Raw genomic sequence first — 270,185 nt, forward strand, 5'->3', positions numbered from 1 at the left:
GGGACAGGGATGGGGACAAGGATGGGGATGGGACAGGGATGGGGACAGGGATGGGGACAAGTATGAGGATGGGACAGGGATGGGGACAAGGATGGGGATGGGACAGGGATGGGGACAGGGATGGGGACAGGGATGGGGACAGGGATGGGGATGGGACAGGGATGGGGACAGGGATGGGGACAGGGATGGGGACAAGGATGGGGATGGGACAGGGATGGGGACAAGTATGAGGATGGGACAGGGATGGCACAGGGACGGGGACAGGGATGGGGACAGGGATGGGGACAGGGATGGGAACAGGGATGGGGATGAGGACAAAGGTGGGACAGGGATGGGACAGAGCTGGGACAGGATGGGGACAGGGATAAGGGTGGGGACAGGGGACAGGGATGGGGACAGGGATGGGACAAGGGTGGGACAGGGACAAGGGTGGGGACAAGGAGTGGACAGAGATGGGGCAGGGACAGAGTTGGGAACAGGGCTGGGACGAGAACAGGGATGGGGATGGGACAAGGATGGGACAGGGGTGGGACAGGGACAAAGACAGGATGGGATGGGGACAGGGATGGGGACAGGGACAGGATGGGGACAAGGACAGGAATGGGATGGAGACTGGGCTGGGGACAGGAAAGGACAGGGATAGGGACAGGGGGTTTCCCCTGAGGTGACACTGCCCCCAGTGTCCCCACACCCTCTGTCCCCATGTCCCCATGCCCTCCATCCCTCATGTCCCATGTCCCTCATGTCCATGGTGTCCCCGTGTCCTTCCTGTCCCCTGTGTCCCCTCTGTGTCCCCGTGTCCCCACGGGTGGGTGGCCTGGCTCTGCAGGGACAGGAGGTGACACAGTGAGGGGGACAGCGAGGAGGGGACAGGGGGGGACACCAGGGGGACAGCAGGGGGACACGGGGGAGGTGACAAGGGGGGGACAAGGGGGAGGGGACACGGAGGGGACACAAGGAGGGGTGACACGGGGGAGGGGACACGGAGGGGACACAAGGGGGGGTGACACGGGGGAGGGGACACACAGGAGGCGGCACAGGGGAGGTGACAAAGAGGAGGTGACAACCCCCTGTGGTCTCCACCAGCCACATCGAGGGGGGGGGGGGTTGGTTTGGGGGGGTGTTGGGGGGTTCCCACCCCGTGGGCGTGGTCTCCATCCCTGGCCCCGCCCCCGGTCAGGCCCCGCCCCCGGCCCGCAGCGCCTCCGGCAGCGCCGCAGCGCCGGGACCGATGGGCCGGGACCGGTACCGGGGGGGCCTGGGGGGGCTGGGGGGGCTCCGGGGGGTCTGGGGGGGGGTCCGGGCTCGGGGGGGGTCGGGGGGAGCGGGGGAGGGGCGGGAGAGGGGGCAGCGCGCGGGGCTGCGGGAAGGGGGAGGGGGGAGGATGGGGGGGGAGGGGGAAAGGGGGGGTTGGGGGGGTTGGGGGGGGCGGGCGCGGGAGGGGGGAGGGGGGAGAGAGAGAGGGGGGGGACACCTGTGCAGGTGTGAGCCCGAGGGGGGGGAAGGGGGGCGGGACTGGGGTGGGCAGAGGTGGTGGGGACAGCTGTGAGCAGGGGTGGCGAGGGTGGCCAGGTGTGACCAGGTGTGTCCAGGTGTCAGGGCCAGGGGTGACCAGGTGTGGCCAGGTGTGGCCAGGTGTAAGGGCCAGGTGTGACCAGGTGTGACAGGCGTGTCCAGGTGTCAGGGCCAGGTGTGACCAGGGGTGACCAGGGGTGACCAGGTGTGGCCAGGTGTAAGGGACAGGTGTGACCAGGTGTGGTGGGGACAGCGGTGACCAGGTGTGTGACCAGGTGTGTCCAGGTGTCAGGGACAGCTCTGCCCAGATGTGGCAGTGGTGGCCAGGTGGGACAGGGGTGACCAAGTGTCAGAGCCAGGTGTGACCATGGGTGACCAGGTGTGACAGGCCTGTCCAGGTGTCACGGCCAGGTGTGACTATGGGGTGACCAGAGGCGACCAGGTGGGACAGCTGTGACCAGGTGTCAGGGCCAGGTGTGACCAGGTGTGGTGGGGACAGCTGTGACCAGGTGCGTCAGGCACAGGTGTGAGCAGGAACTGGGAGTTACTGGGTGAACTGGAAGTTATTGGGATTCACCAGAGGCACTGGGAGTCACTGGGGGCACTGGGAGTAACTGGGGCAGGTGTGTTACTGGGGGCACCGAATGAACTGGGAGTTACTGGGACAGCTGGGAGCTACTGGGAGAGGTGGGAGTTACTGGGTGCACTGGGATTACTGGGGGCACTGGGACCTCATAGGGGCACTGGGATTTACTGAGGTGAACTGGAAGAACTGGGACTTACTGGGGGTTACTGGGAGTTACTAGGGTTCACTGGGGGAACTGGGACTTACTGGGGCTTACTGGGAGCACTGGGAGAGCTGGGAGCTACTGGGGACACTGGGCAAACTGGGAATTACCAGGGGCACTGGCGGTTACTGGGGACACTGGGCAAACTGGGACTTGCTGGGGGCACTGGCGGTTACTGGGGTTCACTGGGGGAACTGGGACTTACTGGGGGTTACTGGGAGCACTGGGAGAGCCGGGAGCTACTGGGGACACTGGGCAAACTGGGACTTGCTGGGGGCACTGGCGGTTACTGGGGTTCACTGGGCGAACTGGGACTTACTGGGGGTTACTGGGAACACTGGGAGCCCACGTGTGCCCAGCTGTGCCGCGCTGGGGGCGGGGCTTTGCCCTTTATGGGCGGGGTTTACGCCACGGGGGCGTTGTTTTTCCCCGCGTGGTGGGCGTGGCTTTGCCCATATATGGTCGGGGATTTCCCGCCCCCGCTCCAAGGCCACGCCCCCAGTTTGGCGCAGTCCGCGCGCGCCGCCGCAGGGCCGGGGGCGGGGCCTCAGCGATGGTCACGCCTCCTACGGGCGGTGATTGGCTAGAACGGTGGGATGGACAGGAGGGGGCGGGGCTTGGGCGGGGCGAGAAGGGACTGGGATTTACTGGAGATACTGGAGGGGACTGGGAGAACTGGGATTTACTGGGGACACTGGAGGGGACTGGGGGGACTGGGAGAACTGGGATTTACTGGGAGAACTGGGATTTACTGGAGACACCGGAGGGGACTGGGGGGACTGGGAGAACTGGGATTTACTGGGGACACCGGAGGGGACTGGGGGGACTGGGAGAACTGGGATTTACTGGGAGAACTGGGATTTACTGGGGACACCGGAGGGGACTGGGGGGACTGGGAGAACTGGGATTTACTGGGGGCAATGGCAGTTACTGGGAAGAACTGGGGGTCACTGGGACTTACTGGTGGTCACTGGGAGCCCCGGTGCCCGCTGTCCCCTCAGGTGTCCCCGCTGTCCCCAGGTGTGGCCCGGACAGGGGGGGCGGCCGGGCCCCCCCCGGCGAGACCCCCCCCAGGCCCCGCCAGCGCTGACAGGTGAGGGGCGGTGGCCCTGTCCCTGTGTCCCTGTCCCTGTCCCCTGTCCCTGTCCCCAGCGATGTCCCCATGGCTTTTGTCCCTCTTGCTGTCCCCAAGTGGTGTTCGGTGTCCCCAGGCCTTCAGCCGTGTCCCCAGGGCTGTCCCCATGTCCCCAGAGCTTCCCCCATTGCTGTCCCCATGTCCCCAGTGCTGTCCCCAAACCCTGAGCTCTGTCCCCAGGGCTGTCCCCATGTCCCCAGAGCTTCCCCCATTGCTGTCCCCATGTCCCCAGTGCTGTCCCCAAACCCTGAGCGCTGTCCCCAGTGCTGTCCCCAAACTCAGAGTCGTGCCCTCCAGAGCTGTCCCCTGTCCCCAGCGCTGTCCCTGTCCCCGGCGGTGTCCCCTGTCCCCATCCCTGTCCCCATCCCTGTCCCCTGTCCCCATGGCTGTCCCCTGTCCCCATCCCTGTCCCCAGCAGTGTCCCCATGTCCTCATCCCTGTCCCCAGCAGTGTCCCCATCCCTGTCCCCTGTCCCCTGTCCCTGTCCCCACGCTGTCGCTGTCCCCAGGCCGCCATGGGGGACGCCGGGGGGGGTTTCGGGCTGGGGCTGCCGGAGCTGCGGGCGCTGATGGAGCTCCGGGGCGCCGAGGCGCTGCTGAGGCTGCAGCGGGACCTGGGGGGGGTCCCGGGGCTCTGCCGCCGCCTGCGCACCTCCCCCACCGACGGTAACGCCCCCCGACTCACCGGGACCCCAAAAACCACCGGGACCCCCAAAAATCACCGGGACACCCCAAAAATCACCGGGACACCCCAAAAATCAGTGGGACCCCAAAACACACCGGGACCCCAAAAAAATCACCAGGACCCCAAAAAACCATTGGGACCCCCCCCCAAACTCACCGGGACACATCCGGGACCCCCCCCAAAAATCACTGGGATCCCCCAAAAATCACCAGGAGCCCCCCCAAACACACCGGGACCCCCCCAAAACCCACTGGGATCCCCCAGAACCCACCAGGACCCATCCGGGACCCTCCCCAAAAAATCACCGGGACCCCCCCTAAAACCCACTGGGACCCTGCAGAACCCACCAGGATCTTTAAAACCCACTGAACCACCCCCCCAAAAAAAAAAAAAAAAAAAAAATCACTGGGATCCCCCAAACCTGCCCGGGACCCCTCCAAAATCACCCCAGGACCCCTCCAAAACCCCAGACCCCTCCCCAAATCATCCTGAGACCACTTCCTGATCCCCCAGACCCCCTGAATCCCCACACCCGTGTCCCCAGGGCTGTCCAGGGGTCCCCAGGGTGGGTCAGTGGGTGACAGGGCTGTCCCCAGGCTGTCCATGGGTGACCCCCGTGTCCCCAGGGCTGTCCAGGGGTCCCCAGGGTGGATCTGTGGGTGGTAGGGCTGTCCCCAGGGCTGTCTGAGGGTCCCCAGGGTGGGACAGTGGGTGACCCCCATGTCCCCAGGATGGCTGTGGGGGTGACAGGGGTGTCCCCAGGGTGGGTCAGTGGATGATCCCCGTGTCCCCAGGGCTGTCTGAGGGTCCCCAGGGTGGGACAGTGGGTGACAGGGCTGTCCCCAGGGCTGTCCATGGGTGACCCCCGTGTCCCCAGGGCTGTCCGAGGGCCCCCCGGGGCTGGAGCGGCGCCGCCGGGCGTTCGGCCGGAACTGGATCCCCCCGCGGCGCCCCAAGAGTTTCCTGGCGCTGGTGTGGGAGGCGCTGCAGGACGTCACCCTGGTCATCCTCGAGGTGGCCGCGCTCGTGTCCCTCGGCCTGTCCTTCTACGCGCCCCCCGGCGCCGCCGATGAAGGTGACACCTCTGTCCCCATCGTGTCCCCATCCCGCTGCCACCCCCAGCCTTGTGTCCCATCTGCTGTCCCCGTGTCCCCATCCCAGTGTCCCCATGTCCCCATCCCAGTGTCCTCATCCTTGTGTCCCTCATGTCCTCATCCCAGTGTCCCCTATGTCTTCATTCCAGTGTCCCCTCCCTATGTCCTCATCCCAGTGTCTCCACCCTGTGCCCCATCCCCATGTCCCCATGTCCCCATCCCAGTGTCCCCATGTCCCCATCCCACTGTCCCCATGTCCTCATCCCAGTGTCCCCATGTCCTCATCCCAGTGTCCCCATGTCCTCATCCCAGTGTCCCCTCCCCGTGTCCCCATCCCCATTTCTGTGTCCCCATGTCCCCAAATCCCCACCCCACGTCCCCTACACCCCCTGGCCGTGTCCCTGCAAGTGACACTGGTGTCCCCACGTGTGTCACCGTGTCCCCTGGTGTCCCCACGTGTGTCATCGTGTCCCCTGTGTGTCCCCAGCGTGCGGACAGGTGTCGGGAGGACAAGGGTGCGGCCACCCTGCTGTCAGTGTCCCCATGTCCCCTACACCTCCTGGCTGTGTCCCCGTGTCCCCATAGCCCCCTCCCAGTGTCCCCCTCCCCCTGTCCCCACGTGTGTCACCATGTCCCCAATGTCCCCAGCGTGCGGCCAGGCCTCAGGGGGCACGGAGGACGAGGGCGAGGCCGAGGCGGGCTGGATCGAGGGCGCTGTCCTTGTCCCTGTGTGTGTCACCCATGTGTCACCATGTCCCCACGTGTGTCACCATGTCCCCAATGTCCCCAGCGTGCGGCCAGGCCTCGGGGGGCACGGAGGACGAGGGCGAGGCCGAGGCGGGCTGGATCGAGGGCGCTGCCATCCTGCTGTCCGTGGCCTGCGTGGTGCTGGTGACGGCGTCCAACGACTGGAGCAAGGAGCGGCAGTTCCGGGGGCTGCAGAGCCGCCTGGAGCGCGAGCAGCGCGTGGCCGTCCTGCGCGGGGGACACCTGGCCCAGGTGCCCGTGGCCGACCTGGTGGTGGGGGACGTGGTGCAGGTCAAGTACGGTGAGTGACAAAGTGGGGAGGGGGACAGGGAGGGAGGGTGGGGTGGTGGGAGGGGTGGGGTGGGGTGTGTTGATGGGATTACCTGTCACCAGGGGTGTGTCCTCAGGTGTGTGTCCCCATATCAGTGGTGTCCCCTGTCCCCAGCCCTGTGTCCCCATATCAGTGCCATCCCCTGTCCCCATCTCAATGCCATCTCCTGTACCCATCCCAACTGTCACCCCCATCTCTTGTCCCCAGCCCTGTGTCCCCAGCCTCTGTCCCCATTCCAACTGTCATCCTCATACCCTGTTCCCATACCCTGTCCCCCCATCCCATGTCCCCATATCAGTGCCATCCCCTGTCCCCATCTCAATGCCATCTCCTGTACCCGTCCCAACTGTCACCCCCATCTCTTGTCCCCAGCCCTATGTCCCCATCCCCTTGCCCCCATATCAGTGCCATCCCTGTCCCCATTCCTGTGTCCCCATCCCCTGTCCTCATCCCTGTGTCCCCATCCCCATCCTGATGCCATTCCTGTCCCCATCCCCGTGTCCCCATGCCCTGTCCCTTTGTCACCATCTCCATCCCGATGCCATCCCCGTGTCCCCATCCCCATGTCCTCCTTTGTCGCCACACCCCGGGACACACCGGGGCACATCAGGGGACTTCAGGACACGCCACGAAGTTCTGGTGACACTGCGGTGACACAGCCCCAGTGCCTGGTATGGGGACACCCCAGGGGACACAAGAACACACCATAAAGTTCTGGGGACACCCTAGGTGACACCTCAGGGTCCACGGTCACTCCATGACACACGTGAAGTTCTGGTGACACTGCGGTGACACAGCCCCGACACCTGCTCTGGGGACACCCCAGGACACCCCCCAGCTCCCCGGTGACACGGTGGTGGCCCTGTCCCCTGGCCAGGTGACCTCCTGCCGGCCGACGGGGTCCTGATCCAGGGCAACGACCTCAAGATCGACGAGAGCGCCCTGACCGGGGAGAGCGACCACGTGCGCAAGTCCCTGGACAAGGACCCGCTGCTGCTCTCGGGTGAGGGAGGGACATTTGGGGACACCGGGGACACCCAGGGGACCCCAACGTGACCCGCGGTGTCCCCGCCAGGCACCCACGTCATGGAGGGCTCGGGCAGGATGGTGGTGACGGCCGTGGGGGTGAACTCGCAGAGCGGCATCATCTTCACCCTGCTGGGCGCCGCCGGCGAGGACGAGGACGAGGGCAGGGACAGGAAAGGTGACAGCGGGGACAGGAGGGGTGACACGGCACCAGCTGGCACCGGGCGTGGCCAGTGGCTCTGTGGGATCTGGCACTGGGTGGCACTGGGGGTGTCCCCAAGGAACCTGGCCATGGGTGACACCATGGGTGGCCAGTGGCCCCGTGGGAGGTGGCACTGGGTGGCACCATGGGTGGTTGGTGGCCCTGTGGGCTCTGTCACCTTCTGTCCCCAAGTCCCTCCCATGCCCCTCAGTGCTCCAGACCCCTCTGTCCCCATGGACACTGTCCCAGTTTGTCCCCAAAGTCTCCAGACCCCTCTGTCTCCCTCTGTCCCCATTTGCTCCACCCTGTCCCCAGCGATGCCACCACTGCCACTCCCCGTCCCCAACCCCACTGCCACCACCACCCTCCCTGTCCCCTGCCACCCCCCCAGGTGACATTTGTGGCCTTTGTCCCCCAGGGAAGCCCCAGGACGGCGCCGTGGACACGCCACAACCCAAAGGTGCTTTGGGGTCGGCTGGGGACAACCCCAAACCCCTCCCCTGTTGTCCCCTCCTCCTGTCCCCCCTGCCACGTCCCCCTGTCCCCAGGCAAGCGGCAGGACGGGGCGGTGGCCATGGAGATGCAGCCGCTGAAAAGCGCCGAGGGAGGGGACGCCGCGGACGGGCCGGGGACACGTCCCCGAGGTGGCACCAAGAAGGAGAAGTCGGTGCTCCAGGCCAAGCTGACCCAGCTGGCCGTGCAGATCGGGAAGGCAGGTGAGGCCCTGGGGTCCCCAAACCAGGGGACAGCGGCTTGGGGACACGGCCTGAGGGGTGGGGGACAAATGCTGAGGGTGGGACACGTCCCTGAGGTGTCCCCAAGAAGGACAAATCGGTGCTGCAGGGCAAAGTGACCCAATTGACCGTGTAGATTGAGGGGTTGGGGGTCCCCAAATGGGGTGACAAGGGGTTGGGGACAAATGCTGAGGGTGGGGACACGTCCCTGAGATATCCCCAAGAAGGACAAATTGATCCTGCAGGGTGAAATGACCCAACGACCAGGCAGATCAGGGTCCTCAAATGAGGTGACAGTGGGTTGGGGACCTTGGGGACGTGTCCTGAGCATGGTGGCCCCCCACAGGCCAGGAATGTTGTCCCCAAGGTGTCCCCACGAAGGACAAATCGGTGCTGCAGAGCAAAGTGACCCCACTGACCGTGTAGATCAGGGTCTGGGGGTCACCAAGGAGGGGACAAAGGGTTGGGGACACTGGGGACACGTCCTGAGGGGTGGGTGACAAATGCTGAGGGTGGGGACACTGCAAATGGGTTGGGGACATGTCCCTGAGGTGTCCCCAAGAAGGACAAATCGGTGCCTCAGGCCAGACTGACCAACTGACCAGGCAGATCAGGGTCCTCAAATGGGGTGACAGTGGGTTGGGGACACTGGGGACATGTCCTGAGCACCAAGGGTGGGGACACGTCCCTGAGGTGTCCCCAAGAAGGACAAATCAGTGCTGCAGCACAAAGTGACCTTACTGACCAGGCAGATCAGGGTCTGGGGGTCACCAAGGAGGGGACAAAGGGTTGGGGACACGTCCTGAGGGGTGGCTGAGGGTGGGGACAGAAGGACAAACCAGCGCCCCAGGCCAAACTGACCCATCCGAGTGACCACACGGACCAGAGGGGCGAAAGGGACACTCGAGGGGACACCAGGGGACACGTCCTGAGGGTGTCCCCCCGCTCAGGCCTGGCCATGTCGGCCATCACCGTCATCATCCTCGTGCTCTACTTCGTCATCGAGACCTTCGTGGTGCAGGGCCGGCCCTGGGTGGCCGAGTGTGCCCCGGTCTACGTCCAGTACTGGGTCAAGTTCTTCATCATCGGCGTCACCGTGCTGGTGGTGGCCGTCCCCGAGGGGCTCCCGCTGGCCGTCACCATCTCGCTGGCCTACTCCGTCAAGGTGGGGGGGCGTTTGGGCGTGGTCGGGTGTCTGTCTGTCTGTCCGTCTGTCCGTTTGTCCATCTGTGTGTTTTGTCCATCTGGCCGTTTGTCCATCTTTCTCTCTGTTCTGTGTTCCTCCATGTCCGTTTGTCCACCTGGCCATTTGTGTCCATCTGTCTGTCTGTTTGTCCATCTGGTCATTTGTCCATCTGTAGCTGTTTGTCCACCTGGCCGTTTGTCCATCTGTGTCCATTTGTCCATCCTTCTCTCTGTTCTTCTGCGTCCCTCCATGTCCGTTTGTCCGTCTGTCTGTTTGTCCATCTGTCCATCTGTCTGTTTGTCCATCTGTCTATTTGTTCATCTGGCCATTTGTCCATCTGGTCATTTGTCCGTCTGTCCATTTGTCCATCTGGCCGTTTGTCCACCTCGTTGTTTGTCCGTCTGTCCATTTGTCCATCTGGCCGTTTGTCCACCTCGTTGTTTGTCCGTCTGTCCATTTGTCCATCTGGCCGTTTGTCCACCTGGCCATTTGTCCATCAGGCCACCCTTGGGGGGATCCTTCTGTCCATCCATGTCCATCTCAGTCTGTCCTCAGGGGTCCCTCTGTCCTTCTGTGTCCATCTGTCCGTTGGTCTGTCTGTCCACGGGGATCCCTCTGTCCACCTGTCCCTCCCAGAAACCCAATTATTCCTATTTCCCCCCCTATTTTTTCCATTTCCCCCCACTTTTCCCCTATTTCCCAATTGCCCCCCCCGCATTTTTTCCATTTTTTCCCTATTCCCCCTCCCCATTTTCCCCCAAATTCCCTCGTTTTCCCCCCAGAAAATGATGAAGGACAACAACCTGCTCCCATTTCCCCCTATTTCCCCCCCAATTTCCCCCCCTATTTCCCCCCCACTTTTTCCTATTTCCTTGCCTATTTTTCCCATTTTTTCCCCAAATTCCCTCGATTCCCCCCCAGAAAATGATGAAGGACAACAACCTGCTCCCATTTCCCCCCCTATTTTTCCCATTCCCCCCCTATTTTTCCCATTCCCCCCCTATTTTTTTCCATTTTTCCCATTTCCCCCCCTATTTTCCCCATTTTTTCCCCAAACTCCCTCGATTCCCCCCCAGAAAATGAAGGACAACAACCTCCTCCCATTTCACCCATATTTTTCCCATTCCCCTCCATTTTTTCCCATTTCCGCCCTTATTTTTCCAATTTTTTTCCCATTTCCCCCTGGTTTTTTTCCATTTTTTCCAATTTTACCCCCATTTTTTCCCCAAAATCCCTCGATTCCCCCGCAGAAAATGATGAAGGACAACAACCTGGTGCGGCACCTGGACGCCTGCGAGACCATGGGCAACGCCACGGCCATCTGCTCGGACAAGACGGGCACGCTGACCACCAACCGCATGACCGTGGTCCAGGCCTACGTGGGGGGGTCCCACTTCGGCCAGCCCCCCACCCCCGCTGCCCTGGCCCCCCCCACGCTGGACCTGCTGGCCCAGGCTATTGCCATCAACAGCGCCTACACCAGCAAGATACTGGTCAGGGCAACTGGGAGCACTGGGAGGGGTCTGGGGTGGGTTTTGGGGGGGATTTTGGGGGCATTGTGGGTCTAGGCCATCACCATCAACACCACCTACACCAGTAAGATACTGGTCAGGGCAACTGGGAGCACTGGGAGGGGCTTGGGAGGGGTCTAGAGTGGGTTTTTGGGGGGATTTTGGGGGATTTGGGGGAGATATAGGGGGGTTATGGGTCCAGGCCATCACCATCAACAGCGCCTACACCAGTAAGATACTGGTCAGGGCAACTGGGAGCACTGGGAGGGGCTTGGGAGGGGTCTGGAGTGGGTTTTTGGGGGGATTTTGGGGTGTTTTGGGGTGTTTTGGGGTGTGTGGGGTCTCCTGGGGTCTCCTGGGCTGTGCTATGGCGCTAACGGGGGTCTCTGTGTCTCCTTTGTGTGCCCCCCTTTACCTGCCCCCCACCCCCTTCCCCTTTACCTGCCCCCAACCCCTTCCCTGCCCCTTTTACCTGCCCTCCTCACCCTCTTGACTTGCCCCCCACTCCCTTTTTGTGCCCCTCTCACCTCCTTTACCTGCCCCACCCCTTTTACCTGCCCCCTTTACCTTCCTCACCCACCCCTTTTACCTGCTCCCACCCCTTTTACCTGCCCCCCACCCCTTCCCCTTATACCTGCATCCTTTACCTGCCCCTTTATGTGCCCCTGACCCCTTTACCTGCCCGTGACCCCTTTACCTGTCCCCTCTTTACCTGCCCCATCCCTTTACCTGCCCCATCCCTTTACCTGCCCCTGACCCCTTTACCTGCCCCTGACCCCTCTACCTGTCCCTTCTTTACCTGCCCCACCCCTTTACCTACCCCACCCCTTTACCTGCCCACCCCTTTACCTGCCTGTGACCCCTTTACCTGCCCACCCCTTTACCTGCCTGTGACCCCTTTACCTGTCCCCTCTTTACCTGCCTGTGACCCCTTTACCTGTCCCCTCTTTACCTGCCTGTGACCCCTTTACCTGCCCACCCCTTTACCTGCCTGTGACCCCTTTACCTGTCCCCTCTTTACCTGCCCGTGACCCCTTTACCTGCCCCACCCCTTTACCTGCCCGTGACCCCTCTTTACCTGCCCCACCCCTTTACCTGCCCGTGACCCCTTTACCTGCCCCTGACCCCTTTACCTGTCCCCTCTTACCTGCCCCACCCCTTTACCTGCCCGTGACCCCTCTACCTGTCCCGGTCTCCCGGACCCCCCTTAGCCCCCCGAGGCCCCCGGGGCCCTCCCTCGCCACGTGGGCAACAAGACGGAGTGTGCCCTGCTGGGGCTGGCGCTGGCCCTGGGCCGCGACCCCGAGGCCGAGCGGGCGCAGGTGCCCGAGGAGCACCTGGTCAAGGTGTTCACCTTCAACTCGGAGCGCAAATCCATGAGCACCGTGACCCGGCGGCCCGGGGGGCAGGGCTACCGCCTCTTCTGCAAGGGCGCGTCCGAGATGGTGCTGCGCAGGTGAGTGCACCTGGGGACACACCTGGGCACACCTGGGGACACACCTGGGCACACCTGGGCACACCTGGGCACACCTGAGGACACACCTGGGCATACCTGGGGACACACCTGGGCATACCTGGGCACACCTGGGGACACACCTGGGCATACCTGGGCACACCTGGGGACACACCTGGGCATACCTGGGGACACACCTGGGCATACCTGGGCACACCTGGGGACACACCTGGGCATACCTGGGGACACACCTGGGCATACCTGGGCACACCTGGGCACACCTGAGGACACACCTGGGCACACCTGGGGACACACCTGGGGGCACCTGGGACACACCTGGGGACACACCTGGGCACACCTGGGACACACTTGGGGACACACCTGGGACACACCTGGGCACACCTGGGGACACACTTGGGACACACCTGGGGACACACCTGGGCACACCTGGGGACACACCTGGGCACACCTGGGACACACCTGGGACACACCTGGGACACACCTGGGGACACACCTGGGACACACCTGGGCACACACCTGGGCACACCTGGGGACACACCTGGGGACACACCTGGGGACACCTGGGACACACCTGGGACACACCTGGGGACAGCTGGAGACAACACTTGGGGACACCTGGGCACAGCTGGGGACACCTGGGCACAGCTGGGACACTTGGGGACATACCTGGAGACAGCTGGGGGCAACTAGGTACACACCTGAGCACACCTCGGCATTCCTGGGGACACCTGGGGGCCAGGGGAGGGGGCTCAGGGGTCAGGGGAGGGGGTTTAGGGACACCTGGGGGTCAGGGGGGGTCAGGGGAGGGATTATGTGAGGGTGGCTCCAGGTGTTCCCAAACCCCCTCCCCTGACCCCTGAGCCCCCTCCCCTGGCCCCCAGGTGTCCCCAGGTGTCCCCAAACCCCTTCCCCTGACCCCCCCTGACCCCCAGGTGTGCTCCCCGCAGGTGCAGCTCCATCCTGGACGTGGGGGGGGAATCCCATAACCCCTCCCCTGACCCCCCTCCCCTGACCCTCCCTGACCCCCAGGTGTCCCCAAACCCCCTCCCCTGACCCCCAGGTGTGTCCCCCCCGCAGGTGCAGCTCCATCCTGGACGCGGGGGGCTCCCCGCGGGCTCTGGGGGGCGCGGAGCGGGAGGAGCTGGTGCGGCGGGTGGTGGAGCCGATGGCGGCGGGGGGGCTGCGGACCCTCGCCCTCGCCTTCCGGGACTTCGCCCCCCGGCCCGAGCCCCCCTGGGACGACGAGGCCGCCGTGGTGGGGGAGCTCACCTGTATCGCCATCGTGGGCATCGAGGACCCCGTGAGGCCTGAGGTGGGGCAGGGGACAGCGGGGACACGGAGGGGACACGGGGGGGACATGGGGGACATTGAGGGGACACGGGGACATGGGAGGGACATTAGGACATGGGGACATGGGGTGACATTGGGGACATAGGGGGCACACGGGGACATGGGGGGCACTGGGACATAGGGGGACATGGGGATATGGTGGGACACGGGGACATCAGGGACATGGGGGGACATGGGGACATGGGGACATGGGAGGGAAATAGGGACATGGGGGGACATGGGGGGGAATGGGGGACATTGGGACAAAGGGGACATGGGGACACATGGGGGATATGTGGATGGGGGGACATTGGGGACATGGGGGGACATGGGGATATTGGGGGCATTGGGACACGGGGATACGGTGGGACACGGGGACATCAGGGACACACGGAGGCATGGGGACATGGGAGGGACATTAGGACATGGGGACATGGGGGTGAATGGGGACATGGGGGGCTTTGGGAACATTGGGACATGGGGGGGACATGGGGGGCATTGGGGACAGGAGGGGGACATGGGGGGGACATGGGGGGCAGCGATGGGGACATTATGGGGAGAATGGGGACATTGGGGGGGACATGGGGGGAAATGGGGGCAGGATGGGGACACACGGGGGACACCGGGGACAGCACGGGGGGGACACCAGGGGACAGCACGGGGACAGGTGCGTGCGGCAGGTGCCCGAGGCCATCCGGAAGTGCCAGCGCGCGGGGATCACGGTGCGGATGGTGACAGGCGACAACCTGGACACGGCGCGCGCCATCGCGGCCAAGTGCGGGATCCTCCCCGCGGGCGGCGGCGGAGACTGGCTGTGCCTGGAGGGGAAGGACTTCAACCGCAGGATCCGCAACGACCGCGGGGAGGTGCCACTGGGAGCACTGGGAGGGACTGGGAGCACTGGGACAGGGACTGGGGACACTGGGACAGGGATTTGGGGACACTGGGAGGGGAACTGGGAGGGACTGGGATTACTGGGGGGCACAGGGAAGGACTGGGAGGGACTGGGAAGGACTGAGAGGTGGCACTGGGGACACTGGGGGGACTGGGGATACTGGGACAGGGACTGGGGACACTGGGACAGGGACTGGGAGGGACTGGGAGCACTGGGAGGGGATTGGGGACACTGGGACAGGGATTTGGGGACACTGGTTGGGACTGGGATCACTGGGAGGGGGATTGGGATCACTGGGAGGGACTGGGGCGTCTCTGGGGGGGTCCCCTGGGGGTCTCACTCCCTCAGGTGGAACATCATGACCTGGCCAAGGTGTGTGGGGATGTCCTGGGGTGGCTCAGGTGACCCTGGCGGGGGAACAGGTGACCCTGAGGGGTCTTGGGGGGGTCCCTGGGGATCTCGGGGGGGTCTCTGGGGGGGTCCCCGGGGGTCTCACCCCCTCCCCAAACCCCCCCAGGTGGAGCATGGTCACCTGGCCAAGATGTGCGGGGATGTCCTGGGGTGGCTCAGGTGACCCCAGGGTGGGGTCAGTGACGTTGGGGGGTCCCTGGGGGTCTCGGGGGGTCTCTGGGGGTCTCGGGGTGTCCCTGGGGGTCTCCCCGGGGGGTCTCACCCCCTCCCCAAACCCCCCCAGGTGGAGCAGGAGCGCCTGGACAAGGTGTGGCCCAAGCTGAGGGTCCTGGCGCGCTCATCGCCCACCGACAAACACACCCTGGTCAAAGGTGGGGATTTGGGGAGGGGTCCCGGGGGGGTCTCGGGGGGTCTCGGGGGGCTCTGCCGGAGGGTCCCCAGCCCCCTGGCCTGTCCCCAGGGATCATCGACAGCACCATCGGGGACCAGCGGCAGGTGGTGGCTGTCACCGGCGATGGCACCAACGACGGCCCCGCCCTCAAAAAGGCCGACGTGGGATTCGCCATGGTAACGCCCCCTCCCCAAAATGGGACCCCTCCCCAAATAGCGGGACCCCCGGGACCCCCACCCCAAATAAATAATGGGGCTCTACCCCAAATAAATAGTGAGACCCCACCCCAAATAAATAGTGGGACCCCACCCCAACTAGTGGGACACCCGGGACCCCGCCCCAAATAATTATCAAGACCCCTCCCCAAATCAGGACCCCTCCCCAAATCGGGACCACTCCCCAAATCTCAGGACTCCTCTTCAAATAAATATTGGGACCCTTTCCCAAATAAATATAGGGACCCCTCCCGAAATTGGGACCCCTCCCTAAATTATTATCGGGACCCCTCCCCAAATATCAGGATCGCTCCCCAAATAAACATTGGGACCCCTCCCCAAACTGGGACCTCTCCCCAAATATTGTGACCTGGGGTCACCTTGGGGTCACCTTGGGGATCTGCCATGGGGTTCCCCATCCCTGTGGTCACTTGGAGGTCACTCTAGAGGTCACCTTGAGGTCACCTTGGGGTCACCTTGGGGATCTGCCATGGGGTTCCCCATCTCCGTGGTGACTTGTGGTCACCTGGGGGTCACCTGGGGGTCACCTGTGGTCACCTGGGTGTCCCCCCAGGGCATCGCTGGCACGGACGTGGCCAAGGAGGCCTCGGACATCATCCTGACCGACGACAACTTCTCGAGCATCGTCAAGGCCGTCATGTGGGGCCGCAACGTCTACGACAGCATCGCCAAGTTCCTGCAGTTCCAGCTCACCGTCAACGTGGTGGCCGTCATCGTGGCCTTCACCGGCGCCTGCATCACACAGGTGAGCTCACCTGGGCAGGTGGGGACTCACCTGGGCGGGTGGGACACCTGGAAGACTCACCTGGGCAGGTGGGGACTCACCTGGGTGGGTGGGACACCTGGAGGACTCACCTGGGCAGGTGGGACACCTGGGGGACTCACCTGGGCCAGGTGGGACATGGGGAAGGGTCTTCATGGACAGGTAGTGGCTGTCATCGTGGCCTTCACCAGCACCTGCATCACACAGGTGAGCTCACCTGGGCGGGTGGGACACCTGGAAGACTCACCTGGGCAGGTGGGACACCTGGGGGACTCACCTGGGCCAGGTGGGACATGGGGGGAACTCACACTCACCTGGCCAGGTGGGACATGGGTGGGTGTCATCATTGCCTTCACTGGCGCCTGCATCACCCAGGTGTGAGGGGTCACCTGGGCCTGAATCACACAGTCCTGCTGTGTCCATCTCTCTGTCCTCACCTGTGCCAATCCTCTGAGCTCACCTGTGCCTGGCTGTCTCCACCCAAGCTCACCTGAGCTCACCTGTCCTCACCTGTCCCCACCTGTCCCCGCCTGTCCCCACCTGTCCCCACCTGTCCCCGTGTCCAGGACTCCCCCCTGAAGGTGGTGCAGATGCTCTGGGTCAACCTGATCATGGACACCTTGACCTGTGCCCACCTGAGCTCACCTGTCCTCACCTGTCCCCACCTGTCCTCACCTGTCCCCGTGTCCAGGACTCCCCGCTGAAGGCGGTGCAGATGCTCTGGGTCAATCTCATCATGGACACCTTGGCCTCTCTGGCGCTGGCCACGGAGCCGCCCACGGAGGCGCTGCTGCTGCGCCGTCCCTACGGCCGCGACCACCCGCTGGTGTCCGGCACCATGCTGCGCAACATCCTGGGCCACGCCGCCTACCAGCTGCTGGTCATCTTCACCCTGCTCTTCGCCGGTCAGTGACATGGACAGGGGACGTGGGGACATGGGGACAGCATGGGAGGGGACCCATAGGTCATGGGAACCCATGGGGACACAATGGGACACGATAGGACATGGTGGGACATGATGGGACATGATGGGACATCCTGGGCCACGCTGCCCACCAGCTGATGGTCGTCTTCACCCTGCTCTTTGCCGGTCAGTGACATGGACAGGGGACGTGGGGACATGGGGACAGCATGGGAGGGGACCCATAGGTCATGGGAATCCATGGGGACACAATGGGACACAGTGGGACACGATGGGATATGGTGGGACATCCCGGGCCACGCTGCCCACCAGGTGCTGGTCATCTTCATCCTGTTGTTTGCTGGTCAGTCATGGGGACAGGGGACATGGGGACACAGGGGACATGGGGACATGGCCCTACAGGTCATGGGAAACCATGGGAACCCATGGGAACCCATGGGGACATGATAGGACATGGTGGGACAAGGTGGGACACAATGGGACATCCTGGGCCATGCCACCCACCAGCTGCTGGTCATCTTCACCCTGCTCTTTGCCGGTCAGTCACGGGGAAAGGGGACATGGGGACATGGGGACACAAGGGAGGAGTCCCACACCCACGGGCTGTCCCCATGTCCCCATGAGTGTCCCCATGAGTGTCCCCATTGTCCCCTGTCCCTGTCCCCCCAGGGGAGGTGCTGTTTGACATCGACAGCGGCCGCGCTGCCCCTCTGCACGCGCCGCCCTCGGAGCAGGGCTGTCCCCATGAGTGTCCCCATGTCCCCAGTGGTGTCCCCATTGTCCCCCCAGGGGAGGTGCTGTTTGACATCGACAGCGGCCGCGCCGCCCCTCTGCACGCGCCGCCCTCGGAGCAGGGCTGTCCCCAGGGCTGTCCCCATGAGTGTCCCCATGTCCCCATGAGTGTCCCCATGTTCCCAGGGGTGTCCCCATTGTCCCCTGTCCCTGTCCCCAGGGGTGTCCCCATGAGTGTCCCCATTGTCCCCTCAGGGGAGGTGCTGTTTGACATCGACAGCGGCCGCGCCGCCCCTCTGCACGCGCCGCCCTCGGAGCACTTCACCATCATCTTCAACACCTTCGTGCTGATGCAGCTCTTCAACGAGCTCAACGCGCGGAAGCTGCACGGGGAGAGGAACGTCTTCGAGGGCGTCTGCGCCAACCCCATCTTCTGTGCCATCGTCCTGGGCACCTTCGCCGTCCAGGTGGGACATGGGGACACCGGGGGGACACCTGGGGACAATGTCCTGACAGCCCGGGGTGAGGGGTTCAGGGGTTTGGGGTGGGGAAGGATCTATGGGGACACACAGGGACGTGTCCCATCTTCTGTGCCATTGTCCTCGGTGGGACACGGGGACATTGTGGGGACATGGGGGTGTCCAGGGGGTGTCCAGGGGGGTGAGTGACCCCTGTGACCCCCCGTGTCCCCCTCCCCAGGTGCTGATCGTGCAGTTTGGGGGAAGTTCAGCTGCTCCCCCCACTTAGGGACACACTGGGGACACTGTGGGGACACTGTGGGGACACGGGGGTGGCTGGGGGGGTGTCCAGAGGGTGTCCAGAGGGGTGAGTGACCCCTGTGACCCCCCTGTGACCCCCCCGTGTCCCCCTCCCCAGGTGCTGATCGTGCAGTTCGGGGGGAAGCCCTTCAGCTGTTCCCCCCTCAGTGCCGAGCAGTGGCTCTGGTGCCTCTTCGTGGGCGTGGGGGAGCTGGTCTGGGGACAGGTACGAGAGACCCCCGCCCACCTGGGGGGACCCCTGACCCACAGGACCCCTGCCCGGGGGTTCCCCACCCACCCAGGGACCGCTTGACCCATGGGACCCCCACCCAGGGGACCCCCAGACCCACAGGACTCCCAGACCCACAAGAGCCCTGCCCTGATCCACGGGACCCCCACTCATTTGGGGAAGAGCCCCCAACCCATGGGACCCTCCAACTCAGGGGACCCCCAGGAACCCCAGGACCCCCACCCAAGGGAAACCACCCACCAGGGAGTGACCACAGTGCCCTGGCCCCTCTAATGGTCAGTGGCTGGAGTGGTCAGACCCTGCTGACCCCGATCACACCACTGTCCCTGAGGTGTCCCTGGGGTGTCCTCATTGTCCCCAAATGTCCCTGGGGTGTCCCCAAATGTTCTGGGGCGTGTCCTGGAGTGACCACAGTGTCCCAGCCCCTCTAGTGGTCAGTGGCCGGAGTGGTCATACCCTGCTGACCTCAATGACCCCACTGTCCCTGGGTGTCCCTGGGTGTCCCCATTGTCCCCAAATGTCCCTGGGGTGTGTCCTGGAGTGACCACAGTGCCCAGGCCCCTCTAGTGGTCAGTGGCTGGAGTGGTCTGAGCCTGATGACGCCACTGACCCCACAGTCCCTGGGTGTCCTTGGGGTGTCCTCATTGTCCCCAAATGTCCCCGGGATGTCCCCAAATGTCCCCGGGGTGTCCCCAGTGTCCCCTGTCCCCAGGTGCTGGTCTGTGTCCCGGGGGGGCCGCAGTGTCCGGGCCCCTCGGGCGGTCAGTGGCCGGAGGGCTCGGAGCCCGATGACCAGGACGAGCTGGACGCGGCCGAGCTGCGCCGGGGGAAGGTGCTCTGGGTCAGGGGCTTGAGCCGCATCCAGACCCAGGTGAGACCCCTCCCCAAAATCCTCCCAGCCCCCAAAATTTGGGGGGAAAAAACACCCAAAATTGGGGGGAAAACCCCCGAATTTGGGGGAAAAAACTCCAAAATTTGAGGAAAAACCCCAAAATTTTGGCAGAAAACCCCCCAAAATTTGGGGAAAAAAAACCAAAATTGAGGGGAAAAAAACCCCAAAAATTTGTGAATTTCCATGGGGGAAAATGGGGAAGATTTGGGGGGGTTTAGGGGAGGATTTGGGGTTTTGGGTGGGCTGTCTCATGCTCCCCAAAATTCCCCTTTTTAATTTAATTTAATTTGGAGATTTTGGGGGGTCCTGAGGGGGGATTTGGGGGGTCTTGAGCAGATTTTGGGGGGTCTGGAGGGGATTATAATAATATGGGGATTTAATTATGGGAATGGGGGGGGTCTTTTTCTATTTTTGGGGTGTCCCCCCATTCAATTTTCCCCCTAAAATTAGGATTGAAAACATTGTGGGGTTTTTTTTTGGGGGGGGGGGGATTTAATTTGGAGATTTTGGGAGGGTCCTCAGGGGATTTGGGGGGATTTTGGGGGGTCCTGACGAGGTTTTTGGAGAATTTTGAGGGTCCTGAGGGGGGATCTGGGGGGTCTTGAGGAGATTTTGGGGGGTCTTGACAGGACTATAATAATATGGGGATCATTATGGGGTTGGGGAAGGGTCTTTTTAAATTTTTTTGGGTGTTCCCCCCCTCCAGATGCGGGTGGTCCGCGCCTTCCGCAGCAATTTGGGGGGGGGTCCTCCCCCCCTGCCCCGCCCGGAGCCCCCCCTGGGGATGATGGTTCTGACCGGAGGAGGGGGAGGGGGCCCTTTTGGGGTCCCCCCCCACGCCGAGCTGATTTTTGGGGACACCAGGGACATCCCCCTGATCGATGACACGGACGCCGAGAGCGAAGCCCCCCCGATCCGCCCCCCCCGGGCCCCCCCAAACCGCAACAACAACCACCGGCCCCTCCCCCACCCCCCGGGCGCCTCCACAGCCTCGAGACCTCGCTCTGACCGGGGGGGGGTCCCCCCAAAAAAATTGAAATTATACCCTCGATACACCCCCCAAAAAAAATTAAAATTATACCCTCGATACACCCCAAAAAAATTAAAATTATACCCTCGATACACCCCCCAAAAATTAAAATTATACCCTCGATACCCCCCAAAAAATTAAAATTATACACTCGATACACCCCCCAAAAAAATTAAAATTATATTCTCGATACACCCCCCCAAAAATTAAAATTATACACTCGATACACCCCAAAAAAATTAAAATTATACCCTCGATACACCCCAAAAAAATTAAAATTATACACTCGATACACCCCCAAAAATTAAAATTATACACTCGATACACCCCAAAAAAATTAAAATTATACCCTCGATACACCCCCCAAAAAATTAAAATTATACCCTCGATACACCCCAAAAAATTAAAATTATACCCTCGATACACCCCCAAAATAATTGGGGGAACCCCCCCCCCCTTAAATTGGGGAAACCCCCCTTTTAAATTGGGGACCCCCCTTTTAAATTGGGGACCCCCCCCTTTTAAATTGGGATGGTCCTTCTTTAACTGGGGACCCTCCCCTTAAATTTAAGGAAAATCCAAATTAGGACCCCCCCCCCCTAAAATTTGGGACCCCTCCCGAAATTGGGGACCCCCCCATTAAATTGAGGAACCCCCCCCCTTAAATTGGAGACCCCCCACTTAAATTGGGGACCTCCCCCTTTAATTAGGAGACCCCTGACCTTTAATTTGGGGAACCCCCTCTTAAATCGGGGAAAACCCGAATTAGGACCCCTCCCCTTAAATTGGGGATCCCCCTCTCAAATTTGGGACTCTTCCTGAAATTGGGGACCCCCCCCCCCGAATTAGGACTTTTCCCTCAAATTGGGACTCCCCCCCTCCCCAAATTGGGACCCCCTCCTCAAATTGGGGGACCCCCCCCTTAAATGGAGACCCCTCCCCAAATTGGGACCCCCCCTCAAATTGGGACCCCTCCCCTTAAATTGGGGATTTCCCCCTCCCCAATTTGGGACCCCCCCCCATAAGCCATGTTTTATTTTGGGGGAGGGGTCGCACAGCAGCCCTGGGTTGGGAGGGGTGGGGGGGGTTAATTAATTAATTTATTGGGGTTTAATTGATGTAATTATTTATTTATTTTTGGGGAGGGGGCGCGCAGGGGGTCGGGACTCCCCCCCTTGTGCGCCCCCCCCCCCGCGGGAATTAAAAATTAAACACGGCCGAGGCTCGGGGGGGTCCCGGTGGTTTTTTATTGGGGAGGGGAATTTGGGGAGGGGTCCTGGGGGGAGATTTTGGGGTGGGGGTCCATCTGTCCATAGAGGTTTTTTTTGGGGGGGGGTCCATCTGTCCATGGGATTATTTTTGGGGGGGTCTCGTCTGTTTTAGGGGCTTTTTTGGGGACGGGTCCATCTGTCCCTGGAGGTTTTTTTTTGGGGGGGTCTCCTCTGTCCATGAGTGATTTTTTTTGGGGGGGGGGGTGTCTCAGGCCCTGTCAGGACCTGGGGGTCCCTCTGTCTATTGGGAGGAATTTTTTGGGGGGTGGGATTTTTTTTTTTTGGGGGGGGTCCTGGGGTCTGTCAGGACCTGGGGTGGGATATTTTTGGGGAGTGGTCTCAGGGGCTGGGGGGGTCCCTCTGTCTGTCCGTGTCCGTGGGGGAGGGGAGGGGTCCCGGGGGTCGCGGGGGGGGGGGGTCGCGCCCCCCCCCACCTGAGTGTCGAGGCTGTAAAGGCCCAAAAGCTCCCGCACGATTCCTTCCAGCGCCGAAGGGGTTAACCCCGGGCTCAGCACCTGGGGGGGGCGGGGGGGGTGAGACCCCCAAAAATCCCACATGGGACCCCTCCCCAAATTCCTGGGATGGCCAGGAGCCCCTAAACACACCAGGACCCCCAAAATCCCAAATGGGACCCCTCCCCAAATTCCTGGGATGGCCAGGACCGCCCCAAAACCCCTCCAAAATTGCTCAGGACCCCCCAAATCCACCAGGACCCCCCAAAACTCCCCCTAAAGCCCCTCAGGATCCCCTAAATCCCCCCCCAGGACCCCCCAAAAATTCCCCAAAAACCCCCCGGCCCCTCTGGCCGCCGCGCTGCCGTAAAGCGCGCCGCACGCCCCAGAGACTGTCGTACAACCGACCGTCAAGCGAGGCGCGCTCCGAGTACCTCCACAAAGGAGGGCACCGGGGGCAATTCAGGACTCACGGAACCGCCTCGGACTGTCCGAAACCCCCCCGGGATCTCCCCAAAACTCCCTCGGGACCCTCCCGGGACCCCCGTGCCTCTGCGCCGTAAAGCACACGGCTCGCCCCGCTGCGCTGTCGCAAACCCGGAGGACTCGGAGCAGACGAGAAGCGCCGGGCGGAGCGGCCAATCCCGGGGCGCTCCGGGAATTCCGTCACCATAAACAGCCGCGTCCGCCACGCCCCTTTTGGGTGATCAACCAATCAGCGTGCGCTGATAGAAGGCGGGAATAACAAGCGAGGCGATAAGCCACACCCCTTTTCTCAAAATTAACCAATCAAATCAATGACCACGCCCCCTCCACACCGCCCTCCGTAGCCAGGGAGACGCGCGCCGCCATTTGGGCGTGAGGCGGCGCCGGCGGCACTTCCGGTCAGGCCCAGCCGCGCTCCCCCGGCCCAACCCCGGCCCTTCCCCGGCTCTTTCCCCGGCCCAACCCCGGCCCCGCGGAGCTCCTGAGGCGGAGGTGGAGCGGGACGCGCAGGTAGGGCCTCCCCGAGCGTTGCCACTGCGGTTTTTCTTTATTTTTCCCCATTTTTCCCCTCAGCTCACACCATTGTTCCCTCGGCAGGGTCCCCCCGCGGCGGCCGCGGCCGCCATGGCCGCCGTGTGGCAGCAGGTGCTCGCCGTGGACGCCCGGTGAGCTCGGGGGTTTTTTTTCGAGGGTATTTTGGATACCTGGGGGCTTTTTTTTAATGGGGGGGTGTTTTTATCTGGGTTATTTTTGGGGAGGGGTCTGTACCTGGTGCCTTTGAGGGGGATGTTCATTCCTAAATCCTTATTTTGGGGGTACTTGAGGCACTTTTGGGCTGAATTTGTCACGCCTGGGTCAGTTTTGGGGTGAATTTATCACACCTGGGTCAGTTTTGGGATTAATTTATCACACCTGGATCAATTTTGGGATGGAATTGTCACACCTGGGTCAGTTCTGGTGTGAATTTCTCACACCTGGGTCAGTTTTGGGGTGGATTTATCACACCTGGGTCTGTTTTTGGGTGGAATTTCTCTGATTTTGGGTAGAATTAACCCCATTTCTCACCTGTCCCTTACCTGTCTCACCTGTGTCTCACCTGTACCACATTCTGCAGGTGTCCCAATTCCGCAGCCCTGAGTCCATTTTTGGGCAGATTTTTCCTGTGTTTTGGTAGAAAATTTTTGGTTTTGGGTAGAATTAACCCCATTTCTCACCTGTATCTCACCAGTATCTCACCTGTCTCACCTGTGCAGGTACACAGTGTACCACAAACTGCAGGTGCCCCAATTCTGCACCTGTGGGTCCATTTTTAGGTGGAATTTCTCAGATTTTTAGGTGGAATTTCTCAGATTTTTGTGTACAATTAACCCCATTTCTCACCTGTATCTCACCTGTATCTCACCTGTATCTCACCTGTCTCTTCCCTGTCCTTTACCTGTATCTCACCTATCTCCTTATCTGTTCCACCTGTATCTCACCTGTACCACATCCTGCAGGTGCCCCAATTCTGCACCTCTGGGTCCATTTTTAGGTGGAATTTCTCCAATTTTGTGTACAATTAACCCCATTTCTCACCTGTTTCTCACCTGTCCCTTACCTGTCTCACCTGTGGCAGGTACACAGTGGGTAGATGCCCCAATTCTGCACCTCTGGGTCCATTTTTAGGTGGAATTTCTCAGATTTTTAGGTGGAGTTTCTCAGATTTTTGTGTACAATTAACCCCATTTCTCACCTGTCTCTCACCTGTCCCTTACCTGTCTCACCTGTGACAGGTACACAGTGGGTAGATGCCCCAATTCTGCACCCCTGGGTCCATTTTAGGTGGCATTTCTCTGATTTTTGTGTACAATTAACCCCATTTCTCACCTGTCTCTCACCTGTCCCTTACCTGTCTCACCTGTGGCAGGTACACAGTGGGTAGATGCCCCAATTCTGCACCTCTGGGTCCATTTTAGGTGGAATTTCTCAGATTTTTGTGTACAATTAACCCCATTTCTCACCTGTCTCTCCCCTGTCCCTTACCTGTCTCACCTGCACAGGTACACAGTGTACCACAAACTGCAGCTGCCACACTTTTACACCTCTAGGTCCATTTTTAGGTGGAATTTCTCCAATTTTTAGGTGGAATTTCTCAGATTTTTGTGTACAATTAACCCCAGTATCTCACCTGTATCTCACCTGTCCCTTACCTGTCTCACCTGTGGCAGGTACACAGTGGGTAGATGCCCCAATTCTGCACCTCTGGGTCCATTTTTAGGTGGAATTTCTCAGATTTTTAGGTGGAGTTTCTCAGATTTTTGTGTACAATTAACCCCATTTCTCACCTGTCTCTCACCTGTCCCTTACCTGTCTCACCTGTGGCAGGTACACAGTGGGTAGATGCCCCAATTCTGCACCTCTGGGTCCATTTTTAGGTGGAATTTCTCAGATTTTTAGGTGGAATTTCTCCGATTTTGGATAGAATTAACCCCATTTCTCACCTGTATCTCACCTGTCATTTACCTGTGTCTCACCTGCGCAGGTACGCGGCGTACCGCACCCCGCAGCTGCCTCAGTTCCGCACTCAGTACGTGCGGCGGCGCTCGCAGCTGCTGCGGGAGCGGGCGCAGGGCGGGCACCTGGCAGGTGAGGCCCGGCGCTGGTACCTGCGGCTGCGGGCGCGGCTCCTGGCCCAGCGCTACGGGGCCCTGTCCGAGCCCGGCAGCTGCCGCAGCGCCCTCAGGGCCAGCCGCACCACGCTGGACCGCATGGAGGTACCTGGGGCACACCTGGGGGCACCTGGGGCACACCTGGGTACACCTGGGGGGGTGAGGGTATAGGTGGGGTACACCTGGGTGGGTACAGGGAGCTGCCGCAGCGCCCTCAGGGCCAGCCGCACCACGCTGGACCGCATGGAGGTACCTGAGGCACACCTGGGGGCACCTGGGGCACACCTGGGTACAGCTGGGATACACCTGGGTACAGCTGAGTACAGCTGGGGTACACCTGGGTACACCTGGGTACAGCTGGGATACACCTGGGCACACCTGAGTACAGCTGGGGTACACCTGGGTACAGCTAGGATACACCTGAGCACACCTGAGTACAGCTGGGGTACACCTGGGTACACCTGGGGTACACCTGGGTACACCTGGGTACAGCTAGGATACACCTGGGCACACCTGGAGGCACCTGGGTACAGCTAGGATACACCTGGGATGTACCTGGGTACAGCTGGAGGGGTTTGGGGTACACCTGAGGTGGTGGGGATATAGCTGGGACACACCTGGGTACAGCTGAGATACACCTGGGAACACCTGGGCACACCTGGGCACACCTGGGGGCACCTGGGCACACCTGGGTACAGCTAGGATATACCTGGGATATACCTGGGTACAGCTGGAGGGGTTTGGGGCACACCTGAGGTGGTGGGGATACACCTGGGTACAGCTGGGATACACCTGAGGGGGTGGGGATATAGCTGGGGTACACCTGGATACACCTGGGATACACCTGGGTACACCTGGAGGAGTGGGGAGATAGCTGGGGTACACCTGGGATACACCTGGGTACAGCTGGGTACACCTGGGCACACCTGGGATCACTAGGGATACACCTGGAATACACCTGCGTATACCTGGGATACACCTGGGTACACCTGGGATATACCTGAGGGGGTGGGGGTATAGCTGGGATACACCTGGGGGAGCTGCCGCAGCGCCCTCAGGGCCAGCCGCACCACACTGGACCGCATGGAGGTACCTGGGATACACCTGGGCACACCTGGGCACACCTGGGGTACAGCTGGGCACACCTAGGTATAGCTGGGATACATTTGGGCACACCTGGGCACACCTGGGATACACCTCGGTACAGCTGGGATACACCTGGGCACACCTGGAGGGGTTTGGGGCACACCTGGGGGGTCCCAGATGATCCCAAAACTCCTTTTGGGGGCGGGGGGAGATTTGAGGGGATCCTGCCCCTATTTTGGGGGTCCTGGGGGGGTTTTACTCCCATTTCCGGGGGTCCCACCCCCATTTTTTGGGATCACACCCCCATTTTTGGGGGTCCCACCCCATTTTTTGGGATCACACCCCCATTTCCGGGGGTCCCATCCCTGTTTCCCCCCCCCCAGGATTTCGAGGAGGACCCTCGGGGGTCTCGGGGGCACCGGCGCTCCCTCAGCCGCAGCTCCGGCCCGGGGGGGCTCCGGGGGGGTCCTGACGAGCGGTGAGACCCCCGGGGGGGAATTGGGGAGGGGTCCCGGGGGTCCCCAATGAGCGGTGAGACCCCCAGGGTGAATTGGGGAGGGGTCCCGGGGGTCCCCAATGAGCGGTGAGACCCCCAGGGTGAATTGGGGAGGGGTCCTGGGGGGTTTGGGGGGATCTGAGGTTTCTGGGGGGGTCTGGGGGTTTTGAGGAAGGGTCTCAGGTGGTCGTTTTGGGGGGGGTCACAATATTTTGGGGAGGGGTCTCAAGGTCTCATCCCTCCTGTGGGGGGCGCCACAACCTTGGACGAATCCATTATAGAAAGTGGGGGGGGGGGGGCGGTTTGGGGGGTGCCAATTGATACCTGGGGGGGGTCAGGGGGTACCTGGGGGGGGTCTCAAGGTGCTGGGGAGGGGTCTCAGGGTTATGAGTGGGGGTCTCAGAGTTATGGGAGGGGTCTCAGAGTTATGGGGTGGGGGTCTCACCTTGCCCCTGCCTCCCCTATGGGGGTCCCCATGTCTATGGATGAGACCATTATAGAGGGTGGGGGGGTTTGGAGGGTGCCAATCAATACCTGGGGGGGGGTCTCAGAGTAGTGGGGGGTCTCAGGGTTATGGGGAGGGGTCTCAGGGTGCTGAGGGGGGTCTCAGAGTTATGGGGTGGGGGTCTCACCTTGCCCCCTCCCCTCCATTGATATCCCCACACCCCTGGACAAATCCATTGCCGTGACCCAGGGGGTGCTGGGGGTGAATTTAGGGGGGTCCCAATCCATCCCTGGGTTGGGTGGGGGGTCTCAGGGACCCGGGGGTGAATTTAGGGGGGTCTCAAATCAATCCCTGGTGGTGGGGAGGGGTCTCACCCTGCTCCCCCTCCCCTCCCCGCAGCCCCCCCGGGGTGGTGCCCACCCCCCTGGCCGAGGCCAGCCGGGCCATGGCCGGGGACACCACCCTGAGCGAGAACTACGCCTTCGCCGGGGTGTTCCACGTGTTCGACCAGCACCTGGACAGCGCAGGTAACCCCGGGGAGGGGTCCCAAAGGGTGGGGAGGGGTCTCAGGGGGTCCTCAGGGCAGGGGGAGGGGGTGGGGGGGGGGGGTTTTCCACAGGGAGGGGTCTGGGGGTGTCACCCAGGGGGTGAGCAAAGGGTCTGGGGGTGTCTCAGGTGTCACCTGGAGGGGTCTCCAGGGAAGGGGGAGGGTCCTGGGAGGGTTGGGAAAGGGGGGGTTACCATGGGAGAGGTGGGGAGGGGTCTCAGGGGGTTCTCAGGGCAAGGGGAGGGTCCTGGTGGGGGTGGGAGAGGGGGGTTCCCACAGGGAGGGGTCTGGGGGTGTCACCCAGGGGGGTGGATGGCTCCCCAAGGGGGTCCCGAGGGGTCTCAGGGGGTCCTCGGGGCAGGGGAAGGGTCCTGGGGGGTTGGGAAAGGGGGGGTTACCATGGGAAGGGGTGAGGAGGGGTCTCAGGGGGTCCGCGGGGAAGGGGGAGGGTCCTGGGGGCAGTGGGAGGGGGGGTTCCCAAAGGGAAGGATGAGGAGGGGTCTGGGGGTCTCACCCAGAGGGTCCTCAAGAGCGTCTGGGGGTGTTCCCCAGGTCTGGGGGGGTCCCAGGTGTTCCCCAGGAGGGTCCCAGGTGTTCCCCAGGTCTGGGGGGGGGGTCCCAGGTGTTCCCCAGGTCTGGGGGGGGGTCCCAGGTGTTCCCCAGGTCTGGGGGGGGGTCCCAGGTGTTCCCCAGGAGGGTCCCAGGTGTTCCCCAGGTCTGGGGGGGGGTCCCAGGTGTCCCCCAGGAGGGTCTCAGGGTCCCCCCGATGTCCCCGTGTCCCCCCCTGGTGCAGCAGCTGCACCCCCTGGGTGGGTTGGGGGCGTCCTCCTGGGTCTGGGGGCGACCCCTCTGTTTTGGGGGGGCTCCCCTGTCTCTGGGGGGTCTCCCCTGGCTCTGGGGTCTCTATAGGATTTTGGGGAGGGGTCTCACCTGTCCCCTGTCCCCTCCCCAGTTCAAAAGGTGTAGTTTGCTCATGACAAGTGATGTTTGGGGGTCTCCCCTGGCTCTGGGGGGGCTCCCCTGTCTCTGGGGGATCTCCCCTGTCTCTGGGGGGGCTCCCCTGTCTCTGGGATCTCTATAGGATTTTGAGGAGGGGTCTCACCCGTCCCCTTTCCCCCTCCCCAGTCCGTAAGGTGCAGTTCGCCCACGACGAGTGATGTTTGGGGGTCTCCCCTGGCTCTGGGGGGTCTCCCCTGGCTCTGGGGTCTCTATAGGATTTTGGGGAGGGGTCTCACCCATCCCCTGTCCCCCTCCCCAGTCCGTAAGGTGCAGTTCGCCCATGACGAGCGGCACCTTCTGGCCTGCTGCTCCCTGGACGGGACGCTGTCGGTGTGCAGGCTGGCCCCGGGACCCCCGGCCGTGCTGCGCCGCCTGCGGGGCCACGGGGCCGGAGTGTCCGACTTCGCCTGGTCCCTGTCCAACGACGTCCTGGTGTCCACCTCGCTGGACGGGACCCTGCGCCTCTGGGACCCCGCGGACGGGCGCTGCATCCGCAGGGTGCCCGATCCCGACGGGGCCGCGCTGCTGTGCTGCGCCTTCCAGCCCCTCAACAACAACCTCACCGTGGTGAGAAACAGCCCAAAATCATCCTAAAATACCCCAAAACTGCTCTGGAATCCCACAGCCCCCTTGGGACCCCCAAACATCCCCTAAACCTGATCCTGACGGGGCCGCGCTGCTGTGCTGCGCCTTCCAGCCCCTCAACAACAACCTCACCGTGGTGAGAGAAACCCTAAAATCATCCTGAGATAGCCCAAAACTGCCCCAAAACCCCACAGCCCCCTTGGGACCCCCAAATCCAGCCCTGCCCTGCTGCGCTGTGCTTTCCAGCCCCTCAACAACAACCTCACTGTGGTGAGAGAAACCCTAAAATCATCCTGAAATAGCCCAAAACTGCCCTGAAACCCCCCAGCCCTGAGAGCTCCTCCTGAGACCCCCAAACGTCCCCCCAAACCTGACCCTGACCTAAACCTGACCCCTCAACAACAACCTGACCGTGGTGAGAGAAACCCTAAAATTGTCCTAAAATACCCCAAATTGCCCCAAAACCCCCCAGCCCTGAGAGACCCCCAAACGTCCCCCCCAAACTCAACCTCAACAGGTGTCTCAGGCAGGTTTGGGGGATCTCAAGAGGGATTTGGGGGGGTCTCAGTGTCCCCCCAGCCCTTCTTTGCTCCCCCAGGTGGTTTGTGCCCAATTGTGAACACCTCCATGGGGCAAGTGCCACAGGGAGGGTTTTGGGGGGGATTTTGGGGGTCTGGGGGTCTCAGATGTATCTCAGGTGTGACTCAGGTGTGTCCCCCAGGTGGGCAGTGCCCGGCACACGGTGAGGGTGGTGAACATCTCCACGGGACAGGCAGCTCAGGGGGGGGTTTGAGGAAGATTTTGGGGTCTCAGGGTGGATTTTGGGGGTCTGGGGCAGCTCTGGAGATCTCAGGTGTGACTCAGGTGTGTCCCCCAGGTGGGCAGCGCCCGGCACATGGTGAGGGTGGTGAACATCTCCATGGGACAGGTGGCTCAGGGGAGGTTTTGAGGAGGATTTTGGAGTCTCAGGGTCTCAGGGTGGATTTTAGGGTCTCAGGTGTGTCCTTTGTGTCCCCCAGGTGGGCAGTGCCCAGCACATGGTGAGGGTGGTGAACATCTCCACGGGACAGGCAGCTCAGGGCGGGTTTTGGGGGTCTGGGGGTCTCAGGTGTGACTCAGGTGTGTCCTCCAGGTGGGCAGCACCCAGCACACGGTGTGGGTGGTGAACATCTCCATGGGACAGGTGGCTCAGGGGAGGTTTTGAGGAGGATTTTGGGGTCTCAGGGTCTCAGGGTGGATTTTAGGGTCTCAGGTGTGACTCAGGTGTGTCCCCCAGGTGGGCAGCGCCCGGCACATGGTGAGGGTGGTGAACATCTCCACGGGAAAGGCCGCCCGGGGGGGCACGGGCCGCCTGCCCGGCCGGGTCCTCGCCCTCTGCTTCGACTCCCCCGGGCGAGTCCTCTGGGCCGGGGACGATCGGGGCTCTGTGTCCTCGTTCCTCTGCGACCCCGGCACCGGTACTGGGGACTGGGGGGGACTGGGGGGGACTGGGGGGACTGGGGGGGACTGGGAGGGACTGGGGGGGATTGGGAGGGGACTGGGGAGGACTGGGAGGGGATTGGGAGGGACTGGGGAGCAGTTGGAGGAGATTGAGGGACACTGGGAGGGACTGGGAGGGGAACTGGGGACACTGGGACAGGGATTTGGGGACACTGGGGGACACTGGCTGTGCCTGGAGGGAAAGGACTTCAACCGCAGGATCCGAAACGACCACGGGGAGGTGAAACTGGGAGCACTGGGAGGGACTGGGGGCACTGGGAGGGGATTGAGTGGGACTGGGAGGGACTGGGAAGGGATTGGGAGGGACTGGGAGGCACTTGGAGGAGATTGAAGGGCACTGGGAGGGACTGGGACAGTACTGGGATGCACTGGGATGAACTGGGGCAGCACTGGGCTATACTGGGATGCACTGGGCTGTACTGGGATGAACTGGGATGCACTGGTCTGTCTCATTCCCCCAGGCCGGCTGACCAAGGCCTCCCGGGTGCTGGTCCAGGGGCTGTACCGGGCTGTACTGGGCTATACTGGGATGAACTGGGGCAGCACTGGGCTGTACTGGGATGAACTGGGGCAGCACTAGGGCTGTACTGGGCAGCACTGGGCTGTACTGGGATGCACTGGGATGCACTGGTCTCTCTCCCCCCCAGGCCGGCTGACCAAGGCCTCCCGGGTGCTGGTCCAGGGGCTGTACCGGGCTGTACTGGGATGAACTGGGGCAGCACTGGGCTGTACTGGGCTATACTGGGATGAGCTGGGATGGTCTCTCCCCCCAGGCCGGCTGACCAAGGCCTCGCGGGTGCTGGGCCAGGGGCAGAACTGGGATGCACTGGGCAATATTGGGATGAACTGGGATGAAGAGCACTAGGGCTGTACTGGGGCTGTACTGGGATGAACTGGGGCAGCACTGGGCTATACTGGGATGCACTGGGATGAACTGGGATGCACTGGTGTCCCTCTCTCCCCCAGGCTGGCTGACCAAGGCCTCCCGGGTGCTGGTCCAGGGGCTGTACTGGGCTATACTGGGATGAACTGGGACAGCACTAGGGCTGTACTGGGCAGCACTGGGCTGTACTGGGATGCACTGGGATGAACTGGGATGCACTGGTCTGTCTCATTCCCCCAGGCCGGCTGACCAAGGCCTCCCGGGTGCTGGTCCAGGGGCAGCACTGGGGCAGCACTGGGCTGTACTGGGATGAACTGGGATGCACTGGTGTCTCTCTCCCCCCCAGGCCGGCTGACCAAGGCCTCCCGGGTGCTGGTCCAGGGGCTGTACTGGGCTGTACTGGGCTATACTGGGATGAACTGGGACAGCACTAGGGCAGCACTGGGCTGTACTGGGCTATACTGGGATGAACTGGGATGCACTGGTCTCTCTCCCCCCCAGGCCGGCTGACCAAGGCCTCCCGGGTGCTGGTCCAGGGGATGAACTGGGAGGCACTGGGGCAGCACTGGGCTGTACTGGGATGAACTGGGATGCACTGGGATGAACTGGGCTGTACTGGGGCTGTACTGGGGCAGCACTGGGCTATACTGGGATGCACTGGTCTCTCTCCCCCCAGGCCGGCTGACCAAGGCCTCCCGGGTGCTGGTCCAGGCCGGCGGCTCCATCACGTCGCTCTCGGCCCGGGCCTGGGCCAGTCGGGAGGCGCCGGACCCGTCACTGCTGGTCAACGCCTGCCCCGACCGCCTGCTGCTCTTCCGGTATGGGGGACTTTGGGGGGCTTTGGAGACCCTTCAGGGGGCTTTGGGGACATTGAGTGGGCTTTGGGGACATTGGGGACCCTTTGGGGACATTGGGGGGGCTGTGGGATTGGGGGATTTGGGGTGAACCAGACCCGTCACTGCTGGTCAACGCCTGCCCCGACCGCCTGCTGCTCTTCAGGTATGGGGGGCTCTGGGGGGGCTTTGGGGACCCTTCAGGGGGCTTTGGGGACATTGAGTGGGCTTTGGGGACATTGGGGACCCTTTGGGGACATTGGGGGGGCTGTGGGATTGGGGGTGAACCAAACCTGTCCCTGCTGGTCAACGCCTGCCCCAACCGGATCCTGCTCTTCAGGTATGGGGGGGCACTGGGGACCCTTTGGGGACATTGGGGACCCTTCAGGGGGCTTTGGGGACATTGAGGACCCCCCTAGAGACCTTGGGGACCCTTTGGGGGGCTGTGGGATTGGGGGATTTGGGGAGAACCAAACCTGTCCCTGCTGGTCAACACCTGCCCTGACCAGCTGCTCTTCTGTCCTGAGGGGACACTGGGGGGCTCTGGGGACACTGGGGGGGCTCTGGGGACATTGAGGACCCCCCTGGGGACGTTGGGGACCTTTCAGGGAGTTTTGGGACATTTGTGACCCCCTTCTACTCCCTCTCAGGATGTTGGAGGCCCTGTGGGGGGGGTTTAGGGGCAGTTTTTTGGGTATCTCTGACCCCTTTTTTGCCCCCCCAGGGTGGTGGAGGACGAAGGGGGCTCGGGGGCCCCGGGGCTGCGGCTCCGGCGCAGTTTCCCCACCCGGCACCGGGAGCAGCCCCTGAGGAGCTGCTTCTGTCCCCTGATGTCCTTCCGGCAGGGAGCCTGTGTAGGTGAGCGCTGGGGGCACTGGGGGGCACTGGGAGGGGATGGGAGGGGATTTGGAGGGACTGGGAGGGGATGGGAGGGGCTTAAGGGGGACTGGGAGAGACTGGGGGAAACTGGGAGGGGTTTAAGGTGGACTGGGAGGGACTGGGGGGCACTGGGAGGGGATTGGAAGGGGTTTAAGGGGGGCTGGGGGGCACTGGGAGGGGATTGGGAGAGGCTGGGGGAAACTGGGAGGGACTGGGAAGGGTGTAAGGGGGACTGGGATTGGATTGGGAGAGACTGGGAGGGACTGGGGGGCACTGGGAGGGGATTTGGAGGGACTGGGAGGGGCTTAAGGGGGACTTGGAGGAACTGGGATTGGACTGGGAGGGACTGGAGTGATTCAAGGGGGACTGGGAGAGACTGGAAGGGAATTGGGAGGGACTGGGAGAGATGGGGAGGGGCTTAAGGGGGACTGGGATGAACTGGGATTGGACTGGGAGGGACTGGGAGGGGATTGGGAGGGGTGCAAGGGGGACTGGGATGGACTGGGATTGGACTGGGAGGGATTGGGAGAGACTGGGATTGGACTGGGAGGAGTTTAAGAGGGACTGGGATTGGATTGGGAGGGACTGGGGGGCACTGGGAGGGGATTGGGAGGGGCTGGGGGCACTGGGAGGGGTTCAAGGGGGACTGGGAGGAATTGGGAGGGACTGGGATGAACTGGGGCGGGTCCAGGCACAGCCCCCACCCCCCCAAGGCTGTCCCCAAATGTCCCCATGTCCCCCGGCAGTGACGGGCAGCGAGGGGAGCCGATGTCCCCAATGTCCCCAGTGTCCTTGCTGTCCCCAATGTCCCTGACATCCCCAATGTCCCCGTGTCCCCCATGCAGTGACAGGCAGCGAGGGTGGCAGTTAAATCCCAATGTCCCCAGTGTCCCCAATGTCCCTGACACCCCAATGTCCCCCGGCAGTGACGGGCAGCGAAGACGCCTCCGTGCACTTTTTCGACGTTGGCCGCGCCGCCCGGGCCACGGTGAACACCCTGCAGGGCCACGGGGCCGCCGTCTTGGCCGTGGCCTTCAACTGCGACGAGTCCCTGCTGGCCTCGGGGGACGCCGCCGGCACCGTCATCGTCTGGCGCCGCCAGCACGCCTGAGGCGCCCCCCCCAAAAACCCCCCAAAATCCCCCCGGGAAAACCCCAAATCTGCCTGGAAATAGCCCCAGAAATAGCCCAAAAATCACCCCCCGCGGAGAGGTGTGAGGGTGTTGTGTGGTGTTGAAAGGTGTCCCAAATTCTTCTCAAAATCCTTCTCAAAAGACCCCAAAATCCTTCTTAAAAGATCCCAAAACCATCTGCAAATCCTACCCAAAGTCCTTCCCAAAAGACCCCGAAATCCTCCCCCAAATCCTTCTTAAAAGATCCCAAAAATACCCCCAAATCCTCCCCAAAATCTTCCCCAAAATCCTCCCCAAAACACCTCCAAATCCTTCCCAAAATTCTTCCCCAAATTCCTTCTCAAAAGACCTCAAAATCCCTTCAAATCCTTCCCCAAAATCCGTCCCAAAATCCTTCTTAAAAGATCCCAAAAACACCCCCAAATCCTCCGGAAATTCTTCCCCAAAATCCTTCTTAAAATACCCCAAAATCCTTCCCAAAAGACCCCAAAATTCTCCCCCAAATCCTCCTTAAAAGTCCTCAAAATCCTCTCCAAAACACACCCAAATCCTACCCAAAACACCCCAAAATCCTTCCCAAAAAAACTCCAAAATCCTTCCCAAAATCCTCCCCCAAATCCTTCCCAAAAATACCCCCAAATCCTTCTCCAAAAATTCCCCCCAAACCTTCCCTAAATATCCCAAACTTCCCCCAAAAATCCCCTCAATTCCCCAGCCTGTGACACCAAAAACCATCAACTCTTTTTCAAAACTCTTCAGGACCCTCCCCAAAATGCCCAGAGCCCTCCTAAAAACCCCCAAATTCCCATCTGGAACCCCCAAAACTCATCTGGACCCCCCCAAAAACCTCACCTGGAACCCCCAAATCCTCACCTGGAGCCTCATAAACCTCATCTGGAGCCCTAAAACCCACCTGGACCCCCAAACCCCACCTGGCACCCCCCAGATCCTCACCTGGACCCTCATAAACCCCACCTGGACCTCCCCCAAAACCCACCTGAACTCCCCCAAACCCCTCTGGAACCCCCAGAACTCACCTGGAACCCCCAAAACCCCACTTGGAACCCCCAAATCCTCACCTGAACCCCCCCAAAATCCACCTGGACCCCCCAAATCCCCACCTGGACTCTCATAAAACCCACCTGGAACCCCCAAACCCCACCTGGACCCTCAGAAACACCACCTGGAACCCCCAAATACCCACCTGTACCCCCCAAAACTCCACATGGAACCCCCAAAACTCACCTGGTGCCCCCCAAACCCCACCTAGAACCTCCAAAACCCCACCTGAAGCCCCTAAACCTCACCTGGACCCCCCAAACCCCACCTAGAACCTCCAAAACCCCACCTGGACTCCCAAATCCACACCTGGACCCCCCAGATCCTCACCTGGACCCTCATAAACCCCACCTGGACCTTCCAAAACCCACCTGAACCCCCAAAACCCCACATGGAGCCCTAAAACCCACCTGAAACCCCCAAAACTCACCTGGCACCCCAAATCCTCACCTAGACCTTCATAAACCCCACCTAGAGCCCCCAAACCCCACCTGAACCCCCCAAAACCCCACGTGGAGCCCTAAAACCCACCTGAAACCCCCAAAACTCACCTGAAACCCCCAAAACTCACCTGACACCCCCCAAACCCCACCTGTGCCCCCCAAAACTCCACATAGAACCCCCAAACCCCACCTGGACCCTTCCAAAACCCACCTGAACCCCCCCAAATCCCCACCTGGCACCCCAAATCCTCACCTGGACCCCCAAATCCACACCTGTGCCCCCCAAAACTCCACATAGAACCCCCAAACCCCACCTGGAACCCCCAGACCCCTCCAAACTCCCCCCAAACCCCACCAGGACCCCCCCAAATCCTCCCTCAAACCCCCCCCCCCCCATCCCGCAGGCAGCAGTGGAGGCGTGGCCCAGGTGTGCGGTGGGTGTGGCCCAGGTGTGGCCCAGGTGTTTCAGAACAGGAACTTGCGGCACGAGGCCGCCCCGCACTTGCACTCGATGCGGCCGCGGGCGCGGGGGGAGCCCCCCAGGGACCCCCCGACCAGCCCGAAGTTGGAGTCCATGCGGGTGCTCTCGGCGTCCACGGGGTCCACTGGGGGAAAAAAGGGGGTCAGGTACATCCAGGTGTGCTCAGGTACCTCCAGGTATAGCCTGGAGTCCCCCAGGTGTGGCCAGGACCCCCCACAGCCCCAAATTGGGGTCCCCTGTGGGTGTTCTCGGGGTCCACGGGGTCCACTGGGGGGGAAAAGGGGGGTCAGGTACATCCAGGTGTGCTCAGGTATCTCCAGGTATAGCCTGGAGCCCCCCAGGTGTGGCCCTAAACCCCCAGGTGTGGCCCTGACCCCCCAGGTACAGCCCCCAAAACACCTGAGAGCCCCCCAGGTGAGCCCTGAACCCTCTCCAGTACAGGTGTGTTACAGGTGTGACAGGTACAAGTGTGACAGGTACAGATGTGTGACAGGTGTGACAGGTGTGTTCCAGGTGTGTTCCAGGTGTGTGACAGGTGTGTTAGAGGTGTGACAGGTGTGTGACAGGTACAGCTGTGAGTGTGACAGGTGTGTTACAGGTGTGACAGGTGTGTTACAGGAGTGACAGGTACAGGAGTGACAAGTACAGGTGTGGGACAGGTACAGGTGTGTTACAGGTGTGTGAGAGGTGTTACAGAGGTCTGACAGGTGTGTTACAGGTATGTTACAGGTGTGACAGGCACAGGTGTGAGTGTGACAGGTATGTTACAGGTGTGGTACAGGTGTGTTACATGTGTGACAGGTACAGGTGTTACAGGTGTGGTACAGGTATGTTACAAGTGTGGTACAGGTGTGTTACATGTGTGACAGGTACAGGTGTGACAGGTACAGATGTGAGTGTGACAGGTATGTTACAGGTGTGTTACAGGTACAGGTATGTTACAGGTATGTTACAGGTATGTTACAGGTGTGTTACAGGTACAGGTGTGGTACAGGTGTTACAGGTGTGTTACAGGTGTGTTACAGGTATGTTACAGGTGTGTTACAGGTACAGGTGTGTTACAGGTGGTACAGGTGTGTTACAGGTGTGTTACAGGTGTGTTACAGGTACAGGTGTGTTACAGGTGGTACAGGTGTGTTACAGGTGTGTTACAGGTGTGTTACAGGTACAGGTATGTTACAGGTGTGTTACAGGTACAGGTATGTTACAGGTGTGACAGTTATGTTACAGGTGTGTTACAGGTGTGACAGGTACAGGTGTGACAGGTGTGTTACAGGTGTGTTACAAGTGTGTCACAGGTATGTCCCAGGTGTGTCCCAGGTGCGACAGGTACCGTGCATGTTGTAGTCGAAGGTGAGCTCCTCGCCGGCCCGGATGGGTCTGGTGGCGAACAGGGCGATGCGCGGCAGCCGCTGGTCCAGGTTCTCGATGAACACGTTGTACACCTGCAGGTTGGGGTCACACTGCCCCGCCCACACAGACAGGTGAGACACACCTGGGGGGTGAGCCACGCCCACCCAGGTGAGACACACCCATAGTGACTGCCCCGCCCAGAGAGGTGAGGCACACCTGGGGGGTGAGCCACGCCCCCCAGTGAGCCACACCCCCCCCAGTGAGCCACACCCATAACACCTGAGCCACCCAGACAGGTGAGACACACCCACACCTGGGAGAAAGGGTGCTGGAAGCTCCACCCACAAGGCAGGTGAGGCCACACCTGTGGGCAGGTAAAACTCACACCTGTGGGCAGGTAAAGCCACACCTGTGCCCAGGTAAAGCCACATCTGTGCCCAGGTAAAGCCACACCTGTGGGCAGGAAATCCCACACCTGTGCCCAGGTAAAGCCACACCTGTGGGCAGGTAAAGCCACATCTGTGCCCAGGTAATCCCACACCTGTGGGCAGGTAAAGCCACACATGTGGGCAGGTAAAACTCACACCTGTGGGCAGGTAAAGCCCTGCCTGTGGGGAGGTAAAGCCACACCTGTGGGCAGGTAAACCCACACCTGTGCCCAGGTAAAGCCACACCTGTGGGCAGGTAAAGCCCCACCTTTGCCCAGGTAATCCCACACCTGTGGCCAGGTGAGCCCCACTCACGCTGTGGTTGACGAAGTGCGAGATGTTGCCGTAGTGGGCGGCGTCCACGGTGTAAACGTCCTCCACGTAGTCCAGGTCGAACAGGTACGTGGCGCCCTGGCGGTCGTACACCTGCCCCCGGCGCTCCGCCTCCTCCGAGGTGATGATCTGGGACAGGGACACACCTGTGTCACACCTGGGGCACACCTGGGGTGCACCTGGGGCCCCACACATGGGGCCCCACACACCTGTGTCACACCTGTGTCACACCTGAGCAACTCCACACACCTGTGTCACACCTGGACCACCTCACACCTGTCACACCTGGGCCACACCTGAACCGCCTCACACACCTGGACCACATCTGAACCCTCACATACCTGTGTCACACCTGAACTGCCCCACATAGCTGTCACACCCCACACACCTGTCACACACCTGTGTCACACCTGAACTGACCCACACACCTGTGTCACACCTGTCACACTCCATGACGAAGGAGTTGTTGCGGATGCGCTGCAGCGTGCGCACACCCCAGCCCTGTCACACACACACCTGTATCACACACACCTGTGCCATGTCACACCTGTATCACATACACACCTGTATCACACACACCTGTGGGACTCACCTCTCCCACGTACTCCATGACGAAGGGAGTTGTTGCGGATGCGCTGCAGCGTGCGCACACCCCAGCCCTGTCACACACACACCTGTATCACACACACCTGTCCCGTGTCACACACACACCTGTATCACACACACACCTGTATCAACACCTGTCACACCTGTCAGACTCACCTCTCCCACGTACTCCATGACGAAGGAGTTCTTACGGATGCGCTGCAGCGTGCGCACTCCCCAGCCCTGTCACACACACACACCTGTATCACACACACCTGTCCCATGTCACACCTGTATCACACACACACCTGTGTCACACACACACCTGTATCCCACCTGACTCACCTCTCCCACGTACTCCATGACGAAGGAGTTCTTGCGGATGCGCTGCAGCGTGCGCACGCCCCAGCCCTGTCACACACACACCTGTGCCATGTCACACCTGTATCACACACACCTGTATCACACCTGTCCCACTCACCTCTCCCACGTACTCCATGACGAAGGAGTTCTTGCGGATGCGCTGCAGCGTGCGCACTCCCCAGCCCTGTCACACACACACCTGTATCACACACACACACACACCTGTGTCACACACACACCTGTATCACACACACCTGTCCATGTCACACCTGTACACACACACACACCTGTCCTCTGTCACACACACACCTGTATCACACACACACACACCTGTATCACACACACACACCTGTATCATACCTGTATCACACCTGTCAGACTCACCTCTCCCACGTACTCCATGACGAAGGAGTTCTTGCGGATGCGCTGCAGCGTGCGCACTCCCCAGCCGCGCCCGTCCCCGGTGCGGAAGATGCACAGGTCGTAGCGGATGCCGCGCTGCACCACGCGGTTGGGGCACTCGGCGCCGCAGCGGCACCTGGAGTTGCACTCGTAGATGGGCAGCCCCGCCCTGATCCTCACCTGCCCGGCCTCGTTGTAGGCGAACCTGTTCCTGGAGGCCCCCGGGCAGCAGCCCCCGGCCAGCGTGGCCTCGGCCAGGCAGTCGCGGCACTCGCAGCCGGCCGTCACGGGGGTCAGCGCCACGCCCGCGCCCACCTTGTACTCGTTGACGTAGACGAAATCCCTGGGGGGGCCGTGCAGGTCCACCTCGTTCTCCACGGGCGATACGGCCCAGGTGGCTGCGGGTGCGGTTCAGGTGACGCTCCCAGCGGCGCAGGGCGCGGCGTTGTTCGGCTTTTTGGGCCAGGTAAGAGACGGCTCGTGCGGGGAGCCCGCGGGGGCCCGGCCTCACCGGCCCGCCCGGGGCTCGGGCCAGGTCGGCGTGGAGCTGCTGGAGGAGCCCCCGGCAGCGCAGGTTGCGGCGAGGCTCCCAGGTGTTGGCTGAGAGGGGTAACCGCGCCATTTCACCAGGTAGAATTCCTCGTCCTGTGAAAAGGGAGAGGGGGGATAAAGGGTTAAAGGGGAGTGGGGAGAGGGAAGGGGTGAGGGCGGTGATGGGGGGTATAAGGGGGTGGGGGGATGTGGGAGGAGGAAGGGGGATTGTGGGGTTTGGGGGGTCCTGGAGTGACCCCAATGTCCAGGGATTTCTGGGGTCTCACAAGGTCAGGGGGTCCTGGAGTGACCTCGATGTCCAAGGATTCTTTGAGGCCAAACAGGGTCTGGGGGGTCCTGGAGTGACCCCAGTGTGGGGGTCCTTTGGAGCTTTAAATGGTATGGGGGGTCATGGAGTGACCCCAATGTCCAGGGACTCTTTGGGGCTTCACAAGAACAGGTGAGGTTCTGGAGTGACCTCAATGTCCAGGGATTTCTGGGGTCTCACACAGTCAGGGGGGGTCCTGAAGTGATGCTGTTGTCGAGGTCCTTTGGGGTCTCATGAGGTTTGGGGGGTCGTGGAGTGACCCCAGTGTGGGGGTCTTTTGGAGTTTAAAAGCGTCGGGGGGTCCTGGAGTGACCTCAATGTCCAGGGACTCTTTGGGGGCTTCACAAGAACAGGTGAGGGTCCTGAAGTGACCTCAGTGTGGGGGTCCTTTGGGGTCTCATGAGGTTTGAGGGGTCCTGGAGTCACCCCAGTGTGAGGGTCCTTTGGAGCTTAAAAGGGTCTGGGGGGTCCTGGAGTGACCTCAATGTCCAAAGGACCCTTTGAGGCCAAACAGGGTCTGGGGGGGTCCTGGAGTGACCCCAGTGTGGGGGTCCTTTGGGGTCTTGTGAGGTTTGGGGGTCCTGGAGTGACCCAGTGGGGGGGTCCTTTGGAGCTTAAAAGGGTCAGGGGGGTCCTGGAGTGACCCCGATGTCCAGGGACCCTTTGGGCCAAACAGGGTCTGGGGGGTCCTGAAGTGACCCCAGTGTGGGGGTCCTTTGGGGGTCTCATGAGGTCTGAGGGTTCTGGAGTGACCCCAGTGTGTCAGGGTCCTTGGGGTCTCACAGAGTCAGGGGGGTCCTGGAGTGACCTCGATGTCCAAGGATTCTTTGAGGCCAAACAGGGTCTGGGGGGGTCCTGGAGTGACCCCAGTGTGGGGGTCCTTTGGGGTCTTGTGAGGTTTGGGGGTCCTGGAGTGACCCCAGTGGGGGGTCCTTTGGAGCTTAAAAGGGTCAGGGGGGTCCCTGGAGTGACCCCGATGTCCAGGGACCCTTTGGGGCCAAACAGGGTCTGGGGGATCCTGGAGTGACCCCAATGTGGGGATCCTTTGGAGTCTCGTGAGGTTTGGGGGGGGTCTCAGGTCAGTTCCCAGTGTCTGGGGGCGGTTCCTGGTTTCTAAGGGGGTCCCGTGTGGGGGGTCCCGGGTGGGTTTCCTGGTCTCTGTGGGGGTCCCAGGTCAGTTCTGGGTTTGGGGTCCCACTTTGATGTCCCATGTGAGGGGTCTTGGGTGAGTTCCCGGTATCTGGGGGGGGTCTCAGGTCAGTTCCTGGTGTCTGGGGGGGTCCCGTGTGGGGATCCTGGGTCAGTTCCAGGTTTGGGGGTCCCAGTCTGGGGGTCCCAGGTCAGTTCCCAATATCTGTGGGGGATTCCCAGTATCCGTGGGGGGTCCTTTTCGGGGTCCCTGTATATGGGGGGGGTCTCAGGTCAGTCCCCGGTATATATTTGGGGTCCCAGGTGGATTCCCAGTATCTGGGGGTCTCAGGTCAGTCTCGGTATCTTTGGGGGTCCCTTGCGGGGGTCCTGGGTGGGTTCCTGGTCTCTGTGAGGGGTCCCAGGTCAGTTCCCGGTATCTTTGGGGGTCCCTTTCGGGGGTCCTGGGTGGGTTCCTGGTGTCTGGGGAGGGTCTCAGGTCAGTTCCTGGTATCTCTGGGGGTCCCTTTCGGGGGTCCCTGTATCTGGGGGGGGTCTCATGTCAGTTCCCAGTATCTTTGGGGGTCCCTTGGGGGTCCTGGGTGGGTTCCCAGTGTCTGGGGGGATTCCCCGGTATCTGGGGGGGTCTCATGTCAGTTCCTGATGGCTTTGGGGGTCCCTTGCGGGGGTCCCTGTATCTGGGGGGTCCCGGGTGGGGGTCCCGGGTGGGTTCCCGGTATCCTGGGGGGATTCCTGGTGCCCGTGGGGGGTCCCTTGCAGGGGTCCCTGTATCTGGGAGGGGGTCCCGGGTGGATTCCCAGTATCTGGGGGGGGTCTCAGGTCAGTCCCCGCTATCCGTGGGGGTCCTGGGTGGGTTCCTGGTATCTGGGGGGGGTCTCATGTCAGTCCCCGTATCTCTGGGGGTCCTGGGTGGGTTCCTGATATCTGGGGGGGGTCTCAGGTCAGTCCCCGGTATCTCTGGGGGTCCCTTGCAGAGGTCCTGGTATCTGGGTGGTCCCGGGTGGGGGTCCTGGGTGGGTTCCCAGTATCTGGGGGGGGTCTCAGGTCAGTCCCCGCTATCTCTGGGGGTCCCTTTCGGGGGTCCCTCACCCTCACTCTCCGGTAGTCGCACAGCAGCTCCACCTCGAAGTCGCCGAGGTTGCGGCGGGTGACGCCGAGGGCGCGGCACCGCACGCGCTGCAGCCGCACAGGTCCTGCAGCCGCGACCACGACGACAGGCAGCACACGGAGCACCCTGCGGGGACACCCAAGGGTGGGGACACACGGGAGGGGTCGTCAGGGGCTTTGGGGACAGCTGGGAACACCACAGCCCCCTCCTCACCCTGCACAACCAGCAGGAATCGCTGGCGCTGTCGCGACAGGCGACACACGGAGCACCCTGCGGGGACACCCAAGGGTGGGGACACACCAGGAGGGGTCGTCAGGGGCTTTGGGGACAGTTTGGGGGACAGTTTGGGGACAGTTTGGGGACAGCACAGCCCCCAGCTCACCCCGCCCGCCCAGCAGGAATCGCGACAGGCGACACACGGAGCACTCTGAGAGTGTCACCAAAGGGTGGGGACACACCAGGGAATGTCGTGAGGGGCTTTGGGGACAGCTGGGGACAGTTGGGGACAGCACAGCCCCTTCCCCACCTCACACAGTCCCACCTCGGTCGCATAAGAGCGGCCGGAACCGCCAGCTCTGTCGCGACAGGCGACACTCGGAGCGCTCTGAGAGTGTCACCAAAGGGTGGGGACACACCCAGGGAATGTCGTGAGGGGCTTTGGGGACAGTTGGGGACAGTGTGGGGTCTCTATCCTGTCCCCAAATCCCCTCAGTGTCCCCTCAGCTCACCCCGGGCCACACAAGCCCAGCCGGAACCGCCGGCGCTGTCGCGACAGGCGACACTCGGAGCGCTCTAAGAGTGTCACCCAAGGGTGGGGACACCCGGGAATGTCGTGAGGGGCTTTGGGGACAGTTTGGGACAGGGGGAAGGCTCTATCCTGTCCCCAAATCCCCTCAGTGTCCCCTCAGCTCACACAGTTTCCCCTCAGTCCCATAAGTGAGGCCGGAACCGCCGGCGCTGTCGCGACAGGCGACACATGGAGCGCTATGGAGGTGTCACCCAAGGGTGGGGACACCCGGGGAATGTCGTGAGGGGCTTTGGGGACAGTTGGGGACAGTGTGGGGTCTCTATCCTGTCCCCAAATCCCCTCAGTGTCCCCTCAGCTCACCCCGGGCCACACAAGCCCAGCCGGAACCGCCGGCTCTGTCGCGACAGGCGACACTCGGAGCGCTCTAAGAGTGTCACCCAAGGGTGGGGACACACCGGGGAGGGGTCTCTGGGGACAATTAGGGGACAGCACAGCCCCCTTCCCCACCTCCTCCCACACTCCCCACCCGGGGCCCACCACAAACCCAGCGGGAACAACCCGGCGTTTGTCGCGATTTCACGACAAGCGACAACCCCGAGGGGACAATTTGGGGACAAGACCCTCCCTCACCCCCCCCCCATTCCCCTCACAAACTCTCCCCTCCCCTCACACGAGTTCCCGCCAATTTCCCCCCCCCCCCTCAGGTTCCCTTCAGGCGCCAACGGCGGCCCCCCCCCCCCCCACCCTCAGCCCCTGCATTTTCCCCTCACGGCCCCTCGGAGACCCCCGCAGCTCCCGCCACCTTTTAAATTTTCCGCCATTTTTCAGCCGCCGCCGCTGCTGCTGCGCTTTTTTTTTTTTTTTTTTTTTTTTGCCTTTTCCGCCTTTTCCTCTTCCTTTTCTTTTTTTTTTTTTTTTTTTTTTTTAAAGCTTCTTCCCTCCCTTTTTTTTTTTTTTTGCGCCGTTTCCGCCCGGCGGGCAACGCGGGGAGGGAGGTGGGCGGGGTTTCCTCTGCCCGCGCCCGGCGCTGATTGGTCGATGAGGAGGTTGATTTGCATAGTGACAGCGGCTGCGCGGCTTCCCATTGGCTGGCGGCGTGATTTATTTGCATACTGACAGCTTTCCCGCCCAGGCTCATTTGCATACTATCTGATCCCGCCATTGGTGGCTCCCGCCGTTTCTAATTTGCATATCACTCCCGGCAGCCCCCGCGAGACCCTCATTTGCATATCGGCACCAATCGGCCGGTTCCTATTGGCTGCGGCGGTGCCTCATTTGCATATCGCCCCCAGCAGCCCCCGCGCGCCAAAATCCGCCTGTTCTTCCCTTAATTTTTAACCGATCCCGGCTAATTAAACGGTAATTAATTAATTATTAATCAATTAACAAAGTTATGTGACTCCTGCGTTTATTTGGCATTAAAAGGGGAGGGGAAAAAAGCCGATGCCACGCCCACCCCCAGAGTTGTGGGAGGGGCATATTTTGGGTCTGGGGGCGTCCTGAGATGCAACAGGGGGGAAATTTTGGGGAGGGGTCTCCCCCAAAATCCTGGGGAGGGGCTCAATCGTCCCATTCGTCGTCATCGTCATCGTCCTCGCTGGCGGCGCCTTCGTCTGGGGGGGAAAAATTTGGGGGTCAGGGGGATTTTTGGGGGAGTTTTTTTGGGGTTTTGGGGATTTTGAGGTGTTTGGGTTTTTTAGGGGGGATTTTGGGGGTCTCAGAGGGGATTTTTGGGGGGTTTGAGGAGTGTTTTGGGGGTTTCAGGGTGTTTTTTGGGGGGGTTTTTGGGGGTCTCAGGGGTTTTTGGCCTGTTTCAGGGGGTTTCGGGAGGGTTCAGGGGGTTTTTGGGGGTTTGGGTTTTTTTGGGGGGTGGTTTTGGGGGGTCTCAGGGGGAGTTTTTTTGGGGGGGATTGGGGGGGGTTTTTTTGGGGATTTTTGGGGAGTTTCTTGGGGTTTGGGGGGCTCAGGGTTTTTTGGGGGGGTTTGGGGGGTCTCAGGGTGTTTTTGGGGGTGTTTTTGGGGGTCTCAGAGGGGTTTTGGGGGAGGGGGGTTGGGGTGTTTTTGGGGGTCTCTGTGATTTTTTGGGTTTTTTTGGGGGGATTTTGGGGGGGCTTTGGGGGTTCTCAGGGGATTTTTTGGGTTTTTTTGGGGGGGAGTCTTTGGGGGGGTTTTGGGGAGTTTTGGGGTTTTTTTTGGGGGGTGTTTTGGGGGTCTCAGTGATTTTTTGGGGGGGGGTTGGGTGTTTTTTGGGGAGTTTTTTTGGGGTTTTTTTGGGGGATTTTTGGGGAGTTTTTTGGGGTTTTTTTGGGGGGATTCTTGGGGAGTTTTTTGGGGAGTTTTTTGGGGTGTTTTGGGGAGTTTTGGGGGGATTTTTGGGGAGTTTTTTGGGGGGATTTTTGGGGGTTTTTTTTGGTGTTTTTTGGGGGTGTTTTTGGAGATGTTTTTGGGGATTTTTGGGGAGATTTTTGGGGTGTTTTTGGGATTTTTTGGGGATTTTTGGGGATTAAATTTTTTTGGGGGGGGTTTTTTGGGGTTTTTTTGGGATTTTTGGGGAGTTTTTTGGGGGTGTTTTTGGGGATTTTTGGGGAGTTTTTTTGGGGTTTTTTTTTTAATTTTTGGGGGATTTTTGGGGAGTTTTTTGGGGAGTTTTGGGGAGATTTTTGGGGAGTTTTTTTTGGGTTTTTGGGGGGGATTTTTGGGGGTTTTTTTGGGTGTTTTTTGGGGGTGTTTTTGGAGATGTTTTTGGGGATTTTTGGGGAGTTTTTTTGGGGATTTTTTTGGAGATTTTTTTGGGATTTTTGGGGTGGTTTTGGAGATTTTTGGGGTATTTTGGGGGGTTTTTTGGGGGTGTTTTTGGGTTTTTTTTGGGGTGTTTTTGAGGGGGTTTTTGGGGTTTTTTTGGGATTTTTGGGAGTTTTTTGGGGTTTTTTGGGGGGTATTTTTTGGGGAGTTTGTTGGGGTATTTTTGGGGTGTTTTGGGGTGTTTTGGGGCATTTCTGGCTCTCTCACCCGAGGAATGGATCACTCGGCTCCGTTTCTGCATCACGTCCATCAGGGCCCCCACCAGCCCCCCGCCCCGGGGGTCGCCCCCCCCTCGGGGGTCTCGGGGCTCTGGGGGGTCTGGGGGGGGGCGGGGGGAGGGGTCAGAGCCCGCCCCTCCCCCACCGGCACCTCCCTGACCCCCCCCAATGGACCCACCCCCCAATTTGGGGGTCCCTTTACCCACTTTGGGGTCCTACCCCCTTTTTGGGGTCCCATCACCCATTTTTGGGTCCCACCCCCCTTTTTTGGCTCCCACTCCCCATTTTGGGGTCCCTTGACCCACTTAGGGGTCCCTTTACCCACTTTTGGGGGTTCCCATCCTCATTTTTGGCTCCCACTCCCCATTTTTGGGGTCCCATCTCTGGTTTTGGGGTCCTACCCCTGGTTTGATTTCCCTTCACCCATTTTTGGGGTCCCATCCTCATTTTTGGGGTCCCTTTACCCATTTTTGGGGGTCCCATCCTCATTTTTGGAGTCCCACCCCCCAATTTTGGGGTCCCATCTCAGGTTTTGGGGTCCCTTTACCCATTTTTAGGCTCCTTCTCCCCATTTTTGGGCCCCCACCACCCAATTTTAGACCCCCCACCCACTCATTTTTTAGGGTCCCCCCATTTTTTTAGGGTCCCCCCCCTCCCCTCCCCATTCCGGGCTCCCCCCCCCCCATTTTTTGGGCTCCCACCCCCCAATTTTGGCTCCCACTCCCCATTTTTTAGGCTCCCACCCCACCCCCTCCCCATTTCTGTCCCACCCCCCAATTTTGACTTCCACCCACCATTTTTTTGGCTCCCCCCTCCCCATTTTTGTCTCCCCCTCCCCATTTTCAGGCTCCCCCTCCCCATTTTCGGGGTCCCTCCCCCCATTTTCGAGCCCCCACTCCCCATTTCTGGGCTCCCACCCCCCCATTTAAAGCCCCCACCCCCATTTTTTGTCTCCCCCTCCCCATTTTTTGTCTCCCCCTCCCCATTTTCGGGGTCCCCTCACCTTGTTGAGGGTCACCCCCTGTCTGATCTGGTCCAGCAGCGCCCCCCGGCCCGAGGGGGGGGTGGGGGGGGCGGGGGAGGGGCTCCCCCCGGCTGGGGGAGGGGGCGGGGGGGGTGGGGGGAGGGGGAGGAGCCGCTCCGGAGGGGGAGGGGCCTCGTGGGGGAGGGGCGGGGCCTCGCGGTGGGGGAGGGGCGGGGGGAGGGGAGGGGCCGGCGCGGGGTGGGGGAGGGGCGGGGAGCCCCGAGCGCGAGCGGCCGGAGGAGGAGGAGGAGGGGGGGGGAGGGGCGGGGGTCGCACGGCCCGGGGGGGGAGGGGGAGGCCCTGGGAGAGAGGAGGGGGAGGGGTCAGAGGGGGCGCTGAGACCCCCCCAGGACCCCCCCAGGTGACCCCAGGTGTGCCCAGGTAGTCCCAGGTGTCCCCCCAGGTGTCCCCAGCCCCACCCTGACACCTCCAGCTCCTCCCCCGGGTGTCCCCAGGTGTGTGCCCAGGTGTCCCCAAGTGTTTCCCAAGTCCCTCCCATGTGTCCCCAGGTGTCCCCAGGTGTGTCCCCAGGTGTCCCCAGCCCCCCCCCAGGTGTGTCCCCAGGCCCCCCCAGGTGTCCCCAGGTTCCCACCCAGGTGTCCCCAGCCCCTCCAGGTGTGTCCCCAGGTGTCCCCAGGTGTGTCCCCAGGTGTGTCCCCAGCCCCCCCTAGGTGTCCCCAGGTACCCACCCAGGTGTCCCATCTCCTCCCTGACGGCCTCCAGCCCCCCCCAGGTGTGTCCCCAGGTGTGTCCCCAGGCCCCCCAGGTGTCCCCAGGCCCCCCAGGTGTCCCCAGGTGTGTCCAGGTTCCCACCCAGGTGTCCCCAGCCCCCCCCCAGGTGTGTCCCCAGGTGTCCCCAGGTGTGTCCCCAGGTGTCCCCAGCCCCCCCCAGGTGTCCAGGTACCCACCCAGGTGTCCCATCTCCTCCCTGACGGCCTCCAGCCCCCCCCGGCGCTGGATGAAGTCGTGGATCAGCCGGGAGGTCTCGGCGTCGGCCAAATGGCGCTCGCTGACCCCGGCCTGGGCGAAGAGTGACCGCAGCGCCGGGTCCAGGGACGCCAGCTGGGGACAGGGGACACCTCAGGGTCAGTGTCACCTCCCCAGGGTCACCTCAGGGGTCATTGTCACCCCCCAGGGTCACTGTCATCTCCCCCGGGGTCACTGTCACCCCCCATGGTCACCCCATGGCCTGAGTGAAGAGTGACCACAGGGCCGGGTCCAGTCCTGTCACTCTATGGGGTCACTCTATGGGGTCATTGTCACCCTATGGGGTCAGTGTCACTCTATGGGGTCATTGTCACCCTGTGGGATCATTGTCACCCCCTATGGGGTCATTGTCACCCCTCACAGGGTCACTGTCATCCCCCAGGGTCACCCCATGGCCTGGGCGAAGAGTGACCGCAGGGCGGGGTCCAGGGACGCCAGCTGGGGACAGGGGACAGTCCTGTCACTCATTGTCCCTTTATGGGGTCAGTGTCACCCCCCCAGGGTCACCTCAGGGGTCATTGTCACCCCCCATGGTCACCCCATGGCCTGAGTGAAGAGTGACCGCAGCGCCGGGTCCAGGGACGCCAGCTGGGGACAGGGGACAGTCCTGTCACCTCAGGGGACACCTCAGGGTCAGTGTCACCTCCCCAGGGTCATTGTCACCCCCTTTGGGGTCATTGTCACCCCCCAGGGTCACCCCATGGCCTGGGCGAAGAGTGACCGCAGCGCCGGGTCCAGTCCTGTCACCCTGTGGAGTCACTGTCACCCCCTGTGGGGTCACTGTCACTCTATGGGGTCACTGTCACCCCCTGTGAGGTCACCTCAGGGGTCACTGTCACCCCACAGGGGACACAGAGGGGACACAGAGGGGACACGGGGGGGGGAGGTGTCACCCACATCAAAGCCACCGTTGGGGTCCCACCCGATGTGACCGACGTGCCTGGGGGGGAGGGGAGAGAGGTCAGACCCCCCTGGGACCCCCCAAACCCCACAGACCCCCCTGGGACCCCCCCGTGACCCCCCTGGGACCCCCCTGTGACCCCCCAAACCCCAAATTCCCCCCCAGACCCCAAAACCTCCCAAAAAATACCCCAAATCCCCCCTAGACCCCCAAATCCCCCCAAAAATCCCTCAAATCCTCCCCCAGACCCCAAATTTCCCCTCTTTGACCCCCCCAGACCCCAAATTCTCCCCCCAGACCCCCAAATCCCCCCCAAAAATACCCCAAACCCCCTCCCCAGACCCCAAAATCCCCCCCCAGACCCCCAAATCCCCCCCAAAAATACCCCAAACCCCCTCCCCAGACCCCAAAATCCCCCCCCAGACCCCCAAATCCCCCCAAAAAATGCCCCAAATCCCCCCCAGACCCCAAAATTCCCCCCCAAAGACCCCCCAGACTCCAAATCCCCCCCAAAAAATGCCTCAAATCCCCCCCTAGACCCCAAATTTCCCCTCTTTGACACCCCCAGACCCCAAATCCCCCCAAGACCCCCAAATCTCCCCCTCAGACCCCAAAATTTCCCCTCTTTTACCCCTCCCAGACCCCAAACCCCCTCCCCAGACCCCCAGACACCCCCAGACCCCCAAATCCCCCCAAAAATCCCCCAAATCCCCCCCAGACCCCCCCCAGACCCACTTGAATCCCGAGGGGGCCCCGATATCGGCCTTGGAGATTTTCTTCCTGGCCCCTCCCCCTTTCCTGGGCTCCCCCCCGGGGGTGGGGGAGGGGCCCGGGGGGGTGGGGGAGGGGCCCGAGGGGGGGCTGGGCAGCCCCCGGTACCGGCTGGGGGTGATGTCGGGGTTGGGGATGGGCACGGTGGGCACGGGGGGGCCTGGCCGGGAAAGGGTTAAAAAATAAATATTAATTAGTTAAATAAATAAAATTGGTATTGGGGGAAAAATCCCAAAAAAAAATGGGGGGTGGGAGAGTGAAATTCACACCAGAGACCCCCCAAAAATTCACCCCAAAATCACATCAGAGATCCCCAAAATTATCCCAAAATTACCCCAGAGAGCCAAAAATTATCCCAGAGATCCCAAAATTACCCCAGAGGGCACAAAATTATCCCAAAATTCACCCCAGAGACCCCAAAATTACCCCAAAATTCACCCAAAGACCCCAAATCCATCCCAAAAATTACCTCAGAGATCCCAAAATTAACCCAAAATCCATCCCAGAGACCCCAAAATTCCCCCAAAAATTCCAAAATCCACCCCAGAGACCCCAAAATTACCCCAAAATTACCCCAGAGACCCAAAAATTCACCCCAGGGACCCCAAATCCATCCCTGAGATCCCAAATCTACCCCAGAGATCCCAAAATTCCCCTAAAGGACCCAAAATTACCCCAGAGATCCCAAAATTACCCCAGAGGGCACAAAATTATCCCAAAATTCACCCCAGAGACCCGAAAATTCACCCAGAGATCCCAAATCCACCCCAAAATTACCTGAGAGAGCCCAAAACTACCCCAAAATTACCCCAGAGATCCAAAAATTATCCCAGAGAACCCAAAATTTACCCAGAGACCCAAAATTAACCCAAAAATCCAACCTGGAGACCCCAAAATTACCCCAGAGATCCCAAAATTACCCCAGAGACCCCAAAAATTTACCCCAAAGACCCCAAATCCACCCCAAAATTACCTGAGAGACCCCAAAATTACCCCAGAGACCCCAAAATTCACCCCAAATTCCCTTCTGGGCCCTCCCCAAGCCCCCCAAAAATGGGACAGGACCCCCCAAAATGGGGGAAAATCCCCAAAAATGGGGCAAAGTCCCCCCAAAATGGGGCAGGGCCCCCCAAAATGGGACAGGACCCCCCAAAAATGGGGCAAAATCCCCTCAAAATGGGGCAAAATCCCCCAAAAATGGGGCAGGACCCCCCTCCCCTGACTCACCTTCAGGGTTGGGGGTCCTGGGGAGGCTCCCCCGACGCTCTGGGGGGGAAAAGGGGGGTCAGGAGGGGTTGGGACTCCCAAAAAAACCCCAAAATTCCCCAAATTTCCCCCAAAATCCCCCCAAATTCCCCAAAATTTCCAGAAAATCTCCCAGGGGGGTCAGGAGGGGTTTGAGACCCCCCAAAATTCCCCCAAAATCCTCCTGGGGAGGGTCAGGATGGGTTGGGACCCCCCAAAACCCCCCAAATTTCCCCCAAAATCCTCCCCAGGGGGGTCAAGAGGGGTTGGGACCCCCCAAAATCCCCCAAAATTCCCCCCAAACCCCCCAAATTTCCCCCAAAATCCCCCCAAATCCCCCAAAATTCTCCCAAAATCCTCCTGGGGGGGTCAAGAGGGGTTGAGACCCCCCAAAATTCCCCCAAAATCCCCCCCAGGGGGGTCAGGACTCACCATGGCCGGGGGGTGGGGGAGGGGGCAGCGGCTGCTTCTCTGTGGGGGGAGAAAAAAGGGGCTTTGGGGGGTCCCAGGTGCATTTTGGGGCTCCCCAGGCGCATTTTTAGGCCCCCCAGGTGCATTTTGGGCCCCCCAGGTGTATTTTAGGTCCCCCAGGTGTATTTTGGGGTGTCCCAGGTGTATTTTGGGCCCCCCAGGTGTATTTTGGGGTGTCCCAGGTGTATTTTGGGCCCCCCAGGTGTATTTTGGGGTGTCCCAGGTGTATTTTGGGCTCCCCAGGTGTATTTTGAGGCCCCCCAGGTACATTTTTGGGCTCCCCAGGTACATTTTTACGGTCCCCAGGTGTCTTTTGGGGCCCCCCAGGTGTCTTTTGGGGTCCCCAGGTGTATTTAGACCCCCCAGGTGTATTTTGGGGAGGGGTCTCACCTCCCCTCTGCTGCCGCCGCCGGAGCCTCTCCTGGACCCGCCCCTCGAACGTCGCCGCCTCCGCCTCGGACGCGAAATTCAGCCCCGCCCACCCCTCCTGGGCCAATCAGGAGCGGCCGTGGGCAACCAGGCCACGCCCACTTACAGCAAGCCACACCCACTTTACCTTATATGGTATTGGCCACACCCACCAAAGCTCATGGCCACGCCCATTCCCCATATGGTACTATACCTGATAAAGACCACGCCTGTTTGTCACAAGCCACGCCCACTCCATCCAAGCCACACCCACTTTGCCTTATATGGTATTGGCCTATTGGCCACACCCATCAAAGCTCATGGCCACGCCCATTTTCCCATATATGGTCATGTCCCTATAAAGACCACGCCCATTTGTCACAAGCCACACCCACTTTGCCTTATATGGTATTGACCCATTAGCTCCACCCACTAAATCTCACAGCCACGCCCATTTCCAATATATGGTCATGTCCCTTATACAGGCCACGCCCAGTTGTCACAAAGCCACGCCCACTTTCCTTATATGGTCATACCTGTGCATTGAGCACAGGCCACGCCCTCATTATAACCACGCCCACATTCTGACCACGCCCCCAACCCAAAATGACCACGCCCACAGCCCCACATTATTATGGGCCACACCCATTTAAGCCACGCCCACTTTGCCAAACCCAAAATTTGGCTCCTCCCACCTGTGTGGCCACACCCACATTTCTATGGCCACACCCACTGACCACACCCGAATTTGCATAGCCCCGCCCACTGACCATACCCAAAATTGGCCCCGCCCACCCCCAAAGCCCCGCCCACTCACGTGGCTGATGAAGGTGTGGAAAAAGGGGGTGGGGGTCTTGTAGCCCATCCCCCCCTGCAGCTCCTGCTCCCACCACAGGACCCCGTCCTGGGGGAGGGGATTGGGGTCAGGGACCCCCCTGGGGACCCCCAAAAACCCCCAGGACACCCAAAACCTCCCCAGGACCTCCAGAGACCCCCCAAAACCCCCTGAGATCCCCCAGGACCCCCCAAAACCCCCTCAGACCCCCCCAAAACCCCTCAGGATCCCCCCAAAACCCCCTCAGACCCTCCCAAAACCCCTCAGGATCCCCCCAAAACCCCCTGACACCCCCCAAAATTTCCCCAGGACCCTCCCAAACCCCCTGAGACCTCCCAGGACCCCCCCAAAACCCCCTGAGACCCCCCAGAACCTCCCAAAACCTCCCCAAAACCTCCCCAGGACCCCCCAAAATTCCCTGGGACCCCTCCCCATGATTTTGGGGCCCCCAGACTCACAGGGAGATGGAAGAGGCAGAAGAAGTAAGAACACCAGGGGTTGTTTTGGACCCACTTTTTGGATTTTGGGGACCCCTACCCACATTTTGGGGACCCCCTGGGATCTTTAGGGACCCCCTGGTAATTTTGGGGACCCCTGGGATGATTTTGGGGACCCCTGGGATGATTTTGGGCCCCCCAGGGATGATTTTGGAGCCCCCAGACTCACGGGGAGGCGGAAGAGGCGGATGAAGTAGGAGCGCCGGGGGCTGTCCCGGACCAGGCAGGCGACGCCGCAGCCCCGGAGGGTCCAGGAGCCCCCCGAGACCCCCCCAGGACCCCCGGGGACCCCCCCGGGCTCGGCCACCAGCAGCTGGACCACGGCTGTCACCAGGGTCTGTGGGGATATGAAGGTACAGAGGGTTAAAATTGATCCTGGGGGTATCAAAACCCCCCCAAAGATCCCCAAATTCATCCCAGAGACCCCAAAATTCATCCCAGGAACCCAAAATCCATCCCAGAGAGCCCAAAATTCATCCCAGAGGCCCCAAAATTCATCCTGGGGGATTCCAAACACCCCTCAGAGATCCCAAAATTCATCCCAAGGACCCCAAAATTCATCCCAGGAACCCAAAATCCATCCCAGAGAGCCCAAAATTCATCCCATGGACCCCAAAATTCATCCTGGGGATCCCAAACACCCCCCAGAGGACCCAAAATTCATCCCAGGAACCCAAAATTCAACCCAGAGACCTCAAAAACCACCCAAAGAACCCAAAATTCATCCCAAAGGCCCCAAAATTCATCCCAGAGACCCCAAAATTCAACCCAGAGACCCCAAAATCCATCCCAGGGACCCCAAAAACCACCCAGAGAACTCAAAATTCATCCTGGGGATCCCAAACATCCCCCAGAGAACCCAAAATTCATCCCAGAGACCCCAAAACACCCCAGAACCCTCAAAATTCATCTCAAGGACCCCAAAATTAATCCCAGGGATCCCAAAATCCATCCCAGAGACCCCTAAATCCATCCCAGAGAACCCTAAATTCATCCCAGAGACCCCAAACACCTCCCAGAACCCCCAAAATTCATCCTGGAGACTCCAAAACCCCCCAAGACCCTCCTCAAACACCCCCCAGGGAACCCAAATCCATCCCAGAGACCCCAAAACCCCCCAAGATGACCCAAAAAAAACCCCAAAGGCCCCAAAATTCATCCCAGACCCCAAATCCCCCCAGTTCTCCCTCCCAGTTTATCCCAGTCCCCTCCCAATCCCCTCCCAGTTCCTCCCAGTCCCCCCAGTTCCCTCCCAATCCCCCCCAGTCCCTCCCAGTCCCTCCCAGTCCCTCCCAGTCCCTCCCAGTCCCCCCAGTTCCCTCCCAGTCCCCTCCCAATCCCCCCCAGTCCCCCCAATCCCCTCCCAGTCCCCCCCAGTCCCTCCCAATCCCCCCCCAGTCCCCCCCAGTCCCCTCCCAGTCCCTCCCAGTCCCTCCCAATCCCCTCCCAGTCCCCCCCAGTCCCCCCAATCCCCCCCCAGTCCTCCCCAGTCCCTCCCAGTCCCTCCCAGTCCCCCCCAGTCCCTCCCAGTTCCCTCCCAGTCCCTCCCAGTCCCCCCAGTTTCCTCCCAGTTCCCCCAATTCCCCTCCCAGTCCCTCCCAGTTCCCTCCCAGTCCCTCCCAGTCCCTCCCAGTCCCTCCCAATCCCCTCCCAGTTCCCTCCCAGTCCCCCCAGTCCCTCACCACACATTTCCTGCCCAGCAATTCGAAGATTCTCAGGTTTTCCTGCTCCTGCAGCAGCTCCGAGGGGACGTTGTCGCCCCCCTGGCGCCCCCCACGGCTCATCCTCGCCAAAATTTGAGAAAAAAACTCAAAAAAAGTGGGTTGGGAACCTCAAAAAATGTCGTGGGAGGCCCGAAAAATGTCCTGGGATCTCCAAAATTTCAGGAAACACCAAAAAAGGTGCCCTGGGAACCACAAAATTTCAAGAAACACCAAAAAAAAAACTGTCCTGGGATCCCCAAAATATCAGGAAACACGAAAATAACGACTCTGGGATCTCCAAAAACTGCCCTGGGACCCCAAAAATTTCAGGAAATCCCAAAAAAAACTGTCCTGGGACCTCCAAAATTTCAGGAAATCCCAAAAAAAACTGTCCTGGGACCTCCAAAATTTCAGGAAATACCAAAAAAAGTGTTCTGGGAACCACAAAAACTGCCCTGGGACCCCCCAAAACACCCTGAGGCCTCCAAAAAACCACCTCAGACCCCCCAAAAATACCCTGAGACCCCCAAAACTGCTCTGGGACCCCCAAAAACCAGCCAGACCCTCCCCACCCCAAAAAGCTCCGGTGCCCCCGGGGCCTCTTCCGGCCGGAAGCACCCAAAGGTGCTGGGGACGTCACCTCCGGACTGGGGGGGACTGGGGGGGACTGGGAGGGACTGGGAGGGACTGGGAGGGGAACTGGGGGATACTGGGAGGGGACTGGGGGACTGGGAGGGGAACTGGGGGGACTGGGAGGGACTGGGGGGACTGGGAGGGACTGGGAGGGGATTTGGGGGGACTGGGAGGGAACTGGGAGCACTGGGAGGGGACTGGGGGAACTGGGAGGGACTGGGGGGGACTGTGAAGAGGAACTGGGGGAACTGGGAGGGACTGGGAGGGACTGGGAGGGACTGGGTGGACTGGGAGGGGGAACTGGGGAGACTGGGAGGGGAATTGGGGGCACTGGGAGGGACTGGGAGGGGATTTGGGGGGACTGGGAGGGAACTGGGAGCACTGGGAGGGGAATTGAGGGGAACTGGGAGGGACTGGGGGGGACTGGGAGGGACTGGGGGGAACTGGGAAGGAACTGGGAGCACTGGGAGGGACTGGGTGGACTGGGAGGAGAACTTGAGGGGCTGGAAGGGCAACTGGGGGATACTGGGAGGGACTGGGGGGGACTGGGTGGACTGGGAGGGAAACTGGGGAAACTGGGAGGGGAACTGGGGGAACTGGGAAGGAACTGGGAGGGACTGAGAGGGAACTGGGGGATACTGGGAGGGACTGGGATGGGTCTGGGAGGGGAACTGGGAGCACCCTCAGCCAAACTGGGAGCACTGGGGGAAATCGCAGTCCCGGCCCCGCCCCTGCCCACACCCTCCCAGTTCATACTGGGAACTCCCCAGTTCATACTGGGAATGGAAATCCCTTCCCAGTCCATACTGGGAGCCCCCAATCCCCTCCCAGTCCAAACTGGGAGCCCCCAGCCCCCTCCCAGTCCAAACTGGGAACCCCAAATCCCTTCCCAGTCCCTCCCAGTCCATACTGGGAACCCCCAATCCCCTCCCAGTCCAAACTGGGAGCCCCCAGTCCCCTCCCAGTCCCTCCCAGTCCATACTGGGAGCCCCCAACCCCTTCCCAGTCCACACTGGAATAACTCAACCCCCTCCCAGTCCAAACTGGGAACCCCACATCCCTTCCCAGTCCATACTGGGAGCTCCCAGTTTCATCCCAGTCCAAACTGGGAGCCCCCAATCCCTCCCAGTCCAAACTGGGAACGCCACATCCCTTCCCAGTCCATACTGGGAGTAACTCAACCCCTTCCCAGTCCAAACTGGGAGCCCCCAAACCCCTCCCAGTCCATACTGGGAACCCCCAGGCCCCTCCCAGTCCAAACTGGGAGCCCCCAGGCCCCTCCCAGTCCATACTGGGAGCCCCAAACCCCCTCCCAGTCCCTCCCAGTCCATACTGGGAGCCACACCAGTACCAGGCATCGTTTATTGGGGGGTTCAGGCCCCTCTGGGACCCCCCGGGACCCTCCCCAGGGTGGGGGAGGGGCAATAAATAAGGGGGGGGAGGGGAGAAGGCACCCAGGGCTGGGGGAGGGGCAGGAACTGGTTTGTACTGGTCCATACTGGGAAAAGGCCTCTGGGCACTGGGGGGGGCACCCTACCGGTCCATACTGGTCTGTACTGGTCCGTACTGGGAGGACGCAAAGGCCACGAGGGTGAAGAGATCCCGGGCGAGCTCCGGACTGGTTTATACTGGTTTATACTGGTTTATACTGGGAGAAGGCAAGGCCACGCCGGTGAAGAGCTCCCAGTTTGGCTGCCGGGCCGTACTGGTCCATACTGGTCCATACTGGTCCATACTGGGATGGCTGAAGGCCATGGCAAGGCACTGGTCCATACTGGTCCATACTGGTTTATACTGGTTTATACTGGTCCGGCACAAGGCGATGCACCTGGAGCTCCCAGTTGGGCTCCCAGCTCCATACTGGTCCATACTGGTCCATACTGGTTTGTACTGGTCCAGCCCGAGGCGACACAGATCCAGGAGGTTTCCCAGCCGGGATGTTGTACTGGTTTGTACTGGTTTGTACTGGTTTGTACTGGGATGTCCCACGGTGGTGCAGAACCCAGTGGGGAGGCACTGGGATGTACTGGTTTATACTGGGAGGGGTCGTGGGGAGGTCTGGGGGGGTCCTTGTGGTGATTTTGGGGTCCCCAGGGTGACTTTGGGGGTCCCCAGGGTGACTTGGGGGTCCTTGGGGTGATTTTGGGGGTCCCCAGGGTGACTTTGGGGGTCCCCAGAGTGACTTTGGGGGTCCCCAGGGTGACTTTGGGGGTCCCCAGAGTGACTTTGGGGTCCCCAGGGTGACTTTGGGGCACCCAGGGTGATTTTGGGGTGACTTTGGGGTCCCCAGGGTGACTTTGGGGGTCCCCAGGGTGATTTTGGGGTGACTTTGGGGGTCCCTGGGGTGAATTTGGGGTCCCCAGGGTGACTTTGGGGGTCCCCAGAGTGACTTTGGGGCACCCAGGGTGATTTTGGGGTGACTTTGGGGGTCCCCAGGGTGACTTTGGGGTCCCAAAAGGACCCATTTTTCCCCATGTGGGGTCTGTGGGGTCCCCACATCGTCCTACAGACCCTGGCCATGATCAGAAAGTCCTCGAGGTGACCTCAAGACCTCTTTGAGATGTTCTGTGGGGTCTCCATGATGTTCTATGGGGTCTCCATGATGTCCTACAGACCCTGACAGTGACCAGAGGGTCCCCAAGGTGACCTCAAGATCTCCTGGAGATGTTCTGTGGGGTCACCACATTGTCTTGTCCTACAAACCCTAAACGTGATCAGAAAGTCCTCAAAGTGACCTCAAGACCTCCTGGAGATGTTCTGTGGGGTCACCACATTGTCCTACAGACCTCCAGTGACCAAGGGGTCCCAATGATGACTTCAAGGCCTCTTTGAGATGTTTTATGGTGTCCCCACATTGTCCTACAGACCCTGACAGTGACCAGAGGGTCCCCAAGGCCTCTTTGAGATGTTTTATGGTGCCCCCACATTGTCCTACAGACCCTGACAGTGACCATGGGGATCCCATGGTGGCCTCAGGGGGACGTTTTATGGGTCTCCACATTGTCCTACAGACCCTGACAGTGACCAGGGGGTCCCAATGATGACCTCAAGGCCTCTTTGAGATGTTCTGTGGTGTCTCCACATCGTCCTACAAACCCTGACCGTGATCAGAAAGTCCTCAAGGTGACCTCAAGATCTCCTGGAGATGTTCTTTGGGGTCTCCATGATGTTCTATGGGGTCTCCATGATGTTCTTTGGGGTCTCCATGATGTCCTACAGACCCTGACAGTGACCAGAGGGTCCCCAAGGTGACCTCAGCACCTCTTTGAGATGTTTTATGGGGTCTCCATGATGTCCTACAAACCTCCAAAGAGCCGGGACTCCTCAAGAAGAACCCAGATGGAGCCCCCACCCCATCCCCGTGTCCCCTACCCCGACGGGAGCTCCTGAGGGTGTCCCCCTACCCCGAGGGGGGTCCCATCTGCGTCCCCAGGCCCCCCCAGCCCTCCAGGTACCTGGCGAAGAGCGCCTTGGCGCGGCGCAGGACGCGGGGCAGGCTGTGGCGCCGCACCAGCCGGTCGAAGTGCATGGCCACCTCGTTGTAGTCGCCGGCGCGCGCCATGACGGCGTCGCGCTGCTCCAGCAGCATGGCCAGGCACACGAAGAGCAGGAAAGGGTTTCCTTGGCCCAGTTCTTCGGGAGGAGGAAGAGGAGCCCCGTCGTCCTCCACCGTCAACTCTTCGTCGGAGGAGGAGGAGGATGAGGAGCAGGAGGAGGAGGTGGAGGAGGAGGAGGAAGGGTCTTCCCAAGCCCAGCGGCCGCCCCAAGGGTCGTCGGGGGTGGTGGGGTGGGTTTTGGGGGTCTTGGGGTGGTGGTGGGTGTTCTTGAGGTCATCATGGGTGTCCTTGGGGTCGTCGTGGCCACGTCTGGGGTCACCATGTCCTTCCTTGGGGTCATCGTGTCCTTCCTTGGGGTCACTGTGGCCGTGTCTGGGGTCACCATGTCCTTCCTTGGGGTCACCATGTCCTTCCTTGGGGTCCTCGTGGCCACGTCTGGGGTCATCACGTTCCTTGGGGTCATCATGGGTGTCCTTGGGGTCATCGTGGCCATCCCTGGGGTCATTGTGGCCACGTCTGGGGTCACCGTGTCCTTCCTTGGGGTCACTGCAGCCACATCTGGGGTCGTCATGTCCTTCCTTGGGGTCACTGTGGCCACGTCTGGGGTCACCATGTCCTTCCTTGGGGTCACTGTGGCCATCCCTGGGGTCACTGTGGCCATCCCTGGGGTCACTGTGGTCACCCCTGGGGTCATTGTGGTCACCCCTGGGGTCACTGTGGTCACCCCTGGGGTCACTGTGGCCATCCCTGGGGTCACTGTGGCCACCCCTGGGGTCACTGTGGTCATCCCTGGGGTCACTGTGGTCATCTCTGGACATGTCACGGCCTTCTCCCAAGTTTTGTCCTTCTCTGAGGTCACCGTGAACCTTTCTGGGGTCATCTCGTCCTTCTCTTGGCTCATCAAATCCCTCTTTGGGGTCATCTCGTCCTTTTTTGGGGTCGTGTCCCCCTCTGGGGTCTCCCCCAGCCCCCCAGCAGAGGCTTTGGGGTCTCTGCTCCATCTCCAGGGCGTCGGTGCCTTCCTCGACCTTCCTGGTCCCGCCCGGCTCCGAGTCCTTGGAGCCCCTGCTGGGTCTCCCCTTGACCTTCCTGGAGCTTTTGGGACCTTTGGGGACGTTGCTGGAGCTTTCAGGACCTTCCTGGATGTTCTTAAAGCTCTTGGGACCCCCCTGGCTGTCCCTGGGGACATCGCTGGAACTCCTGGGACCTTCCTGGATGTCCTTGGAACCTTCCAGAACGTGGCTGAAGCTCCTGGGACTCTCAAAGACATCGCTGGAGCTCTTGGGACTGATGGGGACATCCCCAGAGCTCTTGGGACCCTCGGGGCTGTCATTGGAAGCTTTGAGACCCCCAGTGGAGCTCTTGGGACCAACTGGGGTGTCCCTGGGACCTTTGGGACCATCTGGGATGTCCCTGGGACCATCTGGGGTGTCACTGGAACCTTTGGGACCATCTGGGGTGTCACTGGAGCTCTTGGGACCATTTGGGACATCCTTGGAACCTTTGGGACCATCTGGGATGTCACTGGGACCATCTGGGGTGTCCTTGGAACCTTTGGGACCATCTGGGATGTCACTGGGACCATCTGGGGTGTCCTTGGAACCTTTGGGACCATCTGGGACGTCACTGGAGCTCTTGGGACCACCTGAAACATCCCTGGAGCTCTTGGAACCATCTGGGGTGTCCCTGGAACCTTTGGGACCATCTGGGATGTCCCTGGAACTCTTGGGACCCTCAGGGCCATCACTGGAACCCTTGAGACCCTCACAGGAACCTTTGAGACCCCCAAATCCACCTCCAGAACCTCCAGGACTCTCAGTGACCCCTCCAGCGCCGCCTCCTCCATCTTCCTCTTCCTCTTCCTCCCTCCTCCTCCTCCTCCTCCTCCTCCTGGGCGGCCTCGGCCTCAACCCCCTGCGCTCCCTCAAGCCCCTCCCCGCCCTCCGAGCGCCCAGGGGGGCTCCCAACAGCGGGACCCCCTCGGGGGGCGGCGCCGGGGCGGGGGGCAAAGAGCTCCAGGTGATCTCCAACACCTTGAGGGCGTCCTCGAAGGCGAATTCGCGCTTGAGCTCCAGCAGCAGCCAGCGGTAGCAGAAAAGCAAATCGTGGGCACCGCGGGCGGCCAAAAAAGCCCAAAAAGCCGGGTCGGCGCGGCGGAGGAGCCGGCGGAGGTGGCCGAAAGCTCTGGCCAACCCCCGGCCGCCGGGGCGGAACCGCGGAGCCAAACGGCGCATCAAGGAACAAAAACACAAAAAGGCTTGAGCTTCGTCGTCCAGCACGGCCAGGAGAGGAGCGGCCACGTCCGACATGCCCTGGCAGTAGGAGAGGCGAGGGTGGCCCAGGGCGAAGGTGGTCAGCAGGGCCTGGAGGGCGGCCAGGTGAGGGTGACCCTCCTCGGGGCCGCCGAAATACGGGTGGGCGCGGTCGGTGCGCACCACGTCCTTGCGGACGGCGGCCGCCACCTGCGCCAGCTCGGCCGGGGCGGCGCGGGCGGCCAGGGCCACCTTCAGGGAGGAGTATTCGGCCACCTTGAGGCGCAGGTGGGACAGGCGCTCCTGGCCCGTCAGGCCCGAGGGGAAGACGTTGAGCAGGTAACGCCAGACCACCTGTACAGGGGGGAATGGGACAGGTGAGATCATGAACACAGTCAGCAGGTAACGCCAGAGCACCTGTATGGGGGGAATGGGACAGGTGAGATCATCTGTACAGGTGGAATGAGACAGGTGAGACCAGGTAACATCAGACCACCTGTGTGGGGGGGAATGGGACAGGTGAGATCATGAACACAGTCAGCAGGTAACGCCAGACCACCTGTGTGGGGAGGAATAGGACAGGTGAGAGCAGGTAATGCCAGACCACCTGTGTGGGGAGGAATAGGACAGGTGAGAGCAGGTAATGCCAGACCACCTGTGTGGGGGGAATGGGACAGGTGAGAACAGGTAATGCCAGATCACTTGTACAGGGGGGAGTGGGATAAGTGAGATTGTCTGTGTAGGAGTAAATGGGACAGGTAAAATCATCTGTATGGGGGAATGGGACAGGTGAGACCATGAACACAGTCAGCAGGTAACGCCAGAGCACCTGTATGGGGGGGAATGGGACAGGTGAGAACAGGTAATGCCAGACCACCTGTACAGGGGGGAGTGGGACAAGTGAGAGCAGGTAATGCCAGATCACCTGTACAGGGGGGAGTGGGACAAGTGAGATTGTCTGTGTAGGAGTAAATGGGACAGGTAAAATCATCTGTATGGGGAGGAATGGGACAGGTGAGAACAGGTAACACCAGACCACCTGTACGGGGGAGAATGGGACAGGTGAGAGTGGAACATGTTCAGCAGGTAAAGCCAGACCACCTGTATGGGGGGGAATGGGACAGGTGAGAGCAGGTAACGCCAGACCACCTGTGTGAGGGGAAATAGGACAGGTGAAATCATCTGTATGGGGGGAATGGGACAGGTGAGACATGTTCAGCAGGTAACACCAGACCACCTGTGTGAAGGGGAATAGGACAGGTGAGAACACCTGTATGGAGGGAAATGGGGGTTAGGAACAGAACAGGTTCAGCAGGTAAGGCCACAGCACCTGTACAAGGGACAATGAGGGTCAGAGAAGGCCAAAGGTGACCCCAGGTGGGAGTCAGAGAACTCTCAGGTGTTGGTCAGGATGGATCTGATGAGCCTCAGGTGTGTCTTAGGTGTCACCACAGTCCCCAGGTGTGTCCCAAGTCTGATCAAAATCCCCCCAGGTGCATCCCAGGTGTGACCACTATCCCCAGGTGTGTCCCAGGTGTGTCCCAGGTGTGACCACAACCCCCAGGTGTGTCCCAAGTCTGATCAAAATCCCCCCCAGGTGCATGCCAGGTGTGACCACGACCCCCAGGTGTGTCCCAGGTGTGTCCCAGGTGTGCCCCAGGTGTGATCAAAACCCTCCCAGGTGCGACCACAACCCCCAGGTGTGCCCCAGGTGTGTCCCAGGTGTGACCACAACCCCCAGGTGTGATCAAAACCCTCCCAGGTGTGACCACAACCCCCAGGTGTGCCCCAGGTGTGTCCCAGGTGTGCCCCAGGTGTGATCAAAACCCTCCCAGGTGTGACCACAACCCCCAGGTGTGTCCCAGGTGTGTCCCAGGTGTGCCCCAGGTGTGATCAAAACCCTCCCAGGTGTGACCACAACCCCCAGGTGTGTCCCAGGTGTGTCCCAGGTGTGCCCCAGGTGTGATCAAAACCCTCCCAGGTGTGACCACAACCCCCAGGTGTGCCCCAGGTGTACCGCAGGTGTGCCCAGGTGTACCCCAGGTGTGCCCAGGTGTGCCCCAGGTGCCCCCAGGCTCTCACCTTGCGCAGGCCGGGCTCGACGCCGCCGTGGAAGACGTGCAGCCGCAGCTCCTGGGGCCGCAGCAGGCGCCCACCTGGGCCCAGGTAAGACCTGAGGTCGGCGTCGCTCAGGGGGGCGCAGGGCGGGGCCGGGGGAGGGGGCGGCGACACCGCCGGGGTCCCCTCGGGCCACGCCAGGGCGGCCTGAGCCCGGGCCAGCGTCCGGCCCACCTGCGGGGAGGGACTGGTGGCACTGCGAGAACTGGGAGGGGACGGGGAGGGGACTGGGAGCACTGGGAAGGGATTGGGGGGCACTGGGAGGGACTGGGAGCACTGGGAAGGGATTGGGGGGCACTGGGAGGGGATTGGGAGGGGACTGGGAGGGGACTGGGAGAACTGGGAGGGGATTGGGAGGGGATTGGGAGGGGATTGGGAGAACTGGGAGGGGACTGGGAAGGGAGTGGGTGGGAACTGGGAGAACTGGAAGGGGACTGGGAGGGGATTGGGAGGCACTGGGAGGGACTGGGAGGGGATTGGGGGGGCACTGGGAGGGACTGGGAGGGGATTGGGAGGCACTGGGAGGGACTGGGAGGGACTTGGAGGGGATTGGGGGGGCACTGGGAGGGACTGGGAGCAAAGGAAGGACATTGGGAAGGGACTGGAAGCACTGGGAGAGACACTAGGAGGGCATTGGGAGCACTGGGAGGGACTGGGAAGGGTGTGGGAGGGGATTCAGAGGGGACTGGGAGCACTGGGGGCACTGGGAGGGCACTGGGAGCACTGGGAAGAGACTGGGAGAACTGGGAGGGGATTAGAAGCACTGGGAGGGCACTGGGGGGCACTGAGAGGGGACTGGGAGCACTGAGAGAACTGGGAGGGAACTGGGAGCACTGGGAGGGAACTGGGAGGGCACTGGGAAGGGACTGGGAGCACTGGGAGGGAACTGGGAAGGGACTGGGAGAGCACTGGGAGAACTGGGAGGGGACTGGGAGTTCACTGAGGGCACATTGGGAGGGAACTGGGAAGGGACTGGGAACACTGGGAGAGCACTGGGAGCACTGGGAGGGCATTGGGAGGGGACTGGGAAGGGATTGGGGGGCACTGGGGGCACTGGGAGGGGACTGGGAGGGCACTGGGAGAGACTGGGAGAGCACTGGGAGCACTGGGAAGGGATTTGGGGCACTGGGAGCACTGGGAGGGAACTGGGAGCACTGGGAAGGGATTTGGGGCACTGGGAGCACTGGGAGAGCACTGGGAGCACTGGGAAGGGATTTGGGGCACTGGGAGCACTGGGAGGGAACTGGGAGCACTGGGAAGGGATTTGGGGCACTGGGAGCACTGGGAGGGCACTGGGAGCACTGGGAAGGGATTTGGGGCACTGGGAGCACTGGGAAGGCACTGGGAGGGCACTGGGAGGGAACTGGGAGCACTGGGAGGGCACTGGGAGAGCACTGGAACACCCAAGAGAGCAACACAAACTCTCTATGAGCTTCCAGCAAGGTGAAGCACCTCAGGTATGCCTCACCTGTACCAGGTGTACCTCACCTGTCCCAGGTGCACCTCACCTGTACCAGGTATGCCTCACCTGTCCCAGGTGTGCTCACCTGTGCCAGCAGTGCCTCACCTGTCCCAGGTGTGCTCACCTGTGCCAGCAGGGCCTCACCTGTCCCAGGTGTGCTCACCTGTGCCAGCAGGGCCTGTGTGAAGGGCAGAGCTGCCGCCAGCAGCGAGCGGCGCTCGGGGACCGGCTCGGCCGCCGCCACCTCCCGCGGGCTGATGATGTCCCAGTCCTCCAGCAGCGGGCCTGGGGACAGCACACCTGAGCACAGGTACCTGAGGGCCCCACCTGAGCCACACCTGAGCACAGGTACCTGGGAGCCCCACCTGAGCCTCACCTGAGCCACAGGTACCTGGGAGCCCCACCTGAGCCACACCTGGCACACCTGAGCCCCACTGGGATCTTCCTCTGGGCACCCACCACATCCAAAAGCCACAAGGTGTTTAAGGTGTGTGTGCCCAGGTGTATCACCACCCACCCAGGTGTGTCCCCCTGTGCTCAGGTGTGGCCCAGGTGTATCTCAGGTGTGTCCCAGGTGTATCCCAGGTGTGTCCCAGGTGTATCTCAGGTGTGCCCCAGGTGTGTCCCCCCCACCCAGGTGTATCTCAGATGTGTCCCAGGTGTAACTCAGGTGTGTCCCCCCCACCCAGCTGTATCCCAGGTGTATCTCAGGTGTATCCCAAGTGTATCTCAGGTGTGCCCCAGGTGTATCTCAGGTGTGTCCCAGGTGTGTCCCCCCCACCCAGGTGTATCCCAGGTGTGTCCCAGGTGCATTCCCCCCACCCAAGTGTATCTCAGATGTATCCCAGGTGTGTACCTGCCCACCCAGGTGTATCCCCCCCACCCAGATGTGTCCCAAGTGTGCCCCAGGTGTACCCCAGGTGTATCCGAGGTGTGTCCCAGGTGTGTTCCCCCCACCCAGGTGTATCTCAGGTGTGTCCCAGGTGTGTCCCCCCCACCCAGGTGTATCTCAGGTGTGTCCCAGGTGTGTCCCCCCCACCCAGGTGTGTCTCAGGTGTGTCCCAGGTGTATCCCAGGTGTATCCCAGGTATATCCAGGTGCACCACTCACTGTCAGGGGGGTTCCTGACGTCCAGCCTCAGCCTCAGGGTGGGCCTGGCACAGGTGAAGGCGTTGGCCAGGTCCCCATCGCTCAGCAGAGGCACAAAGGTGTCCTGGCCCTGCCCGTCCCGCGCCGCGAAACTCAGCACAAAACTCTTCTTCCTGATAAAGGAGAGACAGGTGAGCTCACCTGGGCCTTCTGGGAGGGTCCCAGGTGTACCTGGGGGGGTCCCCTCACCCCTGCAGGTCGAAGGCTCGGGCCAGGATGTGCTGCAGGACGTCCAGGGAGGTGATCTGGGGGTCCACGGCGAAGGAGCGGAACTCGGGCGGCTGCTGCCCCTCGTTCTTCTGTGGGGGGAGAGGGAGGGGGTCCCGGGGGGTCATAGAGGGATTTTGGGGGGTCCCGGGGGGGTCACAGGGGGATTTTGGGGGGTCCCAGGGGGATTTTGGGGGGTCCCAAAGGGTCTTGGGAGGATTTTGGGGGGTCCCAAAGGGTCCTGAGGGAGTCGCAGGGAGATCTTGGGGAGGCCCGGGGGGAACTCGAGGGGTCTCGGGGGGATTTTGGAGGGTCTTGGAGGGTCCCAGGGGGATTTTGGGGGTCCCAAAGGGTCCTGAGGGAGTCGCAGGGGGGTCTTGGGGGGATCTCGGGGGGTCTCAGAGGGTCCCAGGGAAATATCAGAGGGATCTCGGGGGTCTCGGAGGGTCCCAGGGGGATTTTGGGGGGTCCCAAAGGGTCCTGAGGGAGTCGCAGGGAGATCTTGGGGAGGCCCGGGGGGAACTCGGGGGGTCTCGGGGGGATTTTGGAGGGTCTTGGAGGGTCCCAGGGGGATTTTGGGGGTCCCAAAGGGTCCTGAGGGAGTCGCAGGGGGATCTCTGGGGGTCTTGGAGGGTCCCAGGGGGATTTTGGGGGATCTTGGGGGGTCCCAAAGGGTCCCGGGGAGATCTCGGGGGGTCCCAGAGGGTCTCGGATGCCCCCAGCCCCTCACGACGACCCAACATGGCGGCGCTTTCCCCTCACGGCGGCACCGCCTCAAACCTCCCGGCCGCTGATTGGCTGCCAGGCCTCCACATGACTCCAAAGGCGGGAAAATTTCCCGCCTTGCCACACCCAGGGGCGGGAACACCATGGCAACGCCCCCCCCCGCGCGCTGATTGGCTGCCGGAGCGTGCGTGGCCCCACCCCTTAACCCCGCCCACGATATTTAATAACAACCACGCCCATATTTCGCCCCGCCCACTTCTACGCCCCGCCCCTTACCTTGACGCGCACGCGCACAACCTCGCACTCCTCCTCCAGCGCGGCCCCGCCCCCGGAGCCGGCCCCGCCCCCCGGCGAGGCCCCGCCCCCCGGCGAGGCCGCCATGTTGGGGCGGGGTCTCGGTGGGGGGGGTTTGGGGGTTTTCGGGGGGTCCCGCCGCTTCCGCCCCCCCAAACCGGGGAAGCGGGGGGGCTGCTGTTACGTCACCGTGCTGACGTCACGCCGCGCCCCCCCGGCTGGCCGGTGCGCGGGTCTTGGGGGGGGGAATCCGGAGCCGCACCGCGCCCGTGTCTGTCCTGCGGCCGCGGCCGCGGCAACAACATCCGGGGCAGCGCACGGAAATGACGTCATGGGGCGGGATCCAATGAGGCGAACCCTCTGATGACGTTACCGAGCCCTCCCTCTCCCTCCCCGAACGGCAAAATGACGTCGCAGGCAGCGATTCACATCAGGTTTATTGGGGGGGGAGAGAGGGGCGCATGCGGGACCCCCTTAAACGGGCAACGCCAGAGTGGGGACCACGTCCCCCTTAAAGGGGAAACGCCGCGGCGGGGAACGCCCCCTGGTCTTAAAGGGGCAACGCCTTCCCAGCGGGCCCCGCCCCCTTAAAGGGGCAAGGCCGCGGAAGGAACGTCGCGCCTTAAAGGGGCAATGCCGGTGAGCCCCACCGCGGCCTTAAAGGGGCAACGCCTCCCCTGCAGCAGCAGCAGCGCCCCGTCTGGGGGGCGGAGCCTGAAGGGGCGGGGCACAGGGCGAGGCCACGCCCACCAGGTGAGGCCACGCCCCTCAGGGGGGTCCTGGAGGTGCCGCCTGTTCCTTCCTGAGCTGCGCCAGCTCCTGGGACAGCGACTCCAGGTCCTGGAAGAGGGGGAGTGAAAGGGGGGGCAGAGACCACGCCCACTGCGCGAGGCCACGCCCTTGTGTTGGCCACGCCCACTGCTGAAAGCTCTGCCTCGTTTGTCCATAAAGTGATGTCATAGTTTTTGCCACACCTCCACACTTAAACCACGCCCCCTTTTTGAACCACACCCCTTTAAGCCACACCCCATATTTAAGCCACACCCCTTTTAAGACCACGCCCATTGCCTTAAACAACATCCCCTTTTAGAGGCTCCGCCCCTTCCAACAATCCACACCCCCTTAGGCCACACCCCCTTAGGCCACACCCATTCAGGTCACACCCCTTTAGGCCACGCCCCCTCACCTGTGCCAGGTGCAGGTTCTTGGTCAGCTGCTCCTCCAGGAGGTTCTGCAGCTTCTTGTTCATCTCCCGCAGCCCCTCCTCACCTGGCCCCGGCCCCGCCCCGCGCCGGGGGGGCCCCGCCGGACCCGCGGCCTCTGCGGACAGGTGAGGACAGGTGAGGGGACAGGTGAGGCCACAGGTGAGGGGACAGGTGAGACTGCGACAGGTGAGAGGGGACAGGTGAGGCCACAGGTGAGAGGGGACAGGTGAGAAGGATCACATGGGTGGGGACAGGTGGGGTGGGATGCCAGGTGAGAGACAGGTGAGGCCCAGGTGAGAAGGGCACCAGGTCATGCCCAGGTAAGGCCCAGGTGAGCCCAGGTAAGACCCAGGTGAGGCCCAGGTGAGCCCAAGTGAGCCCAGGTGAGCCCCATATCATGCCCAGGTGAGCCCCAGGTGAGCCCCAGCCCCGCCCCGCCCTCACCTGTCCGGCTGTCCCTCACGAAGCTCTGGATGATGGCGCTCTTCCTGCACAGATCCTCGGCCATGGAGGCGCTCGACACCTCCAGGTGCCTCACCTGTCCCCGGGAGTGACTCCAGGTGAGCCCCACCAGGTGTGCCCCGCCCCTCCCCAGTCCCTCCCAGTGCTCCCAGTACCTTTTCCTCCAGCAGCCACCGCTCCTGCTGGCTCTGGGCCAGGCGCTGGAACAGCTCGGCCACCTCTGCCGGGGACAGGCCCCCCCCGGCCGGGACCCCCCCACCGCCACCGCTGCCGCCCCCGGGGCTGCCCGAGCCCGACTGCAGGGGCAGAGGGGCGGGGTCAGTGTGAGGACACGCCCCCCCGCCCCCAGGGCTGCCCGAGCCCGACTGCAGGGGCAGAGGGGCGGGGTCAGGGCGAGGCCACGCCCATTAAAGGGTTATCTCGCCATGGGAGGGGTGGGATGGCCACGCCCACATTGGGACAGGCCAATAAAATGTGGTGTTTTAGAGGCCACGCCCCCATATGGCCACGCCCATTAAGCCACACCCCATCTGGTCACACCCAGCTAAGCCACACCCTCATTTGGCCACACCCATCTAAGCCACACCCCCACATGGCCACACCCATTAAGCCACACCCACCTAAGCCACGCCCACAAGCTGTGCCTCAATTAGTTGTGCCCTAATTAAGCCACGCCCACCCAGCCACACCCCCATCACCACACCCTTTTAAGCCACACCCATCCAGCCACACCCAGTGTTTACACCCATCTAAGCCACACCCCAATCAAGCCACAGCCCAATTAATTGTTCCCTAATTAGCCACGCCCACCAAGCCACACCCTTTAAAGCCTTGCCCCTCCCCCAATTACAGCCCAAGCCACACCCCCTCAATTTTGACACCCCAATTAAGCCACGCCCTAATCAAACCACTCCCCCACTCCATCACAACCCTCCAGACCACACCCCTTTAGGCCACACCCATAACCACACCCAGTTAAGCCACACCCCCTATTTAACCCCAACAGCCAATTAAATCACACCCACACAACCACGCCCATCCCCAAGCTCCACCCCTTTAGCCGAGACCACGCCCTTTTCTCTAAGCCACGCCCCTTTCCCCATCAGCCAATTAAATCACACCCAAACCACGCCCACCCCAGGTTCCACCCCTTTTCTCTAAGCCCCGCCCATTTCTCTAAGCCACGCCCCTTTCCACATTAGCCAATTAAATCACACCCAAACCACGCCCATCTCCAGGCTTAACCCCTTTAGCTGAGACCACGCCCCTTTCCCTAAGCCATGCCTCTTTTCCCAACAGCCAATTAAATTACACCCAAACCACACCCATCTCCAGGCTCCACCCCTTTTCTCTAAGCCACGCCCCTTTCCCCAACAGCCAATTAAATCACGCCCAAACCACGCCCATCCCCAGGCTCCACCCCTTTTCCTGAGACCACGCCCCCTCTCTCTAAGCCACGCCCCTTTTCCCGAACAGCCAATTAAATCATATGCGAACCACGCCCCTTTCCCCTAAGCCCCGCCCCTTTCCCCAAGCCCCGCCCACCTTGGTGCTGCCGGGGGCGGAGCCGTCGCGGCCCAATGAGGACACGGAGCTGCTGTCCCCGCCCGGGCCCCGCCCAGGGGAGCCGCCGTCCAATCCCAGCTCCTCCAGCCCTGGGGACCCCAAAAACCATGTCAGAGACCCTCAAATTACATCAGGGACCCCCAAATCTCATCAGGGACCCCCAAAATCCACCTGGGGACCCCCAAATCTCATCAGGGACCCCCAAAACCCTGTTGGGGATCCCCAAAATGTACCTGGGGACCCCCAAAATGTACCTGGGGACCCTAAAAATCACATCAGGGACCCCCAAAATCCCATCAGGGACCCCCAAAATGTACCTGGGCACCCCCAAAATGTGCCTGGGGACCCCAAAATGTACCTGGGGACCCCCACCTCAAATTTCAGAGCTCCCCCTACCCCAATTTTGGGACTCCCCCACCCCAAATTTTGGGGACTTTCCCCTACAAATTTTGAGGTTCCTCATCCCAAATTTTGCATCTTCCCACCCCAAATTTTTGGATCTCCTCCCTAAAAATTTTGGGCCTTCCCCACCCAATTCCTGGACCTCCCCCACCCCAAATTCGGGCCTCCCCCACCCCAAAATTTTATGTTTTTTCCCCCCTGACCCCAAATTTTGCATCTTCCCACCCCAAATTTTGCAGCTCATCCCCCAAATTTTGGAGCTCACCCCCCAAATTTTTGGATCTCTTCCCTAAAAATTTTGGGCCTTCCCCACCCAATTCCTGGACCTCCCCCACCCCAAATTCGGGCCTCCCCCACCCCAAATTTTAGAACTTCCCACCCCAAATTTTAGAGCTTCTCACCCCAAATTTTAGACCTTCTCCTACACCAAATTTTGGGGACTTTCCCCTACAAATTTTGAGGTTCCTCATCCCAAATTTTGGATCTCACCCCCCAAATTTTTGGATCTCCTCCACCCCAATTTTTGGACCTCCCCCACCCCAATTTCGAGCCTCTCCCACCCCAAAATTTTATGGTTTTTTTTCCCCCTGACCCTAAATTTTGGATCTCCCCCCACCCCAAATTTCGGGGACTTTCCCCTACAAATTTTGAGGTTCCTCATCCCAAATTTTGCATCTTCCCACCCCAAATTTTGCAGCTCACCCCCCAAATTTTTAGACCTCCCCCACCCCAAATTTTAGAACTTCCCACCCTAAATTTTGGGGCTCCTCCCACCCCAAAATCTTGGGACTTTCCACCCCAAATTTTAGAGCTTCCCACCCCAAATTTTGGGGACTTTCCCCTACAAATTTTGAGGCTCCTCATCCCAAATTTTGGATCTCACCCCCCAAATTTTTGCATCTCCTCCCTAAAAATTTTGGACCTCCACCCACCCAATTCCTGGACCTCCCCCACCCCAAATTCGGACCTCCCCCACCCCAAATTTTAGAACTTCCCACCCCAAATTTTAGAGCTTCTCACCCCTAATTTTAGACCTTCTCCTACACCAAATTTTGGGGACTTTCCCCTACAAATTTTGAGGTTTCTCATCCCAAATTTTGGACCTCCTCCCTCCCAAATTTTGGATCTCCTCCACCCCAATTTTAGGCCTCCCCCACCCCAAAATTTTATGTTTTTTTCCCCCTGACCCCAAATTTTGGATCTCCCCCACCCCAAATTTTGCAGCTCATCCCCCAAATTTTGCAGCTCACCCCCCAAATTTTTAGATCTCTCCCACCTCAAATTTTGAGACTCCCCCCTAAAAATTCTGGACCTCCACCCACCCAATTTTTGGACCTCCCCCACCCCAATTTCGAGCCTCCCCCACCCCAAAATTTGATATTTTTTCCCCCCTGACCCGATCGGGCCCTGCTGGGCACCAGCAGCTCCTGCAGCCTCTCCTGCAGCCGCTCCCCCCGGCGCCTCTCCAGCTGCAACTGCCTCCTCAAATCCTTCAACTGGAGCAAAAATAAAATTTTAGAGGGTTTTAGGGAGGTGTTTGGGACCCCCTCGAATTTTTTGGGGGGTTTCTAAAAGCTTTTAATTAAAAAAAAAAAAATTAATTTTTTTTTTTTTTTTTTGCTCACGGCGGCGCTGCCTTTTTTCTCCAGGATGCGCTGCCCGTCCTGCACGTCCTTCAGCTCCTGGGGACGGGGGTTTGGGGGGGATTTAGGGGATTTTTGGGGGGTCTTGAGAGGGATTTGGGGGGTCCTGAGGGGGATTTGGGGGATTTTGGGGGGTCCTGAGGGGGATTTGGGGGGTCCTCAGGGGTCTTGAGGGGGATTTGGGAGGTTTGGGGGCTGTTGAAGGGGATTTGAGAGTGTTTGAGGGGGATTTGGGGGTGTTTTGGGGGGTCCAGAGGGGGGTCTGGGGGGTCCTGAGGGGGATTTGGGGGGTCCTGAGGGGGGTTTGGGGGGTTCCTTCAGCTCCTGGGAGGGTTTTGGGGGGTCTTAAGGGAGATTTGGGGGCTCCTGAGGGGATTTTGGGGGTTCCTGGGGGAGTTTTGGGGGGTCCTGGGGGGGATTTTGGGGGGGTTTAGGGCATTTTGGTGCCGTTTCAGTGGATTTTGGTGCCATTTCGGGGGATTTTGGGGCCATTTTGGGGATTTTGGGGCCGTTTCAGTGGATTTTGGGGCCATTTTGGGGAATTTTGGTGCCGTTTTGGGGGTTTTTGGGGGATTTTGGTCTCACCTGTCTCAGGGCCCGTCCCTCGGCCTCGTGCAGCTCCCGCAGCCGCTGCTCCTCCCCCAGCGCCGCCCGCAGCCGCCCCAGCTCCTCCTGGGGACAAGTTGGGGACAGTTGGGGACATTTAGAGTCAATTTGGGGACAATTTGGGGTCATTCAGGGTCAGTTTGGGACAATTTGGGGACATTTGGGGACATTTTACGGTCAGTTTGGGACATTTGGGGACAATTTGGGGACATTTGGGGACAACTGGGGTCAATTGGGGTCAGTTGGCCACAATTTGGGGACATTTAGGGACAATTTGGAGATGTTTGGGGACAGTTTTGGGACAATTTTGGGACATTTGGGGACAATTGGGGACAATTTGGGGATGTTTTAGGTCGTTTGGGGATTCAAAAATCTTCCAAAATCTCCCAAAATTTGCCCAAAAATCTCCCAAAATTTACCCAAATCTCCCAAAATTTGCCCCAAATCCCCAAAAATTTACCCCCAAATCCCCCAGAATTAACAAAAAAATCTCTCCCCAAAATTTACTCCAAATTTGCCCAAAATCCCCCAGAATTTATCCAAAAAAATCTCCCAAATTTTACCCAAAATCTCCAAAATTTACCCAAAATTTACCCCAAATCCCCCAAAATTTACCCAAAATTTGCCCAGAATCCCCAAAATTTACCCAAAATTTACCCAAAAATCCCCCAAAATTCCTAAAATCCCCTAAAATTCACCCAAAACCTCCCGAAATCCCCCAAAATTTATTCAAAATCCCCCCCTGACCTGGAGCTGTTCCCGTTGCTGCTCCTGCTCCTCCCTCAGCCGCTCCTGGGGGGGCACAGGGGGAGGTTTGGGGGGTCTCTGGGGGTCTCGGGGGATTTTTTGGGGTTTTTTGGGGGTCTCAGGGGGTCTCTGGGGGTCCTTGGGGGTCTTTGGGGTTTCTTTGGGGGGGTTTTGGGGGTTCTTTGGAGGTCTCAGGGGGGTTTTGGGGGGTCCCTAGGGGGTTTTTGGGGGTCCTGGGGGTCCCTGAGGGTCTCTGAGGGTCCCTGGGGGGGTCTCTGGGTTTTTTTTGGAGGGTTTTTGGGAGTCTTTGGGGGGTTCCAGGGGGTCTTTGGGGGTCCTTGAGGGTTTTTGGGGGTCCTGGGGGGTCCCTGGGGGGTCTCTGAGGGTTTTGAGGGGTCTGTGAGGATCTCTGAGGGGTCCCAAGGGGTCTTGGGGGGGGTTTTGGGGGTCCCTGAGGGTCTCTGGGGGGTCTCTGGGGGGTTTTGAGGGTCCCTGAGGGTCTCTGGGGTATTTTGGGGAGGTTTTTGGGGGTCTCTGGGGTATTTTGGGGAGGTTTTTGGGGGTCTCGGGGCTCACCTGGGCGGCCTCGGCCTCGTGCAGCCGCTGCCGAAGCTGGTCCCGCTCACCTGAGCACACCTGGGGGGGGGGGGGTCAGGGGACCCCAAAACCTGCCTGGGGACCCCCAAAACCCACCCAGGACCCCAAAACCCCACCCAGGACCCCAAAAACCCACCCAGGACCCCCCAAACCCTTCCAGGACCCCAAAAAACTCACCCAGGACCCCCAAACCCTTCCAGGACTCCCCAAATTCCCCCCCAAATCCCCCACAGGACCCCCAAATCCCCCCCAGAACCTCCCTAAATCCCTCCCAAATCCCCCCAAACCCCCCCAGGACCCCCCCAAATGCCCCCAGGACCCCCCAAATCCCCCCAGGATCCCCCAACCCCCCCTCAGGACCCCCCAAATTCCCCCTCAAACCCCCCAAATCCCCCTCAAACCCCTCCAGGACCCCCCAAACCCCCCTAGGACCCCCTAAATTCCCCTCAAACCCCCCCCAGGACTCCCCAAATTCCCCCCAAACCCCCCCAGGACCCCCCAAATCCCCCTCAAACCCCTCCAGGACGCCTCAAACCCTCCTCAGGACCCCCCAAATCCCCCCAAGACCCCCTCAAATCCCCCCAGGACCCCCCAAACCCCTCCAGGACCCCCCAAATCCCCCCCAGGACCCCCCCAAATCCCCTCAAATCCCCCCAAACCCCCCCAGGACCCCCAGTTTCCCCCCCAGACCTGCAGCTCCCTCTCCAGGCTCTGGCTCTGGCTCCGGCTGTCCCGCAGCTCCCGGGCCTGGGCCTCGCTCAGCTCCCGCAGCCCCCCCTGGGCCTGGCCCCAAAAACACCCCAAAAATGGGTCTGGGGGCTTTTGGGGGGGTCCTGGGGGGTCCTATAGGGATTTGGGGGGTCCTATGGGGTCCTATAGGGATTTGGGGGGTCCTATGGGGTCCCTATAGGGCTTTGGGGGGTCCTGGGGGGTCCTATAGGGATTTGGGGGGTCCTATGGGGTCCTATAGGGGTTTGGGGGGGTCTCTATGGGGTCCTATAGGGATTTGGGGGGTCCTATGGGGCCCTATAGGGATTTGGGGGGTCCTATGGGGTCCTATAGGGGTTTGGGGGTCCTATGGGGTCCCTATAGGGATTTGGGGGGTCCTGGGGGTCCTATGGGGTCCTATAGGGATTTTAAGGGGGTCCTATAGGGATTTGGGGGGTCCTATAGGGGTTTGGGGGGGTCTCTATGGGGTCCTATAGGGATTTGGGAGGTCCTATGGGGTCCTATAGGGATTTGGGGGGGTCCTATGGGGTCCCTATAGGGATTTGGGGGGTCCTATGGGGTCCTATAGGGATTTGGGGGGTCCTATGGGGTCCTATAGGGCTTTGGGGGGGTCCTATGGGGCCCCTATAGGGATTTGGGGGTTCTTATAAGGTTCTGTAGAAAACTATATGGATCTATAAGGTTCTATAGGAATCTATAGGATACTATAGGAATCTATAGGGTACTGTACAGATCTATAGGATTCTGTAGGGTTCTATAGGATTCTATAGGAATCTATAAGGATTAATGGGGTTCTATATGGTTCTACAGGATTCTATATGGTTCTATAGGGTTCTATAGGGTCCTCATAGGGCCCTGCAGTGATCTATAGGGTCCTATAGGGACCTATAGGGATCTATAAGGTTCTATAGAGCTCTATAGGATTCTATAGGAATCTGTAGGATCCTATAGTGATCTATAGGGTTCTATAGAGTCCTATACAGATCCATAGGGTTCTATAGGGCCCTGAATGATCTATAGGGTTCTATATGGATCTATAGGGTCCTGTAGTGATCTCTAGGGTTCTATAGGGATCTATAAGGTTCTATAGGAATCTATAAGGATCTATATGGTTCTACATGGTTCTATAGGGTTCTATAGGGTCCCCATAAGGCCCTGCAGTGATCTATAGGGTCCTATAGGGATCTATAAGGTTCTATAGGAATCTACAGGGTTCTGTAAGTCTCTATAGGGTTCTATAGGTTTCTATGGGGTCTCTATAGGGTTCTATAGGGTTCCACAGGGTCTCTATAGGTATCTATAGGTCTCTATAAGGTCTCTAGAGGGTTCTATAGGGTTCCACAGGATCCCTATAGGTTTCTATAGGTTTCTATAGGGTCTCTATAGGGCTCTATAGGGTTCCACAGGGTCTCTATAAGGATCTATAGGATTCTGTGGGTCTCTATAGGGTCTCTATAGGGTTCTATAGGATTCTATAGGGTCTCTATAAGGATCTATAGGTCTCTATAGGTCTCTATAGGGTGTCTATAGGTCTCTATAGGACCCAGACCTGCGTGGCCGCCTCGAGCTGCTGCTGCAGGCGGCGGCTGCGGCTCTGGAGCTCCTGCAGCTCCTGCAGCTCCTGCAGCTGCTGCTCACAGCGAGAGCGCAGCGCCTCCGCCTCCGCCCTGGGGGGACACAAACATGGCACAGGAGACCCCAAAAACGGCACAGGAGACCCCAAAAACAGCCCCAAAACGGCCCCAAAACCAGCCCCAAAACAGCCCCAAAAACGGCCCCAAAACCAGCCCAGGGTACCCCAAAAACGGCCCCAAAACCAGCCCAGGGTACCCCAAAAATGGCCCCAAAACGGCCCCAAAAACAGCCCCAAAACAGCCCCAAAAACGGCCCCAAAATCAGCCCAGGGTACCCCAAAAACAGCCCCAAAACAGCCCCAAAAACGGCCCCAAAATCAGCCCAGGGTGCCCCAAAAACGGCCCCAAAACAGACCCAAAAACGGCTCCAAAAATGGCACAGGAGACCCCAAAAACGGCCCCAAAACGGCCCAAAACAGCCCCAAAAATGGCACAGGAGACCCCAAAAATGGCCCCAAACCGGCCCCAAAACAGCCCCAAAAATGGCACAGGAGACCCCAAAAACGGCCCAAAAACGGCCCCAAAACCAGCCCCAAAAATGGCACAGGAGACCCCAAAAACGGCCCCAAAACAGCCCCAAAACCAGCCCAGGATATCCCAAAATCAGCCCCAAAACGGCCCCAAAACCAGTCCCAAAACAGCCCCAAAAACGGCCCCAAAATCAGCCCAGGGTACCCCAAAAACGGCCCCAAAATGGCCCCAAAAACAGCCCCAAAAAGCTCCAAAAATGGCTCCAAAATCAGCCCAGGGTACCCCAAAAACGGCCCCAAAACAGCCCCAAAAAGCTCCAAAAATGGCCCCAAAACCAGCCCAGGGTACCCCAAAAACGGCCCCAAAAATGGCACAGGAGACCCCAAAAACGACCCCAAAACGGCCCCAAAACCAGCCCCAAAAATGGCTCCAAAAATGGCCCCAAAACCAGCCCAGGGTACCCCAAAAATGGCCCCAAAAACGGCCCAAAAATGGCTCCAAAAACAGCCCCCAAAACAGCCCAGGACACCCCAAAATTCCTCCCCCAAAATCCTCCAGGGACCCAAAAATTCCCCCCAAAATCCCCCTGAAATTATCCAAAAAATAAATAAAAAAATCCCTCCCAAAAATCTCCCAAAATTCCTCCCCAAATTCCCCCAAAATCCCCCTGAGACACAGAAAAAAAAAAAAAAAACAACAACAAAAAACCAACCAAAAAATCCAAAAAACCCCCCAAAAAATCCAAAAAAAATTCCCCAAAAATCAAAAAAAATTCCCCAAAATAATAATAAAAAAATTCCTCCCAAAAATCTCCCTGAGACCCAAAAATTCCTAAAAATTTTCCCAAAATTTCCGAAAAAAAAATCCCCGACCGGCTCTCCTGGAGCAGCGTCTCCTTCTCCTCCTGCAGGCGCAGAAAACTGAGAGAAAACAGAGAGAAATGGGGGAAAATGGGGGAAAATGGGGAATAAAATATGAAAAATGAGGGGAAATGGGAAAAAATGGGGAAAAAATGGGAGGAAATGGGGGAAAAATGGGGAAAAAATGGGGAAAAATTGGGAAAAAATGGGGAAAAATGGGGAAAAATTGGGAAAAAATGGGGAAAAATGGGGAAAAAATGGGGAAAAATGGGGAAAAATTGGGGAAAATGGGGGATAAAATATGAAAATTGGGGGAAAATGGAGAAAAAATGGGGAAAAAAGGGAGAAATTGAGGTGAAATGGAGGAAAAAATGGGGAAAAATGGGGGGAAAATGGGGAAAAATTGGAAAAAAATGGGAGAAATGGGGAAATAAAGGGAGAAAATGGGGAAAAAATGGGGAAAAATTGGGGAAAAAATGGGGAAAAAATGGGGAAAAATTGGGGAAATTGGGGGGAAAAATGGGGGGAAATGGAGGAAAAAAGGGAAAAATGGGGGAAAAAATAGAGAAAAACGGTGGAAAATGGGGAAAAAATGGATGAAATTGGGGGAAATGGAGGAAAAATGGGGGAAAATGGGGAAATTGGGGGGAAATGGGGAAAATTAGGGAGAAAATGGGGAAAAAATGGGGAAAAATGGGGGGAAAACGAAGAATAAAATATGAAAATTGGGGAGAAATGGAGAAAAATGGGAGAAATGGGGAAATAAAGGGAGAAAATGGGGAAAAAATGGAGAAAATTGGGGGAAAATGGAGGAAATTGGGGAAAAAAATGGGGAAAAATGGGGGGAAATTAGGAAAAAATAAGGAAAAAACGGGGAAAATTTGAGAAAAAATGGGAGAAAAAAGGAGAAAAAAAAGGGAGAAAAAGGGGAGAAATAGAGAAAAATGGGTAAAATGAGGGAAAATGGGAAAAAATGATGGAAAACCCCCCAAATTTCTCACCTTTGCCGCTGCTCCCGCAGCTCCTCCGTCAGCTGAGAAATTCGGGGTGGGGACACAAAACTGAGCAACTGGAAACCCCAAAATCCCCAAAAATCCCCCAAAATCCCCAAAAATCCCCCAAAATCCTCCCCAAATGCCCCAAAATCCAAAATTTCTACTTGGAATCCTAAAAAAACCTAAATTTCCCCCTGAAAACCACCAAAAATCCCAAAATTTGCCCTTAAACCCTCCCAAAAATCCCAAATTTTCTCTTAGAAACCCCAAAAATCACCAAATTTCCCTTTAAAAACCCCAAAATTTCCAATCTTCATCCTTGGAGCCTAAAAAAAATCCCAAATTTCCTTTTGGGACCCCAAAAAATCCCAAATTTCCTCTTGGAACGTCCCAAAACCCCCAAATTTCTTCTTGGGACTCCTGAAAAAATCCAAATTTTCTCTTGTAAACCCCAAAAAATCCCCAAATTCTCCCTTGAAATTCCCTAAAAATCCCTAAATTTTCTCTTGGAACCCCCAAAAATCACCAAATTTCCCCTTGAAACCTCCAAAAATCCCAAATTTTCTCTTGGGATCCCTAAAAAATCCCAAATTTGCCCCAAATTCTCACCTTGGCCACGTCGTCCTGCAGCTGAGTCACCTGTGAGAGACCCCCGTGAGACCCCCACCCAAATAACCCCCAAAAAACCCCCCAAATTCCCCCAAAAAATCCCCCCAAAAACACCAAAATTGATCCTTTTAAATCCCAAATTTCCTCCCAAAAATCCCCAAATCCCCCAAAAAAATCCCCCAAATTTATTCAAAATTTTACACCTCAAATCCCTTTGAGATCCCCCCAAAAAACACCCAAATAACCTCCAAAAACCCCAAAAAACACCAAAAATTGATCCTTTTAAATCCCAAATGTCCTCCAAAAAATCCCCAAAATCTCCCCAAAAAAAAACCCCAAATTTATTCAAAATTTTACACCTCAAATCCCTTTGAGATCCCCCCCAAAAAACCCAAAAAAACCCCAAAAATTGATCATTTAAAATCCCAAATTTTCCCCAAAACCCCTCAAAAAACCCTCAAATTCCCCCCAAAAAAACCCCAATCTCTCCCCCCAAAGAACAAAAAACTATCCAAAATCCACCCCAAAAAATCCCCCCAAAAATCCCCCAAAATCCCCCAAAAATCCACCAAAATTCCCCCAAAAATCCCCCCAAAATCTCCCCCTAAAAACTCCAAAAATCCCCCCAAAATCCCCCAAAAAACCCAAAATCCCCCCCCAAAAAAACACCCAAAAACACCCAAATCCACCCCAAAAAAACCCCAAAAAGTTGCCCAAAAAAACCCCAAAAACCACCCAAATCCACCCCAAAAAAAACCCAAAAAGTTGCCCAAAAAAACACCCAAAATCCACCCCAAAAAAACCAAAAAAATCCCCAAAAAATCCCAAAAAAATCCCCAAAAAATCCCCCCCAAAATGCCCCAAAACCCCCCCAAAAAATCCCAAAATCTCCCCCCAAAAAAACCCCCAAAAACCCCCCCATCTCCTCCTCACCTGGGCCGGGGTCTCTCTGGGGGGGGTCTCAGCCCCTCCCCCCTCCTCCTCCTCCTCATTTTTGGGGGGTTCTGGGGGGGGAGGGGAGATCAGAGACCCCCAAAAAATCCTCAAATTCAGAAATTCAGCCCCAAAATCCCCTAAAATTGTCATTTCTGGCCCCAAATCACCCAAAAATCCCCCAAAATTCTTATTTTTGGCCCCAAAAACACTCCAGGACCCCCAAAATCCCCCCAAATTTACTTCACGACCCCCAAAATCCCCCAAAATTCTCATTTTTACCCCCAAAATCCCCCCAAAATCCCCCCAAAGCCCCCCAGGACCCCCCAAAATCCCCCCAACCTCCCCCCAGGACCCCCCAAAGCCCCTCAGGATCCCCCAAAATCCCCCCAGGACCCCCCAAATCCCCCCAAAGCCCCCCAGGACCCCCCAAATCCCCCCAAAGCCCCCCAGGACCCCCCAAAATCCCCCCAAAATCCCCCCAAAACCCCCCCAGGACCCCCCAAAGCCCCCCAGGACCCCCCAAAATCCCCCCAAAATCCCCAGGACCCCCCAAAACCCCCCCAGGACCCCCCAAAATCCCCTCAACCCCCCCCAGGACCCCCCAAAGCCCCCCAGGACCCCTCCTCACCTTCAGGGGGGGCAGGGGGAGCCCCCCCCTCTCCCTGGGCAGGTTTTGGGGGGTCTCCGGGGGGTTTTGGGGGGTCCCCGGGGGGTTTTTGGGGGGCTCCCCCAGCCCCCCCCTCCTGCAGCCTCCGGTTCTCCTCCTCGAGCCCCTCGATCTGGGCACAGAGCTGGGGGACCCCCGGGGTCAGGACCCCCGAAATGGGGCCCAAAATAACCCTGGGACCCCCAAAATCCACCCCAAAATAACCCCTGGGACCCCCAAAATCCGCCCCAAAATAACCCTGGGACCCCCCCAGGTCAGAGACCCCCGAAATGGGGCCCAAAATAACCCTGGGACCCCCAAATCCACCCCAAAATAACCCCTGGGACCCCCAAAATATCCCCTGGGACCCCCAAAATCCACCCCAAAATAGCCCTGGGACCCCCACCCCGGGGTCAGAGACCCCCGAAATGGGGCCCAAAATAACCCTGGGACCCCAAAATCCACCCCTGGGACCCCCAAATATCCCCTGGGACCCCCAAAATCAGCCCCAAAATAGCCCTGGGACCCCCTAAATCCACCCAAAAATAATCCTGGGACAACCAAAATCATCCCTGGGACCCCTAAAACAACCCTGGGACCCCCAAAATGTGCCCCAAAATACCCCTGGGACCCCCAAATCCACCCCAGGACCCCCAAAACAGCCCTGGGACCCCCCCCAGGGTCAGGACCCCCAAAATGTGCCCCAAAATATCCCCAGGATCCTCAAAATCACCCCTGGGACCCCCAAAATCCACCCCTGGGACCCCAAAATCTACCCCTGGGTCCCGGGGTGGGATTTTGGGGGGATTTTGGGGGGAATTTTGGGGGGATTTTGGGGGATTTTTGGGGGATTTTGGGGGGATTTTTTGGGGATTTTTTGGGGGGATTTTTTGGGGATTTTTTGGGGATTTTTTGGGGATTTTTGGGGGCATTTTTGGGGGGATTTTGGGGGATTTTTGGGGGGGATTTTGGGGGATTTTGGGGGGATTTTGGGGGGATTTTTTGGGGGGATTTTGGGGGATTTTTGGGGGGATTTTTTGGGGATTTTTGGGGAATTTTTTGGGGGATTTTGGGGGGATTTTTTGGGGATTTTTTGGGGATTTTTTGGGGGGGTTTTGGGGGGATTTTTTGGGGGGTTTTGGGGGGGATTTGGGGGGGATTTTTGGGGGGATTTTGGGGGGATTTTGGGGGGGATTTTTTGGGGGGATTTTGGGGGGGATTTTTTGGGGATTTTTTGGGGGGATTTTTTGGGGATTTTTTGGGGGGATTTTGGGGGGATTTTGGCGGATTTTTTGGGGGATTTTGGGGTTTTTTTGGGGGGGATTTTGGGGGGATTTTTGGGGGGATTTTTGGGGGGATTTTAGGGGATTTTTTGGGGTTTTTGGGGCTCACCTTGGCCAGTTCCCTGAGCAAGGTGCTGTTCTGGAGACGAAAATCGTCCTCTTGGCTCTGCAGCTTCCCCTGGAGCATCCGGGTCTCCCCCAGCAGGGCCTCCACCTCCTGGGGGGCAAAAAAATGGGGTCAGGGAGCCCAAAATGGGGTCAGGGACCCCCAAAATGGGATCAGGGAGCCCAAAAAATGGGGTTGGGGAGCCAAAAAATGGGATTGGGACCCAAAAATAGGGAAAGGGATCCAAAAAATGGGGAAAGGGAGCCAAAAAATGGGATTGGGAATCCAAAAAATGGGGTTGGGAGCCCGAAAATGGGGAAAGGGACCCAAAAAATGGGGAAAGGGACCCAAAAAATGGGATCAGGGAGCTCAAAAATGGGATTGGGAGCCAAAAAATGGGGAAAGGGACCCAAAAAATGGGATCAGAAACCCCAAAAATGGGATGGAAACCCCAAAAATAGGATAAGAAACCCAAAAATGGGGTCAGGCACCCCGAAAATGGGATGAAAACACCCAAAAATGAGATGGGAGCCCCTAAAAACGGGGTCAGGTACCCCAAAAACAGGATTTGACACCCCAAAAATGGGATGGGATCCCCCAAAAACGAACCCAGAAACCCCAAAAATGGGATAAAAAACCCCAAAATGAACCCAAAGACCCCAAAAATGAACCCAGAAACCCCAAAAACGAACCCAGAAACCCCAAAAATGAGATAAAACCCCCCAAATGAACCCAAAGACCCCAAAAATGAACCCAAAGACCCCAAAAATGAGATTAAAAACCCCAAAAATGAACCCAGAGACCCCAAAATTGGGATAAACCCCCCCCCCAAATAACCCTAGACCCCCCAAAATATTCCTGAACCCTCCCAGAGACCCCCAAAATCAACCCAGAGACCCCAAAATCAACCCAGAGACCCCCAAATCACCCCCAAAACCCCCCAAAATCCCCCCCCAAGGACCAACCTGGGCCTTCTTGCTCTTACTGAGGGCCTGGAAAAGAAGGGGAGGGGTCTCAGGGGGATTTTGGGGGGCTCAGGGGGGTTTTGGGGGTCTCAGGAGGGTTTGCGGGGTCTCAGGAGGGGTTTGGGGGGATTTTGGGGGGCTCAGGGGGGTTTTGGGGGGGCTCAGGGGGATTTTTGAGGGGTCACAGGGGATTTTTGGGGGTCTCAGGGGAATTTTGGGGGGTTTTAGGGAGTCTCAGGGAGGTCTCAGGGGGGGTTTTGGGGGGGTTGGAGGGTCCCAGGGGGTTTTGGGGGGCTCAGGGGGGGTTTGGGAGTCTGAGGGGGGTTTTGGGGGATTTAAGGGGGCTCAGGGAGGGTTTGGGGGGTTTCAGGGGGGTTTTGGGGGTCTCAGGGGGGTTTTGGGGGGTCTCAGGGGGATTTTGGGGGTCCCAGGAGGGTTTTGGGGGTCTCAGGAGATTTTTGGGGGTCTCAGGGGGGTTTTGGGGGTCTCAGAGGATTTTGGGGGTCACGGGAGGGTCTCTGGGGGACGTCCCGAGGAGAATTTGGGGTGTTTTTAATTTGGGGAGGGGTCTCCAGGCTCACCTTGTTGGCCTTGGCCAGGTCCCTGTCCAGGGTCTGCACCCGCTGCCTCAGCCCCGACAGCTCTGGGGGGTCAGCGCTGTGAGGAGGGGGCTTCGGGACCCCCAAACACCCCCCCAGACCCCCCAAAACCTCCCGGGACCCCAAAGACCCTCCCCACACCTTCAGGACCCCCAAAGACCCTTCTCAAGACCCCCAAAGACCCTCCTGAGATGCTCAGGACCCCCCCCAAATCCCCCCGAGACCCCCAAAGACCCTCCTCAAGACCCTCAGGACCCCCAACTCCCCCCCCCAGACCCCCCAAATCCCCCCAAAAGCCCCCCAAATCCCCCTGGGACCCCCCAAATTCCCCCAAATCCCTCCAAATCCCCCCCGGGACCCTCCGAAGACCCCCAAATCCTCCTCCAGACCCCCCAAAACCCCGCAAATCTCCCCTAGACCCCCCCAAATCTCCCCAAAGACCCCCTCAAATCCCCCCAAATCCACCCCAAATCCCCCCCCAAAACCCCTCAAGTCCCCCCAAATCCCCCCCAGACCCCCCACATCCCCCCTCAGACCCCCCCCAGACCCCCCCAAATCCCCCTCAGGACCCCCCAAAACCCCCAAATCCCCCTGGGACCCCCCAAATCTCTCCAAATCCCCCCCAAATCCTCCCCAAGACCCCCAAAGACCCTCCCCAAGACCCTCAGGACCCCCCAAATCCTCCCAAGTCCTCCCCCAGACCCCCCAAAATCCCCCCAAATCCCCCCCAGGACCCCCCCAATCCCCCTGGGATCCCCCAAATCCTCCCAAATCCCCCCCAAATCCTCCCCCAGACCCCCAAAGACCCTCCCCATGACCCCCAAAGACCCTCCCCAAGACCCCCAAAACCCCCCAAATCCCTCCCAGAACTCCCAAGACCCCCCAAATCCTCCCCCAGGACCCCCCAAATCCTCCCCCAGACCCCTCAAATCCCCCCTAGACCCCCCAAATCCCCCCAAAACCTCCCCCAGACCCCCCAAATCCCCCCCAAACCCCCCCAGCCCCCGGTACCGGCGCCGTTCTTGCGCAGCTCGTCCGACAGCCGATAGTTCTCCGTCCTCAGCTCCAGCAGCTGCGCCTGGAGGGGGCCAGGGAGGGGTTTGAGGGGGTAAAGAGACCCCCGGGACCCCTCCCCAAAATGACTTGGGGTCTAAAGACACCCTCAGGACACATCGAGAGTTTTTGGGGGTTTTTAGGAGGGTCCAGAACTGCCCTAAATCCTCCCCTGAGAGACCCTGAGAACCCCCAGAGACCCTCAGGACCCCCCAAAGACCCTCCCGAGACCCTCAAACCCCTCCCAGACTCCTCAGAACCCCCCCGAGACCCCTCAAATCTCCCTGAAACCCCCAAAATCCCCCCGAAACACCCAAAATCCCCCCGAAACCCTCGATCTTGATACACTCAGACACCCCCAAATCCGACCCCACGACCCCCCTCAGTTCTCCCAAAACCCCGGGACCCCCCAAAACCCCCCGAGTCTCCACCCAGAGCCCCCCAAAACCCCTCGACACCCCCAGAGATCCCCCAAATCTTCTCAAAAACCCCCTCAAGATGCTTTATAACCCTCCCACGATCTCTCTCAGCCTCTCCAGGCTTCTCGGAGACCCCTCAGATCCCCCTCGAAGCCCCCCCAGGACCCGCCGGCCTCACCTGCATCCTTTGGAACTCCTCGGCCGACAGGGCCTGCGCCATCTTGGCGCCCTGGACCCCCCCCTCCCCTCCCCGAGCGAGGGACCGGAAATGGCCGCTCTGTCCCTGCCCGGGGGGGTCATAGAGACGCGCAAGGCACCGCCATATTGAAGATCATAGAGTTTTAGTCCTCCAGGATGGCCAGAGCGGCCCACTGGGGGATCATAGAGTTCAGTCTTCCCCGTTGGGATCATAGAGAGCGGACAGGCCGCTAAAAGCCCCTCGGAGAAATAAAGAATCTTCTTCCCTCCTCACTTTTTTTTTTTTTTTTTTTTTTTTTTTTTTTTTGAGGGTCTTGAGGGGGTTTTGGGGTTGTGTCGTTCCCCACCCAGTGCCACAGGGATCTGGCAGTGCTGGTGAGAGCGGCTGAATGTGAGCCCAGGTGTGCCCAGGTGTGCCCAGGTGTGTCCAGGTGTGTCCAGGTGTGTCCAGGTGAGCGCCATTTCCCCTTCAGGTGCTTCTCGAACCCTTCATAGGCGCCATTTCCACCCTCATCCCCCTCAGGAGCTCCGTTTTCCCCTCAGTTGCTGCTCAAACCCTTTAGAGCACTATTTCTACCCTTATCCCCCTCATGAGCTCCATTTGTCCCCTCACAGGCTCCATTTTCCCCTCAAAGGTTTAATTTCCTCCCTCATGCCCCTCATAGACATCACTTCACCCTCATGGACTTTATATATCCCCCGTTCCCCCTCACGGATTCCAATTTCCCCCTCAGGGACACCATTTGTCCCCTCACAGGCTCTATTTCCCTTCAAACCCCTCAAAGGAGCCATTTCCTCCCTCATCACCCTCATGGACAAAATTCCACCCTCACAACTTTCATATTTTTCCCCGTTCCCCCTCACGGATTCCATTTTTCACCCTCATCCCCCTCATGAGCTCCATTTGTCCCCTCAAAGGTGTCATTTCCACCCTCATCTGCCCCTCAAACCCCTCAAAGGTTTAATTTCCTCCCTCATCACCCTCAGGGACATCATTTCACCCTCACAACTTTCATATTTCCCCCTGTTCCCCCTCATGGATTTAGTTTTTCCCCTCAGGGACACCATTTGTCCCCTCACAGGCTCCATTTCCCCTCAAACCCCTCAAAAGCGCCATTTCCACCCTCATCCCCCTCACATATTCCATATTCCACCTTTATAGATTTTATATTTCCCCCTCATCGCCTCCATTTCCCTTCTTTTTCCCCTCAAATGGAATATTTTTCCCCCCTGAGCCGCTTCAGGAGCTTTTTCCAGCCCAGTGTCTCTATAATCAGCTCCAGAGCACAAAATTGAGGCGTTTCAGGACAATCTAAAAGTTTATTATGGTCTAATTATTTAATATTTTATCTTTATAGGCAAATATTCTAATATTGTCGGTGATAATTGAATTTATTCCCAAATATATATTTTTTTATCTTCCAGATGAAAGTGATGCTTTTTCTGGAAGGAAAACCAGCCCATAAATCTCCATAAATCAGCAAATTCTCTTTATTTCCTTATTTGTTTCTCCTAAAAAAAATTGCCAAAACCGGCTGGCATTTCTTTTAAGTTTATTCCCAAATTCTGTGTTTTGTGTGGAGATATCCTGGAATGGCTTTGGATTATCCCTTACAGATATTGAGTGACAAATGTGGTTTAAAACCCCCTTTCCCCAACCCGGAAAATCCCTAAACAAAATTATTTTTCCCCCATTTTTGTCACAGAGCAAAACCAGCCTTATATTCTAAGCAGCCAAAAAAACCCCAAGTCCGGCATTTTCTGACCTGTCCGGACTTTCTGACCTTGCCGAACTCTTCTTTTGACCCGGAGAATCCTTGAAAACAAAAATAAATAAATAAATTCTGAAGCTCCAAAAACCTTTTCCCGACTCTCCCCCAGAGCTCCGGGTCCCCTCACGAACTTCCCGCGCTGAGGCCTGAGGGGCGGGTAACGCAAGATGAGGGAAAAAAACAAAAATACCCCCAAAAAACCCAAAAAACCCAAAAAAGCTCGAGAAGCATCATGAGAACGTTATTTTGGGGAAAAAAAATTGTTATTTCTGGGGATCGGAGGAGGCAAAACGGGAGAGAAAAGAAACGGAAGGAGAAAAGGAGGAGCTCGGGACGGGCTGAGAGGAGAGAGGCGGGGCGTATGCAAATCAAGGTGCTCGATCATCCAATCAGATCAGGCAGAAAGACTGAGGGGCGGGGCTTTTTGGCGCCATAGACAGGCAGGACGAGGGGCGGGGTTATGCAGATTAGAAAGGCGGGCTATGCAGATCAGAAAGGCGGGTTATGCAGATTCCAAAGGCGGGCTATGCAGATCTCACAGCCCGCGCACCCAAAGGCATGCCGGGAGCGCAGTTTTGGGCAGAATTTGGGTGTTTTCGGGGCCGGGGCTGGCGGGAGGCCCGCGGGAGGGGCGGGAGGCTGAGCGGGAAGAGGCCGGGGCGGGCCGGGAAGGGTTCAAAGGGGGTTCAAAGGGGGTGGCCGTGAGCTGGAGGAGACACAGGCCCGGGCGGGGCCGGGCGGGCGGCTGAGGGCGGTATCGCTTCTCGGCCTTTTGGCTAAGATCAAGTGTAGTATCTGTTCTTATCAGTTTAATATCTGATACGTCCTCGATGAGAGGACTTCATATTAAACGGATTTTTGGGTTCGGGAGTTGGACCCGGAGCTTGCTCCCTCCGCTCCGCGCATCGTCCCGGTATTGCAGTGCCTCCGGGAACGGTGCACCCCCGACGGGGACATTTCAATGGTCAAAAATAGATTTATTATCTTTTCTAGCCCCTTAAAGGCCCCATTTCCTCTCTCATTCCTCTCATGGACAGCATTCAACCCTCATAGAGTTTATATTTGGGTCTGATCCCCCTCACAGATTCCATTTTTCACCCTCATCACCCTCAGGGACACCATTTCACCCTCACAACTTTCATATTTCCCCTGTTCCCCCTCACAGATTCCATTTTCCCCCTCATCCCCCTCATGAGCTCCATTTGTCCCCTCACAGGCTCCATTTCCCCTCAAATCCCTCAAAGGCACCATTTCCACCCTCATCCCCCCTCATGGACATCATTTCACCCTCACGACTTTTATATTTCCCCCTGATCCCCCTCACAGATTCCATTTTTCTGAATTTACGGCGGGATCAGCCCGGTTGTTTACGATTCCCAACCCGGAAGTTTTATCTTTGTGTTCCTCGTTCACTGTCCCGGGATTGCAGCTCCTCAGGGAACGGTGCCAGCCCCACCGAGGACCTTTCGGCGGTTAAAAACAGATTTAAAACCTCATTAAATCCTTGTTACAATCCTGGCTCTACCGCGGGATCGGCCACATTGTTACCACCATTTAAAAATCCATTTAAAAGTCCCCTTTGGGGGCGCTGCAATCCCGGGACAGGGAGAGAGGAGCACAAACACTGAACTCAGTTTGGAACCGTAAACAACCCGGCTGATCCCGCCGTAAATTCAGAAAAATGGAATCTGTGAGGGGGATCAGGGGGAAATATAAAAGTCGTGAGGGTGAAATGATGTCCATGAGGGGGGATGAGGGAGGAAATGGCGCCTTTGAGGGGTTTGAGGGGAAAATGGAGCCTGTGAGGGGATAAATGTTGTCCCTGAGGGTGATGAGGGGGAAAGATGGAATCTGTGAGGGGGATCAGGGAGTAATACAGAGTCTATGAGAATGAAACTATATGCAGGAAGATGATGAGGGAGAAAGAGTGCCTTTAAGGGGTTTAAGGAGATAATTAAATCTATTTTTGACCATTCAAAGGTCCCCGTCGGGGGTGCACCGTTCCCGGAGGCACTGCAATACTGGGACGATGCGCGGAGCGGAGGGAGCAAGCTCCGGGTCCAACTCCCGAGCCCAAAAATCCGTTTAATATGAAGTCCTCTCATCGAGGACGTATCAGATATTAAACTGATAAGAACAGATACTACACTTGATCTTAGCCAAAAGGCCGAGAAGCGATACCGCCCTCAGCCGCCCGCCCGGCCCCGCCCGGGCCTGTGTCTCCTCCAGCTCACGCCCACCCCCTTTGAACCCCCTTTGAACCCTTCCCGGCCCGCCCCGGCCTCTTCCCGCTCAGCCTCCCGCCCCTCCCGCGGGCCTCCCGCCAGCCCCGGCCCCGAAAACACCCAAATTCTGCCCAAAACTGCGCTCCCGGCATGCCTTTGGGTGCGCGGGCTGTGAGATCTGCATGTCCCGCCTTTGGAATCTGCATAACCCGCCTTTCTAATCTGCATAACCCCGCCCCTCGTCCTGCCTGTCTATGGCGCCAAAAAGCCCCGCCCCTCAGTCTTTCTGCCTGATCTGATTGGATGATCGAGCACCTTGATTTGCATACGCCCCGCCTCTCTCCCCTCAGCCCGTCCCGAGCTCCTCCTTTTCTCCTTCCGTTTCTTTTCTCTCCCGTTTTGCCTCCTCCGATCCCCAGAAATAACATTTTTTTCTCCAAAATAACGTTCTCATGATGCTTCTCGAGCTTTTTTGGGGTTTTTGGGTGTTTTTGGGGGGTTTTTGAGGTTTTTTTCCTCATCTTGCGTTACCCGCCCCTCAGGCCTCAGCGCGGGAAGTTCGTGAGGGGACCCGGAGCTCTGGGGGAGAGTCGGGAAAAGGTTTTTGGAGCTTCAGAATTTATTTATTTATTTTTGTTTTCAAGGATTCTCCGGGTCAAAAGAAGAGTTCGGCAAGGTCAGAAAGTCCGGACAGGTCAGAAAATGCCGGACTTGGGGTTTTTTTGGCTGTTTAGAATATAAGGGTGGTTTTGGTCTGTGACAAAATTGGGGGAAATAATTTTGTTTAGGGATTTTCCAGGTTGGGGGAAAGGGGGTTTTAAACCACATTTGTCACCCAATATCTGTAAGGGATAATCCAAAACCATTCCAGGATATCTCCACACAAAACACACAGAATTTGGGAATAAACTTAAAAGAAATGCCTGTGTGATCGGTTTTGGGTTTTTATTTAGGAGAAACAAGTAAGGAAATAAAGAGAATTTGCTGATTTATGGAGATTTATGGGCTGGTTTTCCTTCCAGAACATCACTTTCATCTGGAAGATAAAAAAATATATATTTGGGAATAAATCCAATTATCACCGACAATATTAGAATATTGCCCTATAAAGATTAAAAAAAAAAAAAAAATCAGACCATAATAAACTTTTAGATTGTCCTGAAACGCCTCAATTTTGTGCTCTGGAGCTGATTATAGAGACACTGGGCTGGAAAAAGCTCCTGAAGCGGCTCAGGGGGGAAAAAATATTCCATTTGAGGGGAAAAAAAGGGAAATGGAGCTGATGAGGGGGAAATATAAAATCTATAAAGGTGGAATGTGGAATATGTGAGGGGGATGAGGGTGGAAATGGCGCCTTTGAGGGGTTTGAGGGGAAATGGAGCCTGTGAGGGGACAAATGGTGTCCCTGAGGGTGATGAGGGGGAAAAACGGAATCCGTGAGGGGGAAACGGGGAAATATAAACTCCATGAGGGTTAAATGGTGTCCATGAGGGGAGTGAGGGTGAAAAATGGAATCCATGAGGGGGATCAGGGGAAAAATAAAAGTTGTGAGGGTGAAATGATGTCCATGAGGGGGATGAGGGAGGAAAAGGGACCTTTGAGGGGATAAATGTTGTCCCTGAGGGTGATGAGGGGGAAAGATGGAATCTGTGAGGGGGATCAGGGAGAAATACAGAGCCTATGAGAATGAAACTATATGCAGGAAGATGATGAGGGGGAAAGTGTGCCTTTAAGGGGTTTGAGAAGATAATTAAATCTATTTTTGACTATTGACATGTCCCCGTCGGGGGTGCACCGTTCCCGGAGGCACTGCAATACCGGGACGATGCGCGGAGCGGAGGGAGCAAGCTCCGGGTCCAACTCCCGAGCCCAAAAATCCGTTTAATATGAAGTCCTCTCATCGAGGACGTATCAGATATTAAACTGATAAGAACAGATACTACACTTGATCTTAGCCAAAAGGCCGAGAAGCGATACCGCCCTCAGCCGCCCGCCCGGCCCCGCCCGGGCCTGTGTCTCCTCCAGCTCACGCCCACCCCCTTGGAACCCCCTTTGAACCCTTCCCGGCCCGCCCCGGCCTCTTCCCGCTCAGCCTCCCGCCCCTCCCGCGGGCCTCCCGCCAGCCCCGGCCCCGAAAACACCCAAATTCTGCCCAAAACTGCGCTCCCGGCATGCCTTTGGGTGCGCGGGCTGTGAGATCTGCATAGCCCGCCTTTGGAATCTGCATAGCCCGCCTTTCTAATCTGCATAACCCCGCCCCCATACCGCCCGCTCTGGAGCCCCGCCCCCTCAGGCTCTTGGCGCGATGTGATTGGTGGAGGGAGCGATGGGATTTGCATTCGCTCCGCCCCCTCCGCTGTTTCACATCTCCCCCCCCCTCCCTTCCCTCCTCCAGGCTGTACTGGTGTGAACTGGATGGGAACACCAGTTTGAACTGGGATGGGGAAACTGGTGGGACTGGGATAGGACTGGTCCTGCCCAGTTTGTACTGGTGGGACTGGGATGGGGACACTGGTGTGAACTGGGATGGGGAAACTGGTGGGACTGGGATAGGACTGGTCCTGCCCAGTTTGTACTGGTGGAAACTGGGACAGGGACACCAGTTTGAACTGGGATGGGGACACCAGTTTGAACTGGGATGGGGACACTGGTGGGACTGGGATGGGACTGGCCCCGCCCAGTCTGCACTGGTGTGAACTGGGACTCTCCCATGAGCTCCCCCTCCCCCTCTCAGCCATGACGTCACTCCCCTCCCCCCCCCCCCGGGGTCCCCCCCTGCCCTGGGCGTTCCCCGCCCCTCCCCCCCCCAGGGGACCCCGGGCTCGGCGGTGACTCAGGGCCGCGCCCTCCCCCACCCACAGCTGGATCCGCTCAACAGCTGGACCGGGGGGGGAGGGGAGCCCTGCCCGCCCCTCCCCCACCGCCCGCACCCCCATCTCCCCCTCCCCCCCCAAAAAAAAATTAATAAAAGGACTCAGGAGCGGGGTGGGGGAGGGGCAGCACCGGCCCTTTATTGCCCTGACACCCCCCCCCGCCCCTCCCCCACCCGGGGGGGCAGGGCGGGATTGGGGGAGGGGGGGAGTCCCAGTTTGGGGTGAAAAATCCCAGTTTGGGGTCAACAGTCCCAGTTTGGGGTTTACAATCCCAGTTTGGGGTAAAAAATTCCAGTTTAGGGTAAAAAAATTCCAGTTTGGGGTTTACAATCCCAGTCTGGTGTTAACAATTCCAGTTTGGGGTAAAAAAAATCCAGTTTAGGGCTAAAAAATCCCAGTTTAGGGTTAAAAAATTCCAGTTTGGGGTAAAAATTCCCAGTGTTGAGGTCCTTTCCCAGTTTGGGATCAACAATCCCAGTTTGGGAAGAGTCCCTGTCTCAGTTTGTGGTTAAAAATCCCAGTTTGTGGTTAAAATTCCCAGTTTGAGGGTTTTTTTCCCAGTCTGGGGGTCCTTTCCCAGTTCAGACTCCCAGTTTGGGAAGGGGGGGGGCACTGGGGGGGGACCCCTGAATTTCTGGGGGGGGGGGTTCCCAGTTTGATCCTTCTCCCCCAGTTTGGGAGGAATCCTCGCCCCAGTTTGGGGTTTATAATCCCAGTTTGGGGGTCCTTTCCCAGTTTGGGGCGCCCCCCCCCCTTTTTCCCAGCCCCCTCAGCCGTGGGGGGGCCGGGGGGGTCTCCCCAGCCCTCCCAGTGCTCCCAGTATGACCAGTGCCCCTCCCAGTGCCACGGGCAGGGCGAACAGCAGCCCCACCCGCAGGGACCCGGCCCTGGGGGCAACTGGGGGCGCTGGGGGGGCAACTGGGGGCACTGGGGGGGCAACTGGGAGCGCTGGGGGGGCAACTGGGAGCGCTGGGGGGGCAACTGGGGGGTCCTTGGCCTTTGAGGAGGGAACTGGGAGGGTCACTGGGGTAACTGGGGGGTCTTTGGCCTTTGAAGGGGGAACTGGGGAGGAAACTGGGAGCGCTGGGGGGGCAACTGGGGGGTCCTTGGCCTTTGAGGGGGGAACTGGGGAGGAAACTGGGAGCACTGGGAGGGCAACTGGGGGGTCCTTGGCTCCGGGGGGGGAAACTGGGGGGATCACTGGGAGGGTAACTGGGATAACTGGGAGGGTAACTGGGATAACTGGGGGGTCTTTGGCCTTTGAGGGGGGAACTGGGGAGGAAACTGGGGTAACTGGGAGGGTAACTGGGGTGACTGGGAGGGTTTTGGGGGTTGGGGGGGCAGCTGGGGGGGTAACTGGGACAAACTGGGATTCAGGGGGGGCAACTGGGGACTCCTCGGGCCTGGGGGGAGTAACTGGGACAAACTGGGGGGTTCTGGGCTCGGGGGGGGCAGCTGGGAGGGGAACTGGGGGCAACTGGGATTTAGTGGGGGCAACTGGGGGGGTAACTGGGACAACTGGGGGGGTAACTGGGAGGTCCCGGGTTGGGGGAGGGGTAACTGGGAGGGTCACTGGGACAAACTGGGGGGGTCCAGGGTTGGGGGGGCCAACTGGGGGGGCTGTTGGGGGGTCCTGGGGGGGGAAGGAGGAGGTTTGGGGGGTCCTGGGGGAGGGGCTGAGCCCAGAGGGGTCTCTCGGGGGGTCCCAGGGCTGGGGGGGGCTGTGGGGGTCCCTGGGGTCGTCCTGGGGGTCCTCGTCACTGTAGGGGTCCCCATAGGGGTCCCAGGGCTGGGCTTGGGGGTCCCTGAGCTCACTTTGGGGGTCCCCATCCCCATAGGGGTCCCAGGTCCTGGTCTGGGGGTTCCAGGTCCTGGTTTGGGGGTCCCAGGACCGGGTTTGGGGGTCTCCAGACTCACTTTGGGGGTCCCCATCCCCATAGGAGTCCCAGGTCCTGGTCTGGGGGTCCCTGAGATCACTTTGGGGGTCCCCATAGGGGTCCCAGGGCCGGGTTTGGGGGTCCTCGGGCTCACTTTGGGGGTCCCCATCCCCATAGGAGTCCCAGGTCCTGGTCTGGGGGTCCCAGGTCCTGGTTTGGGGGTCCCAGGACCGGGTTTGGGGGTCCCCAGGCTCACTTTGGGGGTCTTCACCCCCATAGGGTTCCCAAGGCCGGGTTAGGGGGTCCCCATCCCCATAGGGGTCTCCATAGGGGTCCCAGGTCCTGTTTTGGGGGTCCCAGGGCCGGGTTTGGGGGTCCCAGGTCCCTGTTTGGGGGTCCCCATCCCCATAAGGGTCCCCATAGGAGTCCCAGGGCCGGGTTTGGGGGTCCCAGGTCCTGTTTTGGGGGTCCCAGGGCCGGGTTTGGGGGTCCCGGCCCCTCCGGAGGCTCCCGGGCTCGGGGTCCCTGGAGGGGTCCGAGGGGGGCGGGGGGGGGTCCCAGAGCTCCTCGGAGTCCTCATAGGGCTCCCCATAGGGCTCCCCATAAATCTCGGGGTCCCAGGGCTCCGTCTCGGGGTCCCACGGCCCCTCCCCGGGGTCCTCGGCCCCATAGGGGGGGGCTGGACCCCCATAGGGCTCCCCCAGGTCCCCATAGGGGGGGGCCGGACCCCCATAGGGGTCCCCATAGGGCTCCCCCAGCTCCCCATAGGGGGCCCCGTAAGGATCGGGGTCCTCCGCCCTATGGGGGGGCTCGGGGGGGGCGGGGGGCGAACCCGGGTCAAAATCCCGGTTAAAATCCTGGTCAAAATCCCCATGGGAATCCCGGTCAAAATCCCGGTCAAAATCCCGGTTAAAATCCCGGTCAAAATCCCGGTTAAAATCCCGGTGGGACCCCCCTTGAGACCCCTGGTGGGACCCCCGGTCCCGGTGCAAATCCCGGTGCGAATCCTCCCGGGAATCCTCGGGAAAATCCCGGTGGGGCCGGGAATCCTCATGGGAATCCTCCCGGTCAAGATCCGGGTCCAAATCCGGGTCCAAATCCCCATTCCCGGGCAGATCCCGGTGGGAATCCTCGGGCACATCCCGGTCCAAACCCTGGTGCCTTCCCGGGGGAAAATCCTCCTGAGAATCCCGGTCCGAATCCCAGTCCTGGTCCAAATCCCGGTCCAATTCCCGGTCCAAATCCCGGTCCAACTCCTGGTCCAGATCCCGGTCCAAATCCTCCTCCGAGCCTCCCCCTCCTCCTGTCCCGTCCCGCCGCCGGTCCCGGGCTCTCCATCCGCGCCGGGTCCCCTCGGGGTGTCCCCTGAAATCCTGGGGAGGGGTCTCTCCTTGTCCTCGGTGTCCCCTGAAATCCTGGGGAGGGGTCTCTCCTTGTCCTCGGTGTCCCCTGAAATCCTGGGGAGGGGTCTCTCCTTGTCCTCGGTGTCCCCTGAAATCCTGGGGAGGGGTCTCTCCTTGTCCTCGGTGTCCCCTGAAATCCTGGGGAGGGGTCTCTCCTTGTCCTCGGTGTCCCCTGAAATCCTGGGGAGGGGTCTCTCCTTGTCCTCGGTGTCCCCTGAAATCCTGGGGAGGGGTCTCTCCTTGTCCTCGGTGTCCCCTGAAATCCTGGGGAGGGGTCCCGGCTTTTCTGAGCCCCTGGAGGGGGGTCCCGGCTTGTCTTTGCTGTCCCCTGAAATCCTGGGGAGGGGTCGCTCCTTGTCCTCGGTGTCCCTCAAACCCCTGGGGAGGGGTCCTGCTTTGTCCGAGCCCCTGGAGGGGGGTCCTGCCTTGTCTTGGGTGTCCTTCAAACCCCTGGGGAGGGGTCCTGGCCTGCCCTTGGTGTCCCCTGGCTTGTCCTCGGTGTCCTGGGAGCCCCTGGGGAGGGGTCCCGGCTCTTCTGAGCCCCTGGGGAGGGGTCTGTCCCTGTCCCCCGGGCTGTCCCCGCTGTCCCCTCCGGCGGGCCCGGCAGGTGACACCATCAGGCTGCAGGACGAAGCCGCGGTGACAGTGACAGGCGAAGCCGCCGTGGTGGTTCAGGCACATGTGGTGGCACACGGCGGCCGTGCGACACTCGTCCCTGTCCCCGCAGCCGCCCGCGGCCACCGGCCCGAACCCCAGCGGGCACTGGGGAGGGGTCGGTGCGACCCCCGAGTGCCCCCCCGGCACGGCCAGGGCCACCAGGGCCACCAGGGCCACCAGAGTCACCAACATCGCGTCCTCCTCCTGCTGCTTCTTCTTCTTCCTCCTCCTCCTCCTCCTCCTCCTCCTCCTCCTCGGGATGGGGGCGGCACAGCCGGATCCGCCCCCTCCCCAAAATCCCAAAATCCCAAAATCCCAAAATCCCAAATCCCAAATTAATCCCAAATCACAGCCCCGGCCAAATCTCCAAGTCCCAAAGGCGGCCCCATTTCCCCACCCCCAAAAAACCTCAAATCTGTTCTCACTCCTCCCAAAAAAATCCCAAATCTCAATCCTGGCCCCACCCCCTCCCCAAATCCCAAATCCCAAAATCCCAAACCGGGCCCCGCCCAGGCCCCGCCCCTGATCTGGGGCGTTGGGGTGACCCCGCCCCCATTTTTGGGGACCCTCCCACTGGGTTTTTGGGGTCTCGGGACAGCCCCGCCCTCCCTCCAGGTGTCTTTTGTCACCTCTTGTTGTCACTGTCACCCTCAGGTGTCTCTGTCACCTCCAGGGTGTTCCTTGTCACCCTCAGGTGTCCCCTGTCACCCCCAGGTGTCCTTGTCACCCCCAGGTGTCCTTGTCACCCCCAGGTGTCCCCTGTCACCCCCAGGTGTCCTTGTCACCTCCAGGTGTCCCTTGTCACCTCCAGGGTGTTCCTTGTCACCCCCAGGTGTCCTTGTCACCCCCAGGTGTCCCCTGTCACCCCCAGGTGTCTCTGTCACCCCCAGGTGTCCCCTGTCACCCGGGTCACCCCAGGCTGTGTTGTCAACAGCCGCCGGTGCCACCTCTGCCACTCTGTCCTTGGTGTCACCTCCCCGTCACCCTCACCCTGCCAGTGTCACCAGTGTCACCCTTGTGATCATGGGTGTCACTGTCTCCCCTGTCACTGTCACCCTGTCAGTGTCACCGGTGTCACCCTTGTGATCACAGGTGTCACCCAGCTGTGTCACTGTCCCCATCGTCACCCTGTTCCTATTGTGGTGTCACCCTTGTGATCATGGGTGTCACTGTCATCTGTGTCACTGTCCCCCCTGTCACCCTCACCCTGTCACTGTCACCCTGTCAGTGTCACCGGTGTCACCCTCACGATGATGGGTGTCACTCAGCTGTGTCACTGTCCCCACTGTCATTGTCACCCTGTCACTGCCACCAGTGTCACCTCCCCGTCACCCTCACCCTGTCAGTGTCACCGGTGTCACCCTCACGATGACGGGTGTCACTCAGCTGTGTCACTGTCCTCACTGTCACCGTCCCCCCGTCACTGTCACCCAGTCAGTGTCACCAGTGTCACCTCATCACCCTCACCCTGCCAGTGTCACCCTGTTCCTGTTGTGGTGTCACCCTTGTAAGCACTGGTGTCACTGTCCCCTCTGTCACCCTCACCCTGCCATTGTCACTGGTGTCACCCTCGTGATCACGGGTGTCACTCAGCTGTGTCACTAGTGTCCATCACTGTCCCCCCTGTCACTGTCACCGGTGTCACCTCCCCTGTCCCTGCAGTGTCACCTCCCCTGTCCCTGCAGTGTCACCTCCTCTGTCCCTGTGGTGTCACCTCCCCTGTCACTGTCACTTCCCCTGTCACTGTCACTGGTGTCACCTCTCCTGTCACTGGTGTCACCTCCCCTGTCCCCACGGTGTCACCTCCCCCAAAATAAAACTCCGGGTGCTGCAGGTGTGAGGGAGGGGCTTTATTGGGGGTGACAAAGGGTGACAATGGGGTGACAATGAGATAACAATGGGGTGAAAATAGGATGACAATGAGGTGACAAAGGGGTGACAATGAGGGGACAATGAGGGGACAGAAGGTGACAATGAGGTGACAGGGGGTGACAATGAGGTGAAAATGAGGTGACAGGGGGTGACAATGGGATAACAAAGGGGTGACAGGGGGTGACAATGAGGTGACAATGAGGGGACAGGTGTCAGTCCAGGGGTCCCCTGTTCCCATAGAGCTGCACCAGGGCCCCGCTGAGGGACGGGCCGAGCTTCCTGTGGGGGGGACACAGGGGGGTGAGACCCCCAAAATCGGGGGGGGGACGACCCCAAAAAACCCTGGAGACCCCAAAATCCAGAGGGGACCCCAAAAACCTGGGGGGGACCCCAAGTGGGGGGAGACCCCAAAATCCAGGGGTGGGGAGGGGGCCAAAGGGGTTTGGGGACACGGGGATTGGGGAGGGGTTTCCCTGGGATTTGGGGGTTCCCTGGAATTTGGGGGGATCTTCAGGATTTTTGGGGGTCCCTGGGATTTGGGGAGGATTCCCGGTATTTTGGGGGGACCCTTGGGATTTAGGGAATCCTCAGGATTTGGGGGGATTCCCAAGAATTTGGGAGGAATCCCTGGGAATTGGGAGGGGTCCCCAAGATTTGGGGAGGATTTTTGGGATTTTGGGGGTTTCCCAGGATTTTTTTTTTTTGGGGGGGGTCTCTGGGATTTAGGGGGGATTTTCCAGGATTTTGGGAGGATTTTAAGCATTTGTGGGTCCCCAGAATTTGGGGAGGGATCTCCAGGATCTGGGGGGTCCCCAGGATTTGGGGAGGGGTCTCCAGGATCTGGGGGACCCCAGGATTTGAGGGGGGGGTCTCCAGGATCTGGGGGGTCTCCAGAATTGGGGAGGGGTCTCCAGGATCTGGGGATCCCCAGAATTGGGGAGGGGTCTCCAGGGTTTGGGGGATCCCCAGGATTTGAGGGGGGGTCTCCAGGATCTGGGGGTCCTCAGAATTGGGGAGGGGTCTCCAGGATCTGGGGGATCCCCAGGAATTTGGGGAGGGGTCTCCAGGGTCTGGGGATCCCCAAGATTTGGGGAGGGGTCTCCAGGGTCTGGGGATCCCCTGGAATTTGGGGAGGGGTCTCCAGAATTTGGGGATCCCCAGAATTTGGGGAGGGGTCTCCAGGGTCTGGGGATCCCCTGGAATTTGGGGAGGGGTCTCCAGAATTTGGGGATCCCCAGAATTGGGGAGGGGTCTCCAGGATTTGGGGGTCCCAGGAATTTGGGGAGGGGTCTCACCTCTGGGCGGGGCCGCAGCGCAGGGCACTGAGCAGCTCCCGGCACTTTTGGGGGTCCCGGGAGGGTCCCAGGGCGGCCATCAGGCTGTGGGGGAGGGGACACGACTCAGGGGGGACCCCTCCCCCAAAAATAACCCCCTCCTGAATCCCCTCCCCCACCCTTGTGCCTCCCCCTCCCCCTCCCCATGAGACAGAGGGTCCTTTTTGGGGACACCCAGAGCTCATGGGGGTCCCCAGATCCCCCCCAGACCCCTCCAGGACCCCCCCAACATCCCTCAGACCCCCCAAACTCTCCCCAACCCCCCCAAACCCACCCAGGACCCCCCAAACTCGCCCAAGACCCCCCCCAAATCCTCCCCAAACCCCCCCAGACTCTACTGGAACCCCCTAATCCTCCCCAACCCCCCCAAACCCTCCCCAACTCCCCCCCAGACCCTCCCCAAATTCTCCCCAAACCCCTCAGACCCCCCCAACCCCTTTCAGGACCCCCCAAACTCCCCCCAACATCCCCCAGATCCCCCCAGATCCTCCTCACCCCCCCCCAAACCCCCCCCAGACCTTCCACAAACCCCTCCAGGACCCCCCAAACTTTCCCAGATGCCCCAAACCCTCCCCAGTCCCCCCCTAGACCCCACTGGACCCCACCGGACCCCACCAAACCCTCCACAAACCCACTCAGGACCCCCTCAACACCTCCCAGACCCCCCCAACCCCCCCTGGACCTCTCCCAGATCCCCCCCAGACTCCCAGGAACCCCCCCAAACCCTCCCCAATCCCCCCCAGACCCCACCAAAGCCCCCCAAACCCCCCCAGAGCCCCCCAAATCCCCCCAGAGCCCCCCAAACCCCCCAGGACCCCCACAAAGCCCCGCCAGACCTCCCCTAAATCCTCCCCAGAGCCCCTCAAATCCTCCCAAAGCCTCCCAGGACCTCCTAAACCCTCCCCAAAACCCCCTCAAACCCTCCCAGGACCCCCAGAGCCCCCCCAAATCCCCCCCAGAGCCCCCCAAACCCACTCAGGACCCCCCAGACCTGGCGGGGGTGGGGAACTGGCTCAGGACGGCCCCGGCCCTGCCCCCACTGAGCCCCCCCAGCTGCAGCAGCTGCCGGGCGAACACCGAGCCCACGGTCTGGGCCTGGGGGGGAAAAACAGGGGTCAGGGACCCCCAAAAATACCCCAAATCCCCCCACAGGACACCGAGCCCACGGTCTGGGCCTGGGGAGGGGGAAAAATGGGTCAGAAACCTCCAAAATATCCCCCACAGACCCCAAAATAACCCCCCTGAACACGGTGCCCACGGTCTGGGCCTGGGGGGGGAAAAATGGGTGAGAGACCCCCAAAAATACCCCCACAGACCCCAAAATATGCCCCCAAACACCGAGCCCACGGTCTGGGCCTGGGGAGGGGGAAAAATGGGGTGAGAGACCCCCAAAAATGCCCCAAATCCCCCCACAGACCCCAAAATATCCACCCTGAACACCAAGCCCACGGTCTGGGCCTGGGGGGCAGAAATTGGGGTTAGAGACCCCCAAAAACACCCCTCAGTCCTAAAATATACCCCATGAACACCGAGCCCACGGTCTGGGCCTGGAGGGGATAAAAATTAGGGTGAGGGGACCCCAAAAAACAGCCCCCAACCCCCACATGTCCCTTTTCTGCCCCCCCAAAACCAACTCAGGATCCTTTTCCCCACTTTGGGACCCCCTGGGGTCACCCTGGACCCCTTAAACCCCCCTTCATAAACCCCCAGCCCCATTTAGGGACACCAGGACCCCCCCAGGGACCCCCTGAACCCCCTCAGACCCCTCAGGACCCCCTTAACCGCCCCCAGCCCCATTTTGGACCCCCCAGCCCCATTTTGATCCCCCCCAGCCCCATTTTGGACCCCCCAGCCCCATTTTGGACCCCCCCAACCTCATTTTAAGCCCCCCCAGCCCCATTTTGAGCCCCCCCCAGCCCCATTTGAATCCCCCCCAGCCCCACTTTGACCCCCCCAGACCCATTTTGGACCCCCCCAACCCAATTTTGGACCCCCCCAGCCCCACCTGGGTCTTGCCCCCCCCCTCCCGGAGCCTGTGGAAGGGCAGGAGGCTCAGGGGGGTCCCGGGGGGCTCGGGGGGGCCCCTGGAGGTCACGTCCCCCCCCCAGGCCCGCAGCACTCGCTCCTGGGGGAGGAGGGGACGTTTTTTGGGGGGTTCAGGGACATTTCTGATGTCCCCAACACCCCCCAGACCGTGTCCTTGTGTCCCCCCCTTGTCCCCCTGTAATGTCCCCCCCAAAATTTCCTTTTTCATCCCCCCATTGCCCCCCAATGTCCCCCCAATATCGCCCCACATCCCCCCCTTGTCACCCCATTTCTCCCCCTATAATTCTCCACGTCCCCCCAAAGTTTCCCCCCTTTTCATTGCCCCCAATGTCCCCCCAATGTCCCCCCAAAATTTCCCATGTGCCCCCTTGTCACTCCATATCCCCCCCATAATTCCCCATGTCCCCCCAAAATTCCTCCCCAAAATTTCCCCCTTTTTGTCCCCCCAATGTCCCCCCCTTGTCCCCCCAAAATCTCCCATTTCCCCCCTTCCATCCCCCCCCACATCCCCCCCTTGTCCCCCCATTTCTCCCCCATATAATTCCCCACGTCCCCCCAAATTACCCCAAATTTTCCCCCTTTTTGTCCCCCCAATGTTCCCCCCTTGTCCCCCCAAAATTTCCCTCCGTGTCCCCCCTCTACCCCCCAATATCCCCCCCTTGTCCCCCCAAAATTTCCCTCCATGTCACCTCCTTGTCCCCCCATTTCCCCCCCAAATTTCCCATGTCCCCCCAAAATTTCCCCCCTTTTCATCCCCCCCAATGTCCCCTCAATGTCCCCCCCTTGTCCCCCAAAATTTCCCCCGTCCCCCCCTCACCCCGAATCTCCTGCGGAGCTGCTCCCCCAGGACCCCCAAATACTCGGCCGAGTCCTGGGGGTCCCTCGTGCGCGTCACCAGGAGCCCGTCCACCACCTGGGGAGGGGTGAGACCCCCAAAAATACACCTGGGACACCCCAAAATACACCTGGGACACCCAAAATACACCTGGGAGCCCCAAAATACACCTGGGACACCCAAAATACACCTGGGGAACCCCAAAATACACCTGGGAGCCCCAAAATACACCTGGGAGCCCCAAAATCTCCCCCAGGGAGTACCTGGGTGGTGGGGAGGGGTCCCAGGCTGTTGGGGAGGGGTCTCTCAGGGTGGGGGAGGGGTCTCAGGGCTGTTGGGGAGGGGTCTCTCAGGGTGGGGGAGGGGTCTCACAGGGTGGGGGAGGGGTCCCCGGGGTGGGGGAGGGGTACCTGTGTGTTGGCCGCCGCCTGGCGCAGGGTGGGGAGGGGGAGGGGCAGGGGCTCCCCCTCCCCCGGCTCCTCCAGCAGGTAAACGGGACAGCGCAGCCCCGAGCGCCGCAGGCGGAACTGAGACAGGGACACACAGGGACACCCTGTGACACCCTGAGACACCCTGAGACACCCAGTGACACCCTGTGACACCCTGAGACCTCAGTGACATCCACAGTGACACCCACAGCCCCCCTGGAACACCCTGACACCCACAGGGACACCCTGTGACACCCTGACACCCACAGCCCACGGGGACACCCACAGTGACACCCACAGTGACACCCACAGCCCCCAGTGACACCCTGACACCCACAGTGACACCCAGTGACACCAACAGCCCTCCCAGTGACACCCTGAGGCCTCCAATGACACCCAGAGTGACACCCTGACACCCACAGTGACACCCTGTGACACCCACAGCCCTCCCAGGGACACTCAGTGACACCCTGACAGCCACAGTGACACCCAGTGAACCCACAGTGACACCCACAGTGACACCCAGTGACACCCTGACACCCACAGCCCACGGGGACACCCACAGTGACACCCACAGCCCCCAGTGACACCCAGAGTGACACCCAGAGCCCTCCCAGGGACACTCTGAGGCCTCCAGTGACAGTCAGTGACACCCTGACACCCACAGTGACACCCTGTGACACCCACAGCGACACCCTGTGACACCCACAGCCCTCCCAGTGACACCCTGAGGCCTCCGGTGACACCCAGAGTGACACTCAGTGACACCCACAGTGACACCAACAGCCCCCCCAGTGACACCCAGAGTGACACCAACAGCTCCCAGTGACACCCTGAGGCCTCCAGTGACACCCAGTGACACCCACAGCCCCCCAGTCCCTCCCAGTGCCCTCCCAGTGACATCCTGAGCCCTCCTAGTGACACCCAGTGACACCCTGAGCCCCCCCAGTCTCCCCTCAGTGCCCCCCAATCCCTCCCCCAGTGCCCACAGTCCATCCCAGTGGCCCCCAGTCCATCCCAGTCATCCCCAGTGGCTCCCAGTCCCCTCCCAGTCAATCCTTGTCCCTCCCAGTCCATCCCAGTCACTCCCAGATCCCCTCCCAGTGGCCCCCAGTGGCTCCCAGTCCATCCCAGTTCCCCCCCAGTGACTTCCAGTCTCTCCCAGTGACTCCCAGATCCTTTCCCAGTCCCTCCCAGTTTCTCCCAGTCCATCCCAGTGGCTCCCAATACATTCTAATCACTCCCAGCCCTCTCCCAGTCCCCCCCAGTGGCTCCCAACACCCTCCCAGTCTCTCCCAGTGACCCCCAGATCCTTTCCCAGTCCCTCCCAGTCCATCCTTGTCCCTCCCAGTGACTCCCAGAGCCCCTCCCAGCCCATCCCAGTCCCTCCCCATCTCTCCCAGTGCCCCTCAGTCCCTCCCAGTCTCTCCCAGTCCCTCCCAGCCTCCTCCCAATCCCTCCCAGAGCCCCTCCCAGTCCATCCCAGTCCCTGTCCCACCTTCTGTTCCCGGTACCTCCCGTCCCTCAGGCTGTTCCCCAAATCCGCCGCCGATTTCCGCTCCACGACCACGTCCAGCAGCAGCTCCCGGGGGGCGTGGCCTGGGGGCGTGGCCTGGGGGTCACACCCACGGCCACACCCACACAGAGCCACGCCCACCCATCCAGACCACGCCCATCACAAAGGGGTGGGGGTCAATGATTGGCCACACCCACCAATCATGGCGCATGTGGGGTGTGGCTTGACCTTGGCCACACCCACCCCATGTGGGGGGTGGAGCCAAGATCTGACCACACCCAGGTGAGGTCACACCTCTGGCCACGCCCATCAGAATGAGCCTTACTCCTATTGGTGGGGCTTGGACATGGCCACGCCCCTTCCAGCCACACCCAACCAATGGGGGCGTGGTCAGTGCTTGGCCACACCCACAAAGGGCGTGGTCATAAACTGACCACACCCACTTGTGGTGACCACACCCTTATTTTGCCCCACCCACTCCAGGTGCCACACCCAACCATTGGGGCGTGGTCACACAATGCCACGCCCACTTTTAAAGCCCCACCCACCTGGGGGCGGGTCCTTCTCCCGGGCCACCCACAGGAAGTCGCCGACGTGGAGGCGCCGCAGCAGCACCGGGACCCCCCGGGAACGGAGCAGGGCCGGGAGACCCCCCCCGGGGCTGGGGACACATGGGACAGGTCAGGGGACATGGGGACATCAGGGGACATGGGGGGACACACAGGGGACATGGGGACATCAGGGGACACAGAGAACACACAGGGGACACAGGGGACAGGTCAGGGGACATGGGGACACCAGGGGACATGGGGACATTGGGGGACACGGGACAGGTCAGGGGACATGGGGACATCAGGGGACATGGGGGGACACACAGGGGACACAGGGGACAGGTCAGGGGACATGGGGGACATCAGGGGACATGGGGACACCAGGGGACATGGGGACATTGGGGGACATGGGACAGGTCAGGGGACATTGGGGACATCAGGGGACATGGGGGACACACAGGGGACATAGGGACATCAGGGGAACATGGGGGGACGGGTCAGGGGACATGGGGACATCAGGGGACACATCAGGGGACACGTCAGGGGACATGGGGGGACATGAGGGGACACAGAGGGGACATGGGGGGACATGGGGGCACAGAAGGGTGACAGGGATGGGGGGACATGGGGGGGACATGGAGGGCACACATGGGACACATCAGGGGACACCGGGGGGACACAAAGGGGACATGGGAGGACATGGGGGACATGTCAGGGGACATGGAGGACACACAGGGACACATCATAGGGGGACATGGGGACACAGAGGGGTGACAAGGACGGGGAACACAAAGGGGACACGTCAGTGGGGACATGAGGACATGGGGACACAGTGGGGACATTGGGTGACAGGGATGGGGGACATGAGTCGACACAGAGGGGACACGTCAGGGGGACATGGATGGAATGACGGGGACATGAGACGTCACAGTGGGGACATGGGACATGAGGGGACATGGGGACATAGGGGTGACATGGGAACACACAGGGGACACGTCAGGGGGACACGAGAGGGACATGGGGAGGACACAGAGGGTGACAAGGAGGACAGGGAGGTGTCACAGGGGGTGACAGTGACAGAGGGACATGGGGGGTGACAAGGAGAACACAGAGGTGACACAGGGGTGACAGTGACAGAGGGACATGGGGGGTGACAAGGAGGACACGGAGGTGACACAGGGGTGACAGTGACAGGAGGACACAGGGAGGACACGGGGGGACATGGAGGTGACACAGGGGTGACAATGACAACAGGGACAGGCACCCGTTGGCCTCGGTGACGTCGGCGCACAGGACGATCTCGAACTCGCCGGGTCGGAGCTCAAATTCCTGTTGGGGGTCACACCTGGGGGGGGGGGCCCAAAATTCACCTGGGGGGGGTCTGAGACCCCTCCCCCACCCCCCCAGGTGTTTGTGACCCCCCAAATGTCCCCTCCCCCCCCCCCCCCCAGGACTCACAATGGTGGGGAGGGGGCGCAGTTCTCGTCCTGCTCCGCCAGGGGGCGCTGCGGACACACCTGTCCTGGGGGCGTGGCCTCGGCGAGGCTCCGCCCCCGCGGGGTCAGCGCGTACCTGGATGGGGGAGGGGCGATATGGGGAGGGGTCTGGGAGGTCTCAGGGGCATCCAGGGGGGTCCCAAGGGGGGTTTGGGGGGGGTTGAGGGTCTTGAGGGGGTTGGGGGGGGGGCTTGGGAGGCCCAGAGGGTTCTGGGGGGGTCCCAGGGCCATCCCAGGGGGGTCCCAGGTGAGTCTGGGGGGTCTCAGGAGTCCCAGAAGGTCCTGAGGGGGTTCCAGGAAAACCTGAGGGGCACTCAGGTGGTCCTTGGGAGGGTCCCAGGTGGATCTGGGGTCCTTGGGGGGGATCCTGGGGGGGTCCCAGGTGGATCTGGGGGTCCTTGGAGGGGTCCCAGGGTATCCTGAGGGGGGTCCCAGATGGGTCTGGGGGGTCTCAGGGGGGTCCCATGGGGGTCCCAGGTGAGTTCGGGGGTCCCATGTGGGTCTGGGGTCCTGGGGGGTCCCAAGTGGGTCTGGGGGTCCTTGAGGGGGTTCCATGGGGGTCCCAAGTGAGTCTGGAGGTCTCAGGGGGGTCCAGGGGGGTGTCCCAGGGTAAGTTTGGGGGTCCTTGGAGGGGTCCCAGGGTGTCCTGAGGGGGGTCCCAGGTGGGTCTGGGGGTCCTTGGGGCATCCAGGGGGTCCCATGTGTGTCGGGGGTCCCGGGGGGGGGGTCCTGGCCATACCGGGGGGGGCGGCCGCTCCTCTGCACGAGGCCCCGGCGGAGGAGGGGCCCCAGGGCTGCCTGTGGGGGAGGGGACAGGGATTAGCCCCGCCCCCATCGCCTGAGGGGGGAGGGGACAGGGGTCAGCCCCGCCCCCATTGCCTGAGGGGGGAGGGGACAGGGGTCAGCCCCGCCCCCATTGTCTCAGGTGGGGGAGGGGCTCGGGGGTCACTCACCGGGGTCAGGGCGTGGTCACAAAGGGGCGTGGCCTTCTGCAGAAGCTCCGCCTCTGGGAGGGGCTCGGGGCTCTGGGGGCGGGGTTTGTGTGAGGAGGGGGAGGGGCAGGGATGTGGCCCCTCCCCCACCCCCCAGGTGTGGCCCCTCCCCCTCACCTGGCTCAGCACCAGCAGGAGGGCGTGGCCTGCAGAGCGGGGGAGGGGCCGGAACTGCCGAGGGCGGTGCTGGAGAAAAGGGGGCGGGGCTGATAAGGGGGCGGGGCCTCCTCTGCCCCTCCCCCACATTGGGGTGTCCTGGGTGGGGGAGGGGCGATCAGGGACTCACCGTGGGCGGGGCTGGCGGAGGGTCCAGGCTCCGCCCCTGTGGGGGGGGCGTGGGGGGGAGGCCTTGCTCTGAGATATGCAAATGATATGCAAATCAGTATGCAAATTAGACCTGCAATTTTCCATCCCAAGGCCCCACCCACCACTATATCCCTGTTTTATCTTAGCCCCGCCCCTTTTACAGCACCTCCCACCTAAGCCACGCCCACCTAAAACCACCACCCTCTTTAGGCCACTCCCACTCATTCACTGTGGGTGGGGCAGTGGGAGGAGCCTTCATCAAGCCACGCCCCCGCTCCTTCATAGTCCCGCCCACTTATGTCCGTCCATTCATAACCCCGCCCACTCGTGGGCCCGCCCCTTTAAGCCCCGCCCACCGAGCCGGTGCTGCCGCAGCCGTTGGTCCAGGCGGGCGCAGAGGGCGGGGCCAAAGTGCTGCAGGATGGCGGCGGAACGGCCCGAACGGAGCGGGAGAGGGAACCGGGACAGCGAGCGCAGGGCCTGGGGGGAAACACACCTGAGACACCTGAAATCTACCTGAGATACACCTGGAGACACCTGGAGACACCTGGACACACCTGAGACACACCTGGACACACCCAAAATACACCCAAACACACCTGAGACACACCTGGATACACCTGGGGTAACCAAAACACACCTGAGACACACCTGGATACACCTGGGGTAACCAAAACACACCTGAGACACACCTGAGACACACCTGGGGTAACCAAAACACACCTGAGACACACCTGGGGTAACCAAAACACACCTGAGACACACCTGGACACACCCAAAAGACACCCAAACACACCTGAGACACACCTGAGACACACCTGGACACACCTGAGAAACCCAAAATATACCTGAGACACACCTGGGGGGCCAAAATACACCCGAGACACATCTGGACACACCTGAGACACACCTGGACACACCCAAAACACACCTGGGGAACCCAAAAATACACCCCAAACACACCTGGGGAACGCCAAACACACCCAAAACACACCTGAGACACACCTGGGGAATCCCAAACACACCTAAGACACACCTGGGGAACCCCAAATACACCCCAAACACACCTGAGACACACCTGAGGAACCCAAATCACACCTGGGCGCACCCAAAACCCACCCGGGGACCCCCCAAATCCCCCACACGGGGACCCCAAAGGGACCCTTAAATCCCCCTAGGGACCCCCCAGCCCCACCCAGGGACCCCAAAGGGACCCTTAAATCCCCCTGGGGACCCCAAATCCCCCACCCGGGGACCCCAAAGGGACCCTTAAATCCCCCTGGGGACCCCCCAGCCCCACCCGGGGCCCCCAAAGGACCCGGAGACCCCCCAGCCCCACAGACCCTCTCATAGGCGCCCCTGGCCCAGGTGCCCTGGGCCTCGTCCCGCCACTCCCGGAGCCACCGGGCGAACAGCGGGTTCGGGTGGGCGCGGGGGCGGCGGCGGCGCCGGGAGGGGGCGGCGGGGGCGGCCGCGGCCATGAGAGAATTGAGAGAATTGAGAGAATTGAGAGAATTGAGAGAATCGTCCTTCCCGCCACGGCCGGGAACCGGAACTGCCCCAGGGGCCGCTCTGGGAACCGCCACTCGTCTGCTCTGGAGGCCAAACTCGTCTGCTCTGGAGGACTTTGCTTTGGACTGTCCGGAGGCCAAACTCGTCTGCTCTGGAGGGCCTTGAGCCTCCCCAAATCTTTTCCGGGGCTCCCAAATCTTCCCCCCAAACCATCTTCGGGTCCCCCAAACCCCCCAAATCGTTGCCGGGGCTCCCAAATCTTCCCTCCAAACTCCCCAAATTTTCCCTGGATCCCCCAAATTCTCCTCCCAAGCCTCCAGGACCCTCAAATCCTTCCCCAGGAGCCTCAAATCTTCCCCCCAAACCCCCCAAATCATCCCCAGATCCCCCAAATTCTCCCCCCAAGCCCTCAGGATCCCCAGAAATTTCTACAGGAGCCCAAAATCCTCCCCTCAACACCCAAATTCTGCCCTTAGACCCCCCCAAATTGTCCCTGTGTCCCCCAAATCCTCCCCCCAAACCCCCCAAATCCTCCCCCAGGACCCCCAAATCCTCCCCTTAACACCAAAATTCTGCCCTTAGACCCCCCAAATCCCTCCCCAGGCCCCCCAAATCCTCCCCTCAACACCCAAATTCTGCCCTTAAACCCACCAAATCCCTCCCCAGGACCCCAAATCCTCCCCAGGACCCCAAATCCTCCCCAGGCCCCCCAAATCCTTCCCTCAACACCCAAATTCTTCCCTTAGACCCCCCAAAATCTCAGGCCGTGTCCCAAGTTCAGCACAGCAAAACCTTTATTGTTTAGAAAATCAGTTTAGAAACAAACCCCGAGGGGGAGGGGGGGAGGGGCACCCCCAAAATAACACAGACCCCCCTGTGGGGGGAGGGGCGGGGGGGGCACCCCAAAGTAACACTAATGGCGTGGGGGGAGGGGCGGGGGGGGCACCCCAAAATCCCCCCCTGTGCTGGGGGGAGGGGGAGGGGGTGGGGACCCCCCTCAGCCCCCCCAAGGTGGTTTTTTTGGGGGGGGGTGAGGGAAGAGTGGGACCCCTCCCCCCTAAGGGTGATTTTTGGGGTTTTTTTTGGGGGGGCAGCACCGGTTTGGGGGTCCCACGGGTGGGGGAGGGGTTGGGGAGGGGGGGAATGGGGAAGGTTGGGGGATCCTTGGGGAGGTTTGGGGGTCCCCAGAGGTGGTTTTGGGGTCCCTGGGGAAGTTTTGGGATCCCCAGAAGTGGTTTTAGGGTTCCTGGGGGGGGGTTTGGGGTCCTTGGGGATGTTTTGGGGTCCCCAGAGGTGGTTTTGGGGTCCCTGGGAGAGTTTTGGGTCCCCAAAGGTGGTTTGGGGGTCCCCAGAGGTGGTTCTGTGGTTCCTGGAGGAGTTTTGGGCTCCCAGGATGATTTTGGGGTCCCTGGAGGAATTCTGGACTCCCTTGGACAATTTTGGGGAACCCCCAACCCCTCCAAGGACCCTCCAGCAGCCAAAACTCGCCGAGAACTGGGCAGGGGGGGAATTTTGAGATGCCAGGCCAGGTTTGGATACCAGGAAGATTTTGGGGCACAGGGGAGGAATTTTGGGACACGGGGAAGATTTTGGGGCCCAGGGGGGGATTTTGATGTCCAGGGGAGGATTTTGAGGCACAGGGGAGGATTTTGGTGCACAGGGAGGATTTTGATGCACTGGAGGGATTTTGGGGCCCAGGGGAAGATTTTGGGGTGCACAGGGGGGTATTTTGGGGTGCACAGGGAGGAATTTTGAGGCCCAGGGGGGTATTTTGGGGCCCAGGGGGGCTCAGGGGTGCCCGATTTGGGGAGGGGGCTCAGAGGAAGGCGTCACACCACTCCCTCAGGCAGCCCGAGCAGTCCCGGCTCTGTTTGGCGTTGGCCCCGCACGTCTCCTTGAGCCACTCCCGGAACAGCTCCTCGTCCTTGCGCAGCACCAGGAACTGCCCCAGCACCACGTAGGCCTGCCAGGGCACCCAGGGGACAGGGAGGGGACAGCAGTGTCACCAGGGGTGTGGGGACACAGCCAGGGGTCACTGAGACCCCCCTGAGTGACCCCAAACAGCTCCTGACCCGCCCCAGCCCCGTGTCCCCAAGAGATTCTGGAGTTCACAGAACTATGAACACCTGGCTGGGGACAGGGAGGGGACAGGGAGGGGACAGCAGTGTCACCAGGGGTGTCACCAGGGGCTTGGGGACATGGCCAGGGGTCTCTGAGTGACCCCAAACAGCTCCTGACCCGCCCCAGCCCCGTGTCCCCAAGAGATTCTGGAGTTCACAGAACTATGAACACCTGGCTGGGGACAGGGAGGGGACAGGGAGGGGACAGCAGTGTCACCAGGGGTGTCACCAGGGGCTTGGGGACATGGCCAGGGGTCTCTGAGTGACCCCAAACAGCTCCTGACCCGCCCCAGCCCCGTGTCCACAAGAGATTCTGGAGCTGCCCCAGCACCTCGTAGGCCTGGCAGGGGCACCCAGGGGACAGGGAGGGGACAGCAGTGTCACCAGGGGCTTGGGGACACAGCCAGGGGTCACTGTGACCCCCCTGAGTGACCCCAAACAGCTCCTGGTCCTTGTGGTCCCCCCTTGTGCTCCTTCAGGTTGTCCCCAGGGGTGTCCCCAAAGTCCCCAGGTGTCTCCAATGTCCCCAGATGTCCCCAGAGTGTCCCCAGGGTGTCCCTAAAAGTGTCCCCAATGTCCCCAGGCGTGTCCCCAGTGTCCCCAGGGGTGTCCCCAGGTGTCCCAAGAGATGTCCCAGGTGTCCCCAATGTCCCTTCCTTGTCCAAACCCCTCCTCAGTGTCTCCAGGTGTCCCCAATGTCCCCAGGTGTCCCCAAGGGTGTCCAGGTGTTTCCCAGGTGTCCACAGATGTCCCCAAGTGTCTTCAGGTGTCCCAGATGTCCCCAACGTCCCCATGGGTGTCCCCAGAGTCCCCAGTGTCCCCAGAGGTGTCCCCAGTGTTCCCAGAGATGTCCCCAATGTCCTCCAGGTGTCCCCAGGAGTGTCCCCAATGTCCCCAAGGGTGTCTCAGGTGTCCCCAGGGGTGTCCAGGTGTCCCCAGGAGTGTCCCCAGTGTCCCCAAGGGTGTCTCAGGTGTCCCCAGGGGTGTCCAGGTGTCCCCAGGAGTGTCCCCAATGTCCCCAGAGGTGTTCCCCAAAGTCCCCAGATGCCCCCATATGTCCCCAGGTGTCCCAGAGGTGTCCCCAGATGTCCCCAGAGATGTCCCCAGGTATTCCCAATGTCCCCAGGTGTCCCCCACGTGTCCCCAGGGGTGTCCCCAATGTCCCCTCCTTGTCCAAACCCTTCCTCAGTGTCCCCAATGTTCCCAAGTGTCCCCAGGTATCCCCACTGTCCCCAGCTGTCCCCAGAGGTGTCCCCAGGTGTCCCCACCTTGTCGAAGCCCTTCTCCTCCAGTTTCCGGCCCAGCACGTCCCCGATCCCGGCCAAGGTCCCCACGGGTTTCTCCCCCATCGGCTCCGCCACAAAGTCCCGGTGCTTCTGTGACGTCGAGGACATGGCGCCTGGGGACAGGGGACAGTCAGGGGACAGGGGACAGGGAGGGGACACTGAGGGGACATGGCGCCTGGGGACAGGGGACAGTCAGGGGACAGGGGACAGTGAGGGGACAGGGAGGGGACACTGGGGACAGTGAGGGGACAGGGGACAGTGGGGACAGAGGGGACACTGAGGGGTCAGTTGGGGACAGGGAGGGGACACAGGACAGTGAGGGGACAATGGGGGACAATGGGGGGACAGTGGGGACACTTAAGGGGACAGTGAGGGGACAAGGATGGGACAGGGACAGAGTTGGGAACAGGGCTGGGACAGGAACAGGGATGGGACAGGGAGGGACAGGGAGGGGACACTGGGACAGCTCAGACTGAGTGACACCGGCACAGGGTGGGGACAGGGACAGAGCCGGGGGGCCCTGGGGACACTCTGGGGACAGGGACAGAGGGGAGGGGACAGGGACAGAGCCGGGGGACCCTGGGGACACTCTGGGGACAGGGACAGAGGGGAGGGGACAGGGACAGAGCCGGGGGACCCTGGGGACACTCTGGGGACAGGGACAGACGGGAGGGGACAGGGACAGAGGGGAGGGGACAGGGACAGAGCCGGGGGGCCCTGGGGACACTCTGGGGACAGGGACAGAGGGGAGGAGACAGGGACAGGATCGGGGACAGCGGACACAGTGGGGGTGGGGACCCTGAGGGGACGCGGGGACAGAGCGGGGACAGGGACTGCAGGGACACTGAGGGGACATTAAGGGGACATCTCGGGGGACACCGAGGAGACATTAAGGGGACACTGAGGGGACACTGAGGGGACACTGAGGCGACATCCCGGACCTGCCGCCCCTCTCAGCCTCCCCCGCCCCGTCCCGCCCCTCGGGCCCTTCTCGCCCCTCCCATTTCCCCCCTCCCGGTCCTCCCGCCCCCTCCCCGCCGCTCAAAGTCCCCTCCCTGTCCCCGGTGTCCCCTCAGCGTCCCCTCAGTGTCCCCTCAGTGTCCCCAGGGCCCCCCCGCCCTCACCGTCCCCTCGGGCCGCTCCAACCGCCGCTCCCGCCTCAGGCCGCTGCCGCTGCGCACTGACGTCACATCCGGCGGCGCGCAGCGTGACGTCACTTCCGGCTAAACCACCGAGAGGAGAGGGACGAGCGGCCGCCAGGGGGCGCGCCGGGATCATAGAGAGGAACCGGGTCCTCCAAGGGCCTTTCGGGTCCTCCAAGGGCCTTTCGGGTCCTCCGAGGACCTTCTGGGACCTCCTGGATCCTTCAAAGACCTCCAAGAACCTCCAAGGTCCTCCTGGGTCCTCCAAGGACCTCCCAGGTCCTCCGAGGACCTCCTGGGTCCTCCAAGGACCTTCTGGATCCTCCAAGGATCTCCTGGGTCCCCCCAGGTCCTCCCCAAAATCACCTCCCCTGGTCCCAGTGCCTCCCCTTTGTCCCCAGCCCACAAGAGGATCCTCAAAAAGACTCAAAAAGTGGCGATTTTGGCCCAAATATCAGGCCAAAAAAAGGTTTTTTTATTAAATTTATGGGGGAAGTTATAAATGTAACAGGGTAGGACATGGGGAGGGAAGTAAGGGGGAAAGAAATGGAGTTTTAGCGGAAAAACGGGTTTGGAATGGAGAGAAAAGGTCTGGGGGCTAAAAAAAATAAGGGAATTGGGGCACCAAGGCGGATTTGGTGAGAAAATATAAAAAAAAATTAGGGTGAAATGAGATTTTTGAGGTAAAATCAGGATTTGGGGGCACAAAAGGAGGGAATTGGGACAAAGGAGGGAGACCTGAGGGTGGAACTTGGAGATTTGGAGATAAAAATGGGAATTTAGGGGAAAAAAATGGTGAAATTTTAGAGGGAATAAAAATATTTGGGGTGAAACGAGGAAATTTTGGGAGGAGGGAGAAATTCAGGGAGAAAAAAGGAGAAATTTTGAGGGAAAAACAAAGGGGAATTTTTTTGCTTTTTACGCAAATACAACAATTCCCGCCAAAAATGCAAATAGGAAACACTTAATTTGCATAAAGGGGCGGGGTCTTGTTGAGACCACGCCCATATGCAAATGATGTCTATCAAGCCACGCCCCCATTTAAACACAGGAATGGGAGAAAAGATGAAATTTGGGTCCATTTTTTGATGAAAACCGCAGGAATTTGGGGTTTTCTCCCACTCCAAATAATCCTTTATCCAAGGAGGGTCTCAAATCCATTTTGAAGACCCCAAAAATGATAAATTTGGGGGGTTTTTTTTCCCTTTTTCAAGCTTCTTCCTCAGTCAGGAGCATGTTGGGGACCCCCCTGGAGATGGGGAAGCGTCTCCCCGAGTCCGGGCACTGCAGGGACCCCTCCAGCACCTCCACCTGCCCAAAGGGGGGAAAATTGGGGGTCAGGGGGGTGTCCCCGAGGTTTGGGGACCCCCCCAGGGGTTTGGGGACCCCCCTGACCTCCAGCAGGACGTGGTGAAGGCGGCGCAGAAATTCCTCGTTGGCCTCGTAGTCGGGGAGGGGCTCGGGGGGCAGCTCCGAGGGGTGGCCCAGCTGGTTTTTTGGGGGTCAAAAAAGAAATAAAAAGGGTTTTAGAGAAAGGTTTGGGAGCTCTCAGATGAATAAATGGGGTTACAAAGGGGGGTAGGTGCCATAAAAAATATTTGAGAGGGGTTCTCAAAAAAGTTGGGGTTGTTCTCCCAAAAAAATTCACTTTCCCCTGGAGGTTCTGGAACCTCCCAGAGCCCCAAATGTGACACTGAGACAAAATTGAGACCCTCCCCAAACCTGAGACCACCCAAATCTGGGAGTCCTGAGCCCCTCCAGACCCCCCAAAACCGACCCCTTCCAAACCCCCTTTTTCCTCTGGAGCCCCCAAGTTTTTCCCCCAGACCCCCAAAATTCCCCCCAAATTCCCCTCCAGACCCCAAAAATCCCTTCAGATTCCCCAAATCCCACCCCAAATCCTCCCCAGACCCTCAAAATCCTCCCTAAATTTCCATCCCAGATGCCTAAAATCCCCCCAAATTGCCCCCAGACCCCCCAAATCCCCTTCAGATCCCCAAATTTCCCCCCACATTCCCCCCAAACCGACACCCCGTGGCTCTCCCTCAGTCCCTGTTCCCCCGATCCCGGTCCCATCCCAGTCCTGGTTCTCCCCTGATCTCGCTCCCAGTCCCGATCCCGGTTCTCCCCTTGGTCCTGGTTTCCCCCAATTCCGGTTCTCTTCGGTCCCGATCCCATCCCAGTCCCGGTTCTCCCCCAGTTCCTCCATTCCCATCCCCATTCCCAGTCCCAGTTCTTCCTGGTCCTGTCCCCGTTCCTGATCCCAGTTCTGCTCCTGGTTCCCCCTCAATCCTGTCCCAGTCCTGGTTCCCCCAGTTCTCCTGTTCCTGTCCCAATCCCAGTTCTCCTCGCTCCCAATCCTGTCCCTGTCCCTGTTCCCGTCCCTGTTCCAGTCCCAGTTCTCCCGTCCCTGTCCCAATCCCAGTTCTCCTCGCTCCCAATCCTGTCCCTGTTCCCGTCCCTGTTCCTGTCCCAGTTCTCCCGGTTCCCCGTTCCCATCCCTGTTCCTCTCCCAGTCCCAGTTCTCCTCAGTCCCAATCCCATTCCCATCCCCGCTCACGCTCCTGATCCCAGTCCCTGTCCCCGTCCCTGTCCCCGTCCCTGTCCCCGTTCCCGTTCCTGATTCTCCCGGTTTCCCCGTCCCGTTCCCGGTTTCCCCGTCCCCGCTCCCGCTCCCGATCCCAGTCCCGGTTCCCAGTCCCGGTTCCCCGTCCCGGTTCCCCGTCCCGCTCCCGCTCCCGATCCCAGTCCCGGTTCCCAGTCCCGGTTCCCAGTCCCGGTTCCCCGTCCCGCTCCCGATCCCAGTCCCGGTTCCCAGTCCCGGTTCCCCGTCCCGCTCCCGATCCCAGTCCCGGTTCCCAGTCCCGGTTCCCCGTCCCGCTCACGCTCTCGGCCGCCTCCCTGAGCGCGTCCCAGCGCAGCCGCGGCACCAGGCGGGACACGAAGGCGGCGTTGAATGGGACGGGCCGGACCCGGACCTCGGCGGCCTGGGGGGAAATAACGGGGGATAACGGGGGTTAATGGGGTATTAATGGGGGTTCCAACCGGACCCGGACCTCGGCGGCCTGGGGGGAAATAACGGGGAAATAACAGACCCGGACCTCGGCGGCCTGGGGAAATAACGGGGGATTTAACGGGGGCAATGTGGGTTTAACGGGAGGTTTAACGGGGGATTTAACGGGGACAGGCAATGGGGTTTTAACGGGGGCTTTAACAGGGATGTACCGGGGGCAATGGGGGTTTAACGGGTGATTTAACGGAACATTTAACGGTGGGTTTAACGGAAAATTTAATAGAAGAAATCCCGGTAATTAACGGTAGAAACTCCAAGAAAATAACGGAACAGAGAACGGGAGTAACGGGATCTCCACGAGGCGGCCCCGACCGCGAAGCGGGGAGGGCGGGGCCGGTACCGGGGGGGTCTCAGGGGGGTCTCTCCCCTCACATTTCCCCTCCCGCACCTCAATCTTCAGCGGGAACCCCCCCCCGGGCCGCAGCCCCGGGACGTGCGAGCTCAGCAGGTTGTGCGTGAGGAGCTTCATGGCGCCGCTTCCTCTTCCGCTTCCACCACTTCCGCTTCCGGCGCGTCACTTCCGACAAGGTGCAAATACCGGAAGTCGGCGTGTCTTAACAAGGCGTGGTTTCTTAAAGGAGCCGCAGCGCTTTGAAAATAATTAATTTGTCCCTGCCAAAAGCTGGGAGACCCCAAAAAGCCTCAGGGGATTGAGATCCTTCCCCAGATCCCCAAAATTCAATCCAGACTCTCAGCCCCGCCCTCTTTTTAGAGTTCTGGCCACGCCCAAAGGTGGCCACGCCCCTTTTTTGGGGTCCCAAAATTCATAGGGAACCCCTGAGGATCCTGACCCCAGTTTTGGGGTTGATTTCTCCCATTTTAGGTTTGATTTTCCCCATTTTTGGGGTCCCCCCCCGATTTTTGGGGGGTCCCGTCCCCCCACATTTCCCCCCAAGAGCCCAAAAATCCTCCCTCTCTCCCCCTCCCCTAATTTGGGGTCTGGGACCCCCCAAATCTTGGGGGGGGGTCACTCAGAGCCCCCCAAAAATCAACAGAGTCAGAGACAGGGACAGAAATGCTGCTCGTTTATTCAGGATTGGAGGGGGAACCCCAAAAACCCCCAAAAAACAGAGAAAACCCCAAAAGGAGGGAGGAAAAATACCCCCAAAAAAGGCATTTTTAGGGGTAGGAAATACAAGAAAAGAAACTCCCCAAAAACCAAGAAGAAAAAAGAAAAAAACCCTAAACAAAAAAAGGAGTTTTGAGCTTCAGACTTGAGAAAAACCCCAAAAAAACCCCAAAAAAACCCAACAAGACCCACAACAACCCCCCATACTGACACAAAACCCTCTCTGGGTGCCCAAATTCTGATTTTTGGGGTTGAATTATTCACCCTTTATAAGGAAAGCCCAACAACATCCCGTCGTAGGGCCCCACTTTGATCTCCTCCAGCCTCAGCTCCAACTGCCCCGGCACCACCGGCCCCGTGCTGAACCTCAGCGTCACCTCGGGGGGCACGAGGGGCCCCTGGGACCCCCCTGGGGGCTGTTGGAGCCCCGAGAAGGGTTTGAGCACCCCGGGGTGGGGGTTGAGCAGCAGCAGGTACCGCTCGCTCTGGTCCCAAAGGCGGAGCAGGGACAGCGACGGGGGGACAGAGGAGACGGGGTGGGTTTGGCCCAGGAGGAGGGAGAGTTCACGGGAACGGAGGGAGGAGACGGTGGTGCACAGCTCCAGTTCTGCTGGGGGCTAAAAGAGAGAGAAATGAGGGTTAGGGAGGGTTTGGTGTGGTGAGAAAGTCATGCAGAGTTCTAGTTCTGCTGGGGGCTGGAATGGAGAGAAATTAGAGTTAATGTGGGGTGAGAGAGGCCCAAAATGGCCCCAAAATGGTCCTAAAATGGCCCTAAAATGCAACAGGAGGAGGGAGACTTCATGAGAGCAAAGGGAGGAGATGGTTGTGCAGAGCTCCAGTTCTGCTGGGGGCTGAAAGAGAGAGAAATTAGAGTTAATGTGGGGTGAGAGAGGCACAAAATGGCCCCAAAATGGCCCCAAAATGGTCCTAAAATGGCCCAGCAGGAGAAAGAGTTCCCAGGAGCAAAGGCAGGACAGAGTCGTGCAGAGTTCCAGTTCTGCTGAGAGCTGGAATGGAGAGAAATTAGAGTTAGTGTGAGCTAATTATGGCGCCAAAGGAGATCTAAAATGGCACCAAAATGGCCCTAAAATGGGCCCCAGGAGGAGGGAGAGTTCACGGGAACGGAGGGAGGAGATGGTGGTGCACAGCTCCAGTTCTGCTGGGGGCTAAAAGAGAGAGAAATGCCACTAATGGGCGTAGCCTATTGACACCATCCCTTGGGAAACACCATAAAAGAGACTTAAAAATCCGCCCCATGGGAGGAGTTTGCACAAGCCCCGCCCAAAAATGTAAATTACAAGTTCAAACCCCGCCCACCAGACAGTCAATCACATCCTCAAGCCCCGCCCACCAGACAGTCAATCACATTCTCAAGCCCCGCCCACCAGACTGTCAATCACATCCTCAAGCCCCGCCCACCAGACAGTCAATCACATCCTCAAGCCCCGCCCACCAGACAGTCATTCACATTCTCAAGCCCCGCCCACCAGACAGTCAATCACATCCTCAAGCCCCGCCCACCAGATTATCAATCAGTCCCAAAGCCCCGCCCACCTCAGAGCCGTTCCCGCCCCTTTTGATGGCGTCAATGATGTCCCACGGCATCGGCGGCAGCTGGGGAGAAACGGGGAAAATTGGGGTCGGGGGAAAAAAAATGGGGGGATTTGGGGTCAGGGGTCACACGAAAACCCCCCTGAACCCCCCAAAACCCTACAGCCATCCCCAGCCCCCCAAAACTGCCCTAATCCTCCCCAAGACCCCCTGGTTTCCTCCCAGTGAGTCCCAGTCCCCCCCAAATCCCGTCCTGGCCCCCTCAAATCCCTCCAGGTCCCCCAAAAATCTGTTCCAGCCCCCAATCTCCTCCCAGACCTCCAAAAATCACTTCCAGTGCCCCCAAATCCTATTCCAGCCCCTCAAAATCCCTTTCCAGCCCCTCTATATTCGTCCCAGCCCCCAAATCCCTTCCAGACCCCCTAAATCCCCCCCAAATCCCTCCCAGTCCCCCAAAAATCCCTTCCAGACCCCCCCAAACTCCTCTCAGCCCCCTAAATCCCCCCCAAACCCCTTTCCAGCCTCCCCAAATTCCCTCCCAGTTCCCCTAAATCCCCTCCAACCTCCTTCCAGACCCCCCAAATCCCTTTCCAGACCCCCCAAACCCCTCCCAGTCCCCCCAAAAAATCCCTCCCAGCCCTTCTAAATCCCCCTAAACCCCCTCCCAGTCCCCCCAAATCCCCCCCAAACCCCTTCCAGACCCCCAACCCTCTTTCCAACCCCCCCAATCCCTTCCAGACCCCCCCAAATCTCCCCCAGGCCCCTCCAAGACCCCCCAAATCCCCCCCAAACCCCTTCCAGACCCCCCAAATCCCTTTCCAATCCCCCAAAAAATCACTCCCAATCCCCCCAAACCCCCTCCCAGCCCCCCAAATTCCTTCTACCCCCCCTCCCCGGGGGTACCTGCTGGTTTTTGGGGGGTCTGGGCAGCCCCAGCTCGTCCCCATAGCTCAGCACGGGGGTCCCGGGGAGGGCCCAGACCATCAGCAGCTGCTGCAGCCTCAGCTCGGGGCTCACCCACGACTCCCAGGGGGACCCAACCTGGGGGGCAGAGACCCTGTCAGCCCCAAATCCCCCCCAAAAATATCCCAAAAGGGGAGGGGGTGGCTTGGGGGGTGTGGGGTGGGGGTGGAGAGGGGATTTGGGGGTCCCAGGGAGGTTTTGGGGGTCCCAGGGAGGTTTGGGAGGGTCCCAGGAGTTCAGGATTTGGAGGTGGAGAGGGAATTTGGGGGTCCCAGGGAGGTTTTTGGGGGTCCCAGGGAGGTTTTTGGGGGTCCCAGGGAGGTTTTGAGGGTTCCCAGAGAGGTTTGAGGGTTCCCAGGGGCTCAGGATTTGGGGATGGAGGAGGATTTGGGGTCTCAGGGAGATTTTGGGAGGGTCCCAGGGAGGTTTCAGGAGTCCCAGGGGCTCAGGATTGGGGGGATTTTTGGGGGTGAGGGAGGAATTTGGGGTCCCAGGGAGGTTTCGAGGGGTCACAGGAAGGTTTTGGGGTCCCAGGGGCTCAGGATTTGGAGGTGGAGGAGTTTGGGGTTCCAGGAAGGTTTTGGGAGGGTCCTGGGGAGGTTTTGGGGGGGTCTCAGGAAGGTTTTGGGGTCCCAGGGGCTCAGGATTTGGAGGTGGAGAGGGAATTTGGGGGTCCCAGGGAGATTTTGAGGAGTCTCAGAGGGGTTTGGGGGGGTCCCAGGGAGGTTTGGGAGGGTCCTGGGGAGGTTTGGGGGGGTCCCAGGAAGGTTTTTGGGGTCCCAGGAAGGTTTTTGGGAGGATTTTGGGGCAGTTTGGGGGGGTCTCAGGAAGGTTTTTGGGGTCCCAGGGGCTCAGAATTGGGGGGATTTTTGGGGGTGGAGGAGGAGTTTGGGGTCCCAGTCAGGATGCCCAGGAATGATTTAGGGTGCCCCAGGCAGGTTTTAGGGATTCCCAGGGATGTTTGGGGTTCCCAGGGCAGTTTAGGGTTCCCAGGGATGATTTGGGATCCCCCAGTCAGGATTTGGGATGCCCAGGGACGATTTGGGGCCCCCAATCAGGTTTAGGTGTGTCCCAGTCAGGTTTAGGGGTTCCCAGTCAGGATCTGGGGCGTCCCAGGACAGTTTTGGGTTCCCACTCGGGATTCAGGGTGCCCCAGTCAGGATTTGGGGTGTCCCAGGCCAGTTTTGGGTTCCCATTCAGTATTTGGGGTGCCCTATGCAGGTTTTAGAGGTGCCCAGGGATGATTTGGGATGCCCAGGGATGATTTGGTGTGCCCAGGAAGGATTTGGGGTGCCCATTCAGTATTTGGGATTCCCATTCAGTATTTGGGGTGCCCCATGCAGGTTTTAGGGGTTCCCAGGAATGATTTGGGATGCCCCATCCAGGTTTTAGGGGTTTCCAAGGATGATTTGGGGTGCCCAGGGACGATTTGGGATGCCCCATGCAGGTTTAGGGGTCCCCAGTCAGGATTTGTGGTGCCCAGGGATGATTTGGGGTGCCCCAGGGCAGTTTAGGGTTCCCAGGAAGGATCTGGGGTGCCCCAGTCAGGAATTGGGGTTCCCAGTCAGGTTTTAGGGGTTCCCAGGAATGATTTGGGGTTCCCAGTCAGGATTTGGGGTGCCCCACTCACGCTCCAGCCCAGCCCCACGGCCGGGGACGACTCTGAGGACGAGTTGGACGAGGCCAGGAAGGCCAGCAGGTCCCTCAGGGCCCCCTGGGGGCTCTCCCCGTGGGGAGGGGGCTGCAGGGGCTGCAGGAAGGGCCCCACCAGCAGCCGGGGGGCCCCGGGGTGCTGCGGCACCTTCCAGGGCTGCTGCAGGCGGGTGCCCCCCACCAGGACCCTGGAATGGGATAAAGGGGTCAGGGGGAGCCCAAAAAATGGGTCAGGGGGTCACAGGGGAGACCCTGGGGAACCTTCCAGGGCTGCTGCAGGTGGGTGCCCCCCACCAGGACCCTGGAATGGGATAAAGGGGTCAGGGGGAGACCCAAAAATGGGTCAGGGGGTCACTGGGGAGACCCTGGGGAACCTTCCAGGGCTGCTGCAGGCGGGTGCCCCCCACCAGGACCCTGAAATGGGATAAAGGGGTCAGGGGGAGACCCAAAAATGGGTCAGGATCATCAGGGGAGTGTCCCAAAAAAGGGAAAAAAATGTCAGAGGAAAAGCCAAAAAATGGGAATGAAAAGTCAGGGGAGAACCCAAAAAATGGGGGGGAAAAGGGCAGAGAAAGACCCCAAAAATGGGAAAAAAAGTGTAAGGGGAGAACCCAAAAAATGGGAGGAGAATGATCAGGGAAACACCCCAAAAATGGCAGGGAAAAATCAGGGGAGAACCGAAAAAATGGGAGGGGAAAGGGCAGAGGAGAAACCCAAAAAATGGGAGAAAAAAGTCAGGGGAGAACCTGAAAAAATGGGATGAGGAGGTCAGAGAAGAGCCCTAAAAATGGGATAGAGGATCAGGGGAGAACCCAAAAAATGGGAGGGGAATGATCAGGGGAACACCCCAAAAATTGGGAGGAAAAAATCAGGGGAGAACCCAAAAAATGGGAGGGAAAAGGGCAAAAGAGGACCCCAAAAATGGAGGAGAAAGGGCTGAGAATAATCCCAAAAACAGGGGAGAGAAGGTCAGGGGAGAACCCCAAAAAATGGAGGAAAAAGAGCAGAGAATAATCCCAAAAATGGGAGAAAAAAGTCAGGGAAGAACCTGAAAAACGGGATGAGGAGGTGAAGGAAGAACCCTAAAAATGGGATAGAGGATCACGGGAGAACCCAAAAAATGGGAGGGGAATGATCAGGGGAACACCCCAAAAATTGGGAGGGAAAGGTTAAAGAAACACCCCAAAAATGGGGCAGAAAAGGCTGAAAATCACCCCAAAAATGGGGGGAAAGGGGGGTCATGGGGAACCCCAAAAATGGGGGGAAAGGGCAGAAAAGGACCCCAAAAACGGGGCAGAAAGGGCTGAAAATCACCCCAAAAAAAGGGGAGAGAAGATCAGAGAAGAACCCCAAAAATGGGGGAAGCAGCACAAATGGGGGTCAGTGACACGAGGGGAGGAGATTTGGGGGACACTGGGGGGGAAAAAGGGACATTTTTGGGGGGTCACAGATTTGGGGTGACACTCGGGGGGTCAGTGACACCGTTTTGGGGGGCAAAAGGAACATTTTTCGGGGACAAAAGGAAGATTTTGGGGGCTCAGACCTGGCCACGCCGCTGGGGCTGGGCCGATGCTCCGTCAGGTTCCTCCAGTGAGACACCACCGAGGGCTGGGGGGGCACGGGGGGTCACAAGGGGGTCACAGCCCCCCAAAAACCCCCCAGAGACCACCCAGAAAAACCCCAGAGACCCCCAAAACTCCCCAAAGACCCTCAACACCCCCAAAGACCTCCAAAACCCCCCAGAAAACCCCAATAGACTCCTAAAACCTCCCAGAGACCCCCCAAAATCCCCCAAAAATCCCCAAAATTCCCCCAAAGACCCCTAAAAACCCCCAAAGACCCCCCAAAATCCCCACAGAGAGCCCCCAAAGTCCCTAAAACCGCCCTTAAAACCCCCAAAGACCCCCAAATCCCCCCAAACCCTCCAGAGACCCCCAAAAAACCCCCCAAAGACCCCCTAGAAACCCCAAAGACCCCCAAACACCCCCAAAACCCTCCAGAGACCCCCAAAGATGCCCCAAAACCCCCCAGAGACCCCTTAAAACCCTCAAAGACCCCCAAAATTCCCCCAAACACCTCCAAAACTCCCCAGAGACCCCCCAAAAAAACCCAAAACACCCCTCAAAGACCCCCCAAAAAAGCCCCAAAGTCCCCCCAAAACCCCCCAGAGACCCCAAAAAAACCCAAAAGACCCCTTAAACCCCCCCCAAAATCTGTATCCCCCTCACCTCGAGCTCCTCAATCCCGTCCAGGAAGATCCCAGCAAAATCCTGTTTGAGCCAATGGCTCAGGGCCTCCTGGGGGGGCACAGGGGGGTCAGGGGGTCCCCAAAACCCCCCAAAACCCCCCCAGGACCCCCCAAAACCTCCCCAGGATCCCCCAAAACCCCTCCAGGACCCCCCAAAATCCCCCCAGGACCCCCCAAAACCTCCCCAGGACCCCCCAAAACCCCCCCAGGACCCCCTAACCCCCCCCAACACCCCCCAAAACCCCTCCAGGAGCCCCCAAAACCCCCCCAGGAGCCCCCAGACCCACCTGGACCCCCCAAAACCCCCCAGACCCACCTGGACCTGCTGTTGCACCCCGGGGTCGTTGGCTGCGTCCCCCCAGACGGGACCCCCCGAGGGGTTCGGGGTCAGGTCCAGGATCACCTTCATTCCTTTGGGGGGAAATTGGGGGTCAGGGACCCCAAAACAGCCCTGGGGACCCCAAAACACCCCTGGGGATCCCAAAACCTCCTGAGGGGACCCCAAAACACCCCCCAGGGTCACAGAAACCTCCCCCAAATATTTGGGATCCCCCCAAGGATCACAGACCCTCCACTTTGGGGTCCCCCACCCCATTTTTGGGGTCCCCTCGCAATTTTTGGGGTCCCCCAACCCATTTTCAGGCCCCCCCAACTCATTTTCCGGGTCATTCACCCCATTTTTGGGGTCCTTTCCCCATTTTTTGTGCTCCCCCAGCCCATTTTTGGGGTCCCCCAATCCATTTTCAGCCCCCCCAGCCCATTTTTGGGGTCCCCCACCCCATTTTTCAGGCTCTCCCATCCCATTTTCAGCCCCCTCCAGCCTGTTTTGGGCTCCCCCAACCCATTTTTGGAGTCCCTCATCCCATTCTTGAGGTCCTTCTCCCCATTTTGGGGTCCCCCATCCTAATTTCGGGGTCCCTCTCTCCCTTTTCAGCCTCCCCTACCCCATTTTCGGGGTCCCCCAGCCCGTTTTGGGGGTCCCCCAGCCCACCTTTGTCCTGGGCCGTGTCCAGCAGGGCCATCAGGTCCTGGGGGGTGCCCAGGGCCGGGTCCAGCTCCTTCAGGGGGGGGATTTTGTCCCCCGGGGCCTTTGGGGGGTTCAGGGGGCCCAGGAGCAGCCCCCCCACCTGCAGCTTGTCCCGCAGGTACCCCAGGCGGGCCTCCACACCTGGGGGGGACAGGGGGGAGAAATGTGAGCACGGCCTGGGGCACCAAAACTACATCCTGAGAGCCCAAAATCCTGCTCTGAGACACCAAAACCTAAACAAAATCCCAAAATTCCACCCTGAGACCTCAAAATAACACCCTGAGACACCAAAACCTGAACAGGAACCCCAAAATTCCACCCTAAGACACCAAAATCCCACCCTGAGACACCAAAACCTGAACAAAATCCCAAAATTCCACCCTAAGACACCAAAATCCCACCCTGAGACACCCAAATCCCACCCTGAGACACCCAAATCCCACCCTGAGACCCTCAAATTCCATCCTGAGACCCTCAAATTCCATCCTGAGACACCAAAATCCCACCCTGAGACCCTCAAATTCCATCCTGAGACACCAAAATCCCACCCTGAGACCCTCAAATTCCATCCTGAGACCCTCAAATTCCATCCTGAGACACACAAATCCCACCCTGAGACACCCAAATCCCACCCTGAGACACCAAAATCCCACCCTGAGACACCAAAATCCCACCCTGAGACCCTCAAATTCCATCCTGAGACCCCAAAATCCTGCTCTGAGACACCCAAATCCCACCCTGAGACCCTCAAATTCCATCCTGAGACACACAAATCCCACCCTGAGACCCTCAAATTCCACCCTGAGACCCTCAAATCCCACCCTGAGACACCAAAATTCCACCCTGAGACACCAAAATTCCACCCTGAGACACCAAAATTCCACCCTGAGACACCAAAATTCCACCCTGAGACACCAAAATTCCACCCTGAGACACCAAAATTCCACCCTGAGACACCAAAATCCCACCCTGAGACACCAAAATTCCATCCTGAGACACCAAAACCTGCACTGGAACCCCCAAAATTCCATCCTGAGACCCCAAAATTCCACCACAAGACCCCCAAAACCAATTCAGGAACCCCAAAATCCCACCCTGAGACCCCAAAATTCCATCCTGAGACACCAAAACCTGAACAGGAACCTCAAAATCCCACCCTGAGACATCAAAACCTGAACAGGAACCCCAAAATCCTGCCCTGAGACATCAAAACCTGAACAGGAACCTCAAAATTCCACCCTGAGACATCAAAACCTGAACAGGAACCCCAAAAACCACCCGGGAATCCCAAATTCCACCCTGAGACCCTAAAACCTGCCCAGGAACCCCAAAATCCCACCCCGAGACACCCAAAACTGACCCAGGATCCCCAAAATCCCACCCTGAGACCCCCCAAAACCCCCCAGGGAACCCTCACCACCCCCCAAACCCCCCAAAAAACCTTTCCAGCCCCCTCCTCACCTTTGAGATCCCCCCCGAAGGCCTTGGGGGGAGCCCTGTAGAGCGCCCCGAGCTCCCACCAGGCTTTGGAGGGCAGGGGTTGGCAGCGGGGGGCCTGGACCACGATGGCAGCGGCCGCCCCCAACATCCCCAACCAACCCCCCCAAAAGAGCAGCAGCAAAACCTTCCTGGCCCGGGACCAGAGCGGCGTCCCCGCCTCCCTCAGCAGCTCCTCTTTGCCCAAACCCGTGAATTTTGGGCTTCCCGAAGGCGCTGCGCCGCTTAAAGCGGCTTCTTCTTCTTCCTCGGGGGGGATTTTCATCACCAGCCCGTTTTTTTCGGCTCCTGCTCGGGGGTCTGGGGGTGGAATTGGGTCTGGGGGAGCTCCGGGTTCGGGCCCGGCCGCCATCGGTTCCTTCTCGGCCTCCAGCGCCGACAGCTCCAGCTCGCGGGGCGCCTCGGGGTCCATCTGAGGGGAAAAAAACCACAAAAACTCCTTCAGGACACCCTAAAAATAATCCGAGATAAGCTGGACTCTTTCTGTTTAAATCAGCATTAAAATAGGACTTTAAACGCTGATTTTGCAGCGCGGCGGGCAAAGGTTTGTGGGAGGGCCAAAGGCGTTTCCCACACACGCCAAAAGCCCCTTAAATATCTTAATATCGATCTAAACCCTCTAAAATACTATTGTTGAGACTTTTAAGCTCCTCTAGAGTATCTAAAAGCCTTTCTAAGGGATTTTAAATTATTCACAGGGGACTCAGAACGTCCAAAAATATTTCCAGGCCTCCCCGCGGTGTTTTGACAAGGCCTCGCCTTGAACGACCGGATTTGTCCTTGAAGGGGATTTCCAGCCCCTCCCGCGCACTCGAAGGAGAATCTGAGCACCCTGATATTGGTATAAAGAGCCCAAAAACTGATTGTTTTCCCAAAGAAAAGCCCCTTTAAACCTCTCAAGACCCCCCCCCAGAGCCGCCGCTACCTCCGGTGATCTCCTCGTGACAGGGCTGGGAGGGGCTGAGCGCCGCCTTTTATACCACGCATACCCCGCAAAGCCACGCCCACTACTCCTAAACCACGCCCTAGGTTACGCCTCATTGGCTCTTACCACCACAAGTCACGCCCACTTCACTCTGACCACGCCCCAAACAACACCCCCATTGGCTATTACCATCAAAAACCACGCCCACTTCACACAGGCCACGCCCCCTCCCGGCGCCGCTGAGGGCGGATCAAAGGGCGCGAGGCGGGCGGGGAGGGGCCGGACCCGCCCCGAGGGCGGAATTTGGCGTTTGTAATTCCCACTGGGGCTCGGCGAGACGCCGATTTTGGAGTTTACGGCCTTTTCTTCCTTCAGAGGATTCTCGACACTTTTGTCTTTATCGGGGTTTCCCCCCACCCTGCGCCGCCATTTTGCCGCGCCCTAAGGAGCCGCCATTTTGGTGTTGTCAAAGACTGGGCGCCGCCATTTTGTTGTACCCGAGGGGGGAGTGCGGTTTACGGAGCGCCCCATCCAGCGGCCCGCACGGAGCCTCCTCACTGAGAACCGTGTTAGAACATCCCCGGTGCCTCTCACGGAGCTTTCCAGCCCTTTGTGAGGCGACAAAACCGCGCCACAAACCCCCATCTCCCCCCTCCACCCTCATCATGGTTCCTCCCATCGCGCCTTTCTGTGCCTCGACCAATCAGCGCCCAAGTTCCCCTGAACACCGGAAGCGTTTCCATAGCAACCACCGGAAGTTCCGCTCTCCGCCGGAAGTGGCGGCGCGGCCATGGGCGCCTCCAAGAAGCACCGGGAGCGCGGCGGGGCCGAGGCCGCCGAAGACGCTGCGGGAGCCGCCGGGACGGGCGGAGGCGGCAGCTCCGGGAGGCCCCGAGAGCACCGCAAACACCGGCACCGCGGCGGGGAACGGCGGGGAAAACGCAGCCGCTCCCGGGGGGAACGCGGAGGTTCCGGCGGCGGCTCCGGTTCTTCCCGGCGAGGAGGGGCCGAGGAGGCCGCGAGGAGCGGCCATGGCCGGGCCGGCAACGACAGCGAGAGGAGGGCCAAGAGGGAGAAAAAAGAGGAGCGGGAGGAGCCCGGTGAGGGCGGGACGGGGGAGATGGGGGGGAATTGGGGGAATTTGGGGAGATTTGGAGGTTCCAGGAGGGATTTGGGGGGATCTGGAGGGGTCGGGGAGGAATTTGGGGGGAATTGGGGGGTTCCAGGAGGGATTTGGGGAGACCTGGAGGGGTTTGGGAGGAATTTGGGGGTTCCAGGAGGGATCTGGGGGGCGGATTTGGGGGTTCCAGGAGGATTTTGGGGGATGTAAAGGGGATTTTGGGAGGGTTAAAATGGATTTTGGGGCCTGTGGGGGGATTTGGGTGGGGGCAGCACCTTGGGGGGGGGTCTCGGAGCAGCTCTCTGCGCTTCTATCAGTTAAATTAATTAACAACTCATTAATTTCTGTTTCAGCTCCTCCCAAACCCACGGCAGCCGAATCCTCCCTGAGCGTGGAAGAGACCAAGTGAGACCCTTCCCCATTTTGACCCTCAAACCCCCCCTGGGACCCCAAAAATGTCTTTGGGGCTCCCCAAAATCCCTTTGGGACCCCAGCCCTCCCCGGGACCCCCAAAAAAACCCTCGGGGACCCTCATGAGACCCCAAAAATCTCCCTGGGACCCCAAAACTTCCTTTTGGTGTCCAAGAAATGCTCCTGGGACTCTCAAAACTCACCCCATGGACCCCAAAATCCTCCCTGGGATCCCCAAAAACCCCTCTGGGACACCCCTGGGACCCCAAAAGTCCCACTGGGACCCTCAAAACTCCCCCCCGGGACCCCAAACTCCCCCTTGGGACCCCCAAATTCCCCCCTAGGACCCCCCAAACCCCCCTGGGGACCCCAAAATCCTCCGTGGGACCCCCCAGGACCCTCCTGGGACCCAAAGAACCCCCCAAATTCTCCCCTGGGACCCCCCAAATTCCCCCTTGGGACCCCCAAATTCCCCCCTAGGGACCCCAAATTCTCCCCTGGAACCCCCAAATTCCCCCTTGGGACCCCAAATTCTCCCCTAGGACCCCCCAAACCCCCCTGGGACCCCAAATTCCCCCCCGGGACCCCCCAAATTCCCCCTTGGGACCCCCAAATTCCCCCCTAGGACCCCCCAAACCCCCCTGGGGACCCCAAAATCCTCCGTGGGACCCCCCAGGACCCTCCTGGGACCCAAAGAACCCCCCAAATTCCCCCTTGGGACCCCCAAATTCCCCCCTGGGGACCCCAAATTCTCCCCTGGAACCCCCAAATTCCCCCTTGGGACCCCAAATTCTCCCCTGGGACCCCCCCAAACCCCCCTGGGGACCCCAAAATCCTCCGTGGGACCCCCCAGGACCCTCCTGGGACCCAAAGAACCCCCCCAATTCCCCCCTGGGACCCCCCAAAACCCCCCTTGGGACCCCCCAATTCCCCCCTGGGACCCCAAATTCTCCCCTGGGACCCCCCAATTCCCCCCTGGGACCCCCAAATTCCCCCCTGACCCCCGTGTTGTGTCCCCAGTAAGCTCCGGGCCAAACTGGGGCTGAAACCTCTGGAGACCAACACGGCCAAGAAAGGTCAGAGGGCTCTGGGGGGGGGTTGGGGGTTATTTGGGGCATTTTGGGGTGTTTGGGGTTGTTTGGGGCTGATTTTGGGTCATTTGAAGGGTTTGGGGCTGATTTCATTGATTTTGGGGGTGATTTCAGGTCCAGTTTTTGGGGTGTTTTGGAGCTTATTTTGGGGTCAATTTTGGGGTGGATTTTGCTGATTTTGAGGCCATTTTTGGGGTGGATTTTACCAATTTTGGGACTATTTTTGGGGCTGTTTTTGAAGCCAATTTTGGGGTTGGTTTTACCCATTTCAGGGGCATTTTTGAGGCAATTTATACCAATTTTGGGGCCATTTTTGGGTTGGATTTTACCAATTTTGAAGCCGATTTTGGGGCAATTTTTGCTGATTTTGGGGCTGATTTCGAAGCCAATTTTGGGGCCGTTTTTGCTGATTTTGGGGCCATTTTTGGGGCCATTTTTCTCAATTTTGGGGCCGTTTTTGGGGTGGATTTTGGGGCCATTTTTGGGGTGAATTTTGTTGGTTTTGGGGTGATTTTTACCAATTTTGAAGCTGATTTCGGGGTCGTTTCTACCAATTTTGAGGTCGGTTTTGGGGTGGATTTTACCGATTTTGCGGCCGATTTTGAAACCGATTTTGGGGCCGTTTTTGCTGATTTTGGGGCCATTTTTGGGGTGAATTTTGCTGATTTTGGGGCCGATTTCGAAGCCAATTCTGGGGCCGTTTTGGCTGATTTTAGGGCTATTTTGGGGTGGATTTTGCTGATTTTGAAGCCGATTTTGAAGCCAATTTTGGGGCCATTTTTGGGGTGTATTTTGCTGATTTTGAGGCCATTTTGGGGGTGGATTTTACCAATTTTAGGACCATTTTTGGGGCCGTTTTTGAAGCCAATTTTGGGGTTGGTTTTACCAATTTCAGGGCCATTTTTGAGGCAATTTATACCAATTTTGGGGCCATTTTTGGATTGGATTTTGCTGATTTTGGGCCCGATTTCGAAGCCAATTTTGAAGCCGTTTTTGCTGATTTTGGGGCCATTTTTGGGGTGTATTTTTCTGATTTCCTGCCCCGCTTTGGGCCGTCCTGGGCAGAGTCTGGCACCAAGGAGGAGCCCGTGGCAGCCGAGCTGATCAATCCCCTGGCCCTCAGACAGAGGGAGGAGATCAGGGAGAAACTGGCGGCGGCCAAAGAGAAACGGCTGCTCAACCAGAAACTGGGGTAACGGGGGATTGGGGGGGATTGGGGGGTCTGGAGGGGATTTGGGGGGGTTTGGGGGGAATTGGGGGGTCTGGGAGGGGATTTGGGGGGGTTTGGGAGGAATTGGGGGGTCTGGGAGGGGATTTGGGGGGGTTTGGGGGGGTTTGGGGGGGCTTGGGGGAAATTGGGGGGTCTGGGAGGGGATTTGGGGGGAATTTGGGGGGTCTGGGAGGGGATTTGGGGGGGTTTGGGGGGAATTGGGGGGTCTGGGAGGGGATTTGGGGGGGTTTGGGAGGAATTGGGGGGTCTGGGAGGGGATTTGGGGGGGATTGGGGGGTCTGGGAGGGGATTTGGGGGGGATTGGGGGGTCTGGGAGGAGATTTGGGGGAGTTTGGGGGGGATTGGAGGGGATTTGGGGGGAATTGGGGAAATTGGGGAGGATTTGGGGGGGATTGGAGGGGTCTGGGAGGGGATTTGGGTGAACTTGGGGGGATTAAATGGGTCTAGGAAGGGAATTGGGGGGGATTTGGGGGGGATTGGGAGGGGATTTGGGGGGGGTTGAGGGGGTTGGAGGGGTCTGGGAGGGGATTTGGGGGCGTTTGGGGGAAATTGGGGGGTCTGGGAGGGGTTTGGGGGGGATTTGGGGGATCTGGAGGGGTCTGGGAGGGGATTTGGGGAAATTGAGGAGAATTTGGGGATATTGGAGGGGTCTGAGAGAGGGTTTTGGGTGGTCTGGGAGAGGATTTGGGGGATTTGGAGGGATTAGAGGGGTCTGGGAGGAGAATTGGGGGAATTGGAGAGGCCTGGGAGGGAATTTGAGGGGTCTGGGAGGGGATTTGGGGGGATTTGGGAGGGGATTGGGGGAAATTGGGAAGGATTTTGGGGGGATTGGAGGGGTCTGGGAGGGTTTGGAGGGAATTTGAGGGGTCTAGAAGAGGTTTTGGGGGGATTGGAGGAGTTTGGAAGGGATTTGGGGGGAATTTGAGGGGCCTGGGAGGGATTTTGGGGGGTTTGTGGGGTCTGGGAGAGGGTTTGGGGCCATTGGAGGAGTTTGGGAGAGATTTTGGGGGGGATTTGGGGGGCCTGGGAGGGAATTGGGGACTTTTGGGGAGGCTGGGAGGGATTTTGGGGTTTCAGGAGGATTTTGGGGTCCAAGATGGGACTTTGGGGCAGCACTGGGAGGGATTTGGGGCACCCAAAAGGTGTTGGAAATATTTTGAGAACTTTTAGAGGGATCCAGGAGAGGATTTTAGAAATATTTTAGGGTTTGTGAGGAGGGAAATTGGGATTTTTAGGGTGAAATTCAAGAGTTTTTGAGAAAAAGTTTTGGGGTAAATTTGAAACTTCAGGAGAGAATTTTTAGGAGTAAAAAAACCCTGAATTTTTAGAGAAACATCAAAAGGATCCAGGAGGATTTTGGGGGTTCAGGGCTGATTTTGGGGCAGTTTTAGGGACCCCAAATGTCACTTTTTTTGCCCCAAAGGAAGGTGAAGACCCTGGGGGAGGAGGAGCCGTGGCTGGACGACGCGGCCGCGTGGATCGAGCGCAGCCGGGCCCTGCAGAGGGAGAAGGAGCTGGCGGAGAAACGGGTGGGGAGGGACCCCAAAAACCCCAAAAATCCCAAATCCCACAGTCCCAGAAACCCCAAATCCCAGAAACCACAAATCCCACGAGTCCTGGGACCCCCAAATCACAGGGACCCCAAAATCCCAGAAACTCCAAATCTTGGGAACCCCAAATCCCTGAAACCCGAATCTTTTAAATGCTGGGAAAACCCCAAATCACAGGGAACCTCAAAATCCTAGAAATCCTAAATCCTAGGAATCCCAAATCCAGGAAGTTTCAAATCTTGGGAACCCCAAATACCAGAAAACCCCAAATCCAGGAACTCCCAAATTCCAGGAGTCCCCAAATCCAGGAAACCTAAAATTCCAGAAGTCCCAAATCTTGGGAAAACCCAAATCCCCCAAATCCCAGAAACCCCAAATTCCAAAATCCTGGGAATCCCAAACCCAGGAAACTCCAAATCCCCCAAATCCCAGAAACCTCAAAATCCTGGGAACCCCAAATCTGTGAAACCCAAATCCCAGAAAACCCAAATCCTGGGAACCCCAAATCCATGAAATCCCAAATCCCAGAAACCTCAAATCCTGGGGAAACCCCAAATCCCAGAAAATCCATTTTTAGGAAAATTCCCAAAAAAAACTTCCACGAGAACTCGACGCTTTAGGACCCTCCACTTGAATTTTAAACCACTTTTTGACCCAAAAACGACGATTTTTTTCCCTAAACAGAAACTCCCAGACTCCAAATTTTTTGGGACCATCCTGAGGGTGTCCCCAGTGTCCCCCCAGTGTCCCCCAGTGTCCCCCAGTGTCCCCCCAGTGTCCCCCCAGTGTCCCCCAGTGTCCCCCAATGTCCCCCAGTGTCCCCCCAGTGTCCCCCAATGTCCCCCCAGTGTCCCCCCAATGTCCCCCCAGTGTCCCCCAGTGTCCCCCCAATGTCCCCCAATGTCCCCCAATGTCCCCCAATGCCCCCCAGTGTCCCCCAATGTCCCCCAATGTCCCCCAGTGTCCCCCAGTGTCCCCCCAGTGTCCCCAGTGTCCCCAGTGTCCCCCAGTGTCCCCCAGTGTCCCCCCAATGTCCCCCCAATGTCCCCCAGTGTCCCCCCAGTGTCCCCCCAGTGTCCCCCAATGTCCCCCAGTGTCCCCCAGTGTCCCCCCAGTGTCCCCCCAGTGTCCCCCAGTGTCCCCCAGTGTCCCCCCAATGTCCCCCCAGTGTCCCCCCAGTGTCCCCCAATGTCCCCCAATGTCCCCCAATGTCCCCCAGTGTCCCCCCAGTGTCCCCCAATGTCCCCCCAGTGTCCCCCCAATGTCCCCCCAGTGTCCCCCAGTGTCCCCCAATGTCCCCCAATGTCCCCCAATGTCCCCCAATGCCCCCCAGTGTCCCCCAATGTCCCCCAATGTCCCCCAGTGTCCCCCAGTGTCCCCCCAGTGTCCCCCAGTGTCCCCCAGTGTCCCCCCAATGTCCCCCCAATGTCCCCCCAGTGTCCCCCAATGTCCCCCCAGTGTCCCCCAATGTCCCCCCAGTGTCCCCCAATGTCCCCCAATGTCCCCCAGTGTCCCCCAATGTCCCCCCAGTGTCCCCCAGTGTCCCCCAATGTCCCCCAGTGTCCCCCAGTGTCCCCCCAGTGTCCCCCAGTGTCCCCCAGTGTCCCCCCAATGTCCCCCAATGTCCCCCCAGTGTCCCCCCAGTGTCCCCCAGTGTCCCCCAGTGTCCCCCCAGTGTCCCCCCAGTGTCCCCCAGTGTCCCCCCAATGTCCCCCCAGTGTCCCCCAGTGTCCCCCCAATGTCCCCCCAGTGTCCCCCAGTGTCCCCCCAATGTCCCCCCAGTGTCCCCCAGTGTCCCCCAGTGTCCCCCCCAGTGTCCCCCCAATGTCCCCCCAGTGTCCCCCAATGTCCCCCCAATGTCCCCCCAGTGTCCCCCCAGTGTCCCCCCAGTGTCCCCCAATGTCCCCCCAATGTCCCCCCAGTGTCCCCCCAGTGTCCCCCCAGTGTCCCCCAGTGTCCCCCAATGTCCCCCCAGTGTCCCCCAGTGTCCCCCCAATGTCCCCCCAGTGTCCCCCCAGTGTCCCCCAATGTCCCCCCAGTGTCCCCCAGTGTCCCCCCAGTGTCCCCCCAGTGTCCCCCAGTGTCCCCAGTGTCCCCCCAATGTCCCCCCAGTGTCCCCCCAGTGTCCCCCAGTGTCCCCCCAGTGTCCCCCAGTGTCCCCCAGTGTCCCCCCAGTGTCCCCCCAGTGTCCCCCAATGTCCCCCAGTGTCCCCCAGTGTCCCCCCAATGTCCCCCAATGTCCCCCAGTGTCCCCCAATGTCCCCCAATGTCCCCCAGTGTCCCCCAATGTCCCCCCAGTGTCCCCCAGTGTCCCCCAGTGTCCCCCAATGTCCCCCAATGTCCCCCAGTGTCCCCCAATGTCCCCCCAGTGTCCCCCCAGTGTCCCCCCAGTGTCCCCCAGTGTCCCCAGTGTCCCCCCAATGTCCCCCAATGTCCCCCAATGTCCCCAGTGTCCCCAGTGTCCCCAGACTGGTGTGACTGGGCTGATTTTCAGGCCAAGCTGCTGGAGGAGATGGACCAAGAGTTCGGGGTCAGCTCTTTGGTGGAGGAGGAGTTCCAGCGGCGCCGGCGGGTGAGGGACCCTGGGGACACCCCGGGGACACCCTGGGGACACCCTGGGGACACCCTGGGGACACCCCGGGGACACCCCGGGGACAGGCAGTGACCCCCCGTGTCCCCCCAGGAACGTTACAGTGCCCGGGACCTGCAGGGGCTGACGGTGGAGCACGACCCGGCCTCGATCCCCGAGGGACAAACGCTGGTGCTGACCCTCAAGGACAGGGGTCAGTGGGGACATTGGGGACACTGGGGACACTGGGGACACTGGGGACACTGGGGTGACACAGGGACACTGGGGACACTGGGGTGAGACAGGGACATTGGGGTGACACAGGGACAAACGCTGGTGCTGACCCTCAAGGACAGGGGTCAGTGGGGACATTGGGGACACTGGGGTGACACAGGGACACTGGGGTGATACAGGACATTGGGGACATTGGGGTGGCACAGGGACATTGAGGACAAACAGTTGGGGACAAACACTGGTGGCTGACCCTGAAGGACAGAGGTGACACTGGGGACAGTGAAGACACTGGGGTGACACAGGGACATTGAGGTGACACAGGGACAGGCCCTGGTGCTGACTCTGAAGGGCAGAGGACACTGGGGACACTGGGGTGACAGGAGGACACTGGGGTGACACAGTGACACAGAGGGGACAGGGGGTCAGGGCTGTCCCCAAGGCACAGGGAGGGACCCTCGGCTGTGGGGTGTCCTTGTCCAGGGTGTCCTCTCAGTGTCCCCTTTGTCCCCTGTAATGTCCTTGTGATGTCACCCGGCTGTGTCCCCCTGCTGTCCCCATGGTGTCCCCAGGTGTCCCCAGGTGTCCTGGAGTCGGGTGAGGATGTCCTGGAGCAGGTGTCCCCAGGTGTCCCCATGTCCCCACACTGTCCCCATGGTGTCCCCATGTCCCCACGGTGTCCCCATGTCCCCCCAGGTGTCCTGGAGTCGGGTGAGGATGTCCTGGAGCAGGTGTCCCCAGGTGTCCCCATGTCCCCACACTGTCCCCATGTGTCCCCATGTCCCCAGGTGTCCTGGAGTCTGATGAGGATGTCCTGGAGCAGGTGTCCCCATGTCCCCACACTGTCCCCATGTGTCCCCATGTCCCCAGGTGTCCTGGAGGGGGGTGAGGACGTCCTGGAGCAGGTGTCCCCATGTCCCCACACTGTCCCCATGTCCCCACACTGTCCCCATGGTGTCCCCATGTCCCCAGGTGTCCTGGAGTCGGGTGAGGACATTCTCGAGCAGGTGTCCCCATGGTGTCCCCATGTCCCCACACTGTCCCCATGTCCCCTCAGGTGTCCTGGAGTCGGGTGAGGACATCCTCGAGCAGGTGTCTCTGGCGGCGGCGGCGCGGGCGCGGGAGGATCAGGAGCTGCGGCGCCGGCGGCCGCCCTACGACCCCTACGAGCAGGAGGAGCCCGGGCCCGCCCCGCAGGTACTGTCGCGATAGATCGTGACTCATATTGCGATATGGCACCGGGTTATGGTGATACACCCACCTCACCCTCGAGATATCGTGACTCATATCGCGATATGGCACCAGGTGTCACACCCCAGGTGCTGTGGGTTGCTGCCCCCTATTGTGGGCTGTCACAGTCTGTGTATCGCGATATATCACAGGCTGCTGTGGGCCGTATATCGCGATGTATCGTTCGATAGTGGGACGTGCGGGTTGATATCACGACATGTAAAGCAATATCGCAATGTACTAATCAATATTGCGATATACTAATCAATAAAGCAACGTACGGGTTAATGGCACGATACGGCAGCCACTATCGTGATATCGCAGTCGATATCGCGGCACGTTGATCGATGAAGTGATACATCTATCGGCCAATGCACTGATCAATATCGTGATCGATCAGCTGATAACACGATGGGATATCACGGTACACGGCTCAGCGATCGATATCGCGATAAGCGGCGCGATACACGATTAGATATCGCGATACACCCATTAATATCATGACACACCCATTCATATCATCACATACTGATTAATATCACGATATATCGTGACATATTGCGATATATCGTGACATATTGCGATATATCGTGACATATTGCGATATATCGCGACGCGTTTCCCCGTTCAGACCCCCCGAGCCCCGGTGCTGCTGCCCCAGTACGACGAGCCGGCCCCGCGGGCCTCGTTCCGCCTGGGCCCGGGGGGGACTCAGGACTCGGGGGGAGACCCCCGGGCCGGGCCCCTCCCCCCCCCCGGCCCCGCCCCCCAGAGCCTGGAGCTGCCCCTCCCCCGCCTGGCCCCCGAGTACCTGAGCCCCGAGGAGATGGTGAGATATTGGGGGGGGGGTTTGGGGGGATTTGGGGGGTTTGGGGTCATTGGGAGGGGATTTGGGGGGGTTTGGGATCATTGGGAGGGGATTTGGGGGGGTTTGGGGGAATTTGGGGGGGTTTGGGGGTCATTGGGAGGGAATTGGGGGAGATTTGGGGGTCACTGGGGGGGATTTAAGGTGATTTTGGGGGAATTTTAGGGGGATTGGGGGAGATTTTGGGTCATTGGGAGGGGATTTGGGGGAATTTTGGGGGGATTTGGGGTTATTTGAAGGGGCTTTGGGGGGATTTTGGGGTCACTGGGGGGGATTTTGGGTTATTGGGGGGGATTTTGGGGTCGCTGGAGAAGATTTGGGGTCATTGGGAGGGGGTTTGAGGGGAATTTTGGGGGATTTGAAGGGTTTGGATCATTGGGAGGGAATTTGGGGGGATTTGGGGGAATTTTGGGGGATTTGGGGCAGGATTTGGGGTTGCTGGGGGGGAGTTTCTGGGGATTTGGTGTCATTGGGGGAATTTTGGGGGGTTTGGGGGAGATTTGGGGTCTTTGGAGGGGAATTTGGGGGAATTTTGGGGGATTTGGAAGAGGACTTGGGGTGATTTTGGGGGGATTTGGGGGGTTTGGAGTCATTGGGGGGTTTTGGGTCATAGGGAAGGAATTTGGGGTCATTGGGTGGAGATTTAGGGGCATTTGGAGGGAATTTTCGGTCATTGGGAGGGGACTTGGGGTGATTTTGGGGGGATTTGGGGGGTTTTGGGGGTTTGGGGTCATTGGGAAAGGGATTTGGGGTCACTGGGGAGGATTTGGGGTCATTGGGAGGGGATTTGGGGGGATTTTGGGGGATTTGGGGTCACTGGGGAGGATTTGGGGTCATTGGGAGGGGATTGCAGGAGATTTTGGAGGGAATTGGGGGAGATTTGGGGTCTTTGAAAGGTGATTTGGGGGAATTTTGGGGGGGGTTTGGGGGGTTTGGATCATTGGGAGGGAATTTGGGGTCACTGGGAGGGGATTTGGGGGGATTTGGGATCATTGGGAGGGGGTTTGGGGTCACTGGGAGGGGATTTAGGGGGGGTTTGGGGTCATTGGGAGGAATTGGGGTGATTTTAGTGGGATTTGGGGGAATTTTAGGGCGATTTGGGGGGAATTTGGGGTCACTGGGAGGGAATTGGTGTCACCGAGGGGGATTTGGGGTCTTTGGTGAGGATTTACGGGACTTTTGGGATGATTTTGGGTGGATTCGGGATAATTTTGGGTTAATTTTGGGATAATTTCGTGTGGATTCAGGTTAATTTTGGGTTAATTTTGGGATGATTTTGGGATAATTTTGGGATGATTTTGGGATGATTTTGGGTTAATTTTGGGATATTTTTGGGTTAATTTTGGGATAATTTTGCCCCCCAGGCGGTGACGTTCCGCAAGACGCGGCGCCGGGTGCGGAAACTGCGCAAAAAGGAGAAACCCCTGAGGGCCGACGACCTGCTGGCCACGGCCCCGGGGGACACCCAGGGGGACTTCGGCTCCAGGTGGGGGTTTGGGGGGTCCTGGGGGGGATTTGGGGGGTCCAGGGGGGATTTGGGGGGGATTTGGGGGTCCCTGGAGGGGATTTGAAAAGAATTTGGGAAGGATTTGGGGGGTCCTGAGATTATCTGGGGGGTCCTGGGGGGAATTTGGGGGGTCCTGGAGGGATTTGGAGGTCCTGGGGGGGACTTGGGGGTCCTGGGGGGCATTTGGGGGTCCTGGGGGGGATTTGGGGGGTCTTGGGGAGATCTGCGGGAGATTTTGGGGGTCATGAGGTTATTTGGGGGGTCCTGGGGGAGATTTGGGGGTTTGGGGGGGATTTGGGGGGTCCTGGGTGTCCTGTTTGGGATCCAATCCACCTCAGAACCCCCCAAATCCCCCCTTAAATCCCCCAAACACCCCCAAATCCCTCCTAAATCCCCAAATCCCCCCTAATTTCTCCCTAAATCCCTCCTAAATCTCCCCAAAATCCCCTAAAATACCCCCCTAAATCCCCCCAAAATCTCCTAAAACCCCCCAAATTCCCTCTTAAATTTCCCAAACACCCTCAAATGCCCCCAAAATCCCCTAAAAACCCCCCCAAATCCCCCGTTGTCCCCCCCAGGTCGCGGGGCCGGGGCCGGCGGGTTCAGGAGGACGAGGAGGGTCCAGGGGGGGACCCCGAGACGGGCCCCGGGACCCCCCAGGAGCCCCCCCAGGAGCCCCCCCAGGGGCTGCCCTCGGACGACACCCGCACCGAGAGCATGGACATCAGCTCCGACGGTGGGATGGGTTTGGGGGGGTTTGGGGGGAATTTAGGAAATTTTGGGAGGTTTTGGGGGGTTTAAGGGGATTTTGGGGAGGATTTTGGGGGATTTGAGAGGGTTTTGAGCGGATTTTATGAGGTTTTAGGGGGTTTTCAGGAGGATTTTGGGGAGGTTTCAGGGGTATTTTTGGGGATTTGGGGGAAATTTTGGGAGCTTTTGGGGGGATTTTAGGAGATTTGGGGGGATTTGGGGGTTTGGGAGGATTTGAGAGGGATTTTGGGGGGATTTGGGGGGATTTTGGGGGTTTGGGGGATTTTTGGGAGGATTTGGGAGGATTTTAGGAGATTTGGGGGAGATTTTGGGATTTTGGGAGGTTTTTGGGGGGTTTGTGGGGGGTTTAGGGAATTTTTAAGGTTTTTTTGGGGGGATTTGGGGGGATTTTGGGAGGTTTTGGGGGCTTTTTGGGGGGAGTTTTGGGAGGTTTGGGGAGGTTTGGGGAGGTTTTGGGGGGATTTGAGGGGATTTTGGGAGAGTTTGGAGGGATTTGGGGAAATTTTAGGGAATTTTGGGAGGATTTGGGGGGATTTTGGGGGATTTTTGGGGGTTTTGGGAGGATTTGAGGAGATTTGGGGGAGGTTAGGAGGTTTTCAGGTGGATTTTTGGGGTCTTTTCGGGGATTCTGGCATCCCCCTGGCCCTGGAGGAGGACGAGGCTGAGCAGGAGCTCGGGGGATTTGGGGTTTTATGGGATTTTGAGGGGATTTATGGCATTTTTGGGGGTCTTTTATTTGATTTTTTTTTTGTGTGTGTTTAATGTGATTTTTGGGGCGTTTAATGTGATTTTGAGGAGGTTTATGTGATTTTTGGGGTGTTTAATGTGATTTTTGTGCCCCCCAGATGAGGCAGCCCCTCCTGGCTCCCCCCCGGCCCTGGAGGAGGACGAGGCCGAGCAGGAATTTGGGGGATTCGGGGCTTTTTGGGGGTGTTTTATGGGATTTGGGGGCATTTTATAGGACTTTTGGGATGTTTTCTGTGATTTTTTTGGGGTGTTTTCTGTGATTTTTGGGGCGTTCCATGTGATTTTTAGGGCGTTTTATGTGATTTTTGGGGTGTTTTATGTGATTTTTGGGGTGTTTTATGTGATTTTTGGGGTGTTTTATGGGATTTTTGGAGCATTTTATGTGATTTTTGGGGCGTTTAATGTGATTTTTGGAGCATTTCATGTGATTTTGGGATTTTTTAATGGGATTTTGAGAAGGTTTATGTGATTTTTGTGCCCCCCAGACGAGGCAGCCCCCCCAGGCTCGCCCCCAGCCCTGGAGGAGGACGAGGCCGAGCAGGAATTTGGGGGTTTTTGGGGGTGTTTTATTGGATTTTGAGGGGATTTAAGGCATTTTTTGCCCCCCAGACGAGGCAGGTCCCCCAGGCTCGCCCCTGGCCCTGGAGGAGGACGAGGCAGAGCAGGAGTTTGGGGGATTTGGGGCTTTTTGGGGGTGTTTTATTGGATTTTCAGCAGATTTAGGACATTTTTTGGGTGTTTTCTTTGATTTTTGGGGTGTTCCATGTGATTTTTGGAGCGTTTGATGTGATTTTTAGGGTGTTTTATGGGATTTTTAGGGCGTTCCATGTGATTTTTGGGGCGTTTAATGTGATTTTGAGGAGGTTTATGGGAATTTTGGGTTGTTTAATAGGATTTTTGGAGCGTTTTATGTGATTTTTGGGGCGTTTTATGTGATTTTTTAGGGCGTTTTATGTGATTTTTTAGGGCGTTTTATGTCACTTTTGGAGCGTTTAATGTGATTTTTGGAGCGTTTCATGTGATTTTTGGGGCGTTTAATCTGATTTGGAGGAGGTTTATGGGATTTTGAAGGGATTTATGACATTTTTTGGGGTGTTTAATGTGATTTTTGTGCCCCCCAGACGAGGCAGCCCCCCCAGGCTCTCCCCCGGCCCTGGAGGAGGACGAGGCAGAGCAGGAGTTTGGGGGATTCGGGGCTTTTTGGGGGTGTTTTATGGGATTTGGGGGCATTTTATAGGACTTTTGGGATGTTTTCTGTGATTTTTTTGGGGTGTTTTCTGTGATTTTTGGGGCGTTCCATGTGATTTTTAGGGCGTTTTATGGGATTTTTGGGGCGTTTTATGGGATTTTTGGGGCGTTTTATGGGCTTTTTAGGGCGTTTTATGTGATTTTTGGAGCGTTTTATGGGATTTTTAGGGTGTTTTATGTGATTTTTAGGGTGTTTTATGTGATTTTTGGGGTGTTTTATGTGATTTTTGGAGCATTTTATGTGATTTTTGGGGCGTTTAATGTGATTTTTGGAGCATTTCATGTGATTTTGGGATTTTTTAATGGGATTTTGAGAAGGTTTATGTGATTTTTGTGCCCCCCAGACGAGGCAGCCCCCCCAGGCTCGCCCCCGGCCCTGGAGGAGGACGAGGCCGAGCAGGAATTTGGGATGTTTTATGTGATTTTTGGGATGTTTAATGTGATTTTTGTGCCCCCCAGACGAGGCAGCCCCCCCTGGGTCCCCCCCAGCCCTGGAGGAGGACGAGGCCGAGCAGGAGCTGCAGCAGCAGCTGGAGCGGGGCCGGCGCCTGCGGCAACTGCGGGAGCTGCGCGAGGGCGGCGGGGACAAGGTCACACCCCAAAAATACACCAAAAATACCCTAAAATAGCCCAAAATCCACCAAAATCCCCTCAAAACACCCCAGGATCCTACAAAAATCCCCCCAAAATACCCAAAAAACACCCAAAAATACCCCAAAATTCCCCAAAAATACACCAAAATCCCCCCAAAACACCCCAAAATCCCCTAAAACACCTCAAAATACTGCAAAACACCCCAAAATCCCTCAAAAACACCCCCAAAATTGTCCAAAAACACCCAAAAGCCCCCCAAACACCCTAAATCCCCCAAAAACACCCCAAATCCCCCCAAAACACCCCAAATCCCCCCAAAACCCCCCAAAAATACCTGAAAAATACCCCCAAAACACCCCAAAATACCCCCAAATCCTTCAAAAACACCCCAAAATCCCCCCAAAGTGCCCCCAAATCCCCCCCAAAACCCCTCCCTAGATCCCCCAAACTGCCCCAAAATCCCCCAAATCTCTTCCAATGCCCCCCAAACTCCCCCAAATCCCCCCAATGCCCCCAAATCCCCCCCAAAATCCCCCCCAACTCCCCCTCAAACCCCAATTCCCTCCCCAAACCCTCATTTTTTCACCCCCAAACCCCCAAATTCAGGGGTCTCACTGCCCCCCCCGTTGTCCCAGGTGCTGGAGCTGCTCCGGGGGGTCCCGGGGGGTCTCCCGGGGGTCCCGGACCCTCGAGGGGGGGGCGGGAACAGCATCGTCTTCAACGCCACGTCCGAGTTCTGCCGGACCCTGGGGGAGATCCCGACCTACGGCCTGGCCGGGAACCGCGAGGAGCACGACGAGATCATGGTCAGCCTGGGGGGCTTCGGGGGGTTTGGGGGGATTTGGGGGGGATTTGGGGGGATTCGGGAGGAGTTTGGGGGGATTTTGGGCACTTTGGGGAGATTTCAGGGAGTTTGGGGGGAGTTTGTGGGGATTTGGGGGGGATTTCAGGGGATTTTGGAGGGGGTTGGGGAGGTTTGGGGGCATTTGGGGAAGTTTGGGGTATTTTGGGGGGATTTCAGGAACTTTGGGGGGATCTAGGGAGGAATTTGGGGGGATTTTGAGCACTTTGGGGGGATTTCGAGGGGTTTTGGAGCACTTTGGGAGGGGTTGGGGCAGTTTGGGGGGGTTTGTGGCAGTGTAGGAGGATTTGGGGCAGTTTGAGGGGATTTTGGGGGGATTGGGGGGGCTGGGGGAAGTTTGGGCCAGTTTGGGGGGAGTTTGGGGGGTGTGAGGGGGATTTGGGGGAATTTCAGGGAGTTTGGGGTAGATTGGAGGAGATTTGGGAGGATTTAGGGGGGGTTTGGGAGGATTTGGGGGAGATTTGGAGGAGTTTGGAGGGGATTTGGGGGGGATTTCAGGGAGTTGGGGGGAGTTTGGGGGGGATTTTGAGAGGATTTGGGGGAATTTTGGGGAGATTTTGGGGAGTTTGGGGGATTTCAGGGAGTTTGGAGGGGCTGGGGGAAGTTTGGGGGGATTGTGGAGCAGTTTGGGGGGGAGTTTGGGGGGATTTGGGAGGGTTTGGGGCAGTTTGGGGGGAATTCAGGGGATTTGGGGGGAATTCGGGGGATTTGGGGGGGTTTAGGGGCAATTTGGGGGGAATTTGGAGGGGAATTTCTTCTCCCCATATTTGACCTCTCCGTGTCCCCAATCCCCTCAATGTCCCCAATGATGTCCCTGTGCCCTGATGTCCCTGATGTCCCTGATGATGACTCTGCTGTCCCCTCTGTCCCCCCATCCCCTCTGATGGCACTGATGTCCCCATTGTCCCCTCACTGTCCCCAATGCTGACACTGCTGTCCCCTGTCACTGTCCCCAGGCTCTGGAGCACACGGGCCGCCCCCTGTCCCCCCTGTGTCCCCGTGTCCCCAATGATGACACTGATGTCCCCTCACTGTCCCCAGGCTCTGGAGCACACGGGCCGCCCCCTGTCCCCCCTGTCCCCTGTGTCCCCAATGATGACACTGATGTCCCCTGTCACTGTCCCCAGGCCCTGGAGCACACGGGCTGTGTCCCCTGTCCCCTGTGATGACACTGATGTCCCCATTGTCCCCTCACTGTCCCCTCTGTCACTGTCCCCAGGCCCTGGAGCACACGGGCCGCCCCCCGTCCCCAATGATGACACTGATGTCCCCAATGATGACACTGATGTCCCCTGTCACTGTCCCCAGGCCCTGGAGCACACGGGCCGCCCCCCGTCCCCCCTGTCCCCAGTGATGACACTGATGTCCCCAATGATGACACTGATGTCCCCTGTTGTCCCCCCGTCCCCAATGATGACACTGATGTCCCCAATGATGACACTGATGTCCCCTGTTGTCCCCTGTCACTGTCCCCAGGCCCTGGAGCACACGGGCCGCCCCCCGTCCCCCCCGGAGCCCCCAGACTCGGAGGGGGAGGAGAACGTGGGCTGGAGCAGCGTCAACCTGGCCGAGGAGAGACAGCACCAGGACGTGAGAAACGGGGAAAAACACCCCAAAACGGGGAAAAACACTCCAAAAATGGGGAAAAACACCCTGAAAATGGGGAAAAACACCCTGAAAATGGGAAAAACACCCTGAACATGGGGAAAAACACCCCGAAAACGGGCTGGGGGACCTTGAAAATGGGCTGGGGACCCCAAAAATGGGGATAAACATCCCAAAAATGGGGGTAAACACCCCAAAAACAAGGGAAAAACACCCTGAAAATGGGGGGAAACACCCCAGGGACAGTTTTGGGGTTTTTTGGGGGGTTCAGGGGCAGTTTGGGGGATTTTGGGGGGGTTCAGGGACATCCCAGGGGGTTTTTTGGAGGTTCAGGGACATCCCAGGGTTTTTTTGGGGGGTTCAGGGACAGTTTGGGGGGTTTTTAGGGGGTTCAGGGCCACCCCAGGGTGGTTTTTTGGGGTCCCCCGATGTTGGGGTGACCCCCGACCCCCCAATTCCAGTTCTCAGCCTCGTCCACCACCATCCTGGACGAGGAGCCCATCGTCAACCGGGGCCTGGCGGCCGCGCTGCTGCTCTGCCAGAACAAGGGTGAGGGGGGTACGGGGGGAACGGGGGAAATTTGGGGGGGTTTGGGGGAAATTTGGGGTGTTCAGGGGAAATTTGGGGGGTTTATGACAAATTTGGGGGGAATTTTGGGGGGAAATTTAGGGGTTTTGGGACAAATTTGGGGAAAAATTTGAAGGTTTTGGGGGGGTTTGGGGGGAAATTTAGGGATTTTGGGGGGGAATTTGGAAGAAATTTGGGGGGGAATTGGGAGGAAATCTGGGGGTTTGGGGACAAATTTGGGGGTTTTGGGGGAAATTTGGGGGGAATTTTGGGGGTTTTTGGGGGAAATTTGGGGGATTTGGGGCAAATATTGGGGTTTGGAAGGAAATTTGGGGGGTTTGAGAACAAATTCGGGGGAAATTTCAGGGGAAAATTTGGGGGGTTTGGGGGAAATTTGGGGGATTTTGGGGAAAATTATGGGGAAATTTGGGGGGTTTGGGACAAATTTGGGGGTTTTAGGAAGAGATTTGGGAGTTTGGGGGCAAAATCAGGGAGTTTAGGGCAAATTTGAGGGTTTGGGGACAAATTTGGGGGTTTGGGGGCAACTTTGGGGGAATTCAAGGGGTTTGCAGGGAAATTTGAGGGTTTTAGGGAAAAATGGGGGAAATTTGAGGGTTTGGGGGAACTTCGGGGGGTTTGGGGTAAATTTGGGGGTTTTGGGAAAAAAATTTGGGGGTTTCAGGGGAAATTTGGGGGGCAAATTTGAGGCTTTGCGGGGAAATTTCAGGAGCAAATTTGGGGGTTTGGAGGGAAATTTGGGGGTTTGGGGTCATTATGGGGTGTTCGGGGTCCCTTTTGAGGGGTTTGAAATCCTTTCTGTGTGATTTTGGGGTGTCCCCTGTGTGATTTTGGGGTGTCCCCTGACGTCCCCCTGTCCCCAGGGCTGTTGGAGACGACGGTGCAGAAAGTGGCGCGAGTGAAAGCCCCGAACAAATCCCTGCCCTCGGCCGTCTACTGCATCGAGGACAAGATGTGAGTGTCCCTTGTCACCTCCCCTGTCACCTGTGTGTCACCTGTGTCCCCAATGTCACCTGTGTGTCACCTGTGTGTCACCTGTGTCCCCAATGTCACCTGTGTGTCACCTGTGTCACCTCTGTCATCTCCTGTGTCACCCCCATTAACCTCCATTGCCTCCCAATCCCTGCCCTGGGCCGTGTGCTGCATCGAGGACAAGATGTGAGTGTCCCTTGTCACCTGTGTGTCACCTGTGTCCCCTGTGTCCCCAATGTCACCTGTGTGTCACCTGTGTCCCCAATGTCACCTGTGTGTCACCTCCTGTGTCACCTGTGTCCCCTGTGTCACCCCCCTGGCCCTGCCCTGGGCCGTGTGCTCACAAGATGTGAGTGTCCCTTGTCACGTGTGTCACCTCCTGTGTCACCCTGTGATGTCCCCAGGGCCATCGATGACAAGTACAGCCGGCGGGAGGAGTACCCTGGTGTCCCCAATGTGTCCCCAATGTGTCCCCAGGGCCATCGATGACAAGTACAGCCGCCGTGAGGAGTACCGGGGCTTCACGCAGGATTTCAAGGAGAAGGAGGGCTACAGACCCGACGTCAAGATCGAGTACGTGGACGAGACCGGCCGCAAGCTGACCCCCAAAGAGGTGCCGTGTCCCCAGAGTGTCCCCGGTGTCACCAGGGTCCCCTCAGGGTCACCAGGGTCCCCCTGAGTGTCCTCAAAGTCTCCTCAGGGTCACCAGAACCCCCCTGTGTCTCCAAAAATCAACCTTGGTGTCACCAGGGTCCTCTGGGTGTCACCAGAGTCCCCTCAGTGTCACCAAAACCCCCTTTAGTGTCACCACAGTCCTCTCGGTGTCCCCAGAGTGCCCCCGGTGTCACCAGGGTCCCCTCAGGGTCATCAGAGTCCCCCTGAGTGTCCTCAAAGTCTCCTCAGTGTCACCACAGTCCCCTCAGTATCCCCAGAACCCCTCGGTGTCACCAAAACCCCCTTTGGTGTCACAAGAACCCCCTGAGTGTCCCCAAAACCCCCCTGAGTGTCCCCAACCTCAGTGTCTCCAACCCCCCTCAGTGTCCTAACCCTCCCACAGTGTCCCCAAAAACCCCTCAGTGTCACCAGAACCCCCCTGAGTGTCCCCATAAACCTCCTTGGTGTCCCCAAATCCTCCCTTGGTATCCCCAAGCTCCCCACAGTGTCCCCAATGTCCTCAATACCCTGAGTGTCCCAATGTCCCTGCTGTCCCCTGGCTGCCCCCAATGTCCCCTCACTGTCCCTGGTGTCCCCAGTGTCCCCTCACTGTCCCCAATGTCCCCTCAGTGTTCCCTGGCTGTCCCCACTGTACCCATTGTCCCCTGGTGTCCCCACTGTCCCCTCACTGTCCCCAGTGTCCCCAATGTCCCCTCACTGTCCCCAATGTCCCCACTGTCCCCAATGTCCCCAATGTCCCCAATGTCCCCAATGCCCCCAATGTCCCCTCACTGTCCCCAATGTCCCCACTGTCCCCAATGTCCCCATTGTCCCCAATGTCCCCTCTGTCCCTGTCCCAGGCGTTCCGGCAGCTCTCCCATCGGTTCCACGGGAAGGGCTCGGGGAAGATGAAAACGGAGCGGAGGATGAAGAAATTGGACGAGGAGGCGGTGAGGGGGATTTGGGGGGGATTTTCAGATTTTTGGGGAATTCTGGGAGATTTTTGTGATTTTGAGAGATTTTGGGGATTGTTGGAGGGGATTTGGGGGGGGTTCTCGGGGGGGTTTTTTGTGGGAATTCTCCAGGGGATTTTTGGGTGGATTCTTGGGATTTTTTGGGGGACAGTTCCAAGGGTTTTTTAGGGAGATTCCTGGAAGTTTTTTTGGGTGTTCCCAGTTTTTTTTTTTTTAAGGAGATCCCAGGGTTTTTTGGGGGGAGATTCCCAGGGGTTTTTTTGGGATGGTTCTCAGGATTTTTTGGGAGGATTTTCAGATGTTTTGGAGGGATTCCTGGGGATTTTTTGTAGGAATTCTCCAGGTTTTTTTGGGGACATTCCCAGGATTTTTTGGGGGCAATTCTTGGGATTTTTTTGGGAGGATTCCCAGGTGTTTTGGAGGGATTCTTGGAAGTTTTTTAGGGAGATTTCCAGGGTTTTTGGTGACATTCCTGGGATTTTTTGGGAGCGATTCCTGGGTTTTTTTGGGAGGATTCCCAGGTTTTTTTTAAGGGATCCCCAGGTGATTTTGGGGTCCCCCCTGTATTTTTGGGGTGCAGCTGCTGAAGAAGAGCAGCCCCAGTGACACCCCAATGTCACCCCAATGTCCCCTCAGTGTCACCCCCAAAACTGGGCCAAGTTTTCCTTTGGGATTTTGGGATTTTTCCTGGGATTTTTTGGGGGGATCCCGGGTGTTTTGGGACCCCCCTGATTTTGGGTTCCCCCCCTATTTTTGGGGTGCAGCTGCTGAAGAAGATGAGCTCCAGTGACACCCCCCTGGGCACGGTGGCGCTGCTGCAGGAGAAACAACGGGCCCAGAAAACTCCCTACATCGTCCTGAGCGGCTCCGGGAAGAGCATGAACGCGTCAGTGGGGCTGGGGGCACTGGGGGGACTGGGGGGGATTGGGGGGGATTGGGAGGGGATTGGGGGGGACTGGGGGGGACTGGGAGGGGATTGGGGGGACTGGGAGGGGATTGGGGGGGACTGGGGGGGACTGGGGGGACTGGGAGGGGACTGGGGGGGGATTGGGGGGACTGGGGGGACTGGGAGGGGATTGGGGGGCACTGGGGGGACTGGGGGGACTGGGAGGGGATTGGGAGGGACCAAGAGGGTGTTTGGGGGGACTGGGAGCAACTGGGATGGACTGGGAGAGACTGGGAAGGGTTTGGGAGGAACCAAGAGGGTGTTTGGGGAATGAACTGGGAGTGACTGGGATGGATTGGGACAGACTGGGAGGGACTGGGAGGGGATTGGGATGAACTGGGATGAACTGGGACACCGACTCCCCCTTTTCCTTCCAGGAACACCATCACCAAGTGACAGACCTGGGGACACCTTGGGGACACTTTGGGGACATTGTGGCCACCCTGGGGACACTCCTGGGACTCTTCAGGACACCCCTGGGACACTCCTTGGGGCCACCCCGGGGACCCCTTGGGGACATCCCCATCCCTCCCCGAGCCTGGGGACAATAAAAACCTCTGGAGTCACTTTGGTGTCACCGCGTGTCACTGGGGGGGGGGGGGAGGGGGGGGGGACACCGAGCCACCCCCGTGTCCCCAGTGCCACCAGCGTCCTTTATTGGCTGTCCCCATGTCCCCTGTCCCCCCTGTCCTTGTCCCCAGCGTCCTTTGTGTCCCCCGTGTGTCCCTGGCTGCCGTTTGAGATGGCCCTGTCACTGTCCTTGGTGTCACCGTTGTCACCAACGCTGTCTTTGGTGTCACCATCGCTGTCCTTGGTGTCCCCATCGCTGTCCTTGGTGTCCCCATCGTTGTCCCCTGTGTCCTCCTCATTGTCACCATCACTGTCCTCATTGTCCTCATCATTGTCCCCATCACTGTCCTCGTTGTCATCGTTGTCCTCGTTGTCCTCCTCGGTGTCCCCGTCACTGTCCCCGGTGTCCCCGTCGGTGTCCCCAGGGGTCCCCCCCCGGTTGGTGTTGACAAAGAGGCCCCCGGGGTTGTCACTGGGGGGGAGGTGACACCAGGGAGGGGTCACAGTGTCCCCAAGGTGCCACCGTGTCCCCAGTGTGTCCCCGAGGTGCCACCATGTCCCCAGTGTGTCCCCGAGGTGACACTGTGTCCCCAGTGTGTCCCCGAGGTGCCACCGTGTCCCCAGTGTGTCCCTGAGGTGCCACCGTGTCCCCAGTGTGTCCCCAAGGTGCCACCGTGTCCCCAGTGTGTCCCCGAGGTGCCACCATGTCCCCAGTGTGTCCCCAAGGTGCCACCGTGTCCCCAGTGTGTCCCCGAGGTGACACTGTGTCCCCAGTGTGTCCCCGAGGTGCCACCATGTCCCCAGTGTGTCCCCAAGGTGACACCGTGTCCCCAGTGTGTCCCCAAGGTGACACCGTGTCCCCAGTGTGTCCCCAAGGTGACACCATGTCCCCAGTGTGTCCCTGAGGTGACACCGTGTCCCCAGTGTGTCCCCAAGGTGACACCATGTCCCCAGTGTGTCCCTGAGGTGACACCGTGTCCCCAGTGTGTCCCCAAGGTGTCCCCAAGGTGACACCGTGTCCCCAGTGTGTCCCCAAGGTGGCACTGTGTCCCCAATGTGTCCCCGAGGTGACACCGTGTCCCCAGTGTGTCCCCAGTGTGTCCCCAAGGTGACACCGTGTCCCCAGTGTGTCCCCAAGGTGCCACCGTGTCCCCAATGTGTCCCCGAGGTGACACCGTGTCCCCAGTGTGTCCCCGAGGTGGCACCGTGTCCCCAATTTTTACCCCCACATTTTTACCCCCCAATTTTTCCACCCCCATTTTATTATCCCAATTTTATCCCCCAATTTTTACCCCCCACATTTTTCCCTTCCCCATTTTTACCCTCATTTTATTCCCCCCATTTTATCCCCCCATTTTTACCCCCCCATTTTATCCCCCCAATTTTTACCTCCCCCATTTTTACCCCCCACTTTTTACCCCTCATTTTTTACCCCCCATTTTTAATCCCCCAATTTTATTACCCCAATTTTTACCCCCCAATTTTTACCCCCCATATTTTATTATCCCATTTTTTCCCTCCCAATTTTTACCCCCCATTTTTACCCCCCATTTCCACCCCCATTTTATCCCCCCCCCATTTTATCCCCCTCATTTTCTCCCCCCTATTTTTACCCCCCTATTTTTACCCCCCATATTTTATTATCCCTTTTTTATCCCCAATTTTTACCCCCTCATTTCCACTCCCAATTTTTACCTCCCTCATTTTTACCCCCCATTTTTCCACCCCAATTTTTCCCCCCAAATTTTTACCCCCCATATTTTATTGCCCATTTTTTCCCCCTCCCCAAATCCCCCCACTCACCTTTCCCGGGGGTTTTTTCTCTCCAGGGGTGTGAAGGCCTCGGGCCTGGGGGGTCACTGGGGTTACTGGGGGGGACTGGGGGGGACTGGGAGGGGATTTTGGGGAGGGGGGATTTATTTTGGGGGGTTTATTTGGGATGGGGGGGATCTAATAAAGCCTGGGGGGGATTTGAGGGGGGAGTTTGGGGTCCTGCCAGAGCCCTTGGGGAGGTTTGGGGGGAATTTTGGTGGAGTTGAGGGGATTTTTTGGGTATTTTTGGGGTATTTCAGGGGTTTTGGGGTATTTTGGGGTATCTTTGGGGTGGTCTTGGGATGTTCCAGGGTGTTTTTGGGGTATTTTGGGATATTTCAGGGTATTTTGGGTCCTACCAGAGGCCCTGGAGATGTTTAGGGGTATTTTTGGGGGTATTTTGGAGTGTTTTGGGATATTTTGGGGCGGATTCTGGGATTTTTTGGGATATTTCAGGGGGATTTTGTGTCCTACCAGAGGCCCTGGGGATGTTTTAGGGTATTTTAGGGACATTTTGGGGATATTTTGGGATATTTTAGGGACATTTTGGGGACATTTAGGGTCCTACCAGAGCCCCTAGGGATACTTTAGGGGTATTTTGGGACATTTTAGGGACATTTTGGGGACACTTAGGGTCCTGCCAGAGGCCCTGGGGATGTTTCAGGGACACTTTGGGGCTATTTTGGGATATTTTGGGGTGTTTGGGGTCCTACCAGAGGCCCCTGGGGATGTTTCAGGGTATTTTGGGGACATTTTGGGGACATTTTGTGTCCTACCAGAGGCCCTGCCTCTGCAGGGAGCGAACGTGGGGCGGGAGCAGCACCAGGGAAATCTCAGCCTTGACCTTGGAGCCCTCGAGGATGGGATCGACCAGCAGGAAATCGCCTGGGGACAGGGGGGACAGGGGGGACATTGGGGACAGTGAGGGGACAATGGGGACAGTGAGGGGACAGCAGGAAATCACCTGGACAGGGGACAGGGGGGACAGTGAGGGGACAGTGAGGGGACACAGGGGACAATGAGGGGACATTGGGGACAGCAGGAAATCACCTGGACAGGGGGGACAGGGAGGGGACAGTGGGGACATTGGGGACAGTGAGGGGACAGGGAGGGGACAGGGAGGGGACAGTGAGGGGACAGTGGGGACAGAGGGGACAACGGGGACAGAGAAGGGACACAGGGGACAGGGAGGGGACATGGGGACACTGGGGGAGGGCGGGGGCGGGGCCACGGTGACAGTGACATAGTGACAGCGACAGTGACAGTGACACAGCGACAGTGACAGTGACACAGTGACAGTGGCAGGGTGGCAGTGTCACCTCCCTTGGTCCAGATGTGGCCAGAAGCACAGTGGCAGTGACAGGGGGACAATGACAGGGTGACACAGTGACAGTGACAATGATGACAATGCCAGAGGTGTCACCTCTCTTTATCCAGATGTGTCTCCTGAACCGGGGTGGCAGTGACAGGGGACAATGACACAGTGACAGTGACAATGACAGGAGTGTCACCTCTCTTGATCCAGATGTGTCTCCTGAACCGGGGTGGCAGTGACGGGGACAATGACATAGGACACTGACAGGGGACAATGACAGGGTGACAATGACACAGGACAATGACAGGGTGACAATGACACAGGACAGTGACAATGACAATGTGTCACCTCTCTTGATCCAGATGTGTCTCCTGAAGCGGGGTGGCAGTGACGGGGACAATGACACTGACAGGACAATGACAGGGTGACAATGACAGTGACAATGACAGGGGTGTCACCTCTCTTTATCCAGATGTGTCTCCTGAACCGGGGTGGCAGTGACGGGGACAATGACAGGGTGACAATGACACAGGACAGTGACAATGACAATGTGTCACCTCTCTTTATCCAGATGTGTCTCCTGAACCGGGGTAGCAGTGACAGGGGGACAATGACAATGACACAGGACAGTGACAATGACAGGGGTGTCACCTCTCTTGATCCAGATGTGTCTCCTGAACCGCGGTGGCATGCTGGCCAGGAACCGCGTCCCCTCCGCCGTCTCCACCTCGTGCAGGTTGTTCCCGGGGCTCCCCAACACCTGCCCCAACAACAGGCCTTGTCCCCTCTGTCCCCTCGGTGTCACCTGTGTCCCTTCATTGTCCCCTCATTGTCCCCCCTGTCCCCTCAGTCCCTTCAGTGTCCCATCAGTGTCCCCCCTGTCCTCTTTGTCCCCTCAGTGTCCCCAGTGTCCCCCCTGTCCCCTCAGTGTCCCCTCGGTGTCCTCCCCCAGGGCCACCTCCCCGTGTCCCCGTGTGACCTCTGTCCCCGTGTCACCCTCTGTCCCCTCCATGTCCCAGAGCTGTGTCCTCGTGTCCCCAATGTCCCCAAATCCCCAATGTCCCCGTGGTGTCCTCAGTATCCTCCCAATGTCCCCCATTGTCCCCGCTGTTCCCCAGTTGTCCCCAAAGTCACTGTGCTGTCCCCAGTGTTCCCAAATGTCTTGTGTCCCCAGAGTCCCCGGTACCCCCAGTGTCCCCAAACGTCCCCAGTGTCCCCAGGGCTGTCCCAGGGTTGTCCCCGGCTACCCCTGGGCTGTCCCCAGGGCTGTCCCAGGGGCTGTCCCCAGTGTCCCCCCATTGTCCCCTCAGTGTCCCAGTCTCACCCTGATCACGCTCTGTCCCCAGCTGTCCCCAGGCTGTCCCCAGCTGTCCCCGGGCTGTCCCCTCCAGTGTCCCCTCAGTGTCCCCTCAGTGTCCCATTCTTACCCTGACGACGCTCTGTCCCCAGCTGTCCCCAGGCTGTCCCCAGGCTGTCCCCAGTGTCCCCACTGTCCCCTCAGTGTCCCCAGTCTCACCCTGACCACGCTCTGTCCCTCCGCGGGCTGTCCCCAGGCTGTCCCCGGGCTGTCCCCGGGCTGTCCCCATTGTCCCCTCAGTGTCCCCAGTGTCCCCACTGTCCCCTCAGTGTCCCCTCTCTCTCACCCTGACCACGCTCTGTCCCTCCGCGGGCTGTCCCCAGGCTGTCCCCGGGCTGTCCCCATTGTCCCCTCAGTGTCCCCAGTGTCCCCTCTCTCTCACCCTGACCACGCTCTGTCCCCAGGCTGTCCCCAGTGTCCCCTCAGTGTCCCCAGTGTCCCCTCAGTGTCCCCTCTCTCTCACCCTGACCACGCTCTGTCCCTCCGCGGGCCTCACTCTCTCCTCCAGCAGTTCCCTCACCACGTGTTTCCGTTTGGTGGCGCGCGACATTTCGGCCCTGGGGGGACACGGGGGGGGGGAGGGGGGAGAGTCAGGGACCCCCGGGGTGGGGGAGGGGCGGGGGGAGGGGCTCGGGGACCCCCCGGGAACCCCCGGGACCCCCCGGCCCCGCCCCCACCGCGCGCTCACCTGCGGCGGCACTTCCGGGTCGGGCGGCGGCGGCGGCGGCTGTGACGTCACTTCCTGTAAGGAAGGCGGGAATATAAGAGGACACGCCCCCAGATGGCAAAACCCCGCCTACAATGGGGCGGAGCCAAAGCAGAGCCCGGGGTGGGCGTGGCCTGAAGTGAAACCCGCGCGCGGGAAATGAACGGGAGCGTTTGGGGGCGGGGCTTTGTCCCGCATAATGAGCGCGGTTATGCAAATGAGGGGCCGGATCACAGCAAACGAGCGGAAAGCCCGAGGTGATGAAGATGAGCGTCGGTTCGGGGCGGGGCTATGCAAATGAGTATGAACACCTGCATGGACTGTGGGCGGGGCTATGCAAACGAGGATTTGTAGTCGAGCGGGGGTGGGCGGGGCCATGCTAATGAGCACGGCTGCGAGTGAATGGTAGAAACAGTGACGCCACTACAACAGTGATGACATCACCACCTCGCTGGGGTTCTAATAGCGCCGCCGTGACGTCACACCCACCTCCGTGACGTCACCACGCCGAGCCCCGCGCAGACCCCCGAGCTCTCACCCCCGTGACGTCACCACGCACGCCGCCGCTCCGCTCTCTCCGATTGGCCGCGGCGGGCTTGTTTCCCTAGTGACGTCATCACGCACGGCGCCGCGCTCTCCGATTGGCCCGCGGCTCTCCCGGTGGCGGCAGGGCCAAGATGGCGGCGGAACGCGCGGAGGCGGCGGCGGCGGCCGGGCCCGGGCCCGGGGAGCCCCTGAGGGACCCGCGGGGCCCCGAGCGCTCCCCGTACGCCGGGTGGGCGCACCCCGAGCTCCAGGCAACGCTGGCCGGGATCGGAGCGCCCGCGCAGGGTGCGGGGAGAGGAGCCGTGAGGGGCGGGCGGGAAAACGGGCCGGGATCGGGGTTACCTGAGGGGATCTGGGGGAGATCTGAGGGGAAAGGGGGGAAATTGGGGGTTTCGGGGTTACCTGAGGAGAGTGGGGGGAGATCTGAGGGGAAAAGGGGGAAATTGGGGGTTTCGGGGTTACCTGAGGAGAGTGGGGGGAGATCTGAGGGGAAAAGGGGGAAATTGAGGAATTTTGGGGTTACCTGAGGGAATTTGGGGGAGATCTGAGGGGAAAGGGGGGAAACTTGGAAATATTGGGGTTCCCTGGGGGCATTTGGGATATTTTTGGGGCTTTCTGAGGGGATTTGGGGGGTTTTGGGGGTCACTTGTGGGGAGATCTGAGGGGAAAGGGGGAAAATTGAGAATTTTTGGGTTCCCTGGGGGGATTTGGGGTATTTTTGGGGTTTTCTGAGGGGATTTGGGGGGTCTCAGGGGTTTTGGGGTCACTCGAGGGGAAATTTGAGGGGAAAATTGGGATTTTTGGGGTTTCCTGAGGGGATTTAGGGGGGTCTTTGGGGTTCTCTGGGGGGATTTGGGAGCCCTGAGGGGGGTCAGGGGTCACTGGGGGGATTTTTGGATGATTTTTGGGGTTTTCTGAGGAGATTTGGGGAATTTTTGGGGTTCCCTGAGGGGATTTGGGGGCTCTTTGGTGTCCCCGGGGTTATTTTGGGGGGTCCCAGGGGATTTTTGGGGTTCCCTGGGGGGATCTGGGGAGTCTTTGGGGTTATTTTGGAGGTCCCAGGGGGATTTGGGGGTCCCAGGGGTTATTTGGGGGGTCCCAGGGGGGAATTTGAGGTTCATTGGAATTCGGGGGGTCCTTAGGGGGGTCCAGTGGGATTTTGGGGAGGATTTTGGGGGTCCCAGGGGGGAATTTGGGGGATCCCAGGGGGGGAATTTGAAGTTCAGAGGAATTTGGGGGGTCCCGAGGAGGGTCCAGGGGGATTTTGGGGAGGATTTTGGGGGTCCCAGGGGAGACTTGGGGGTCCCAGGGGGGATTTGAGGTTCAGAGGAATTCGGGGGGATCCTTAGGGGGGTCCAGAGGGATTTTGGGGAGGATTTTGGGGGTCCCAGGGGGAATTTGAGGTTCATTGGAATTCGGGGGGTCCCGAGGGGGGTCCAGGGGGATTTTGGGGAGGATTTTGGGGGTCTCTGACCCCTCATTTCCCCCCCAGGCACTCGGGAGGAGCTGCTGGAGCGGCTCCAGGCCTACACCCTGCAGGTGAGGCACCAATTTTGGGAGAGTTTAATGTGATTTTTGTGGGTTTTATTTGATTTTGGGGAGGTTTTGTGTGACTTTGGGAGGGCTCAAATTATGTTGGGAGGATTTAATGTGATTTTGGGAGGTTTAATGTGATTTTAGGGAGGTTTAATGTGATTTTGGGGAGGTTAAATGGGATTTTGAGAGGCTTCAATGTGATTTTGAGGAGGTTCAAAATGATTTTAAGGGGATTATGTGTAATTTTGGGGGGTTTCAATGTGATTTTAGGGAGGTTTGGTGTGATTTTGAGAGAGTTTACGTGATTTTTTTTGGGGTTTAATGTGGTTTTGGGAGGATTTAATGTGAATTTGGGGGTGTTTAATGTGATTTTCTGTGAGTTTATCCAATTTTTGGGGGGCTGGGCGGGCTCCTGCTGCCCCCCACCCTCTCAGGGGGGTTCCCCATCCCCTCCCCCATCAGGGGGGGCTCACGGGGACCCCCCAAATTTGTGCCCCCCCCAGACTGGGATCGTCCTGAGCCGCCCCAACCTGCGCCCCGAGGAGGGGGACAAGGCCCCGCCCCCACAGGTGGGTTTTGGGGGGTTTTGGGGGGTCCAGGAACCCCCAGGGTCAGATTTGGGGAATTTTGAGGGGTTTTGGGGGGTCCAGGAACCCCCCAGGGTCAGATTTGGGGGGTTTTGGGGAGTCCAGGAACCCCCCAGGGTCAGTTTGGGGGTTTTTGGGGGGTTTTTGGGGGGTTTTTGGGGGATCCAGGGACCCCCCAGGGTCAGATTTGGGGGGATTTTGGGGGTCCAGGAGCCCCCCAGGGTCAGATTTGGGGGATTTTGGTGGGTTTGGGGGGGTTTTGGGGGGTCCAGGAACCCCCCAGGGTCAGGTTTGGGGGGGGGAGGGGCTGAGGTCACCCCCAGGACCCCCCAAATTTGGGATGGGGGGGTTAAAATTCTCCCCCAGGACCCAAATTTGGGGTCGTTAAGGTGCCAAATTTTGGGTTGGGGGGTCTCAAGGCTTTTAGACCCCCCCCAAACCACTGAATTTTGGGGGGCAGGGGGGTTCAAATTTGGGGTGGGGGTTCAATGGGGGTCAAAACTCTCCCCCAGCACCCAAATTTGGGGTCGTTAAGGTGCCAAATTTTGGGGTGGGGGTGTCCCAAGTAGGTCCATTTTGGGGTGGGGGTCTCCCGGATGGGGGTTCCATTTCGGGCTGGGGGTGGTTGAATTTTGGGTGGGGGTCTCCCCTGTACTAACCCCCCCCTCCCCCCCCCCCCCCCAGCTCCCCCCCGCGCTGCCCCTGCACCCCCCGCTGGTGCCGCCCCCTCCCCCCCGGGGCTGGGGCTGAATTTCGGGCTGGGGGGGCCCGTGGGGGGGGTCCCGGTGCCGCCCCCACCCCCCGCGGGGCTCTCGGAGGAGGAGCGGCTCAGCCTGGCCCAACAGCAGGCGGCGCTGCTGCTGCAGGAGGAGCGGGCGCAGGTATGGGTGAGGGGCACCCAAGGGTGCTGGGGGGCTCGGGGAGGTGGGATTTGGTGGGTTTGGGGAGGTTTTTAGGGGGGTTTGGGGAGGTTTTGAGGGGGTTCAGGGGGGTTAAAGTGTCCACAGGATGAGCAGGCACAGGTCCTTAGGGGGATATTTTGGGTGGTGGGCACCCTTGGGTGCTGGGGGGGCTCGGGGTGGGGGTTTTGGGGGGGGTTGAAGGGTTTTGGGGAGGTTTTTTGGGGGGATAAAGTGTCCCTGCTGTTAGAGGAGCCGGCATGGACAGGTCCAGGGAGGAATATTTTGGGTGGGGGGCACCCTTGGGTGCTGGGGGGGCTCGGGAGTGAAATTTGGGGGGCTTGGGGGAATTTGAGGGGTTTTTAGGGGGCTTAAATGAGTCTGTGGAGCACCCCTGGGTGCTGAGGAGGGGCCACCCACAGCAGGGCTGAGCCGAGGGAAGATTTTGGGGTGACATTTACGATTTTTGGTGGGTGGGTCACGCCCTTGGGGGCCACCCTTGGGTGCTGAGGGGGGGGTCCTGACTTTGTGCCCCCCACCCCCTCACCCAGGGCCAGCACCCCTTTGGGGACAAGGCCAAGGAGCAGGAGCTGCTGGAGCAGCAGAAACGGGTGAGGAGGGGGCACCCCTGGGGGTTGGGGGGACATCCTTGGGTGGGTGGGGGGCACCCCAGGGTGAGGGGGGCACCCCTGGGTGTGAGGGAGACACCCCTGGGTGTGTGGGGGGGCACCCCTGAGTGTTGGGGAGCACCCCTGGGTGTGGAGGCACCCTTGGGTGGTGGGGAGCACCCCTGGATGTTAGGGAACACCCCTGGGTGTTGGAGGACACCTTTGGGTCTTGGGGGGCACCCCAGGGTGAGGGGGGACACCCCTGGGTGTTGGGAACACCCCAGGGTGAGGGGGACACCCCAGGGTGGGTGGGAGGCACCCCTGGGTGTTGGGGGAGCACCCTGGGGTGTTGGGGGACACCCCAGGGTTTTGGGGAGCACCCCAGGGTGAGGGGGGGCACCCCTGGGTGTGGAGGCACTCCTGGGTGTTGGGGGGGCACCCCTGGGTGTCGAGGAGCACCCCAGGGTTTTGGGGAGCACCCCAGGGTGAGGGGGGGCACCCCTGGGTGTGGAGGCACCCCTGGGTGTTGGGGGGGCACCCCTGGGTGTGGGGAGCACCCTAGGGTGAGGGGGAGCACCCCTGGGTGGGGGGACACTCCAGGCTGTCGGGGAGCACCCCAGGGTGTTGAGGAGCACCCCAGGGTGTCGGGGAGCACCCCAGGGTGGGTGTCCCCAGCTCAGCCCCCCCGTGCCCCCCAGGCCGCGGTGCTGCTGGAACAGGAGCGGCAGCAGGAAATGGCCAAGCTGACCCCCCCCGCCCCCCGCCCGCCCCCCGAGGGGGCACCCATGGGTGCCAGGACCCCCCTGGCCCCCCGAGGTGAGAGGGGGACCCTTGGGACACCCCCCCGAGGTGGCTTTTGTCCCCCGGATTGACGTGACCGTGTGTCCCCTCCCCGCAGGAGGCCCCATGGGAGCCCCCCTGGCCATGGGAGCCCCCCGGGCCCGAGGGCCGCCCCCGCCCCCCGGGGACGACAGCAGAGACGTGAGGATGGGGGCTCCACTGGGGGGGCTGGGGGCTCTACTGGGGGCTCTTTTGGGGTCCTTGGGGGGTCTGTTGGGGTCTCCATTGGGGGGGCTCTGGGGGGCTGAGGTCTCTATTGGGGTCTCTTTTGAGGGCTCTGGGGGGCTCCGGGGGGTTGGGGTCTCCACTTTGGAGGCTCTGGGGGGCTGGGGGCTCTATTGGGGTCTCTGGGGGGCTCTGTGGGGTTGGGGTCTCCACTGGGGGGGCTCTGGGGGGCTGGGGTCTCTATTGGGGTCTCTGTGGGGTTGGGGTCTCCACTGGGGGGGCTCTGTGGGGCTGGGGTCTCTGTTGGGAGGTCTGGGTCTTTATTGGGGTCTCTATTGGGGTCTCTGTGGGGTCTCTGTGGGGCTGGGGTCTCCATTGGGGACTCTGGGGGTCTCTCTGGGGTTGGGGTCTCTGTTGGGGTTGATGTGGGGTTGGGGTCTTTATTGGGGTCACTGTTGGGGAGGTCTGTGGGGTCTCTGTGGGGCTGGGGTCTCTGTTGTGAGGCTGGGGGTATTTCTGGGTCTGGGGTCTCTATTGGGGGGGGTCTCTGAGTCCAGGGTCACTCTCTGGGTCTGGGGTCTCTCTGGGGGCAATCCTGGGAGTCTCTCCAATTCTGGCAGAGTCCTGGGGGTCTCTCTCATTTCTGGGGGGGGTCTCTCTGATTTTGGGGGGCTCCTGGAGGGGTCTCTGATTTCTGGGGGGTCTTTCTGATTCCTGGGGGGGGGTCTCCCTGATTTTGGGGGGTCTCCCGGGGGTCTCTCTGATTCCTGGGGGGGTCTCTGTGATTTGGGGGGGTCTCCCGGGGGTCTCTGTGATGTGGGGGCTCTCCCGGGGGTCTCTGTGATTCCTGGGGGGGGGTCTCTGTGATTTGGGGGCTGGTTTTGAGGGTCTCCCGGGGGTCTCTGTGATTTGGGGGCTCTCCCGGGGGTCTCTCTGATTTTGAGGGTCTCCCGGGGGTCTCTGTGATTTGGGGGCTCTCCCGGGGGTCTCTGTGATCTGGGGGCTCTCCCGGGGGTCCCGCTGACCCCCTGTGCCCCCCCAGGCCGAGGACTCCGGGGTGGGCCCCAAGATCCCCCAGGCCCTGGAGAAAATCCTGCAGCTCAAGGAGAGTCGGCAGGAGGAGCTGGTCACGGCCCCGGGGGTCTCAGGTCAGCCCCTGGACCCCCCAGGGCCACCCACGGTGTCCCCAAGTGTCCCTTGGTGTCCCCAATGTCACAGGAATCGCCTTTGAAGTGTGAAAATCCACCCCAAAAATAGGAATTTCCACCCGAAAAATGGAAAATTTCACTTAAAAGTGGTGTTTTGTCACCTGTGGGTGCAGCCCAGGGGCACCCCAGGGTGCTGTCACCCCCCACAGTGTCACCCCAGTGTCCCCAGTGCCCCCCAACCTCCCAAATCCTCTCAAAATCCCCCCCAAAAACGGGATTTGTCCCCTGTGGGTGGCCCTGGGGGGTGGCAGGTGACACCCAAAGGTGGGGGTGACACCCAAGGGTGGGAGGTGACACCTTTGTGCCCCCCCAGCCGAGGATGAGATGGAGACAGAGCTGAGAACGTCGGCGTCGGCCTCCGAGGCTGAGGAGGACACGGGGATGTCCAAGAAAGAGGTGACAGAGGGGACAGGGAGGGGACAGCGAGGGGACTGTTCCCTCATTGTCCCATGTCCCCAATGTCCCCTGTGTCCCCAATATCCCCTCACTGTCCCCATTATCCCCTCACTGTCCCCTCTGTCCTCAATGTCTCCTCACTGTCCCCAATGTCCCCTCACTGTCCGCGTGTTCCCTCACTGTCCCCTCACTGTCATTGTCCCCACTGTCCCCTCACTGTCCCCTCTGTCCTCAATGTCCCCTCACTGTCCCCAATGTCCCCTCACTGTCACTGTCCCCTCACTGTCCCCGTGTTCCCTCACTGTGTCCCTCACTGTCCCCTCACTGTCCCCACTGTCCTTATTGTCCCCCCACTGACCCCACTGTCCCCTCACTGTCCCCTCACTGTCATTGTCCCCACTGTCCCCTCACTGTCCCCACTGTCCTTATTGTCCCCTTGCTGTCCCCTCTGTCCCGTCACTGTCCCACTGTCCCCTCACTGTTCCCACTGTCCCCACTGTCCCCTCACTGTCACTGTCCCCTCACTGTCCCCATTATCCCCTCACTGTCCCCACTGTCCTTATTGTCCCCTCACTGTCATTGTCCCCAATGTCCCCTCACTGTCCCCTCACTGTCCCCATTGTCCCCTCACTGTCATTGTCCCCACTGTCCCCTCACTGTCCCCTCACTGTCCCCTCACTGTCCCCTCACTGTCACTGTCCCCAATGTCCCCACTGTCCCCTCACTGTCATTGTCCCCACTGTCCCCTCACTGTCATTGTCCCCTCACTGTCATTGTCCCCACTGTCCCCTCACTGTCCCCACTGTCCCCTCACTGTCCCCATTATCCCCTCACTGTCCCCACTGTCCTTATTGTCCCCTCACTGTCCCCACTGTCCCCTCACTGTCCCCATTATCCCCTCACTGTCCCCACTGTCCTTATTGTCCCCTCACTGTCCCCACTGTCCCCTCACTGTCCCCATTATCCCCTCACTGTCCCCACTGTCCTTATTGTCCCCTCACTGTCCCCACTGTCCCCTCACTGTCCCCATTATCCCCTCACTGTCCCCACTGTCCTTATTGTCCCCTCACTGTCCCCATTGTCCCCTCACTGTCCCCACTGTCCCCTCACTGTCATTGTCCCCACTGTCCCCACTGTCCCCTCACTGTCCCCACTGTCCCCTCACTGTCATTGTCCCCACTGTCCCCATTGTCCCCTCACTGTCCCCACTGTCCCCTCACTGTCCCCACTGTCCCCTCACTGTCCCCATTGTCCCCTCACTGTCCCCACTGTCCCCTCACTGTCCCCACTGTCCCCCAGCGGAACCGGAAGCGCCGGAACCGCAAGAAGAAGAAGCGGGGGAGGGGCGTGTCCCGGGAGGGGCCCCCCGGCCCCGCCCCCCGCGGGGACCCCCCCGGGGACCCCCCCGAGGTGGAGATCGAGTACGTGACCGAGGAGCCCGAGATCTACGACCCCAACTTCGTCTTCTTCAAGAGGATCTTCGAGGCCTTCAAGGTGACGCCGCGGGGACACCTGGGGGTGGCTCTGGGGTCAGCTGGGGACACCCCTGGGGACACCTGGGGACTCCTGGGGACACCTGGGGACACCTCTGGGGGCTGGGGACACCCCTGGGGGCCAAAGGTCACTGCAGGGACACCTGGGGACACCTCTGGGGACACCTCTGGGGGCCAAAGGTCACCCCTTGGGGCTGGGGACACCTCTGGGTCACTCCTGGGTGCTGCTGACCCCTGTCCCCTGACCTTGTCCTCTGTCCTTGTCCTCTCTCCCCTGTCACTGTCCCCTGTCCCTGTGTCCCCTGTCTGTCCCTATCCCGTGTCCCCTGTCTGTCCCCATGTCCCTTGTCTGTCCCTGTCCCCGTGTCCCCTGTCTGTCCCCATGTCCCCTGTCTGTCCCCTGTCTGTCCCTGTCCCTATGTCCCCTGTCTGTCCCTGTCCCCATGTCCCTGTCCCCATGTCCCTGTCCCCATGTCCCTGTCCCCATGTCCCCTGGCTGTCCCCATGTCCCTGTCCCTGTCCCCTGTCTGTCCCTGTCCCCATGTCCCCTGTCTGTCCCCATGTCCCCTGTCTGTCCCTGTCCCCATGTCCCTGTCCCTGTCCCCTGTCTGCCCCTGTCCCCTGTCCCCGTGTCCCCTGTGTGTCCCTGTCCCCATGTCCCCTGTCTGTCCCTGTCCCCGTGTCCCCTGTCTGTCCCTGTCTGTCCCCTGTCTGTCCCTGTCCCCATGTCCCTGTCCCTGTCCCCTGTCTGTCCCTGTCTGTCCCCTGTGTGTCCCTGTCCCCTCCCAGCTGACGGACGAGGTGAAGAAGGACAAGGAGAAGGAGCCGGAGCGGGCCGAGCGCACCGAGAGCACCGGAGTGACCCGGAAAAAGGGCCCCGAGGACGGGACACGGGGCAGCGACGGGGACAGCTCCGAGGACGAGCAGGTGACACTGGGGACATGGGGACATGGGGACAGCTCTGGGGACGAGCAGGTGACACTGGGGACATGGGGACATGGGGACAGCTCCGAGGACGAGCAGGTGACACTGGGGACATGGGGACATGGGGACAGCTCTGGGGACGAGCAGGTGACACTGGGGACATGGGGACATGGGGACACGGGGCAGTGACGGGGACAGCTCCGAGGACGAGCAGGTGACACTGGGGACATGGGGACACTGGGGACATGGGGACACGGGGACAGCTCTGAGGACGAGCAGGTGACACTGGGGACATTGGGGACATGGGGACAGCTCCAGGATGAACAGGTGACATTGAGGACATTGGGGACATTGGGTAGTGACAGGGACAGCTCTGAGGACGAGCAGGTGACAATGGGGACATTGGGGGACACTGGGGACATTGGGGACAGTCCAGTGACACTGAGGGTGACAGGGGGTCACCGCTGGAGCTGTACCGAGTTGGGGACAACGTGCTGTCCCTGTCTGGGGACACTGGGGGTGGTGCCAGCAGGGCCTGGGGAGGAGGGGACAGTCCCTGGGGTGGCCCAGGGCTGGGGACACCTGGCCTGTCCCCTGATGTCCCCGTGCTGTCCCCAGGAGAAGAAGCAGGAGGTCCCCAAGCTCTCCAAGAAGAAACTGCGGCGCATGAACAGGTTCACGGTGGCCGAGCTCAAACAGGTGACACTTGGGGACACTGTCCCCTCCCCTTGTCACCTTCCTGGGGACACCAGAGCCACCCTGGGGTGTCACCGTGCCCTTTGTCACCTTCCTGGGGTCACCAGAGCCACCCTGGGGTGTCACCGTGCCCTTTGTCACCTTCCTGAGGACACCAGAGCCACCCTGGGGTGTCACTGTGCCCTTTGTCACCTTCCTGAGGACACCAGAGCCACCCCGGGGTGTCACTGTCCCCTTGTCACCTTCCCTGGGGTGTCACTGTCCCCTTGTCACCTTCCCCTGGGGTGTCACTGTGCCCCTTGTCACCTTCCTGAGGACACCAGAGCCACCCAGGGGTGTCACTGTCCCCTTGTCACCTTCCTGAGAACACCAGAGCCACCCTGGGGCTGTCCCCTGATGTCCCCTTTGCTGTCCCCACAGCTGGTGGCCCGCCCTGACGTGGTGGAGATGCACGATGTCACCGCCCAGGGGTCACTGTGGGTGTCCCTGGGGCTGTCCCCTCATGTCCCTCACTGTCCCCTGATGTCCCCTTTGCTGTCCCCTGTTGTCCCCAGCTGGTGGCCCACCCAGACATGGTGGAGACACAGGATGTGACCACTCAGGGCTCACTGTGGGTGTCACAGTGTCACCCTGGGGCTGTCCCCTGATGTCCCCACAGCTGGTGGTCTGGATACACGATGTCACTGCTCAGGGGTCACTGTGGGTGTCCCTGGGGCTGTCCCCTGCCATCCCCTGATGTCCCCTGTTGTCCCCACAGCTGGTGGCCCAGCCGGACGTGGTGGAGATACAGGATGTGACCACTCAAGGGTCACTGTGGGTGTCCCTGGGGCTGTCCCCTCATGTCCCTCACTGTCCCCTGCTGTCCCCTGCTGTCCCCAGCTGGTGGCCCGGCCGGACGTGGTGGAGATGCACGATGTCACCGCGCAGGACCCCAAGCTCCTGGTGCACCTCAAGGCCACGCGGAACTCGGTGCCGGTGCCGCGGCACTGGTGCTTCAAGAGGAAATACCTGCAGGGCAAGAGGGGCATCGAGAAGCCCCCCTTCGAGCTGCCCGAGTTCATCAAACGCACCGGCATCCAGGAGATGAGGGAGGCCCTGCAGGAGAAGGTGGGGACACCTGGGGACACCCTGGGGACACCTGGGGACAGTGGGGACACCTGTGGGACAGTGGGGACACCTTGGGGACACTTTATGGGGTACCTGAGGGGCAGCTGTGGGGCAGCCAGGGGGGTGGAAGAGGATTTGGGGAGGTTCTCGATGATCACAGGGATCCAGGAGATGAGAGAGGCCCTGCAGGAGAAGGTGGGGACACCTGGGGACACCCTGGGGACAGTGGGGACACCTTGGGGACACTTTATGGGGTACCTGAGGGGCGGCTGTGGGGCAGCCAGGGGTTGGGAGGGGGTTTGGGGAGGGTTTGGGGCCTCACAGGGATCCAGGAGATGAGGGAGGCCTTGCAGGAGAAGGTGGGGACACCTGGGGACACCTTGGGGACAATGGGGACACCTGGGGACACCTGTGGGACAGTTGTGAGGGCAGCTGTGGGGCAGCCAGGGGAATGGGAGGGGGTTTGGGGAGGGGTCTCGGGGGTTTGGGGAGGTTCTGGGGGCTCACAGGCATCCAGGAGATGAGGGAGGCCCTGCAGGAGAAGGTGGGGACACCTTGGGGACAGTGGGGACACCTGGGGACAGTGGGGACACCTTGGGGGCACTTTATGGGTTGCCCAACAGGCAGCTGAGGGATGGGAGAGGAGCAGAGAGAGGGTTTGGGGAGGGGTCTCAGGGGCTTGGGGGGGCCATGTCCCCACTGCCCCTGTCCCTTCAATGTCCCCCTTGTCCCCTCATTGTCCCTGCCCTATCCCACCCTGTCCCTATCCCCACACTGTCCCCACACTGTCCCCTCACCATCCCCTCACTGTCCCTGTCCCTGTCCCTACACTGTCCTCCTGTCCCCGCATTGTCCCTGCTGTCCCCTCACTGTCCCTGTCCCCTCGGTGTCCCCAGGAGGAGCAGAAGACCATGAAGTCCAAGATGAGGGAGAAGGTTCGGCCCAAGATGGGCAAGATCGACATCGATTACCAGAAACTGCACGACGCCTTCTTCAAATGGCAGACCAAGCCCAAGCTGACCATCCACGGGGACCTCTACTACGAGGTGGGGACACCTGGGGGGCCTGGGGGGACGTTTGGGGACACCTGGGACACTTGGGGGGATGTTTGGGGACACCTGGGACACTTGGGGATACCTGGGGACACCTGAGGGGAAATTTGGGGACACCTGGGACACTTGGGGGGACATTTGGGGGATATTTGGGGTGTCCTGGGACACCTTGAGATACCTGGGGACACCTGGGGGCACCTGGGGGGACATTTGGGGACACCTGGGGACACCTCGGGGAACATTTGGGGGGAGATTTGGGGTTTAGGGGTGTCCTGGGACACCTGGGGGGACATTTGGGGACATCTAGGGGGAGATTTGGGGGTTTAAAGATGTCCTGGGGGGACATTTTGGAGTTTGGGGACATTCTGAGGGGACATTTGGGGCTTTGGGGCCCTCCTGGGTGGGTTTTTGGGGCCAGTGACCCTTGGGTGACCCTGCTGTGTCCCCTGGGTGTCCCCTGGGTGTCCCCTGTGTCCCCTGGGTGTCCCCTGTGACCCCTCTGACCCCTGGGTGTCCCCTGTGTCCCCTGGGTGTCCCCTGTGACCCCTGGGTGTCCCCATTGTCCCCTGGGTGTCCCCTGGGTGTCCCCTGGATGTCCCCTGTGTCCCCTGGGTGTCCCCTGTGTCCCCTGGGTGTCCCCTGTGACCCCTGGGTGTCCCCATTGTCCCCTGGGTGTCCCCTGGGTGTCCCCTGGATGTCCCCTGTGTCCCCTGGGTGTCCCCTGTGACCCCTGGGTGTCCCCTGGGTGTCCCCTGGGTGACCCCTGGGTGTCCCCTGTGTCCCCTGGGTGTCCCCTGTGACCCCTGGGTGTCCCCTGTGTCCCCTGGGTGTCCCCTGGGTGACCCCTGGGTGTCCCCTGTGTCCCCTGGGTGTCCCCTGTGACCCCTGGGTGTCCCCTGTGTCCCCTGGGTGACCCCTGGGTGTCCCCTGGGTGTCCCCTGTGTCCCCTGGGTGTCCCCTGTGTCCCCTGGATGTCCCCTGGGTGTCCCCTGTGTCCCCTGGATGTCCCCTGGGTGTCCCCTGTGTCCCCTGGGTGTCCCCTGGGTGTCCCCTGTGACCCCTGGGTGTCCCCTCTGTCCCCTGGGTGTCCCCTGTGACCCCTGGGTGTCCCCCGGGTGTCCCCTGTGTCCCCTGGGTGTCCCCTGTGACCCCTGGGTGTCCCCTGTGTCCCCTGGGTGTCCCCTGGGTGTCCCCTGTGTCCCCTGGGTGTCCCCTGTGACCCCTGGGTGTCCCCTGTGTCCCCTGGGTGACCCCTGGGTGTCCCCTGTGACCCCTGGGTGTCCCCTGTGTCCCCTGGGTGTCCCCTGTGACCCCTGGGTGTCCCCTGTGTCCCCTGTGTCCCCTGGGTGTCCCCTGTGACCCCTGGGTGTCCCCTGGGTGTCCCCTGTGTCCCCTGGGTGTCCCCTGTGTCCCCTGTGACCCCTGGGTGTCCCCTGTGACCCCTGGGTGTCCCCTGGGTGTCCCCTGTGACCCCTGGGTGTCCCCTGTGTCCCCCCTGTCCCAGGGGAAGGAGTTTGAGACGCGGCTGAAGGAGAAGAAACCGGGGGATCTGTCGGACGAGCTGCGGATCGCGCTGGGGATGCCCGTGGGGCCGGTATGGGGCCCAAATACACCTAAATACCCCTGAACACACCCTAAATACCCCTGAACACATGCTAAATACCCCTAAATACATCCAAATACACCCTAAATACATCCAAATACACCCTAAATACATCCAAATACACCCTAAATACATCCAAATACAGCCTAAATACCCCTGAATACATCCTAAACCCACCTTAAATACCCCTAAATACATCCCAAACCCCAAATCCACCCTAAATACACTCTAAATACATCCGAATACACCCCAAATACACCCTAAATACCCCTGAATACATCCAAATACACCTCAAACCCCAAATCCAGCCCAAATCCAGCCTAAATACCCCTAAATACATCCAAATCCACCCTAAATACCCCTAAATACACCCCAAATACACCCTAAATACCCCTAAATCCACCTTAAATGCATCCCAAACCGCAAGTCCATCCCAAATACCCTTAAATACACCACAAATCCACCCTAAATCCAGCCCAAACCCCGAATCCACCCTAAATAGATCCTAAATACACCCCAAACCAACCCAAATACCCTTAAATATGCCCTAAATACCCCTAAATACATCCTAAACCCACCCTAAATACCCCTGAATACATCCAAATACACCCCAAACCCCAAATCCAGCCTAAATACAGCCTAAATCCAGCTTAAATCCACCCTAAATACAGCCCAAACCCCAAATCCACCCCAAATACCCCTGAACACACCTAAATACAGCCCAAACACATCCCAAATACCCCTGAATGCACCTCAAACCCCAAATCCACCCCAAATATCCCTGAATACACCTAAATATCCCTGAGCACACCCTGAATACCCCTAAATACAGCCCAAACCACACCAAACACATCCCAAATCCATCCCAAAGCCACCCAAACCAACCCAAATCCTACTCCAAACTGCAAACTCACCCTAAATCCGCCCCAAAACCATCCCAAATCCATTCCCAATCCACCCCAAACCCCAAATCTACCCCAAATCCCACCACAAATCCATCTTAAATCCAACCTAAATCCACCCAAACCACCCCAAATCCCTCCCCAAACCCCAAATCCATCCCAAACCCCAAATCCATTCCCAAACCCAGCCTAAATCCATCCCAAATCCACTCAAATCCACCCCAAATCCCTTCCCAAACCCCAAAACCCACCCCAAATGTCCCATTCCCTCAGAATTTTACAACCCCTGGGTGTATTTTACAACCCCTGGGTGTATTTTACACTCCCTGGGGTGTATTTTACACTCCCTGGGGTGTATTTTACACTCCCTGGGTGTATTTTACAATCCCTGGGTGTATTTTACAACCCCTGGGGTGTATTTTACACTCCCTGGGTGTATTTTACAATCCCTGGGTGTATTTTACAACCCCTGGGGTGTATTTTACACTCCCTGGGTGTATTTTACAATCCCTGGGTGTATTTTACAACCCCTGGGGTGTATTTTACACTCCCTGGGTGTATTTTACAACCCCTGGGGTGTATTTTACAACCCCTGGGGTGTATTTTACAACCCCTGGGGTGTATTTTACAACCCCTGGGGTGTATTTTACAATCCCTGGGTGTATTTTACAACCCCTGGGGTGTATTTTACACTCCCTGGGGTGTATTTTACAACCCCTGGGGTGTATTTTACAACCCCTGGGGTGTATTTTACAATCCCTGGGTGTATTTTACAACCCCTGGGGTGTATTTTACAACCCCTGGGGTGTATTTTATGACCCCTGGGTGTATTTTACAATCCCTGGGGTGTATTTTACAATCCCTGGGTGTATTTTACAACCCCTGGGGTGTATTTTACAATCCCTGGGTGTATTTTATGACCCCTGGGGTGTATTTTACAATCCCTGGGTGTATTTTATGACCCCTGGGGTGTATTTTATGACCCCTGGGGTGTATTTTAGGCTCCCTGTGTGTGTTTCAGGCTCCCTGGGGGCTCAGGGGGGGCACCCTTGGGTGCTGACCCCCCCCTTTGCCCCCCCAGAACGCCCACAAGGTGCCCCCCCCGTGGCTGATCGCCATGCAGCGCTACGGGCCCCCCCCCTCCTACCCCAACCTCAAAATCCCCGGCCTCAACTCCCCCATCCCCGAGGTGAGCAGGGGGCCGAGGGCACCCTTGGGTGCTGGGGGGGGTTGGGAGATTTTTTGGGGATTTTTTGACGATTTTTTGGTGGGATTTGGGGGGTGTTTTGGGATTTTTGGGGTTTTTTGGGGGGAGTTTGGGGGGATTTAGGGGGGATTTGGGGCTCTGGGGGCACCCTTGGGTGCTGAGGGGGTTGGGGGATTTTTTTGGGGATTTTTTGAAGATTTTTTGGGGGGGAGGTTGGGGGGATTTGGGATTTTTGGGTTTTTTTGGGGGTAGTTTGGGGGGATTTAGAGGAGAATTGGGGCTCTGGGGGCACCCTTGGGTGCTGGGGGGGTTGGGGGATTTTTTGGGGTTTTTTGGGGGGATTTTTTTCAGGGTGTTTTTTTTGGGGGGGGGTTGGCGGTTTAGGGGTTTTTTTTGGGCGGGATTTTGGTGTTTTTTTGGGGAGGTTGGGGTGTTTTTAGGGGGGATTTGGGGCTGGGGGCCACCCTTGGGTGCTGAGGGGGTTTGGGGATTTTTTTGGGATTTTTTTGGGGGGTATTGGGGGTCCTGGATGGGAGTTTTGGGGGGTTTTGGGGGGGATTTGGGGTTTTTCTGGTGCTATAGGGTTGGGGGTTTTGGGATGTTTAGGGGGGATTTGGGGTTTGGGGGGGCCACCCTTGGGTGCTGGGGGGATTTTTTGGGGGTTTTTCGTGTCCTGGGTGGGGAATTTTGGCAGTTTTTTGTGCTGCAGGGGTGGGGGTGTTTTCAGGGGGGATTTGGGTCAATCTCAGGAGGATTTTTGGGGTCTCTCAGGATGATTTTTGGGGTCTCTGATGACAATTTTGGGGTCCCAGGGCTGCTCCTTTGGGTACCACGCCGGGGGCTGGGGGCAGGAGGATTTTGGGGTCTCTGGGGATGATTTTTGGGGTCTCTGATGATGATTTTGGGGTCTCTGGGGATGATTTTGCGGTCTCTGATGATGATTTTGGGGTCCCAGGGCTGCTCCTTCGGGTACCACGCCGGGGGCTGGGGGAGGGAGGATTTGGGGTGTCTCAGGAGTATTTTGGGGTCTCTCAGGTTGATTTTGGGGTCTCTGATGATGATTTTGGGGTCTCTGGGGATGATTTTTGGGGTCTCTGATGATGATTTTGGGGTCCCCAGGGCTGCTCGTTCGGGTACCACGCCGGGGGCTGGGGGAAGCCGCCCGTGGACGAGACGGGGAAGCCGCTCTACGGGGACGTGTTCGGGACCAACGCGGCCGAGTTCCAGGTGGGGGAGACCCCAGGACCCCCCAAACCCTCCTGAACCCCCCCCACCCTCCAGGGACCCCCCCAAAACCCCCAGGAGATGCCTGGACCCCCCGGGACCCCCCCAAATGCCCGAGTGACCCCCCAAATCCCAATCCCCCTCCTCACTTCCAACCCCAGCTTTGGGGTTTCCATTTCCCCACAGCCAAATCCCCTCCTGAGCACCCAAAACCCTCAAAAATCCCCCCAAAATCCCCCCCAATTCCCTCAAATCCCCCCCGACCCCACAAAATCCCCACAAATCCCTAAAAATTCCCTGAATTTCCCCCAAATCCCCCCCAAACCCCCTCAAATCCCCCCAGAATCTTCCAAATCTCCCCCCAAAACCCTCCCAAATTCCCCCCAAAATCCCTCCCAAATCACCAAAATCTCCCTTGAAATCTCTCAAGTCTCCGCCAAAATCCCCCCAATTCCCCCTAAATCTCCCGAATCTCCCCCAAAATACTCCCAAAATCCCCCCAAATCCCTCTCAATATCCCCCAAATTCCCCCCAGATCACCAAAATCTCCCTTGAAATCCCCCAAATTCCTCCTAAAATCCCCCCAAATTCCCTCCCAAATCCTCCCAAAATCCCCCAAATTTCCCTCAAAATCCCTCCCAAAACCCCCCAAATCCCCCAAATCTCCCCTAAATCTCCCCCAAATTCCCCCCCAAATCCCCTAAATTCACCTCAAATCCCCTTCAAAATCACCTATATCTCCCCCAAATCCCCCCCAAACCCCCCTGGACCCCCCCCCCAAATCCCTGAGTGACCCCCCCAAAATCCCCTAAATCCCCCCCAAATCCCCCCAGACCAAAGAGGAGGAGGAGGAGATCGACCGCACGCCCTGGGGGGAGCTGGAGCCGTCGGACGAGGAATCCTCTGAGGAGGAGGAGGAGGAGGAGAGCGACGAGGAAAAACCCGACGAGACGGGTTTTATCACCCCTGCCGACAGGTGGGGACCCCAAAAACCCTCCCAGCGCCCCAAAAAACCCCCCAGAGCACCCAAAGGTGCCCCCTGAACCCCCTAAAATTCACCCACAAAGCACCGACTCTTTTATTTGGGGTGAAAAATGGGATTCAAACTCCCATGGACACCCAGAAGAGCCCAAAAAACCTTCCAGGGGATCCCAAAAATCATCAGGGGACCCCAAAAAACCTTCTCAGCACCCCAAAAAACCCCCCAAAGCACCCAAAGGTGCCCCTGAACCCCCAAATCCTCCCCAGTAAAGGGAAAATTTACTGGGATTTTCCTTTGGGACGGGGTTTATTCTTCTCCCCCAAATCCCCCCCAAAACCCCCCAAATCTCCCCCAATTTTTTTGGGGACCCTCCCCAGCCCTTTAGGGTGTCCACAGCACCCAGGGGACCCCCAAAAACATCTTGGGACCCCCCCAGGACCCCCCAAATCCTCCCCAGTAATAGAAAAACCCCCATTGGGATTTTCCTTTGGGACGGGGTTTATCCTTCACCCCCCAAATCCCCCCCAAAACCTCCCAAATCTCCCCCAATTTTTTTGGGGACCCTCCCCAGCCCTTTAGGGTGTCCCCAGCACCCAAGGGACCCCCAAAAACCTCCTGGGACCCTCCCAAGCACCCACAGGACCCCCCAAATCCCCCCCCCAGATCCCCACTGGGATTTCCTTTTCCTTCACCCCCCAAATCTTCCCCAAATCTCCCCCAAAACCCCCCAAATCTCCCCCAAAACCCCCCAAATCTCCCCCAATTTTTTGTGGGACCCTCCCTGGGCCCTTTGGGGTGTCCCCCCACCCCTGGGTGTCCCCTGACCCCCCGTTTTGCCCCCCCCCAGTGGTCTGATCACCCCGGGGGGTTTCTCCTCGGTGCCGGCGGGGATGGAAACCCCCGAACTCATCGAGCTGCGCAAGAAGAAAATCGAGGAGGCCATGGATGGGTGAGGGGGGATTTTTTGGGGTTTTTTTGGGGGGTTATTTGGGGTTTTAGGAAGTTTTGGGAATTTTTTGGGGGGGTTTGGGAAGTTTGGGGGGGATTTTGGGAGGTTTGGGAATTTTTGGGGAGGTTTTAAAGGGATTTTGGGAGGTTTTGTGGGATTTTTGGGAGGTTTTGGGGGGATTTTTTGGGGGGTTTGGGAGGATTTTTTTTGGGTTTTGGGGGATTTGGGGAATTTTTGGGGGATTTGGGGGATTATTTAGGATTTTGAGGGAATTTTGGGAGGTTTTGGGGGGGATTTTTTGGGATTTTGGGAGTTTGGGGGGGGGTTGGAGGGATTATTGGGAATTTTGGGAGATTTGGGGGGATTATTTGGGATTTTGGGAATTTTTGGGGCAGTTTTGGGGGCTTATTTGGCATTTGGGGGAATTTCAGGAAGTTTTGGGGGGATTTTTTGGGATTTTGGGAATTTTTAGGGGGATTTTGGGGGATTGTTTGGGATTTTGAGAGGTTTTGGGGGGTTATTTGGGGTTTTGGATGAATTTGGGGGGGTTTAGGGGGATTTGGGGGGATTATTTGGGATTTTGGGAAGTTTTGGGCTCGTTGTGGGGGGGTTTGGGGGGATTTGAAGAATTTTTGAGGGTTTTTTTTGGGATTTTTGGGGTAATTTTGGGGAGGTTTTGGAAGGTTGTGGGAATTGGGGGGGGTTGGGAGGTTTTGGGGGGACTTTTTGGGAATTTTTGGGGGATTTTTGGGAGATTTTAGGGGAATTCTGGGGGATTTTTGGGAGGGTTTGGGGAGATTTGGGGGGAGTTTTGGGGAAGTTTGGGGAAGTTTTAGAGATTTTGGGGGGGATTGGAGAGATTTTGGGCGGTTTGGGAGGCTGTGGGATTTTTTGGGGGGGTTTTGGGGGGATTTGGGGTGCTCAGGACACCCCTGGGACCCCCCACCCATCCCTGGGACCCTCCAAACAGGAGCGAGACCCCCCAGCTGTTCACGGTGGTCCCCGAGAAACGCACGGCGACCGTGGGGACGGCCATGATGGGCTCCACACACATCTACGACATGTCTGCGGTGAGACCCCCAAAAATAACCCCAAAATACCCCTGGGACCCCCAAAAATAACCCCAAAATACCCCTGGGACCCCCAAAAATAACCCCAAAATATCCCTGAGACCCCTCAAAAATCCCCCCACCCACATCTACGACATGTCTGCGGTGAGGGACCCCAAAAATAACCCCAAAATACCCCTGAGACCCCCAAAATAGCCCCAAAATATCCCTGGGACCCCCAAAACCAGCCCTGGGACCCCCAAAAATAACCCCATGGGCTCTAAAACCTGAGTGATGGGACACAAAGGGTGGGTGACAGTGACCCAGGAGGTGACAGTGACCACAGGGGTGACAGTGACCCTGTCCCCGTGTCCCTGTGGTGTCCCCGCGGTGTCCCCACAGGTGATGGGACACAAAGGGCAGGTGACAGTGACCCTGTCCCAATGTCCCTGGAGGTGACAGAGGCCCAGGGGGTGACAATGACCCTGTCCCCATGGTGTCCCCATGTCCCAGGGGGTGACAATGACTGTCCCCATGATGTCCCCATGTCCCCACAGGTTATGGGTCGCAAGGGCCCGGTGACAGAGGCCCAGGGGGTGGAGGTGGCCCTGTCCCCAATGTCCCCATGATGTCCCCACAGGTGATGGGTCGCAAGGGCCCGGTGACAGAGGCGCAGGGGGTGGAGGTGGCCCTGTCCCCAATGTCCCCATCATGTCCCCACAGGTTATGGGCCGCAAGGGCCCGGTGACAGAGGCGCAGGGGGTGGAGGTGGCCCTGGCCCCCGAGGAGCTGGAGCTGGACCCCACGGCCATGACGCAGAAGTACGAGGAGCACGTGCGGGAGCAGCAGGCGCAGGTGGAGAAGGAGGATTTCAGCGACATGGTGGCCGAGCACGCCGCCAAGCAGAAGGTGGGGCTGGCCCTGTGTCCCCTCCCTGTCCCTTGTGTCCCCTCCCTGAACCCTCTGTCCCCTCTCTGTCCCCTCCCTGTCCCCTCAGTGCCACCCTATGAGGGTGGGATGGAGCATGAGGGGTTCCTGTCCCTGTCCCCTGAGTGTCCCCATGACCCCCGTGACTCCCAGTGATGTGCTGTCCCTGTGTCCCCACGCCCCTGGTGACCCTGTCCCCTCCCTGTCCCCTCCCTGTCCCCTGTGTCCCCATGCCCCTGGTGACACTGTCCCCTCCCTGTCCCCTGTGTCCCCATGCCCCTGGTGCCCCTGGTGACCTTGTCCCTATGTCCCCTGTGCCCCCATGACCCTGGTGACACTGTCCCCTCCCTGTCTCCTCCCTGTCCCCGGTGTCCCCATGATCCTGGTGACAATGTCCCCGTGTCCCCTGTGTCCCTGTGTCCCCCTGACACCGGTGGGCCCTGGTGACACTGTCCCTTCACTGTCCCCTCTCTGTCCCTGTGTCCTCATGTCCCCATGCCCCTGGTGACCCTGTCCCCTGTGTCCCCTGTGTCCCCACACCCCTGATGACCTTGTCCCCTCACTGTCCCCTCTCTGTCCCCTCCGTCCCCACACCCCTGGTGACACTGTCCCCTCTCTGTCCCCTCACTGTCCCCCGTGTCCCCACACCCCTGGTGACACTGTCCCCTCTCTGTCCCCTCACTGTCCCCCGTGTCCCCACACCCCTGGTGACCCTGTCCCCGTGTCCCCGTGTCCCCACACCCCTGGTGACCCTGTCCCCGTGTCCCCCGTGCAGCAGAAGAAGCGGAAGGCTCAGCCCCAGGACGCCCGCGGGGGGGGCAAGAAGTACAAGGAGTTCAAGTTTTAGATGTCACCGATGTCCCCTCGCTGTCACCTCCCTGTCACCCCCTGCACCGCCCTCTGTCACCCCCAGGGGCCGGTGCCACCCCGGGGTGGGGGATGTCACCCCTGCTGTCACCCTGGGCCAGGAGTTGGGGACAGTGTGGTGGCGCTGTCATTGTCATTGTCCCTGTCATTGTCCCTGTCCCCTGTCATTGTCCCCACCCTGTCCCCGTTGTTTTGTAAATAAAAGGTGGCGTGTCCCCACCACACCCTGTGGCTCTGCCTGGTGTCACCGAGGTCACCGTGACAATGACATCACCATGACAATGATGTCACCATGAGAATGACATCACTGTGTCACTGGGATGTGTCACTGAGGTCACCGTGACAATGATGAGGTCACCATGACAATGAGACCATGACAACGAGGTCACTGTGACAATGATGTCCCCATGACAATATGGGTCACTGTGACAATGATGTCACTGTCACTGGGATGTGACAATGACGTCACCATGACAACGAAGTCACTGTGACAATGAGGTCACTGTGTCACTGGGATGTGTCACCGAGGTCACCGTGACAACAAGGTCACTGTGACAATGACATCACTGTGACAATGAGGTCACGGTGTCACTGGGTCATGTCCCCGAGGTCACCATGTCACCGAGGTCACTGTGACAACGAGGTCACTGTGATGACAAGGTCACTGTGACAAAGAGGTCACCATGATAATGACATCACCGTGACAATGAGGTCACTGTGACAATGAGGTCACCGTGTCACTGGGACATGGCACCGAGGTCCCCGTGACAGCGAGGTCACCGTGTCCCCAAGGTCCCCGTGTCACCGAGGTCATGGTGACAACGAGATCACTGTGATGAGGTCACGGTGACAATGAGATCACGGTGACAGTGAGGTCACTGTGACATGAGGTCACCGTGTCACTGGGACACGTCCCTGAGGTCACCATGTCATCACCAAGGTCCCTGTGGTCACTGTGACAATGACGTCACCATGTCACTGGGACGTGTCCCTGAGGTCCCTTTGGCACTGATCTCACTGTGTCCCCAAGGTCCCCGTGTCACCGAGGTCACTGTGTCACTGGGACGTGTCCCTGAGGTCCCTGTGTCATGGGTGTGGCACTGTGTCCCCAAGGTCACTGTGACAAGGAGGTCACTGTGTCACTGGGGTCACCATGTCACTGGGTCATGTCCCCGTGTCCCCGTCCCATCAGCTCAGCTGTCCCCATGTCCCTCCCCACGTCCCCACGGCCCTGCTGTCCCCAGGCCTTGTCCCCTCTTTGTCCCCTCTGTGTCCCCAAGCCCCGTGACAGGGACCTGGGGGGGTCTCAGGGGGTGGGGACAGTCCCTGGGGTGGCCCTGGGGGGGACAGGGGACACCCGGGAGAGGGGACAGGGGACACCCAGGGGTGGGGACAGTGGGCGGAGCCACCGGGTGCCACCCACAATGTCCCGGTGGTGCCACCACCCTGCCCCCCCCGCCTTGTCCCTGTCCCCCGTGACCCCCCGGTGACCCCGCGCTGTCCCCAAGGGGGCGTGGCCTCCTCCCCTCTCACCCAATCACCGCCCAGAACGCTCCGGTGGGCGTGGCCTCCGCAGCGCCGGGCGTGGCCTCGCCTGACAGGAGGGCGTGGCCTCCAGTCCGCAACCGGGTGGGCGGCGACCAATCAGCGCCGGGCGTGGGCGGGACCGAGCCTATCTCCACCCAATCAGAACCCGCGCTGCGGCGCCGTGGCCAATCAGAGGCGAGGGGGGCGTGTCCGGCGCGGCGGCGGCGATGGCGGAACGCGGCGCCCCCCGCGCCCCCCCCGGGCCCGGAGCCCCCCCGGGGCCCCCCCCGGGACCCCCCGCGCCCCCCCCCGGGCCCGGAGCCCCCCCGGGACCCCCCCCGGGCCCGGTGCACATGAACCTGTTCGCCACGTGGGAGGTGGATCGCAGCTCGCCCAGCTGCGTGCCCAGGTGAGGGGGGGCGGGGGGAGCCCCCTGTGGGCCCCAGAGACCCCCTGGGACCCCCCGGGACCCCTCAATGCCCGAGACCCCCCGGGACCCCCTTGTGAACCCCAGAGACCCCCTGGGACCCCCCAAAGGACCCCCCAATGCCCGAGACCCCCCGGGACCCCCCTGTGAGCCCCAGAGACCCCTCAGGACCCCCCAGAGGAGCCCCCCAAGACCCTCCCCTGAGATCCCCCCAGGACCCCCCAATACCCGGGACCCCCCCTGGGACCCCCCAATACCCGGGACCCCTCTGAGACCCCCTGGGACCCCTCAATCCCTGGGACCCCCCCCCAGGACCCCCTCGGGACTCCCCAATATCCGAGACCCCCCTGAGACCCCCTTGGGACCCCCCAGGACCCCCCAATCCCCGGGATCCCTTGTGGGGAGGGGGCTGGGGGGGTCCCCATTGACATCCGGGGGGTCCCAGTTGAGGGGTCCCAAATTTTAGGATTTTTTAGGGGATATTTTACCTCAAAATTTCAGAGTTCTGGGGTGGGGCTTTGACCCCAAATTTGAGTTTTTTGAGGATGATTTTACCCCAAAAATTCGATGGGTCGAGTGTTATTTTTTGGGGGGAATTTTCCCCTCTGGGCTGAGCCATTTTTAGGCCCTGGGGGGGTCAGATTTTGGGTCTGGGGGGGTTTTTGGGGAGGGGTCTCTGGGTTAAGACCCCCCCGACCCCCCCAGGCTGTTCAGCCTCACCCTGAGGCGCCTCGTGCTGGTCAGGGAGGTGGCCAAAGACCTCGGCTCGGTGGTCATCGCCGTCAAACTGCAGGTCCGGGGGGCCTGGGGGGGGGTCTGGGAGGGTCCTGGAGGGGTCTGAAGGGGTCTGGGGGGTCCTGGGGGGGTGTGAAGGGGTCTAGGGGGGTCCTGGAGGGTCTTTGGGGGGTCCTGGGGGGGTGTGAAGGGGTCTAGGGGGGTCCTGGAGGGTCTTTGGGGGGTCCTGGGGGGGTGTGAATATGTCTAGGGAGGTTCTGGAGGGTCTTGGAAGGGTCCTGGGGAGGGTTTGGGGGGTCCTGGAGGGGTCTGAGGGGTCCTGGGAGGTCTTGGAAGGGTCCTGGGGAGGGTTTGAGGGGTCCTGGATGAGTCCTGGAGGGGTCTGGGAGGGTCTGGGGGGGGATTTTGGAGGGGCTAGGGGGGTTCTGAAGGGGGCTGGGGGGTGTTAATGGGTCTAGGGGGGTCCTGGAGGGTCTTGGGGGGGCTCCTGAAGGGTCCTGGGGGAGTGTGAAGGGGTCTGGGGGTGTCCTGGGGTGAGTCTGGGAAGGGTTTGAGAGTGTCCTGGGGAGGATTGGGGGGTCCTGGGGGGTCTGGGAGGGTTTAGGAGGGATTTTGGAGGGGCTAGGGGGGTCCTGGAGGGGTCTGGGGGAGTCCAGGGGGGTCTTGGAAGGGTCCCGGGGATGGTTTGGGGGGTCTTGAGGGGGTCCTGGGGGGTCATGGGTGGGTCTTAGGGGTGTCCGGGGGGGGGCCTGGGGGGTCCTGGAGGGGTCTGAGGGGTCTTGGAAGGGTCCTGGGGGGTGTGAAGGGGTCTGGGGGCGTCCTGGAGGGTCCTGGGGGGCTCCTGAAGGGTCCTGGGGGGTGTGAAGGGGTCTGGGGGCGTCCTGGAGGGTCCTGGGGGGCTCCTGAAGGGTCCTGGGGGAGTGTGAAGGGGTCTGGGGGGGTCCTGGGGTGTCCAGGGGGGTCCTGGAGGGGTCCTGGGAAGGTTTTGGGGGGTCCTGGAGGGGTCTGAGGAGGGTTCTGGGGGGTTCTGAAAGGGTTTGGGGGCTGTGAAGGGGTCTGGGGGGTCCTGGGGGTGTCCTGGGGGATCCAGGGGGGTCTTGGAAGGGTCTGGGGTGTCCTGAGAGGGTTTGAGGGGATCCTGGAGGGGTCTGGGGGGTCCTGGGGGTGTCCTGGGGGATCCAGGGGGGTCTTGGAAGGGTCTGGGATGTCCTGGGGGGATTCTGGAGGGTCTGGGGGGGTCCTGGGGTGTCCTGGGGGGTTCTGGGGGCAGGACTGGGGGGCCTCAAGGTCCCATTCTGGGGAGGGGAGGGGTCCCAGCGAGTTCTGGGGCCCTTTTGGTGTTTTGGGGGTCCCGGGGGGGGGTCCCGACCCCTCCCCAATTTCCCCTCTCCCCCCCCAGGGCTCCAAGCGGATCCTTCGCTCCAACGAGATCCCGCTGCCCCCCGGGGGCCCCCCCGAGACTGAACTGCAGCTCACCTTCTCCCTGCAGGTGTGGGGACCCCTCTGCGGGGTGGGGACCCCCAAAAACCTCCCCAAAATACTCCATAAAGTTCCCAAAAAAATTCCCCAAAAAAATTCCCTAAAAAACCTCCCCAAAATCCCCCCGAAACTGCCCCAAAACTCTCCTAAACCCCCTAAAAACCTCCCAAAAATCCCCCCAAACTGCCCCAAAACTCTCCTAAACCCCCTAAAAACCTCCCCAAAAATCCCCCCGAAACTGCCCCAAAACTCTCCTAAACCCCCCAAAAAACCTCCCCAAAATCCCCCCAAAACTGCCCTAAAACTCTCCTAAACCCCCCAAAACCTCCCAAAATACTCCATAAAGCTCCCGAAAAATTCCCAAAAAAAACCCCCCAAAAACTCCCCAAACTCCCCCAAAACCTCTCCTAAACCTCCCTAAAAACCTCCCTAAAAACTCCTCAAAAACCTCCCGAAAGCCCCCAAAAAATTCCCCCAAACCCCCCAAAAAACTCCCCAAAACCCCCCAAAAATTCCTCCAAAAACGTCCCCAAACCCCCCAAAATTGCCCCAAAAAAACTCCCCCCAAAACCTCCCCAAAATCTCTAAAATCTCCCCTAAACCTCCCCAAAAAAACTCAATAAAAACCCGCCAAAATCCCCCAAAACTCCCCTAAAAATCCCCCCAAAAAAACCCCCAAAATTCCCCCAAGACCCTCCCCCCAACCCCCCAAAAAACTCCCCAAAAACCACTAAACCCCCCCAAAAACTGCCCCAAAAACTCCCGCCCAAAAACCTCCCAAACCCCCTCAAAAACTCCCTTAAAAACTCCTCAAAAACCCCTCAATCCCCCCAAAACTCCCCCCAAAATTCCCCCCAAAATTCCCCCCAAAAACTCCCCTAAAACCCCCCAAAACTTCCCCGGACCTGCCCCAGGTGATGCTGCGACCCCAAAAATCTCCTTTTTTCCCCCAAAATTGGCCCTTCCCGGGGTCAAATCCTCCCTTTAAGGGGTCGGTGACCCCCCAAATGTGTCCCTGACCCCCCAAAAATCAGTGACCCCCTAAATCCCCCCAAAATTTCCCTGTACCTGGTGGTTCAGGTGATGCTGCGACCCCCAAAATCTCCTTTTTTTCCCCCAAAATTCGCCCCCCCCGGGGTCAAACCCCCCCTTTAAGGGGTCGGTGACCCCCCAAACCTGTCCCTGACCCCCCAAATCTGTCCCTGACCCCCCCAAAAATCAGTGACCACCCCAAGAGGGTCCATGACCCCCCCCAAAAATCAGTGACCACCCCAAGAGGGTCCATGACCCCCCCCAAAAATCAGTGACCCCCCAAATCCCATCCCCAAACCTGCCCCAGGTGATGCTGCGACCCCCAAAATCTCCTTTTTTTCCCCCAAAATTCGCCCCTTCCCGGGGTCAAACCCCCCCTTTAAAGGGTCGGTGAGCCCCTCAAGGGGTCGGTGACCCCCCAAACCTGTCCCTGACCCCCCAAACCCCCCGTCCCCAGTACGGGCACTTCCTGAAGCGGGACAGGAACCGGCTCCAGGTGATGCTGCAGCGCCGCAAACGCTCCAAGCACCGGCCCTTCCTGGGCTACAAAACCCTCGCCGTGGGGCTCATCAACCTCGCCGAGGTCTGGGGGGGGTCCTGGGGGGGTTTGGGGGGTCCTGGGGGGGGTTGAAGGGGTTTTGAGGGGGTTTGAGGAGGTCTTGGGGGGGTCCTGGAGGGGTTGGGGGGGTCCTAGGAGGGGTTTTGGGGGGCCCTGGGGGGGTTTGGGGGGTCCTGAGGGGGTTTGGGGGGTCCTGGGGGGGTTTGGGGGGGTCTTGGGGCAGTGCTGGGGGGTTTGAGTAGGTTTGGGGGCTCCTAGGGGGGGTTTGGGGGGGTCTGGAGGGAATTTGGGGGGTCTGGAGGGGGTTTGAGGGGGTCTTGGGGGGTCCTGGGGGGGGGTTTGGGGGGCCCTGGAGGGGGTTTGGGGGGTCCTGGGGGAGTTTGGGGGGTCTTGGGGGGGTCCTGGGGGGTCCTGGGAGGGGATTTGGGGGGGTCCTGAGAGGGTCTTGGGGGAGGTTGGGGGGTCTTGGGGAGGTTTGGGGGGGTCTGGGGAGTCCTGGAGGGGTTTGGGGGGTCCTGGGGGGGGTTGAGGGAGTCCCGAGGGGATTTGGAGGCATCTTGGGGGGGGTTGAGGGGGTCTTGGGGCAGTTGAGGGGGTCCTGGTGGGGTCAGGGGATCTGTGGGTGCCCCGTGGGGGTCTCTGGGTGCCCCATAAGGGGGTCAGGGGGGTCTCAGGACGCCCCCCACCCCATTTTTGCCCCCTCCCCAGGTGCTACAACCCCCACCCAGGCGGGGCTGGGTTGGGCTGGGAGGATTTGGCTGCCCCATAGGGGGGTCAGGGTGCCCCATAGGGGGGTCTCAGGGGTCTCAGGACGCCCCTCACCCCATTTCCGCCCCCCAGGTGCTGCAGCCCCCAGCGAGGCGGGGCTGGGTTGGGCTGGGTGGATTTTGGTGCCCCATAGGGGGGTCAGAGGGGTCTCAGGACGCCCCCTACTCACATTTTTGCCCCCTCCCCAGGTGCTGCAGCCCCCAGCGAGGCGGGGCTGGGTTGGGCTGGGTGGATTTGGCTGCCCCATAGGGGGGTCTGGGTGACCCGTGGGGGTCTCTGGGTGCCCCATGAGGGTCTCTGGGTGCCCCCCACCCACATTTCCACCCACCCCCAGGTGCTGCAGCCCCCAGCGAGGCGGGGCCGGGTTGGACTGGGAGGGGTTGGGTGGATTTGGGTGCCCCATAGAGGGATCAGGACACCCCATAGCGGGGTCAGGGTGGTCTCTGGGTGCCCCATGGGGGTCTCAGGACGCCCCCCACCCCATTTCCGCCCCCCCCCAGGTGCTGCAGCCCCCAGCGAGGCAGGGCTGGGTTGGGCTGGGTGGATTTGGGTGCCCCATGGGGGGGTCAGGACACCCCATATGGGGGTCAGGGTGGTCTCTGGGTGCCCCATAGGGGGGTCTCAGGGGTCTCAGGTCGCCCCCTACTCACATTTTGGTGCCCCCAGGTGCTGCAGCCCCCAGCGAGGCGGGGCTGGGTGGATTTGGGTGCCCCATAAAGGGGTCAGGACACCCCATAGCAGGGTCAGGATGCCCCATAGTGGGGTCAGGGTGCCCCCTGGGGGTCTCAGGACGCCCCCCACCCCATTTTCCCCCTCCCCAGGTGCTGCAGCTGCCCAGCGAGGGGGGCCAGGCCCTGGTCCTGCACCGGGCGCTGACGGAGCCCCTGCCCGTGGCCGAGGTCGGGGTGGTCGCTCTCTCCAGTCAGCCCGTGGAGCCCGAGGGCAAGGCCAAGGGCCAGGGTGGGCAGGGGGCGCCCAGGGGGGCTGGGGAGGCTCTCAGGGGGGTTATTGGGGGCTGGGGGGGCACCCAGGGGGGCTGGGGGGACACGGGGGGGCACCCAGGGGTGTTTATTGGGGGCTGGGGGGCTCCCGGGGGGGGTTATTGGGGGCTGGGGGGGGTCCCCAGGGAGGTTATTTGGGTGCTGGGGGGCACCCAGGGGGGCTGGGGAGGCACGAGGAGGGCATGGAGTGCTGGGGAGGGGTCCCCGGTGGGTGCTGGGGGGCACCCAGGGGAGTTTTTGGGTGCTGGGGGGGCGCAGAAGGGTGTGGGGGGCTGGGGAGGGGTCCCTGGTGGGTGCTGGGGGGGCACCCAGGGGTGTTTATTGTGTACTGGGGGGCACCCAGGGGGGCTGGGGGGGCACCCAGAGGTGCTGGGGACAGTTATTGGGTGCTGGGGGGGCACCCAGGGGGTTTGGGGGAACACTGGGGGGCACCCATGGGGGTTATTGGGTGCTGGGGGCGCACCCAGAGGTGCTGGGGGTAACTGGGTGCTGAGGGGGTTAATTGGGTACTGGGGGGCACCCAGAGGGCCTGGGGGGTTATGGGGTGCTGGAGGGGCACCCAGGGGTGCTGGGGGGCTCCTTAGGGGGCTGGAGGGGCACCCAGAGGTGCTGGGGGGCACCCAGGGGTGCTGGGGGGGTTATTGGGTGCTGGGGGGTTGTTGGGTGCTGGGGGGGCACCCAGAGGTGCTGGGGGGGCACCCAGGGGTGCCGGGGGTAACCGGGTGCCCCCAGACCGCTCCCCGGACCTGGAGCAGGACTCGGAGGAGGACGAGGAAAGTTTCTCCTCGGAGCCCGAGGGCAGCGATGACGCTCTGCCGGGCCAGGTGCGACCCCTCCCCAAATCCCTGAGCCCCCCCACCCCACCCCAGAGCACCCAGGGGTGCCCCCCACCCTCCCTGACCCCCCCTCCCCGCCCCCCCAGGACCTGTTCGATGAGGAGGAGGAGCTGCCCAAGGGGAAGAAGGCCCGGAGGAAGGGCCCGGGGGGCGCCAGGGTGAGGGGGAGGGGTCCCATGGGGGGGGGAGGGGTCCCATGGGGGGGGAGGGGTCCCATGGGGGGGGGGAGGGGTCCCATGGGGGGGGAGGGGTCCCATGGGGGGGGGAGGGGTCCCATGGGGGGGGAGGGGTCCCATGGGGGGGGGAGGGGTCCCATGGGGGGGGAGGGGTCCCAAGGGGGGGGAGGGGTCCCATGGGTGGGGGAGGGGTCTTGTGGGTGGGTCTCCTGTGGGTGGGGGAGGGTCCCGGTGGATTGGGGGGGGGCTTTAGGGGGGGGTGGGGGAGGGGTCCAAGGTGGGGGAGGGGCCTTGTGGGTGGGGGAGGGGAGCACCTACCTGGGTGGGGGAGGGGTCTTGTGGATTTGGGGGGGGTCCTGTGGGTGGGGGAGGGGTCCAGGGTGGGGGAGGGTCCCATGGGTGGGGGAGGGGTCCAGGGGAGGGGAGGGGTCCCAGTGGAATTTGAGGGGGGGTCCTGGGTGAGGGAGGGTCCCATGGGTGGGGGAGGGGTCCTTCTGGTGGAGGAGGGGGCACTTGGTGGGGGGTCCTGGGAGGGGTCCCTGGGGGGATCCCGAGGGTTTTGGGGGGTCTCAGGGGGGTCTTGAAGGGTCCCACGGGTTCTGGGGGGATTTTGGGGGGTCCTGGATGTTTTTGGGGGTGATTTTGGGGGGTCCCGGGTGTATTTTGAGGGGTTTTGGGGGGGTCCCAGGGGTGTTTTGGGGGGGTTTTGGGGGGTCCCGGGGGTGTTTTAGGGGGGTTTTGGGGGTCCCGGGGGTGTTTTGGGGGGTGTTTGGGGGTCCCTGACGCCCCCTCCCCCCCAGCACCCCAACATCAAACAGAAATTTGTGGCGCTGCTGAAACGATTCCGGGTGTCCGAGGAGGTACCGGGGACAGGGGGGGACAGGGGGGGACAGTGACACCGTGGTGTCCCCAGGGTGGTGACAATGGGTGACAGTGACAGTTTTGTGTCCCCAGGGAGGTGACAGTGGGTGACAATGACACTTTGGTGTCCCCAGGGTGGTGACAATGACACTTTGGTGTCCCCAGGGTGGCTTTGGCCTGGAGCACGTCTCCCCAGGGGGGTGACAATGGGTGACAATGGGTGACGATGACACTTTTGTGTCCCCAGGGTGGCTTTGGGCTGGAGCAGTGTCCCATAGGGGTGTCAAGATGTCCCCAGGGAGGTGACAATGGGTGACAGTGACACTTTGGTGTCCCCAGGGTGGCTTTGGCCTGGAGCAGAGTCCCCAGGGGGGTGACAATGGGTGACAGTGACATTTCTGTGTCCCCAGGGAGGTGACAATGACGGTTTTGGTGTCCCCAGGGAGGTGACAATGACATTTCTGTGTCCCTGGGGAGATGACAATGGGTGACAGTGACACTTTGATGTCCCCAGGGTGGCTTTGGGCTCGACCACGTCTCCCCAGGGGGGTGACAATGGGTGACAGTGGGTGACAATGACACTTTGCTGTCCCCAGGGAGGTGACAGTGACACTTTGCTGTCCCCAGGGTGGCTTTGGGCTGGATCACGTCTCCCCAGGGTGGTGACAATGGGTGACAGTGACACTTTGCTGTCCCCAGGGAGGTGACAGTGACACTTTGCTGTCCCCAGGGTGGCTTTGGGCTGGAGCAGTGTCCCATAGGGGTGTCAGGGTGTCCCCAGGGGGGTGACAATGGGTGACAGTGACATTTCCGTGTCCCCAGGGTGGCTTTGGGCTGGATCACGTCTCCCCCGCCCGGATCAGGGCCGTGGCCGAGGATTTGGATGAACTTTACGATTCCCTGGAGATTTTCAACCCCAGCGACAGCGGCGCCGACCTGGACGACACCGACAGCGTCCTGAGCACCCCGAAACCCACCCTGAGGTGAGAGGGGACCCCAAAACCCCCCTGAGCACCCCAAAACCCACACTGAGGTGAGAGGGGACCCCAAAAACTGCCTGGGGACCCCAAAGCCCACCCTGAGCACCCCGAAACCCACCCTGAGGTGAGAGGGGACCCCAAAAACACCCCTGAGCACCCCAAAACCCACCCTGAGCACCCCAAAACCCACACTGAGGTCAGGGGGACCCCAAAAACTGCCTGGGGACCCCAAAGCCCACCCTGAGCACCCCCAAACCCACACTGAGGTGAGAGGGGACCCCAAAAACACCCCTGAGCACCCCAAACCCACCCTGAGCACCCCAAAACCCACACTGAGGTCAGGGGGACCCCAAAAACTGCCTGGGGACCCCAAAACCGGCCTGGGGACCCCAAAAATGGCCTGGGGACCCCCCAAAACCCCCCTGAGCACCCCAAACCCACACTGAGGTGAGAGGGGACCCCAAAACCAGCCTGGGGACCCCAAATAACCCCCCTGAGCACCCCAAAACCCACCCTGAGGTGACACAGACACCCCAAAAAACACCCTGAGCACCCCAAAGCCCACCCTGAGGTCAGGGGGCCCCCAAAAACTGCCTGGGGACCCCAAAACCGGCCTGGGGACCCCCCAAAACCACCCTGAGCACCCCAAAACCCCCCCTGAGCACCCCAAAGCCCACACTGAGGTCAGGGGGACCCCAAAAACTGCCTGGGGACCCCCCAAAAAACCCCCCTGAGCACCCCAAACCCACCTTAAGGTCACGGGGGGGACCCCCAAAAAACCCTCCCTGGGCACCTCCCCTGGGTGACCCAGTGCCACCAGTGCCACCAGTGTCCCCTCAATGTCCCCAATGTCCCCTCAGTGTCCCCTCAGTGTCCCCTCAGTGTCCTCTCAATGTCCCCTCAATGTCCCCATTGTCCCCACTGTCCCCAATGTCCCCTCAGTGTCCCCTCCGTGTCCCCTCACTGTCCCCTGTCCCCTCACTGTCCCCATTGTCCCCCCAGGCCGTTTTTCGAGGGTCTCTCCCAGTCGAGCTCCCAAACCGAGATGGGCAGTGAGAGCCCGGCCCCGGTGAGGGGAACTGGGGGGACTGGGGGGGACTGGGGGGCACTGGGGGGAGATTGGGGGGGACTGGGAGGGGACTGGGGGGCACTGGGGGGACTGGGGGGACTGGGAGGGGATTGGGATAAACTGGGAGGGGATTGGGGGGGACTGGGGGGGACTGGGGGGGACTGGGGGGGATTGGGAGGGTTCCTTGGTGGTATTTGGGGGTTACTGGGAGCACTGGGAGCACTGGGAGGGGTTACTGGGGGTTACTGGGGGGTTTTGGGGGTCTCAGACATGTTTGGGGTCCCCCCCAGGCAGAGCCGGGGCCCCGCAGCGGCCGCAGAGGCCCCGAGGAGGGGCCGGACCCCGAGGGGCTGGTGAGACCCCCCAAAACCCCCAAAAACTGCCCTAAAACTGCCCCAAAACTGCCACAAAATTGCCCCAAACCCCCCAAAAAACTGCCCCAAAACTTCGCCCAAAACTGCCCCAAAAAATGCCCCCAAAACTGCCCCAAAACTGCCCCAAAACTGCCCCAAAAACTGCCTTAAACCCCCCAAAAGCTGCCCAAAAATTGCCCCAAAATCCCCGAAAATTGCCCCAAAAATGTCCCCAAAACTCCCCCAAAACTGCCACAAAATCCCCCCAAAATGCCCCAAAAATCCCCCAAAAACTGCCCCAAAATCCTCCAAAACCCCCCAAACCCCTCCATGTCCCCTCCCCCAGTGCCCCCAAATTTTGGGGGGGGTCCCATCTCCAATTTGGGGTGGTTTTTTTCCCCAAAAAATAACCCCAAAATTAATGACCCCGCCCCTTTTTTGGGGGGCATACCCCCCTATTTTTGGGGTGCCCCCCCATATTTGGGGGTCCCCCAGCCCCTCTTTGCCCCCCCAGGACCCCCGGGGGGACCCCGAGCCCCCGGCAGAGCCCGGGGGGGGCCCCGAAAAATTGAAGACCCCCCTGAAGGGGAACAAGGGGGAGGCGGCGTCACCCCGGTGAGACCCCCCAAAACCTGGGACCCCCAAAATTGGGGACCCCCAAAACCTGGGACCCCCAAAATCGAGGTCACCCCAAAATCGGGGACCCCCAAAATCTGGGACTCCCAAAATCGGGGACACTCAAAACCTGGGACCCTCAAAATCGGGGACCCCCAAAATTGAGGACACCCAAAATCGGGGGCATCCCAAAATCTGGGACCCCCAAAATCGGGGACCCCCCCCAAAATTGGGGGACCTGGGGGAGGGGGGATTTGAGACCCCTGGGGGGGATTTTTGGGGTCCCTGGGGGGATTTTTGGGGTCCCCAGGTGGTTTTTGGGGTCCCAGGGGGGGATTTTTGGGGTCCCTGGGGGGAATTTTGGGGTCCCCGAGTGGTTTTTGGGGTCCCTGGGGTGGGTTTTTGGTGTCATGGGGAGGTTCTGGGGGGTCCTGGGTGGATATTTCGGGGGTCCCAGGCAGTTTTTGGGGTCCCGGGGGGGTATTTTGGGGTCCCTGGGGTGGTTTTGGGGGGTCCTGGGGGTGGTTTAGGGGTCCCTGGGGTGGTTTTGGGGGGTCCCTGTGGTGGTTTTTGGGGTCCTGGGGTGGATATTTCGGGGGTCCCAGGCGTTTTTGGGTTCCGGGGGCATATTTTGGGGTCCTGGGGTGGGTTTTTGGGGAATCCCAGGCGTTTTTGGGGTCCTGGTACACCCTGTCCCCCCAGGCCCGACGGGGCCCCCCGGGCAGGGGGCGCAGGGGGACCCCCCTGAGGGAACGGGGGGGACCCCGGGGGGGGCCCGGAGAGAGGAGCCCCGAGGGAGAGAGAGAGAGACCCCCCCGAGGGACCCCCCCCGGGACAGGTGACAGCGGGGACAACGGGGGGACAACGGGGGGACAATGGCGGGACACCGGGGTGGGGACAGCAGAGCTCTGAGACCCCCCAGGACCCAAATCCCCTGACCCCGGGAGGTGACCTCTGACCCCGGGAGGTGACCCCTGACCCCAGGGAGGTGACCTCTGACCCCGGGGAGATGTCCCCGTGCTGTCCCCACACTGTCCCACACTGACCTCTGACCCCGGGAGGTGACCCTGGCTTTGGGAGATGACCCCTGACCCTGGAGGGGTGACCCCTGACCCTGGAGGGGTGACCCCTGGCTTTGGGAATGACCCCTGACCCTGGAGGGGTGACCCCTGACCCTGGAGGGGTGACCCCTGTGGTGTCCCTTGACCCTCTGGGGTGACCCCTGACCCCGGGGGTGTGTCCCCATGGTGTTCCCTGACCCCAGCAGATGACCCCTGACCCCAGGACATGTCCCCACACTGTCCCCTGTCCCTGTCCCCCACATCCCCACACTGTCCCCTCACTGTCCCCTGACCCCGGGTGATGACCCCAGGACATGTCCCCACCCTGTCCCCTGAGCCCCCCCATCCCCTCACTGTCCCCACACTCTCCCCACAGTGTCCCCCCTGTCCCCCTGACCCCTGTCCCCTGACCCCGGGTGATGACCCTGACCCCAGGGGATGACCCCTGACCCCAGGGGTGACCCCTGACCCCTGTCCCCGACCCCGGGTGATGACCCCTGACCCCTGTCCCCTGACCCCAGGAGATGACCCCTGACCCCGGGAGATGACCCCTGACCCCAGGGGTGACCCCTGACCCCTGTCCCCTGACCCGGGTGATGACCCCTGACCCCTGTCCCCTGACCCCGGGTGATGACCCCTGACCCCAGGAGATGACCCCTGACCCGGGAGATGACCCCTGACCCCAGGGGTGACCCCTGACCCCTGTCCCCTGACCCCGGGTGATGACCCCTGACCCCTGTCCCCTGACCCCAGGAGATGACCCCTGACCCCGGGAGATGACCCCTGACCCCGGGAGATGACCCCTGACCCCAGGAGATGACCCCTGACCCCGGGTGATGACCCCTGACCCCGGGTGATGACCCCTGACCCCGGGAGATGACCCCTGACCCCTGTCCCCTGACCCCGGGTGATGACCCCTGACCCCAGGAGATGACCCCTGACCCCGGGTGATGACCCCTGACCCCTGTCCCCGTCCCCAGGGCCCCCGGCGGGCGCTGCTGGAGCAGTTGGGGGCTGCGCTGGGCCCGGAGCCGGGGCTGCCCGAGAGCCTCGTCCTGGTCAGCGCCGGGGAGTGGCAGGGACAGGTACGGGGACCCCAAATGTGGGGGGGGGACACCCCGAAATGTGGGGAGGGGGGACATCCTGAAATGTGGGGGGGGACACCTCGAAATATGGGGAGAGGGCACCCCCAAAATATGGGGGGATATCCCAAAATGTGTGTGAGGGGGAACCCAAAATATGGGGAGAGGGCACCTCAAAATATGGGGGGGTACCCCAAAATGTGGGAGGGGGATCACCTCAAAATATGGGGAGGGGACACCCCAAAATATGGGGGGGATATCCCAAAATATGAGGAGAGGGGGTACCCCAAAATATGGGAGGGGGATCATTGAAATATGGGGGGGACACCCCAAAATGTGGGGGGGAAAACCCCAGAAAGTTGGGAGGGGACAGCCCAAAATATGGGGGGTGATGTCTCAAAATATGGGGGGGACACCCCAAAATGTGGTGGGGGGACACCCCGAAATCGGGGGGAAACCCCGAAATGTGGGGGGGACACCCTAAAATGTGGTGGTGGGGTCTCTGTGGGGTTTTTGGGGAGGGGTCTTTAACCCTATCCCCCCCCCCCCCCAGTGGGTGTCAGAGCTGCTCCAGGCCCAGGGGGTGATTTGGGGGGGGGTCTCTGTGTTCTGGGGGGGCTCTGTGGGTTTTGGGGGGTTCCAGGGGGGCTCAGTGGGTTCTGGGGGGGTCTGTGGGTTTTTGGGGAGGGGTCTCTAACCCTGTCCCCCCCCCAGTGGGTGTCGGAGCTGCTCCAGGCCCAGGGGGTGATTTGGGGGTTTCAGGGGGGGCTCAGTGGGTTCCAGGGGGCCTCTATGGGTTCCAGGGGGGCTCTGGGGGCTCTGGGGGGTTCTCTGGTTTTTGGGGAGGGGGTCTCTAACCCTGTGCCCCCCCAGTGGGTGTCGGAGCTGCTCCAGGCCCAGGGGGTGATTTGAGGGGGGGCTCTGTGGGTTCCAGGGGGGCTCTGTGGGTTCTGAGGGGTCCAGGGGGGTCTGTGGTTTTTGGGGAGGGTCTCTGACCCTGTGCCCCCCCAGTGGGTGTCGGAGCTGCTCCAGGCCCAGGGGGTGATTTGGGGGGGGGTCTCTGTGTTCTGGGGGGGCTCTGTGGGTTTTGGGGGGTTCCAGGGGGGCTCAGTGGGTTCTGGGGGGGTCTGTGGTTTTTTGGGGAGGGGTCTCTAACCTGTCCCCCCCCCCCAGTGGGTGTCGGAGCTGCTCCAGGCCCAGGGGGTGATTTGGGGGTTTCAGGGGGGGCTCAGTGGGTTCCAGGGGGGCTCTGGGGGCTCTGGGGGGTCTGTGGTTTTTTGGGGAGGGGTCTCTAACCCTGTGCCCCCCCAGTGGGTGTCGGAGCTGCTCCAGGCCCAGGGGGTCCCCGTGGTGGGCACGGTGGGGGGAGGGGAGCTCCAGGCCGCCCTCGGCGCCGTCCTGACCCGGATCCAGCGGCTGTGAGTGACCCGGGACCCCTCCCCAAATAGGGGACCCCTCCCCAAATAGGGGACCCCACCCCAAATATGGGACCTGAGACCCCCCCCAAATATGGGATCACCACCCCAAATATGGGACCCCCACCCAAAATATGGGACAACTCCAAATATGGGACCACCACCCCAAATATGGGACCTGGGACCATGACCCCAAATACGGGACCCCCACCCCGAATACGGGGACACCTCCCAAAATATGGGACCCGAGACCCCCCAAAATACGGGATCACCACCCATATCTCAAAATATGAGACCACCACCCAAATATGGGACCTGGGACCCCCCCCAAATACGGGACCCCACCCAAAATATGGGACCCCCTGCCCAAATATGGGACCCCCACCTGAAATATGAGACCACCACCCAAAAATTTGGGGCCTCCCCAAAATCTAGGAAACCCTGTCCCATGTCCCTTCACCTGTTCCTCACCTGTCCAGTGTCTCCTCACCTGTCCCTGTGTCCCCTCACCTGTCCCTCCCCTGTCTCTCACCTGTCCCTTGTCCCCTCACCTGTCCCCTCACCTATCCCCGTGTCCCCTCACCTGTCCGGTGTCCCCTCACCTGTCTGGTGTCCCCTCCCTGTCCCCTCACCTGTCCGGTGTCCCACAGGTGTCACTGCTCGGCGCTGCCCCCCCGGGTGCTGAAGGTGGTGGCCGTGGGGGGGCCGGGTACCACGGGAACCTCCTGAGGGGCTTCGTGAGACACCTGGGCACACCTGGGGCACACCTGGGCCCCCGCGGGCCCGACTGGCTCGGCCTCCTGCGCTTCCTCATCGTCCCCCTGGGTACCTGGGCACACCTGGGGGACATGGGGAACACACCTGGGCACACCTGGGGACACCTGGGGGACACACCTGGGAACACCTGGGGGACATGGGGGACACACCTGGGAACACCTGGGGGACATGGGGGACACACCTGGGGACACCTGGGGGACATGGGGAACACACCTGGGCACACCTGGGGACACCTGGGGACACACCTGGGAACACCTGGGGGACATGGGGGACACACCTGGGCACACCTGGGGATGATGTGGGGCACACCTGGGGATATTGGGATACACCTGGGGGAGGTATCTGGGTGTACCTGGGGGGTTCTGGGCCTGCTTGGGGGTACCTGTGCACACCTGGGGGGTTCTGGGCACACCTGGGGGGTACCTGTGCCCACCCGGGGGTACCTGGGACACACCTGTGCACACCTGGGGGTACCTGTGCCCACCTGTGCGCTGTCCCCAGGGCCCCACCCCGTGGCTCAGCACCTGGGCACGCTCGATGGTCGCTACAGCGCCGCCTTCCTGGACACCCCCTGGCGGGAGCTGTTCGCCCGCAGCGAGCCCCCCCCGGCAGGTAACGGGCACCCCGGGGTGCGGGGGGGGCACCCATGGGTGGGGGGTCGGTGTCACCTCCTGTGTCACCTCCTGTGTCACTTCCTGTCCCCCAGTGTCACCTGCAGGGGACATCCCGGTGTTGTCCTGGGTTATGGGAGGGGGCACCCATTGGGGGGTCCTGGGGTTTGGGGAGTCCCCAGGGGGGTCTTGGGGTGTCCCCAGATTGTCCCCAGGGTGTCCTGGGTGTCCCCAGACTGTCCCCGGGGGTCCCGGGCTGTCCCCACCCATCCTGGGGTCCCAGGGCAGTGTCCTGGGTGTCCCCAGACTGTCCCCAAACTGTCCCTGCCCGTCTGGGTGTCCCCATGTGTCCCCAGAGCTGTTCAGTGTCCCCAGAGTGTCCCCACTGTGTCCCCAGAGCCGTTCAGTGTCCCCAGAGTGTCCCCATGTGTCCCCAGAGCCATTCAATGTCCCCACTGTGTCCCCAGAGCCGTTCAGTGTCCCCACTGTGTCCCCAGAGCCGTTCAGTGTCCCCATGTCCCCATGTGTCCCCAGAGCCATTCAGTGTCCCCATGTGTCCCCAGAGCCATTCAGTGTCCCCATGTGTCCCCAGAGCCATTCAATGTCCCCATGTGTCCCCAGAGCCGTTCAGTGTCCCCATGTCCCCATGTGTCCCCAGAGCCATTCAGTGTCCCCATGTGTCCCCAGAGCCATTCAGTGTCCCCACTCTGTCCCCATGTCCCCATGTGTCCCCAGAGCCGTTCAGTGTCCCCATGTGTGTCCCCAGAGCCGTTCAGTGTCCCCATGTCCCCCATGTGTGTCCCCAGAGCCGTTCAGTGTCCCCATGTGTCCCCAGAGCCATTCAAATGTCCCCATGTGTGTCCCCAGAGCCGTTCAGTGTCGCCGGTCGCATCCTGGGCTTCGTGGCGGGGGCGGGGGTGACGCTGGCGCTGCCCGTGGCCGAGGCCCATGCTGACCTGCAGGGACAAGTTGTGAGTGGGGACATGGGGACATGGGGACATTGGGGACATTGGGGACATTGGGGACATTGGGGACAGTGGGGGGATACTGGGGACATTGGGGACATTGGGGACATTGTGATATTGGGGGGACTTGGGGGACATCAAGGAGATATTGGGGACATGGGGACATTGGGGACATTGGGGACATTACGGGGATACTGGGGACACGGGGACATTGGGGACATTGGGGACATGGGGGCATTGGGGGGATGCTGGGGACATTGGGGACACTGGGGACATTGGGGACATTGGGGACATTGCGGGGATATTGGGGACATCAGGGACATCGGGGCATTGGGGGGATATTCAGGACATTGGGGACATTGGGGACATTGAGGGGACATTGGGGGGATACTGGGGACATTGGGGACATTGGGGACATTACGGGGATACTGGGGACATTGGGGGATGCTGGGGACACGGGGACATTGGGGACATTGGGGGGACATTGGGGACATTGGGGGGACATTGGGGACATTGGGGACATGGGGGCATTGGGGGGATGCTGGGGACATTGGGGACACTGGGGACATTGGGGACATTGGGGACATTGGGGGATATTGGGGACATCAGGGACATCGGGGCATTGGGGGGATATTCAGGACATTGGGGACATTGGGGACATTGAGGGGACATTGAGGACATTGGGTGGATATTGGGGACATTGGGGACATTGTGATATTGGGGGGACTTGGGCGACATCAAGGAGATATTGGGGACATGGGGACATTGGGGGGATGCTGGGGACATTGGGGACATGAGGGGGACGTTGGGGACATGGGGACATTGGGGACATCGGGGACATTGAGGGGATATTGGGATCATTGGGGACATCAGGGGGACGCTGGGGACATTGAGGGGACACGGGGACATTGGGGACATTGGGTGGATATTGGGGACATTGGGGACATCGTGATTTTGGGAGGACGTGGGGACATTGGGGACATTGGGGGGACACAGGGACGTCGGGGACATGGGGTGGACACGGTGGCCACCCGTGATGTCCCCAACTGTCCCCACTTGTCCCCAGCCCCGACGAGGACTCGTGCCAGAAGTTCGTGCCCTTCGTGGGGGTGAGAACGGGAGGGGACACGGGGGGACACGGGGGGGACACCGAGGGTGGCACCGGGAGGGGACATGGTGGGGACACTGAGGGTGGCCCTGGGTGACACTGGGTGGGGGGACACAGTCCTTGGGGACACTGAGGGTGGCCCTGGGTGACATTGAGGGGACACATGGCCCTTGGGGACAGAGAATGTCCCCAAAGTGTCCCCAAGGTGACACCACTGGAGGGGTGTGGGTGGCACTGAGGGACAGGGGGTGACACTGACGGGAGGGGACACAATCCCTGGGCACAGAGATTGTCCCCAAAGTGTCCCCAAGGTGTCCCCAAGGTGTCCCCCCCCGCAGGTGGTGAAGGTGGGCCTGGCCGAGGATCCCCCCCCACGGCGGGTGAGTGTGTCCCCCCTTTTGTCCCCTTTGTCACCCCTGGGTGTCCCCAGCACCCCTGGGTGTCACCCCTGGGTGTCTGTCCCCAGCACCCCTGGGTGTCCCTGTCCCCCCCGCAGGTGACGGTGACATGGAGGGTCCCCCCCCGGGTCTCGCTGTCCCCTCCACGTCCCCCCCGGCGGGGGGAGGGGCGGGGGGGACCCCCCGAGAGGCCGCGACCCCCCCCGCGTCCCCCTCCATGGCCGGGGGCACCCCTGGGTGAGACCCCCGGGGCTGGGGGGGCACCCAAGGGTGGGGGGGGCACCCAGGGACCGGGATTTGGGGGGTGGGCGGTCCCGGGGTGGTTTTGGGGGGGAATATTTGGATTTTTGGGGGGTCCCTGGGTATTTTTTGGGGGGTCTCTGATTTCTAGGGGGGGGGCCTGGGTGTTTTTGGGATTCGAGGTGGATTTTGGGGGGATTTGAGGTGAATTTTGGGGCGATTTTGGGGGGATTTGGGGTGAATTTTGAGGGGATTTGAGGTGAATTTTGGGGTGGCTTTAAGGGAGTTTTTTGGGCTGTTTTGGTTGGTGGGTTTTGTCTATTTTTGGGGGGGTCTCTGGGGGGTCCCTGGGTGCTCTGGGGGGTCCCTGACCCCTAATTTCGGGGTTTTTTTTCCCCCAGCCCCTCCGGGGACGCCCTGGGGCTGCAGGTGGATTATTGGGGAGGGGTCCCTGGGTATTTTGGGGGGGTCCCTGACCCCTAAATTTTGGGGTTTTGACCCCTAATTTTGTATTTTTTCCCCCCCAGCCCCTCGGGGGACGCCCTGGGGCTGCAGGTGGATTATTGAGGAGGGGTCTCAGACCCCTAATTTTGGATTTTTTCCCCCCCAGCCCCTCTGGGACGCCCTGGGGCTGCAGGTGGATTATTGGGGAGGGGTCCCTGGGTATTTTGGGGGGGTTTTTGACCCCTAATTTTGGATTTTCTCCCCCAGCCCCTCTGGTGACGCCCTGGGGCTGCAGGTGGATTATTGGGGAGGGGTCTCAGACCCCTAATTTCGGGTTTTTTCTCCCCCCAGCCCCTCCAGGGACGCCCTGGGGCTGCAGGTGGATTATTGGGGAGGGGTCCCTGGGTATTTTGGGGGGGTTTTGACCCCATAATTTCGGGTTTTCTCCCCCCCAGCCCTCCGGGGACGCCCTGGGGCTGCAGGTGGATTATTGGGGAGGGGTCTCGGCCCCCCCGGAGCGGCGGCGCGGGGAGGGGGCCCCGGGGGGGGGTCCCAAGAGCAGCCTCAGGGGCACCTTCCGCTCCCTCCTGGTGACGCGGCTGCCGCCCCCCGGAGACCCCCCCGGGACCACCCTGGCCATGACCCTGGTCAGCCGCGAGAAGAACAAGAAGGGTGAGAATTGGGGGACACGAATTTGGGGGGTTGGGGGGGATTTGGGGGGGATTTCGGGGAATTGGAGAGATTTGAGATGGGTTTGGGGGGGATTTGAGGTGGATTTTGGGAGATTGGGGGGTTGGGGGGTTGGGGGGTTTGGGATGTGGGAGGGGCTGCCCAGGGGGGGTTTAGGGGAGTTTGGTGGATTTTGGGAGATTTGGGGGGATTTGGGGGGATTTGGAGGGATTTGAGATGGATTTGGGGAGTTTGGGGGATTTGGAGGGGATTTTGAGGGGGATTTGGAGGATTTTGGGGGGTTTGGGGGGATTTGTGGTGGATTTTGGGAGGATTTGGGGGGATTTGGTGGGTTTGGGGGGATTTGAGATGGATTTTGAGGTGGTTTTAAGTGGGTTTGGGGCCGGTTTTGGGGCCTGGATTTGGAATGGATTTTGGAGCAGATTTGGGGTGGTTTGGGGCTGGATTTTGGGCTGGTTGGAGCCGGTTTTGAGCCGGTTTTGGGGCCGGTTTTGGGGTAATTTTGGGCTATTTCGGTGCCAGTTTTGAGCTGGTTTTGGGGCTGTTTCTGGGGCAGATTTGGGCATTTTTGGGCTGGGTTTGGGCTAATTTTGAACCGTCTTGGGGCTATTTTGGGGCTATTTCGGGGCCGGTTTTGAGCCGGTTTTTGGGGTGGTTTTGGGGTATTTTCCGGCCAGTTTTGCGCCGGTTTTGGGGCCGTTTTTGGGCTATTTTGGGGCTATTTCGGGCCTATTTTGAGCCGTTTTCGGGCCTCCCTTCCCGCAGTCCCCGCCCTGTTCAAGCGGCCCCGGGAGCCCGACAAGAGCCGGGGGGTCGAGGGGATCACGCGGCTCATCTGCGCCCCCCGACCCCCCCCCGCCCTGCTCAGCGGTGGGTGGGGGCACCCAAGGGTGGGGGGGGGCACCCAGGGGTGGAGGGGATTCAAAAAAAATTCGGGGGGTCCCAAAATTTGGGGGGGTTGGGGGAAGGGGGTTTTGAGGGTGGGGGGCACCCAAGGGTGGGGGGGCACCCAAGGGTGGGGGGGGCCTCAAAAAAATTCGGGGAGTCCTCAGAATTTGAGGAGGGTGAAAGGAGATTTTGAGGGGTGGGGGCACCCAAGGTGGAATTTTTTTTTTTTGGGGGGGGGGGAGGGTCCCCAATATTTGGGGAGGCTGTAGAGGGACAGGTGGGGTGTCACCCATGGGTGGGGGAGGAGTTTTCCATTGATGGGATGGGGGTGGGGATTTTGGGGGCGATTTTGGGGGATCCAGGGGGGTTCGAGGGTGGGTCCCATGGGTGGGGGGGTCCAAGGGAGGGTCCCATGGGTGAGGGTCCCATGGGGGGCGTCCCATGGGTGGGGAGGGTCCAAGGGAGGGTCCCATGGGTGAGGGTCCCATGGGGGGCGTCCCATGGGTGGGGAGGGTCCAAGGGAGGGTCCCATGGAGGGGTCCAATGGGTGGGGGAGGGGTTCTCCATTAATGGGGTGATTTTGGGGGGATTTTGGGGGAAGTTTGGGGGGTCCCATGGGGTGGGGAAGGGGTTCTACATTAATGGGGTGGGGGGGGGATTTTGGGGGTGGTTTTTGGGGGGTCCCATGGGTGGGGGGCTCCAAGGGAGGGTCCCATGGGGGGGGTCCCATGGCGGGGGGGTTCCATGGGGGGGGAGGGGTTCTCCATTAATGGGGTTGAGAAGGGATTTTGGGGGCGGTTTGGGGGGTCCCATGGGTGGGGAGGGTCCAAGGGAGGGTCCCATGGGTGGATCCCATGGGGGGGGTCCCATGGGTGGGGGAGGAGTTTTCCATTGATGGGATGGGGGTGGGGATTTTGGGGGTGGTTTTTGGGGGGGTCCAGGGGGATCCAAAGGGAGGGTCCCATGGGTGCCCCCCCCCGCAGTGACCGTGGACGGCACCCAATGGGACGACATCAAGTTTTTCCAGCTGGCGGCGCAGTGGCCTTCCCACGTCAAACACTTTCCCGTCGGCCTTTTCGGGGGGGGAAAAGCCCCCTGACACCCCCCCGGGACCCCTCCCCCCACCCCTGGGACCCCCCCCACCCCTGGGACTCCCCCCCACCTTTGGGACCCCCCCCCCCAGAATCACAGGGGGAGGGGGAGGGGGTCCCCCCATCGCTTCTCTGCAGCCTCGTTGTGTCGCCCCCTCCCCTCAAAAAATGGGTGCTGGGATTGCCCCCCCCCCAAAAAAAAAAAAAAAAAAAGTGCCACTTCCCAAAAAAAAGTGCCACCAACACCCCCAAAAATGTCACCAAACCCGAAAAAAAGTGCCACCAACCCCACAAAAAGTGTCGCCAACCTTAAAGAAGTGTCACCAACCCGAAAAAAGTGCCACCAACCCCCCCCAAAAATGTCACCAAACCTGAAAGAAGTGCCACCAACCCCAAAAAAGTGCCACCTCCCCCCAAAAAAAAGTGTCACCATCCCCCAAAAAGTGTCCCCAAGCCCAAAAAGTGCCACCCCTCTAAAAAAAAAGTGTCACCAACCCCCCAAAATAAATGTCGCGACCCCCCAAAAAAGTGTCGCCAGCCCTAAAAGGTGCCACCCCAAGTGTCACCCCCCAAAAAAGTGCCACCACCCCAAAAAAGTGTCCCAACCCCCCAAAAAAAGTGTCACCACACCCGAAAAGTGCCACCGCCCCCTCCCCCACCCCCCCCCCCCCCAGTGCCAAAATCGGGGGTTGGTTTGGGTTTTTTTGGGGGGGGGTCTCAGCCCCACCCCCCTCCCCGCGCCCCTCCCCCACCCCGCACGTGCACAGCCCCTCCCCCCCACCCCCCTCCCCCACCCTGGGGCGCGCGGGGGGGAGGGGCCGCGCGGGGGGTCTCAATAAAGGCTTCCGGGAGCCGCGAGCGGCTGTGACAGCGCCCCTCCCCCACCCGGGACCCCTCCCCCACCCCGGGATTCCCCTCAGCCCCTCCCTCACCCCAGGGTGTCCCTTCAGCCCCTCCCCCACCCGGGACCCCTCCCCCACTCTGAGGTGTCCCATCAACCCCTCCCCCACCCTGGGGTGTCCTTTCAGCCCCTCCCCCATACGGGACCCCTCCCCCACCCTGGGGTCTTCCCTCAGCCCCTCCCCCAATTGGGATTTTTTCCCACGCCCCTCCCCCACCCTGGGGTCCTTCCAGCCCCTCCCCCACCCTGGTCCCCACCCTGGGGTCCCCTCTGCCCCTCCCCCAATTGGGATTATTTTCCCACGCCCCTCCCCCACCCCGGGGTGTCCCGCGCGCGCGGTGGGGGAGGGGGAGGGGGAGGGGGGAGGGGACACCAAGGGCCCGATGTCACCACCCCCGTGTCACCGTGTCCCCTGTCCTGGTGCCACCCTGGGGGGTGACAGTGGCCATGGGGGGGGGTGACACAACTGTTGGGGACACAGAGGTGACAGTGACGGTGACACCAGGCCGGGGTGGCATCGGGGTGACAGGGACACCCTGGCGTGTCCCCGGTGTCCCTCACGGGTGGCTTTTGTCCCCAAGTGTCACCTGCAGCCACTCGAGGGGACAGTGACACTCCCAGAGCCACCGCGGGGGGGTGGGGACAGGGGGGGGTGGCACAGGGGTCACACAGAGGTCACAGTTGTCACACGGGTCATTCAGGGGTCACATGGGGGTCACAGGTGTCACTGGGGGGGGAGTCACAGGTGTGTCACCCAGGGGTGTCACAGGTGTCAAAAGGGTCACCCAGGTGTCACTCAGGTGTCACAGATGTCACTGGTGGGGTCACCCAGGTGTCACTCAGGTGTCACCTCCCCTAAGGCCACGCCCCCTTTCCCACCTCCTCAAAGCCCCTCCCCATTAAGCCACGCCCATCCCAAAGCTCTGTCCCCTCAAGCCCCGCCCCTACAGCCCCTCCCTCAATTTCCTCCCCATTTTAACCACGCCCATCCCAAAGCCACGCCCCTCTAAGCCACGGCTGTGGAAAAGCCACGCCCCTTCAAAAGCCACGCCCCCTTTAAAACCACGCCCCTACAGCACCTCAATTCCCTCCCCCTTTAAACCCCGCCCACCCCAAGCCCCCGCCCCTCTTGGCTCCGCCCCCTCTTAGACACGCCCCCTGGAAGCTCCACCAACCAAAGCCCTGCCTACTCCAAGCCCCGCCCCTTTAAACCCCGCCCCCTGTAAGCACAGCCAATCAAAGCTCCGCCCCTTCCAAGCCCCGCCCCTTGTAAGCCCCGCCCCTGTAAGCCCCGCCAATCCAAGCCCCGCCCCCTCCAAGCTCCGCCCCCTGTAAGCTCCGCCAGTCATAGTTCCGCCTCCTTCAAGCTCCGCCCACTGGAAGTCCCGCCCCTTCAAAGCTCCGCCCCCTGGAAGCCCCGCCAATCAAAACTCCGCCCCCAAAAGCCCCGCCCCTTTAAGCCTCGCCAATCAAAGCTCCGCCTCCTCAAAGCCCCGCCCCTTGAAGCACCGCCAATCAAAGCCCCGCCTCCTCCAAAGCCCCGCCCCCTTTAAGCCCCGCCCCTCTGGCGGGCCATGGCGGCCGCCGGCCCCAATTCCCGGTAACGTTTATTTTGGGCTCCCCCTTTTCTCCATCCCCCCCAAGACCCCCGCCATGGCCGGACCCCGGGGCTGAGCCCCCCCCCCACATCCCCCCACCCCTCCCCCACCCCTCCCCCACCCCCCCGCGCCCCTCCCCCCCCATCATGGCGTTCACCTTCGCCGCCTTCTGTTACATGCTGACCCTGGTGCTCTGCGCCTCCCTCATCTTCTTCGTCATCTGGCACGTAAGTCGGGACCCCTCCCCAAATTAAATTTTTTGGGGGGGGTACCCCAAAAAAATTCCGGGGTGGGGGCACCCCAAAAAATTTGGGGGAAAAACACCTGGAATTGTCTCCCCAAATTCCCCCAAAAATGGGGGGAAAAAAAAGAGGGGAGGGGGAATTTTATTTTTGGGGAGGGGTCTTCAAATTGAACCCCCAAAACCCCCTAAAAAAGGGGGAAAAAAAAAGGGGGAGGGGGAGGGGAGAAAAGGGGGAGGGGGATTTTTTTTTTTTTTTTTGGGTGGGGGGTCTCCAAATTGTGCCCCCAACCTCCCCCTCCCCACCACCCCGGGATGGAAATTTGGGGAGGGGTCGCAATTGACACCTAAACCCCCCCCCTGGGGGTGGGAGAAACCCCAAAATTTTGGGGGAGAATTTATTTCTTTTTTGGGGGGGGAGGGGGCGTTACCATGGCAACAATTTGAGGAGGGGGTGGAAGAATTTGGGGAGACCCCTGGGGGGGATTTTGGGGGATTTTTGGGGGGTTTTGGGGGGGTTTTGGTCCCCCCATGGCCGTTGCCAAGGCCGTTGCTAAGAGGCGGCGTTTGCCATGGCAACAGATGCAGCGGCTCCGCTGGTGCCTTTTCTGGGGGGTTTGGGGGGGATTTTGGGGGTCCAGGGGGATCCTGGGGAGGTTTGGGGGAATTTTAGGGGGTCTGGAGGAGTTTAGGGGGTTTTTTGGGGAATTTTGGAGGGATTTTGGGGGGTCTGGGTGGTTTCCTCCCCCCTTTTGCTCCCCCCACTGGTTTTTTGGGGGGAGTTTTGGGGGTCTGAGGGGCTGAGGGGATTTTAGGGGGATTTTAGGGGGGTTTAGGGGGATTTTGGGGGTCTGGGTGGCTTGGCCCCCTCCCTTTGCCCCCTCTCGATGGTATTTTGGGGTGTTTGGGGGGATTTTGAGGGGTTTAGGGGGATTTTGGGGGGATTTAGGGGAGGTTTGGGGGGATTTTGGGGGGTTTAGGGGGATTTAGGGGGATTTAGGGGGAGGTTTGGGGGGATTTTGGGGCGGTTTTGGGGGGATTTGGGGGGGTGGGGTCTGGGTGGGTTTTTAGGGGGTTTAGGGGGGTCTTGATGCCCTCGCCCCCTCTCTTTGCCCTCCCCATGATATTTTGGGGGGTCTGGGAGGAATTTGGGGGGTTGGGGGGATTTTGTGGAGGTTTGGGGGGATTTGGGGGGGGATTTAGTGTTTGGGGAGGGTCTTGGGGGGTCTTTTTTATGGGGGGGAGGGTCCTGGGGGAGACTTTGGGGTCCCCTTTTCCCTCCCCCACTTGGCTGTGGAGCAGATTTGGGTCTGGGGGGATTTGGGGGGTATTTGAGGGGATTTTGGGGGGTCTCAGGGGGTGTTTGGATCTCAGGGGGGTCTCCCCTCGGAGCCCCCTCCCCAAATTCTCCCCCCCCCCCAGATCATCGCCTTTGACGAGCTCCGCACCGACTTCAAGAACCCGATTGACCAGGGGAACCCGGCCCGGGCGGTGAGGGGTTAAATCACCCCCGGGACCCCCGAAAACAGCCCAAAAACACCCCCGGGACCCCCAAAAACACCCCCAAAATACCCCTGGGACCCCCAAAAACACACCCAGGACACCCGAAAACACCCCCGGGACCCCCAAAACACCCCTGGGACCCCCTAAACACACCCAGGACCCCCAAAAACAGCCCAAAACACCCCCGGGACCCCCCAAAGCACCCCCGGGACCCCCAAAACACCCTCAGGACACCGGAAAACGCCCTCAGGATCCCCTAAAACATCCCCGGGACCCCCAAAAACACCCCCAAAATACCCCTGGGACCCCCCAAAACACCCCCAGGACCCCCAAAAACACCCCTGGGACCCCCAAAAACACCCATGAAAACCCCAAAACACCCCTGGGACCCCCAAAACACCCCAAAACACCCCTGGGACCCCCTAAAATCCCCCAGGACCCGCTAAATCCCCCCCTGGGACCTCCAAAACCCCTCCAGGACCCCCCCAGGGACCCCCAAAACACCCCTGGGACCCCCAAAAACACACCTGGGACCCCCAAAACCCTTCCAGACTCCCCAACCCCCCCAAAAAAACCTTCCCAACCCCCTCAGGACCCCCCAAACCCCCCCAGGACCCCCCAAAATCCCCCCCCCCAGGGGTGGGGGGAGGGAGGGGCAGCTGCAGGGGTGGGGGAGGGGCAGCGGGGGGGGTTGTTCTGGGTCGGGGGGGGAGGAATCGAGGTCGGGATCTATTTTTAGCCCCCCAAAAACCGGGACGGGCCCGGCCCCTCCCCCACCCCCCCCCCGGCCCCATTCCTGCTCCCCCTCCCCCCCCCCCCCCCCAAAAAAAAACACCCTCTGAGGAGGGGGAGGGGCACCCACAGCCCCTCCCCAAATCCGGGGGGGCCCTCAGGGGTTGGGGACCCTCCCCAGGTTTTGGGGACCCCCCTGAGACTCCCCAAATTTCTCTCCCCCCCCACAGCGCGAACGGTTGAAAAACATCGAGAGGATTTGCTGCCTCCTGCGCAAGGTGGGGACCCCCCCCCAAATAAAACAGCCCAAAAAAACCCTCCACAAATAAAATCTGCTCCAAAAACGCCCCGAAAAAAAGCGACCCCAAAAAAAACACTAAAAAAAAAATCAAAAAAAAGCCACCCCAAAATCCCCCCGAAAAAAACCTCCCCCAAAAAAACACCAAAAAAAAAAAAAACCCCCAAGAAAACCCACCCCAAAACCCCTCCTGAAAAAACTACCTCAAAATCCCCCCCCAAAAAAAGCTCCACCCCAAAATCTCCCTCAAAAAAAAGCCACCCCAAAACTCCCTCCCCAAAAATAATCCCAAAACTCCTCCCAAAAAAAACACCCAAAATCCCCTCCCCAAAAAATCCACCCCAAACCCCCTCCCCCAAAAAAAACACCCTAAAATCCCCCTCAAAAAAAAGCCACCCCAAAACCCCCTCCCCAAAAAAACCTCCCGGGAAAAAACTTCCCCAAACCCCCCTCCCCAAAAAACCCACCCCAAAATCCCCCCACAAAAAAACACCCCAAAACCCCCTCCCCAAATAAAACCGACCCTTCCCCAAATTGGAGCCCCCTCAAAAATTGAACACCCCCAAAATGAGACCCCAATTTTAACTTTAAATCTTCTCAGTTCCCACAAAGTCCTCCCCAAAAAAATTCTCTTTGATTCCTCTCAAGTCCCCCATAGACCCCAAAATCCCTTAAAAACCCCCGAAATCCCTCAAAAAATGCCCTAAAACCACCTCAAAAAACTCCAAACCCTTCCCAGGCCCCCCCAAAGATCCTTTATTACCCTTCAATTCCCCCATGGACCCCAAAACCCCTCAAAGTCACCCCAAAACTCCTTCAAAAAAACCCCCAAAACCTTCCCAGGCCCCCCCAAAGATCCTTTAATTCCCCTCAATCCTCCAGGACCCCAAAATCCCTCAAAGTCACCCCAAAATTCCCTCAAAAAAACCCCAAAACCGCCTCAAAAAACCCCGTAAATTTATCAAATCACCCCAAAAACGCCTCAAAAAAAGCCCCAAAGGTGACACTGGGGACAATGGGGTGGCCTTGGGGACAATGGGGTGGCACTGGGGACATGGCCAGGGTGTCACTGGTGTCCCCATCAGTTGGAGGATGGCTGGTGGTGGCCTTTGGGGACAGGAGGGTGGCCTTGGGGACAATGGGGACATGGCAGGAGTGTCACCGGTGTCCCCACTGCTGGTGGCCCTGGGGACAATGGGGTGGCCTTGGGGACAATGGGGACATGGCGGGAGTGTCACCAGTGTCCCCACTGCTGGTGGCCCTGGGGACATGTCAGGGTGACCCTGGAGACAGTGGGGTGACCCTGGGGACACTGGGATGGCCTTGGGGACATGTCAGGGATGTCACTGGTGTCGCCCCCAGCTGGTGGTGCCTGGTACTGCTGGTGGTGGCACTGGGGACATTGGGGTGACCCTGGGGACAGTGGGGTGACCCTGGGGACAATGGGGGTGGCCCTGGGGACATTGATGTGGCCCTGGGGACAATGAGGTGACAGCAGTGTCGCCCCCAGCTGGTGGTGCCCGAGTACTGCTGGTGGTGGCTTTGGGGACATTGGGGTGACCCTGGGGACAATGGGGGTGGCCCTGGGGACATTGATGAGGCCCTGGGGACATGTCAGGGATGTCACTGGTGTCGCCCCCAGCTGGTGATGCCCGAGTACTGCTGGTGGTGGCTTTGGGGACATTGGGGTGACCCTGGGGACATTGATGTGGCCCTGGGGACAGTGAGGTGACAGCAGTGTCGCCCCCACCTGGTGGTGCCCGGTACTGCTGGTGGTGGAACAGGGAACAGAGGAGGGCCCTGGGGACATTGGGGGTGGCTTTGGGGACATTGATGTGGCCCTGGGGACATGTCAGGGATGTCACTGGTGTCGCCCCCAGCTGGTGGTGCCCGAGTACTGCATCCACGGCCTGTTCTGCCTCATGTTCCTGTGCGCGGCCGAGTGGGTGACGCTGGGGCTGAACCTGCCCCTGCTGCTCTACCACCTCTGGAGGTGCCAAAGGGGGTCCTGGGGGGTCCTGAGGGGAGTTTGGGGGGTCCTGAAGGGGTCCTGGGGGGTCCTGGGGGGCACCAGGGGGTCTGGGGGGTCAGGGGGTTTGGGGGTCCCAGGGTTGGGGGGTCCCCAAGGCTCCAGGTGACGCCAGGGCTGAACCTGCCCCTGCTGCTCTGCCACCTCTGGAGGTGCCAAAGGGGGTCCTGGGGGGAATTTGGGGGTCCTGGGGGGTCCTGGGGTTCCTGGGAGGGTCCTGGGGGCACCAGGGGGTCCTGAAGAGCTCAGGGGGTTTGGGGGGTCCCCAGGGGTGACACTGGGGCTCGGCCTGTCCCTTGGGGGGGGGGGCGGGGAGGGGCTTGGGGGGGGTCACCAGGGGGGTCCTGGGGGTTGTGGGATGTCCCCAGTGTGTCCCCAATGTCCCCATCGTGTCCCCCAACAGTGTCCCCACAGAATCCCCAGTGTGTCCCTGATGTCCCCAGTGTGTCCCAACATCCCCCCCATAATTCCTGGTGTGTCCCTGATGTCCTCATCGTGTCCCCGTAGTGTCCCCAGTGTCCCCATGGTGTCCCCAGTGTGTCCCCATAACCCCTGTGGTATCCCCAGTGTCCTCATGGTGTCCCCAGTGTCACCTCAATGTGACCCCGATGTCCCCAGAATGTCCCCAGTGTCCCCCCAGTGTATCCCCAGTGTTCCCTTGGTGTGTCCCTGATGTCCCCAATGTCTCTGTGGTGTCCCCGATGTCCCCGTGGTGTCCCCAATGTGTCCCCACTGTCCCCATGGTGTCTCTGATGTCCCCCTGGTGTGTCCCTGATGTCCCCCCAGTGTCCCCTCAGTGGGTCCCGGATGTCCCTGGGGTGTCCCCATTGTCCCCATGGTGTTTCTGATGTCCCCCCAGTGTGTCCCCAGTGTCACTCAGTGGGTCCTTGATGTCCCCGTGGTGTCCCCAAGGTGTCCCAAACATGTCCCTGATGTCCCCATGGTGTCCCCAAAGTGTCCCCAGCATGTCCCTGTGCTGTCCCCAACATGTCCCTGCTGTCCCCATGGTGTCCCCAATGTCCCTGTGGTGTCCCCAATGTGTCTCTGATGTCCCTGTAGTCTCCCCAGTGTGTCCCCGTGGTGTCCCCAATATGTCTCTGTGATGTCCCAACATGTCCCCCAATGTCCCCGGGGTGTCCCCAACATGTCCCAAACATGTCCCCCAATGTCCCCGGGGTGTCCCCAGGTATTTCCACCGCCCGGCCGACGGCTCGGAGGGGCCCTTGGGCACCGTGTCCCCACATCTCCCCATAACCCCCGTGGTGTCCCTGCTGTCCCTGTGGTGTCCCCAATGTCCCCGGGGTGTCCCCAGGTATTTCCACCGCCCGGCCGACGGCTCGGAGGGTCTGTTTGACGCCGTGTCCATCATGGACGCCGATATCCTGGGCTACTGCCAGAAGGAGGCCTGGTGCAAACTGGCCTTTTACCTGCTCTCCTTCTTCTACTACCTGTACAGGTGAGCTGGGGGCGCCGGGGGACTGGGGGGGAGTGAGGGGGACTGGGGGGACACTGGGGGAACTGGGAGGAACTGGGAGAGACTGGGAGGGGATTGGGAGAGGATTGGGGGGCACTGGGAGGGGAGTGGGGGGACTGGGGGGGGCACTGGGGGGCACTGGGAGGGACTGGGAGGGACTGGGAGGGACTGGGAGGGACTGGGAGGACACTGTGAGGGACTGGGAGGGGATTGGGGGGGACACTGGGACGGATTGGGGGGGACTGGGAGTGACTGGGAGGGGATCAAGGGGGACTGGGAGACACTGGGAGGGGAGTGGGGGGACTGGGGGGCATTGGGGAGACACTGGGAGGGGACTGAGAGACACTGGGAGGGACTGGGGGAGTACTGGGAGGGCACTGGGAGTGACTGGGAGGGACTGGGAGGGTGTTTAGGGGGAGCAGAGAAGGGTTGGAGGGGACTGGGAGATACTGGGAGGGACTGGGAGGGGAGTGGGAGGAACTGGGGGGACACTGGAAGGGACTGGGAGGGTGTTTGGGGGATACTGGGAGGGACTGGGAGATTCTCAGGGGGCACTGGGAGGAATTGGGAAGAGATTTGGGGGCACTGCAATGGGAACTGGGAGAGACTGGAAGGGACTGGGGGGGACTGGGATGAACTGGGGGGTTACTGGGGGTTACTGGGAGGAGTGGGGGGGCACTGGGATGAACTGGGGGGGCACTGGGAGGAGCAGGGGGGGCACTGGGATGAACTGGGGGTTACTGGGAGGAGCAGGGGGGGCACTGGGATGAACTGGGGGTTACTGGGAGGAGCGGGGGGGGCACTGGGATGAACTGGGGGGTTACTGGGAGGAGCAGGGGGGGCACTGGGATGAACTGGGGGGTTACTGGGAGGAGCAGGGGGGGCACTGGGATGAACTGGGGGTTACTGGGAGGAGCGGGGGGGGCACTGGGATGAACTGGGGGTTACTGGGAGGAGCGGGGGGGGCACTGGGATGAACTGGGGGTTACTGGGAGGAGCGGGGGGGGCACTGGGATGAACTGGGGGGTTACTGGGAGGAGCGGGGGGGGGCACTGGGCCATACTGGGAGCCCCAGTTTGCCCCTCCCCCCCCAGTATGGTGTACACACTGGTGAGCTTCTGAGGGGGGGCACCCCCGGCCCCCCCCGCCGCTGGACCCGGGACCCCCCCGGATTTGGGGACCCCCCTGGAATTGGGGACCCCCCTGGATTTGGGGACCCCCTCCCAGATTTAGGGACCCCCCCCCCTGGATTTTGGGGGAACCCCCCTGGATTTAGGGACCCCCTCCCAGATTTGGGGACCCCCCTGGATTTTGGGGAACCCCCACCCGGATTTTGGGGACCCCCCTGGATTTAGGGACCCCCTCCCAGATTTGGGGACCCCCCTGGATTTGGGGACCCCCCCCGGCTTTTAGGGACCCCCCTGGATTTTGGGGACCCCCTCGAGCCCCCCCTAAACTCCAGGGTCCCCCCATCCCCCAGGACCCCCCTCGGATTTTGGAGACCCCCCCCGGATTTTGGGGACCCCCCTGGATTTTTGGGGACCCCCCCCGGATTTTGGGGACCCTCCCCCCCGCCCCTCCCCCCGAGCTGCCGCAATGACCCCAATTTGGGGAGCGGGGGGGGGAGGGGCGGGGGGGGGCAGCTCCCAGTTTGGCCCAGCGGCTCCCAGTCCATCCCAGTCCATCCCAGTTCATCCCAGTTCATTCCCCGCTGGGTTTGTGTCGTGGCTCAATAAAGACAAATGGCACCAGTGACTTACTGGGAGCACTGGGATGGGACTGGGGGGGCGGTGGGGGGGTACTGGGAGGGCACTGGGAGGGCACTGGGAGGGCACTGGGGGGACACTGGGAGCACTGGGAGGGCACTGGGAGGGCACTGGGAGGGCACTGGGGGGACACTGGGAGCACTGGGAGGGCACTGGGAGGGCACTGGGAGCACTGGGAGCACTGGGGGAGCACTGGGAGCACTGGGAGGGCACTGGAGGAGCACTGGGGGCACTGGAGGAGCACTGGGAGGGCATTGGGGGGCACTGGGAGGGTACTGGGGGGATACTGGGAGCACTGGGATGGGATACTGGGGACACTGGCGGTGGCTGTCACCTAACACTGGTGGCACTGGGAACACTGGGATGGGTTACTGGTGGCACTGGGGACACTGGGAACGCTGTGGTGAATTCCCAGTTGATACTGGGAGCACTGGGAGTGGTTCTCACCCAGCACTGGTGGCACTGGGGACACTGGGATGTGACACTGGTGGCACTGGGGACACTGGGATGTGACACTGGTGACACTGGGAGCACTGGGAACACTGGTGGCACTGGGATGTGACACTGGGGACACTGGGATGGGTCACTGGGAGCACTGGGAACACTGTGGTGGATTCCCAGCCGATACTGGGAGCACTGGGATGTGGCACTGGTGACACTGGTGACACTGGGATGTGGCACTGGTGACACTGGGAGCACTGGGATGGGTCACTGGTGTCACTGGTGTCCCCCAATGAGCCGCGGCTGCAGCACCGGGAGGTTTATTGGGGACACAGGAGGGGGACAGGTGAGGGGACAGGTGTGACACAGGTGAGGGGACACAGGTGAGAGGACACAGGTGTGACACTGACACAGGTGAGGGGACACAGGTGATACTGACAAAGGTGAGGGGACACAGGTGAGAGGACACAGGTGACACTGGGAGGGGACACTGGAAAGGTGACACAGGTGACACCAGAGCGGTCACAGGTGCTGGGTGACACCAGGGACAGGTGACACAGGTGAGGGGTCACAGGTGCCACAGGTGCCTCTCAGGTTCCAGGTGTGACACAGGTGACACTCAGGTGTGCTCCAGGTGACACTCGAGTGTCTCAGGTGTGACCCAGGTGACGTTCAGGTGTCCCTCAGGTGTGACACAGGTGACGTCCAGGTGACAGGTGTGACCCAGGTGACACTCAGGTGTCCCTCAGGTGTCTCAGGTGGGCACCACAGGGGGCACAGGTGACACTCAGGTGCCAGAGGTGACACTCGAGTGTCTCAGGTGTGACCCAGGTGACATCCAGGTGTGTCCCAGGTGCCACAGGTGACATCCAGGTGTCCCCCAGGTGTCTCAGGTGGCCACGGGGGGCAGCCCCACCTGAGCCGTCAGCACCGGCCCCTCCCGGCCCGGGGCCAGCACCAGCACCTGGGGAGGGGAGGGACCTGCTCACACCCAGGTGTGTCCCCAGGTGTGTCTCCTGTCCCCAGGTGTCCCCAGGTGTGTTCCCAGGTGTGTCCTGAGCACCCCAAGTGTGTACCCAACTGTCCCCAGGTGTGTCCCCAGGTGTCCTCATAATGTCCCCAGATGTGTCCCCAGGTGTGTCCCATAATGTCCCCAGGTGTCCTGAGGTGTGTCCCCACCTGTCCCCAGGTGTGTCCTCACCCCCACCCAGGTATGTCCAGGTGTGTCCCCAGGTGTGTCCCCAGGTGTGTCCCATCCCCAGGTGTATCTCCACATGTCCCCAGGTGCATCCTGACCCCGCCAGGTGTCCCCAGGTGTGTCCCCTGTCCCCAGGTGTGTCTCCTGTCCCCAGGTGTGTCCCCTGTCCCCAGGCGTGTATCCTGTCCCCAGCTGTCCCAGGTGTGTCCCCAGGTGCGTCCTGACCCCCCAGGTGTCCCAGGTGTCCCCAGGTGTGTCCTCATAATGTCCCCAGGTGTCTCCACGTGTCCCCAGGTGTCCCCAGGTGTGTCCTGACCCCCCAGGTGTCCCAGGTGTCCCCAGGTGTGTCCCCCCCTCACCTGGATCCTGCCCGGGCCCCCCCCCGGTTCCAGCCAGGTCCCGAACAGGTACCGGAGCCCCGGGAGCAGCAGCGGCACCTGGGGGGGACAGAGCCCAAAACTGGGGATTTCAGGGGCGATTTTGGGGGATTTTTGGGTTATTTTGGGATATTTTGGGTGATTTTGGGGTACCTTGATGCAGGGGGGCTGCAGCCGTTTCAGGGGATTATTTTGGGTTATTTTGGGCTGTTTTAGGGTTATTTTAGGGTATTTTTGGGGTACCTTGATGCAGGGGGGCTGCAGCCGTTTCGGGGGTTTATTTTGGGGCATTTTTGGGGTATTTTTGGGATATTTTGGGTGATTTTGGGGTACCTTGATGCAGGGGGGCTGCAGCCGTTTCGGGGGTGATTTTATGGGTATTTTTGGGGTATTTTTGGGGTATTTTGGGGTATTTTTGGGGTACCTTGATGCAGGGGGGCTGCAGCCGTTTCGGGGGGGGGTGGCAGCGCAGCAGCAGCACCAGGTTTGGGGTCGGGGGGGCCCCCCCGGGGAGCAGCACCCCCAGGGTGAGGCGCAGGCGGGGGCCCAGCCCCTGAACCTGGGGGGGGTAAAAAAGGGGGTCAGGGACCCCCAAAAAACTCCCCAAAATTCACAAGAGCCTCAAAGCCCCCAGAAATCCCAAATCGCCCCAAAATTCCCTTGGGGATGTCCCAAAATTCTGCCCCAAAGACACCAAAATCCTCCTCAGGAACCCCAAAATCCCCCTCAGGGACCCCAAAATCCACCCTGGGAACCCCTAAAATCCCACAGCGACCCCCAAATTCCCCCTGGGATCCCAAATTACTCCCCCAGGGACCCCAAAATCCCCCTCAAGGGCCCCAAAATCCACCCTGAGAACCCCTCAAATCTCACAGAGACCCCAAAAACCTCCCCAGGGACCCCCAAATTCCCCCTGGGGACCCCAAATCCCACAGGGAACCCCCAAATTCCCCCCCAAGACCCCAAAATCCCCCTCAAGGACCCCAAAACCCACCCTGAGAACCCCCAAAATCTCACAAAGACCCCAAAAACCTCCCCAAATTCCCTCCCAGGGACCCCAAATTCCCCCCTCAAGACCCCAAAATTCCCCTCAGGGACCCCCAAGTTCCCTCCCAGGACCCCAAATCCCACAGGGGACCCCAAATTCCTTTGAACTCCCCCCCCAAGACCCCAAATTTTAGGGTCCTTCCCCTCCCAGTGTCCCCAGTTTGAGGTTCACACTTTTCCCAGTCCCTCCAGTTTAGGTTTTCCCATTCCCAGTTCCCCCAGTTTGGAGTTTTCCCCCTCCCAGTCCCCCCAGTTTGGAATTTCTCCTTTCCCAGTCCCCCCAGTTTGGAATTTCTCCTTTCCCAGTCCCCCCAGTTTGGGATTTCCCCCTTTCCCAGTCCCCCCAGTTTGAGGTTTCCCCACTCCCAGTTCCCCCAGTTTGGGATTTTCCTCTCCCAGTCCCCCCAATTTTAGGGTTTCCCTTTTCCCAGTCCCCCCAGTTTGGGATTTCCTCCCTTCCCAATATCCCCAGTTTAGGTTTTCCCTCTCCCAGTCCCCCCAGTTTGGGGATTTCCCTTTCCCAGTTCCCCCAGTTTGGGGTTTCTCCCGTCCCAGTTTGGGATTTTCCTCTCCCAGTCCCCCCAGTTTGGGATTTCCTCCCTTCCCAATATCCCCAGTTTAGGTTTTCCCTTCCCCAGTTCTCCCAGTTTGGGGTTTCACTTTTCCCAGTCCCCCCAGTTTGGGGTCCCCCCCCTCCCAGTTTGGGGTTTCCCCCCTCCCAGTTCCCCCAGTTTGGGATTTCCCCCTCCCAGTTCCCCCAGTTTAGGTTTTCCCTTTTCCCAGTGTCCCCAGTTTGGGGTCCCCCCACTCCCAGTGTCCCCAGTTTGGGGTTTCCCCCCTCCCAGTCCCCCCAGTTTGGGGTCTTCCCCCCATTTTTGGGGACCCCCGACTCACGGTGGCCGTCAGGGTGAGGGGAGGGTCCCCCCCTTTGGGGGCGGCGCCCCCCCCCAGGGCTCGGGCCAGGCCGCGGGCGGCCCCCAGGCGGAGCCCCCCCAGATCCTGCTGGAACCGCCCGTGCATCCCTGGGGGGCACCCATGGGTGCTGTGAGACCCCCACCCCAAATAAACCCGGGGAGACCCCCCCTCAAATGACATTGGAGGGGTGGTCTCCCCACCTGGAGATCCCCCTCCCCAAAATAAAGACCCCAGACCCAAGTCCCACCCCCAAAATAGGTGCCCCCCACCCATGGGTGCCCCCCCTGCACCCCCCACCCCATAACCCCCCAAATGAAGACCCCAGACCCAAATCTCTGCCCCCCTCCAAAATAGGTGCCCCCCACCCATGGGTGCACCCCCTCACCCCACAACTCCCCCTCTCAAAATGAAGACCCCAGACCCAAATCCCCCCACCCATGAGTGCCCCCCTACACCCCATACACCCTCCCCATAAAGACCCCAGACCCCAAATCCCCCGCAAAAATAGGTGCCCCCCACCCATGGGTGCCCCCCCTGCATCTCCCCCACAGACCCCCCCAAATGAAGACCCCAGACCCAAATCTCCCCACCCATGGGTGCCCCCCCACCCGTCACCCCATAAAGACCCCAGACCCCAATTCCCCCCCCTCTCCCCCCCCACCCATGGGTGCCCCTCCCCCGCTCACGGGGGGCGTCCTCGCGCTCCCTCAGGGCCCGATCCACGAAGAGGCGCGTGCGGGGGGGGAGGGGCAGGCGGGGGAGGGGCGCGGGGGGGGCCTCGCCCCCTCCCCCGGCCCCGCGACCCCCCCCCAAATCCGCGCGGCGCCGCAACATCCGGATCGACAGCGCGCCCCCTGCCGGCCGGGAGCGCCTTAACACCCCCCACCCCACCCATGGGACCCCTCCCCCCAAATCCCCTCCCATCAGTGCCCCCACCCCCTCCCCTATTTGGGACCCCTCCCACCCATGGGATCCCCATTTTGGGACCCCTCCCCACCCATAGGACCCCCATTTTGGGACCCCTTCCCACCCATGGGACCCCATTTTGGACCCCCTCCCACCCATGGGACCCCCCAGGACCCCATTTTTGGACCCCCTCCCACCCATAGGACTCCATTCTGGGACACCCCCCACCCATGGGACCCACCCCTGGCCCCCCACCCACCCATGGGACCCCCTCCCCACCCCCAATGGTGCACCCCTCCCCCCCCCAGCCCCCCTGGGTGCTCCCTCCGCCCCTCCCCCAGCCCCAGGCCCCCCTCCCCATTTCCAGACCCTCCCCCGGGCACCCCTGGGTGCCCCCCACCCACCGCGGGTGGTGCAGAGCAGAGTGTTCTCCTCCCGCCCGTAGCGCCCGAAACACAGCCCGGTCACCACCTCCTGGGGGGCACCCAAGGGTGGGTGGAGGGCACCCAGGGGTGAGGGTGGGGCACCCACGGGTGGGTGGGGGGTGCCCACATGCACGGGGGGCACTCAGAGGTGGGTGGGGGGCACTTAAAGGTGGGTGGGGGGCACCCAAATGTGGGTGGGGCACCCAGGGGTGAGGGTGGAGCACCCAAGGGTGGGTAAGGGGCACCTAAATGTGGGTAGGGGGTACCCGGGGTGAAGGTGGGGCACCTAGATATACGGGGGAGCACCCAAAGGTGGGTAAAGGGCACCCAAATACAAAGGGGTGGCACCCAGATATAAGGGGGGAGCACCCAAAGGTGGGTGGGGGGCACCCAGGGGTGAGAGTGGGGCACCCAAGGGTGGGTAGGGGGCACCAAAATACAAAGGAGTGGCACATAGATACACGGGGGGGGCACCCAAGAGTGGGTGGGGGGCACCCAGGGGTGAGGAGGGGCACCCAAATACAAGGGGGTGGCACCCAAGAGTGGGTACGGAGCACCCAAAGGTGGGTGTCGGGCACACAAATACACGGGGGGCACACAAGGGTGGGTAGGGGGCACCTAAATACAAAGGGGTGGCACCCAGATACACATGAGGCACCCAAGGGTGGGTGGGGAGCGCCCAGGGATCTGTAGGGAGCACCCAAAGGTGGGTGGGGGACACCCAAGTGGGAATTGGGGGGGTCTCGTGGTGGAATTAAGGGAGATTTGTGGGTATTTGGGGCAGATTTTGGGGGTCCCCACCTCTGTTTTGAGGCTCCCAGGAGGTTTGGGGCTCCCAGGATGGAATTAGGGGATATTTGGGGGGGATTTGGGGGGATTTTAAGAGTATTTAGGGGGGTTTGGGGGGTCCCAAGAGGTTTGGGGTTTCCCAGGATGAAATTAGGGGATATTTTGGGATATTTGGGGCAGGTTTTGGGGGTCCCCACCTCCGTTTTGAGGCTCCCAGGAGGTTTGGGGCCCCCAGGACGAAATCATAAAACATTTTAGGATTATTTTCGGACCATTTTGGGGTGTCCTCACCTGAGTTGCGATGGTGCAGAGCAAAGTCCTGCCCCGGTAGAGGCGCAGCTCCCCCGAGGGGCCCGGGGGGGTCCCCAGGGCCACCAGAGCCGCCCCCAGACCCCGCCCGGGCAGCGCCGCCCCCGCCAGCGCCGACACCGGGCCCGGCAGCCGCAGCGCCCACTGCCGCCGGCCCTGCGGACAACGGGGGGCAGGGGGGGTCCCAGAGAGGTTTTTGGGGGTCCCAGAGGGGTTTGGGGGGTCCTGGGGGGGACCCAGAGGGGTTTTGGGGGGAATTTGGGGAATCCCAGAGGGGTTTGGGAGGGATTTGAGGGGTTTGGGGGGGTCCCAGAGGGGTTTGGAGGGGATTTGAGGAGTCCCAGAGGGGTGTGGGGAGGATTTGAAGGGTCCCAGAGGGGTCAAGGGGGGTCGCAGAGGGGTTTGGGAGGGTTTGGAGGGTTCCCAGAGGGGTTTGGGGGGAATTTGAGGGGGAGTTTGGGGGTCCCAGAGGGGTCAAGAGGGGCCCAGAGGGATCCCAGAGGGGTTTGGGGGGGAGTTTGAGGGGTTCCAGAGGGGTTTGAGGGGTCCCAGAGGGGTTTGGGGGAGATTTGAGGGGTCCCAGAGGGGTTTGGGGGGGATTTGAGGGGTCCCAGAAGGGTCAGGAGGGGTCCCAGAGAGGGCTGGGGGCATCCCAGAGGGGTTTGGGAGGGTCCCAGAGGGGTTATGGGGGAATTTTAGGGGTCCCGGAGGGGTCAAGAGGGGCCCAGAGGGGTCTGGGGGTGTCACAGAGGGGTTTGGGGGGAATTAGAGGGGGAGTTTGGGGGTCCCAGAGGGATTTGGAGGGTATTTTGGGGATCCCAGAGGGGTTTTGGAAAGTCCCAGAGGGGTTTAGGGGGGGTTTCAGGGATCATAGAAGGATTTGGGGTAATTTTGGGGGTATTTAGGGGGTCTTTGGGGTCACCTGGGCGCTGAAGGCCTGCAGGGTCCCGTCGGCAGTGGCAGCCAGGAGCCCCCCGTCCTGGGGGATCAGCCCAGCGGGGCGGGAGCCCAGGACCCCCAGGACCCTGCCCTGCTCCCGGGACCTGGGGGGCAAAAATCCTCATAAACCCCCCAAAATAACCCCAAAATACCCACCCAGGACCCCCAAACTCCCTCTGATCCCAACTCCCCCAATTTTCACCTCCCCCTCCCCAGCTGAGCCCCCAGGACCCCCCCAAACCCCCCCAAATCCCCCAAATTTCACCTCTAACCCCCCAATTTCACCCCAAATCCCCCCAGTTTTGCCTCCCTGAGTCCCCAGGACCCCACCCAGGACCCCCTAAGCCCCCCAATTTTACCCCAAATCCCCCAAATTTCACCGCCCCTCACTGGCTGAGCCCCCCCAAAGCCCCCCAGGCCCCCCAATTTCACCCCAAACTCCCCCAGGACCCCCCCAAGCCCCCCAAATTTCCCTCCCCTCACTGACTGAGCCCCCCCAAAGCCCCCCAGTCCCTCCCAGGACCCCCAAAGAGCCCCAAATTTCACCCCAAACCTCCCTAATTTCACTTCCCCTCACTGGCTGAGCCCCCCCAGGACCCCCCAAGCCCCCCAGTTTCAGCTCCAACCCCCAAATTTCACCCCAAATCCCCCCAGTTTTGCCTCCCTGAGTCCCCAGGACCCCCCCAGGACCCCCCAAGCCCCCCAATTTCCCTCCCCTCACTGGCTGAGCCTCCCCAGGACCCCCCAAAGCCCCCCAGGACCCCCCAGGACCCCCCAGGACCCCTCACCGGCTGAGCCCCCGCAGGGTCCCGTCCCTGCAGGCCACGCCCAGGCGGCACCGCCCGTCCCCGGGACCCCGCGGGGCCACGAAGGCGGGGGGCGACGGCACCCAGCCCTGGGGGGCCGAAAAAGGGTCAGGGGGGCTCCCAAAGGGGTCAGGGGGCTCCCAGAGGAGTCAGGGGGCTCCCAGAGGTGTCCCCAGAGGGGTCAGGGGGACCCGAAAAGGGTCAGGGGGCTCCCAAAGGTGTCAGGGGGCACCCAAAGGGGTCCCAAAAAAGGGTCAGGGGGCACCCAAAGGTGTCCCCAAAGGTGTCAAGGGGCACCCAAAAGTGTCAGGGGGGTACCCAGCCCTGGGGGGGCCCAAAAAAGGGTCAGGGGGGCACCCAAGGTGGTCCCAGAGGGTTTGGGGGCACTCAAAAGGGTCCCAGAGGGGATTTTGGGGTGTCCCAGGTGAGTTTGGGGTGTTTTTAGGTGTCCCAGAGGTATTTTGGGGTGTCCCAGGGAGTCCCAGGGGTGTTTTAGGAGGGTCCCAGGGGTGTCTTGGGGTTCCCCAGGGGCATTTTGGGGGGTCCCAGGGGGGTTTCAGGGGTCCCAGGTGTGTTTTTAGGGGTCCCGGGGGTGTTTTTGGGTTATCCCAGGGGTATCTTGGGCTGTCCCAGGGGTGTTTTTGGGTTTCCCAGGGGTGTTTTTAGGTGTCCTGGGGGGAATTTTGGGGTTCCCAGGGGTGTTTTTGGGGGTCCCAGGGGTGTTTTAAGGGTCCCAGGGGGTCTGGGGGGTGTTTTAGGGGTCCCAGGGGTGTTTTTGGGTGTTTTTGGGGGTGTTTTGGGGTGTTTTTGGGGCTGTTTTGGGGTCCCACCTTGCAGATGACAGTGAAGGCCTCGGGGTCCAGCACCAGCACGTCCCCGGCCTCCGTCCCCACCACGGGACACTCGGGGGTCCCCTCAGGACCCCCCCGGGGCAGCGCCCCCAGACACGTCACCACCGTCTGGGGGGGCATGGGGGGGTCACAGGGGGGTCACAGGGGTCATGGGGGGGGGTCGTGGGGGGTCATGGAGCGAGGGGGGGTCATAGGGGGGTCATGGGGATCATTGGGGGGTTCATGGGGGGGGTATGGGGGACACTGAGGGGTCATGGGGGGGGTCACAGAGGTGGGGGACAGCAGGGAGGTCATGGGGGTCATAGGGAGGTCAAAAGGGGGTCATGGGGTGGGGGACACCAGGGGGGCATGGGGGGGTCACACGGGGTCACCTCAGGACCCCCCCCCCCGTGTGAGTGTCCCCAAAGGTGTCACCGGCAATGAGGGGGACACGGGACAGGAGGGGACACAGGTGACACAGGAGGTGACACAGGAGGTGACACAGGAGGGGACAGAAGTGACACAGGTGACCCAGGAGGGGACACAGGTGACACCCACCTGTCTCTGCAGGGGCCGCCCCTTGTGCAGCGCCACGAAGGGCCCCAGCTCGGGGGGGGACAGGGCCAGCAGCCTGGGGGGGCACGGGGGGCACCCATCGCACCCCCAGCACCCCTGGGACCCCCAGGGACCCCCCTGGGACCTCCCCAGGGACCCCCCAGCACTCCTGGGACCCCCCTGGGACCCCCAGCACCCCTGGGACCCCTCCAAACCCCACAGTGACCCCCTCAACACCCCTGGGACCCCCCATGACCTCCCCTCCAGTGATCCCCAGCACCTCCTGAGCCCCCCCAAGGACCCCCAGCACCCCTGGGACCCCCCATGACCCAGCCAGGGACCCCCAGCACCCCTGGGACCCCTCCATGACCCAGCCAGGGACCCCCAGCACCCCTGGGACCCCTCCATGACCCAGCCAGGGACCCCCAGCACCCCTGGGACCCCCCCAAACCCCACAGGGACCCCCCCAGCACCCCTGGGACCCCCCCCCCAGGGACTCCCAGCACCTCTGGGACCCCCCAAACCCCCCCAAGCCCCCCACTCACCGCAGTGACTGCGCCGTCAGGGGCACCTCGGCCTTGTCCCTGGGACCCCCCAAAATCTGCTCAAGGGGGGGCTCAGAGTGGCCTCCCCCACCCCAAAAAAAGGCCCATGGGGCCCCCAAAAGGGACCCAGATTTTTGGGACCCCCCAAAATGAGCCCAAGTGCCTCCCCCACCCCCCAAAATCACCCAGAATTTTGGGGACCCCCCACCACAATTGATCCAGAATTTTTGGGATTCAAAATTTGCCCCAAAGGAGCCAAAATTTCCCCCCAAAGGACCCAAAATTCCCTCTCAAAAAGGACCCAAAATGTCCCCCCAACAAAGATTTTTGGGGTGACCCCCACCTTAATTGATCCAGAATTTTTGGGACCCAAAATTCCCCCTAAAAAATCCCAAATTTACCAAAAAAAGGACTCAAAATCCCCCCTCAAAAGGACTCAAAATGTTCCCCCTTAAAGATATTTTGTGGTGCCCCCCCTGAAGATTTTCGGGGTCCTCCCCAGTTATTTAGAACCCCCCTCCCCAAATATTTCGGGGTCTCCCTCACCTCAAGTCCTCCAACATCTCCTTCAGCATCAGGGGGTCGATCTGATCCTACAGAAACCCAAAAAAAAACCAAAAAAAAAAAAACTTTAAAATGACTCAAACTCCTCCAAGGAGAGCGGGGCGTGCCCCAAATTGAGGAGGGGTCCCCCAAAATCCCCTCGGGACCCCCCGAACCTGCTGGGCCTGGAGCCACAGGTCCCTCTCCAGGGGTTCGGGGTCTCGGGGGGGCAGCGAGAATTTGAAGAAGGGCCGGAGGTTCCTGTAGACGTAAAGGGCGGGGCCGGCGGCCACGACCACCGCGGGACCCCCCCCGGGACCCCCCCCGGGACCCCCCAGCGTGGGGCCGAACGCCCCCAGACCCGCGGGGGCTTCGGGGAGAGCCAGGCTGGAGATGGAGCCCGCGCCCCTCACCACGGCCAGGCGGGGACCCCCCGGCTCCCGAGGGACCCCCACCACCAGCTGGGGGGGAGAAAAGGGGGGGTTAGAGGGGTGGACCCCTCCCCAGGACCCCCCAGAGCACCCCAGAGACCCCCCGGCTCCCGAGGGACCCCCACCACCAGCTGGGGGGAGAAAAGGGGGGGTTAGAGGGGTGGACCCCTCCCCAGAGCACCCCTGGGACCCCCCAGAGCACCCCTGGGGACCCCCCAGAGCACCCCGGGGACCCTCTAGAATATCCCAGAACAGCCCATAACACACAGGGACCCCCCCAGAGCACCCTAAGGACCACCCAGAGCATCCCAGAGCACCCTAAGGACCATCCAGAGCCCCCCAGAGCACCCCAGGGACCCCACACGATATCCCAGAACAGCCCAGGGACCCCCTAGAGCGCCCCAGGACCCCCCAGAGCACTCCAGACTACCCTGAGGACCACCCAGAGCATCCAGGGATCCCCCAGAGCACCCCAGGGACCCCCAAGAGTACCCTAGAGCACCCCAGGGACTCCCCATAACAGCCCAATGACCCCCCAAAATGCCCCAGGGACCCCCCCCCCAAAATCACCTTGTGGTCGCCGTCTCCATGGAGATCAACCAGGGCTGAAAGAGGAGGGGGGGGGGGGGGCTCAGGGGACCCTCCACACACCCAGGGGAGCCCCCAGACCCCCAATAGGGATTCCCCCTCCTCCACCCAGGGGAAACCCCCCAGTTCTCTCCCTCTCCCACAGAGACCCCTCCTCACCCAGAGACCCCCCTCACAACCCCCTCCTCACCCAGAGACCCCTCCTCAGGACGCCCCCCCTCACCCAGAGACCCCCACCAAACCCTCCCTCACCCGCAGACCCCTCCTCACAACGCCCCCCCTCACCCAGAGACCACCCCTCATAACACCCCCCCTCACCCAGAGACCCCTCCTCGCTCAGGGACCCCCTCCCTAAATCCAGAGACCCCCCTCACCCAGAGCCCCCCTCACGACGCCCCCCTCTCACCCATGCACCCCGGGAAGCTGCACAGCCCGGCCAGGGGGTCCTCGTGCGCCTCCAGCCATAGCGAAGAGCTGCGGGGGGGTCTAAACGTTAAGGGAGGAGCGAATTTAAACACTGGGACCCCCCAAAACCCCCCAAAACCCGCCCCTCCCCCACCTCTCCTCAGCCGCCGCCATCGCGTTGCCACGGCAACGCGGGGATTTGCCGCCCGGAAGTGACGTGTACACTAAGCCACTCCCACCAGCTCTATAAACCAATTAGCTTCGCGATTTGCCTGGCCACGCCCCCTTGCCAGCACTCCGCCATCTTTGTAGTTCCGCGGCTTGCGGCGTCGCCACGTACGCCTCACGTGCGGGTGACGTCACCGCGCCGCGCCTGCGCGTTGCCCCTTTCCGCCTTGGAGACGCCGCGGTGCGGCCGCGCTCGGGGGGTTCGGGGGAATTTGGGGGGTTTTTGGGGGGATTTGGGGGTTTTTGAGGGGTCAGAAGGGCGGGGAAGGGCTGGGAGAGGGTGGTGAAGCGGGTGGAAGGCGGGGAGTTGCGCTGGGGAGGTTTTGACGAGCCTTGAGGGATCTTGGGAGGGATTGTGAGGGGTTTGAGGGGGGTCTGTGAGGGGGTTTTGGGGTCCCAGGGGGTTATTTGGGGGTCAGAAAGGACTGAGGCGCTCTGGGAGGGTCCTGAGGGGGTTATGAGGCCTTGAAGGGGGTCGGGATTATTTTGGGGGGTCCGTGAGGTCTTGGGGAGGATTTTGGGGGGCTCAGAAAAGCCCAAAAGTTCTTGAGGGGACCCTCGGTTGGGGGTTTGCAGGGGGAGGAGGAAAATCGAGAGGTTTTTACTCACCGAAAATAGACAGAAAGGTCTGGAGACCCCCCAAATTCCGCCCCATTTTTCCCATCGGGGGGGAGCAGGATCATCCCTTACCCCCCAAAACCCCTGAGGGTCTCCCCCTTTATTTTTGGGATGTGGAGACCCCCCTAAACCCCCCAAATCTCCCCCACAGCCCCAACCATGCAGCTCTTCATCCGAGGCCAGACCCTCCTCACCCTCGAGGTCTCTGGGTCAGAGACCCTCGCCCAGATCAAGGTGAGCCCCCCAAATTTGGGGTGTCCCCCTCCTCAATCCCCTCCAGGATTTTGGGGTGTCCCCCTCCCCAATCCCCCCAGATTTTGGGGTTCTGACCCCCCTGTTTATCCCCCCCCAGGAGAAGGTATTTGAGCTTTCGGGGATCCCCCCCGAGGACCAAGTTCTGCTCCACTCTGGGACCCCCCTGGAGGACGATGAGGCCGTGCTGGGGCAGAGCCCCCTCCCCGAATTCACCACACTGGACCTCTCCACGCGCCTGCTGGGCGGTAATTATGGGAGGGCCGCTAATTAACAAGGTGTTAATTAACAAAACAAACCCCCCTGATGTTCCAATTTCCTTCCTCCCCCCAGGTAAAGTCCACGGCTCCCTCGCCCGCGCTGGCAAAGTGAGGGGCCAGACCCCCAAGGTGAGAGACCCCCCAAATTTAAGTGACCCCAGAATCCCTCGGGGACCCTCCCAGGATTTTGGGGACCCTCCCTGACCCCCCGTTTTTTATCCAGGTGGCCAAGCAGGAGAAGAAGAAGAAGAAGACAGGGAGGGCCAAGAGGCGCATGCAATACAACCGGCGCTTTGTAAACGTCGTGCCCACTTTTGGCAAGAAGAAGGGTCCCAACGCCAACTCTTAAACCTCAATAAAGGAATTTGGGTTCAATTCCCGGCATTTTGGGGCTATTTGAGCTTTTTTTTGTGGGTTTTCTTGGGTTCTTGTGCTTCATTTAAAGCTGGTTATGAAGTGTTCAGAGTGGTTTGGGGGTGAAACTGGCCTAGAGAGGGTTAATGGGGCTCCCCGAGCAGCTGACGAGGCGGTTAATTAGGAAGGAGGAGCTTAATAAGCGTTAATTAGGAGTCTGTTAATGAGAAGGTGTTGTTTGGGGAATGATGCTCTATGGGGGAGGCGGAAAGAGCCGAGCGGTGACGGAAATACCCGAGTGCTGCCGGAGGGCGGGACGGAGCGGAAAGAGCCGAACGAGGCCGGAAATACCCGAGTGCTGCCGGAGGGCGGGGCGGGGCTGAGGGAGCCGAACGAGGCCGGAAGTACCCGAGTGGTGCCGGAAATGCCCGAGTGGTGCCGGAGGGCGGGGCGGGGCTGAGGGAGCCGAACGAGGCCGGAAGTACCCGAGTGGTGCCGGAAATGCCCGAGTGGTGCCGGAGGGCGGGGCGGGGCTGAGGGAGCCGAGCGCTGCCGGAAACACCCGAATGGTACCGGAGAAAGGCGGGAACACCCGACTGGCGGAGGAGGGAGGTAAAAAGAGCTCAAAAGAATCAGTTGATCGCTCCGAACCCTTCCGAAACCTGTCGGAAATTGCCGAACGAAATTGTGTGAGATCAAACCACCCCCAAACCCCCCTGGGGTGTCCCCTCACGGCCTCACCCGCCAGGGGGCGCCCCACACCCCTCACGGCTTTTCCCGCCTTTTTCTCCTCCCTCAGCGCTCACGCCCCGCCCCTTTTCCCGGCATCCCCCGCGCGCTATTTAAGCGCCCGTGAGTGACCAAACCGGCCATTTTGTCCCAGCACCCACAGGGGAAGGTTGGTCATAAATGTGTCCGCGCTGTGACCTAAAACGTGGTTGGGAGGGGTTTTCAAGGGCGTTTGGCTGCCTCTATAACTACATTCCCTTGCCCCGGGCTGAGGGGGGTCAGCGCCTTCCCCAGGGGCTGCTCGGGGATGAGTCTCTCACAGACCTGTGCTGATGGCGCGGTGAAGAATTTTAAAGAGTTCTCTGAGGGCTCGTCCTGCCCCGGCCTGGTCGTTTGTAAACCCGTATTGTCATTTTTATGTCTTTAACACTTAATTTGTTTTGTTTTCTTTTTAGTATTTTCTCTCGCGAGATGGTGCTGCTTTCTGAGGTGAGTTTAAACCAGTTTTTTTGGTTTAAAAAGGTGGATTTTAGGGCAGAATGGGCTGCAGTGCTGCGGGGATGATCACCCTGAACTCTCTCTTGCTGATGGGACAGTGAAGTTTTATATCTCATTCTGAGTAGCGCTGACCCAAAAGGGAGCCCAGATCCCTGAGGGGGATTAAAAACCATCCCAGAGGTGAATTAAAGACCCTCCTGGAGGGGATCAGACTCACATTGAGGGGGTTTTAAACCTTCTAGAGGCTTCAAGCCCGTGTGGAGGTTTAAATCCACTCAAAACCCCCGTTTGAGGATTGAAACCCCTCGTGGAATTTAAATTATTTATTAAAAGTGGCTGATTTATCCTTATTTAGCCTTTTAATTTTTTTTCTTATTTTTCTAAGGCATGGAATCCTCATCCAGGGATTTCCCATGGCCCCTCCCAAGGTGAGTCCCCTTTTTTTTTGCCAAAAAATCAGGATTTTCTCCTCAGATTTCCCCCCTTTGAGTGGATGCAGATTTTTAAAGCCCCAACCCAATTTTTTTGGCTGTTCTGTGACGAGTAACAAAGACAAGCATATGGCTGAAAATCCCTGATGCCACTTAAAAGCTGAGAGCAGCTGCCTGGGGACTTAAAATCAATTAATTAATGCAGAATTTATTTTAATTTATACATTTAATTTGTATTTATAGCGTGCAACAACGGGAGTGACCCTGGGTGACCTTTAGACCGCCATGAAATGACCACAGCGACTCAATCTCAGGTCAGAACCCCCCAAAAAACCCCAAAAACTCCCTCCCAAAGCCCCCAAAATCCGAAAGGATGAACCCCTGGGCTGGAGGACACGTCCGATGGCAGCTCCGAGTTACCAAAGCCCTGATCGGATTTGGGGAGGGGGCTACACCCTCCCCCCCGGGGGTCTAAACCTCCCATTGATCCCAAATTTCCTCCACAGGCACCAAAACTGGGGATCCCCGATGGGTCTGGTGAGTTCTGGGGGTCCCTGGGCTGGGATTTGGTTGGTTTTGGGGGTCCCAGGGTAGTTTTTGGGGGTCCTGGGGTTCTTTTGGGGGAACCCAGGGTTGTTTTGAGGGTCCTGGGGTGGGATTTGGGGGGTCCTGGCGTTGTTTTGGGGGTCCTGGGGTTGGTTTTGGAGGTCCCAAGGTGATTTTTGGGGATTCTGGGGTCGTTTTTCAGGGTTTTGGGGTTAATTTGGGGACCCCGGGGTTATTTTGGGGGTCCCTGGGTTGTTTCTGAAGGTCTTGCTGATGGTTTTGGGAGTCCTGAGGTCGTTTTGAGGGTCTCGGGGTGGTTTTTGGGGGTCCCTGGGGTGGTTTTTGGGTATCTCGGGGTGGTTATTGGGGGTCCCAGGCCCCCCATGAGGAGACCCTCACCCGTCTGACCCCCCCCGACGGGCCCAGGACCTGCAAAGGTGGAACCCCCTGGAGCCCCCGGGGGGAAAAGAGGATGGAAAGTCCCAGAAGGGACGGTCTGAGGGGGCCTTGAAGGGGATTTTTAATTTTTTTTGGGGTGTCTGAGGCAAATCTTGACCCCTCCTCTAATTCCATTCCAGGATTCCATCCAGTCCTGCCCCTCTGGGTGACCCCCGACCCCCAGGAGGAAATTTAGGGGGTCAGGAGTCCAATCCATGAATTTTTAAACCACATTTATTGTGGAAAAAAATTCAAGGTAAGTTCTCCTTTCCTCCTGAAGGTTTTAAATGGGGAATTGTTCACCCAGGAGGAGTTTTGGAGTCTCCAGGAGTAAAAATTGGACTCCTTTTATTGGGATTTCCAGGCCCTAATGGGAGTGACCCCTCAAGGGATAATTTTTTAATTTTGGGGTGAATTTTTTAGAGAGTTTTTAGGTATTTTTGGGGAGGTTTGGGGCAACTTTAGGGTAATTAGGGCGGGGGGTTAAAGGAATTTTTTTGGGGTGAAATTAAGGGGGGTTTAAGGTAATTTTTGGAGTGATTTTGGGAGGTTTAAGGTAATTTTTGAGGGGTTTTTGGCCCCCCAGGGGTGATGACCACACGAATCTCGTTCGGCTGAAGCTGCTGTGGAGAAAATCCAAGGTCTGACCCTGGGGGGCTTTTCCTCATTTTTGGGGTCCCCAAATCCCTCAAAAAATCCCCTTTAACCCTTTCCCTCCCTTTGTCTTCCAGATAACTCCAGTCCTGAAACCCCTGGAGGTATGTAAATGAGGGGGGCGTGGCCTGATGACATCACAATGACATCATTTTATGTTTTGAACCCCCCAATTTTAGTGATGATGTCACTAGCTCACTTTGACCCCCCTGAAAACACCCGAACACCTGAAAAATTGGGGTGGGGGGTCCCCAAAGGGGGTCCTGGGGATCAGATAAACCATCCTGACCCCTCTTACCTGTCCCACAGGTGCTGCAGGTGCCCCAGGTGGGGGCTCAGGTGAGTTTTGGGGGGATTTTGGGATTTTTGGGGGGTTTTTTGGGGTCTCCCCTCGCCGAGGATGAGGCGATACCGCCCCAGACTGAGCCCTGTGACTGAGTGGTTCCTCCTGAGGCTTTGGGAGGCCCCAGGGGGGTTAAAAATCAGATTTTGGGGGGATTTCTGGGCTGATTTAGGTTGTTTTGGGATTAATTTTTCGGTTGGTTTTTGGTGTGATTTGGGGGTGGGGTTTTTTTGGGTGAATTTGGGGGGTTTTTGAATAATTTTTTGGGGGTGGCAAAACCAATTTTGGGTCACTTTTTTTGAGTGATTTTGAGGGTGATTTGGGGCTGATTTTGATATGATTTGGAGAGTGTTTTTTAGAATGATTTTGGGGGTGCCAAATACAATTCTTGGGTTTATTTTATAAAATTATTTTTAAGGTGGGAGGGGGTGATTTGGGGCTGGTTTTGGGAGTCTCTGGGTGAGTTTGAAGGATGATCCTGCAGGAGATTGAAACCTCCTTATATCATGAAATTTTCTTTTTTTTTCCAGCTCACGGATCATCAACATGTTTTCAATCCAAATAAAAATCGTTATTTTTGTTAAAAAAAACACTGAATTTGTCTTCATTTTTGGGGAGGGAAGAACCTCAAAGGGAGGGGGATCACGGGTGGCTCATCCATGTCCCTGTGAGGGGAACAAAACTCAGCCCAGGAGTCCAAATTTCACAATTAAATCCTATTTTTCATTCCAAATTCTGAAATTTAAATCCATTTATTACTCCATTTAATAAATTTAAATCCTGTCCGCCTCAATTTCCCCCCGAAATCTCTGGGAGGGCTGGGCTGGGGTGGAGCCGTTGGTATTGAAATAAATATTTATATTTATGCAAATTAAGATCTTATTCTAATCAAGCAGTGCGTGATGACGCTAATAGGGCGTGGTTATGCTAATCAGGATGTTACGTTATCATGTGAGGGGTGGAGCGTGTGCAAATCAGGGTGCTCGATCATCCAATCAGATCAGGCAGAAAGACTGAGGGGCGGGGCTTTTTGGCGCCATCGACAGGCAAAACGAGGGGCGGGGTTATGCAGATTAGAAAGGCGGGCTATGCAGATCTCACAGCCCGCGCACCCAAAGGCATGCCGGGAGCGCAGTTTTGGGCAGAATTCGGGTGTTTTCGGGGCCGGGGCTGGCGGGAGGCCCGCGGGAGGGGCGGGAGGCTGAGCGGGAAGAGGCCGGGGCGGGCCGGGAAGGGTTCAAAGGGGGTTCAAAGGGGGTGGCCGTGAGCTGGAGGAGACACAGGCCCGGGCGGGGCCGGGCGGGCGGCTGAGGGCGGCATCGCTTCTCGGCCTTTTGGCTAAGATCAAGTGTAGTATCTGTTCTTATCAGTTTAATATCTGATACGTCCTCGATGAGAGGACTTCATATTAAACGGATTTTTGGGCTCGGGAGTTGGACCCGGAGCTTGCTCCCTCCGCTCCGCGCATCGTCCCGGTATTGCAGTGCCTCCGGGAACGGTGCACCCCCGACGGGGACCTTTGAACGGTAAAAAATAGTTTAAATGTTGTCTTCTATTCCCTTAGAGGCGCCAGTGCCCTCTCATTGCCCTAATGGGCAGAATTTCAGCCTCGTGAACTTTATATTTCTCCCTGTTCCCCCTCATGGATTCCATTTTCCCCCTCATCACCCTCAGGGACACCATTTGTCCCCTCACAGGCTCCATTTTCCCCTCAAACGCGCCATTTCCTCCCTCATCCCCCTCAAGGACATCATTTCACCCTCACAACTTTCATATCTCCCCCTGTTTCCCCTCACAGATTCCATTTTTCACCCTCATCCCCCTCATGAGCTCCATTTGTCCCCTCAAAGGTGTCATTTCCACCCTCATCTGCCCCTCAAACCTCTCAAAGGTTTAATTTCCTCCCTCATCACCCTCAGGGACATCATTTCACCCTCACAACTTTCATATTTCCCCCTGTTCCCCCTCATGGATTTAATTTTTCCCCTCAGGGACACCATTTGTCCCCTCACAGGCTCCATTTCCCCTCAAACCCCTCAAAGGCGCCATTTCCACCCTCATCCCCCTCACATATTCCACATTCCACCTTTACAGATTTTATATTTCCCCCTCATCGCCTCCATTTCCCTTCTTTTTCCCCTCAAATGGAATATTTTTTCCCCCTTGAGCTGCTTCAGGAGCTTTTTCCAGCCCAGTGTCTCTATAATCAGCTCCAGAGCACAAAATTGAGGCGTTTCAGGACAATCTAAAAGATTATTATGGTCTGATTATTTATTTTATTATCTTTATAGGCCTATATTCTAATATTGTAGGTGATAATTGGATTTGTTCCCAAATATATATATATATTTAATCCTCCAGATGAAAGTGATGCTTTTTCTGGAAGGAAAACCAGCCCATAAATCTCCATAAATCAGCAAATTCTCTTTATTTCCTTACTTGTTCCTCCTAAATAAAAACCCAAAACCGATCACACAGGCATTTCTTTTAGTTTATTCCCAAATTCTGTGTTTTGTGTGGAGATATCCTGGAATGGTTTTGGATTATCCCTTACAGATATTGAGTGACAAATGTGGTTTAAAACCCCCTTTCCCCAACCTGGAAAATCCCTAAACAAAATTATTTTTCCCCCCATTTTTGTCACAGAGCAAAACCAGCCTTATATTCTAAACAGCCAAAAAAACCCCAAGTCCGGCATTTTCTGACCTGTCCGGACTTTCTGACCTTGCCGAACTCTTCTTTTGACCCGGAGAATCCTTGGGGGGGAAAAAAAAATTAAAAAAAATAAATCCTGAAGCTCCAAAAACCTTTTCCCGACTCTCCCCCAGAGCTCCGGGTCCCCTCACGAACTTCCCGCGCTGAGGCCTGAGGGGCGGGCTGACGCAAGATGACGAAAAAAACCTCAAAAAAACCTCAAAAAAACCTCAAAAAAACCCAAAATAATCCCCCAAAAACCCCCCAAAAAGCTCGAGATGCATCATGAGAACGTTATTTGGGGAAAAAAAATGTTATTTCTGTGGATCGGAGGAGGCAAAACGGGAGAGAAAAGAAACGGAAGGAGAAAAGGAGGAGCTCGGGACGGGCTGAAGGGAGAGGGGCGGGGCTATGCAGATTAGAAAGGCGGGATATGCAGATCCCATCGCTCCCTCCACCAATCACATCGCGCCAAGAGCCTGAAGGGGCGGGGCTCCAGAGCGGGCGGTATGGAGGCGGGGCTATGGAGATTAGAAAGGCGGGTTATGCAGATCTCACAGCCCGCGCACCCAAAGGCATGCCGGGAGCGCAGTTTTGGGCAGAATTTGGGTGTTTTCGGGGCCGGGGCTGGCGGGAGGCCCGCGGGAGGGGCGGGAGGCTGAGCGGGAAGAGGCCGGGGCGGGCCGGGAAGGGTTCAAAGGGGGTTCCAAGGGGGTGGGCGTGAGCTGGAGGAGACACAGGCCCGGGCGGGGCCGGGCGGGCGGCTGAGGGCGGTATCGCTTCTCGGCCTTTTGGCTAAGATCAAGTGTAGTATCTGTTCTTATCAGTTTAATATCTGATACGTCCTCGATGAGAGGACTTCATATTAAACGGATTTTTGGGCTCGGGAGTTGGACCCGGAGCTTGCTCCCTCCGCTCCGCGCATCGTCCCGGTATTGCAGTGCCTCCGGGAACGGTGCACCCCCGACGGGGACCTTTCAATGCTAAAAAATAGATTTAATTATATTCTCGAACCTCTAAATGGAGTTTATATTTCCCCGTTTCCCCTCACGGATTCCATTTTTCCCCTCATCACCCTCAGGGACACCATTTGTCCCCTCATGGGCTTCCTTTTCCCCTCAAAGGTTTAATTTCCTCCCTCATCACCCTCATGGACATCATTTCATCCTCACAGTTTTTATATTTCCCCCTGTTTCCCCTCATGGATTCCATTTTCCCCCTCATCCCACTCATGGACATCATTTCACTCTCATGGAGTTTATATTTCCCCCTGTTTCCCCTCACAGATTCCATTTTTCTGAATTTACGGCGGGATCAGCCGGGTTGTTCACGTTTCCCAACCCGGAAGTTTTCTCTTTGCGCTCCTCGTTCACTGTCCCGGGATTGCAGCGTCCCCGGGAACGGGGCACCCCCAATGGGGATGTGTAATGGTGAAAAATAGATGTGGAATAGTTGTTTATATCGCGATAGTCGCGGTTTTATCGCGGTGTCAGCCCAGGTATTGTGGTTGTGGTCCCAGAGCTCGCTCCCTGTGCTCACTGTCCGAGCCGCGAGCCCCCATCGAGACCTCAGATCTGTGAGAAATGGATTTAAAAACTTTACAAAAATCGTTTATAATCGCGATTCTAACGCGATAGAAGCCACGGGATAATCTCAGAGCCTTCTCTCTCCTCTTTCTCCTTTTCTCTGTGAGTGCAGCGGGGAGCTCAGGGCTGTCAGGAGAAATACTGAGCACTGAAAGAGCGGCTGATCCCGCCAATAGAGTCAGGATTGCTGTCATTGTATTAAGGGGTTTTAAAATCTATTTTTAACCAGTGAAAGGGCAGATGAGGGTGGAAATGACACCTTTGAGGGGACAAATGGTGTCCCTGAGGGTGATGAGGGGGAAAATGGAGTCCGTGAGGGATAACAGGGGAAATATAAACTCCATGAGTGTTAAATGGTGTCCCTGAGGGGGATGAGGGAGGAAATTAAACCTTTGAGAGGTTGGAGGGGCAGATGAGGGTGGAAATGGCACCTTTGAGGGGACAAATGGAGCTCATGAGGGGGATAAGGGGAAAAAGGGAATCCGTGAGGGGGAACAGGGGGAAATATAAACTCCATGAGGGTTAAATGGTGTCCATGAGGGGGATGAGGGTGAAAAATGGAATCCATGAGGGGGAACAGGGGAAAAAAAAAAGCTGTGAGGGTGAAATGATGTCCATGAGGGGGATGAGGGAGGAAAAGGGACCTTTGAGGGGATAAATGTTGTCCCTGAGGGTGATGAGGGGGAAAGATGGAATCTGTGAGGGGGATCAGGGAGAAATACAGAGTCTATGAGAATGAAACTATATGCAGGAAGATGATGAGGGGGAAAGGATGCCTGTAAGGGGTCTGAGAAGACAATTAAATCTATTTTTGACCATTTAAAGGTCCCCGTCGGGGGTGCACCGTTCCCGGAGGCACTGCAATACCGGGACGATGCGCGGAGCGGAGGGAGCAAGCTCCGGGTCCAACTCCCGAGCCCAAAAATCCGTTTAATATGAAGTCCTCTCATCGAGGACGTATCAGATATTAAACTGATAAGAACAGATACTACACTTGATCTTAGCCAAAAGGCCGAGAAGCGATACCGCCCTCAGCCGCCCGCCCGGCCCCGCCCGGGCCTGTGTCTCCTCCAGCTCACGCCCACCCCCTTGGAACCCCCTTTGAACCCTTCCCGGCCCGCCCCGGCCTCTTCCCGCTCAGCCTCCCGCCCCTCCCGCGGGCCTCCCGCCAGCCCCGGCCCCGAAAACACCCAAATTCTGCCCAAAACTGCGCTCCCGGCATGCCTTTGGGTGCGCGGGGTGCGAGATCTGCATGTCCCGCCTTTGGAATCTGCATAGCCCGCCTTTCTAATCTGCATAACCCCGCCCCTCATACCACCCGCTCTGTCGCCCCGCCCCTTCAGGCTCTTGGCGCGATGTGATTGGTGGAGGGAGGGATGGGATCTGCATATCCCGCCTTTCTAATCTGCATAGCCCCGCCCCTCGTCCCGCCCCTCTCCCTTCAGCCCGTCCCTAGCTCCTCCTTTTCTCCTTCCGTTTCTTTTCTCTCCCGTTTTGCCTCCTCCGATCCCCAGAAATATAATTTTTTTCCCCAAAATAACGTTCTCATGATGCATCTCGAGCTTTTTTGTGGGGTTTTGGGAGGGTTTTTTTGGCTTTTTTTTTGGTTTTTTGGGTTTTTTTCCTCATCTTGCGTTACCCGCCCCTCAGGCCTCAGCGCGGGAAGTTCGTGAGGGGACCCGGAGCTCTGGGGGAGAGTCGGGAAAAGGTTTTTGGAGCTTCACGATTTATTTTTTAAAATTTTCCCCCCCCCAAGGATTCTCCGGGTCAAAAGAAGAGTTCGGCAAGGTCAGAAAGTCCGGACAGGTCAGAAAATGCCGGACTTGGGGGTTTTTTGGCTGTTTAGAATATAAGGGTGGTTTTGCTCTGTGACAAAAATGGGGGGAAAAAAAATTTTGTTTAGGGATTTTCCAGGTTGGGGAAAGGGGGTTTTAAACCACATTTTTCACCCAATATCTGTAAGGGATAATCCAAAACCATTCCAGGATATCTCCACACAAAACACAGAATTTGGGAATAAACTAAAAGAAATGCCTGTGTGATCGGGTTTGGGTTTTTATTTAGGAGGAACAAGTAAGGAAATAAAGAGAATTTGCTGATTTATGGAGATTTATGGGCTGGTTTTCCTTCCAGAAAAAGCATCACTTTCATCTGGAGGATTAAATATATATATATATATTTGGGAACAAATCCAATTATCAGCTACAATATTAGAATATAGGCCTATAAAGATAAAAAAATAAATAATCAGACCATAATAAACTTTTAGATTGTCCTGAAATGCCTCAATTTTGTGCTCTGGAGCTGATTATAGAGACACTGGGCTGGAAAAAGCTCCTGAAGCAGCTCAGGGGGAAAAAATATTCCATTTGAGGGGAAAAAGAAGGGAAATGGAGGCGATGAGGGGGAAATATAAAATCTATAAAGGTGGAATATGGAATATGTGAGGGGGATGAGGGTGGAAATGGCGCCTTTGAGGGGTTTGAGGGGAACCGGAGCCTGTGAGGGGACAAATGGTGTCCCTGAGGGGAAAAATTAAATCCATGAGGGGGAACAGGGGGAAATATGAAAACTGTGAGGGTGAAATGATGTCCCTGAGGGGGATGAGGGAGGAAATTAAACCTTTGAGGGGTTTGAGGGGCAGATGAGGGTGGAAATTACACCTTTGAGGGGACAAATGGAGCTCATGAGGGGGATGAGGGTGAAAAATGGAATCCGTGAGGGGGAACAGGGGGAGATATAAAGTCCATGAGGGTGAAATGATGTCCCTGAGGGGGAAAATGGAATCCGTGAGGGGGATCAGGGGGAAATATGAAAGTTGTGAGGGTGAAATGATGTCCATGAGGGGGATGAGGGAGGAAATGGCGCCTTTGAGGGGTTTGAGGGGAAAATGAGGCCTGTGAGGGGACAAATGGTGTCCCTGAGAGTGATGAGGGGGAAAATGGAATCCATGAGGGAGATCAGGGAGAAATATAAAGTTCACGAGGATGAAATTCTGCCCATTAGGGCAATGAGAGGGTAGTGGCGCCTTTTAAGGGATTAGAGGACAATATTTAAATCTATTTTTTACCGTTCAAAGGTCCCCGTCGGGGGTGCACCGTTCCCGGAGGCACTGCAATACCGGGACGATGCGCGGAGCGGAGGGAGCAAGCTCCGGGTCCAACTCCCGAGCCCAAAAATCCGTTTAATATGAAGTCCTCTCATCGAGGACGTATCAGATATTAAACTGATAAGAACAGATACTACACTTGATCTTAGCCAAAAGGCCGAGAAGCGATACCGCCCTCAGCCGCCCGCCCGGCCCCGCCCGGGCCTGTGTCTCCTCCAGCTCACGCCCACCCCCTTTGAACCCCCTTTGAACCCTTCCCGGCCCGCCCCGGCCTCTTCCCGCTCAGCCTCCCGCCCCTCCCGCGGGCCTCCCGCCAGCCCCGGCCCCGAAAACACCCAAATTCTCCCCAAAAAACGCTCCCGGCATGCCCTGCTCTCCCGCACCGGCTTGATTTGCATAGCCCCGCCCCCAGGCCGGCAGCACGGGAAGTTGAAGGCGGGACGGCGACGTCATACCCATGAAGGGGGCGTGGTCACCAGCACCAGTCCCGCCCACTGTGGGCGTGGCTTACCCCGCTCCCGGAAGCGGCGCGGGCGGTGCCCCGGAAGCGGCGGGCGCTGACCCGGAAGCGGCGCGGGGCGAGCAGGGCGGCCATGGCGGCGGAGGAGCCTCAGCAGCCGCAGCCGGAGCCGCTGGGCGGCAGCGATGCCGACGGTACCGACCGGAGACCCCCTTTCCCCACCCCGGGATGGGATTCCCCCTTCTCTTTCTCCCCTCCGGTTCTCCCGCGGTGCCGCCGCTTCGCTCATCCGCGATTTATTCCCGGTTTTATCCCCGGTTTACCGAGCACAGCGCGCAAAACCCTCCGCGCTCCCTCTGCCTTTCCCTCTGTGGGGAGAGGGGGGGACCCCCGAGCTCTCATCCCCTCCCGGTGTGGCTGAGACCCCCCCCCCAGTAACCCCCGGTGTCCCCCCGGTAAATTCCCGGTAAATCCCCGGTAAATCCCCCGGTCAATCCCCGGTTTATCCCCCCCCAGGCGTGAACTGTCTCGCCTACGACGAGGCCATCATGGCTCAGCAGGACCGCATCCAGCAGGAGGTGAGGGAATCCCCGCGCCCCCCGCCCCAAATCCCGGCCCGGTGACCCCCGGTGACCCCCCCCGGTGACCCCGCTGACCCCTCCCGGTGACCCCCCGCCCCAGATCGCGGTGCAGAACCCGCTGGTGTCCGAGCGCCTGGAGCTCAGCGAGCTCTACAAGGAGTACGCCGAGGATGACCACGTGTACCAGGAGAAGATCAAGGTGGGCGCTGGGAGGGACTGGGATAAACTGGGAGGGACTGGGATAAACTGGGATGGGACTGGGATAAACTGGGAGGGACTGGGAGGGTACTGAGGGGAACTGGGAGGGACTGGAATAAACTGGGAGGGACTGGGAGATACTGGGGGGGCACTGGGAGAGACTGGGGGACACGGGGAGGGGACTGGGGGGGACACTGGGATGTACTGGGACACTGGGACACTGGGACAGGGCTGGGGATGGCACTGGGACACATTGGGAGGAACTGGGGTGGACTGGGAGATACTGGGATGGCACTGGGAGGGCCTGGGACGTACTGGGAGGCACTGGGACACCAGGTCAGGGCTGGCTGCAGCCGAGGTGTCCTGGCTGTCCCTGGGGGTGTCCCCAGGGGTGTCCCTGTGTCCTCTCCAGTGTCCCCACGTCCCCCCAGTGTCTCCAGGGTGTCCTGGCTGTCCCCAGGGCTGTCCCCAGGGGTGTCCCCTGTGTCCCCCCAGGACCTGCTGCAGAAATATTCCTACATTCCTCCTCAGTGTCCCCATAGTGTCCCCAGTGTCCCCACGTCCCTGGGGCTGTCCTGGCTGTTTCTGGGGATGTCCCCATGCCCTCCCCAGTGTCCCCACACTGTCCCCTGTCCCCAGGACCTGCTGCAGAAATATTCCTACATCCGGAAGACGCGGCCGGACGGGAATTGTTTCTATCGCGCCTTCGGCTTCGCGCACCTGGAGGCGCTGCTGGAGGACGGCCAGGAGCTGCAGAGGTCAGGGGGGCCAAAAACCACACTGGGGGGGCCAAAAACCACCCTGGGGGGCCCAAAAACATCCCTGGGGCACCAAAAATATCCTGGGGGCCTCAAAAACCACACTGGGGGGCCCAAAAACCACCCTGGGAGCCCCAAAAGTATCCTGGGGGCCTCAAAAACCACACTGGGGGGCCCAAAAACCACCCTGGGGGCACCAACAATATCCTGGGGGCCCCAACAATATCCTGGGGGCCTCAAAACCCACCCTGGGACCAACAGAAATACCCCTGGGGAACCCCAAAAACAACTGTGAGAGCTCCAAAACACACCCTGGGACCCCTAAAAATGACCCTGAGATCCCAAAAACATCCCTGGGGACCCCAAAAACCACACTGGGGGCACCAAAAAACACCCCGAGGACCCCAAAAACATCCCTGGTGAGCCCCAAAAACCACACTGGGGGCACCAAAAATATCCTGAGAGCCCCAAAAACATCCCAGGGAGCCCCAAAAATATGCCCAGGGACCCATTTGGGATCTCCCGAGCCCCCCCTGGACCCCCTGAACCCCTTTGAGCCCCCCCCAGGACCCCTCTGGGTGCCCCCCGAGCCCCCTCAGGACCCCTTGAGCCCCCCAGGACCCCTGTGGGTGCCCCCCCAGGTTCAAGGAGGTGTCGGCACGGAGCAAGGAGGAGCTGGTGGCCCAGGGCTTCACCGAGTTCACCATTGAGGACTTCCACAACACGGTGGGGGGCTCTGGGGGGGCTTTGGGGGGTCTCTAGGGGGTTTTGGGGGGGTTTGGGGGGCTCTGGGGGGGGGTTTGGGGGGCCCTGAGGGGGGGTTCTGGGGTTACTGGGGGGAACTCTGAGGGGTTGAGGGAGGGCACTCGGGGGGCTCTGGTGGAGTTTGGGTGGCTTGGGGGACTTTGGGGGGGTTTGGGGGTACTGGGGGGGTCTCAGGGAGTATTTGGGGGGGCTCTGGAGGTGCTAAAGGGGCTCTGAGAGGGGTCGTGGGGGTCTCTGCTGAGGTTTGGGGGCTCTGGATGGGGTGTGTGGGGTGCTGGGGGGGGCTCTGGAGGGATCTGGGGGGGTTCTGGGGGATATGAGGGTTCTGAGGGGGCTTTGGGGGTGCTGGGGGGCCTCTGAGGGTTCGGGGGGGATCTGGGGGGTGTTGGGGGGGCTCTGAGGGTTCTGGGAGGGTTTGGGGGGCACCGATGGGGGTCTGGGGGATCTCTGGGGCCTTTGGGGGGCTCTGGGGGGGCTTGAGGAGGTTCTGGGGGGTCCTGGGGACATGGAGGGGACACGGAACAGCAGCAGGTTCAGCACCCGGGGCACAGCACGGGGAGAGGGGTGGGGACCCTGTGAGTGTGACACAGGTGTGACACAGGTGTGTGTGTGTGACACAGGTGTGTGTGTGACAGGGGCGTGTATGTGACCCAGGTGTGATGGGGGCAGGTGTCACACAGGTGTGTCCCAGGTATGACACAGGTGTGTCCCCACAACTGATGGAGCTGATTGAATGTGTGGAATGCAAGGTGTGTGTGACACAGGTGTACCATAGGTGACACACAGGTGTGACAGGTGTATCTCAGGTGTGACACAGGTGTGTCCCCACAGCTGATGGAGCTCATTCAATGTGTTGAGCACCGGGTGTGTGTGACACAGGTGTGACAGGTGTATCCCAGGTGTGTCCCAGGTGTATCTCAGGTGTGTGACAGGTGTGTCCCCACAGCTGATGGAGCTCATTGAGCATGTTGAGCACCGGATGTGTATGATAAGTGTAACACAGGTGTGACACAGGTGTGACAGGTGTGTCCCAGGTGTCACACAGGTGTATCCCAGGTGTGTCCCAGGTGTGACAGGTGTGTGACAGGTGTGTCCCCACAGCTGATGGAGCTCATTCAATGTGTTGAGCACCGGGTGTGTGTGACACAGGTGTGACAGGTGTATCCCAGGTGTGTCCCAGGTGTATCTCAGGTGTGTGACAGGTGTGTCCCCACAGCTGATGGAGCTCATTGAGCATGTTGAGCACCGGGTGTGTGTGTGACAGGTGTGACACAGGTGTGTCCAGGTGTGACAGGTGTGTCCCAAGTGTGACACAGGTGTATCTCAGGTGTGTGACAGGTGTGTCTCCACAGCTGATGGAGCTGATCGAGCGTGTGGAGCGCCGGGTGTGTGTGACATGGGTGTCCCATAGGTGACACACAGGTGTGACAGGTGTGCCATAGGTGACACACAGGTGTGTCCAGGTGTGACAGGTGTGTCCCCACAGCTGATGGAGCTGATCGAGCGCGTGGAGCGCCGGGTGCCGCTGCCGGAGCTGCTGGCGGCCTTTAACGAACCGGCCACCTCGGATTACCTGGTGGTTTACCTGCGCCTGCTCACCTCGGGCTGCCTCCAGCGCCACCGGCGCTTCTTCGAGCAGTTCCTGGAGGGCGGCCGCAGCATCAAGGAGTTCTGCCAGCAGGTACTGACACCTGGGGCACCTGGGGGACCGTGTGAGGGGCACCTGAGGCATGTCTGTGACCATGTGTGGGGCACCTGGGGCATTGTCTGAGGGGCACCTGGGGAAACCATGTCTGGGGTACCTGGGGCACCTGGGCCTGGCGTATGGCACCTTTGTCACTGTGTGAGGGGTACCTGGGGGACCATGTCTGGGCCACCTGGGCACCTCTGTCACCGTGTGAGGGGTCTCTGGGGCACCTGGGCCACCTGGGGCTGGCATGTGGCACTGCTGTCACCGTGTGAGGGGTACCTGGGCCACCTGGAGCACTTCTTGTGCTGCCCCCAGACCCTCCTGGACACCCCCCAGGCCCCTGTGCTGCCCCCCAGACCCTCCTGGCTGCCCCCCAGGCCCCTGTGCTGCCCCCCAGACCCTCCTGGCTGCCCCCCAGGCCCCTGTGCTGCCCCCAGACCCCTGTGTCCCCTTCACCCCCTGTTAACCCTGTCCCCTCCATGTCCCCCGTCCCCCTCACACCCCGATGTCCCTGTGTCCCCTCACACCTTGGTAACCCCATGGTGTCCCCATGTCCCTTCACCTCCCATTAACCTGTCCCCTTGGTGTCCCCATGTCCCCTCACTCCCCCTTGTCCCCCTGGTGTCCTGATGTCCCCTCACCCCCCATTAACCGTGTCCCCAATGTCCCCATGTCCCCCTCACCCCCCCATTAACCCCCTCAGTGTCCTGGTGTCCCCCCTTGTCCCCCTGGTGTCCCGGTGTCCCCTCACTCCCTGTTAAACCCTCACTGTCCCCATGTCCCTTCACCCCCTGTTAACCCCTCTGTGTCCCCCGTTCCCCTCACACCCCAATGTCCCCTATGTCCCTTGACCCCCTGTTAACCCCTCTGTGTCCCCCGTTCCCCTCACACCCCAATGTCCCCTATGTCCCTTGACCCCATTAACCCCCCAATATCCCCATGTCCCTTCACCCCATTAACCCCTCGGTGTCCCGGTGTCCCCTCACACCCCGATGTCCCCCCTGTCCCCTCACCCCCTGTTAACCCTGTCCCATGTCCCTGTGTCCCCTGGCACCCTTTTAACCCCTCAGTGTCCCAGTATCTCCTCTCACCCCCTGTTAACCCCGTCCCCTCCATGTCCCCATGTCCCCTGTCCCCGTCACACCCCGATGTCCCCAATGTCCCCCATGTCCCTCACACCCCATTTAACTCCTCGCTGTCCCCTGTCCCTCTCACACTCCGATGTCCCCAGTGTCCCCCATGTCCCCTCACCCCATTAACCCCTCACTGTCCCCTGTCCCCCTCACACCCCGATGTCCCCAATGTCCCCACATCCCTCACACCCCATTTAACCCCTCACTGTCCCCTGTCCCTCTCACACCCCCATGTCCCCAGTGTCCCCCATGTCCCCTCACCCCCGGTGACCCCATTAACCCCTGTGTGCCCCCCCAGGAGGTGGAGCCCATGTGCAAGGAGAGCGACCACATCCACATCATCGCGGATGTCCCCAATGTCCCCCATGTCCCCTCACCCCCAGTGACCCCATTAACCCTTTGCTGCCCCCCCAGGAGGTGGAGCCCATGTGCAAGGAGAGCGACCACATCCACATCATCGCGCTGGCGCGGGCGCTGCACGTCTCCATCCTGGTGGAGTACATGGACCGGGGCGAGGGCGGCGCCACCAACCCCCACGTCTTCCCCGAGGGCTCCCAGCCCCGGGTGTGCCTCCTCTACCGCCCGGGACACTACGACATCCTCTACAAGTGACCCTTCCTGCCCTCCTTTCCTCTCTTTTCCTTTCCCTCCAATCCAAATCACAACCACAGGGGTCCCCCAAAATATCCCCCCTGGAGCTCCCCCGGCTCGGCCCGGCCTGGGCTCCTCATGGTCTCCCCCCCCCAAAATAAAGATGTTGGCCCCGAGTGGTTGGGAGTGTTTATTTGTGGGGAGGGGGTTTAGGGTGTGTTGGGGGTGAATTTGGGGGTGGGGAGGGGGAAATTTGGGGTGGGGAAGGGGAGATTTGGGGTGGAGAAAGGGGAATTGGGGTGGGGAAGGGGGAGTTTGGGGTGGGGAAGGGGGAGTTTGGGGTCAGGGAGGGGATTGGGACTCACTTTAGGGGCAGTTTGGGGTGAGGAACGGGAAATTGGGAAAGTTTTGGGTGAGGAAGGGGAGATTTGGGGCAGTTTGGGGTGGGGAGAGGGAGTTTAGGGGCAGTTGGGGGGCTGGGGAGGGGGATTTGGGGTCAGGGAAGGAGAATTTGGGTTAGGGAAGGGATTGGGACTCACTTTAGGGGCGGTTTAGGGTGGGGAGGAGGGATTTGGGGTCAGGAAGGGGGAATTGGGGCAGGGAGGGGGATTTGGATTCCCTTTAGGGGCACTTTGGGGTGGGGAAGGGGCAATTTGGGGCAGTTGAGGGGGTGGGAGGAGGTTGTGACCCCCCTTTTGGGGCAGTTGAGGGGTTGGGGACCCCCTTTTGGGGCTGGGGGTTGAAGTTGGGGACCCTTTTGGGTGACGCTTGGGGGGTCTCGGAGATTTGGGGGGGGCTCTAACTGTAAATGGGGCTGGGGGAGGCAATTTGGGGTCTGGGTAGAACCCAGGGAAGGGTCCGGGGGGGGAAATTTTAGGGGAGGGGGGGTCTCAAACCTCCCCCAGCCCAAGGGCAGGACCCTCCCCTCGCCCACCTGCGACCCCCCAAATCTACCCCTCCCCACACCGGGGGGGGGTCCCCATACCATTCCCACCCCCCCCTCCCCAAATTCCACCCCATGCCCCAAATTTACCAACCCCAAAACCCCAAAATCCCCCCATTAGCGGGGTGGGGGGCGGTCCCTGTTCATCCCACCCCCCCAAAATCCCCCTATACCGGGCGGGGGGCGGTCCCGGTTTATTCCCCCCTCCCCAAAATCCCCCCGCAGCGGTTCTGGACCCCCCTCCCCAAAATCCCCAAATTACCGGGGTGGGGGGTGCCGGTTTATTCCCCCCTCCCCAAAATCCCCCCAGACCAGTGGTCCCGGTTCTGACCTCCCCCTCCCCAAAACCCCAAAATCTCTCCATTCCGGGGGGGGGGGTCTTGGTTCATCCCACCCCCCCAATTCCCCCCATTACCGGGGTGGGGACATTCCCAGTTCTCACCCCCCGTTAATGGGGAGGGGGGGAGGCGTTCCCGGTTTATTCCCCCCCTCCCCAAATTCCCCCCGCCCCGGGGGGCGTTCCCAGCCCGTCCCCCCCCGTTCCCCCCCCCTCCGCCGCCGCCTTCCCACGCCCGCAGCCGCCGCCGCCGCCGGGCCCCGCTCGCCCCGGCCGGTTCCCACCCGGTAAGGACCCCCCAGACCCCGCGACCCCCTCCCCAAAATCCCAAATGAGACCCCTCTGTCATTTACCCCTCCCCCCTCCCCAATTCCCGGTACCGGCGGATGCTCCGGGGGGGGAGGGGGAGGGGGGAGGATCCGTTCGGCCGGAGCGGGGCCCGTTCCCACCGGGAGCGACCCCTCCCCACATTTGGGGACCCCCCACCACCCCAAATTCATTCTGACCCCCCCCCAAAATCCGCGCTGTCCCCACCCCCCCCCTCCCCCTTTTCCCAGGGATGCTCCAGCCATGGGGGGAGGGGGGAGGGGCTCAGGCGTCCGGAGCCAAGCGCGGCCCTCCCCCACCCTGAGCACCCCCTGGAGACCCCTCCCCAAAGTCCTCCAGCCCCCCAGACCCCCCAGGACCCCCCAAACCCCCCCAAATCCTCCACGACCCCCCCAAACCCCCCGGTAGCTCCAATTTGGGGGGAGGGAGGGGGGAGGGACCGGCTGGGATTGGGGAGGGGGGGGAGGGGAGAGGGGCCCGTGAGTCTGGGGGTCTGACCCCCCCAAAAAAAACAAACTCCCCCTCTGAGACCCCCCAAAACTCCCCCCAGGACCCCCCAAACCCCCCCAGGAGCCCCCCGGGGATGCTCCAGGTGAGGGGGGGGGGCAGGATCAGGATTTAGGGTATTGACCCCCCCCCATCTCCATGGGACCCCCAAAACCCCCCCAGGGCTCACAGGGGGTGGGGGGGGACAGGGGGGTGTCACCTGTGTCCCCTCCCCTGGGGTTGTCACCTGTGTCCCCTCCTGGGAGTGTCACCTGTGTCCCCACCTGGGGGTGTCACCTGTGTCCCCTCCCCTGGGGGTGTCACCTGTGTCCTCTCCTGGGAGTGTCACCTGTGTCCCCACCTGGGGGTGTCACCTGTGTCCCCTCCCCTGGGGGTGTCACCTGTGTCCTCTCCTGGGAGTGTCACCTGTGTCCCCTCACCTGGGGGTGTCACCTGTGTCCCCTCACCTGGGAGTGTCACCTGTGTCCTCACCTGGGATTGTCACCTGTGTCCCCACCTGGGGGTGTCACCTGTGTCCCCTCACCTGGGAGTGTCACCTGTGTCCCCACCTGGGGATGTCACCAGGTGTCCCCAGGTGTCCCCAGGTGTCCCCAGGTGTCCCCAGGTGTCACCTGCCCGGGGCTGACGCAAGGGGGGTCCCAGGGGTCCCTAATGAGGAGGGAGTTAATTAACGCCTCTGTTTTAATTGGTCCCCAAGGGGAGGGGTGGTGGGGGGAGGGGCAGCAGCACACCTGTGTCCTGGCGGGTGTCACGTGATAAAAGGAGGGGGGAGGGGCTCCATATGACGCCCCCTCCCCACCCACAGCGGCGCCCCCGGCGGGGCGGGGGGGGGGGCCATGGAGCACCGGCCCCGGTGACCCGGGACAGAGAGAGGAGCCACAGGAGACAGGTGAGGCCACGCCCCCCTCACACCTGGATGGGACAGGTGGGGAGGGGGGGAGGGCTGGGGGGGGTCCCTGGCCTGGGTGTGGAGGGTGTCCTATAATTGGGGAGGGGTCCCTGTCCCTTCTATGGGGTCAAGCTGGGGGTCCTGGTCCCCCTTTAATGGTGGGGGTATCTTATAATTGGGGAGGGGTCCCTATAATTGTGGGAGGGGTCCCTGCCCTTTTTATGGGGTCATGCTGGGGGTCCTGGCCCCCCTTTATTGGGGGAGGTGCCTCTATAATTGGGGAAGGGGTCCCTGCCATTCCTATGGGGTCGGGCTGAGGGTCCTGGTCCCTCTTTATTGGTGGGGGGTGCCCTATAATTGTGGGGAGGGGTCCCTGCCATTCCTATGGGGTCAGGCTGGGGGTTCTGGTCCCTCTTTAATTGGGGAGGGGGGGTGTCCTTGCCCTTCCTATAGGGTCAAGCTGGGGGTCCTGGTCCCCCTTTAATGGTGGGTTGCCCTATAATTGTGGGAGGGGTCCCTGCCATTCCTATGGGGTCAAGCTGGGGGTTCTGGTCCCTCTTTAATGGGGGGGCGCTGAGTAGGAGAGGGGGGGTCCCACCTTCCATCCCTCCTCACCCTGGGGACGGAGAACACCCTCAAACCCCCACATGGGTTGGGGGGTCCTCCCCACCTCCCTGACCCCTCCCCTCCTCCCCACAGGACCCCCGCCCACCCATGGCCCCCCCTCCCCTTCCCCTTCCCCTCCCCGTCCCTCCTCCTGCAGCCGGGCCCCGGCGGGGGGGCCCTGCCCGGTTCCTCCCGACCACCTTGACCACCTCGTTGACCGTCCTGGCCCTGCTGACCATCACCTGCCCCCCCACCTGCGCCTGCCCCGCCGTTTGCCGCTGCTCGGGGGGCCGCGTTTACTGCAACGACCGCGGCCTGACGGCCGTGCCCGAGGGGCTCCCGCCGGGGGCCACCACTTTATTCCTGCAGAACAACCGCATCGGGGACGCGGGGATCCCGGCGCGCCTGGGCCGCTTACCTGCGCTCAGGGTGCTGTACCTGTACGCCAACGCCCTGGAGCAGCTCCCGGCCCACCTGCCCCCGGCCCTGCGAGAGCTGCACCTGCAGGAGAACAACGTGCGCGGTTTGTGCCGCCGGGCCTTGGCCAGGGCGCCGCTCCTCGAGAGGCTCCACCTGGACGATAATTCCGTATCCGCTGCCGGGATCGAAGAAGATGCTTTCGCCGAAAATCGACGGTTGAGGCTCCTTTTTTTATCCCGAAACCACCTGAGCAGCGTCCCCGCGGGGCTGCCGCCGGCGCTGGAGGAGCTCAGGTTGGATGATAACAGAATTCACACCATCCCTCTGCGCGCCTTCGAGGGGCTGCCGGCCCTGCGGCGCCTGGTGCTGGACGGGAACCTCCTGGCCAACCAGAGGATGGCCGACGACACTTTCAGCCGTTTGGGGAACCTCAGTGAGTTGTCCCTGGGTCGGAACGCGCTGGCGGCGCCTCCGGCGAATCTTCCCCGAGCTCGGCTCCGTCGCCTTTCTCTGGCAGCCAACGCCATCAGCCACGTCCCTGCGGGAGCTCTGGCCAGGATGAGAGCTCTGGAAAGGCTGGATTTATCGGATAATAACCTGACCACGCTGCCACGAGGGTTATTCGATGATTTAGGCAGTTTGAGCCATTTGGGGTTGAGGAATAACCCCTGGTTTTGTGGGTGTAACTTGGCCTGGCTGCGGGACTGGCTGCGCCGCCGGGCCCCCCCAGGCCTGGAGGTTCGGGGTTTGCTGTGCCAGGCCCCCGCCAGGCTCCGGGGGCTGCCTGTCAACGAGCTACGAGGAGAAATGGATTCTTGTGACAACCCTGGAGGGGCTGGAGGAGCCCCCACATCCCCCGTGTCACCCCCTGTGGTGGCTCCTCCGTCCCCCGGAGCCGCAGCCACGCCGGGTTTGTGGCTCCAGGCGGCTCCTGGGGGGGCTCTGAGGGTCCGCTGGCCTCCAGCTCCTCCCGGAGCATCCCTGAGGCTGAGCTGGCTGAGACCCGGCGGAGGGGCCGTCACCGAGACCTTGGTGCGGGGAGAGCGCGGCGAGTACGTGGTGCGGGCGCTGCAGCCCCGGGCTCCCTACAGGGTTTGTTTGGCGGCTCTGGAACCTCCTGCGGCCCCCCCGCTCTGTGCCCAGGCCCGGGCTGGGGCAGGGGAGCCTCCCCAGGGGGGGTCTGCAGGGGGTCCAGCCGGGGAGGAGCCCCCGGGGATGTTTCTCCCCCCGGTTTTGGGGGCGGCAGCGGCGGTGGTGGTGGCCGGGGTGGGGCTGGGGGTCCTGGGGGGCTGCTGGAGGAGGAGGAGGAGGAGGAGGATGGGGGGTCTGGCTGTGCAGCCCCCCAAAGGTGGAGGTGGTGGTGGTGGGGGGAGGTTGGCGCTGAGACCCCTGAGGACCCCCGAGGAGGGTGGAATCCGCACCGTGTACCCCCCACCCCCTCCCCCTGTGCCCCCCACCACAATTCGGGGCTACCGGGGGGGGCTGGTGCCGCATGGGGGGGGAGGGGGAGGAGGGGGAGGGTCCTGACCCCCTCCCCCCCACCATGACCGGTTATTTTTTTTGGGGAGATCCTCCTCCCCCCGGGGTTTGTGGCTCTGAGGACATTTTAGGGGCGTTTTGGGGTTTTTTAAGGTGTGGGGGGTGTTATTTTTTTTGGCACCGCGGTTTTATTTTTTTTTTTGGAGGGAAGGGGAGGATTTGGTGCAGAAATGGGATTTTGGGGAGGGGGGAAACGACAGCCAAGACCCCCCTCGGGACCTCCGGGAGGACCCCGATAGAGCCTGGGGGGGGGTGGGGGTGGGTTTGTGCCCCCCCCTTCCCCTCCCCCACCCCCCCACCCCCCCCGCGAGGTGCCTTCACCCCTCCCCCCGCCCCTGCCGTTGGATTTGGGGAGAAAAGGACCAAAATCAGGAAAAAATTGACCCGAGAGGGACCCGCAATCCCCCCTCTCGCCCCCTCCCCCAATAAACCCAGCGGCTCCTTTTCCTGCCGGCGCCTCTTTCCCGTGGGATTGGGGGGTCTGGGGGGGTCCGGGGGGGGGAAATTTGGGGGTCTGGGGGGGGTGACATTGGGGGGAGGGGCGGGGGTGTCACTGGAGGTCCCGGGGGGGGGTGGGGACACAGTGGGGGGAGGGGTGGAGGGGGGTGGGGGGGTCACAGCAGGGCCCTGTCAAGGTCACACTTGTGTCACTCCAATCCCCCCAAAGGAACCTTCTGGATTCACCTCCGTGACTCGTGCAAGCCCCGCCCATTAGTGCAAGCCACGCCCACTTAACACAAACAACGCCCATTTATTACAAGCCACGCCCCCCATTCCCAAGCCCCGCCCTTTGATCCCCTCCCAGCCAGACCTCCGCTCCGCCAGGGGGCGCGCTCCACCTCCCCTCTCCTTCCACCCCGCCCTCTGTGATTAGCACCGCTCTCAGCCAATGGGAGAAGCGGAAAATTCCAGAAGTCCCACCCGAGCTTAACCAATCACCGCTCAGCGCCGGCATTTCCCACCAATGGCAGCGCGCGGGGGCGGGCCCCCGGCTGCCTGCTTCCGCCACGGGGGCCGGGCTTGGAACGGGGGCGGGCGCATCTCCCTCCGCCGACCAATGGGAAAGCGGGATGGCGGGGAGGCGGCCAATGGGAGCGCGCGCGGGGGCGGACGGGCGGGGCGGGCGGCCAATGGAGCGAGGGGGGCGTGGCCACGGGGTTCTAGCAGCTTCCAGAGGGCGGCGCGGGAGCGGCGGGAGCGGAGCCGCGGCCATGGAGGAGGTGGCGGCGGTGGGGGGACACCGGACGGGACTTTGAGGGGCCCGAGGGGTCCTGGGGACGGGCTGAGGGGCTGGGGGAGCTCCCCAGGGGCGGCTCTCGGGGTTCCAGTTGGGTTTGGGTGGGTTTAATGAGGATCCTGAAGGGGATCAAGGGGTCCTTGCGGGGGTCGGGGGGTTCTGAGGGGAGAGCGGGGCCTTGAGGGGGTTTAGGGAGGTTTGGGGTGTTCCTGAGGCGGCCTGGGGGAGATGAGGGGGAGCCTGGGGGGGTTTCAGGGTCCTTGAGGAGGCGGGGAGGGCCTGGAGGGGTTTGAGGGTCTGTGGTGAGCGCCTCGTTCCTCACGTTCTTCTTCTTCTTCCTTTCTGCTTTTCCTTGGTCTTCACCTCCCTCATCTTCATCCTCCCGGCCTTGCTCACGCCTCTTCTCCCTCGCCCCCTCTTGTTGCTCTTCTCCGGTTTCCTGCCGCTTGCTTCTTCATCCTCCTCCTCTTCCTCTCACCTTCATCATTTCCGTCTTTTCCTCACCTTTATCTGTTCCATCTTCTTCACACTCTCATCCTGATCTTCCTCGTGCCTTCATCCTCCTCATCTTCCTGACACTTTCACTCCGCTGGCGCCTTCATCCTCCTCCTCTTCCTCGCCTCTCGCTGATCCCGGCTTTTCGCTGTTCTCCCTCCTTTCCCTTTGCCTCTTTTTGCTGTTTTCCTTCCAATCCCCCTCTCCTTCATCCTCTTCCTCTCCTTCATCCTCCTCCTTTCCCCTTCCTGTCCCTCCTCTATCCCTCTCCTTCATCCTCCTCCTTTCCCGTTCCCGTGCCTCCTCTTCCTCTCACTTTTACCCTCCTGATCTTCCTCATCTTCCTCATCTTTCTCGCCCCTTACTCTCCTGGCTTTTCCCTGTTCTCCCTCTTTTCCCTTCACCCCTTTTCCCTTTTCCTCCTCTCCTCCATCCTCCTCCCTTCCCATTCCTGTTCCCACTCCTCCTCTTCCTCTCGCCTTCATCCTCCTCATCCTCCTCGCCCCTTGCTGCTCCCGGTTTTTTGCTGTTTTCCCTCTTTTACTTCCTCCTCTTTTCCTTCCAACTCTCCTCTCCTCTCCTCTCCTCTCCTCTCCTCTCCTCTCCTCTCCTCTCCTCTCCTCTCCTCTCCTCTCCTCTCCTCTCCTCTCCTCTCCTCTCCTCTCCTCTCCTCTCCTCCATCCTCCCGTTCCCATTCCCGCTCCTCCCGTTCCTCTCGCCTTCATCCTCCTCATCCTCCTCATTTTCGTCTTCCTCGCCCCTTTCTGCTCCCGGCTTTTCCCTGTTCTCCCTCTTTTCCCTTCACCCCTTCTCCTTGTAATTCTTTCCCTTTTCATCCTCCTCCCTTCCCGTTCCCATCCCCATCCCTCTTCTTCCTCTCACCTTCACCCTCCTCATCCCCCTCCTCTTCCTCACCCCTTACTCTCCCGGTTTTTCGCTGTTCTCCCCTTTTCCTTCCTTCTCCCTCCAATTCTCTCCCTCTTTACCCTCCTCCCTTCCCATTCCCCTTCCCACTCCTCTTCTTCCTCTCACCTTCACCCTCCTCATCCTCCTCACCTTTCTCATCCTCCTCATCCCTTTCTGCTCCCGGCTTTTCCCCTGTTCTCCCTCTTTTCCCCTTTCACCCCTTTTCCCTTTTCCTCCTCTCCTCCATCCTCCTCCCTTTCCCATTCCTGTTCCCGCTCCTCCTCTTCCTCTCACCTTCACCCTCCTCATCCTCCTCATCCCTTTCTGCTCCCGACTTTTCCCTGTTCTCCCTCTTTTCCCTTCACCCCTTTTCCCTTTTCCTCCTCTCCTCCATCCTCCTCCCTTTCCCATTCCCCTTCCCCTCCCCTCCTCTCCCCTTCCCCATCCCCTGCCCAGGCTCAGGAGCTGAAGGAGCGGGGTAACCGCGCCCTGGCCGCGGGGGACGTGGGGGCGGCCGTGGGTCACTACTCTGCCGCCATCTCCCGGGACCCCAACAACCACGTCCTGTTCAGCAACCGCTCCGCCGCCTACGCGCGCCTCGGGGACTACGGGCGGGCCCTGGCCGACGCCTGCCGCACGCTGGAGCTGCGCCCCGACTGGGCCAAGGTGGGCACAGGGCAGGGGAGGGCACACGGAGGGGTTTGGGGAAGTTTGGGGAGGGTTGGAGGGGGTTTGGGGGGTTTGGGGAGGTTTGGAGGAGGTTTGGGGGGGTTTGGGGAGGTTTGGGGGGGTTTGGGGAGGTTTGGAGGGGGTTTGGGGGGGGTTTGGGGAGGTTTGGAGGAGGTTTGGGGGGTTTGGGGAGGTTTGGGGGGGTTTGGGGAGGGTTTGGGGGGGTTTGGGGGGGTTTGGAGGGGTTTGGAGGGGTTTGGGGAGGTTTGGAGGGGTTTGGGGAGGTTTGGAGGGGGTTTGGGGGGGTTTGGAGGGGGGTTTGGGGGGTTTGGGGAGGTTTGGAGGGGGTTTGGGGGGGTTTGGAGGGGGTTTGGGGAGGTTTGGGGAGGTTTGGGGGGGTTTATGGGGGTCAGGGAAGGGGTGGGGAAAGGGGGTGGTCTGGGGGGTTTGGGGGGTTATGGAGGGGACAGGATTAGAAATGGTCTGGGGGGTTTGGGGGGTCGTGAAAGGGTGGGGAAAGGGGGTGGTCTGGGGGGTTTGTACAGTTCCTGTGGGATTATGGAGGGGATGGGATAGGGGTGATCTGGGGGGGTTTCTGGGGTCAGGGAGGGGAGGGGGAAAGGGGGTGGTCTGGGGGGGTTTGGGGTTATGGAGGGGACAGGGTGGGGCTCCTACAGAGGGTCAGGCTGGGGGTCCCAGGGTCCCACAGAGATTCAGACTGGGGGGTCCCACAGAGGCCCAGACTGGGGGTCCCAGGCCCCCCCCAGACCCATCAGGGGGTCCCAGCAGTGTCCCCCCCCCTGTCCCCCAGGGCTACTCGAGGAAAGCAGCAGCTCTGGAGTTCCTGCAGCGCCTGGAGGAGGCCAAGGCCACCTACGAGGAGGGGCTGGCCCGGGACCCCGGCAATGAGCAGCTCCTGCAGGGCCTGCGAGGGGTGGAGGCCAGGCTGGCAGGTATGGGGGGCTCCCAGGGGGGTTTGGGGGGTCCTAGGAGGGTTTGGGGGGCTCCCAGGGGGGTTTGGGGGGCTCCCAGGGGGGTTTGGGGGCTCCCAGGAGGGTTTGGGGGGCTCCCAGGAGGGTTTCAGTGGCTCCCAGGGGGGTTTGAGGGGCTCCCAGGGGGGTTTGGAGGGTCATAGGAGGATTTGAGGTGCTCCTGGGGGAGGTTGGGGGTTCTAAGGGGATTTGAGAGGCTCCCAGTGGAATTTCAGTGGCTTCCAGGAGGGTTTAGGAAGTCCTAGGGGGGTTTGAGGGGCTCCAGGAAGATTTGAGGGGCTCCCAGGGGGGTTTATGGAGGTCTCAGGGGGGTTTAGGGGCTCCCAGGAGGGTTTGGGGGATACTCAGGAGGGTTTGGGGGGTCCTAGGAGGGTTTTGGTGGCTCCCAGGGGGGTTTCAGTGGCTCCCAGGGGGGTCTGGGGCCTCCCAGAGGGGTTTGACGGGTTCCCAGGGGGATTTGGGGGCTCCCAGGATGGTTTCGGGGGCTCCAAGGGGGGTTTGGGGGCCCCCAGAAGGATATGAGGGGCTCCCATGGGGGTTTCAGTGGCTCCCAGAGGGGTTTGAGGGGTCCCAGGAGAGTTTTGGGGGCTCCAGGTGCTGTGGGAAGCCCCCTGTGACACCTTTGATGTGTCCTCAAAACCATTTTACACCCCAAACAAATTCACTCTCCCTTTAAGTGGAAACAAAGCAAATTTGGGTCTCTCAGACCAGCACTTTGGGGCCCCCCCTGGGTGGGTTTTTGGGCTTCCTGACCCCTCCTGACCCCTCGTGGCCCCGTTGCAGAGCGGAAGCTGCTGAACCCCTTCAGCGCCCCCGACCTGCTGTCCCGGCTGGAGGCCGACCCCAGGACCCGGGGGCTGCTGGGGGACCCCGAGTACCGGCGCCTGCTGGAGACCCTGCGCAGCGACCCCGCGCAGCTGGGGGCGTCAGTGCCGGGAATGGGGGGCTTGGGGGGGTGGGAAGGGGTTTGGGGGGCTGGGAACTCATTCTGAAGGGGCTGGGAGGGGGTCTGGGGGGCTGAGAGGGGGTTTGGGGGGCTGGAAACCTCTTTGGAGGAGTTTGGGGGGGCTCTGGGGAGAGGTTTGGGGGGGCCGGGAGGGAGTTTGGGGGCTCTGGGGGCGCTGGGAGGGGGTCTGGGGGCAGTGGGAAGGGGTTTGGGGGACTCTGGGGAGAGGTTTGGGGGGCTAGGAAGGGGGTTTGGGGGGCTAGGAACACCTTTTGGGGGGGCTAGTAACCCCTTTTGGGGGATTTGGGGGGACTGGGAAGGGGTTTAGGGGACTGAGAACCCCTTTTGGAGGGGCTGGGAGGGGTTTGGGGGAATGGGAATCTCTTTTGGGGGGCTGAGAAAGGGTTTGGGGGGTGGGGAAGGGTTTAGGGGGGACTGGGAAGGGGTTTGGGGGGGTGGGAACTCGTTTTTGGGGGGCTGGGAAAGGGTTTGGGGGGTGGGAAGGGGGTTTGGGGGGCTGGGAAAGGGTTTGGGGGGCTGGGAAGGGGTTTGGGGGGCTGGGAACTCATTCTGAGGGGGCTGGGAGGGGGTTTGGGAGGGTGGGAAAGGGTTTGGGGGGCTCTGGGGAGAGGTTTGGGGGGGCTGAGAGGGGGTTTGGGGGATTTTGGGGGACCTGGGAACCCCTTTTGGGGGGCTTGGGAGGCTGGGGAGGGGGTTGGGGGGGTCTGGGATGCTCTGGGGGGGGGCTGGGAACCCCTTTGGGGGCAGCTGGGAACACTTTTTGGGGAGTTTTGGGGGGGTTGGGAAGGGGTTTAGGGGGCTGAGAATCCCTTTTGGGGGGCTGGGAAGGGGTTTAGGGGGCTGGAAGGGGGTTTGGGGGGGTTGGGGGGTCTGGGAACCCCTTTTGGGGAGTTTTGGGTGGGCTGGGAAGGGTTTGGGGGGGCTGGGAACCATTTTTGGGAGGTTTGGGGGTCTGGGAACCCCTTTTGGGGGGTTTCGGGGTGGGGATTTTGGGATGGGGAAATGGGGCTGAGGAATTTCAGGGTGCAGCCCCCCTGACCCCCTCATTGCCCCCTCCCCAAACCCCAGGAAGCTGCAGGACCCCCGGGTGATGACCACACTGAGTGTCCTGCTGGGGGTGGAGCTCAGCGGGGCCGAGGAGGAGGAGGAAGCCCCTTCCCCACCTCCCCCACCCCCACCAGCCCCCTCCCAGCCCCCCCCGGCCGAGGAACTCCCCCAGAACAAGCAGGAGGTGAGGGGGGGGACCCCAAAAATCGGGGTTTGGGGACAGCCCCGAACACCTGGGGGAATTGGGGGGAGTTTTGGGGGCGTTGGGGGGAGTTTTGGGGGTATTGAGAGGAATTTTTGGGGAGGGGGAGGTTGTGGGGCAGGTTTTGGGGTGCTGGAGGAGGAGGGGTTGGGATTTGGGGAGTTTTTGGGGCATTGAGGGGATAGTTCAGAGGGTAAATTCAGGGTGATTTCAGCTGTTTTTGGGGTCCCCCCACAGGCACAGCAGGAGAAGGAGCTGGGTCATAGTGGGAAGGTCTGGGTATGAATTTTGGGGTGATTTTAGTAGTTTTTGGGGTTCCCCTGCTCAGGCACAGAAGGAGAAGGAGCTGGGTCATGAGGGGAGTGGTTCAGAGGGTAAATTTGGGGTGATTTTACCCGTTTTTGGGGTTCTCTCCCTCAGACACAGCAGGAGAAGGAGCTGGGTCATAGTAGGAAGGTCTGGGCATGAATTTTGGGGTGATTTTACCTGTTTTTGGGGTTCTCTCCCTCAGATTAAGCAGGAGAAGGAGCTGGGTCATGATGGGAAGGTCTGGGTATGAATTTTGGGGTGATTCCAGCCAATTTTGGGGTTTTACTACTGTCAGGCACATCAGGATAATGAGCTGGGTCATTAGGGGATAGTTCAGAGGGTAGATTTGCGGTGACTTTACCCGTTTTTGGGGTTCCCCTGCTCAGGCACAAAAGGAGAAGGAGCTGGGTCATAGGGAGGGTGTTTAGAGGGTAAATTTGGGGTGATTTCAGTCGTTTTTGGGGTTCCCCTGCTCAGGCACAGCAGGAGAAGGAGCTGGGTCATAGTAGGAAGGTCTGGGCATGAATTTTGGGGTGATTTTACCCGTTTTTGGGGTTCTCTCCCTCAGATTAAGCAGGAGAAGGAGCTGGGTCATTAGGGAGTGGTTTAGAGGGTAAATTTGGGGTAACTTTACCCGTTTTTGGGGTTCTCTCCCTCAGACACAGCAGGAGAAGGAGCTGGGTCATGATGGGAAGGTCTGGGTATGAATTTTGGGGTGATTCCAGCCAATTTTGGGGTTTTACTCTGTCAGGCACATCAGGATAATGAGCTGGGTCATTAGGGAGTGGTTTAGAGGGTAGATTTGGGGTGGCTTTACCCGTTTTTGGGGTTCCCCTGCTCAGGCACAAAAGGAGAAGGAACTGGGTCATAGTAGGAAGGTCTGGGTATGAATTTTGGGGTGATTTTACCCATTTTTGGGTCCCCCCAAAGGCACAGAAGGAGAAGGAACTGGGTCATAGTAGGAAGGTCTGGGTATGAATTTTGGGGTGATTTTACCCATTTTTGGGACCCCCCACAGGCACAGAAGGAGAAGGAACTGGGTCATAGGGAGGGTGTTTAGAGGGTAAATTTGGGGTGATTTTAGCCAATTTTGGGATTTTACCCCTCAGTTACAGAAGGAAAAGGAGCTGAGTGATGGTGTGAAAGTCTGGGTATGAATTTTGGGGTGATTTTACTCGTTTTTGGGGTCCCCCCTCAGGCACAGAAGGAGAAGGAGCTGGGTCACAATGTGAAAGTCTGGGTGTGAATTTTGGGGTGATTTTACTCGTTTTTGGGGCCCCCCACAGGCACAGAAGGAGAAGGAACTGGGCAACGCCGCCTACAAGCGCAAGGAGTTCCCGGCGGCGCTGGAGCACTACACCCGCGCCGAGCAGCTGGACCCCACCAACATGACCTACGTCACCAACCAAGCAGGTCTGTCACCCTCAAAAAAAAAAACCCCTAAAACCACCCCCCAAAAAAAATCCCTCAGAACCCTCACAAATTTATTTTTATTTTTATTTTTATTTTTTTTTTTTTCCCCCCCAGCTGTGTATTTCGAGACGGGCGAGTACGAGCGGTGCCGGGCGCTGTGCGAACGCGCCATCGAGGTGGGCCGGGAGAACCGTGAGGACTACAGGCAGATTGCCAAGTGAGTTTGGGGGGGATTTGAGGCTTTTTTTGGGGTCTCTTTTACCCCTCTAAACTGTCTTTTTGCCCCCCTGAATTGTTATTGTTCCCTCCAGGGCGTACGCGAGGATCGGGAACTCGTATTTCCGCGAGGAGCGCTACAAGGACGCCGTGCACTTCTACAACAAATCCCTGGCCGAGCACCGCACGCCCGACGTGCTCAAGAAGTGCCAGCAGGTGACACGGGGGACATCAAGAGTGACCCCCATATCCCCTGAACCCCCTCACTGAACCCCTAAAATCATTTCTACAGGCTGAGAAGATCCTGAAGGAACAGGAGCGTTTGGCTTACATCGACCCCGACCTGGCGCTGGAGGAGAAGAACAAAGGCAACGAGTGTTTCCAGCGAGGTGGGGTTTGAGTGGGGGGCTTTGAGGGGGTTTTGGGGGGCTCTGAAGGGTCTGGGAGCCCCCTGAGAGTGAGGAGGGCTCTGTTTTAGGGGATTACCCCCAGGCCATGAAGCACTACAGCGAGGCCATCCGGCGTAACCCGCACGAGGCGCGGCTCTACAGCAACCGTGCGGCCTGCTACACCAAACTGCTCGAGTTCCCCCTGGCCCTCAAGGTCTGGGGAGGGGTCCTGGGGGGGTTTGAGGGGTGGGAGAGGCTCTGGGGTTGATTTGGGGGGGCTGGGGGGGTGATTTGAGGGGGGGGTTGAGAGGTAGGGACAGGTTTGGGGAGAGGACTTGGGGCTGGTTTGGAGGTTCTGGGCTGGTTTGAGGGGGGTTTGGGGGTCCTGGGGTGGTTTGAGGAGTGGAAGAGGCTCCTGGGGGTTGGTTTGGGGGGGCTAGGGGCTGATTTGAGGGGTCTGGGAGCTGATTTGGGGGGATTTGGGGTTGGTTTGGGGGTCCTGGAGTGGTTTGAGGAGTGGAAGAGGCTCCTGGGGGTTGGTTCGGGGGTCTGGGACTTGATTTTTGGGGTTTGGGGGTCTGGGGGATGATTTGGGGGGATTTGGGGGCTGATTTGGCCTCTCCTGACCCACTCCCCTCTTTCCCCACAGGACTGTGAGGAGTGCATCCGGCTGGAGCCCACCTTCAGTGAGTGGGGACACGGGGGACACTGGGGACAGGGGGGGACACCAGGGGACACCAGGGGACAGGCCCTGCCCTTCCTCTGCTGTGCCCTCATCATCCTCATCCCCCTTCTCCTCTGCCTGTCCCCGTGTCCCCTCCTGTCCCTATGTCACCTCCTGTACCTGTGTCCCTTCACCTGTCCCTGTGTCCTCACCTGTACCTGAACCTGTGTGTCCCCATGTCCCCCCCTGTCCCCATGTCCCCCCTGTCCCCATGTCCTCTGTGTCCCCCACCATCTCCCATGTCTCCCTGTCCCTGTGTCCCCTCCTGTCCCCATGCCCCCACCGTGCCCCTGCTGTCCCCATGTCCCCCCTGCTGTCTCCTGCTGTCCCTGTGTCCCCCCACATCCCCCTGCTGCCCCCATGTCCCCCCCTTGGTGTCCACTCCTGTCCCCATGTCTCCCCTGTCCCCTGCTGTCCCCTGCTGTCCCCTGGTGTCCCCCTGTGTCCCCATGTCCCTGCTGTCCCCCCTGCTGTCCCTGTGTCCCCAGTCAAGGGCTACACGCGGAAGGCGGCGGCGCTCGAGGCCATGCGGGATTACACCAAGGCCATGGAGGTTTATCAGCGCGCCCTGGACCTCGACCCCTCCTGCAAGGTGACCCCTGGGACCCCCTGTCACCCCTGTGTCCCCCCCTGTCACCCCTGTGTCCCCCCCTGTCACCCCTGTGTCCCCCCCCTGTCACCCCTGTGTCCCCCACGGAGGGGCAATGGCACTGCCTGGGGGTGCAGCAGCCCTTGGGACCCCCCCCCAATCTCTGGGACCCCTCTGGGACTCTCCCCTGACCTCTGGGACCCCCCTGATCCCAGCCCCAGTCCCTGGGACCCCCTGTGACCCCCCTGGAACCCCCTGAGACCCCCTGTGATCTCTCCTGATCCCTGTGCCCCCCTGAGACCCCCGGATCCCTGGGACCTCCCCCCAATCTCTGGGGCCCCTCTGGGACCCCCCCATGCCCTCTATGACCCCTCCTGTGACCCCCCATGCCCTGTGTGACCCCCCTGACCCCTGTGACCCCCCAGGAGGCGGCCGAGGGGCAGAGGCGCTGCCTGAGGGGGCAGCAGCAGCGCTCAGAGCCCCCTGACCCTGTGACCCCTCCTGTGACCCCTCCTGTGACCCCCCCCTGACCCCTGTGATGCCCCCCCTGACCCCTGTGCCCCCTGTGACCCCCAGGAGGCGGCGGAGGGGCAGAGGCGCTGCCTGAGGGGGCAGCAGCAGCGCTCAGAGCCCCCCGAGGAGCTGCGGCGCCGGGCTCTGGCCGACCCCGAGGTGCAGCAGATCATGGGGGACCCGGCCATGCGCCTCATCCTGGAGCAGATGCAGAAAGACCCCCAGGCCCTGAGCGAGTGAGTGACCCTGGGGGGCTCAACGAGGGTCCTCGAGGTCCTGGGGGGGTCATTGAGGGTCCCCAAGTGTCCCCAAGGTGGGGTGGCAGGGTGGCATTGCCCAGCTGGGGCAGCTCAGTGAGTGCCCTGAGGGGTCACTGAGGGTCTGGGGGAGTCACTGAGGGTCCTCAGGGGTCTGGGGGGGGTCACTGAGGGTCCCCAAGTGTCCCCAGGGTGTCCCCTCATGTCCCCTGGCTGTCCCCATCATGTCCCCAAGGTATCCCATCGTGTCCCCAGGTGTCCCCAGTTTGTCCCATCATATCCCCAAAGTGTCCCTGGCTGTCCCCAAGTTGTCCCATCGTGTCCCGAGGTGTCCCCAAATTGTCCCATCATGTCCCCAAGGTGTCCCTGGGTGTCCCTGGCTGTCCCCAGGTGTCCCTGACCTTCCCTGAGGTGTCATTGGCTGTCCCCCAGGTGTCCCCATCATGTCCCCAGGTGTCCCCATCATGTCCCCAGGTGTCCCCAAGTTGTCCCATCATGACCCAAGGTGTCTCTGTTTGTCCCATCATGTCCCCAAGTTGTCCCATCGTGTCCCCAGGTGTCCCCAAGGTATCTCCAGGTGTCCCTGGGTGTCACTGGATGTCCCTGAGGTGTTCCCTGGCTCTCCCCAGGTGTCCCATCATGTCCCCAGGTGTCCCCAAGTTGTCCCCATGTGTCCCCACCCCGTGTCCCCCCCTCTACCCCCCATTTTTCCCCCCCAGGCACCTCAAGAACCCCCTGATAGCCCAGAAGATCCAGAAGCTGATGGACGTGGGGCTGATCGCCATCCGGTGACCCCCGACCCCCCCGGGGACCCCCCACCCCTCTGGGGGGGTCTGGGGGCGCCGCCCCTCCCCCCCCACACCCCCCGTCGGTTTTGGGGCGCTGCCCCCCCAATAAAGAGCGGAGCAGTGACCCGGCCTGGGGGATTTGGGGGGGCTGGAGGGGGATTGGGGGCGTTTTGGGGGGTCTGGAGGGATCTGAGACCCTCCCACAAGGATTTGGGGACTCCAAGCCCTTCCCACAAGGATTTGAGGGGGGTCTATGACCCTTCCCACAAAGATTTGGGGGCTCCAAACCCCTCCCCATAAAATTTTGGGGGTTCCCAAGCCCCTCCCACAAGTGACCCCACAAACACCTCGGGCATCAGGAGCGTGTTGAGTCTTGGGGGGTGACAATGGGGTGACACTGAGGTGACACTGAGGGTCACACTCAGGGTGACAATGAGGTGACCCTGGGGGTGACACTGAGGGGACACTGGGGATCAAATTGGGGGTGAAATTTGGGTGACACTGAGGGGAGACTGAGGTGACACTGGGGGCAAAATTGGGGTGACATTGGGGTGTCATTGAGGTGACACTGAGGTGACACTGAGGGGACACTGGGGGTGACATTGGGGTGACATTGGGGTGTCATTGAGGTCACACTGAGGTGACACTGAGGGGACACTGGGGGTGAAATTGGGGTGACATTGGGGTGTCATTGAGGTGACACTGAGGTGACACTGAGGGGACACTGGGGGTGAAATTGGGGTGACATTGGGGTGTCATTGAGGTGACACTGAGGTGACACTGAGGGTGACACTGGGAGTGACATTGGGGTGACACTGAGGTGAAATTGGGGTGACAGTGAGGTGACACTGAGGGGACATTGGTGGTCACACTGAGGGTGAAATTGGGGTGACACTGGGGTGAAATTGATGATATTGGGGTGACATTGGGGTCACACTGAGGTGACACTGAGGGGCCACTGAGGGTCACACTGGGGTGAAATTGGGGTGACACTGAGGGTGACATTGGGGTGACAATGAGGTGACCCTGGGGGTGACACTGAGGGGACACTGGGGGCAAAATTGGGGTGACATTGGGGTGTCATTGGGGTCACACTCAGGGTGACACTGAGGGTGACATTGGGCTGTCATTGAGGTCACACTGGGGTCACACTGAGGTGACATTGGGGTGACACTGAGGGTGACACTGGGGTGAAATTGGTGATATTGGGGTGACATTGGTGACACTGAGGGTGACACTGGGGGTCACAATGGGGTGACATTGGGGTGCCATTGGGGTCACACTGGGGTCACACTGAGGTGACATTGGGGTGACACTGAGGGTCAAATTGGGGGTGAAATTGGGGTGACATTGAGGGTGACATTGGGGGTGACTCTGGGGTGAAATTGTTGATGTTGGGGTGACATTGGCGACACTAAGGGTGACATTGGTGACACTGCGGTGACACTGAGGGTGACACTGCGGTGACACTGCAGTGACAGCGATGTCAGGGGGGGCTCTCAGGGGTCGTACCCCCCCTCCATGAGCCGCCGCAGCTCCAGGGGGTCCCGGGGGGCGCCCCCCAGGGCCAGGTACCCCCCCAGGAACTGGTGCAGGGCCCGGGGGGGCGCCGAGAGCACCTGCAGCGCCAGGGTGACGTCACCGCTGAGCCACAGCCGCACCTGGGGGGGGGACGGGGGTGAGACCCCCCCCAAAATATCCCCCCAAAATATCCCACCCAAAAATAACCCCCTAAAATAACCCCGAAAATTCCCCCCTCAAAAATATCCTCTCAAAATAGCCCCCCAAAAATACCCCCAAAATACACTGTGGGGATTCCCAGTTCATCCCAGCCCCTCCCCAGTGCCCCCAGTCCCTCCCAGTCCCTCCCAGTGCTCCCAGTGACCTGCTGCCTGTCCCAGTTGATGTTCCCATTCATTCCCAGTGCCCCCAGTTGACCTGCTGGCTGTCCCAGTTGACGTCCCCATTAATTCCCAGTGCCCCCAGTTACCTGCTGGCTGTCCCAGTTGATGTCCCCAGTGCCCCCAGTACCTGCTGGCTGTCCCAGTTGACATTCCCAGTCCCCCCAGTACCTGCTGGCTGTCCCAGTTGACATTCCCAGTCCCCCCAGTACCTGCTGGCTGTCCCAGTTGACATCCCCAGTCCCCCCAGTACCTGCTGGCTGTCCCAGTTGACATCCCCATTAATTCCCAGTCCCCCCAGTACCTGCTGGCTGTCCCAGTTGACATCCCCAGTGCCCCCAGTACCTGCTGGCTGTCCCAGTTGACATCCCCAGTGCCCCCAGTACCTGCTGGCTGTCCCAGTTGATGTCCCCAGTGCCCCCAGTGACCTGCTGGCTGTCCCAGTTGACATCCCCAGTGCTCCCAGTTCACCTGCTGGCTGTCCCAGTTGACATCCCCAGTGCCCCCAGTACCTGCTGGCTGTCCCAGTTGATGTCCCCAGTGCCCCCAGTGACCTGCTGGCTGTCCCAGTTGATGTCCCCAGTCCCTCCCAGTGCCCCCAGTTCACCTGCTGGCTGTCCCAGTTGACATTCCCAGTCCCCCCAGTTCACCTGCTGGCTGTCCCAGTTGACATCCCCAGTCCCCCCAGTTCACCTGCTGGCTGTCCCAGTTGACATCCCCAGTGCCCCCAGTTCACCTGCTGGCTGTCCCAGTTGACATTCCCAGTCCCCCCAGTACCTGCTGGCTGTCCCAGTTGACATCCCCAGTGCCCCCAGTACCTGCTGGCTGTCCCAGTTGATGTCCCCAGTCCCCCCAGTCCCCCCAGTACCTGCTGGCTGTCCCAGTTGACATCCCCAGTCCCCCCAGTTCACCTGCTGGCTGTCCCAGTTGATGTCCCCAGTGCCCCCAGTTCACCTGCTGGCTGTCCCAGTTGATGTCCCTAATGCTCCCAGTCCCTCCCAGTCCCCCCAGTTCACCTGCTGGCTGTCCCAGTTGATGTCCCCAGTCCCCCCAGTACCTGCTGGCTGTCCCAGTTGATGTCCCCAGTCCCTCCCAGTCCCCCCAGTTCACCTGCTGGCTGTCCCAGTTGACATTCCCAGTCCCCCCAGTTCACCTGCTGGCTGTCCCAGTTGACGTCCCACTGCCGCAGGTCTCTGTAGCTCCAGCTCCGGGTGACGGCGCCGCTGCCGAGCTCGAGGCGGAGCAGCCGCGAGGGGCCCACGGCCAGAACCTCGTCCCGGGCCGAGCCCCGGAACCTGCGACCCCGAAATAGAGATGGGGACCCCAAAAACCTGCTGGGGACCCTAAAAACCCCTCTGAGAGTCCCCTGGAACCTGGGACCCCAAAAACCTCGTCCCGGGCCGAGCCCCAGAACCTGGGACCCCAAAATAGAGATGGGGGACCCCAAAAACTTCCTGGGGACCCTAGAACCCCCCTGAGAAACCCCCCAAAACCTGAGACCCCAAAAACCTCCTGAGAGACCCCAAAAACCTCGTCCCGGGCCGAGCCCCAGAACCTGCGACCCCGAAATAGAGATGGGGACCCCAAAAACCTCCTGGGGGACCCTAAAAACCTCCTGAGAGCCCCTAAAATCCCCCTGAGAGCCTCCCAAAACCTGGGACCCCCAAAATAGAGATGGGGGACCCCAAAAACCTGCTGGGGGACCCTAAAACCCTCTGAGAGCCCCAAAAAACAGAGATGGGACCCCCAAAACATGACTGGGACCCCCCTTTTAATGACCCCCAGTCCCTCCCAGTCCCTCCCAGTGCTCCCAGTGCCCCTCCCAGTCCTTCCCAGTGACCCCCAGTCCATCCCAGTGCCCCAAAACTGCCCCAAATCCCCTCCCAGGTCTCTCCCAGTCCCCCCTAATCCCCTCTTAACCCCTCCCAGTCCATCCCAGTGGCCCCCCAGTATCTCCCAGTCCCTTCCCAATCCTCTCCCAGTCCCCCCCAGTGCCCCCAATTCCCTCCCAGTCCCTCTCAGTCCATCCCAGTATAACCCAATTCCCTCCCACTCTCCCCCAATCCTCTCCCAGTCTCTCCCAGTATAACCCAGTGCCCCCCAGTCCCTCCCAGTTCATCCCCGTCCCTCCCAATCCCCTCCCAGTCCCTCCCAGTCCCCCCCAGTGCCCCCAATTCCCTCCCAGTCTCCCCCAGTCCCTCCCAGTCCCTCCCAGTCCATCCCAGTATAACCCAGTCCCTCCCAGTATAACTCAGTCCCTCCCAATCCCCTCCCAGTCTCTCCCAGTCCATCCCAGTTCCCTCCCAGTGCCCCAAAACTGCCCCAAATCCCCTCCCAATCCTATTCCAGTGCCTCCCAGTCCCCCCTAATCCCCCCCCAGTCCCCCCCAGTCCCCCCCAGTGCCCCCAGTACCGGACCACGAAGTGCCCCAGCCCGAAGCCGGGGAGGCCCCTCCAGGTCTCCACGAAGCGCAGCCGCGCCCGGGGGGGGCTCAGGGGCCCCTCCCGCAGCAAAACCTGCAGCAGCCGCTGCTGGAACTGGGCGGGAAAGGGTTAAAAATGGGGTTAAAATGTGGGGAGGGGGCTTTGGGGGGGGGTTAAAATGTGGGGAAGGGTCTGGGGGGTGTTAAATGTGAGTGGGGGGCTCTGAAAGGAGTTTAAAATGTGAGTGGGGGTCTCCAGGAGGGGTTAAAATGTGAGTAGGGGTCTCTTGAGGGGTGTTAAATGTGAGTGGGGGGGCTCTGGAGGGTGTTAAATGTGAGGAGGGGGCTCTGAAAAGGGTTTAAAATGTGAGGAGGGGTCTCTGGGGAGGGGATAAATATGGGGAGGGGTCTCCGGGGGGGTTAAATATGGGGAGGGGCCTCCAGGGGGGGATAAATGTGGGGAGGGATAAATATGGGGAGGGGTCTCTGGGGGGTGATAAAAGTGGGGAGGGGTCTTCAGGAGAACGTATAAATATGGGGAGGGGTCTCGGGGGGGGAATAAAGGATGTGTGGGGGGGGTATAAATATGGGGAGGGGTCTCTGGGGGGGGTATAAATATGGGGAGGGGTCTCGGGGGTCCCCACCTCCCTCCCTTTGATCCGCCGCTGCAGTCGGGGGGGGAGGAGCCGCCGCGGGTCCGGGGGGGGTCTCCGGGGGGGGGTCCCGGGGGTCTCTCCCCGCCCCCCCAGGACCCCCAGGACCCCCCCCAGGACCCCCCGGAGGTGGGGGAGGGACCCCCCGCGCCCCCCGCCCGGCGGTGCCGCAGAACCAGCGGCAGAACTGGGGGCCTGAGGGGGGGAAAAAAACCCAAAAAACCCAAAAATTTGTGTCAGAATAATCCCAAAATTCTGGGAAATTCACCCCAAAAATCCACCAGGAAATCTCGAGCTCACCGAGACCCACCCCCCCCCCAAAAAAAAAAACCCCAAAAAAAAAAACCCCACCAGAAAATCCCACCAAATTCTTTAAATTTCCCTGAAAAGCCCAAAATTCTCATAGCCAAATTCTTTAAATTTCCCTGAAAAGCCCAAAATTCTCATAGAAAATCCCAAAAATTCCAACAGAAAACCCCAAAATTTCCCCCAGGACTCCCCCAGAACCCTCCAGGACCCCCCAAAGCCCCCCCCCAAACCCCTCAGGACCCCCCAAAGCCCCCCCAGAACCCCCAGGACCCTCCAGGACCCCCCGGAATCCCCCAAATCCCCCCAAAACCTCCCAGGATCCCCTAAGACCCTCCCAGGACCCCCCAAAACCTCCCGGGACCCCCCTAGGACCCTCCAGGACCCCCCTAAGACCCTCCCAGGACCTCTCAGGACCCCCCTGGGACTCTCCAGGACCCTTCAGGACCCCCAAGACCCTCCAGGACCCCCTGGGACCCCCCAAAACCTCCCAGAACCCCCTAAGACCCTCCAAGTCCCCCCCAAGACCCCTTCAGAACCCCCCCAAACCCCCCCAAAACCTCTCCAGGACCCCCCCTGCCCCCCCAGGACCTCCCAAGACCCCCAGGACCCCCCAACCCCCCCCCAGGACCCCCCACCCACATCACGGCACCGCAGGAGGGTCTCGCTCGTCCCCGCCCGGATTTTGATTCCGAATTTCTGAGCCCCCAAATCCACCTCGGGTGTGACCTCGCAGCCTGGGGAGGGGGACAAGGGGGTCAGGGGGGTCCTGGGGGGGATTTGGGGTGTCCCAGAGGGGTCTCAGGGGGATTTGGGGGGGGGTTAAAGGGGGTCCTGAGGGGATTTGGGGGCTCTGGGAGGTCCCAGAGGGGATTTGGGGACCCTGGAGGGTCGCAGGGGGGATTTGGGGACCCTGGCAGGACCCAAAGGGAATTTGGGGTGTCCCGGAGGGGTCTGGGGGGGATTTGGGGTGGTCTCAGGGTGATTTTAGGGATCCCAGGGTGATTTTTGGGGTCCTGGGGGGGATTTGGGGTGTCCCAGAGGGGTCCCAGGGGGTTTTGGGGTGCTGGGGGTGATCTCAGGGTGATTTTGGGGGTCCCTGGGGACTTTGAGGGTCTCAGGGGTGATTTTTGGGGATCCCAGGGTGATTTTGGTGAGTCCCGGGGGGTTTTGGGGGGTCCCAGGGGGGGTTTTGGGGCTCCCAGGGTGATTTTGGGGCTCCCCGGGGGTTTTTGGGGGGTCCCCGGGGGGGTTTTGGGGGTCTCACCTCGCAGGTCCAGCTGCTGTTGGGGCTCCCCCGGGCCCGGGGGGCTCCAGAGCGACAACGACGACCCCGAGAGCAAAACCCGGGCGGGGGCGGGGCGGGACCCCCGGAACGGCCACGGGGACGGCCTGGGGACCCCCAGTTGGGGAGGGGGAGGTCAAGGGAGAGACCCCAAATTTGGGGAGGGGCAGGTCAAGGGGGACCCCGAATTTGGGGTCTGAGGGTCAAGGGAGAGACCCCAAAACACCCACGGGGGGACCCCAAATTTGGGGAGGGGGAGGTCAAGGGTCATCCCAAATTTGGGGAGGGGGAGGTCAAGAGGGACCCCAAATTTGGGGAGGGGGAGGTCAAGGGAGAGACCCCAAAACACCCACAGGGGGGACCCCCAATTTGGGGAGGGGGAGGTCAAGGATGGCCCCAAATTTGGGTCGGGGGGGTCAAGGGGACCTCAAAATACCCCCAGGGGGGTCCCCGAATTTGGGGAGGGGTCTGGGGGTACCTGTGAATCTCCAGCTCCTCGTCCAGCTCAGGGGGGGCTTCGAGCTCCTCCTGGGCCCCCCCCCCAAAAAAACCCCCTCGGTGACTCCCAGTGCCCCCAGACCCCAAATTTCCCCTCCCAGTGCCCCCAGTCCCACCCCAGTGCCCTCCCAGTGCTCCCAGTATGGACAGAAGAGACCCCCAGTTCTTCCCAGGGCCCCCAGACCCCAAATTTCTCCTCCCAGTGCCCCCCAGTTTCCCCCAGTTTCTCCCAGTTCCTCCCAGTGCACCCCAACCTCCCTCCCAGGGCCCCCAGACCCCAAATTTCCCCTCCCAGTTTCTCCCAGTGCCCCCCAGTGCCCCCAGACCCCCAAATTTCCCCTCCCAGTTTCTCCCAGTGCCCCCCAGTGCCCCCAGACCCCCAAATTTCTCCTCCCAGTTCCTCCCAGTGTCTCCCAGTGCCCCCCAAACCCCTTCCCAGATCCCCCAGTCCCTCTCCCAGTGCCCCCAGACTCCCAGTTCTGCCCTCCCAGTTCCTCCCAGTGCCCCCCAGACCCCCAATTCCCCCCTCCCAGTTCCCCCCAGTTCCCTCCAGTTCCTCCCAGTCTCTCTCCCAGTGCACCCCAACCTCCCTCCCAGTGCCCCCCAGACTCCAAATTTCTCCTCCCAGTTCCTCCCAGTGCCCCCAGACCCTGAATTTCCCCCTCCCAGTGCCCCCCAGTGCCTCCCAGTCCTTCTCCCAGTCCCTCCCAGTTCCCCCAGTCCCACCTCTGGGCCGGGGGTCCCGCTCCCCCCCAGGCTCAGCTCCAGTTTGTCCAGGGCCGTGTCCAGGTCCTGGGGGGTCTCAGGGGGGTCCTGGGGGGTCTCGGGGGGGTCCTGGGGGTCCCCCCACTCTTCCCCCTCGATCAGATACTGGGGGGGGGGGCGTCCAGAGGGGTCAGGGGGGATTTTTGGGGAGGGGTCCAAGGGGGGATTTGGGGTTCAAATGGGTCCAGAAAATTTGGGGAGGGTCCCAGGGGGTTTGGGGGGGTTTTTGGGGGGGAGTCCAGAGGGGTCTGGGGGGATTTTTGGGGAGGGGTCTCAAGGGAGGATTTGGGGCTCAGGGGGGTCTGGGAAATTTGGGGAGGGTTTGGGGGGTCTCAGGGGGTTTGGGTTTTTTTTGGGGGGGGTCCCAGGGGGTTTGGGGTTTTTTTTGGGGGTACAGGAGGATTCCAGGGTGGGGTTTGGGGGGTCCTAAGGGGTTCCAGGATGGGATTTTCAAGTTCAGGGGGATTTTGGGGTGTCCCAGGTAACCCGGGGCAGGTTTTGGGGTGTCCCAGGAGACCCAGGGAGGATTTTGGGATGTTCTGGGGTTTCCCAGGTGAGCCCAGGGCAGGTTTTGGGGTGTCCCAGGTGATCCAGGGAAGGTTTTTAGGGAGGTTTTTGGGTACAGGAGGATTTCTGGAGTATCCCAGGTGACCCAGGGAGGGTTTTGGGGTGTCCCAGGTGACCCGGGTCAGGTGTTTAGGGAGGTTTTTGGGTACAGGGGGATTTTTGGGGTGTCCCAGGTGACCCAGGGAGGGTTTTGGGGTGTCCCAGGTGACCCAGGGAGGGTTTTAGGGTCTCCCAGGTGACCCGGGTCAGGTTTTTAGGGAGGTTTTTGGCTACAGGGCAATTTTTGGGGTGTCCCAGGTGACCCGGGTCAGGCTTTTAGGGAGGTTTTTGGCTACAGGGGGATTTTTGGGGCGCCCCAGGTGTGTGTTTGGGGTACCTGGAGGGCGGCAAAGAGCATCCCCTGCTCCTCGGTGACCGGGATCTCCTCGGCCAGCAGAGCCCCCCGCGCCTCTTCCTGCAGCAGCGCCACCCTGGGGGCGTCCTGGGGGGGCCGGGGGGCGTCTGGGGGGGGCCACGACCCCCGGGGACCCCCAAAACTCCTCCCCAGTGACCCCCCAAACTCCTGCCCCCAAAACACCCTGAAATCCCCTCCCAGACAACCCAAAATCCCATCCCAGGGAACCCAAAATTCCTTCTGGGGAGCCCCAAAACTCCTCCCCAGAGACCCCCAAAACTCCCCCAAAATCCCATCCC

General features: G+C 60.2%; 21 protein-coding genes and 3 long non-coding RNA genes across 28 annotated transcripts in view; 12 read left to right on the top strand and 12 right to left on the bottom strand.

Moving 5' to 3' along the window:
• Positions 1-3,952: 3,952 nt before the first annotated feature.
• On the top strand, positions 3,953-21,019 carry LOC310921204 (plasma membrane calcium-transporting ATPase 2-like; the record flags this gene model as incomplete). The annotated part of the gene is given in 21 exon segments (XM_083881313.1): positions 3,953-4,103; positions 5,000-5,197; positions 6,007-6,264; positions 7,172-7,297; positions 7,370-7,498; positions 7,941-7,982; positions 8,071-8,238; positions 9,207-9,421; positions 10,693-10,935; positions 12,165-12,409; positions 13,505-13,739; positions 14,437-14,622; positions 15,346-15,433; positions 15,523-15,629; positions 16,243-16,434; positions 17,144-17,357; positions 18,362-18,573; positions 18,983-19,090; positions 19,827-19,985; positions 20,713-20,972; positions 20,974-21,019. Coding segments are annotated over 21 exon segments (3,582 nt in total), but the record flags the coding sequence as incomplete, so codon positions are not given.
• A 2,649-nt stretch (positions 21,020-23,668) lies between these two features.
• Positions 23,669-35,257, top strand: WDR13 (WD repeat domain 13; the record flags this gene model as incomplete). Its single annotated transcript, XM_083881430.1, has 10 exons — positions 23,669-23,755; positions 23,843-23,910; positions 25,767-25,998; positions 27,363-27,457; positions 28,320-28,447; positions 29,726-30,033; positions 31,328-31,508; positions 33,111-33,252; positions 33,992-34,125; positions 35,073-35,257. The coding sequence occupies exons 2-10, from the start codon at positions 23,870-23,872 to the stop codon at positions 35,255-35,257; spliced, it is 1,446 nt and encodes a 481-aa protein (XP_083737556.1). The 5' UTR covers positions 23,669-23,755; positions 23,843-23,869.
• A 1,988-nt stretch (positions 35,258-37,245) lies between these two features.
• SUV39H1 (SUV39H1 histone lysine methyltransferase) lies at positions 37,246-45,782 on the bottom strand (the record flags this gene model as incomplete). The annotated part of the gene is given in 9 exon segments (XM_083881452.1): positions 37,246-37,385; positions 38,595-38,724; positions 39,358-39,504; positions 40,708-41,103; positions 41,105-41,331; positions 41,334-41,370; positions 43,823-43,909; positions 43,915-43,967; positions 45,392-45,782. Coding segments are annotated over 9 exon segments (1,236 nt in total). The 5' UTR covers positions 45,411-45,782.
• A 304-nt stretch (positions 45,783-46,086) lies between these two features.
• Positions 46,087-57,126, bottom strand: WAS (WASP actin nucleation promoting factor). Its single transcript, XM_083881314.1, has 11 exons — positions 56,985-57,126; positions 56,431-56,797; positions 54,918-55,085; positions 54,234-54,320; positions 53,399-53,495; positions 51,257-51,452; positions 50,518-50,560; positions 49,538-49,695; positions 48,613-48,704; positions 47,599-47,709; positions 46,087-46,202 (listed from the first exon to the last, which is right to left on the bottom strand). The coding sequence occupies exons 2-11, from the start codon at positions 56,530-56,532 to the stop codon at positions 46,150-46,152; spliced, it is 1,107 nt and encodes a 368-aa protein (XP_083737440.1). The 5' UTR covers positions 56,533-56,797; positions 56,985-57,126; the 3' UTR covers positions 46,087-46,149.
• A 3,358-nt stretch (positions 57,127-60,484) lies between these two features.
• TBC1D25 (TBC1 domain family member 25) lies at positions 60,485-68,936 on the bottom strand (the record flags this gene model as incomplete). Its single annotated transcript, XM_083881317.1, has 7 exons — positions 60,485-61,365; positions 61,429-63,247; positions 64,976-65,185; positions 66,637-66,758; positions 67,584-67,735; positions 67,812-67,921; positions 68,832-68,936. The coding sequence occupies 7 exons, from the start codon at positions 68,934-68,936 to the stop codon at positions 60,485-60,487; spliced, it is 3,399 nt and encodes a 1,132-aa protein (XP_083737443.1).
• Positions 68,937-69,275: 339 nt separating this feature from the next.
• Positions 69,276-87,626, bottom strand: GRIPAP1 (GRIP1 associated protein 1). The gene is made up of 22 exons (XM_083881371.1): positions 87,561-87,626; positions 86,922-86,988; positions 85,893-85,954; positions 85,312-85,338; positions 84,350-84,457; positions 82,940-83,102; positions 82,308-82,379; positions 81,376-81,410; positions 80,773-80,804; positions 79,784-79,831; positions 78,356-78,473; positions 76,768-76,860; positions 76,057-76,116; positions 75,481-75,525; positions 74,713-74,799; positions 74,110-74,166; positions 73,881-73,980; positions 72,062-72,171; positions 70,672-70,812; positions 70,499-70,592; positions 70,036-70,169; positions 69,276-69,689 (listed from the first exon to the last, which is right to left on the bottom strand). The coding sequence occupies exons 1-22, from the start codon at positions 87,600-87,602 to the stop codon at positions 69,618-69,620; spliced, it is 1,767 nt and encodes a 588-aa protein (XP_083737497.1). The 5' UTR covers positions 87,603-87,626; the 3' UTR covers positions 69,276-69,617.
• On the bottom strand, positions 73,210-73,704 carry LOC310921255. The gene is made up of 3 exons (XR_014592099.1): positions 73,672-73,704; positions 73,505-73,594; positions 73,210-73,235 (listed from the first exon to the last, which is right to left on the bottom strand). It is a non-coding gene; the product is annotated as an uncharacterized lncRNA (long non-coding RNA).
• A 12,845-nt stretch (positions 87,627-100,471) lies between the features above and the next one.
• Positions 100,472-111,244, bottom strand: MUS81 (MUS81 structure-specific endonuclease subunit; the record flags this gene model as incomplete). The annotated part of the gene is made up of 15 exons (XM_083881318.1): positions 100,472-100,538; positions 101,555-101,638; positions 102,585-102,688; positions 103,599-103,718; positions 104,885-105,001; positions 106,401-106,501; positions 106,967-107,079; positions 108,228-108,314; positions 108,428-108,541; positions 109,205-109,263; positions 109,419-109,490; positions 109,575-109,643; positions 109,744-109,811; positions 110,120-110,243; positions 111,107-111,244. 15 exons carry the CDS (start codon positions 111,242-111,244, stop codon positions 100,472-100,474), a joined length of 1,437 nt encoding a protein of 478 aa, XP_083737444.1.
• Positions 111,245-113,032: 1,788 nt separating this feature from the next.
• BANF1 (barrier to autointegration nuclear assembly factor 1) lies at positions 113,033-115,923 on the bottom strand. The gene is made up of 3 exons (XM_083881418.1): positions 115,806-115,923; positions 114,664-114,794; positions 113,033-113,238 (listed from the first exon to the last, which is right to left on the bottom strand). Exons 2-3 carry the CDS (start codon positions 114,787-114,789, stop codon positions 113,092-113,094), a joined length of 273 nt encoding a protein of 90 aa, XP_083737544.1. The 5' UTR covers positions 114,790-114,794; positions 115,806-115,923; the 3' UTR covers positions 113,033-113,091.
• A 334-nt stretch (positions 115,924-116,257) lies between these two features.
• Positions 116,258-119,551, bottom strand: TRMT112 (tRNA methyltransferase activator subunit 11-2). Its single transcript, XM_083881462.1, has 4 exons — positions 119,285-119,551; positions 118,709-118,810; positions 117,219-117,311; positions 116,258-117,134 (listed from the first exon to the last, which is right to left on the bottom strand). The coding sequence occupies exons 1-4, from the start codon at positions 119,363-119,365 to the stop codon at positions 117,033-117,035; spliced, it is 378 nt and encodes a 125-aa protein (XP_083737588.1). The 5' UTR covers positions 119,366-119,551; the 3' UTR covers positions 116,258-117,032.
• A 357-nt stretch (positions 119,552-119,908) lies between these two features.
• On the bottom strand, positions 119,909-129,344 carry SLC3A2 (solute carrier family 3 member 2). The gene is made up of 9 exons (XM_083881414.1): positions 128,869-129,344; positions 127,372-127,548; positions 126,697-126,791; positions 126,361-126,429; positions 125,676-125,740; positions 124,110-124,320; positions 122,420-122,557; positions 121,520-121,579; positions 119,909-120,582 (listed from the first exon to the last, which is right to left on the bottom strand). The coding sequence occupies exons 1-9, from the start codon at positions 129,314-129,316 to the stop codon at positions 120,226-120,228; spliced, it is 1,620 nt and encodes a 539-aa protein (XP_083737540.1). The 5' UTR covers positions 129,317-129,344; the 3' UTR covers positions 119,909-120,225.
• Positions 129,345-130,619: 1,275 nt separating this feature from the next.
• Positions 130,620-152,142, top strand: SART1 (spliceosome associated factor 1, recruiter of U4/U6.U5 tri-snRNP; the record flags this gene model as incomplete). 3 transcript variants are annotated; one of them, XM_083881230.1, is made up of 21 exons in its annotated part: positions 130,620-130,929; positions 131,303-131,354; positions 132,381-132,436; positions 133,517-133,643; positions 135,106-135,211; positions 137,727-137,804; positions 137,916-138,015; positions 139,005-139,039; positions 139,125-139,229; positions 139,894-140,091; positions 141,492-141,613; positions 142,213-142,370; positions 144,860-144,990; positions 145,630-145,800; positions 147,333-147,446; positions 147,923-148,010; positions 148,910-149,000; positions 149,496-149,631; positions 150,533-150,622; positions 151,411-151,532; positions 151,970-152,142. In XM_083881230.1, 21 exons carry the CDS (start codon positions 130,620-130,622, stop codon positions 151,986-151,988), a joined length of 2,409 nt encoding a protein of 802 aa, XP_083737356.1. In that variant the 3' UTR covers positions 151,989-152,142. The 3 variants fall into 3 exon arrangements, with proteins under 3 accessions (XP_083737356.1, XP_083737355.1, XP_083737357.1); XM_083881229.1 differs by lacking the exon at positions 139,005-139,039 and having other exon boundaries at positions 139,090-139,229; XM_083881231.1 differs by lacking the exons at positions 139,005-139,039; positions 150,533-150,622; positions 151,411-151,532; positions 151,970-152,142 and having other exon boundaries at positions 139,090-139,229; positions 149,423-149,629.
• Positions 152,143-152,198: 56 nt separating this feature from the next.
• Positions 152,199-157,368, bottom strand: EIF1AD (eukaryotic translation initiation factor 1A domain containing). The gene is made up of 6 exons (XM_083881417.1): positions 157,335-157,368; positions 157,110-157,203; positions 155,941-156,049; positions 154,751-154,859; positions 153,966-154,010; positions 152,199-152,634 (listed from the first exon to the last, which is right to left on the bottom strand). The coding sequence occupies exons 2-6, from the start codon at positions 157,194-157,196 to the stop codon at positions 152,247-152,249; spliced, it is 738 nt and encodes a 245-aa protein (XP_083737543.1). The 5' UTR covers positions 157,197-157,203; positions 157,335-157,368; the 3' UTR covers positions 152,199-152,246.
• A 183-nt stretch (positions 157,369-157,551) lies between these two features.
• SF3B2 (splicing factor 3b subunit 2) lies at positions 157,552-179,324 on the top strand (the record flags this gene model as incomplete). Its single annotated transcript, XM_083881319.1, has 24 exons — positions 157,552-157,609; positions 157,961-158,183; positions 159,391-159,437; positions 159,938-160,003; positions 160,706-160,902; positions 161,472-161,531; positions 162,227-162,344; positions 162,427-162,509; positions 163,576-163,681; positions 164,055-164,137; positions 165,437-165,631; positions 166,420-166,557; positions 167,173-167,253; positions 168,130-168,357; positions 169,254-169,403; positions 170,914-171,003; positions 172,996-173,103; positions 174,241-174,348; positions 175,179-175,321; positions 176,175-176,276; positions 177,247-177,346; positions 177,966-178,010; positions 178,094-178,234; positions 179,028-179,324. 24 exons carry the CDS (start codon positions 157,552-157,554, stop codon positions 179,097-179,099), a joined length of 2,742 nt encoding a protein of 913 aa, XP_083737445.1. The 3' UTR covers positions 179,100-179,324.
• A 1,549-nt stretch (positions 179,325-180,873) lies between these two features.
• On the top strand, positions 180,874-202,333 carry PACS1 (phosphofurin acidic cluster sorting protein 1; the record flags this gene model as incomplete). The annotated part of the gene is given in 22 exon segments (XM_083881320.1): positions 180,874-181,055; positions 181,779-181,866; positions 183,208-183,297; positions 184,777-184,902; positions 186,468-186,606; positions 187,380-187,471; positions 187,570-187,641; positions 188,460-188,519; positions 189,343-189,503; positions 190,503-190,569; positions 190,860-190,922; positions 194,992-195,098; positions 195,746-195,804; positions 196,374-196,484; positions 197,351-197,412; positions 197,414-197,454; positions 198,515-198,557; positions 198,895-198,936; positions 199,053-199,082; positions 200,094-200,310; positions 201,094-201,198; positions 202,200-202,333. Coding segments are annotated over 22 exon segments (2,073 nt in total). The 3' UTR covers positions 202,316-202,333.
• Positions 202,334-204,936: 2,603 nt separating this feature from the next.
• CNIH2 (cornichon family AMPA receptor auxiliary protein 2) lies at positions 204,937-212,285 on the top strand. Its single transcript, XM_083881279.1, has 6 exons — positions 204,937-205,033; positions 206,470-206,538; positions 207,513-207,560; positions 209,461-209,573; positions 210,922-211,065; positions 212,178-212,285. The coding sequence occupies exons 1-6, from the start codon at positions 204,953-204,955 to the stop codon at positions 212,203-212,205; spliced, it is 483 nt and encodes a 160-aa protein (XP_083737405.1). The 5' UTR covers positions 204,937-204,952; the 3' UTR covers positions 212,206-212,285.
• A 1,404-nt stretch (positions 212,286-213,689) lies between these two features.
• LOC310921174 lies at positions 213,690-214,044 on the top strand. Its single transcript, XR_014592097.1, has 3 exons — positions 213,690-213,761; positions 213,798-213,968; positions 214,000-214,044. It is a non-coding gene; the product is annotated as an uncharacterized lncRNA (long non-coding RNA).
• A 111-nt stretch (positions 214,045-214,155) lies between these two features.
• BBS1 (Bardet-Biedl syndrome 1) lies at positions 214,156-225,172 on the bottom strand. The gene is made up of 18 exons (XM_083881321.1): positions 225,053-225,172; positions 224,900-224,967; positions 224,476-224,510; positions 223,651-223,935; positions 223,478-223,524; positions 222,932-222,970; positions 222,390-222,462; positions 221,832-221,960; positions 221,320-221,325; positions 220,984-221,090; positions 220,179-220,299; positions 219,239-219,412; positions 218,138-218,207; positions 217,514-217,681; positions 216,807-216,934; positions 215,290-215,424; positions 214,848-214,925; positions 214,156-214,254 (listed from the first exon to the last, which is right to left on the bottom strand). Exons 1-18 carry the CDS (start codon positions 225,070-225,072, stop codon positions 214,180-214,182), a joined length of 1,758 nt encoding a protein of 585 aa, XP_083737447.1. The 5' UTR covers positions 225,073-225,172; the 3' UTR covers positions 214,156-214,179.
• A 14-nt stretch (positions 225,173-225,186) lies between these two features.
• LOC310921171 (ubiquitin-like FUBI-ribosomal protein eS30 fusion protein) lies at positions 225,187-226,640 on the top strand. Of its 2 annotated transcripts, none has more exons than XM_083881280.1 (5): positions 225,187-225,307; positions 225,896-225,978; positions 226,097-226,244; positions 226,330-226,385; positions 226,480-226,640. In XM_083881280.1, the coding sequence occupies exons 2-5, from the start codon at positions 225,904-225,906 to the stop codon at positions 226,603-226,605; spliced, it is 405 nt and encodes a 134-aa protein (XP_083737406.1). In that variant the 5' UTR covers positions 225,187-225,307; positions 225,896-225,903; the 3' UTR covers positions 226,606-226,640. The 2 variants fall into 2 exon arrangements, with proteins under 2 accessions (XP_083737406.1, XP_083737407.1); XM_083881281.1 differs by having other exon boundaries at positions 225,291-225,326.
• A 1,195-nt stretch (positions 226,641-227,835) lies between these two features.
• Positions 227,836-230,942, top strand: LOC310921173. 2 transcript variants are annotated; one of them, XR_014592095.1, is made up of 7 exons: positions 227,836-228,265; positions 228,512-228,582; positions 228,775-228,805; positions 229,393-229,508; positions 229,984-230,010; positions 230,216-230,245; positions 230,780-230,942. It is a non-coding gene; the product is annotated as an uncharacterized lncRNA (long non-coding RNA). The 2 variants fall into 2 exon arrangements; XR_014592096.1 differs by lacking the exon at positions 230,780-230,942 and having other exon boundaries at positions 229,984-230,772.
• Positions 230,943-238,184: 7,242 nt separating this feature from the next.
• Positions 238,185-243,982, top strand: OTUB1 (OTU deubiquitinase, ubiquitin aldehyde binding 1). Its single transcript, XM_083881278.1, has 7 exons — positions 238,185-238,292; positions 238,615-238,676; positions 238,780-238,878; positions 239,517-239,635; positions 240,277-240,361; positions 241,887-242,081; positions 243,638-243,982. Exons 1-7 carry the CDS (start codon positions 238,232-238,234, stop codon positions 243,833-243,835), a joined length of 819 nt encoding a protein of 272 aa, XP_083737404.1. The 5' UTR covers positions 238,185-238,231; the 3' UTR covers positions 243,836-243,982.
• A 3,482-nt stretch (positions 243,983-247,464) lies between these two features.
• LOC310921212 (leucine-rich repeat transmembrane protein FLRT1-like) lies at positions 247,465-250,256 on the top strand (the record flags this gene model as incomplete). Its single annotated transcript, XM_083881322.1, has 3 exons — positions 247,465-247,468; positions 247,581-248,935; positions 250,188-250,256. The coding sequence occupies 3 exons, from the start codon at positions 247,465-247,467 to the stop codon at positions 250,254-250,256; spliced, it is 1,428 nt and encodes a 475-aa protein (XP_083737448.1).
• Positions 250,257-250,542: 286 nt separating this feature from the next.
• On the top strand, positions 250,543-261,191 carry STIP1 (stress induced phosphoprotein 1). Its single transcript, XM_083881277.1, has 14 exons — positions 250,543-250,602; positions 252,477-252,686; positions 253,501-253,642; positions 254,465-254,606; positions 255,717-255,879; positions 257,493-257,619; positions 257,734-257,836; positions 257,931-258,051; positions 258,128-258,224; positions 258,314-258,438; positions 258,874-258,910; positions 259,437-259,540; positions 260,114-260,286; positions 261,027-261,191. Exons 1-14 carry the CDS (start codon positions 250,594-250,596, stop codon positions 261,097-261,099), a joined length of 1,626 nt encoding a protein of 541 aa, XP_083737403.1. The 5' UTR covers positions 250,543-250,593; the 3' UTR covers positions 261,100-261,191.
• Positions 261,192-261,450: 259 nt separating this feature from the next.
• FERMT3 (FERM domain containing kindlin 3) overlaps positions 261,451-270,185 on the bottom strand; it is a gene marked incomplete at its 5' end in the record, with an annotated part of 11,312 nt that continues 2,577 nt past the window's right edge. The window contains 8 exons of the mRNA XM_083881323.1: positions 261,451-262,756; positions 264,150-264,291; positions 265,409-265,533; positions 266,063-266,266; positions 267,030-267,114; positions 268,141-268,190; positions 268,887-269,030; positions 269,869-269,973. Of these exons, the coding sequence (XP_083737449.1) occupies positions 262,595-262,756; positions 264,150-264,291; positions 265,409-265,533; positions 266,063-266,266; positions 267,030-267,114; positions 268,141-268,190; positions 268,887-269,030; positions 269,869-269,973 (1,017 nt within the window). The 3' untranslated portion in view covers positions 261,451-262,594. The remainder of the gene's footprint in view (positions 262,757-264,149; positions 264,292-265,408; positions 265,534-266,062; positions 266,267-267,029; positions 267,115-268,140; positions 268,191-268,886; positions 269,031-269,868; positions 269,974-270,185) is intronic.

This window comes from Zosterops lateralis (genome assembly GCF_965231275.1).
Source record: "Zosterops lateralis genome assembly, chromosome: 33".
NCBI lineage: Eukaryota > Metazoa > Chordata > Aves > Passeriformes > Zosteropidae > Zosterops > Zosterops lateralis.

Bases quoted from the DNA above. Each gene is read 5' to 3' on its own strand.
- WAS (XM_083881314.1), bottom strand. From the start codon at position 56,532: ATGAGCCGTGGGGGGCGCCAGGGGGGCGACAACGTCCCCTCGGAGCTG. The intron at 49,696-50,517 runs GTGGGTGACACC...CCCTGTCCCCAG, and splicing joins ACCCCAACGGTGGCTTTGAT to CTGGCGTCCCTGGACCCGGC. The intron at 48,705-49,537 runs GTACCTGGACAC...CCCCTCCCCCAG, and splicing joins GAGATGGGACACCTGGGTGG to CCGGGGGGAGCCCCTCCCCC.
- GRIPAP1 (XM_083881371.1), bottom strand. From the start codon at position 87,602: ATGGCGCAGGCCCTGTCGGCCGAGGAGTTCCAAAGGATGCAG. The intron at 82,380-82,939 runs GTGAGGAGGGGT...CTCCCCCCCCAG, and splicing joins TCCCCCTGCCCCCCCTGAAG to AACCCCCCAAAAATGAGGAG. The intron at 70,813-72,061 runs GTGGGCGGGGCT...CTGCCCCTGCAG, and splicing joins CCGCCCCCGGCAGCACCAAG to TCGGGCTCGGGCAGCCCCGG.
- BANF1 (XM_083881418.1), bottom strand. From the start codon at position 114,789: ATGTCCTCGACGTCACAGAAGCACCGGGACTTTGTGGCGGAGCCGATG. The intron at 113,239-114,663 runs GTGGGGACACCT...GTGCCCTGGCAG, and splicing joins AGGAGAAGGGCTTCGACAAG to GCCTACGTGGTGCTGGGGCA.
- TRMT112 (XM_083881462.1), bottom strand. From the start codon at position 119,365: ATGAAGCTCCTCACGCACAACCTGCTGAGCTCGCACGTCCCGGGGCTG. The intron at 118,811-119,284 runs GTGCGGGAGGGG...ATTTCCCCCCAG, and splicing joins GGTTCCCGCTGAAGATTGAG to GCCGCCGAGGTCCGGGTCCG. The intron at 117,135-117,218 runs GTCAGGGGGGTC...CCCTTTGGGCAG, and splicing joins TTCACCACGTCCTGCTGGAG to GTGGAGGTGCTGGAGGGGTC.
- SLC3A2 (XM_083881414.1), bottom strand. From the start codon at position 129,316: ATGGACCCCGAGGCGCCCCGCGAGCTGGAGCTGTCGGCGCTGGAGGCC. The intron at 124,321-125,675 runs GTCTGAGCCCCC...ATCCCATTCCAG, and splicing joins AGCCCCAGCGGCGTGGCCAG to GGTCCTGGTGGGGGGCACCC. The intron at 121,580-122,419 runs GTACCCCCGGGG...GTTTCTCCCCAG, and splicing joins GACCCCCCAAAAACCAGCAG to CTGCCGCCGATGCCGTGGGA.
- EIF1AD (XM_083881417.1), bottom strand. From the start codon at position 157,196: ATGTCGCGCGCCACCAAACGGAAACACGTGGTGAGGGAACTGCTGGAG. The intron at 156,050-157,109 runs GTGAGAGAGAGG...TTGTTGGGGCAG, and splicing joins AGGGACAGAGCGTGGTCAGG to GTGTTGGGGAGCCCCGGGAA. The intron at 152,635-153,965 runs GTGAGTGGGGGG...CCTCCCCCCCAG, and splicing joins AGAAAAAACCCCCGGGAAAG to TGACAACCCCGGGGGCCTCT.
- CNIH2 (XM_083881279.1), top strand. From the start codon at position 204,953: ATGGCGTTCACCTTCGCCGCCTTCTGTTACATGCTGACCCTGGTGCTC. The intron at 206,539-207,512 runs GTGAGGGGTTAA...CCCCCCCCACAG, and splicing joins AGGGGAACCCGGCCCGGGCG to CGCGAACGGTTGAAAAACAT. The intron at 211,066-212,177 runs GTGAGCTGGGGG...CTCCCCCCCCAG, and splicing joins TTCTTCTACTACCTGTACAG to TATGGTGTACACACTGGTGA.
- BBS1 (XM_083881321.1), bottom strand. From the start codon at position 225,072: ATGGCGGCGGCTGAGGAGAG. The intron at 221,961-222,389 runs GTGGGTGTCACC...ATGCCCCCCCAG, and splicing joins GGCGGCCCCTGCAGAGACAG to ACGGTGGTGACGTGTCTGGG. The intron at 218,208-219,238 runs GTGAGGACACCC...GGTGCCCCCCAG, and splicing joins TCTGCACCATCGCAACTCAG to GAGGTGGTGACCGGGCTGTG.
- LOC310921171 (XM_083881280.1), top strand. From the start codon at position 225,904: ATGCAGCTCTTCATCCGAGGCCAGACCCTCCTCACCCTCGAGGTCTCT. The intron at 225,979-226,096 runs GTGAGCCCCCCA...ATCCCCCCCCAG, and splicing joins AGACCCTCGCCCAGATCAAG to GAGAAGGTATTTGAGCTTTC. The intron at 226,245-226,329 runs GTAATTATGGGA...TCCTCCCCCCAG, and splicing joins CTCCACGCGCCTGCTGGGCG to GTAAAGTCCACGGCTCCCTC.
- OTUB1 (XM_083881278.1), top strand. From the start codon at position 238,232: ATGGCGGCGGAGGAGCCTCAGCAGCCGCAGCCGGAGCCGCTGGGCGGC. The intron at 238,677-238,779 runs GTGAGGGAATCC...CCCCCGCCCCAG, and splicing joins AGGACCGCATCCAGCAGGAG to ATCGCGGTGCAGAACCCGCT. The intron at 242,082-243,637 runs GTACTGACACCT...CTGCCCCCCCAG, and splicing joins TCAAGGAGTTCTGCCAGCAG to GAGGTGGAGCCCATGTGCAA.
- STIP1 (XM_083881277.1), top strand. The intron at 257,837-257,930 runs GTGAGTTTGGGG...TGTTCCCTCCAG, and splicing joins GACTACAGGCAGATTGCCAA to GGCGTACGCGAGGATCGGGA. The intron at 258,911-259,436 runs GTGAGTGGGGAC...CTGTGTCCCCAG, and splicing joins CCGGCTGGAGCCCACCTTCA to TCAAGGGCTACACGCGGAAG.